Consider the following 205,717-nt stretch of genomic DNA (forward strand, 5'->3'; position numbering starts at 1 on the left):
ATCAGTATTTTTTGTTCAAGTTCGATATTGTAAATGAAAAAAAAGTGAACCATCTTGAGTTACAAAAGTTCCGTGTGACTTTCGTATACGCATCAACTTACAGCAGGTATATGTATAGCGGGAATTTTTAATAAAACTTTATTAAAAATAGTAATTGCTCATTATCGAGCTTCTTCGGATCGGGCTAACTAGATAAACTTGGAGTCGTTTAATAAGTTTTTGCGTATTCTCGATTGGAACTATAATTGGATAAAATATAATAAGCGGAGGAAATTGAAATGGCTAAATATACGTTATTATTGGCAGGGCGAAATTTTAAACCAAGAAAAAACAGGTTTAATAAGAATCAGTAAACATAATACATAATTCATGATAGTTTAAAGAACAGTTGAGTCTGTTAATTCATACCGACTACAAAGATGTTCTTATGGCGGGAATTGAATATAGTTCCGCAGTGCCTAGTTTTTTCAGTTTTCAAAATTACACTTACCCACCTTAATAACATTATACAATATTTCACAAATTATTTCAATATTTTACAATTAATATATAGAAATTGGTTAAACTTTTTAAAAAAATTTTCGAACGACCGAATCTAGAAATAATTTTTAAAAAATTCATGTTTAGCTTTGAAATTGAATAATATAAATAATCATACATCATTAAATACGCCAACTGATTGCGAGAATCTACATGGTGTTATTTTATCTAAAACCATACCCATTGTTTCCACCTTCTCCCAATTTTTTTTTTCTGATGACCTTTGACAGTGTGATCTTAAGTTTATCAATGGTTATACATGGAAACTTGTTCCTATAGCGTTATATGGTTAAATTTCATAATTTTCTGAATCTGAGTATTATTTAAAGAAAGCGAGAATGAACGTTGTCTGTCTCCCCCATTTAAATAAGGTACGACTCAAGTTTCTATTGCAGGTTAAAAAGTATACATCCTGATAAGGGTATCTATGTTTTTTTGAAAAATTAAAATTTTCGTGTTTCCTCTAATTGCTGACCCGTAAATTAGCGCGGAAATTGAATGGTTTCATTCTTGTTTAATTTTCTATCTTTGACTCTTTTTATCACTTACTCCGTCTTGCTTGTACATTATATATATACAAGGTTTTCAACGTTATCAAAAATATTCACGACACTATTTTTTCACAAAAATACCAAACATTCGGAAAGTTATTTTGATTTTTTAAAAACTAGTGGCATATCATATTTTTCAATTAAAATATTCAGGGTTACGTCAATGGGGACGCCCCTGGTGAAATTAAAAACAAATTTTTTCATCTTAAAACATGTGCTTCTGTGCCTATTTTATGCTCCCCAATTTTCATAGAAAAACTTAATGACGCAATTGACTTATTAGAAAAGAACAAAAAATGTAATAATTTGTGGAATATTAATTTAATTCAAAATGGACTCACGTTCGTATGAATTTTATTTCTCATTTCGGTCACACGAACCTATAATAAGCAACTTGCAGACTTATTCTGAAACATCCTGTATATTTCCTCATTAAAACTAAAACTCATCAGATTCCTATTTATTTTCCACGAAAATTACCCAACATGTGAATTCATCGTATTAATACAGTAATTTTTAGTTTAAGAGAAAATTTTTTGACATTTCGGAATGTCAAGAATATCTTAAGAAAGAGTTTTCGAAATATAATTTTGTCTGTTCTTATATTTGAAGAAAACTGTACCAACAAATGTCGTATTTCTAACAACATTTTCCCTTTTGGTGTTATCAAATTAATTTTTAATGCATGAAAGACTTGTCCAAACAAACGCAAAATTCAATATTGACTTTATTGAAATGTTTATTGTAATTAAAATAAATCAGTTGCTTTCTATATCGAAGAATATTTGGACATGTCTGAAAGGCAAAGTTTATCCATTGTTACTAAAAACTGTATAATAACCATAATATATAAGTTAATCAAGTTGTTTTCTTTGGCCATCAATTAGGTTTGCGCTGATTGTCGTTTAACTGTTTTTAGATATTACGTTAAGCCTCGACCAGATGATGTATGTAATTATCAACAGCTGAATGAAGGTACCACACACTTGCTATATTATAGTATACATATGTATAGTATAGAGTTCTGTAAACTGGTTTTTATAGTCTCGTTCATTTTGGGTAACATCACTCATCCTCTTTTTCCCGTTCGTTCTCCATCATTCTAACAGAGACTCGCTACCACAAAATCCGTTCCATCCCACTCGTCAATCATTCTGTTACCATCATCAACCCTCTCTGATGGACTGCAGAAAAATGAGGTGCTTAATGCCGGAGTTTCCGGTCCTGTTAATGACCGATGACCCAAATTAACCCCACAGAAATCCCCGATTATATAACAAACAATGGCCAAATTAAGGCTCGGCGTCTGGTCGTTAATCTCTGTCCAAATCTAAATTGGCCGGGCCCGTCACGGCAGATGCCGAATTTAGGCCTCCCGGGCCCCGGTTTGGGAGCCCCGACTTGGGGAAGGTCCGGGTGCATGGGCGAATACGCAGACGATACGAATCGTCGGGTTGCGTGTACTTTTTTAAATTCAACTTTCCGCCTCAATTTTTTTACGTGCCATTGACACTTCAGGGCCGGGCTCGTCAAAGAATTACCTGTAAATTCCTGTCTCTGTATTCTCCAAGAGTCACACGAGGATGTCATAAATAAAATTCGTATATTAACCTCTGTCTCAGAGGAAACCGTGTTTAGTTATGCAAAATAGGCAATGCCATAAAATAATTCGATAATTCACCGAGGTTTTTTCCTAGGTAGGAACAACCTGGCTTCGGATGCATTAAACAAATTAAATGATTTTCATAACACAACGGGGAGTGCAAAAGTTGCGCTGCTCGACTTGCACCGCATTTTTACGAGTTCCTTTCATGAATCCAAAACATAAATGGAAATTTACGTGGCTAGCTGGCAGGTCCGTAACGGCTTTCCTATACCAATTACCTTGCTTAGTATACCGGAAGATCTAGAAATGGATTTGGTAGTGCGGTCACTAATCAGGGTCTACACATTTTTATCTGCCTTATTTGGTAGTTGTGGCTTATTATTTCAATTTGCACTCAGTTGAAACGCAGAACATTTTTCTGGAAATTGACTATGTTATTGCTCCGTTTCTTAAGTTATGGGTAAAAAGAGATATTTCGGTAAGGATAATTTTTAACCACATTTTAAGATCTATAGAATCATTTACCTAATTCAAAACTATACGTTATTGTATTTGTTCAAAATCGGGAAAACTGGGATTCCCTAGAAGGCAATAATTAAACCCTTAATTTTGAAGAAAAATACAAATGCTACAACAGAAATTTCGTTCGAAAGTTCAAAGGTAGATATGCGGTCCAAAATGACCTATTTAATTATAAAAAAGTAGTTTAAAAATTTTGAAAATTTGTTTCCTTGGTAAATAGCATCATACATAAATATAAAAATTTTAATACAATTAGAAATAAGCCTTCTAGTCGCATCTCGAAAAACTAATGCGCATTTTTATTGGTCTAACACCATAGAGTTTTACGTTCTTATGAACATTTTATTCAGCTTTTGCACTTGAGACCTTTTTCAAAATCTTCAAATAAACAATGTTAAGGGCTGTACGTTTTGACAAGAAGACTCTGTACATTTTGTCCTTGCGCTTTAGCCCAATTATCCTAAAAATATACAGCAAATTGCCTATGCAAACTTCGAAAGGTTATATATCTTCTATAGTTTTCGAGATACCTCAAAGCACTTTAATAGGTATCTATTTTCACACTTTCTCGCAAAACTTCAATTAATCTTAATGCCATTTGACTCAACAACTATAGATGGTGATAAACGATAACAATGAATGATGGGCATGTCCTTCACAACCATGTTGATTTTTTTAAACTGGTGTTTATATTAACGTCCACTCAAAGGGGATAAAAAAGCGACAATATTAAACGCTATTTAAAGTAATCACTACACCAATCTGGTGTGGTTTTTGTATATTAAGTAGGGAATTAAAGGCTTCTAAGTATTAGGCTGGCGTTTAGCTATTCTGGACATGCATTGTTCCTTCCTCCCATTCACTGAGTGTTTGACAATGTTTTCGAATATCCTTCCCATGAATGAATGACATTATTATTTCTGTTATCTGTGCTTGTTCGCATTGGTTTACGTCCAGTAGATTTTCCTTCGTTGCCACGGAGAAGAAAAGACCGAAGAAAAACGAAAAATAAGAGCTTGGTGTTCCGCTTAAATCAGGGGCGGGGTAGTTTTGTGTGAGGCTCAAACACTAAGCTGAAATGTACGTTGAAAGCAAAACTTACTTAAATTCAAATTTGTTTAAAAAACTCCTTTAATACAAAGCATCTCAAATCAAAGTAATATGTTTATTACCGCTATTAGCGATTTTCAATTATTAGAAAATTTACCTCCACCTCTGATTATCCCTTATTGGCTTTTCCAATAAACAGGACATCAACGGCAGTCTCGTTCATTCCTTTTAATAAATTAATAATGAACCCGGTATCAGCGAAATTTAGTAGGTACATGGACGTCTAACATACATCCATAATTTCATAGTGGTATCGTTTAGTATTGTTCGTTATTTCATTTTAAACGTGTTGGGATAAAATATACCGGGGGCTATTGTTCAATTTTACGTAAACATGTCAGTTGATACCGTTGACAGTGCGTTTTATATTTCGTATTAGGATATTGAAGTCGAATAATGTTGTTTTTTCGTAAGAAGATTCTTAAATACTTCGAACGAAAGTCCTCATTGAATTTGGAAAAAATTGAAATTCAGCTAGGGCGAAGAATAAATAAGTCCCCGAATGTTGCAAAATTGCTTTTGATAACTCAGAAAACATCCTAATATTCTGAAACTTATATCGGTATTCACAAGACTTCGCAATGACTCATAAAATGACCAAAGGGTTACAAATCTTCCTTTGTTACATCTCAGATATTTTTTGTAGATACAACGAAAAAAAAAATGCGAAATTTCCAATATAAAAGGATCCGAAAACATGTGACAAAAGAACACCATGAATTTCTCAGGTGTAAATTAGCCGACTTAACTTGAATTATGATAGTCGATAATGTTTCATATTTGTAATAGAGTACTTCTCAATATTAAATTTAAGAAATGCGTTTTTCTTATACACAGTATTCATAAAATGGCGTTCACGCTTTTTAGCATGATTTCAAAAAACCTCCAGTTTCTCTAGAAAAACATAGTTATGCACATATGTAATATATGAAGTATATTGTGAGGCTCCGTAAAATTAAAAATATAATTTTTCTTGTTTCTGATGTTATTTTAACTAATTTTTGTTCATGATTATAATAATATATTACTGACGCTGTATGGTCTAGTTTTTCAACTGAATGTTCACAGCACTTTTTGTCGTTAAATAGACATTTTCAACATTGAAACTTATTGGGGACATATACCTATATTAGTATCTATTTAAGAACAATATAATATTGTTAATTAATGTAGCATAATTTGAAATACTATTCACTGAGACTTATGAAAAACTTTTCGCATATTTTTGTGATATACTTCTAACAGATCTGTTTTACTTAGTCGATGGAATGAGCCAATAATTCAATTCATCATATCCAATTTTATCGAGTATTTTATCGGAAAGGGGGTTGAATGATTTAGGTTTTCGATCGCTGGTAGGAGATTTGCCATGTTTTTTAAATATGAAATAGATTATTTCATATACTGGTTGACGTGGGCAGTGATATCATGCGGTATGCAGTAATGCGTCCAGCTCAATTCGAAACAATCGAGTACCACCATTTTTAAAAATTCCGTTGTCATTGATCTTTTGATCCCCTCAATACTCCCCGCTTATAATTTTATTATATTAGGTGATCTCATGGGGTTCCAACACAGGTATTTTTTCCTTCACAATTGATATCTATTCTGGTCTTATCAGGTAAATTCCTCGACGAGTTTTTTTATATAATTTGAATTTCAACATTGTACACTTCTCTATTGTGTTTGGATTAAATCGGTATGGATATCAAAGAAAGGAACTTGTACTTATATAAGGAGATCGGGGTAATTCAGACCTTAAACATCTTCCTTAGCTTATTTGTATTAAGGATATGCCAGTGTAAGTGAACTGAAAATTTACTTAGCAAAAATTGGAAACAGTTGAAGGAAGTTATTTTTTTATCACTACTTTTCATTTTTTAATTTCGCAGATATACGTGGCGGTTCACGACCTAGAGTACGATAGGCATTTACAGAACATTTTATTTCTTTAAACGTGTAAATGTACGTAATTGGTCTCGTTCTAAAATATTTTAACTTATTTCTACGGTAAGCTCCAAACCTCTATATGTAGTCCTGCAGATGCTTTGGGGTTATCATATGATTTAATTTAAAGAATCTTGGCGAAGCATACTATGCTTGCAAACTTTAAAGTGAAGCAATATTGGTACGCAAACAAGATTTTCCAATTTTGTTTTAAATATCATTTAGTCTGACGAAACGAAATTCACCAGCGAATTCTTTTTTACTAGACAAAACAAATATTTCCGATCTTAAGTCTAACTCTAGAAAAATATCTCTCTATGGATCCCAATTAGATGGACCATAGGTTTGTTGTAGCCGTACGGTAATAAAGAAACTTTTTGGGGTGTTTGATGATCGTTAGTTTAGGGTTCGGACCGGTGGTATTGGTCTGCGAGATCTCCTAATCTTACCGTTCTGGATTTTTGCTTATGGAGTAAGATAAAAGAACAAATTTATATCACACGAGTAAACTGTAAAGTACACTTAGGTCGACATGTGCCCAATTGTATTCATGAAATTGATGTAAATGAGATTCAAAGGATCACAAATCGATCTTTAAATGTGTGTACAAAATGAGTGTTTTACTGTTTTGATATTATATAAACGTGGAAACGAATATTCACAATCTTGTTCGCTATTTATCAAATTAATTAAACAATTGTATAGTTTTTAACCATCATGGCGTTCCGGAGCGACCATTGGCAAATATGCCAAAATATCCAATGCTTAGAGACAATACCCAAACCAGAATTTATTTGTGAAATGTGGTGATTTAGGTATAAAAACATGATACGTTGTTTTAAAGGAAATTTAATTGTCAAAAATAATTAATATAGAGCATTAATTAATTTTGAGCGACCAAAAAAAAATTTTTGCTTGTCGTGAATTCAAATAAAGTTGTAACAGGAAATAGGTTTAATTAGGATATTGTTTTGAAGGAAAAAAATATTAATTAATATTTGAAAAACCGCTAGAGATGAATGTAGATATTACGCTAATATAATCCAAAGGATATAGCAAACCTAAATATGAAATAATTTGTTCCATTTAATGTATTAAAGGTGCTATTTTTTTACTATATAAATTAGAACGTTGCACTGCGAAATATGTTTTGAATCGATAGAGACTGATCACCTAATATTTGCAAATTCGTAGCAAGATCCTTTAAAGATTTGTCCCGGCATGCGTAATTGTTCAACCAACCATTAACCGTTAATCACCCTGTATACAGGTCTAAAATGATATCCGGAATACAGGAATCAAGGGCATCATTCAACCTATGGACTAATTATTGGCTTCAAGCGGTATAAATTACATTGAGCCTCTAGGAGGATCTAAAGCTAACTAAGATTATTCTATTGTTATTATTGCTTAAAGCGTATTTGTATAAAGCGATTTATGTAGTATTACTGACCTATGTACGCTGACGTTGACCCTATACGCTGATGTTCTGAAAAACTGGCAAGACCCGCCTCTGTACTTAGGTCATTAACTCCTTAAAATCCACCCCAATAAAAATGCGTAGAATATACAAACACGTGAAGAACACGTGAAGCGAAACGTGTTTATCTATAGGGGTTCGGATAACTTAAGCCAAGCGTTAATCAGCCAGGTTTTAGAGCGATAATGTGTATGTTTTGGAAATGAAATACATCTAAACATTTGGGTTTCAATGATACGTTTATTATTAAGCTCAATTATAGTATGTATCTATCTATATCCTGTTTAAGATTTTATTTCACAATATTCAGAAAGCAAAGAAACCGAAGAAATACAGGAGTCTAAATTTCAGCTCGGAGAGAAGGTATACCCGGGCAATGAAATGAAACCCCAGTTGAACAACATATAATGGCTTTTCAGGTAGGTCAGTGACAGCGACCATCGGTCTTCTTCTTTTTGCTTCTTTTCTCGATCGGACCCCATTCTTCGTTGGGCAGACAGACGTCGGTTTTGAACCACGGACCGAGGCGACTTCTTACCCAAATATTTCAAACTGGTCAAGCTCGACTATTGACCACGTTTACCCAAGAAATTCTTTGACCAAAGACTCTCATCAAAGAAGAGCTAAACTCATTGAACCAATAAAAGCTCTCGTTCAAAGGCGAGCCTCTGCCATTGGTGATTGCCGAAAATGGTCGGGCTTAGATTTCTAAACACGTTCAAAATGGGAACCCGCCGAAGATTAGGCGTGAAGAGGAAGAGAAGGGGGCCAAATCTACCTGCTGGTTTAGGACCCGATTTTAAATGCAAACCAATGGCATGGCTGGATTTTTAAAGTGAATGGAGGTGGGATTAAGGTTTGTTTGGGTTGATGAGAAATCGTTCATTTTTCCAAGAATGAGGCATATTATTAGCGATCACTAAGATTCAAAGAAATTTTCGGGTCTTTTAAACGGAAATTACTCACAACTCATAAAAAAGTTTGGTTTCTTTAAGTGCATTTTTTTCACATCCTGAGAAAACTTAAAGGACAGTAGACAGGCTAGACTTGTTCAATTTAAAATAGAGCCTATATTAATGTTTAAACTTCTAAAATCTATATTTTCTTCCAAACATGGATGTGTACATACAGCCTAAACCTGTAGCGGTCTTCCCTAGGGAAACATGAGCAACTGCCTACATTTTATTAGCTCTTCTTACCAAATAATGAACAAAACTTAATTTAGTGCACCTGCAATGGCTAATGATGCGAATAGTCTTGAGTCTGGGCTTGAACAGTTTTTTCCCGATGCGAAACACTTGGCAAATGCTGAAATCGACCTAATTTATTGCCCTTTCGAAACGGCAGATGGTTGATAGAACTGTTCTGTATTTGGAACCTGAATGGCCGCTTTGGGTAACTGTGTGTATTGAGGAAGACTCGAAATAATTTCGTATCTGGGAGAGGCAAATTTTCGTGCAATAAAAAATATGAGCCCCTGCAAACAGGGTGTCTCAAATGTAGAAAGATGAAATACAGATTCCTTCGGTATTTTTGTATGTACGAGGTCAAAATTGAATTAATAGTGGAATTTCTTGCTGTTAACTTTTAGATGTAGGCAAATTAGGGCAAACTTTAATATAAGGTCCAGTTATGTGTCTTTATACCACCCTGTATAGAAATGAATTCGTTAAAGCTACGCAAACATGGTACCACGACAAAACTATATCTACAGGGTTTTAAAAGCCGACGTGCAGCCAACCACAAACGTCTTGAGAAAGGTTAGGGACCAAGCGGGACCATGGCCGGATGTTATGCCAAAATATGCACGTGGTGTGGGGTATAAGGACCGGACTCGTTTTTTTTTTTAGTTTTTTTCATTTAGCAGTTTAGCTGTTATACAGTTTCCTATAGGCAGAATTCTGTCTCGTTTTGTAATCTTAATTCGATCTTCTCACGCTCGGCAGTCTCGGCGTTTCCATCAAAACGATATCATCCGTTTCAATTAATGCCTAAAAAAGCAAACGTCAATTCTGGATTCCAGTCACAAGCGGCCGGTCGCGGTTCAATTGTTTCACGGCAATGCCCCCTGCGCGTAAACCCCCCTTGCGCCCCGCCTGTGCTGCGTTTCTAGTGCAGACCATCGAACTTCGCATGGAACGAACCACTTTTACACATACCTAACAGGACCTACTATAACATACTTAAATAATATTTTTGTAATTTTTCAAAGAACGCCATGCCAGCCTTAACTTCTCTTACATAAACTATCGTTGATTTTATAATTATTAATTGAAGTACCTGTATTATAGTTGGGCAGTTGTTAAATAAAAAAATCATATACTCACAGTATTTTCTTTGCAGTTCGGCAACAATGGCGTATTGTTTGATAAGAATGACAAGCCATTTTCTGACGTTTGTACCAACGAACCTAAAGCCAAGGACCAAAAAAAGGTTTTATGTTGTCAAGTGAAAATTATGAAAATACTTAGATATGCACTCAAGAAGTAAACCAAATCATTGGTGTTCCTGAGACTTACGAAACTAGGTAAGCGGGATTTTTAAATTGACGTGGATTCCATTGTATTGTCCTTTTCCACACGCATTTCAAACATAATCTCAAAGTATTTGGAATTTTACAGTGAGATACATATTAGTTTTTCCAATTTTCTCAAATAAAATAGAGCCTTATGGTGACTAAAGAATCTATATAACATTTTATATACTTATTTACGTAACCAGTTAGGTAATGTTGTTTTGAGTAATGTGTAAGATTCTATGAAATGAGTGATACAAGGTGCGAGATCTCGTTTCTCTCGTGATTTCGCATATGACACGAATTATATACAATAGTATTTTTTAATGAGTTTAAATATGTTTTTTGCTGCTAAATAATACAAGAAGGAGAAAAAAGCGAAAATTTAAAGGTAGATATTCAAATTCCGCCCTGTATACGGAAACAAGTGAATATTTGTTTGAATATTTAAATCCACAAGTATTTTCCTCAGTTAATATCAAGTAAATGCATCTAAATTGAGAATCTAAAACGAATTGAAAGTAATGGAATATTTATTTGAAATAAAAGATCACATGGAGTTTTGCCTATTTATTTTGAGAATTCAATTATCTTAAACGTACTATATGAGTATTGACTTGACATGAGAATTTGGCATTCTTTATTCAAATCAATAAAAAATTACTTGACGCAAGTTGAAGCTTTAGTTCAATATCATATTAATAGAAAAGTGGACAGAATTTTAACGAAAACATTCACTTTCTCAATTTAAGAAAATGTATAATCTTGTGATTATATGAACCTGAGAATACTAAATATAGTATATTAACATTCAATTAAAAAATTTACTTTTTATTGTATATCTTTAGAGCTTCTATAACTATTGTTCTTATTTCATTTGTCAAAATCTATTTGTATCTCTCGTAACTGTAAGGAAAGAAAAAAAAACAATAACACTAAGATTCAGTTTTGTGCGGATATATACGCAGCTGATAATACTTAAAAATGTGAATTGTTTTAACAGTATTAATGAATGAAAATTGGCAAGAAATTAGAGTTCGTAGAACAAAACGTTCTATATTAAATTCAAAATGTCTTTGCCAATTAGTTTAAAACGAAAAAAAAACCTGTCAAATATGCATGTGAGTCAGAGAATATTGAATAATTGAAACATTTTTTACTAATGTGGACGAAAGTTTCTTCTTAATTTAAAATTGTCAAACTGTTAGATTTGGTGCATGAAATATATATCGAATTTGTATCAATATATATCGAAAAATGCCTAACACGGATTTTACAGGGTTATTCACTTCATGCTACACGAAATATTGCAGTTAAAATATTTAATATTTTGATTTTTTTTCGCCTTGTATAGAACTCAAATACAGGTAGTTTCTAAAATTATTTTTCTTTTATACGGAGGGTTGTAAATAAGTGATAAATATCAAAATTATGTTTTTTTTAATGAAACAATCCAATGTATTGGTACCGTTTTACATTCCTTGATAAAAATAAATGTATATTTGATTAAAGTTTATCTACTTTAAACTGGAAGTATTTTGAAATAATTGAGATTTTGTAAAAATCTAGTGCAAATTTAAAAATTGTGCTTAAAAAAAATTAAAGGGGAATAAGTTAAAATTCACATCAAGCCCCAGATATGAGGCTATGTCACATTGTAATGATGATAATTTTGATTTTTATACGGTGTGTCCAAAAAATAAGTTGAAAAATGTATTTACTTTGAAGAGCATTAATTGGTTTAATTGGAATGGATCACTCTATATTTGATTACTTGGAATAACAGATAGAGATATTACGCATCAAATACTATTATACTTTTCTATTCCTAAATGTACAAGTTTTTTTCGAAAATTTAAATTAAAATAAAGTAGAAAGTCTTATTATTTTTTGTGTCAGTTGTCGCGGTTATATCTAAAATATCAATATAAAAAGCCATGTCTATGCATCTTTGTTTCGAATTATTTTTTATTTATGATATTTTCAATATTATTTGCGTAGCTAACAAGGTAAAGGCTGATATTTATGTTTTCGAATTATTCTTAATACACTCGACTGATATGTTTTTTTTTACATAAGCGATTATCTAAAACATTGCTGAAAGAGGACCATATTTGAAAATACAGTGCCATGTTCAAGTTCGCCTTGTATCGCTCGCCCTTGTATTTGCGAAACCATCTTGGAAAGTATAAATACTATACGCGGATCCTCATAATACGATATTAAGGTGAAAATAACGAAGTTTCATAAAGTTGTTTCAAACTGCCCAGTTATATTTCACTTTATTATTTTACATCCTGTAGATCAATTTTTTAAAGTCATTATTCATTTCTAACTTCAAATGGTAAACAATTGCGTAAATCGATATCGAATCGTTAGTATCGATTGGTGCGTGCGCCGACTGCATCGGCTGCACTACAGGGCGGGTGAGCGGTGCCGAAACGGAGTTGGCCTTGAACGAGTGCATTGCTTTCGCAGGAGGCCTTTTTGTTTTTGGCCGGGCTGCAGCCGCGCCGTTTGGCAACCAACGGTCAACAGCCCGGCCAAGGTTGCACTAACCTATCATAATCGAAACGAGCATAACCGCCGAATTGCCGGAGCAGGGCCGGCACCACCCAAGGACACCGGATTTTGTGCGATTTGTGATTTTCTTCCCTTTCTTCGGCTCGATTAACACCGTTTCAGCACTAAGAATATACTACTGTCCTTTATTATTGTAAATTAAGTTGTTGTTCCTGTAAAAATGTTTGGATAACCAACTGTTTTCCACTGTATATCATGTAACGTCCAGTGACAATAAAAATAATTTAACAAATAAGTGAGGTTAGATTTGAGTGTCAAATTTCTTTAATACATTAAATTTCTGTGAACAATTGGCTGAACCTTACGTTGACACGACGAGTGGTCTTTGCAAGTATCAAAAGAAAATGATACTTGGGAGCCACAGATGAAATAAGTTTAATGTCTTTTTTATCGAATTATGTCGAAATCGATATTTGCAATCAGCTTATCGGGAAATCTTTAGGGTGCAAAAATGACAGATGTAAAGCAATTTCATTGGTAGGGATTGGGTGTTCGACAGTTGTTTCATTTTTTAAACCAATGGAACGACTTGTTTCCAGTTGGAATGGCAGTTACTCTGTCAATTTTTATGTTCGTAAGGATATTTCTTCGAAGTTTTTCAGTGATAATATTGATATCAAGTTGTAATTAACTTTTGCATTTACGTAGCACTTTTTGTGATTTTCAGTTTTTTAAGAGAACTTAAGGCTATGTTTTGTATTATTAAATAAAATTAATAATTGAAGTAATTAAAATTTAATTATTCAAATTTAGTTACAGAAAGGACAGTGATGAAGCAGCCGCACTTACGCACCTGCAGAGAATGATTTTACAGTCACTCTGTCCAATAATTGGTAAGTTTTTTTATTCATTTATTCCATGTGCTGACTCACATTTCAAAAGCAAACTAATTTTTTGCTTAATTTTTTCAATTACATGTTTTATTTTGTTCCTACATACGCGCAATATTATTTTTTTACCTAACTATAATAATCAATTACAGAATGGAATGATCGCAATGCTTTATTTTTACTTACTTATTTTTCCGTAAACGTTGAAAAATTTCTAACTCAAGTTAATTCTTGCAGAAAATATATCATTTACTCAGTTTCGTTATTTTAAATGTAAGGTTTCATATGTTTTACATATTTGGACACCGAACCCTAACTAGTATGTGGGGTGCTATTCGCAAAAATAAAAAAAATATATCATTTGGTTGCTGTTCACTATCAAATAAAACGTCTTCAGAAAGGATAAAGTAACATCAGCAATGTTCCTCCTAGTTTAAGAATATTTTTAATTTTTTGTGAACTTCCGAATCCAATTTAAATGGTTTCTCAATGACAGTAAATTAGTATATAGATACATAACAGATCTGTTTCAAACAAAATGGCACTTCAGCTCATAATTTAATTGATTATTTCGGTCATAGAATATATAATAACCACAAACGGACCTGTTCTCTTTCCGGTCCGTTCACATGACCTCACTCCACTAGATTTCTTCCTGTGGTGTACTGTAAAAGATTTCTTGCCCATTTGAATCCAATTGTATTGGGTGTTCCACAACACAAAGCATTTTTTTAAATAACGCCGACACCCTATGTGCATTTCTATGGTGTTTTGATGAAAATTCTGTCAAGTATCCCTATTGAATAATCTTTCTATCTATAGCAACGAGAAAAATAGCAATGCTTTTGCATTCTCTTGCTTAAGGTCTTTCTCAGTTTCGATCCTTCACAATTCACATTATCACCTCTACCAACCATTTTTTTTAGAAAAGTCCGCCATCTGCACAAAATGTCTATAAAATATGGTCGTTAACTACGCCAATGGGCTCTGCCATTCGAAAACACCTGCTGAGCCCTATTGGTCTTATTTTGCAGGTCTACAGGACACACGCTGTTGCTTTTAGCTATTTTGTGCTGCTTTCTTAGGACGTGGACCTTCTTCGGCGCATTCTTTCGACTCTAATTAATGGAGACAATGGCCGTCGTCGACGACTGGTTTTGGACCTGACCTGGCTCCTTTTTGTCCCCCTTGATTTTCTATACGTGTCAATAAGAGGTTTTGAGCCGAGAACGTCGTATTAATTTTTATACTTGTTTTTGCTTTATAAGGCGATTTCCATTAGAATCCGACGTGTCGTTGCCGCTTTAAATCTGCGACAAGTTGCTGAATAAATTATGCGGAATTTGTCTCGAAATGTGCCAAGACAAGTTCGTTATAATGAAATTCTTGTCAAAGTGCATTTTGCGGTCCCGGCCGATTTTTAACATTAATATTTAAGACATTAAAATTAAGCTGTTGTTCGTTGTGTCGCTCTATAAATGGAAATTTAGGAATTTTCCACATTGTCGAAATTCCGACCAGATTTAAATAATTCATTTCATCAGGTTTCTTAATATATTTGAGATGTCGACTAACTTAAACTAGCCAAATATGGAAAATGCAAAGCGCAGTGTTGCCATTTCCTATATTTTTGGTTTTTAGTGGAGTGGCGTAGTCACGAAGCTGATTTTAATGACCTCGATATTTAAAATGCGTAATGTAGTACTCTTTCCAGAGCTGGATTTCAGATTAGAGTATGTGATTAAAGTTGGGGAAAGAGAGCGCGTAAAAGAAAATCGAATTCCAGCCCGCATATCTGCAAGCGAGCGTTTCGAGGAAAAGAGGTCAGAAGGTTTAGGTTTTATTAAATATTTCGCTAAAAATGCAAACCAGCTGCTTATTAGACGAGATTATAATGCAGCGATATTTCCCAATTTCCTCTTAGGGATTTTACGAAACGTTTTGAAAAATCCTCCCACCACCAGCATTAATCTATAGGAGAGGAAACAGAATAAGTTTCTACTATTCTCCTCCTACGGGCCGTAAAAGGCGAGACATAATGCGTCTATTGCCGCTTTTGTTAACAGTTTTACGAGCTAAACGAAGAAGAATAGTCCGAGCTTTTAACGAACAGACGGCTTACCTCAAAGCATATATCCTATGAATTGAACTGATTTTACTTTTCAAATCTTCTTAGAAACTGATACGCTTCCATCAAACAAGAGTTTATTGGAGTTCGTTTACAGTATCCTCATCTGATTTTATAAAGGAAAAGGATTTCTTTTTACTTTAATTTAGAACAAATTGCAGTTAACAAAATGGAATAGAACCAAATGGTACTAAAGACAAACTGGCATATTTATTATTGGTACCGAAATCTGGAAAATAGAATTTTCCTGTGTGTGTGGTATGACTATTTAAGTCATTTAAGCACGGAAAAATGTATTTCGGACGTATAATGAACGATACTTTTCATTATTAGACTGGAATTCAGTAGAGGAAAATCTACTGATTAATAACTAAAGCGAAGTTTTCGATTTATAGTTCAAAAGCTGTCGCTTCAATCTGAAATTTTAATTTTTAAATTTTTGACAGTATTTCCGCAAAATTTCATTAGCTTTCAAATCGAAAGGAAAGGAATATTGGCCAGTTTAGCTACAAGTGTTTTTATTTATAGATTTAATCAGGCATCCATGTACAAAATAGATCCACAGCAAATTTCTGCTTTGCCATTTTGTAGATTCACCCCAAAATCTTTGCACCTACTGAAAGTTTATCCAGGATTTCTACGATAGCATTGCTATGAGTATCTGTTGTGGCCAGCCATCAGCCATGGGAAGTTTTAAATAACGAAGTGCTTGCACGGATGAATGGACGTGTTAAGAATATGTTGACGCATTTTTTCGTTTCCTTTTCATTTTTCCCCAACACTTTCTTGTTCGAAACTTCTCGCTGTTGGTTAACTACAGAAGGTATATAAGGTGTGGAGATCCCAAATGAGTTTCCAGTAGATGGAAACGGTTTGTGTAAATTCATAAAATGGCAGATCTGATGCCTACCTCTGGTTTTCATTTTCCTTCTTTTTCTCATCGTTTCCAGGCTACACCCACATGTCAGTATGTCTTCCGACATGTGTTCCACGATGTATCTATTTTGTCCACACACATGCTTGTTGAAATCTCTAAGTAAAAACCTGTCGTCGGGTTACCCAATGTTCTTGGTCTCTTCTATACTTAAAGACTCATAAAGATGATTAAGGGTTGCAAAACCTGTTTGAGTTTGAGATGACAATTTAACAAACACGTAGATCAAATAGTAAATACTGGGAATGGAAGCTCAAAAAGCAACTTCCGTTGTCTATTTAACCAGCCAGATATCAAATATACCTAGAATGTAATCAGTGATTAACACACAATTTTCTGTGATTTTTTCCAAAGTAGGGGACCAAATAAAAGCATGGAACCCGATCAGCTTTGAGTGTTATAAGCCTCCAGTGAATCACTGCCAGATAGCAGCATGTTTTTGTTTGCATAAAAGAAAATTAAAGGTAAAGGTGATTACTGTTTGCCCACCGTCTATATTTATATTGTTAAAGATGCTAATTAGTGTGTGAGAAACGAGCTTATTGAGTCATGGGTGGAGGTGGCACTTCACGACAAGTCCCTTCGTCTTCAGAACGGTTCATTTTTCTTAGGAAGAGTCCGTCCCTGGTAACCACTGCTTGAACCCAAAAAAAAGATATATTCGAATGGCAGTCGAAACAAAGCATCGTAGGCCGAAAATAACCCGCCGCCACACGAAAGGAACCACCATTAGCCCATTCTATACAAAAATACACAATTGGAGTTTGCTGAGGGCAGGTCAGGGCCGTAAACGGGGCCACGATTCCGAAATTATGCGCCGGGTAAATAACACTTTCAAGGCCGCGTGCATTGCATTTAAATTGATGACACTGTATGGGTAATGACTTTTATTTAATGATGATCCGGTATTTCGGGATATTCAGTATAGTTATTGCGGGATACAAGGAGTAGAGGCACATTATGATATTGGAATTGTTTTTTTTTTGACATGGAAAAAATATCCTTTTTTGTGATGATGGATGAGTCATGGACACCTTTATTTTCTTCTGATTACTATGATCCTGGAGGTATTATATGGGGATATACTTTCTGGATAAATAAGGCATTTATTTTCATTAATTAACTGAAGACACATGAGTGGCTTTTTTCCCTTCATAGAAGATATCTTCCAAATAGAGATGCCAATAATTTGGTCTGCCGACCCTTATTCTTCTTCATCGAATTTACTTTCATGTGTTTGTTCGATTTATATGCAAAAACAAATTTGATGATGCATCTCCAAAGAGGATTATTGGGTGATTTTCTGATTCGATGTTTGCGCGATTCGATGTGAGCTTTGGATGCTCATATAAGAGCAATGCTTACAGATCATTAAAAGCGCGATCCTTGCAACCGAACTCTTCAAAGGGGTGCGTTTATTCAAACAGCTTAATGCTCCGAGAACTAAAAGTATTGATATTTCACGTGACTGGAGGCCATTTAGAGCATCGCAAACGCGTATATGAGGACAGCAAAAAAGAGCTTGAAAGAATAATATTTCGGTTTCATATTAATTAGTCCCCCACGGGTTTTACGAGGAGGGTAAATAGACGATTCTCTCATAGAAATTCATTATTACGAATCTTAATGTAATTTCCCCAAGTTTGAAGAGAAACACGCAACCACAAAACTGCTGCGCATATTTATTTAATTATGAATTTAAATAAAAAGTTCTAATTTAAGGCTTATTGTTTGGTTTCGATTGCGTGCATTTTAAGCAACACCATACCTCATATGTGTTAGACGGGATATTATGATGCTATCTTTATGTGAATTTACACTTATTAATGCCGAACGGTAAAAACTTTTTGCTTTTTTCGATAAGGGAATTTAGATTGTCTTTAATTACCTCTCGGTGGATAAGTGTGTGTGTGTGTGTGTGTGTGTGTGCGATTTACTTCTAATGCGAAATTTTCCCACAAAATTTTTAAAGAATTTCATAATTTGCACCGCATTTGTACAGAGATGTAGGAAGCTATTTATCATCGTCAATTCAATGTGTGTGTAATCAACGTGCGTTTGATGCCTAACAATTGTGGTTAATATATTCATGTAGTACATTTTAAATCAGGCTTTTTATGTACTTTACTAGTACCTTTACTAAAGCTATAGTCAAACAAATGGTCGATGTAAGAGAAATACGGATAACGAGTAGACTCATAGATATTATAGACGGAAGTAGCACATCCAGGAAAAAAATCCACGGACAGAATTCTGAAAACTTTATGGTGTGAGTGAAATATACAGTAAAGATGATATAAATAAAGGCAGAAAAGTAAATTTGCTTGCCATAAAAGAAAAAACCCAAAAGGTATTTCTAAAAGTTTGCATTAGACTATCTGGGATTTTGAGGAAAAATACTTTACACCTTAAAAAATGGTTTTGTGCTGTCAGTCAATTTAAGAAAATTAACCACATGGATTCTGCATATTGCAGTTAAAGCTGTGCGTAAGATCTCTAACGTCGACCTTACAATTTCTTAAAAATACCTCAAAAACTTCAAAAATCGCGATAAAAAGAAAGATTTATTACCTGCCTTTGCTCGATCCTCATTGCGCTTCGATATGGCTTTTTCTTTTTTGCTCCTCATTTGACTCCCAACACTATCGAGACTCAATTGAAATTTATTATTCAATTCAGCTGAGTTTCTCCACCTACTGCCAACATGGCCTTCTGGTAATATTAATGTTGCCACTTGATACCACAGTTCCGTGTTTGTTAAAAAAAATCTATATATATACATATATATATATATATAAAAACGTTTAACAATTTGGATTGATAATAAGCCCAATGGATTGGAATAGTGATGTTCGATCAGAGGAAAACGTTTCTGTAATAAAGCCCAAATGTGCAAATTGAAGTGCACGGCTTTAAAATGATATTTTCGTGTAAATATTTAAAAAGATAATTAACTCAACAATTAAATGATTTATTTTAACATTTAAATAATTTAATCTGACAATAAAATGCGGTGTCAAAAGCAAAAGTTACACAAAACTCACTAATTTCTAAATTCCTTTCTTTCTTTTTTTTCTTTTTCTAAATTATATTGCGATTTTTGACGTTTTCGACGGAATTTTAACAGTTAATATAATTTAAAGTTAGTTCAAATTTTCGCAGTTCGAAAATAGTAAATTCTGTTCTCAATCAAATTTGGCGCATCTCTCTGTGAGCTCTTTCATCTCTCATCCGACAAAAAAATCGTTGTCAGGCCCTGCGTTCTGTCTAAGTTAAACATCAATGTCGTGTATGCAATAAACTGTTGGGAAGGCGAATCTAAAAAGAAAATGAGAAAGGCACTTTCGGGGTCTGTCCTATCCCAAGTTCTTGAATGTGGTGTGGGTCGTTCACCCGAAACTTATAAGTGTGATCGTGTGTATACGCACAGCAAGCAATTTTATATGGCAGCTTTAGATACTGCGGAAAAAGTGAGTTATGGATTATATGATAAGGCTTTATGGGGATTTTTATGGGTTTCTTTTGAATGGTTACAGTGCAACAGATTCAGGCAAATCCTCTAAGTTCAGGGTCTGCGGTCGAGAGTTTGTTCTCTGAGACACACTCAAATGTCACCATCGCACATTAGAACGTCAGCGTCAGGTTTCCATCAACATTAATTAATTACTTGTAACAAATTTATTTTATAGAAAAATGATGGTTTAATTGCTGATACTGTTAAGATTGAAGTATTGTATACCAGTAAAAATGCGTATATAAATGCGTACGTGGGAGAAATCACAATGGGAAAATTATTTAAATTTCTTTAACGTTATGATTTAATTATCGCCATTTTATAAGCAACAACGTCTTTTAATTGCAATAAAATGTCTATAATTTTATGATGAACCAGAAAATTGTTTTTGGAGGGCTTATATTTAAAAGTCAAGGGCGATTATTTTAAATACACTTAAAAGGTGCGTACCCGAAGCAAATTGCAGTTTCGCGTGTAGACGATAGAATCAGATAGAGGAATCAATAAAAAAAATGCCCTCACAATGAAATATTTATCCGGGCCCATTGACGTACCGAAGTTTCTAATCTCCAGCTGTCGTTTCGTTACGGCCCTGCCCGTTCTAGCTTGGCCATTTTTAAACGGCCGCCATTTGAAATGCTCTACAATTTATCAGAGAGGCTGATCGAATTACTTGGCGAAGCACACATTATATAAAATTAAAAGAAAACCGGTCTCCGAAAAGTCGATGGCCTATCTTAAATTATTTTGCACACGCTCTTCGTCGAAGGCGCACATACGCAGGCCTATAATAAATAAAATAATATACATGAGCTTCCTTCCTGTCGTGCTTTTAGAATGATAGGCCGTGATTGGTTAAAAAAGGTGAAGATTTGGCTATTCCTCTTTGACTTTATGAGTTTAAAATTTTACTCTCAGAGGCAGTAACGTGTTCAAACCACTTTTTAGAATATTTTCGATGTGTTAAAGCACATTTCTCTCTGATTATCATTTTTAAAATCATACAACATGCCCATCTTTTTCTAAGATTTTATAAGTACATAACGTGAGCATTATATTAAAAGTATCTTATTAAGAAAAACCAAAAATTGAACATCGCACTTGTGTCAGTTTGGGATTGAGAAATTTTGACATTTAAGTGAGTTTTCACATCAAGCACGGTCTTAGAAAAATCTTAAAATTTAGGTACTTTTTTATTTTGGGTTCTGAAAAATCTTAAAGTTGGACCGAGGTGATTTAAGCTAAGGGTGAGAAGGTAGAGCTAAAACTGAACCAAAAAATCCTGAAATCTAAGATATTTTACGAAATAGACATCGCCCTATTTTCGGGTATTTTCGGAAATGTTGAGATTTTTAGAGGTTTCAAAGTCACAATCTCAGTTTTTATATATTGAATCTATTGTATAGAGTCTTAATGGAGTTGCAAATTATTGGAGGATAGTCCGATCGAGAAATCTTACAAAAATTCTTATTAAGTTCTGTAATACCAAAAATTAGAAAACATTTTTTAAAAATTGCTGTATTTTTAGAAAAAATCCGAAAAGGACACATCAACAATTAAAGTAAGACATTTTGAAAAATAATTAGTCTTTAGCATAATTTTGAAAACAAAACCTTGCAATTTTGTATAGACTTTTTGTGTTTTTTTCGAATTAAGTGATAGTTACATCAAAACTGATAGTAACAATCCCTTCTCCGAAAAAAAACTTGCTGAAAATTATTATCCTTTTGAGGGGATTACCTTTAAAAATAACGAGGATATAATCTTGAATTCTGGACACAGACATTTTAGTACTAATTCTTTAAAATTTTAAAGGGCCCGACTAATCTATTTGCCCTATAACATGTAGAGTAAACTAGAAACTCTTCACTCTTCAGCAAATACGAGTTATTATCCAGAATTGAAATTCAGAAACTTGCATGATGAAAGGTTTTTTGCCGTTCTACGTGGAAATAATTATTTTTTAAGTTGCGTGCATCGAAACTGCTGCAGCCTGAATAATTAAAACTTCAGAATTTATGCATTTTTAGTTTTTGAGATATGGGTTAACTCGTCAACGTGGCAAAATGAATTATGCAACTGGAATTTTTAAACGATGGTTAAATCGATATTTTTCAGGTTTTCCTTTGGGGGTAGTTTCAAGTTTCATGTCCCGGATACTTTAATATTTCAACTGATGGCAAAAGTTCTGGAAACAATATGGATTTCGGTAAATTTTTAACGAAGGTAATTTAAATATTAGGGAAGCGCTTTGATTAAAAGACATGTATAAATATCTGGTCTTTGGTAACATATATGTGATGTTTCATCTTATTAAAAAACAAGTGGTGTCATGCAAATAAATTATTTTGCTTCTGTATAAATGATGGACAAAGAAATTATTCGAACTTGACATGTTCGATCAAATTTTAATAGTCAAACAGCTGTTATTATTGTCAAAAAACAATTGATATTCATGACACCACCCGATTTTTAATAAGTTTGAACAGCACACATGGCACAATGCCAAAAAGGGTGATTAGATTTGATTTATTAACATAATTTTGTGATAAAATAAAGGAAATACTAATTATAAGTTTTAAAAATTCGATCTCAATATTAAATTGTGTGTTTCTAAAAATTTACCCCCCCCCCTCCCCCTCCCCTGTTGGCTCAATTAGTTTTTCAAAAATATTTTGTTCCTAGAACCGCCATTTTTCAAATCCAGACTCCCGTTCTCAATCTTTATATCCCTTTCTTCAGGCTTACAGCTGGCATTGTCAAAGAACCACTTATTTTCGACTTGATCTTCTTGATGTCGGGAAAAAGAATTGGGCTCACTTGGATTTCATTCATTGAAAATTCTAAAATAAGTGTAATTTAGTTGGTGATTCTAAAGAATTCGTCAAAATATTTGCACTTTTAGTCAAGTTTTTTCTTGAAAAATAAATAAGTTATAAGAAGAATTTGTACTTATTAAAAAAAAGTATATGATGCGTACATGTAATGCGTATTTCTCTGAACGATAATCGCAAGTCTCACTTGCAGAATAAGAATTTTAAAATTTTTAAAAGTTTCTGAGCCTCTCAGGTTTTTAAGAAATTTCACGTTTTCTCAAAGAATTCCAAGTATTAATGATTATAGGTCTAAAACATGTTCGTTAAGGTAATTCTAGCTTTTACTAGTGACTACTAAGAGTTTATACGTGATCCTGGAATAAATTTGTATGGAGCCGTGACTTTATGAGTCAAAGGCTCTGTTTGCCTGTTACTCAATCTGAATACATGTATTCCATTGTTGGATAGAAACTAGTTTTCTTGTCTCTTGACTGGATTTAGAAGATGGCGCCTCCACAGTGAACTTCTTTCTACATCCTACTGTTCTCCATTTAACTTGCCAGTACTGTACTATTATCGCCCATTTTGAAGTTATCACTAGTTTTTAGTTCCGCTATAGTCAACGAAACCCCCATGGGGGACTAATTAACAATATTTGACTCATTGTACATAATAGGTAATGTTGAAAAAGCCGGCTTATCTCTCCCATATTTCGATATAACTCGAAACGGTAAATTTAATATTTGCAGATTAAAAATGGGGCTTACACACATTCAAACAACCCGATAACAGTTTAAAACGTGAGTTTTGAATGAAAAAGAAAATAGTGCGATATTGTTTGCAAAAAAAAACATTCATGAGTATTTGCTCAACATATAATATGTGGGACGAACCCCATTTTGTCGAGAAGTTGCCAAAAGTGATAAGCCACGCATTATCAAAATTAATGTTTGTTCAAAGCTCCAAGACTGTTTGTCGAAATATTTGACTCTAGTAGGTCGAAAAATTACCAGAGATAAGTTTATCTTTACAAAATGGTCTCGCGTTATGTCGGTTGACATTTTGCCAGAAAAGAGGTAGAAATTTTTTAAAGGCACATCAGACAGTGTAATGCAAGAAGAGACATCTTATTACGAGATCCACTATGTACGTACGATGCCCTGGATAATTCTGCAAAAAAAAACGTAGAAAAATGTGGGCCATTACGAAGTTGGTTGCAGATGCTTTCGTTTCGTCTAGCCAGCGACACCCGATTCAGAGGTCGGCGACCTTCAATATTAATTAAATCTAGAATCTAGGCAACCTGAATAAGAAATTCGCTTCTCATCAGGATGCAATTTTCCATTGAGATGCCATTGTTTTCGAGCATCGAGCTTGTTTCTTTCCATAATGAGGGGATGTGATTCATCGGTTTTTTAAACTGCAGGTTTCACTCGAAAATCTCTTCGAATGTCGGTTAACCCCATCGTTCTCATGTAAAGCTTTTTATTGTCATTTTAATAACACAAATTAGATTGAATAGACTTTAAATTAAGGTTTGTTTCTTTCTAAGTTCTCTTTCAATGGCCGTTCATCGAAAATACCCGACCAGGCCCGGAACGTCAAAAGCGTTCCTTGAATAAACTAAATTTTGATGATTTTCGAAAGCCTCCGTCATTGCCCAAAAAGGTTATGATGGTCCAATCAACGTCCTATATTTACTATTAACCGGCTGATGCGAGTTTTTTTTTAACGAACACGTCGTTACGAGAGAGAATAATAATTTACTTCAGCGTTTGAATTCGTCGAGAAATTTGGCCTATTTAAGTGAAAAACAGCAACAACTGTGTTGTCTCTATCCGTTTTTGAGATGCTGAATACCTTTAAAGCGTATTGGTCCTCAGACCTAAAAATTCGAGTCCCACAGACTGTATTTCCAAAACTTCTGAGCCTCGTTTGAGATATCCAGAAATTGAATGGACATAATTGGTGTTCAGTGAAAAGTAACAAACCCAGAATTTCGAAAGTTATCCTTAAAATTAAAGAAAACTGGCAGGGGCCCTGTTTTCGACTTTTCGAAACTTTGTTCATCGAAAAAATACATAAGCCACAATAACTTTCTGCATTTTCGAAATTTCGGAGCCCAAATTGGTTTAAGAAGCATTTCGCCTTCAAACGCCGGTAAAAAATTTTAGGATATATTCAATTCGAGTACGATAAAGAGGAATCAGTGGCGTACTCCCTCTTTAAACGCAGTTGTACGAATTTTTATTAGGATTTGACATAATCTTGCATTTAAAATTCAGAAACGCTACTGTGGTTTAATAAGGAAACTTGAGACTTTCAAATCGGAACTATCTGCTATGCCACATATCTTCAAGGCTGCAGTGGCGTAGCTAATTTTCAAATTAAATAATGCCTAAATTTTCAAATTTTAATAAACTGCTTGAGTTAAGGGATTTTGTGACTTTGTTGATGTGTTGTGTGTTTGATGTTGTGAGTTTTGTAGTTGAACAAATGACCGTCAACCTTAAAAAGTCGTTGTTTTTTCAATTTCCATTATGACTCAATCTATAATAGCTAATTATGTCAGCAATCCTGAGTTCTTGATATATCCAATATTATTTCTTACATAATCAAAGATCGTTATTAGTCAAGTCACGTGAACAATTATATCACATGTTATAAAACATGTAATTAAAGTTATGAAAATATTATGTAAATTTAAAGAAGATGTGTTTCTTTGTCGTTCCACTGGAATAACGTGTTTTGATTAGGAATAAAATAAATGTTTAAGGAATATTTATAAACCTGTTTCAACAACTTTCAGTTCCAGGTGCTCGTGCAGGCATTCTGGATAAGTGTGCCCAGTGAGGTATCCGGGATCGATGTGATGTAGAATACAAATTAGTCGACTGAAGTGAAAAATTGCACGTCAAAAATCTCCCTGAAATTTTCCCAAGGAAGTGAACTACAGTCGTTTCAAAGTCACACCTCGTTCTCATACATTTTCAACAAGGTAATTTAAAAATCTTAAGTGTTATAAACATCAAATCTTATTTTTTTCTTGTCTAAAATAATATCCTAATTATTTAGACTCGTACGCGCATAACTAACGAGTAAAATATTAAACATTACAAATAATTTATTCGAATATTATGTTTTATAAACTCTAATCTTTATTATGGTATTTGCATACAAACTATAGTTAGGACTGCCGTAATTCGCAAATCACTGCTAAGTCACAGAGCAGAAGATAAGCACGCAACTTATTTATTTACACAGCAAGGGCCAAATTTAACTTGTTTATTCATGACGGAATTAGTTACTATTGACATATAGCACTGTCATAATACCGATTTCAGTAAGATTTCGCAGATACAATAATTAACTGAGGCCACGAGCAATAGGAAATGTAAATACACGAATCAACACTAGCAAAACAACATTTTTAAGGCAATATATTTCTTTCAAAGGACAAGTAGCTGGCGCATTTATCCCATTAGAATTCATCTATTTCAAAACCGCATTCTTGCATGATCCGATCAAGGAAAAAATTGTGAGAGAGACTGTAAAGTCTTGTTACCAGATCGATGGAGAAGAGAATGGTTTTTAAATTGGTAAACCAACACACGCATTTTTCGATCTAGTTTCTCTCTGAGATATTCAAATGAGGATCTAACTTCTGTTTCGAAACCAAGGATGAAGGGTAACTAATGTGCCAATCGCTTGAATGCAGATGTTGCAACCTCTTTAGGTTAACCTGGGATTTACTGGCTGATTATCGCAAAAACGCAAAATCAAAACAAGGGAAATAACAATTCAATTTGATCACCTGCAAGAACCGTAAAGGCCGGAATATTGAGGTGATTGCCAAGTGCATTACGTTGTTAAGATTAACGTTTCAATGACAAAGTGTATGAATATATTTGCATGCTTTTAATTCTAGGTTCTAGTAATTAGATATTTGTCAAGTTGAGATAATAAATTTCGGTTTGTTTATGGGTTAGATAAATGGCTTTATCGACTGGTTTATTGATTGACTTGGGTACTACTGGTTCAGAATTGAGGAGTGTGGCTGCAACTGTGAAGAATGCAAATTAGATATTATTTATCTTCCCGTATGTCATGCTATAAAAGGTAGAAACTGCTCATAGAAAATTTTAATGTGAATTTTAAGAGCTCGTGTTTCTTAAATGAATTAACACATTCACATAATTTTCAAAAATCCGCACAAATTCATTTCATCAAAAATCAGGATCTGTCATTGATCTATCACCTTATGTTGGTATGTTTTTTCCTCGTATGCATGGAGCTAAATAAGATTTAAACATGCCAATTTTTCGCACGACAAAATTGTCTTGTATCTACAGGGTTATTCACAGTTAATGAGAGTTTAGCAGCTTACGGAAAACTGGGCAGACGATCTTCATGAAACTTGACAAATTTAGGTCCATGAATCTAAAATATTTTTACTAAACCAACGTTACCAGTTATCTAAAAAATTAGCAGCCACTCCGATATATTAAATGGAAGGCACCATATGTTACTCTATATTTGGGTTCACTATTACTTTTTGATAATTTTTGCTAAATAATTTCTATACCTATATATGTATCTCTAGTGGTTTTTGAAATTTTAATTATTGCTCTTATTTTTTTGTCCAGAAAGAAGTCCTAATAATACCTCGGTCAGAACTAGATTTGACTTCACAAAAGCAAAAATTTTGGAGCCGCTTTCGGAAAAGTAAAATCTTTTGCTTTATGTAAAAAAATTGGTTCTACCATTTACAGGGCGGCTGGAAAATAGTACTTATACAATTGGATACTAAAGTTGTCTAAAATGGTTTAAAAAAACACCCTGTATGTTAGCAAATACGCCGAAAAAGAATTAAAGTTCGTTAAAACGATGTATGACATTCTTATTTCTAAACCGTCGCCGAAAGCTATGCAAATTGTTCAAATAATTTGACAGGTAACGAGATTGTGAATATTCATATATGTGTTAATGCGAATACAAAATAATGCTATTAAATGTGGATGAAGTTCACAGCAGCCTAATTAACTTGAATTCCAACTAAAACTCACATAAACAATGAAATAATGCAATTATTTAATATTTACATTAGATTCTCAAAATGACCACCATTCGATTGCAAGTACTTCATTTACAGACTGATTTGTGGCCCTTTGGACTTCATTTGCATTGAACTCACGAATGCAGTTGAATACACATTGACGCAATTTCTCTTTACTGTTTACTCGTGTGATACAAACTTGTTCTTTTATCTTACTCCACTAGTAAAAGTCCAGTGGGGTAAAATCGGGTTATCTAACAAGCGAATTCCATGGGCCCAAAAGCCCAACAGTCGTCAAATCTTTCAATGAGCTTCCGTGTTACTTTTTGGCTGCAATGAGCCGGTGTTCTGCCAATTGGAAACACCAGGTGTGATATTCTTCTAGAGTGAGATTTTTTTTATCGTTTACCACCGATCTTAGGATTTCGAAGTATTTGATGAAATTTAATTTTTAAATTAATCATAATAAATATATGAGATAAATTTATTTATAGTATCGTATCATAGAGCAAACTTTTCTATTGGGAATGGCCTTCGTTACATACTCGTTCAATAATATACTATTAAAAAATCAATCTCGGTTCCTAATACTTGCATAAACAATCTTTCAAAACTGTTTTAGTTTATGAAATATTGTTTCAAAAATCCTTTTAGATGTATGAACTCATAAAATTGCCCAATTTTCTTTTGTGGCAATGTGTTCCCTGAACTGTTTACTAATTAGGTTTAAAGATTTTGAATTTAAATTAAAAAAACGTTATCTACTAAACTGGTGATAGCTAACTCAGGTTATGATTTTGTTACATAAACTGGTTATTAAAACCGATTAAATATAAACCAAACAATTGTTACGAGATTTCAGAAAAAAAAACAGTATTTAATCTTGGCAGTTATTAATCTAACTTTGACAAAATTGCATAAGAACCCGACTGTGGTAATCATTTTTACCAATACTTTGGCAAAATTGAATTAGTAAACTTCCCTAAATTGGCTTGCGTGAACTGAATCGATTAACACGGAAATCATAATTTTTTCCAGATGACGAAAATGCTGTTTGAATGTGTGCAATCGTCCAAAACCGAAACTCTAAGAGAAGCAGACTTTGTATGTAAGTAACTCTTCAGTAACTTTCCTTTGAAATTGGGGATCTTGTGACGTCCCCAAACATTCATTTTAATAACTGCTTCGGGGCTTGTACAAGTCAAGACGCAATTACCACGGTTACTCGTCAAGATTATAACGTGATTACCTATAAGTTCAATTTCACACACAAAAAGCCGAAGCTTGACATGCTTCAATTAGCAATTCAATTAAGCCATCAGCATTCAGATTCGAATAGCTGTTAGACAATTTATTAAAATCGGTTTATTAGGAAAGAAACAAGGCGAGACCCGCAGTATTTCGTGGGCAGTCATTTCCTTAGCAAATAAATGAATAAACTTTAATTGATAGCCTAACTGAAATTTATGCACATATCTAACTGTGTCCCGCAATTTTGTGGGAGGTTTAGAAAAAAACGCTTTGTATATGTAAGATGGCAGTTTTATTATTGGTTTAAGCACAAACTGAGTTCTCGAACGATAATCTCTCCTGATGATTTTGATACGATTATATGGAAAAACTACTCTGTGAGTTTGTCTCCTATAATCTGCCACAAGTATTCCTGTACTCTTAAATTACAAATTTTATGTTAAATTCTACGAGTCAACAACTTCCCCAAGTCATTGCTTTCTTTTCCTGTAAATTTTTATTACCTACTTACCTACTTTTTGTCGCCTTTGAAATTGTGATCGTCGATAACTCGGGATTTTGTGAAATACTTGACTTCAAAATAACATAGAAACATTGATAATAGTCTGTAAACGTCTGAGATTCCGCGAAGCTTCTAGAAAACTGAGATAATTATAGGTGATAAAGGCATAATAAAGGTGTGTTTGAATCCATGAAAAATTATGACAACTTGCGTAGATTCATGCAAATTCCCCACAACCAAAAATTTAAACAAGTGTCCGAAAAATTGTATAGGAAATGTGGGAAAAATGTTGCCACTTCATTGGATTAAAATCTCCTTTGTATTAAAACTTATTCTGGATCTACTATTTAAAAAACGAAAAACATTTCCAGAAAGATGATTTAACCAAGTTATTGGATACCTTGGTAAACTTGTGGAAGCGACGTTCTATGAACTACATCTCTACGTCATTGATTTTGCATTAAATGAGCTTTTGTAGTCAGTTCTTATTATTAAATTGAGATAAGAAACACTTGCTGCATAGAGCAACAAAGAATCAAGTGAAAACTTTTTGGAAATACCCTATAACTGTTTTCTCTAGCAAAAAAACAAAAAAAAAGCCGAACGTGTCCCGATATATCGACCAAGGCTATTAAATGACAGTACAATGAGAATTCGAGATTTACCATAGATATCAAAAGCAGTGGTTTGGAATTTTACATTTTTTCTGCGCAATTTTCTTTGTTTTATATAGCATTAAAAAATAGTTTAAGTAAAGATGGGTCTATATACCCAGCTCTCAATGAAACGATCTTTCCGATCCTTTTTAAATTATGATTCTAGGTTAAGTCGTTTTTGAGAGAACTCTTTTGATTATTATAAAAAATTATAGCGTCAGAATGTTCTAACATATTTTCGCCGCTAATAATTCTTAAGATAATGGCACATAAAATTTCGAATTCTCCCAGGTGACAAATGGCTTTAACATATACTGGTTTTAAAACACCAGCGAATGACTTCAACTTTTCTTTTTTTTTAATTTCCACAAATTTTCAAAATTTTCAAAATTTGAAAGTATCATATGACAGATTCTCGAAAAGTAAAACAAGAAAGTCCAAACGACTTATTGTGTTTCAAACCACCAGGGAGTTACAGATTATCATGTAGAAAGGGTAAAATTAGAGTTGTTGAATCATGGTTTAACCTTGGTTCTACTAAACTTGAATTTTGTCTATACGAATGCATATAAGTATTTTGTTATGTTAGATTGGCAGTATTTCTTATTGACGTTAAAATTTTCAAGGGCCGGGTTTAGGCGTACCAAAGTTACGCAATTCGGTCTTACAACAATCTGAAAAATAAAAAAAATTATTTCCTGGATGTGCTTGAAATAACCAAATTTTTGGCTCTAAATGAGTTTTAATTAGCAATACAGTCTTCTGCGTGATATTAATATGTATGTAGTTTTTGGAATATTTATCTATGGTAATAATTTCGAAAGGTACCGTGTGACAAATTTAGACTAAACGTAAAATTTTTGCAGAGAGGATGTGAAGATGACATTTGATCAATTAGGTGAAGACCACCCTGTAAAACTTCTCCCTAAAAATTCGCCTTTCAGGAATCGTCTTTTTCTCTCAACGCGGATGGGTTCTGTCTCTAAATTCCAACAGTTTCCCGATTATTTTACTGATATAATAACTGATTTTCGGATTCTATTCTTAAAAGATTCTCAAATTTCTATATCGTTTGCTGTTCTTTCGCGAGATGCTATCGCGAAACCCAACAAACTGATGTGCTGCACACGCAATTTGGTGTCATCGAGCAGAACCCAAACCGGTTCGATAGTTTTCTAGATATTTTTGAGCTTCGCAGATGTCGTCTAGATCTGCCTGAAATAAACTAGCGAAATGGAATTCGTTTTTGTCCATCAGCAGCAGACCGTGGAATTTCTTCGTATAGTTCTGAGATGGCCATTCCTTTATGATATGATGGTACCGATTTGCGTATGATATGAAGTTCCCAAACCATATAAAAATAAAATAACTTGAGTAATCGGAAATGGGAGATTTCACAAGGTTCCTTTTTTATATTGTTTTTTTTTTACGTGAAGTTGCAATAGACCTGTTATAAAGTTTTTATGCTGCACATAGCAATTATATCATATTAAATCGAACGATTAAGAAATGAGTTAAATGTTGTAACACTTCTCAGGGTAGACCATACACTACGTCCAAAAGTTCTAAGAACAAGCTACAAAACGAAAATAAATGCACAAAATTGTCATGCTTAAAATTTTTTGCGAATGTGGAAAATTTTATATTCGCGAAACATCTGGACCTTTAAAAATGAGGATTAAAGTACACCAAAATTTTATTACAAATACACTATTTCATGGGTTAAACACATGCCCGCATGCCTAATGGCTAGAGAATTCAATGAAGCGGCCACTACCAAGGAACCATTTAAAAGCACCGTAAAATCAAAGAATGCGTACATATTTTATTTAATAAAAATCGATGTATAGCCTCTTGTTCAATAAACATAGATAACACTTCATTGCCCTAATTTTCTAAATGTTTACAATTACCGAAGGGAGAACTTTATTGTTGTTATTTTCTTACGGGTCTAAATACATTGTAATTATAAATTTTATATAGACAATTCTTAACTGCAAGTTAAAGAAATGAATGTCTTACATGTTTCTCTCTACTAACAGCTGGAATAATTTCATAAAAGTATGCAGGACTAACCTTGACTAGCCCAAGCTTTGGAACTGTGGGCTCGCTATAGTCTTCTATAACACATTGATCATAGCCTTGGAATGTGCCGTTTAAGTTTTAAGTCAATTATTATCTCCCAGAGCAGCTAAGCACAAAAAAATTGAGATTTCTTGGTGACATTGGATTATACGTTGTTTCGAAAGTTGGCACTAACATACGTTGAAAATTATATAATTTTTCCTCATTTGTGCTGGAACCAGGAAGCGGTGCGAAAGGTGAGCCAACTTACCTATAAGTTGAAATGATTCAAAGAGGCAGCTATACAAAGTGTTTGAATTTGTATTGAAACTGTTTGATTATACGCCGGTCGCGATTCTATGGAGGTCCAATATATCTCCGAGCAACAGAACTTGTCTCGATAGCATCAGGCTAAATCTGCGCATAATGCAATGTCATTGCAAGTAATAAATAAGCTTGATTATACGTCGGCCCAAATTGATTTAGATAATATATCAGCTTAGGTAATCTAGCGAACATTTTCAGAGGTAACGTTTGAATAGGATGCAGCAGGAATTTCGCCAAGTTCCGTTTTATACATTTTTTCGATCCAAGCCCGAAATTTTTGCTTTAAAACGGGTTTTAAATATAAATGATCTTTTGCTGGTCATTTCTAGCCAACTGCTGTACTCAAGGTGATCTAACATATTTGTTGTAAGGATAGGCAGGTATTATAATAATAGCTAATTCTCGACCTTAATACCCATTCTTTGAGTCGAATACGAACGAAATCAGTCTCTTTGTTGCAGCAAAACTGCATTTCTAATGCATAACCGGTTTTATTGAATTTTAATTTGGCCTAAAAAACATCCGTCGGTTTCCCCTCGATCTTCGCTCTTCATTGCCTTAACGAATGCACATATTCGAGCTTCCTGTAATGATCGTAGAAGCTCCGAATCGGACTAGTTGCGCAAATCTCTTTCGTCACAAGAATATTCGGCGATTTTTATTATCAACAACTGCTTAATTCATTAGCATTAATTAAAATTGGTCCAGAAAAACCTGGCTTAGCTATACATATTGATGATTTACGGCGTCCATATCGCGCTTATGCGAAATTTATGTCTCCTCATAGGAATCTTATTGCGCATTGTGAAATTTAAGCAAAAACGAATTTATGGCCACACGGTTCTCCGTTTAATTAATAAAATGGCAATAATGGTCGTCTTATAAAACGGCGAAATGGCGCATCGCTCGTCTCTATCTCGCACAAAAACTGGTGCTATTTTTCTTCATTGTTTGGACCGTACGTCAAACTCAATGCGTATGTATTATCGGCATCAGCGAAGCCCGATGGGGCCGCTACACGAAGAACTTGCTCGAAAAAAGTTAAGGAAGTTCAAACAGTGGCGTGGAATGGAAGTAACTATTACGCTCTGCAGTGGTATTTTCAAGAAATAGGAAATATGTATGTGGTGATTTTATGTATGTCAAAAACAATACGGGAAGGGAAGCTCACACTCAGAAGCAAATATTTAGTCGGAAATCTATAAATTTTTTAATCAGATTTTAGTCGTGCTATGCCATACAAGGTGTTATTTTTTTAATGGGACAGGAACAGTTTTTATAATAATAAAAACGTTGTATTAATAAAACTTTGCCCGCAGTTCCGAACCAATTCCAGTCTTGACCATAGGATATTCTTTGGGTCTCCTCAAGTGGCTGCCTGTTCTATAATAAAGTAATAACAACTCCAATATGTTTAATGCACATTTCTTATCTCATTTTTAGGTCCGCTATTTATTTATGATCATTTTTGCTATTAATACTTCCTACATTTGTACATATTTATTTTGAAAATATTGATTTTTGTGGCCAAAACAAGACTGTAATAAAACCACTTTTACAACGCAATTTAAATTAACAAAAAACTGAACATTTTAATTTTTTTTTAATCCAGGAATTTGCACCATTCAGCAAAACTACCTTGTCTAGAGTGGTTCGAAATTCATGATTTTATGATTAAACGCCAAACCTGCCTGAAGTGCATTTTTTTTTAATAGCGTATGGACAAAGAGACTGAAAAAACAGTTTAAATAATATTATCATTTAATATTTACCCTAGATGCGCAAAATGAGCGCCATTGATACACACAGTAATTTGTGGTCTTCTGGATCTCATTTGCATCAAGCTCACCAATGCGGTTGGTTAGACGTTGGTGCAATTCCTCTTTACGGTTTACTGACGTGACGCAAGTTTATCCTTTTACAAGTAAAAATTCAAAGGGGTAAAATCGGGCGACCTAGCAGGCAAAAACCTTAACAGAAGCGCTAAGCATTTCACAGTACTCTCTTCTTACCTCTTGGCTGCAATGGTTCGGTGTTCCATTTCGCTGGCACCAACAAGCACGATGTCCTTTTAGTCTTATATTTCATTTGGCGACATTTAATAGACGTCGCAAATTACGGAATTTTTTTTATTTTCGTTCAGGAGAAGGAAATGCTAAAACTGAATTTAAAACATTACGAATAAAGGTTTAAAGATAAGCGTAGAAGTAAACTTTCAGACTATTTTCTTAATAAATAAGGACAGGTTTCGGTAAACTAGATTTCGTCTTTTTTGTTTTGAGCCACAATTAATGAAATTGTGCTCTGTCCACATCACCTTACTTTTGTTCATTTTCACTTATTGCATATTCCTTAACTGATTGAACTAACTAGTTATTTTTGAAAATTTTCTGAAAAGTCATGCATTTTGCTTTTCATAAATGTCCACCGTCGACTGGGAATCACCGAGTGTATTATTTATGAATCGCGCTCTGTATGTAAGTGCTCGTATATGTACTTCATCAACACGGTAGCACCATCATCTTCACATTTCTACGTCAATTCCGAAGCCGTCCAGCCTCACCTTCCATATCTTGTTGTCGTCTTTGGACGAATAATTCTGCATCTTCACCTTCATATTCAATTTCTTTGTCATTTGCGATAGAACCGAATTCTTTGGCATGAAGGCACGCGAAAACGTGCCTTTAAAATGCCGCCGCGGTGATTCTGTGCAATTTTCTTGGGCAAATTGCACACCGACAGCAGGAAACCGCGTTTAGGCGACCAGTTTCGGATAACCTTGAGGCTTTAATTTATTTATGAGAGACCTAACCCATTATTATGTATTCTGACAAGTTGGCCTTTCTTAGACCGTACCATATTTTGCCTCTTGCATAACACTGTTTGCCCATGGAAAGAGACTATTTCTCTTTGATTTTAACTGCGGTTTTTTTTTCTACCCACGACTTATCGGTGGTTGAATGTCCGATTTTGTTGTTGGTGGATTTTTAACGAGTCGGTATATGCATATTATGACACACCACATTACACTGGGAATAACGAATTCAACTTTTATTCGCACGTTCTTCAATTGTATTATGCATTTACTGATCTTTAACCCCACAAGTTTTCGCAAGTGCCCGATAATGTTGAAAAAGTCGGACTCTTTTGTGAGCAATTTGCGGTTATTAACGTTGTTTTATTTGGCAGCTTCAGCAAGCTTTTTCCTCTTAACCATACAACAAAAACTATCATTATTATGCGCCCGACAACTAATAATGGTAACTAGAGTGATCACAAGAACTAACTGCATTGTTAAATACAATTTTCTTGGGTAATTGTTCATATCATTAAGTAAATCGTTAGAGGAGGCGAACGTTTATCACATTACATTAATTTTTTAACCGGGATCATTATCACAGAGATACGAAAAAGCAGCTCTTCCAGTTAAGTATAAAATTAAAAACGAATTTCGAATGCAATTCATCATGGTTACGCAAAAAGGTTCGACTTCATGGCTTGTTTAGTTTGACGAAGTGATGTCTTTATGTGCGTCTCTACATAACTATGGAAGAGTATTATTATTCTCTTAAATGTGCTAAATGAGAAACCATAGTCATTATGCTCATTAGAACTAGGTTCAAATGTTTCAGCAGGGTTTCAAGTAGCAGTGTTAAGTTTATAACATAATTTTATTAGCACCTATGAGCCTAGAAATCTCATAATAACAAGGATAAAAGATTTTTTTTTTAAATAACACTAAAGCGAAATAGAAACTTTGCACACTATTATTTTTCCTTCTCACACGCTATCGTGAGCAATAAAATTAAAAATAATAATTAACAATGAAAAAACAAGTCGGAAAACTTATTGTGTTGACGGTTATAGAAAAATAACTGTGTTCTGTGCGTTAATGTCAATATCTAAAGCGACGTGTTTTAACATTTACATACCATTTCTTCATACTGCCATGGGAGTATGTACGAAGTAAAAATTACAGAAGCAAAAGTCCCCATTTATATTTATTTCATTTCATCTTCTTGATCTTTGTTATCATTTTCATTTTCTTTCTTTCCTCCATCTTTTCGACTGTGAATTATTCAAGTAGAGTACATCTTCGCATCTTTAAGCTACACAAAATTTGTTGTGATGACAACACATACTCAGTGAGTAAGCTTGTTGAAGCCGCTTCAGAAAATTGCAATGTATACTTTGTCTATGATGGCTCTCTGAAGAGCGACTTCACTAATCCAATTTACAATTTTAGTGGTTAGGTTAGTTCGAGTGAGTTTCGGTTAGGCGGATACTTGTGTATATGGGAAGTTCGAGTAACGAAACAACTAACTTTTATTGACTAAACAGAATAATTACCAACACACACTTAAAAACTTATAGGCGAGGTAGACAGGAGCTCTCGAATTGAATCTAGATAGGACAAAAAAGGACTTTCTTTTATCATCTTGTGGTTCCACCCAGAATTTCTCCTACTAGGATCTTTTTTTAGGTACGATTTAGGATTTTAGAGTCGTTATAAAATTGAAAAGATCTGGGTTACTAAGGTAATATAATATTTACATTGCAACAGTCACGTACACTGTTGCGAATACCCTTGTGAAAGGTCCATTTTAATTTCTTCGCATTCAGTATACTGCTGCGTAAAATGCTAGAAAATAAATCTTCTATTCAATTAAACACTTAGAACAGCGACTGATACCTAATTTTTATCATTTTTTTCTCATTAAAAAGAACAATGTTGTTTAATGTCGGTAAGGGTATTAGCCCTAGAAGTAGTTATTTTTGTTTGTTTCCATCTCAATAATTTCTTGCACAAGGGAATAAAGTGCTACTTTTACTTCTGTTAATCATTTTCATTCGGAGGAATAAGTGGCACTTTACTTCACAGGCGTTCATTTAATTTTTTCTACGGTTAATGTCCTGTTTCATAAAACGTAGATGTGATTGTTATGTATACTTATGAAGAATAAAGAGAAAAAAACTTTTGCGTCCCAGAGACTGAAAATTTTATCTTTGTAAAAAAACTATTGTTGTTATAATATGTAGGAAGCAAAATTGTCACTTTTTCCTTCGTATGAAGGAGGAAAAACATTCTTTATGAAAATCATGGAAAGTACTATATCGTATTTAATCGCGCTGCGAAGTTTGCTGTCTGGCCGCAGGAAGGTCAGCAATCGCTAAGTGACTAAAAGATACTCTAGTCTCAAGAGGTTAAAAACTTTAGCATCAAGAAATCATCGCAGCAGTTTCACCGAAAAAGTAAAAATTGGTATAAGAAAAACAATATGTGGACTTCAAAAAATGGTTCTAAGATAAAGAAATAGGCAAAGGTTACACAGAAAGCGTGTTCCTGGCATATTTTTAAAAGAATTGACGCAACTGCGGATATGTGAGGTACTGCCAAGTATTTTGATTTCAAGTGCTATGTTGAAAACTTCATTTATCGCTGAGGACAATTTCGACATATTAAAATACAAGAACCTTTGGCATTTCTAAAAAAGTGCGATTTACAATCGTAAAAATCTAAAGTGTTGAATGCAAACCCAATAACTAAATTCCTTTCTGATGTGTAAATAATTTTTTCACTACCAACTATATAATATACCATCATCGGGTATGATGAATGACTATAAAGTATGTTTTCTTGCAGCGTCAAAGCAAGGTCGCCCTCGCTAAATTAAAAAAAAAAAAAAAAAACACAAAATTGTAAAAACTTCCTATTGATAAAGCAGTGTTATTATAAAATTTTTTGGATCTTTAGCTTTAATTAATTTTACTTGATAAGTGTTTGATTTGATTAATTTATTAATAAAACTGATTTGTTTTTAGTGGGACCTTATTTTGACAATGTAGAATTTTTTTCATTACACAGTTTGAAAGACAGGTGAATAATAAGTTAGTAATGTTGCGAATATTGTTCATTATTTATTTAGTATATTAATCGGTCATAATGTCGTCATCATTCCGCTATCTTTTTATTTATGGTTTGCTCGGAAATGAATGTAAAATGAAACAATACATTTGATGTTATGGTTGAAGACGTTTTGTCTTTTTTTATTTTGGATTTAGTTCATGCTTATTTTAGGTAAATTATTTTTAATTTTATAAAATCTAGTTAACAATGCAGTTGTGAAATGCTTCTAACTCTCAGGTCTCGGATTTTTGGGATTTATATTTAACGTTCGAGCCATAAAATGTATTTCACCAACTTGGTGAATAATTCTTTTTTATCATTTCTAATCTTTGGTCAAACTTATTCAATTCTCGGCTTTATTTGGTGGCTATTTGTATTCAGTTTTATTTTCTATCTATTTCTAATCATCAACTATAATCAACGGAATACCAGTAATGCAGATTTACTCGCAAATTTCTCTTTTGTTGATTTTATTTCCGTGATATTCATTTTGCTTCTGCGTAAAACGCTAAAATTTAAATTAAAATTATTTCTCATAGCAAGTAAATCTTTTAGCCAGTCCAATGAAGGACCCGACCATATTTTGAGAATTACATAAAAGTTTATGATTTAATCGGAGAGTCGCCGCCGCCGACTACATCCAGTGAAGGAGTCTCGAAAATCCAGCTTGAAACGTATCTGCAAAACCAATATATCTGCCACATCTCGTGGGCTTTCTGGAAGGTAATAAGGCTCAAATCTATTCAGAAATATTTTCAGACGTTGGTCCAGTATTACCACAAAATTAAAGTGTTTTAAGTACCAAAAGCAAATAAGTGAGATATTAAAATTCGTTCGAAATATTGGTGTAACCCTGATTTTAATAACGGTAAAATGTTTCAAAACAATTTATGTTACAATAAATATTGGTCTAACACAAGAAAATTCATTTTTCAAAGGTTTATGATTTAAGTTATTTCGACTTTGAATTTCATACATAGAACAAATGTTTTTAATTTTATGAAATTGTCTTAACACCCGGATATAAGTCAGAAAACAAGTGTATAGAACAACATACTTTTTTTATAATTCTCAAACCACTTTGTAAACGAGTTAAAAACATAATCTTGAACTGAAATTTTTTTCCAAATGTTTCAAATACTTTTTCTTGGATTAAAAAAAAAATTACATACATTTTTTAGAGTATTGTTAACCGTCGGTTAATTTTTTTTTCCAATTCGTACATAGATTTAACATTTGTAGTGGGTGTTTTTCTTTAAATTCGGTATTTTAACTGTCAAAATTATTTTGTGTATTACGGCCAGAAAATTATTTGTCATTAAAATGGCTTTTTAGTGAAATTTAATGAGTCCTAACTCTAGATCATAAAATCCTCAATGTTTTTCTATCATTTATGATATTTATATCTTTATCGGTCTATATTGAGATATTTGGTTTTTATATTATAGGTTTAATTGGTGTATATGGCAGTATATGGGATACTAGAAATTAATTGTTCTTGAAATAAATTGGTAATTTAAGTAGTTAGAAAGGTTCATTTGGAGTACCCTAAAACGTAGATTTCAAGTATTTGGAATATTAAGTAGTGTACGAATTAATGTTAATATGCTTCAGATTTCTAAGTTTCTTAGAAATTTTCCATTCAACTATGAGCTGCATCAATTTCCTGAATGTTTCCATATCCAGGTTTGTTATACTGTTATTCAATAATTTTAAGATATTCAGAATTTTTGGACAATAGAACATATTTCAGGAGCAATGACAAAATTAAGTTCCAATATTGCGGTACATGGCCATTAGACCATAAAATAAGTTTGTGTAACTACGAATTATCTTCTACCATCCTCTTTAAAATTTCTATAAGTATTCATACGATATGAAATCGCACAGAATTAAGAGAATGAATATCAAACATTATAATATTACAGTTTAGTTTCGCACGACGGTATTCATGTAGATCCCTGAAATGTAAGAATGAATAATAGTATATTATACAGTAAGTTTGTAAAGTGCATCATTATTATGATCCGTTTAAATCTAAGAAATGAAGGTCGTAAGTTCACAACCCAAGTGTATACACCATTCTTTTACCATTAGATTCAACTGGCTTTTGTAAAATTACAATAAATGCTCCTAAATTGAGCATAAATGTAATTCGAAATATAAAACGACAACGTGTTTTAAATCAGAACACCAATTGTAACGTTTGATTTCACATTAATTTCCATGGCAACCATAATAAAGCAATAATAGGAATAATGACGACATTGTGGCCGATTAGCTCTCTAGGCAAATAATGGGCTATACGCGTGTCATTAATTATTTTTTAGTCAATTGTTTTAGAAAAAAAGCGAAAGAATTAACTTCACAGTCATTCAACACGTCCAATAATGCTGTCTTTTAAAGTTAGTAGCGGAAAAATACTACTATAATTATGCTCCTTTCAAAATAATGGGTGATCATTAATCATTTCACTATTATCTATTGTCAATATCAGATTTTGTTTGTAATAGTGCGAAAAAGTATATGACCCAGCTCAGAAAATTGTAATTATTGTTCCAAAATAATGTATGTATCAAAGCCGAAGACGGTTTCGACTCGCGATTGGTAGGTGTCCGGTACTTTATTTGGTATGTTCTTTGCTCATTCCATTCATGGACTTAGAGAAAGATAAATTTAGAGCACCTAATACGTACCAACGGGGCGCCTAGGCCAGTCTAAACGATCCCAAGTCAAAAATGTTAGATGCCACTTCAAAATATGTTTTTTTTTATTAATTAATAATTTATCAACAATCTTAAACAACTAACTAATATTAGGAAGGTCGTTAAATCGTCAAAAATGTATTACTTTATTTTCTACATATTAAAGTGCCTATAACATTATTCAAATTTGAATTAAAATTTGATCGATCTTTTTCTTGAGCTTGTTGCCTTAAATCATTTTAATTTCGAGCAGGCGTAGCAGAAATAGAATTTTTGAGTTATCGCCATAGAAAGAAATCACAGATCAAGTTGCATGATCTTGGTAGATGATATTTTTTCGCATTCGTATGAATTATACGACCATCAAAGTGTTGTCTTAAAATATTTATAAAATTTGTTCAGTGCAGTGAACAATTGCACCATCTTCCTATTTAATGCCTTGTTGCAGCTCGTCATTGTCCAGTTGTTTTTGGAATTGACTTTGAGTAGCATTCTGTGGTGTCGCTGAAAACAAATAATACTTTAGTTTTAATAAATAATTACCTGAGGACAGACCAACTGGATACTTTAAAAAAATGAACCAACAATTCTTAGTTTGCTTGTTGCAATCCAAATTCCTATTTTTTTATCTGCATGTACGGGGTTCTCCATAATTGTCGGAGGATTTCCCACCGCTTAACTTCTCATATTCTGAAAATCTCTATCTCGAAATATGAAACCACGCTTCGTCAATGAATAAAGTATTTTTTTCAACTGCATTATGGTTGGCGATGTGAATGAGGAACCATTGGCAGAACTGTATTCATCTATTGTAGACTCGTTGCAGCAATTCCTGAACAGATTGGATACGATAACTATAAAGTTGCCCGTCTTCCCTCAGAAGTTTACAAAATGTTGCAAATAAAATCTGAATTTGTTGAGGTAGGTGCCTAATAAACGTCGCTGCATTTTCATCGATTATGTGTTGTGCAGCTTGAATGAGTTCTGTGAGGATAGTTGCCTTTTCACTCCCCTCTATATCTAAAATGCTTCCCGTTTCACGAAACAAGTTTACGCTCCATTTAAGAGTATTTTTAAACTCTTCATAATTGACTGCTCCGTTGGGAAAAGCTTCCTGGAACGCCTCAAGACAAGGCTGAATATGATATTGCCAAACCCCGTTTATTTTCTAACCAATGCGAAAGTAAGTTTTCAACAAAAAGAGCTTTCTGTTCGAACCGTATATGATCGTTAAAGTTACCAAAAGGTTACTCTTCAAAATTTAATCTTTGAAAAATATGAATTTTTATAAAAGTTTGGAAATGCAGGGAAAATTCGACAAAACTATTAAAGCATGAAGCTGTTTTGAGTAAGCTATCCGAATTTTGACTTTCCAATTTTTTAAAGTTGACCTGAAAGTATTAAGGCCTGTTACGACATTATGTGTAATTGCAGCTGTGTATTTCATTTATTCTAGCACCCCAAATATTGGTTTCGTTCCTATTAGATGTCGTCAGTTCGGTTCATCTCAAGTTAATTGAACGCAGACAGAAATCGTAATAGGCCTTAATTTTTTCAGATTTTTCCTACGACGATTTGCATTCATCTTCATTGGTCTTGACTATAGGTCAGTCCCGTGCACTAAATTTTGCTACTTATATTCGAAGTTTTACGCGAGACGTCGCAAAAATCAAAAGGCAGATGGCGCGGATAGGATATTTCCCTGCAAACCCAATAAACTTACTGTTGATTTATAATTTTCTGGAAATGACTTTATGACAATATTTATTCTGGTAATCAGTCGTTGTAAAACTCCACGTTCATTCCAACATACAAGGTAGCCCATTTAAAACAGGCTACCTGAAATATATTCAACGGAATTATTTGCTTTGGAAAACTATGAGACACGTCAATTTTCCTTTTAAGAAGGACATTTTTAAATCACAAATTCATATGTGTAGAGTCATTTCTCTAAACAAGGTGACAATCCCTTCGAAAATCTTACATGACACGGGGGGGTCAAGTGACACATCAAAATAAAGGTATTTCAATTCTTTTTACAAGTTTGCTGAAATTTTTTGGTTCCGCTTTTAAATATTGTAAAAAAAAAAACGTTTTAAAACATCGGTAAAATAAATGGGAAAAAAGTTACCTAAACTTTAATAATAATAAACTCACCAATAGTACAAAAAATGATGTGTATCATCGAATTCTTAAGATAAGGTGATAGGTTTTGTTCCGATTTCACACTGATCAGAATTATATTTAGAAATTTGTCGATTCATCCGACGATTCAAAGCGTCATGGTTTGCATCACTGTAGAGAGGATTGAAATTGTTATCATTTGTTTAAAAAACAATGAAATAGCCTGAGAAACGGCAAGAATTTTTAATGGAAGGCATCCCAGTAAAAATATGAACCATCCCTACGTGACGAATTTAATATCTGAATTCAAATAGACTGGGTTCGTCGCTAAAAAAAAACATGAAAGGTGACACATCGTTACCAACGAGGCTGTACACATTGCAATTTTGGAACATATTTAACTGGATCATGTAACTCAAGAAAAGTTTATTTCAAGCACCCGAAAATTAGAAGCAACATAAGGTATTTCACGCAATAGTATTCCGAGGTCTTGAAAAGTAAAACTTCGATCCCTATAATATGCATCTCATTCATGAGCTTAATGATGATGATTCAGATCGCCGTATGTAATGTTGTAAGGTGATGAGTGAAAGTATTTCGATGAATCCCAATTTTTTATATTCTACATGCTTTTCTGACAAATGCACATTCTTTCTGAATGGTTTCGTCAACAGATATAACTGGAGATATTGCAATGATGTGAATCCTAGAACTACGAGAGAACGGCAAGAAAATTGAATGTATGGGCTAGGATTTTTGGAAAATCATATTTTTGGACTTTCTTTCTACCTGTTAACCTGACGGATGAATCTTTCCTCAATTCGCCTCAAGATTTCATCTACCCTCACATTGTGAATATCCTTGAAAACGACGATGATACACCGGAAAATAACGTATTTTTTCAACAAGATGGCGCTCCGCCGCACTATGCAGTTTCTGTACGTTAGTTTTTGAACAAAGACTTTACTATCATATTGAACACTTAATGAAATAGAACATTATTTAAAAATTTATTCTTTTCTATTTATTTCACCGATGTTTTAAAACGTTTTTTTTACAATATTTAAAAGCGGAACAAACAAATTTCAGTAATCTTGTAAAAAGAATTGAAATACCTTTATTGTGATGTGTCACTTGACCCCCCCCCCCCCCCCCCCCGTGCCATTAGATTTTCGAAGGGGTTGTCACCCTGTTTAGAGGAATGACTCTACACATATGAATTTATGATTTAAAAACGTCCTTCTTAAAAGTCAAATTGGCATGTCTCAGGGTTTTCCAAAGAAAATAATTCCGTTCAATATATTTCAGATGGACTATTTTAAATGGACCACCCTGTATATTTATCACAAAAACATTACTTACCTAAACGTGCAAATGGGTCCTTGATAAATCAACTGCTCAACCAAACATGTGCAGTCGTAGAAAGTTCTCTATGGCTTGGCACCTTGATGTATAAAGAACAAAGCAACGCTGGCAGAACCCAAAAAAGTTAAGGATATTCGCAAACCCGTCGCTTATTAACTTGCTGCTTTCGCTGCTTCCAGCGGGTATGCGAGGCAAGAGGAAGGAGCAGTCAAGGGATCAAGGATGTGTTCAGCCGTTTAGTCAAGTGACTTTTCTATGATAAATATACATAAAATCTTTCTACATGAAACACTTCATCTCGGTGTGTAACATTTCGTTTTATGCAAGAGTTTGAGGAAATTATTAATGTGTCGCCTTTACTGTCGGGTATTCACCACAACGTCTCGTCCAGTTTTTAGTTAGTTTTTTTTTTAATTTAACTACTTGTTTTATTTTTCTTCAACAATGGTTTATTTAAATTTTTACGGTTTTTTAGATTTTTCCATTTTAAATTTTTCTTCTAAAACGGTTGTATAGCATTGATCCATTTCTATTTTACATGTATAGCCTCGAACCCAAATTGGTGCACAATTTACAAACATCTTAAGCTCATTACCAGCATTGGAAACAGTTTTAAATATAAAACCAGCTGAAACATAATAGAGCATTAAATTAAATCCTCTGGCAATGGTTGCGTCACTAGTATTTTTCGACTTGTGACTTATTTGGAGTTTATGGCTTTACAAACGAAATAAACAACGGCACGCTCATTAATAAATTGCGAAATCGCAAATGCAATATTCAAAGGCGAAAGAGAGAGGAGAGCCAAGGAGATTCATGCAAGAAGACGAATTATCATCATGGTTGGACGTGTTCGCCTGACTGTATCTGCTTACCTACTGCATGTACCATGAAAGGTCACCAAAAGATTTCAGCTATATGTTTGGTACATGGTTACATTCTAATCGGGAACCTATAAAAGTGGCTGGTAATAAGTGTCTAATGGTCGGCCTTGATGGTTTAATATGGAGGTTATCATCGCGTATTTAGGCATCTCACTGTGAATCACCTCTATTGAGGAACGCAGGAAATGGTCCACAGAAATGGTGACGAACAAATTTCTCTTGTTGAAAATGTGAAGCTGATGGCACAAATTCTGACATAAGATTTATAGCTATTATTTCAGCAAATAAGTGAATAATTGTTATCAATTAAGCACGGCAGCGAATTTGTCCTGTGGACGTCAGATTGGGCCTCGATGAACTCCAATCAAATGTCGCACTGGGGACTACCTGAAAAAGGCCTTGAAAATTCTAATTCCTTTCGAAAGGCTTCGAAGCTGACGAAATGGGTGGAGATTAGACACAAAATGGTAGTCGTTCAAGCTAGAATATGTTTTAGCCAGTTGGCATTGAAATACCTGATTTTTAGTATAAAGAAATTAATAATTTCGTTGTTTGGTATAATCGCCATCATAACTTAAGTTTGCCGCAGAAGTTTTGATCGTATCGACGACTATTAACCGCATTTTTTAATCAAGTTTATTAATCACAGTTTTACACCTTAAGCGATTTGGAAATAAACATGAATTTATACGCAAATTTAAGTTTCGAGTAAAATGTAAATTAGCTGTCATTCAATATAAGAAAACGGTGAAAAGGTCGAGCATTGCATCTTTCTGCAGTGGTAATATTAAGAGATTCAGCAACGAGCCTCACCATTCCCTTACATTCAATTCATACTAATCTAATTCTCCAACATGTCTCATTTCGTGGGACGCAGGACTGAAGATTGGGTATACAGCTTTATAAGTTGAAGATTAAAAAAAAAAACAACAGCAAACACGAATCACTGGAAGTGTGAAAGCCCTTTACGAGGAAATAACGGCTCCATATTTCGATTTAAAGGGTCTTCATAGCGCCGCACGTTTGTGTGTGTTGGGTATAGTATTACTTAACATTAACGCAAGGTTACTTATGTACACGTTATATTACTCCGATCGGTACTAGATTTATCGCTCTAAAGATCAAACAACTGCCAACTGATGTAAAAAAATCATAATTGATCTGCTTAATCCAGAGTGACTGTTCAATTTTACTACTCGAATTAACGTTGATATGACAGCCATATTTAGAACCGAATTAGTATTATTACAATCGTGGCATATTATGTAATTCACACTTCTTTTGAAGAGAAAGAATGGTTTAGATTGCGCTTTATTTATTGTTAAAAATACTTATTGTTGGGATTTTAGCCTATAAAACCTTATGCTCATATTAAACCCACATCTAAACCTCATAAATATTCAATAGAGCACGTTATAATAACCAACATCTTAAAGTCCAAGTACGGCAATTTTAACCAATTATCTAATAGAACACGTGTGTTTTCCCAATGAAATTTGCAATTTTGTCAAATATGAACAACGTTTACTTTCAATATATTTAGTTAAACTGCTCAAAGAAAGTTAGTCTAACGAGTAAAATTTTGATTGTTTATGAAGTATTTGTTCATCGTGTTTAAATAAACCTGATAAGTTACACTAGAAAGATTAAAAGTTGTTTTAAGCATACTTATCGAGAGTGTAAGCACAATACATACATCCTTATATATTCGGTCTACCAGTGTATTATTTATTGACAGTAGTTAATAGAATGTTAATTTTGTGGTTGAAACTATTTATTAGAACGCGGAAAACCAATATTTTTACATAAAAATCTATTGTTGTGTAATAATAGGAACATACAATACCTTTTTTTTACAATAAAACTAGAATTTTTCTTAAAAAATTTTGAAATTTAAAAATATGTTAAAATCTTGCACATGATGTTTTGAAATTAAGTACCAGAAATTAGGTATAAGAATTAGGTTCCTAGCGTATTCTGTATTTAAAAATGTCGCAAAAAGTTTGACTAAGTAGGTAGTGAAAATATTGCTTTTTTCAAAGTCTTTTTCAGGGTCAAATATCCTTCTTACTGTGTTTTTTTACATATCATTACATTTACTGTGCATTACTTGTTGCTGTGCATCGTTTAGTATGTGTGATTTACTGAATAAAAAATAGCTAGACTGATAAAGTGACACTGAAACGAAGGTGCTACTAAATTTGCCATGTGGAAAAACAGTAACGGCAAAGCTTGTGTTAGAATTGGTCTATAAATTGAAGGTAACTAATCGATCCATCTCAGAAAGACAAAAACAGCAAAGGAAAATTGAACCTCAATTAAGGACTACCATCAAAACCAAAACACCTATAAAAAGTCTATACAATGAAAACAAACATTAAAAGTGTCTATAAAAGAGATCCAAGAGAATTTAACCAGAATGGTCGAAAACACAACAAGTCTTGAAAAGTTAGGCAGGTAAAGAAAAATAAAGTCACAGATAAGCAAAATGAATGCGGAAAAAATATCACTTCATTGCAGTAGATGACTTAGAAAATTAAGTAATGTAAAAGGCAGAGGTCAGTGTTCGTTTTAGAGCTACTAATAATGAAAAGCAGTTAGGGTTTGTCGTCTCAAGACGTCATACGATGAATCTGAAGGATTTCTTCACAAACCTTGACCTCACTGCAACGGGTTAAAGCCAATAACGAAGGTCAATAAAAAGAGCAAGGTTCGAGAAGGGCATTGGTGCCTGCATCATAAAGCGCATCATCAATGGTCACGAAAGTGAGTTAAAAATGAAGGACGTCCTACACATTTAACTCAAACTTTATCTGTAAAAAGTTGACAAAAGTAAGTTAAAAGTGCGATTTTTTGGGAAGAATTGTAAAATATAATCAAATAAGAAAACTCACACTCTTGCCAAAGTTCGATCTCTGAGCGAGCAATTTTAGAAATTACAGGTAGTTAATGAAAAAGTCTACTAAAGAACAATAAATCCGATTTGTCAAACCGATTGTCCGCGCACCCAGCCTAGATCTTTAGGCATAGCGATATAAATGCAATTAAAGAAATAATCTGGAAGAAACTTAGCTACAGGAGCCTTACTGAATTGCAGAATTCAGTTTAGAGAGTGAAATTGCATAAAAACCAAAATGAAGCGGCCATCTAATTTTTCAACCAATAACACAGTAAAAGTGATTTATGTTGGATCTTCTGTATGCAGGTATCTGCAGACCCATGTAAACACTAACATCCGCCAAGAAGTATTTACTGATCATCAACGATGACTGTTCGCGGTGATATTCACAATTTATTTCCTCATCAAAACAAAGAACGAATGTACGATGTATGTAAGGCAATTTGTGAAAATGGCCAAGACACACTGCGCTAGGTCGGTAAAGATAAAGAGTGTATAAATAATACAAAACATCCACAACTACTTAGGTCCAGTTCTCTGAAAGTTGGTTCAGCTGAGCCAGAACGAGTTCTTGACCATTCCATAAGAATAAAATTGCTGTCACCAAGTGTCAGTATTAGACATGTGCGGAGTATAAAATGTTACATGTGAAATAAAATTCTTTTATAACGCTTGGTGACAAGTGGAAGATGTCACTGGGTGAAGTGTTACACAACAGGTTGGTGATGTGTAACAGTTCTTTTGTAACACTTGTTGACGCCGATGCTTTTCATGCGGGATGGTTCAAGTAGCAGTTCGGGTTTGGCTGAATCGCTTTTCATACACCTAGGCCTAAATGGGACAACACATTAAAATAATACATAGTCGCATACAGGAACGAGGGGGGTGATGAACCTTGAGTGATGCCCTACGGAACACATGGCGGCAGGTACGCTCATCAAGCCATTGTGTAGACTTAAGTTGACATATTTTTCTCAAAAGAACGGTTTATCTGTACAGGCTGTAGTACATAAAGTCATCGAAGAGGAAGGGCGTTAGAATACTTCCGTTGAAGTTCCATTTTGTACCAATTTACTAATAAACAAGAAACACACATTTCTCTTAAGGGACCTTTTAACTGGACCGTCAAATAGTTTATCTGAAAGGGCGAAATGACCAAATGACCACCATAAACTCCAAGAGGCAATATAGGATCATTAGTGAAGCCAGTCCAAACAGAAAGCGTGTTTAACGGAGACGACCTTTTTATACATCCATAGATTTTACATTTATTGTACATTACTTGTTTATTACGTGCACTTCATGAATAGAGCTAGACAAATAAAGATTGTTATTCTAACACTAGAGAATATGGCTATATTCGTGTCTCTTGAATTTTGATATGATTTTTAGTTTACTTCTTGTTATATGAGGGAAAAGGAAACATCCTCATTTCCATCTCCGTCCCTGCGCGTTGGTGTATTTCTAGCAATTCCGAAGTAGAATTTATACGGCTGATTAAATTTAGTTATTAAATATTTATAACAAAACTACGATGGCGCTCGACGTACTGAGAGAGCTTTGAATTTGCCGCCAAACGAGCTTGGAAATAAGGTTGTTTTCAAGTGCAGAAAACAAGAAAATCAACTATTATATTTTGTATCTCTTTATATGATTTGGCATTTTCAGAATTAGAAGGCTAGACCGCATTATAAAATTGTTTTTCAATGGGTTTTTATTCACAAGTACACCAATTTACTTCCAAGGTTTTTCAATAAAAAATGCTAATATTCACCTTGATATTGGCTTGCCTATTCAACTAGACTGGTCTAATTTATTGGGAAATATCGGTTATAAAAGTAATTTTATTTCCAGAGGCGGCGCACCGTGGTTATTTTGTATTTTTGCTGTACGTTTTAGGAACCTCGTTTTTATTTTTCAACCGCTGAACATCCCGCTTTATTAAACGTTATTTATTAAGTTGTTAAATAAACTTTTCAATGACCGTTTTATTGGGAGTGTGCATGGGTAATTTTGAAATTACCCAGCGAGAATAAAATTACATGAATCAAGAATTATTAATATTCTCTAATTTTTCCATAATGTTGAGCATAACTGGAAACTGTAATTTTGTAGCGTATTAACTATTAATTCGAACTAGCAATGTGCATGCGGACCTGGTCATAATTTAATTGAACAAAGGAAATGTCCGTGGTTTTCTTTATACAGAAACCTTAACCACGCCCTCATTAACCCCAAATTTGGGGTACCAGTAGCGTGACGTTTTTTTCAAGAAGTTCGTTGAGGTACCAAAAACCAAACTTCACGTATTTTGACACCCTTTATTACCCAAAGCATAAAATAATTTGCATGTTACGTAAGCAAAGTACCCTCCGTACAGCTGCTGAAATTATTGTGGTTATACTAAATGACTCTTAACGTATTCTTACAGGGACTTTTGCACGCCGCCATATGTCAAACCGAATTTTTGCGTGAATGCTATTATTATACCTGAATGATGGTTTTGATATGGTAATTTCGGTTCATCATTGCCCATTGTTTGGACGGCAATCTATGCATTCGAAATTAGATCTATTAAATCTACTATACATATGCAAGGAGCTAGAGTTGGTCAACCAACGCCTCTACTAGCAGCACGTTAACAAACTAATGGTAAAATGGTGGTACCACAAGGTCAACTAAATTGGTGGCCATTCGATTAGTTACTCGGTCCTATACCAAATAACCATTCACCAAATCGACGGTGGGAGGAGATTAGAAAATAGAGACCCGAACCAAAATGGGGGCCCTGCCTAATGTTCTTCCTATTGTGTTGCGTGTAACAAATGCTGGTTAATGATTTAGTAGATGGACGTGTGGGTTTTTGAAGGGGAGTGATGTGTTTCTAGGAAACCATCTAGGGACAATGCCTTGAAGGAACAACCGCTTTCGTCTCCATTAAATGAAATTTCGCTTTTGCCTAACTTAAAAGCGAACATTTTTATTTTAAGATCCTGTATATTTAACACTCTGAATCCTCTTAGTGAAATAATTAAATTTTCTTTTTTTCCGAGGGCTCTATAATACACCTAGCTAAGTCGATTATGCTAGATTTAGGGCACAGAACCGGACATTTCGACGGTGCCGCATTATCCTCCTAATTAGATCGATCTTTTGTTTTATTAAGCCGGTACGAAGTGATCGGCATCAAAGTGCCCTGAATCCGGAATTAATTTAATTAGGTAATCCAATAAAAAATTGACGGCGTCGATTGGCCAGCGCCTTGGAGAGACGGAACTGAGTTCACTGGGAAATGGATTATCCAGTTTTTTTTCAGTATGTTTTAATGAGGGGATATTCAGAATTTTTGTCAAAGGTTGTTAAGAGAGACTAAAGATGTGTTCAGTCGAAGAAAACATTATGTTTCAAATTATTCTTAAATCATGGAAATTTGGTCCTTTTAATCGATCGAAACTTAGTATAATTGTTGACGACTAGTGGTTCCAGAGAAAACGTTTTCAAACGTAATTCCTAAATAAAAGATTCAACAAGTTGAGGCTGCAAATTTAACACAAAAGTTTAAAACTTTCAAATAATTCCGATAAAATCATATTTAGAGTTGGGGAAGAGTTGAAGATACTCAACTAAATCATAGAATCTCGGTTTTTTTTATTCATCAAGATTTAGGGAGTTGGAAGTGTGCCAATTTGTCTTTTGGGGGCCCGAGATAGGGAATTAACTCTTTTTAGGAAGTAATCCAGCTGATTCGTTGATTAAAACAAATTCTAGGTATTTGAAATTTCAAACGTTCGTCCATTTTATGTTAATGACCATCAAGATAAGTAAATGAATTGCGTATGGTTCAAGAAAGCGGGATGAATCTGTGCAAAAACGTACTTTTTGCTTCTTTTCTCTCCACTGTTTTAGGTATAATGAGTAGGATTTTAAAGCTATTACAAGAAAAAGATATCGACTTCTGATCTTTAAAATTTTAGATATTTTTCAAAATTCTTCGAATCCAGATATGCTAAAGCATATTTGCAATACTATATGCAGTTTAATAAATGCCTTAAGTTTTGCTCTATTTTTGGGCAATCATTTACTACTATATACCTATATCTAAGCTTAAGAGATCGCTTTTTCTAAGGGCCAATTTGGCGTATTTAATTCATTGGCAGCAAACCTTAGTTTTCCTGATTATTACAATTTCGATATGCCATCAATCAACGGTGCGAATAAAAGTTTCTCTTTTAATCGCCGGTTGACGTCTCTTCGATATCAGTTATTTTGGACGTGCTAAAGGCGATGAAAACAGTAACCCTGAGAAACCTTATTGAGCGTGACTTATAATTTATTTAACTGACACTGTGCAATTTGCCTTAGACTGTGCGATAGTATAAGATCATAAGAAAATCACGAATACAAGATGTGAAAAGTAATCAAATTGATTTTAAGTGTGGAATTCTAGAATTTACACACAAGTACACATAATAACTATGAAGCATGTAATAACATCATAAAATTGATATTTGAAGGCAAATCTGCTTTCCGACCAATCCACTAGGTTCAAGTGATTATTAAAGATAGGTCGAGGATAAAACTGAGCATCAATCAAAATAACATAAAATGAAAGAAATGATTGAAGAAATTCAGTAAAAAATTTTGGTTTTGAAATGTGAAATGTTGACTTTGACTCAAGTTATTATGTGAGAAGAATATTGAGTCCTTTGAATATGTAAGAATGTTAAGATTACGTTGATTCGCATTTCATGACTAAAAATTTCGTGACCGTCTAAGTTCAATTTTCTTCTCTATCTATGAGTAGTAATTAATTGCAATCAGAGAAAAGGCCACAAAGCAGATTTGCTTGCAAATTTCCATTTTGTAATTATTCCATTCCATTTTGTAAACTTACTCCATATTCATCGTACCTACTTCTACGTAAACGCTAAAAATTCTAAACTTAAAATATTTCTGAAAGAAAATAAATCTTCAATTCAATCAAAATCGATTTGTTTTAGAAAAAACTGTTTTTAAGGAGAAAATAAAATTTTTATTTAGTCTTAAAGTGTACATGCGTCCATGTTATATCTAATGATTTATTAAATAATGACGAGAATCGGAGTTCAATTTAGGATCGGTTAAGTGCGCCCCAATGTGGGAGGAGATTAGGAGCTAATTTTCTAAAACCAAAATGGAGGCCTAAAATACGGCATTGCGTGCCGCACAGCAAATCTAATTATTAATTTAAGAGTCGTGTGGGGTGTAAGCCACGTATTTTCAAACGAGGCGTAGGTCGGCTTTAAATACAATAGAATGTTTGCTATCGATTTAAGAAAGCTTAGAATTTCGTTGGGGCCACTGTCGACAAATAGGTAGGTTCTATAGCCAGGCCAGGGGCGTTGCTTTTTTGAGCCCCCATAGCAACGAATTTCTTACCTCGTTACTCAATGCTACCCCAACTGGTTAACGTAATAAAATAAAACATTAAATTTTATATTCCGTAGTAAGAAACTTCCCAGCAATACTCACAGCCTCACTTAGTACGTCTCTGCAATGAAACAGTTCATGTGTAGTTTTACCAATATAAGCAATGCAATTTGATATTAATTTAATGCCTTACCGTGTTCATTCGAAAACCGCCTTAATATTAACGGTATTACGAAAAGATTAGGCTCAATAAACGGGTCATGGAGCATTCTAATAAGATTAAAGTCCGTCTATGCGGGCATAGCTAACAAAAATCGCTTTTGGTATGAAACAAGTAAATTGGACCGCAAATAATTAGTGGTTTGATGGTACTTACTGGATTATTTAATCAATATATCAAGAAATCCAGGTAGAGGAAAGTTGTTTTTTCCAAGAACTGATGACATCGGCCATTGTTCGCGTGATTGTCTGAGAACGTGGATATGGGTAGTTACAGAATCGCAAAGTTACGGCACCTCTGGGGGTTCACCAGAAGGAAATCATGGTGAAGAATGGCTGTAGATAGGATAGCATCGGGCCGTGATCATGAATGCAGCTGTGGTGTCTCCTCATTGACGGTCTTTTGGATAGTGACAACGAAAGACCGAATGCATATTGGCTTGTAGATCAATGAAAGAGTGATGTAGTTGAACTATATTACAATCCTGACAATGCAGAGCTAGCCCTTTATAAGAGAAGGAAAACGAACACAGAATCCAGATAACCTAAACTCTACGTGGAATTTCTGCAACTATACAAGCCAGAAGTTTCGGCGGTACTAGTGGGGTAGGGGGAGTTGTAGAAGAAGTATTTGGACAGGGTCATCGACAAGAGGCTATCTTGGAAAACGCTCATGAGAAAAATATGCAATAAAACAATGGCATGACACAGCAATTGCGCAGCGAAGTGGGAAAGAAATGGGGCCTGAAACTCCTTGTATTACACTGGCTTTTCTTTACTGTCATAATCAGGCCAAGGGTCTCCTCCGAATTCGTGGTTTGGTGACCAACGGTAGAAAACACTTGTTAGATGCTAGAGTTGACGAGACTGCGGAAAGTCTTTAAAATTGTAGCGTCACGGGGGGGCTTTTTCAATACCTGCAGCCCTGCTTCTCTCGATTGGGTAATAAAATCCATTGCAAGAGATACGCATACATGATAACATCATTCATACATTACTCCGTCGCTTGTTTACCGTCAAATTTAACATTTGCATCTGTCATATTTGAGTCAACACCAACAGGTCGAAATATGCCACGAAAATGATGACTCATCGCAGATAGTCGACATGTGCAATTGGAAGTTTCATTACACCTTCATTTCCCATTCCTGTTGAGTTTTCTTTTGACAAAACCTCCCGAGTATTCTCGACTAAACATACATCGACAATGGCCGAGGCTCTAATTTCACCTATTTAAAATACACAACCATTCCGCTTTGTTAAATTTGAAGGCCGTCGAAACGAGTTCCAAATTTATAGCTTCTCGGAATAAATTTGAAATAGGAAACATATCTTTTAATGTCAACTATCAAAGCCACCTTCATTATCCCATAAAACACAATTTACCATTCCCCAACGTGGCAGATCGAAGCGTAGGTATTTAAAAATGGACTGCACCTTCAAACAAACACACATATTTGTGGTTGAAAATCTAGACATATTCACCAAGCATGGTTCGTGCAATAATTACCGTCAAACTTGATTGCCTCAACATTAAAGAAAACCGGCATTTAGAATTTTCATTATTTCGCAGATACTTGTTCAAGATTAGGTGTTTCTTGTTATGTTGGGCTGCAGGCTTTGGGCTTCTAATTTTTGCGCGTTAAAGCTGAAATTCTGCTCCAAGAGATAAATCTCTTAAACTAGGGCACCAAAATTCATGTCTGACAATATTGAAGACCATTCTCGTTGCATACGCTTTGTCATACAAGCTGAATGGGGCAATTTAGTCGAACGACTTGATAAACTCGAGCTGTTCAGCCTTGATTTATAAACATAATGCACTTTACATGCATTCATAAAATTTGCTTAAATTTCTACCGAATATGATTGCATCGATTTAGCATTCGCTCGATTTACTTCCTGTACAGATTTACAGGGGTTTGTGTGAATTCTAAATCACTTAATGCATTCTTATTAATATTTTATGCTACTTTTTGACCTTACAAATCGGTTTAAATTTACCTTCTGCTGTCACCTCTTCACTGTTTCATCAATTGCGACTGACTATATTCCCAGACCCATAACGTCCCCGTTTGGTGTAAAATCACCCTATTCACACTGATCTGATTTTGCACCGTTCACGCCCAAATAAATTCTGCTAAGAGCAATTTATGGATTCCTCCAAGTCCAACATTTAAACCATTGAGAAGGTCATGGAATGTCACTAAATAGCAGAAATCGTAACTGGCGACGTCTATTTTCCAGTTGCCCATGAATTGATTTCCGTTTCATCTGAATGTGATTTGGAATCGAGACCAGACTAAATGCACAAGGATGAGGTACTTGTGATTCAAATCCGGTGGTCGCATTTGCAATTCCAATTATTGTGAAAGCTAGACGAAATTTGATGAATTAAGAAGGTTATGGTTTATATTAAAGAGGACATGGTACGGATCCGATGGGGTGCGAAGACAGAACCGTAGGTCAGAGAGATGCTTGGTGTATGACGAAACTATAGATCAGAGAGGTGCTTGGTGTATGACGGAACTTTAGGTCAGAGAGGTGCTTGGGGTATTTGGGAATACAGTTGAAAACAATTTTTTAACTGACGACATACTGCACCACAACATACTACTACATCAATACATATCAATAGATGAAAAATTTTACTTTTCAATCCATAGGCTGCAACTCTCTAACAGGATGCAGATGACTGCATCAGACTCTTGAGCTTGGTCTTCAGCTAGAATTATTAATTCCGAATATTGATAAGCTCTAAACCATAAAGTCACGTCCTATAGCTTCCTTCCATCACCACTGTCGAGTGTTCCCTTTAAAAAAATTTCATTGAGTATCCAAAGAACTTTAAATCCTCATTAATAATATTTCTCATCACTTCCCATAGGGCAGGTGCTTAGGGAAATGTGCTTTGTTGTGAGTTACTAAATTCCGTGTGACAGGCTACGGTTCGGTTAATTATTTTTCTGAATTCTCACTGTTTTAAAATACTAGTACAGCCAACAATTTCTTTACTTTTCTGCATAGTTCTGATCTTATTTATCGTTCTTGTGTTTCGATATGATTCGTCACCTAAATTATTAGTCCTTAATATCTTTCTGCTTTATGCTACTCAACTGCTATTTATTCTTTCTTCGCTCTTTGATATCAATTTCAGGTTGAAGTTTAATTTAAAATGAAGAAGATATATTCTATATATATATATATATATATATCGTTTAGAATTCCAAGACCCACAAGCTAAGCATCGTCAGCCGACCAGAACTAGATCTTCATAAAAATAGTTCAACAGGAATTTGTGCCGAGTTAAAACTTATAAAACAGTGTGAAATAACTCATTAATAATTAATGTCATGAATATTTCAATAGAAAGCTTGAACTTTTAGGTACAAATAGTGTACAACGTTCAAAAGATAATTGTTTTAAATATTGTAAAGAACAGAGTATGAAACTCATTAATAAATCCGTTCCATTCGAACTCAAAACGGTTTGAAAAAGATTAAAGTATTGAAATTTGTTTGGGTTTCAGCGTAGATCTCAACTCGTTTTCATGACAGTTATACAATTGTTTTGAAAATGGATTAAGATTTTGAAAAAATATAGAGATAACTAATGTGTGTCATTGACCAATAACAAGAATATATTAGCAACATATTTTTACAAGTGAACAATTGGTGATTTTAACATATGTTCTGTGAAACATATAAAAGTAAATAATTGTATTAGTTATTTTTCTGAGAGTGCATGTGAGCGTACAACTTAATTGTCCTCTGTAAGTTCAGTTAAGTATTATCCTGCAGGAAAAGCTTTACACAAACATTTTACCACACGCATGTCGATGTCAAATATTAAGAAACTATTTTGTCACTAATACATGTCACTTTGATTTGTGTGCAGAAAAATGGTATTTTTGGCTCGCAAATAAGGAGGAAATAGTAAGAAAAAGAGTGTACGAAATAAGTGATTTTCTGTTTTAATGAATCTTGAAAAATAAGGGTGCTCTATTTGAATTTCTAGACAAAAAAGCAGATCTTTTCCTCACTGCAAGGTTTGCTACTACCTATGAAACTCTTAGATAAATCAATGAAAGTAAAAAATCAGCCAACTCGACATATTATCTAGTAATGTGTCGATGTTTGGTATCGTCCGTAATGAACTTTCTTGGTAATATAGTGCGACATCTTAGTTTTCTGTCACCAACATGTCACTCAGGCGAACTTGGATGCTCGGGGTCCCCCTGTCCACTTTGAACGATCCATCCATCGGATCTTAATAGACGGCTTCCCTTTCGAACCTGGAGGGCCGTTCTACCGCATCGGGACTTGAACGGCCGCTGTTAGAGAAACAGCGGCTCGTCGCGCAGGAGCAACTTTTCGATGGCAATTATTTTGTTGCCGAAATGGAACATGCGGGTTTAAATAGAATGTTTCGCATGAGCGATTTTCTAGATAAAGCAGCTAAAAAATTGAGACATGCGTCATTTCGCCGGTAGGCCAATAGTTGGGCCAATAGTTGCCGAGAAAAATACAATAGACTTGATCAATCCTGTCGCCGAACACGAGCGATTTTTTTGGTTGCACTCTATGTTCTCTTGGTATGGTGTTCAGATTTCTACGGTGAATTGCATTGGGTCGGATCAGAACCTATGAAATACTTGAACATTTGAAGTTTTGTAATGTACACCTATGTACCTTACCATTTTTTAGACGATGTACACAGCATGGGAGATTGCAGCAACTATCGTCTCTGAATAAAAATAAAGAAAGAGTCACCATATGCGGCACAGCTCTCACCCTTTTCCTTTGTTAACCTAAAACTTAAGAATGCCCAGCTTTCCTTATGTCAGTTCGACTGGGAAATCCCAATATGATGTTACAAATACAAAAATCACGCTTTAAGAGCATTTCTAGAAAATGGGACGATAATTGCCTCACAGCCTTAATCAAAACTTCCGTTGGTAATTCGGAAATAATTGATGAATTTTGTCGGGTACTCCCTCAATCCCTCAAACAACTGATGAAATTCTTCTTCGAAAAGTCTTTAGCTTAAAATCGTATGAACCGAAAATCGGTTTCGTTTCGGTTTCTTTTATCACGCAATAAGAGCCCAAACACATGCTATCTTAACAAAATTCATGGCGGCATACTGAATGGTATACCGGACTATTCAGTCGCCCCTATGCGGACGCGAAATTTTTCCAGCAACTTTTTAATCGCGTCAATATTTAGCCATCAGCCGCTCAAGTTGCTCGTGTGCGGCGGTCCCAAATGTCTAAATCAGGTCTCAAATGTTCGGTTGCGTTGGCATTAAGCGTCGTAGACACGGCGACATCTCGTCAGTTTTTTTTTATCTTATCTCTAAAAAAAAAAAGTTCAGAGTTTTTCAGTACAAACCCGATTAAATAATTACGAGGCGCAATTGCAACAATTTTTATAACAATGCACTTACTAAGCATTGTTGAATCGCCCCATTTTTATATTTACACATTTTAATCTTTTCGATGAAATTTGTTTTTTGAAAAACTGTGTCAACCCGGCCCCCTTATGCTTCAATTATTGTATTTATTTTTTCGCAATGCAGTTTTTATCTCCAGACAGACAAAACAAATATCGGAGGCGCTAATAAGTGTATGACCAATATACCGCACTAAACAATACTTTAATTAAATTGATAGCGGGTATAATGTAACACGCGTACTTTAAAAAGATTTGATAAAGCCGAATTCCCCCCATTTACAAATGCCCCTGCGAGTTTTGGGCTGGATTTTTCGTTCCTGCTCTTGGCCTATTGATTTGGCTTACTGCTAAGGCAGGGTTCACTGACCTACGGTAATACGTCTGAATAAATTCAGAAAGAATTGCATGACAGTGGGTTTAGTGACAAATGTATTATCTTTGTTTTCGAGATGTTTAGTAAAACCTTAAACAAATATTTGTACGATTTTTTTGATAGGGTGTCGATGACTAAAGCCATAACCGAGATCGTTGAACTTGAACTTTTTGTTCATGGCTTTGCTTTTTCAATGAAATTCGCTCTATTGGAGACATCGTATAGATGAAGAACAAAGAGAGTTCTAAATAAACATTTTAAACTCAAACGTACCTCGTTAAGAGCCAGTTGTATCAATACCCTTGTAACTCTATCAAGAAAATTATTTCCAAGGAAATGAACTAATGAACCAATGCTCTGCCGTCAAAGTTGCCGGGGGTTTGAATTATTGACCCATCACCTTCACCAGGAGGCTAATTAGCCTGGAAACAAAGAAACCGACCTATCAGAAACCTCTTTTCAAGATTAAAAAAGAAAAAAAAACAAAAAAACATTTTGGACTTTAGAAGAAACCTTCTGTCTACTAAGCTCACGGCCATAAGAGCAGCAAATCGCATTGAAAAGAAAATATTTGGCAGGCAACTAAAGTACTAAAAAGCAAAGGCAGAGGCCCACTTTTACTTTTATTTTACTCTTGCTTTCATTCGCTGATGCATCGAGACGAGCACACAACGAAGAGCTCTGTATGCACTGGGACACCACCATTTTTAAAATGGTTAAAAATAACCCACCGAAAACACGTTCGCTTTTGACCACAAGTTGGCATGGTCATGGTCATGACTCGGTTCGCAATAAGAAGAAGAGGCAGATGGGAAGATTCGAAGAAAGATTGGAAATACGTCTTGAGGCTTAACGAAAATGGTGTATGTATGAGTCTGACATATGATATCTCCTACCAAATCAACTTTTACCCCACCTGCCCACTGCTGATAGACGGATGCATGGCTCTAATTCCAAAACAAATTTTCCGATGGGATAATATCCATAGCAACCATGAAATAGAAGAATGCCATTGGCCTATCTCCCTGTTGCCATGGAAAGTATCTTTCAGATAAAGTTGTCAAGGTTTTGATATAGTGGCCCTAAGTGAGCTTATTCTGGTTACATAAAAGCGTCGTGGCTTGGCAATTATTTGCACACCCCACATACTAAAAGCAGACGTATTATTTCGGCAGTTGGCAAATGTATGTAATTTGGGTTCCAAAGGCGTGAAGGTCTCCAGACAGTTCGTCAGACATGCTCTTGAAAAGATTGCCTGATCGAAGGGATAAAAACCACAAAGAAATTGAGCAGTAAAATCTGTGTGTATACCGGGGTTTGTACAAAGTTTGATTCCGAGATATAGATACCTTTATTATTATTCATTATTTTTTTATTTCTCTTTAATATTCTTTTATATAGATTTATATGTATATATATATATGGATTCATGGAAATGTTACAAAATGACTTTTGGTTGTTAACTTCAGTTTTTGAGAGTGCTGGCCAATTTTTGAAACATCGAAGTTGTGAAAAATATAAATATATACTTAGGTCGAGTTCAAGTCAATTAAATAATGCCGAAGGCCCAACCACTCAATCATACCACTTAATAGATTGCACAGATTCTGTTATCAAAACAATTTTTCAAAAATGTTCGTAATTAAATGGCAGTTGTCTACTTTCGAAAGGGTTTTTAATTAATTGTGAAACATTATATACAGAGCATCTACAACTCGATATCCTAAACTTGGCAGACAATCATTGCTCACTTTCCTCGTATCAGATTTTAGCCCGTCATTTATTAGGATTTTTTTTATCGTTTTATGACTTAAAACAGTTTAAGCAGTCCGTGTTAAAAAATATCACCAATCGCTACATCCACAATGCTCCTAATCGATTGCCCTCTTCTCTCACCTCAAAACTTGCTAATTGCACCAGTATATTATATAATAAAGCTAAGTACTAAATGTTACATTAATTAAATGAAATAACAACTTATTTTGACTTTGATTTACGATATGATGGCATGAATCGCGGTGAAAAATGATATAGATGTCTTTTAGTCTCCGGACTCTGCCGATTTACGACTAAAACGTATACGGCTGTATGCTTCTGTGTTAGAAACACAACATATTAAATATTTATAAGAAAAAAGTGCATTCAAAACAATGAATATTTTTGATCCATGATTCGTTTATTTAAAAATGTATCAAAATGTATTTGGACCAACTAACCAATTTTATATTTCATTTAAGTAATATCTAACCAAATAAAATTTAAATTAAATTCATACAAACGAGTTTATTTTATTTAATCATAATTTGGTCTACTGAAATAAATGCTGTTTCATTCAAATAAAAAATATTTCAATGCATGGTTTGTTAGAATCATGTTTAATTTTTTTTCTATGAGGGATGGTGCTAGGAGGCGAAGGTTTGGTTAATATTTTTACCATATTTTTATTTTCAGGAATTTTTTTAAGTTAACTTTTTTTAGATTAATTAAAATTTGAAGTTTGCGAGTTAATTTTTCAGAAAAAAATATCTTTTCGTAAAACTCGTAGTAAACATAATAGTTTCATAATTCTACTATGCATAATTAGTAAAATACAAGAGAATTCAACAAAATAAATAGCTACCAATCATTGACAGCCATGTCGAAGAGTTCTAGTTATTTATTGAGGCATTTCTAGACATACGGTTTCGGCCAAAATAAACTGTATCGAAGTCCAGAGATCTGTGTGTCCAGAGGTCCGCCCTAATGCATTGATCATAATGGACCTTTATGTCATTACCTATCACCTTAGTATAACGTCGCAATCGAAAATATATTCATCGACAAAATAATGGTCCAACGTCAGAACAAGTCTCACTCAAGTCAACACATCCAACATCCAAAAATATCAATATTTGAAAAAGCTGTGACGTCGGCTGATATTGTTATGAATTTCTCATTCCAAGTGTTCAGATTTCTCGGTGTTAAAAATGTTAACTAGTCCTTTAAATGCGGGTACTTTGTGACACCACACGCGGGACGCCCATATTTTGTGCAATAAACCGCTATTATTTTTATTCTCTATTTATTATTTTCTTTGAAAAGTCCTCAATTATAATGTAATAGTTTTAATTACGACTCGCAAGTTTCCGCTTTAAGGTGTACATTAAAATTTAAAAAAATATCATGCGTAGGGCACCAATAGTTTGAGAAACCAACCATTATCGCGTATTAAGTAAATTTAATTTATTTTTCTCGTTCAATTTAATTTTTATTTAGGAAAATGCCTTTTTAGATTATAATTTGAAATTGCTAAAAAATGCGCTGACAGAAGTTTTGATGGAGGATAGTCAGACAATTTACGGGACTAAAATATCTGGGTACTTCTGAAACCCTCTTGTGCGATGAAAGTGGCGCTTCTAATCTCTAGGAATCTTTCTGGACTATTTTACTCACTCAAACTTAAATCAATTTTTAGTTATTAACTTTGATCAGGAGGCCACACAACGTGTGTCTAATAGTCAAAGGGAATATTTTCCGATTTTCCCACCTTGAGCCTTTTCATTATATATCACTTTATGTTGCGACATACGATAATGCTTCCACAGTAGGAAAGTGGTCCTAGATGTGACTTCTCAGTTCCATAAACTAAATGGTGGATCTTAATACCAAGAAATAGGCTTTCGTAAGTTCCTCGATCCTTCGAGTTTCGTCATGACTTTTGCAACTTGTCTCGGAAGTCCACGGAGCGAATTTTAAATGTTTAATTTTATTCCGCCACTGCTCCGGCCCCCCTCATCGAATCGACTTCTTAGATCATCACGAGAACGGCCAAACATTTCTCTTCCGAATGAGCCCCCGCGGCATCTCGTATCCCAGACAGGACGGAAATTTAATAATTGGCCGATAATTGAGTGAAATACATGTCAATTTTTAGTGACATTTTCGTTACAAGGTTCAACAACGAGGGAACACAACGAAACACCATTTTGCCTTTGGTTAATGAGGCATCCCGCAGTACATGAAACGGTAACTATTGAGGGTTTGAAACTTTAAATATGCCATTTGAAGAACGTTCCTTTCGAGAGACTTTCAAAATCACGAAAATCAATATGGGATTCAGTTCATATCTCGGGAAGCAAAAGAACGAGAACAACCGCTGAGTGCAGGCTGATAGAGCTTATCGAAACAATTGATTTGATCTGTGTTTGTAGTGAAATTGCTCTGTGGTTTCTCAAAATATCGGAGCTTAAATTTTGAAAAGTGGTTAAAATTGGATACATCCTGCCACATTGGAACCTTTCAGGAAAAGAAATGCACTAACAATCATCCGACGATGTGATTATCTCAAATCGCTCTATTTAAAGCAAATAGTATTCAAAATAATTAAAAACATAATATTTAAAATTAAAGCGCTTTACCGAAAACATAGAAAGTTGGACAAAAATTGCAACTTTTTTCGTTGTCGTAAATATTCGCCATCTTTTCGTTTTTTTCTGTTCTCGATCTTTTTAAAATCTGTGTTCGCGTAGCCTTCGTTATCGTTTCTTAGTTGCTTTTTATCATTTATCGGCAGGTTAGTTCAGCCTGGCTTTTCATTATTTTATATTTGTCGCTATAGTGGAGGTCTGCTATTTTGAGCCCCAACTTTCGAATTTACCCCGATAAAACGACCTTAACCGAGGTGCGTTAACCAAACGAGAGGAAAAGTGGTCTGCCGAAATTATGTTCGAAAGTGAACCCGTCTCATTGCAGCTGCACCGAACACGATGCCAAATTTCCGTCTGCCGAGTGGCTTGATAATAAAAGTGAGACATTAATTTCCGAATGAAATTCAACCTGCTTTCCATTAGTCCGAAATTGCAGAGAATTCTGGAAAAAATCCAGTTCAACAAGCGTATTTGCCCGGTTACGCACTGTCGAGATGCATCAGACATGTTCGGACTCATCATTAAAATAAATGATTACTTGACGACCGTCGCTGCACTTGCTCGCATACGCACGACATAAAAATTGGAAGGTCACATTATAAATAAACAAAATAAAATGGAAAAAGTGACGAAATGACGGTTCAACGACATTTGGAAGCAAACATTCCGCTAAAACTGATAAAAAGGTTATTGGCGTCATCTTAAAATGTTCCCTCCTTGATAAGAGGTAATTATTTGCTTATTGTTGCAATCAATTCAGTGAACCGCATTTAGCTTTTTTCCTCAAACAAATATGAATTTCTGAGGTGCGGGTGCCAAAATTTACCGCAGTGTCCGCAACTTTTATCGTTGAGGGTGATGAAACTTTATCTCTACTGGTTGCCTCACTGACAAAGTGCTCGAATTGTGAAAGACCTGTGGTACCAAAAATTCACGATGTGTTTATCTTTCAAATCCCCCTTAAAAAGCCTGGATGAACGCAATTTCGGTGTACCAATTCTGTGTACATGCAACAATGAATAAATTTACTAGTTTATTATCTTCCTGCTAGGTTGATGCACTTAAGTGCACGCACTGAGAAGATAAGTCGGGGATTTAATTATACACAAATTCTGCATTTTTCCTGAATTGTTGTTATGTGAGTCAATGAAACTAAATAATATTCTAAGGTTATCGAACCTTATTCAAGGCAATTGCTCACAGCAAGCCAACTTATCCAATTTTATTGTTTTGTGAGAAATTTCATGAATTCCACTTTTCTGTAAACCGCTGATAATTACATCGACAGCAGAAAATTTGGAGCTGCATGAAAACAATCAAATACACTTGTAAAGAATACAAAGAAATACTATTTTGGTGGTTTTCGCTGTAATTTCATCCACAATTGAGATGCAGGAGTATTCTTTTAACAAACGTGCTACAAAGAAATTTGATTTTGAATATCTGAAAAGTATATTAATGCTCCTTACTTTATAGTTTGCCGAGTTTCAAGATAAATTAATATTTATAAAATTGAAAATTAAACTTAGTAAATAAACCCATGAAAAACTTCAAAAGCTTATTTAAGTATTTAGGGAAAACTTTGATCGTTACATTTGATTTTTTTTTTCGATATAATCGTTTTCTCTCTGTGCTCCACCTACATAATATTGGGCCATCTTGACCAAGCGTCATCAACAGATGGTTCTGCACTGCATATTAATCAATTATCAACTGTCCCACAATAATATAAGCACACACGTTACTCAATTTTCTCAAAAATGTTGCCCAGGATCTGATAGAGCAGCTTCGCTGCAGGCAGTATTGTCTTATGAAAAATATGGCTTGTATCGTGTAATCGAGTAAAAAATTCGCTGGGTACCCACCAACCGAGCCGGATCGAATCTCTAAATCAAACAAACCGTCCTGCGTCCCTGACCGGTACCAAAATCCATTGTCTGAATTTATTGGCCCATCGAGAACCGGGAGAGACGTCGATTCAACCGCGTTATTGAGCTTGAACCATGAAAGGTCGTCTACACGAAAAAGGAGGAAAAAATCACCGAAGTGAAACAAAATGGCCTTCGAATATTTCGAAGAACACGAAGGATGATACGCCGCATGCGGCCCAAACCGGCCGCGAATGAAAACGAAAATTGGCCGGCTTCGGGACAAAAACGAAAATCGTTTTGACATTGAACCCATGATGGTTCGAGGCCGAGGATGGCGGATAATGCAACGTTTCCATCTTACCATTTTTATACAAGGTGAAGCGGGAGGGAGTTAGCACCCATATAATATGCGCTATGTAGAAAGTTTTATCGCAATAAAATTTCTATCGGTATTTACTATTGCCGATAAAACTGTTACTTATTAATTAAATACCTGAGTTTCAGCATAACTCCGGTGGTGAGTGAAATTTACAAATCAAATTTCGACTAAAAGTTAAAGTCACTCCTCGCCAGTCAAAATTCATCATTCATCAATGTAGTCGACGTTAGTCATTGGAGATCAGTGTGGGTCCCTATTTAAAATTTTGAAGGAGGTATTATCGCCCCTTCAGTGTCACCGCCGAGAAAACTGATTTTAATTGAACTGTCTTTCTCGCTAGATTTTTACAATCGATGTATCTAACCATTTTCTTGTTAGTTCAGGTTAGTTCAGTATAGCCGAAACTATATGAATGACAACTCCTTCTTGTCCCACTTTGTCGAAAAGTTCAATGTTACAATTATTTTCGCATTGAAAGAAATTTTATAGATTTATCACAAGTACGCAGCGTTTGGTTCATTGCATTCCCCAAATGTGAACCCATTATCCCCATGCCGTAAATCTAGTTGCTTTTACGTTATTGAAGTACTTGGCAACGCCCTGACAACTTCACCTTACATTGTTAACTACATAAGTTAGATTAGTGGCAACTCCTTCCTACACCACCCTGTATAACCAGCGGTAATAAGATGCGTTTAATACATTACATCAGGAAATGCGACAGTCTAAAGTAAACAAACCGACAAGATTTCAATTAGAACCTCTCGCACCTCTGCATCTCTCGTAATTAAAACCGCAAGGGCCTTCGCCGCCCCTCCAGCCGCCCCCGAGCGCCCTTTCGGGAATTTTTCCTGGACCTCAACCGTCGGCGGGGCCTGTCAACGGCGCCCGGTCCGGTTGTTTGTCGGCGGCACCGCTGCACTTATTGATTTTTCCTGGTTATTTTAGGAGTTGTTCCCTGCCGGCCCTAACTGCCGGATTGCTTTACTTTGCTGCCTGCCAGGGGCGGCACATCATGAGGGCGGAAACTTTACCTTTCCTTCAAAATCATTCCGAAAAATATGATTTTGAATCACAAAAACGTGTACATGTTTTCTACGACCACGTTAAAAGATTAAATTGTTGTGATCAATTAGGGCAGTCAAAAAAATATACGCCTTGTGCGACAAAACTCCCTTTCTATTATTAATTAGGATTTTTTTAACTCGTCAGATTGAGACATATCAAGGATAACAGTACTTGGACTTATTGCGCATCTAGGTGACGTAAGACTTAGTCTTGCATATTGCCAATTTACGATAATGCATGTAAATAGATATATTTGACGATTTCAAGATTGGCAGCGCTGTACATTGATAAAAGTATTTTAGGATTTTACAAGAAACTTGCTGTGTTTAAGGTAACCAATAGATTTATTGCAGTTTTCTAAAAGTATGTAAAAGTAAAAAACTTACAAACATTTTTAAATATCAATTCACATGTTTATTATTAATATCACATGAATTCTAGAAACATTTTTACTGCAATTTTATGAAATCGCATTATATTATTATAGCGTTTAGGCCAAAATGAATCGTAATACTAAGGTTTAATTGAAATCGTAAGGCAGTAATGCGACTCGTACTGAAAACAGTTTGAATTTCAAAGTTTTAACTGTAATGCTAATGTGTATTATTACAGATTTTCAGTGAATCGCTGCGGCATTTCTAAGTTTGTTTAAATATATAATTAAAGAATTAATTTATAAATTATCGATAAGAAATTATCCAAATAAAATACTTTATAAAAATTTATGAAAATTTAATAGAAAAACAAAAAAACTTACCTACATACTGATAATTCTGAAATTTGACAATTAAAAATAAAACTATTGTAGTTCCAAAATAAGAGTAAATATCTATATTTATTCTTATATTGTTGCTTATGAAGAACACGGGCATAAAAAAAAATGCGCACTTAGTGCACAGTGATGCAAATTCCCGCAGTCGACTTAAACTTATGATTCGATAGACTTTAAATTTGAAATTTCTTTTATATACATATATTTCTTTAGGAGAATAGACTGAAAAGTCCCTTTGTTTCAATCGTTTTTTTTTAATGTCTTAGTTTAGAAAATAATTTGCTGTTCTATCCATAAAAGCGACCCTCTGTGAGTCATAATTCCCCATTTTCGAATAGAAATTGCCTTTCATTTAGCTTCAAACAAATTTTCATTCATAAACGAATTTATAACTGAATTTGTTAATCATTCGCCAATATTACCATAATATAATATTATTGCATTACCAACCAGAAATGTAAATACCTATTTAGTTTACCATTTTATTCATCGGATATCATGCGATACAATAATTTAATAAATGGACATGTTCTTCCAGACTTCTTTGAACTTTCTTAGCATCTAGCGACTTTATTGCAAGTGGTTTTCTACGTAAGTTGTGATTTGCGAATGGAATTATTCTTTCGTCAAAAATAAACAGATCATCGTAATACGCAAAGTTTGGATGTTGAACCTCAACTTCAACTTTTGATAAACTGAAAGGCCCAAATATACTCAATTCAATGATGATAGATGTTAAACTTCAAAAAGTTCTAATTTGAAGCTCCATATATGTTACCGTTTCGATATTCCCCATGGAATTTCACTTATTTGGGAAACTCTGTATATAAAGAACTCTCTGAATTTTTAAAGAGGTAAAGGGTTTTTGAAATAAGGCTTATTTCCGAGGTTATTTTATTAAAGATGTAGTCAAGGGTTTAGTATTGTAAGTATATGTGTATTTCATTTGATCTCATTTCAGATAAATTGGAATTTTCGAAGTGAACTTATAAAAAATTTTTATCGAAGAACGACACTCACGAGCGGGTTCTACGAAATTCTACTCAAGAACATTGGTTGAAACTACAGTGTATATCCTTCAGTGAACAGATAGTAGGTAGGTTTACTTTTTACCATTTCATAAAAACGTTGGTGGGAACCTTGTTTTTAAAATTTAATTTTCAAACTTTGAGCAATAATTTAACACTGAATAATTAAGATACAAATTTTGTTGCAAAATGCGTATTTCATATTCATGGCCCTGCCGATGTTTCCTTAAAAAATAAATTACACGAGTGGTATAAGTTGAACATGAGAAGATCAACAATTTCTGTGGTGGTTTATTATTTTCTCATGCTTTTGTTTGTTCATTTCGAGTTTTCAGGTAAAAATTCCTGGTTTTAAGAATTTAGCAGATGTTTCGTTTGTTTTTTACTTTTACGTAAGATACATTAGCCACTGTCAAAATTGCTGAGAAAACCAAAATAGTTCATCTCCATGACCCCTTACATGTAATAACATTTCTGAAACATTTGTGATTTGAAATCTTATGATCCGGACAATATGTCATCGCACTGTCGAACGTTATACGAAAAGAACAAGATTTGAATTGAATAAGTGTTTTCTTCGCGTATATTCAACAATTATGACGCCATACCACTTATTGTTATATCAATGTTTACTCCGTATGTCGGTTGAATTTCAGATGTCGGTAATGCAGTGATATGGGATAGCATCCTAATATCCATGTAATAACATGGATAAAAAATTTAGGATGAAGAAACTCTTTTTTCTACCAGCGAAAAACGTCTAAATTTTTATTATATTTGAACCTTTTTGGAGGTTAGTTCTTATGAAGAGCTAATGGGCGCTTTTTTTTTATTAATCGATGAATGCACCGCCAACCAAAATAAAGTTGTCATGATTGTCAAAGTTTTATTGCAATAAGGCCAGTCGAGCGAAGGCCTAACACGGTATTTGTCAACAACTGTCAGAGGACAGATCCTGCAATATAAAAATGAAACAGACATAATAGCAATACTACCTGCGAATGAATGATTCTCCTGTCTCGAATAACTTTAATGATTATTCTAGGTTTCTAAAGGTGCTGGATAATATCACTCCAACGGCTTTTATCAAAGATGGATTCCATTAAGTTATATAGATGAACCAAAGAAGGGTCAAATACAAAGACGTGCAAATTCATGTACTCATCGCACAAGTACGGACTTCACGATCACAATAACTTCAACAGTCACAGCGACTCATTACTCAGTGATGACCTGCTCCCTTCTACCTACTACGTCCGTGAAGATATCAGAAAATTTGGAGTCACAAAAAGACAAAAAGATTTAAGAGCACAGTTGTTCTTTTCTCTAATCTTCAATATCAAGAATTCCGTGCTTGTGATACGTATAAATGATTCTTTTGTTTCCTCAATTTTTAAATGTACTTTGTAGTTTCCCGACACGCCTATGACCCGACCTACAAGTTCTTCCAGTTGGCAAAACTCCGACCAAAAACCGATACTTATCTCTTCTATTATTGAGACGCCGGTAAATTTATTCAAATGGGGACGTCTTTTGACTTTTAGGAGGGAGGCTTCTCCTACGGTCTCATTATTTCTGAATGTTGTCCCATCAGATGTGGGTCAGTTGGATATAAATTGGGCCCGTTATTTTCCGTTTCTCCACCTTTTATTCAAAAAACGTAAGAGACATTCAAATAGGAGGGACGCTGATGCAATCGCCTACTGCCACACGAAAATGCCACCCAATTTAAATTGCCATTTCTAATTACATGCTAGTTGATACTTAAGATTTGTACTTGACATGAAAATTATTGAGATTTTTATGCCGCCCACTAGCTCATATTGTATGCCAATTCTCTTACGTGGGTTCAAAGTCTGCCCAAATACATGATCTGTTCTCTTGAGTGCTCAAATGCAGTTTACAGGATAGGGCAGGTCCCATTTAGTTGTACACTACATTTTGCTTGCAGGCACAAGGAACAAATATGTGTATCAGGGTCAAATATCCATTCACATTTTAAATTGGTACCCACCCTCGCATTCTGCAACTTTAATAGCGTTTTAAATGTAAACCATTTCATGCGTGGCTCATGCTTTTTTTAGTATGAAAATTTGACACAGGCCAATTTCAATTGAGGAAAAATAGAGAAAATACGCGATTGAAGCCATGAAAGCTAATTTCGGCAAAGAATAAGCTATTGTACAGATATTTTTGATTTGTCATTTGCTTTTATCAGTAGATAGTGTTTTAGTTTGCCACACGTTCGATTTGGTCCAGATGGGTGGAAATTCACCCCCAATATCTATGGGGCCCGTTCCGTTAACCTAACCTGGATCGGGCTGATTTCCAAGCCGAAACCCTCCAGCGTGCCCTATCCACGTTTCTGTCACAGGCAATGCATTATGCATGTAAATCTACACTTCGATTGATGTCAATGCTTGAACAAATACCTCGGCAAAGGCAAGTATAACATTAATTAAGTTGTGTAGAGAACAATCTACGGGCTACGGCGTAAGCACTCCTTTGTGTTGACACAGTCTAAGCATGGGGTTATGTAAATTAGGATGCATTATGGGCTTAGACGATTACACTTAATAGAAAGTAAATATCAAATGATTAATCAAAAGGTAGTTTGAGTGTTGGATATTTTGATAACGAGGCAAATGGGAGAAATTAGGGTGAGGGCAGGGATACGGACATTGTCATTGATGCTGAAGAGCGCGATCAGTTGGACTGAAGCAAAACATTCAGGAGGAGATACACCGAAACATCTACTCTGAGGAATAATAATCCTGCAACATTGACTTGTACAGTGTTGCACACAACCCCAATGTTTAATCATTTACACTCTCATATTGCAAAGCGTTCCACATTGTAGTGGACACAGAAGCAATTCTATTTGAACAAATCGAGATCTGGTTTCGTGAATGAAGACACTCGATAAAATGTTTGGAAACGGCTTAAATTCAGAAAAAAATTCATAAGAAAATTCATAAAAATTACTTTTATTATTCAATCATGATTTTTATAATTAAGATTAATTTTAATTATTATTATAGTACAAGAGAAATGAAGATGACAAAATGGTTTTAAATAAAATAAAATCCAATTAGATGCCTTTTTAAAAGAACTACCTCCGATAGTTTTAAAGTATTGACTTCTGTGGCCAACTTTTCCAGTTCCACCAACAGTTTTTGAGATAATGGCTTATTTCCAAACTTCCAGGATCTGCGTCTTGTTAGAGATTCGACTCTGAGTTTGAAATGAAACTAAGCGATTTATACCAAGCATTTAGACAAAAGGTTTTTAGAGAATCAGTAATCAAAAATATTATAATCGCAGTGGTAGCATCATTTCGTTACGATTCTTAAATCAGACCATCGCCAAGAATCCAGAACGACTCAGGTTCAAAACCTAGAATCACGGAGAAGCACTTCTGAGCTGACACTCAGAGAATCACACACCTGCAAAAACCGTGGTTACTTTTTAAAACGTCAAATCACTAAATAGTAGGATAAGCACCATTCATACTTGGTGCACATTGAACTAACGCGATATGTTATACAGGTCCGGGTAACAGGATTTTTACCATGCATAAAAATAATATTAGTTTGTTATATAAACTATATTAAAGAAATGCTTTGTTAAGGAAATACAGGGTGTTGAAGTTTTATACTTCTTCCAATTTATCTTTTACAACTCCAAAAATTTTTGACATATTTTGCTCAAATTTTGAGCATAAGTTAATAGTATATTTAGACTAATCTGCTTTTCATTTTCCATGGTAGTGAAAAGTTAACGAAATGCATACTATTCACAGAGATGGGTAAGTAGTGGAGGACTGATTGCTTGGTTTCCTCGATCGCCCGATTTAACACCTTTAGATTTTTATGTTTAGGGTTTTATGAATGAAAATATGTACTTTACTCCTGTAAACTCTCAAGAAAAATTTATAAGGCGAATAAGAAATTCCACTTTTAGAATAACTGCTCACAGGTTCAAAGATGTTTAGCTGTCTATTTGACGACGTTCTAGTTTATGTAATAATTATTATTTGATTTTATTCTTCAATTTATTCAGTATTCGAAGTTACTGTTGTCCTTTTGGCTACTATTATTTTCTATTTACCTTCTTTTAAAAATCCGCTTTACTCTTAGGTCGTCAATAAATAAATCCTTGCTACGGTTTACAATGTAGTATTATTTAAAAAAATGTGATGTCAGTAGAATGTCAGAAGTATAAAAACCGATTGAACCCACTCGATGAAAAAAGTGTCATGGATTACTTCACCATTTTGCAAATAATTGAAAAACGGCTATAGAACCTAAAATGGTGAAAACAGATAAAAATCACGAATTTAATAGGCAATCTAAATTTCTAAAATTAAATACTGTGCGATGCATCACAAAAACTTGGACCATAACATGGATCGTAATCCCAAAAGATGTCACGGCGTAGAGTTTCACGACCATCTAGTATTATTTAATTATGTATACCTTAAAGAATAACTTATCCGCACAATTAGACTTAAATATCTCAGAAACTTTAGAAGATATAAAAGATAAAGTGAAAACAATGTAAAATTTTTACACCCTGTATTTCCCTAACAAAGCATTTGTTAAATATAGTTTATATAGCAAACTAATATAATTTTTATGCGTAGAATACGCGATTGAAATTCAGCTACAAAAAATTGTATTCTCTATATATGTCAATATGGCAGTAAAGCGCCTAATAACATTAGATATTAGCGCGAACTACTGGCTATTTGAAAAATCAACTCAAGCTCTGGTGAAAAACAGTGAGTTAAGAAAATACATTTTTGTAACTAATCAAGTACCAGGAAATTGGCAAGATTACTTGTTGTGTTTTATATTGGTTGCATTTTTGCATTTTTCAGCTCCTTAACAGTAAATCGCGAGTTGGAATAATGAATGAGATCTCTTGTGAACAAAATGGAACCATAAGGGAAAGCGTCATTCTGACATCAAATTTATCAGATAAAATCCTGTTTGCGGTTATGATTTGTCACTCGGTGTCTTTTGGTTTGTTTGTCCTACGCAATAGCCTCACTGACAGCTAAATTTGTCAATTGTTTGGCGTCCATTTCAAGTCATTGTTATAGCCCGCTAATTTGCAATCAGTTTTCGTAATTTTTGGAAAATTTTTCAATTTTTGAAAACTTTTTGAAAATAAAACACGAGAAGAAAGATTGAAAATTACTTATTTTATGCTTATATCCAATTCTGGTAAGTATTCATAACTGTATATTTATCGTTTTTTATTACAAGAGTAGTCAGAATTCATGCGAAAAATCAAGTAATGAAACTGAATTTGATGTATCTACTTACATTTACCCTTGTCCTAGGACAAGGATTTAAAAATATTGTATGAAACGCTACAAATCGTATGAAATTCCTGTCCAGCAACCTTGGAAAAAATAAGCTGGAGACTTCGAACGTCGATTAACTTAGTGTCATTGTACAGGGTTTCCCATTCCAAACTATACTGTCAAAGGCAAAGGAAAATTTTCCTAGCAAAATAAAAAAATATTCTATTGGATTGATACACAGGGTATTGCATCGCCAAACTAACCACGGGAAAACCCATGTAAATTTCACGACCTTTTAATATTATCTTCCGTCTTCATTTAAGAACAAAATTGTATTAGATACCTTTGAAGGTTCTTTTATCAGGAGCTCCCATGTAAAATACGAAAAATGTCCTCAGCACTATTTGCGAAATATTTTGAAAAAACATTCCTAAAATCTGCAAAGTTATAATACGATCCTGATATTTTCCTCAACTAAAGCATCAGCAACAAAATAATGTATTATTTAATGGTATTAGAAAACAATAAATAAACTTTCCTAATTCTATTTCTAAGTTAGTAACTGCTCAAATAATCCCAACTGTTTATAATTTAGTTCCATTTAATCATATTTCCTTTCTGTGCTACTGTGGGACATTTTTTAGGAAATTTTAATAAAGATAGAAACGTTTTGACTAAATTATTTTCATTATGTTGCAGTCGAATATAAGGCGGCAGTTGCTGGTGGTTTAACTGAGGAAAATATCAGGGCAACATCATAAGTTTGCAGATTTTAGCAAAACTTTTTTCAAAATATCTCGCAAAAGGTAAGAAGAATGGTTTTCATATTTTTCATAGAAGTCCTTCATAAAAGGCCCTTCAAAAAAGTCTAAATTTGGCCTTAAACGAACAGGGAAGACAATATTGGATGATTTTGAAATTTACATGGCTCGTTCCGGCGATGCAACACCCTATATATCCAATTCTATTGGTTTTATTTTTAATTTAGACAACTATAAATTTTTTTAAATCGCGTGTTCTAAATGCTCTCCATCAACTTCAATCCAATTTTGAATTGTAAGTTCAAAATTTTGCATTACACAACGAAACAAATTCCCATCTTAAAAATTTATCGGTTTTGCCAAGATTTAAATTAATCATCAAAATGAGTAGTTATGTAACATTTTTTTTCATTTTTATACCTGCTTGTTGGTCATTGGCGTGAAAATCCTCACGAACTGTTTACCAAAAATCTTCACGGTCCAAAAGTCGTTGTTTGGTGTGGTGTAGCAACAATTTTGGAGCTAAAAGAGCGGATTCTAAATTAAACTTCACGAATAGATTGAGGTTTACTTCAGCGGATGACGCACAATTTTCAACTGAAAATTCAAAATTGCATTGAAGTTGACGGGCACTTAAAAGTTATGATTTTAAAAAATTGAATGTTTCCTAAATTAATAATAAATCTCGTGGAATTAGCTTTATATTAGTCGAACAAAAGATTGTTTTTCTTTGATTATAAAGTTTTTAGTTGACTTTTAAAGTATATAATCCAACGTGGGGAACCCGATAAATATGACATCAAATTAAACGAAGCGGAACTGCAAAAAGTTAAAAGTCACCACACCTCAAAAAATTATAGTTTAAAAAAAATTTTTAGTTTTCATTTTTAAATCGGGATTGAATGTCTAATTTCTGAGGTTCCCGACGAGACTTTTTTTCTGAGAGGTGTAGCGTGTAACTTATCGTTCTAAAGGATTGAGAGATTCTTCGAAAGCCTGAAAAGTGCTTTTATTTGTATTCCACGCCAGGATTTAAGTAATGCGAAGATATTTTCAAGGCATTTATATAAATATTTCATGTTGATTCCGCAATTTGCCCGACGAATTGTACAGGAAAACATTCAGGAAGAGGATTTTTGCCTTCGAGAGCTTTCAAGATGTTCTTTGGTAAGTTTGGGAGTGTTCCAACCACCGGGACCGTGGTCTACACCCTCCTTTTCCCTTTTCGCAGCTGGATCCGACCCAAAAGTGCCGCCATCGACGTCGTCGTCAAAGTTCGGCAAGTCGCGGTCGTCGTTATTAACCGGCACATCGAAGCATGGCATAATCGTAGTAAGAGTGTCAAGGTCGCCTTGCATATGCACTGTGACTGCAATTGCACCAATGCAACAGTAGGCCACGATTCCCGCGAAAACGCCGCCGCCGACTTGATACCGTGCCAACTTCTCGCCGGCTTTTGTTTCCCGTATTTTGAGGCTCTTCCTTTGTTTTCGACTCCGGGGTTTACATGGGGGATGAAGTTCGAAGTTCGACCGACATCTATAACTCGGTAAGTCGTCACTCACTAAGTAGTTAACTCTAGAGATTTAGCACGCGCTCATTAAGACTTAATACGCCATTTAAGTGACTTTGAGTTTAAATTTAATTTTTGAGGGGGAGTTCGTTTCTAGATATGAACATGAGGCGTGAAGCGCAGTTTCTTCTACTTTGCAACAAATAATAGTCTCCGACAGTAAGCTGACCTTCGCTATTTTCAGTGTAGAATTTTATTGTTTCCTGTTTGTTTGAGAGTACCGTTATGCTTCTACTAGTAAATAAAACGTAATGTATTCTATGTGAGAAAGAAGAGTTTCCTATCACAAAAACAACAAAACGAAAGTACAATACGCACAGGGGCACTTTGTAAACCGAGGTATTGCAACATTCCGATAAAATCGTATGAAAATGCACTGATACTGCCGGAACCTGCGAAATGCTTGAAACTTCGGGATTTTGAGGAGCAAAATGACTCCAACGAATCAGCTCCCAGTGAAAAAATCAATTTAGTGCTCCTAAAGCTCTTAAAATAGGCTCCAAAATTTTTAAATCATGCTCTCAAGAAGGTCCAAGTTCTCGAAAACTGATGAAAATTTAACTATGGCAAAGAGTATTCAGGATTGCTTCTTGACACTGGTAGAAATGGCCAGAGTATGTAATAACAGAGAGTGTCCAAAATAAGAATGTCCAGCATGAGAATCTACTAATGGATAATAGATACAGGCTTAGTCAACTAGAAGGATTGTTTTAGGTGCAAGCAGTGCACACATATCTACTAAACTATTTTGTACTTTTCAGATATTTCGCAATAAAACAAATTTTTAAAGTGATAAAAAATTCAAAAATAATTTAACTCATTAAAAAAAACAATAAACAGTTTACCACCGTTTACGAGATCTTCATGCAACCTTTTTATCCCGGACACCATATACAGGATCCTCATGCACAAATATTTTGATTATGTAAGAAAAATTCATAATGTCGCAAAATATATAAGGAATAAGAAGATTGTAGTTCACTTGCCCTTAGAATTGAACCTTCATAAGGCAGATTTTTTTTAATTAACCTATAGGAAAAATAAAAAAGCTTTTGCCTTAAAAAACTACAAGTCCAGAAAGCAGCTAAAATCTAGATCACCACATTAAACATACCATTAAGAACCCGCAATTTTGAAACTAACCCATGCATATATGCAAATGACATAGATACTCAATAACACTACTCAAATATATCTCATTTTACTAATTGCTGGATGTGTATGTGAAGGGCACGTGCATCAATATTGCTACTTCACAGCTTTCATTACAATACACATATCTTGTTGTTAAGAGACTTTCCGTTCCAATACGGCCCTGCGTGGGGTGATTTTCAAAGTAGACACGACAGCAAAAAGTTGCGGAAAACGATGAAAGCGTATCCCGTTCATTAAAATGGCATTAACGGCATGGAGTATTTCTAAGGGGTATTTAACGTACGCACGAGCAGACCTACTTTTTGAATATTAAAATTTGGTGCGTTGGTTGTTAGAGCCGAGCGAAAATGTAACGGGGGTTGAAAAATGCAAACTTTGCATAAAGCTGTGCTATGAGGGTTGGAAATTGTGTATAGGTTTGTTGCTTTTTCTCTGAAGCTTACTGAGCATTTGTGCTATGATGAAATTTTGTTATGAGTAATCCGAGTTGAAACTGCTGAAATCGCTCGTAAACATCAGTAGCAACCAACTACGGAAAATCCTTGTGTTAATAGTTCTACTACTAGTGGTAGCCATTGAAGTTGGATATAACATCTAGACTTGTATAGTTCTAAGAAATGTCCGACTTAGGGTAAACAAGATTTTTACTTGATCCATATTTATTTAGTACTAGGAAGTAAAACAACAGAATAAATTAAATAATAATTAAATATTTAAATTTCAATTGTGAGAAATTTTTAAATACAGTATGAATTAAGATACAATAATGATTTAGCAACTTATTCTAGAGATTTGTAAGAATTTTTTACATATTTTTTATTTTTTTTCGTTTTTTCGGGTATGATTTGAATTCCACAAAACTGTAGAGTTTCTGAGAGTTCGTGGGAAATTCCTCTTCGATAGATAGAGATTCCTGTGGTTTTCGACGTTTTTTTAGCCGTTTTCAGAGAATTTTTAATGCCCCTCATATTATACGTATTTCTTGTTTAAATAAAATTCTGATTTTTACTCAGAACCTTACAAAGTTTTCCTCCTTTTTATTTGCGGAATTTAGGGCGATCTGTTTGTTTTCTTCAGGAAATTCTTTTATAAATAAATAAATCTTTTAAAGGATTTCCGGTGTATATATACATATTTAGGAATCGAAAAGTTATTCTTGGTATTTTGAATTTCCAGATTTTCAAGCTTCGGGGCTTTAAGTCATTTTGAAAGTTCCACAAAGGAAAGTATTCCGAGCGAGGTTGTTTTAAATATTGAAGAATTTTTGCTCTCGTTTGAAGTTTTTTCAGTTTGTCCAAAATTCAAGTTTGTTAATTAAAAGTTTTTTTTGAAAAATAAAAAAAGGACTTTTCGAAGTGTCTGAAAGGCTACCTTTAAGGTTTTTTATTTCAAAAAATATTCTATTTTTCTTAGGAATTTTTAGAAACCGGAAGGAGGCTTTTTGACATATTTTACGATTTTTTAATAATTAAAATTAATGATTTTTTGACCAGATCACTTTCGAACCAGCACGAATGTAAGCATCTTGACAACCTCTATCGCAGTGATTCAAACGAAGACGACATCCATTAAAATCTCTTCTTTGACTAACCGTCTGTTAAGGTGAATTGTTAAACTTATTTTTAATAAAATAGAAATTTGTTCCTTTTGTTATTCAATATAATATTATTACGCATCCACAAAACTATCTTTGATTAATCTAGTAAGTTATTACTTTTTTCCAATCAGTGATTCAGTTCAGACTTTTACTACGTACTACATTGAAATTTAACTACACTGACCTACTGCTGGGCATGAGGCAAAAATAGAAAACCAAGGCTCTCTTTGAAATATAAATCTATCCTCAATACTCGTTCATATCTGCCTGCAAGCACTTATTTAATTGACTGCAAAATTGCACCATATGATTAAACAACTCCTCACATACCCATACTTAGAACGTTAACAAAAATATGTTCTAATCTCCCCTTTATAGTATTAAGTAATGGCGATCGTAGAAAATTGGTAACCTTGAATTTAATTACTAAAATTGCAATACCCAGTTGTGATTCACGGATTGTTTGGCATTTCAAATTTTTATAGTTTCTAATTTTATTTTTCTGTACAGTAATTTAAACCAAGGCTGGCCGATGGACCTCCTTATACCCAATAAGGCGCAGTGAATGGCATTGATTAGATTCTCATGTCATTGTTGCGTACAATGGATTGTTATCGTTTTTTTCGCCATTACACCTATCGCTATATTGAAAATCAAAGGCCGTGTTTTCCATCAACTCGACACAGAAAAGATCTTATTGACTGTCGAAATACACTTTATATTCAAAAATTATATAATTTTTCAAATCCCTATTAGACGCATTTTCTAATGCTAATAAACCTCATTTATACATGTAAGACATAAATTTTTTAATGACTTACTTAAACTAAGTAAGAAATCAACAATGGAGGTCCTGAGGTCGGGTTTGACATTTTTTCATATTACGCACAATGGTTTTTGGTGAATTCAATTTGGTTACGATTTTCCCTAGTCAGACTGACTCATATGACCTTTCGTTTTAAAGCGTAAAATATTTGGCCAACAACTTGTATACTTCCTCTTGCTGTTCTTGAGAAGTAAGGCACATATTTGCAAATTAAGCCATCAGCATCAAGGCAACGAAAATGAATCTTCCCCGAGTGTCTAATAAACCAGAGGTACTTATTACGGTGCTTCTTACCTCTGTGTGAACATTGAAAGTATCGCATCTTCGAGTAAAGAGGACGACAAGGTCAGGTCCATTCATCTTATGTCTATAAGGAAACAATTTGTAATTTTAATGATTAAACAACTAGGGAGCTTTTAATGTAACATTGATTTTTTGCAAATAAATTGGTAAAATAGTCTCGTGCCAGAAATGATTGTTGCGATGACACAAAACTATGGGTATGGCTTATTGGAACTAAACAGCAGTGTAATTAGTGATTAAGTCCAAAATTGATTGCCAAATGGACGAACAATTACACAGATTGTTAATCGGGCCGTCCAAATTCGAATAATTTGGGTTATCTTGCGCTGGCCTCGTTCTTTTATCTCATTTATTTCACATTTCAGCATGTGCATTTTTCGGTTTATTTTGGTACTAAAATACTGATAAACAACTTTAATCGAACGACGACCGAAAATTTTTATGCAATTTGTTTTTGTGAGTTCAATATTTTAGCAAAAAGGATCATTTTGTTTATTAGAATTTCAATATGTCATATTTTTAAAAATATCTTTAAAAATTTCAAAAAAATAAATTTTTGCTACCAAAAGGCGAAAACTAGAGCTCCGAATACATCACTGTTAATACAGAATTTTATAAGTGCATAAAGCTTTTAATAAAACACACGCGACATATTGAAAAGCATGACGCACAGTGAAGTGTCTTATAAGGCGCAAGAGCTTGTAAGATGGATATTATACAATATTGCTCATCAGAAGTATATCAAAATTACAACATACTGATGAAACATTGAAAAACGAAACTTTTAATAGCGATGAAGAAACGGGATCAAATATTAATGTTACTGAAGAAACAAAATTTAATTTGACTGCGTAAATTATACTTTCGTCAAGTCTCCACTGAATCTTAGACGAGGGAGCTAAGGAAGAAAATTTCAATAATTGAAAAAAGAATACTTAAAAAAAATTGAAAGAAGTAGAAACAAAAATTTTAATGATGTTGAAAAGTTGGAACTTAAAGTTAGCGTAATGCAAACATTAATTTATCTAAGAAACCATTTTTTAAATTAATTATTAATTACGTTAATCGCATTAAATACCTTTATATGTGAAATTTAATAATTAAGATTCAAATTAAGAAGAAACCGAAACTTGAAAAAAATTCTATATCTTATTAAGATTCGAAGAGCTACTAATATTGAATATCTTAGAAAAGGGAATGAAAGTAAAAAAAAATCCCTATTAAATGAAATTATAGATAATTAAATATAGAAAGGCTAAAATTCCCGAATTATTGTAGCCAATTCATCAAAAAATGTGTGATTTGGATCTATTCTTAGGAAGAATTATATTAAACCAAAATGGCTTGTGCACAGATGATTTGCACAAAATATTTAAAGGACTTGCGATGTCACAAAATTTTAGTAGGTAGTTCTAATAGAAGAAATACCAGAACATCAGGAGAATAGAGATGGCCTCCCTTGCCAGGAAACAAATCATTGCTATTCCAAAATAAGAAAAACTATAATAAACAGAGAGCAATATTTAGGAAGATCAGATGGCTCTGAAGAAAAGGATGAGAAAAGGTGGAACGGAAGGAAACCGAACGTCGCAATGAAAACTGAAGAATTCTACTGTTCATAATACAGTGACAAGGACACAAAATACTGAAGAATTCACAGAGATCAAGGAAATAGGCTGATGATTTCCTAATTACTACTTCTCCGATCACAAACTGCACATAAAGTTCCAGGCCGCATATAGTGAGCTAACATATAAGAGTTCCACATATCTCACTTGGGGTGAAATCGTGGAACGTTAATTGATAGGGGTTGATTAGTTCTAACACTAGGGGTTAATTAATTCTTTGGAGGATTTTCGAGTAATCTGTGTTGAACTTCAATGCCGTCTAATCATTTTCTGAATATCACTAATTTTTTGTACGCCTATTTAAGTTCTAATATTTTTGCCAATCGAACTATTCACTCCCGCCACTGTACACCCACAATCCACACATTGTCTAATTTTGATGATGTCGTTGTTTAATTTTCTTTCAATTTCCCGCCAACGTGTTAAGGATACCAGGCAGGGCCAGTGTTGGGGAAAGTTGCCGCCACCCAGCGGCGGCAGAACTCAAATATTTGCCTTGCCCGGCTAAAATATTGTTTTTTAAGGACGACGTTTTAATTTACAAATTGATATCGATCACTCGCCTTTTTATGGGCTTGGTTTTCGGTCATAAATTGCGAGATTAAAATTATTGCCTTGTTTTTTTACCCCTCGATGGCTCCCCTAATATTTGTCCAGCAGTTCGTTTTGCATCAATCATGTCAAGAATCCGGTGGGTGTTTTTTCTCTTTCGTAATGTGCGGTGAGTGTCAATAAATTTTGTTCGCAAATAATTGGAGGTTTGGCTTTAACATGAAAATGTTTCTTGGACCCTGACAATGGCAATGGCGTCCTCAAGGTTCCCGTCCCACAGCAAGCAATAAAATAACTCATTATTATTAACTCTAATACAACAGCCCGTCTAAATATCACCTGTACATGCACCGGACTTATAAATTAATTAATTGGTAATAAGCCTTATTTTTATGTCAATTTAAATACTGAAATGGCAACCCTCCGGGCCCGTGAATAATAGATGCCTTGTTGGTATTCTAGTTTAGCAGGCTTAATAGCACATCCAATAGTAATTAACCGTTATTATCCAGCATTATAAAACACTTTCATTCTCTTTACACTCTATAACAGTGGGCCCTAAAAATTGTGAAGTCCCGAAAATGTAACTCCGTTCCAAATCCGTGTGTAAAAGTATAAAAACGCAGGAACTCTCTACACTTGCAGGATGCATTAAGGCGAGTCGACGGTCGGCAGGACCAAAAGGGAAAGGGGGAGGTGGGGTGCAGAGAAGGGAACGGAAAGGGATCAAAAAATGCGATCAATAGTGCCCCTCTCTACTTCTTAAACCCTCCACAATTGCACTGAAGCGCTGTCAAAACTGCTCTCACCCCTTTTCGGTCGGGCGCTTAAAAAAATGGGCCAACTCGGTGGGGGGGAGGGGGGATCGGGGGTCGGGGAAGGGAGGACGACCGGAAAACAGATAACGGAGAAGGGAATGCACCAATTTGGAAGATTCCCGAAAGTGTGCACGTTGAAGAGGGTGCAGAGGGGTTGGAAGTTGATGGTTTGATTGAGAGTGTATGCAGATTTGAGGTATGAGGTAGAAGGGGTAGTGATTTCCGTTTAACATGAGAGAAGTAATGCGTTATGGTTTTACTCATTTAAAAGCCACTAAGATTTGCATTTAGAGGCGGTCAGAAGGTTTACTTTATTTCTTCCTTTTAGGGTCAAGTTAATAAGGTGCCGTTAATTTCAACCTCTGGGAGGTTTTCACAGAAACCGAGAATCCAATCTCTTCTTTATTTAAACGTTTCTATGGAAATTAGCTTGGAGTTAACGTTAGCGAAATATTAATAATTCGGCACTTAGAAACCATAATATTAATATATTAACTCGGTGTCATTTAACACAAAAAGTACCTAATTGCGATTTTTTTTATTTCCAAGAGTGCAAAAAATAGCGTATGAACCTCGAGAATATCCGCTATATGTAGATAATAGTCCGTTAGTCCGAGCAATCTGCTGTTCTACAATCTGTATTAATGCTGCAAAACTTGTCGCATTTTTCAAATATTTTCCTATATTTATCATTTTAAGGTAATTTATCTTAAAAAAAAATGTTTATCAAGAAACGAACTTTAAATTTTCTATTATTTTCGGCAATTTCACAGACGACCATTCGAGTTTTATGGATGTAATCAGTAAAATCTACAGAGCAATGAGCAATATACTACAATTAGTTCTATGGTATATTCCAATTTTTGTTTTAAATCATATAAATGTGAGTTCGGAAATTGTTTTTACCAAAATAAAGAATTGTGAAATATAAAAATTTGAAAAAACAAATGCTTAACCCAAATAAAAGCTTAATTCAAACAACCCAAACTACCGTATAGGTTATCAGTATTAGATGGAACGTCATCCCAAATTAAAATGCAATATTGTATAAATTTTTAAAACTCTAAAGAATATATTGTAACCTATTTTCAAATTTAAGCACCTTGTATTTCAAGGAAAGATTTTATGTTTATAGCTGTAGAGGGTGCATCGACCATTTAAACATTCAATTTTGCGACATGAAGTATTTCTCTATTTTTATGAATAATAGTACTTTTTTCCAAAATAAGTCATAATTCTTTATGAAAATCACAAAAATGTACTCAACTGCTATAAATGGTACGTGCCCTAAATCTCTTTAACTTCACAGCTTTCTCTTCCCTGATGTTGACTGTCGACATTTAAACCCTAACTTGCACCCAACTTGAAAATTGAGAGTTACCGGCTTCATTGGAAAGTTTTTTTCTTCTATGTCTTGATATAGAATATGTCCTTGAATACTTTGAACAACATTTTGTAACCGTGTATAGACTGTTTTGAATCACAAAAATAATTACATTCTTCAATTATATATTTAGAAATAGTGCTACCCGTACATTACACAAATATGAAAACTACCGATCACTACAACACCTATTCTAGATTTCATCAGTTTTCTAGGGAATTTTATTCGCTACTATCTTGTTTCCTAATTTATTCAATTTTGCCTTTTAAATGAAACAAGTTAAAGCATTGAAATAATGAGATAGCCCCGAAAGGGGAAGAAAAATTGTAGAAAAAAAAAACAGTTTTTCAGAATTTGATTTTATTTATTGCTTTAAAATGGCGCCTACGTGGTACCTTTATTTGCGACCAATAATTGGTATTTTTATGCCATTATTGTCGCGCGCTTTGCATTTTTATTGGTTCAGAATGGTCTCCATTCCTGATTTCAACACAACCGGCAACTAACATTATCAAGCTATATCTGTTTTTTATTGATTCAAAATGGCGCCCATCCGCCATGTTAATACGCAATCGAAATTATTACACATACTTAAATTTTTTTTTTGCTTCAAAATTACCCAATCTTGAAAGGTTCCAATGCGAAATGTACGTCAAAGGAGTATTCGTTAAGCAATTTTGCGAACCGTATTTCGATTAGCGTTCAGTATTTGCGTCCAATTTGAATACGAAAACTGATCCCCAATTTTGATAGTGGAAAAAGGAATTCGTTAAGTTCTCGCTGTTTTTCCTTGCCAATACAGATCGAAGTAGTTTAAAAATATTGTATTTTTATGATAACTGCTGATGTAGTATACATATGATTTAAAATGAAAATCTCAGCTCGATATATCGATTACAAAACTCCACATATTCGAGGAATGGAATAATGACGTTGCAGTTGAAATGCGGTTTGAAAATATGAATTAATACAGTTACGAAAAAAGAACTACTTACCTAAAACTTGATAATGATAACGTGTAAAAAGCATCAAATGTGGTAAATTGTTTTTCGATTAAAAACGACCGCAGTGATGTCGTGTTGGCGTTATAGGTTTGTTTTATTCAAAAAATATCTTGACTTGTTACGAGAAGGAATAATAATCGTTTTAAAACCACTGGGTACCAGGTGTCTGGATTGCAGAGGTCTGCATTCTTTAAATAAGGGGTGAGCAAATGCAAATGACCAGTCTTATTTTTTGCCAAAGCCAAGGCAATAATTAAAATTAATTAAAGCCTTTGGTAAACGGCAGAAACTGGTTAAAAACCACATTACCTAACTTCATAACATATTTAGAGAAACAATTCAAGATGGTAATTCTACATCTGTAATTATGTAATAGGGTGTTGACTGCAGTATAACAAATGTTACCGAGCGTGAATAATGAGTCTATCATTCATGTTCAATAGTATTTTTCTTTAAAATACTTTTTATTAATTTGTAGCTATATGAGAATATAGTAATTTTACATGACGAATTTATCATTCACAATCCATACCATTGGTTGGTTAGAACACACTCTATTAGCAACAAACATGAAATACCCCACGCCCCCGCAAATACGTCCCTCTCCAGAATAGACCTAATAAAATTTCCATACGCATCACTGCCGCCAGAGTATTTAGTAGACCTTAAATATCACTTTTCAGTTGGTCTAGAATTTTAAATCATGAAACGTTAAAATATTATAGATTTTTTTTGTTAACCATTTAGTTATTTCAAATCAAATCGGTTAGAAATTCTACTTAAAATAAATTTTGTGTAAATTAGTGAAGTCCGAGAACTAAACTGGAAGATGCGAAAGCTCTTGGAAAATCAAGAAAAGTTTTATTTAATAGTGGGTTGTTTATGAATTGAAATTTGACGTTAAAAGGCAAACAAAAATGGTTTTTCATAATGGAATTAATTATAAGGTTTAATTAATTAGCTGAAAATATGGATATTTCACCGTGGATAAAGTATAGTATTGTACTCGCATGTAATGAACATCATCCCCAGAAAAGAAATACGCCACTCGGTTCGTTTGTAAATCAAACTTTCCCATCGGGGATAATAGCCTTTATTATATGTATGTCCAATATAATATAATATTCTTCCTATTATAATGTGAAATAGTTTTGAAATATCATACTTTTATGTTAATTGTTGACGTGTGACTATGACTATTTTTAAACCCTTATCAAAAGTGTTCAGACATGTCGGTGGGTATGTGTTTGAACAGGTAGGAACAAAATTGATGCGAACTGTCAACTCCGTGTGTGGTTTTCACAGGTCCACGTTTTCGTGGAATAGAATAATGACATTGCAGTTAGAAAACATAGATTTATACGGTTATCAAGAAAAAAGAAGTTCAAAGCGATAGACCTATATACTGAGTTGACATTTCTTATTAACTTTGATTTTAAGTGGTTGAAAAAAGTTTAACACTTGGTTTAAAAGTGGTAAGGCCAGCAATTATCATTGTTGCAATACTTTTAAACGATTTCAAACCGTATTGGCAGAAAAAAACGACCCTACGCAAGATGAGCACTAAGAGCTAAAACGTAAGAGTGCAACGTAAAGAACGAATGCGGTCGTTGATCGCGAACGTCCCTCGTATAAACCGAAAGGCCACATAAGATTAGAGAGAGACTGGACATTTAAAAAGAGACCAATTCAAGTTTAAACTAGGAAAATTGAGAGACGCGGGGCGAGAAGGGGGGGACGACGGACAAAGACGAAATATTTCGCCGACTATAAAAGGAACAAAATAGTCCCGAACGCGAGAAAGAAAAAGACAACGCGGGTCATCAGACAAAGACTGCGCTCCAGACGGAGAGGGGCGATATATTCGGGCCTCGAAATTAATACGTTAGAAAAGAATAAAAACAGGCCGTAAAGAGAGACCCCGACACCTTTGAAAAGAGAAGGCCTAGGCTCGTAGTAATTTCAAAGACAGACAGCGCTACGCGGCCGTCGAAAGAGAGACGAAGACCAGAGATAATAGGGATGCACGGCGGTCTAATAGGCGAGGGAAGGGAAAATGCAAGTGCATGCAAGTGCCGAGTGGCGTCGCACTTGTTGCGTCACGATGTGACGTTACTACAGTAGTGATACAGACCACCATTCATACAACACTTTACTGCAAAATTTCAAAACGAGCGTACCGCGCCAAGTTAATAACCATGTAACGCAAACCCGAACAAAGTAAGCCGGTTTTTGTTGTTTATTCGTTCTCCGCGATTTCATCGCCAATTGCGATCGGCTTGACTAACGATTAATTTTTGTTTCAGATTTGTCGGAAATATGGCGAAAAAAATCAGACCGCTCGCACCGTCGACCTGAACAAGGCCCCTTTGCCCCCCAGTGTTCAATAGTACTCTCAGTGACTCAAATAGTGACTAGAAAAAATACCGGACCAATTTTGTGTTGTCGCTTGTAGTTGCTGGAACGGATAATACCAAGTGCGGAGGCAAAAAATAATCAAAATCCTTAAAAGTTTTGTGTAATGATTAATGCGAAGCAATGGGTAATAGGAAATTGAGTTTCGCATCAAGTGTAGCAAACTTGCCGCTCGAAAAAAATGGCGGAGTGTTCTTACGCGAGATGTGTCCAACAACGGAGGAATATTAGAAGAGAGCTGCAACGATGGACAAAAAATATGGTTCATATTGTCGGTGAGTCCCACTTTTTCTTAAAACTTTTGTCCGGATCGATACCGCGCAAACTTGGCCAAAAGCGTCGGGATAATATAACCTGTTGCCCGCAGGATTTTCCACCGAAGAAAATTATTTGTTTAGCATTCCGCCCATGTTTAGGGAAACAGTTTCCCTCCTCCCTTTAGATTATTGTTTTCCCCGGGAACTTTAATTCAGAGGGCAGGGGCTCCTTTGGCGCATTTAATGATTTTTAAGATGCAGTTTTTGTATGCGTCGTAGCCGCATTTTTCTATAACGGCGCCGAATTATTTTTCTTTTATTTTCGTCCCGAAATTCGCCGTTTCCGATAACTTGGTCTCGCCCTTATTCCCCTCCATCCGAAGGGTCATGTTCTCGTTTTAATGTTGTCTGGAAGACAGGAAAAGGCGAACAAGAGATGGAACGCAGCGTATTTTCAAGAATAAGATATGACAGTAATGGAGAAATTTATTTAGCGCAGTTACCTTGCAGTGATTGTTATTAATAATCGAGGTAATAGCTCGATAATAAATGTAGAGGAACTTTAATGATTCTTTCAGGGTCTTACGGAAAGTACTAATTTACTGAATTTCCAGATTACGCGCGTATTACGTTATGCGTAACATTGAAATGCTTCGACAGGCCGCGAAAAATTTGAACCCATGCGGCATTTGAAGATTAAAATTATTTAGTTGACCGTGATTCATTTTGAGCCCGAATTTCTGTTGCATTCCGAACTCTACATAAACGGAGACGAGAATGAACAATAATTGTTACCGAAGCTTATATTAACAGATTTCTTCGAAACACAGTTTTAACTTCTGTTTTAACCGTATACGTACTTAGGGTAAAAATTTCTTTGTTTGAAACGAGCCTTGAAAGCGAAATCACATACTTATAAGCTGCGGTAATTTGTTTTGCTTCTAACCTGCTTGTCAACAGAATTAAACTCCACATCATTAAGAAAAAAAAACATTTCTTTCCAAGATCTGCATCAATTACATCGTCGTGTTGCAGCGTCCCTTTTCTTGGAAGATAAGGACATCTTTGAACATTTGTCTTGCGGACGGGTTCAGAGATCGATTTATTTAAAACATGCTATGCTATAATTTTTCGGAAGTTATAGAGGGTAATAAAAAATCCCCATAAAAATGCTCATATTTAGCGCCATGTAAAATCAAGTTTCTTTAATAGTTATTTAGCCAACAAATACGAACAGTGGTAATTTACTGCACACTGTTTGCAGTTAAAAGACACTCTCGCACGTGTTAGGTAGAATGTTTTTTCCTACGAGCGCATGTGTAATAACTTTATTGTCTTCTCTAGGATCAATTAAATATTAGGGTGCGGTAAAACTTTTTATCAAACGCGTGCAGTAAAGTGTATTTGCAATTAATGTCGCATTTATTTGTGTATTAAAATGATGACGTATAGGTGTTCTTTTTAGAGCGTTCGGTTAAGGATAAAGTTTCGTACAAATCTAAGCATTGGGTAACAAAATGAACAATACATCAAACCGAACGCCGAACCAAACACTAATTTGGGCGGGACGAGATATACGATTGCAAACAGGTTTACAGTATCTACAGGTTTTTTGCATCTTCCAATTTAGTGTTTATTCTATCTTCGGTTCGTTATGCTCCTGAATATTCAAGTTAGTTCATGTTAGTTTATGAAGATTTATATGAAAGCAATTTTGAATTTGCTAAAAATATTTAAATTAACCATTGACTTCATGCAAAAAAATAGTTTCTCAATGGGTTCATTCAACATTTCTAAAATTGTTTTTCAATTTTTAATAAAAAAATCTATTTAAAAGATTTCGAAGCACATAAAGGTAATACAACATTACAATTTACTATTTATTAGGGGTAGGTTGGGAGTTAGGTACAGTGCTTCGTAAATAGTATTTTACACCCGGTGCCCCACTTTCATCAACAGGACTTACTCGAATTTCCTAAAGCAAATAAATTATTTAAAATTGACATTTTATGATAAGTTGCTCTTTCAACCATACTCCTATTACTTTTCGTCTTGGGATTACACGATGAAAACATTTAAAAGATTATATATATATATATTTTTTTTTTCCTAAATTTCATAGCCTCTCAAACCAAATTTACATGAGGCAAAGCAATACAAATATACAAAAGCAAATTTACACTGAAACGATAGGTACAAAAAAAATCAAGGGGCACTTTTCGCGATGATCCTCATTTTTCATTTTTCGCATGCGTATTTATTTTTACCAAAATATTAGTACTCGATGTCCATATCACCTCAACGGTGAACTTAGTTACTCGATATTGTTTATTCTTGTGGTACCTTATGAGAGCAATCTGGGAATTAAATTTAGTTTAAACGTTTAGAAATTCTGAAATCATAAAAAAATATATTATAATTTATTGAAAGCTTTATCACTTTATAACTTAGAAATTATCAAAATTAAGACATATGCTTACGTGATCGACCAATAAATGTGGGCTTTTCTTACCATTCCAGAAGTTTTGATTATTAACCCTAATCAGTTCATTTTCATTTATATCAACTATTTCTCTCACGAAGTCATCGGGAGAAATAGTATAATTCAATGCAGGTAAGGGTATTAGCCCTGTGATAGCAGTTCTGGTTATCTTCCTCTCAACGACACTTTTAAAAGGGTCATTATAACTTTCTTGTGGGTCACCCCGTATACATAGAAATTACTTTAAAAAGTGTAGGACTGAAGATAAAAATTTACGGGCCCGAGCGTTTTTGAGCTCATTACAAAATGGCGAGACTAGCAAGACACAGACTTAATCGATAAGACCAAGACCATATTTGATTTTTCAAAACTTAGACCAGTTTGGTCTTGGGTTAGTTCTTAATTTGCTCATCTCTTATTAAAAAACGTATATAGATATGAAAATTCTTATAAAAACAAGGGTGATGATTCGGGCGATGACTTGAACGATGACGAAATTTTAAATTTCTGTTTGCCCACATTTTATTAGAGACTAGCGAAGAGTAGAATGTGACAGACCTAGGTATATATTGTAATGGCATATTACATACCAAAGTGAAAATATTTCATTACTGTGAAGAGATTTTATCTCGACTTTAATAGTTTACCGAGACGCGCAGCGTCAACCTTGACGCTGCGCGTAAGGTTGACCTATAATCTTGAAACGGCATAGAAACTTACCACGGTGGTTTGTATACTATTTACAACCATAATATGTATTTGTAATTTAGATTGGATAATTCAATAATGATGTATTTTCATGAGCGCTGTCATTAAAAATTTTTGTTGACTTGCCTAAACAAATATCATGATTCTAATCTTACATTAGTTTTTTTTGCCGAGAACGTAAAGAATTTAAGCTCCAGAAATGCTTTAAGAAGGGTATTTTGGAGATCAAAGCTAAATAATTCAAAAAATAAGAAACCATAAATGTTTTGAGTAATAAATAGTTTGTTAAGAAAAATGGTAGAGATTAATTAAGTTAGACCAAGAAATCAGCACGGAAAATGAGAGTTAGAAGTAGAGGTAAGTAATATGACATTTCCCAACCTCTAATAAAGCTACTAATGTCAACATTATATATCATGTTTCTAAACATTTTTTGACATATTTTACGTGACATACCGTTGATGACTCATGACAGTTTTACAAAATACTGTCTACTATTTTTTAAAATCGTCGTGATGTAGAAACTAGTTTAATGCCTTCAAATATCTTCTTCTGTTTTCATTTTAATGTAAACATTGAATAACAACTTCCCACTGAATTTACAGTTAGTCTACATGTCCCATATACCTAGGAATCACTTCTTAGAAAATCTATAAATAAAGTTTATTGCGTAATGTATTAATTACTGTAAAGAAATAATACTATATTACCTTTAGATCTTTCATAAAGAATCTTCCCGACCGCCTTTCGGTGTCAGTATGTGTCCTAATTTTCTTTACCATAATATCATGCACACGCACCGGACAAAACTCAAAGTTCCGGGCAGAAATTAATCATTATTAACTTCGTGAAGTAAAGACAGCCTCTCATTATCTCTAATAAACTGCTCATATAAAAATTTTATATGAGCAGTTTATCTCGAATTTCACTGATATTTAATATTGGTACACCCGAAGGCAGCCGAGCCGATAGCATAGAAAGTCAGTTCAAGTATGTAAAATTATACGCACTTTTGGGAATAATTTTTTAAACATGACTTAGTTTTTACGACATTTAGAATTTTTTTTGAAGAATCAAAGATGATGAAAGTATAAATTTTTGTTTGTACTCAATTTATACTTACTTTATTTATATGTTGTCAATTCGAGACACTCGATTTAAAAACAAATTTTTACGTTCAGTTTGTTTTTAATTTTCTTTTGAAATTTATATTCATTAAATTCATGCGGAATTTGAAAACGTATTTGATTCTGTCCATTCTATTTCAGGTTGCATCCAAACTTCTTCAATGTTCAAAGCATGCGGAATATTTGTGTCCCGAATTTTTAACCTGCATATTTATTTTTTTACATGCACTTGTTATGGCACAAAGTTTATCAGAAAATGTGATCTAAAGTTGTTTACTTCAATAATTGGAAAATGTCTAAAAAATATATTGTTAATTTTGATTGATTTGGGAAAACCGTCGGTAAAACCCGAGGAAAACCCAAGGGACAGATGAAATGTTCTCTAAAGCCAGTTAATTCGCATATTAATCAGTTTGAATTTTATGTTATTTCTGTGTTCTTTTTAAGCATAAAACGTCACACTTGTTATGGCGAAATTTCAACTTTTTAATTATATGTCGCAGCCGAGTACACAGTCCATCATTATGAGATGTAAAAAATACGAGGTGTAAATATGAGTTGTATATAATAAGAAAATAAAATAAAGTAGATAAGTTTGGTAATAAAAGTCTGAGGAAGCAATTTGGCCAAAATTAATTTATAAATGTCACGACAAGCCCAAGAAACATTAAATTCATGCGGCATTTAAAGACCTAAATTGGTTTAACCGTCTTTCGATTTGCGTTCGGATATCGCTTGCTTTGGAATTGCGCTTGCGTTCAAATTACGTTTGTGTTCCCCTCGGCTTTATAATTTTTTTTTCGTTAACTTGCCAGTAAAACAACTTTGGAATCCCATCTATCTGTTGCAACAAATTTACCAAATAATTTATTTTCGCAATAGCGTTTGTTTAAGAATTTGCCTATATTTCTTGATTCTTACAAAGTTGAAAAGCAGAAGCTATTTTGAGATAATTATGGGTAATCTTAATGGCAACGAGTTACATATATCTGCTGAATATATTCAGGGTTGTTCACCCCACCCGTTCATTAAACATTTATTAGGATCGAAAAATGATGCGAATTTGAAAATTTGAAGTTGAGTTAACTTCGATATGTACTATTTTTTTAAAACATTGTCAACTTTCTGTCACTTCCGGTTTGATCGGAAGTGACTGTCAACTAGCTTATTTCAAATGAGACCTCTAGTATATAATTTTATTTTTTGATGCTACATAATATTTGAGACACATTTTCAGAATAATGTCCTATACTTAGCCCTCCTCATTTCAGAGATATTTGACCATGAATTAAAAATGTGTCTTCGTAATGATCATTTTAAAATTGCATATCTTCGCAATTATTAAAGACGTAATTTTCATATTTCACAGAATATCAATACAGTCTTAAGTTTACACTCTTGCTATTTATACGTTTTAGTATTATACAAGGAGTCCAAAATTAAGCTCCTAATATTCATATTTTTGAAGTTGCAAAAGACATTTTCTAACAATAAAACACTATAACTTTAAGCAATATCAAGTAGAGAATGTAATTCTCTATTAAATTGTATCGGCATTGCCCATAGGTATTTCAAACTATTTTCGAAATAATTATGTTTTATTATGTGAAACTACTAGTAGCGTAGTAGTACATATTAATTCTGATAATTTTTTTAATAACTTAAATTTTTTTGAAATAACTTTCAACTATGATAGGACAACGCATTATTTATTTTTCCTTGATTAATAATGTGAATAGTAAAAGTTTACCAGAATCAATAAGTACTACTAGTTTTACATAAAACTTAATTATTTCGCAAATGGTTTGAATTAAGTATGGAGAACCCTAATACAGTTCTATAGAGATTACATTCTCTACTTGATATTGCTTAAAGCTATAGAGTGTCCCATTTAAAAAAGTTGATTTCGACGACTTCAAAAATGTGAATGTTAGCAACTGAATTTTGGATACCTTCTGCAACATTAAATCATATAAATAGCAAAAGTGTAAACTCAAGATTCTGTATTGACATTCTGCAACAGATATGAAAATTGTGTCTATAATAACTGCGGACATATGCAATTTTAAAATTAGTTATTGCGGGGGCATGTTTTGAATTCGAGGTGAAATATTTCGAAAATGGTAAAAACTAAATATAAGGGATTATACAAAAAATATGTCTGAAATATTACGCATAATCTAAAAATAATATAATATGCTGATAAGTTAACAGCTATTTCCATTTAAACCGGAAATGACAGGAAGTTGATGATATTTTGGAAAAATAGTACACTTCGAAGTTAACTTAATTCCAAATTTTCAAATTTTTATCACTTTTAGATCTTAATAAACTTTTAACTATATATGTATACATATATATAGTTAATATAATAGTTATATATATATATATATATATGTATATATATAAATCCCTGAAAAAGGTTACGTTATTCGGAAACCAACAGTTATTAGTCCTGCTTCAATTCCGGTGCAATACGCCAGTGGAATTGACAGCGAGAATTGGAATGTCCTTTGGTTAGGCTAATAACATAAATAAATTCAGTTCTCCTCTATGGAAAACCAACTTTTTATTTTCCTCTTCACCCCTGTAAAACTTTTTAAAAAAAGTTCAGTTTTACGAGTATCGCAAAGGCTGACTGCTAAAAGAAAACTTTACGCCATTGGAAAATGAAGGGACCTACTAATTTACGGATAAAATTATTAAAATCCAAGAGTGTTACATGAAGAAAAGATGCATCAGTCAATAAAATAATTGTGTCTAGAGAAAAGCAAATACGGTTCGTACTCAGCTTTGCATAATTTATTAATCCAAAATTTCCTGGTAATTCTGAATAAATTTGCGTTGTTGGATTTCAATTGAGATAAAAACACATACAAAAAATTATGAAAAGCGAATAAAAATTTCTTTTGCTTTATTAATGACCTAATAAACCTAGTAAACAAGTACTCATTTCTCATCTCGATTTAATGGAAATCTTGTTTAAATTATTTTCGCATTCTCATAAAGTTAACTCTCAGACACTCACGTGCTCTATACTGAATTATCACCTAATATTCTGTAACACAATCTTAATTTATTTCAACTCTATTTCTGGTGCGGTTATACATCACTGATTTATTTCGAACAGCTCGAATGTTCCCTTTCGCCATACAACTAAAATTATTTCACGATTTCATAACGAAATGTCAATTTTCATTGCAAATCGTTAAAATTGCAATTAAAAACGATTCAAGAGTGTCGCAAATAATTAAAGAATCTGAATTTCAAAACAAAACCAGTACGAGGACTTGATCAAATTCCTAGGCCGAACAGTCCATAATAATTTACAATTATTAACTAGCTAATTGCAGATTATGGACATCGCAACGGCCTAGGGTCAAAACACTCTTTGCATGGCTTAATATGGACACTAAATCGCTTGGTAATCTTCAAACTCGTTTCAGATGTTTGGACTTTTTTACATAGATGGTAAGTGCGTGGAACTGGAAGAAGACTAAAGCTTGCTCTAAACCATAGAAAACCCTACCAGATTGGTGTTTTTGGACTAACAGTCTTCTTCCTACGGCTACGCCTTTGCAAATCGTAAACCCAAACCCGAAGAATATGTTTAATTGCTTAATTGTCTAGCAATCGTATACGAGTATTGAATAGCGGTAAACCAACAGGCTTGCCACTTTAGATGGACATATTTTATATTACTTAACTTAAAGGCAGATCTTTACGCCTTTATGTGGTTTTACAATAGATTTTGAAATTGATGCCTAATTTGGTGGGATGCCGAAAGTGGGATGTGTGTAATGGTAATTTCGTTTAGGTGTTGGTTTTTGTAAATCCCATCGATAAGTATTGCAATGTTCCTACACCAATGAACCTTTTCGTTTTCATGGATACTTTTCACATATTATTCAATTTACGTGAGGTTCAGATTGTTGCATCGCTGCCAACTATTTCCACTGCATACGCAGTGTTTACATAGACAAGTGCTACTTTACAGCCTGTGTAAATACGTTACGTAGATATTTATGCACTTTCCACGGCAGAGCTGGCCGTAACCTTCCCCAACTTGTAAAGTAATAAGTCATTACTATTGGTTCATTACCGCATCGCTTTTATTACATCCACACAACGCTGCAGCTAATAATAAACTATAATGAAAATAATAATAATTATTTTCCCAGCAATAGCAGTAGCTTCGTTAACTCTTGCAAAAGTAAATATTTGATCGACTTGGCGCGTGGAATTTTCATTAAACATAATACATACATGCGTAGAGACTAATGGATTTTTATATCTAAGCTCCCGTAAGTATGTATTTTTGTCACTAATCTTGAAAATCCGCATATTTAAACGATGCTCGTTACTACCTCAGACTATATCCGGACACGCAATTGGGTTTTTAAACTCTGGTTTTGAACCAAACTATGTTTCCAAATCGATCGAATAGAAGACTTCCAAGGCTGCGAAATGTAAAATCCCTTCTAAAATTTCAACATCCTCGGTTTCCTCACAGAACCGTTTTAATTTGCTACATTAAATTATAGATAACTGTCTTATTTATTGGCCGCAGTTTTAGGTGCCAGTGGTTTGGTTGCATTGAATGAACCTGGTTGAGCAACGTTTGCAGACTTTTTTGGATTTTTCAGCCTAGTTTAACTGAGGTTCTCAGGTCGTTAGTATTGCGAAGATTGTCAATTGATCTAGTTGAAGTTGCCTTGAAATCGAGTGATCTTGAAATGTTAATTGGGGGTATCACAAATTCTCTTACATTCCGAAGGAAAAAAAGCAGTGGTGATATGTAGTTCACTCACATATGCGTATCTTACGGAAAAACGTTATTTCAGATATTTTCATTTTTAGTTTAGGATTTTTGGCATCCACAGTAACGTAACTGAAATCGAGAAATTAAGCAAAAAATCAAATATTGAGGAAAATTATCTACTTAAAATATTTTTTCGCACGGATCAATTTAGTGTGTAAATAAACCCTTAAATTATAGTTTACGCAACAGTCGCTTCTAAAGAAATATTCGATAGCGCTAAGCGAAAATCAAAGCAAAAAGACAAAATTAAGGGGTTTTTTCAAACTGTGATTTATTAAATACGCAATGTTTGCATTAATTAAGGCCGAAAACTAAGACATTCAAATGCTGAAAAGCAATGAGATTTCCTAAAATTTTTAGTACATTTGACGTTAATTCAAATGAAAAGTAAAGCAACTGTTGGACGGAGAAGATGATGGAAGAAAAGTCAGCAACTCGATATGGGTGTTATTTAAAGAAAGATTGAGCGCTTGAGCTCTAATTAATTTAAGTCAAAAACTGAGTTACCGTGTTGCTTTGGGTAAATATGACTTATGGAAAAAATTCAGTTGGATTTGTTAAAAATCAAACACGTGGAGGACTCCGTTTAATAACAGGAAAAAATACGCATACCAGAAGTAACACGCAAGAAAATTTAAAAAAAAACTGATTTGCCAATATAGACAGTCTGTACCAAAAAAATTTGGAGCAAAGAACGCTCGCATAGTATATTGTGAATAAAAAAATGTTTGTGTGTTTGTCAAAGTTTTTATGTTTTTCAACCAAGAAAGAAGAAAATATTCGCGCAACCCAAGAAAACCTTCTGTATCTATAAATTTCGTAATGAATAATCGTCTACAACATTATTTGGTAAAAATAATAAGGCAAGGTTCTATTTATGGGAACTGCATACATTTGATGAAAGTAAAAAACTTTTTGCAACAAAAAAAAATGTTAATCACCCGGAAAAAATGATTTGTACATTCTCAGTAAGTTTTACTTTTATATTATATATTATAAAATAATTTGCCTGTAATAAATATTAAAATAATGTTTTGAGTGTCTCTAGGTTCATATATTTTCTTGAATTGAGAAAGTCAATTTATTCATTGTAATTTTGTCTACATTTCTATTAAATAAATATGGTATTTAAATAAAGCCTCGACTTGTATCAAATGATTCTTTTATTGACTTGAAAATGACAAAGTCTCATGTTAACTAAATACTCGTATAATGCATTTAATGTAAGAAAATACGTAAAATAAATAGGTACTACTTCGATTGATGTTTTATTTCAAATAAATACTCTATTATGTTCGATTCGTCCTATGGATATTCCCAATTTAAATGCATTGAGTTGGTGTTTGTTGTGAGTAAGGAAATTACTTGCAGATTTAGATATTCAAAACAAGTATTAACTTTTTTGTGTATTTCAATATGGTATTTTTAGTTTTGCTATCTTTACCTATTTGTGTGGGAATCACAAAATACCACTTTAAAAGATTTTTTTTTTAATACAGGTATCCGTGAATTGTAAAATGCTCCACCCTTGTAGAGTGAAGTGTGTTGGGAATTTGCTCTGCTCATATCTTCTAATTGGTAAATTGACTTAATAGTAGTGTTACATCTGAAACTTAGTAAACAAGTTAATAAAACAAAACATTGAACATGCATGTTCAATTAGGTGTACGCAAATATGCTGACAATATAATCACCAAATTTCTACTTAACTCGTTATAAATCGTCATGTAGTTGCCATCAATAAACCCGGAAGTACGCCTTTCGTGCATATACCAAAAAAAGTACTTACTTAAACGTTAATTAAACAAACTTATTAGCGGGCTAAAAACTATTTCGAATGTTCTTGAAAGCACCATAATGACCATTATTCTTCTTATCTTTTAGAATGTATTATATTTCGTCTTTATAGTTATTGTTGGTTGGCATAGCAAGCATTTTCTACGGCAAGGTCTCTATGTAAAACGCTTTTATGATCTACAATAGGAATGCGGTTTATTGCGGCAATTATTTATATTGTTTATCAGAAAATCGTGGGTTCTCTTAAACTTATTGATTCTTGCAGCTTTAGAACGTAAACTGCAGAATTTAGAACAATCCAGTCAGTGTTTAAAAAAATACTTCAAATGGGTAATCATAGATTCGAGGCGCGGCTTTTAATAAAAAATTAGACTTAAAAGTGTTCACTTATGTTTCAACACACCCAGAATTTTATACGGAGAAAAATTGCATTATAGACCTGATTTATGCTGCAACATTACCAATAATAACTCGAGTTTCTGCGAGAAACTTCTATAAATTGTCTTTCCAAAATTACAAATTGAACGTTACATCAATTTGCTCAAACAATTTGAAAAGGTGCAACATTAATTAACTCGATGTTGACTTATCTGAAGCTTTGATAAACTATGAAACTAAAAGAAATGTTGACCATAGATGTCGCCATAGACTGGACAGGAGACTGGCGAGATCTATTGAATAATTACTGCATACTCAAAGAAGTCAGAATTAATGATATAGTTTTCAATGGACGCGTTTTGATCTATGGATTATTGATTTCCTTGTATGTGTTGTTGAATAGTAGTGGTAGTAAAGCGGGAGGCCGAAGCCTTGCGATTAGGCCTTACGGGCCGTTTTCGCTCCCAATCCACTCCCTTATTCCTCGTGTGAGTTCAGTCTCCATAAGGATTCGATAATATTCCATAATACCACTCTATAATCCGATTCCATTCAAGAGTCAAAAGTCTCTCCCGGGGGTGAAATGTGAAAACCCCTACGTCTAAGACGTGTTCAGCTCTTGCACATTCCTGGAAAGTGGTAGATGTGAGGTTTCAGCAACGAAAGTGGATTGTTAATGTCCTTGAGAGTAAATGGCTTTTAATTACTGTGCATTGATTGTGATGCCACCTTGTGTGTGTTCGCACTGTTTCCAAAGGTACCTATTGTGGTTGGCTACCGAAAATGGTTTCTGGTTCGCTGGGAATAAATAATGTTCCTTTGTTTCCATGTCCTTCATCTTAATTTGCTTCTATCCAGCCTCTGTAAGAAATTTTTTAGAAGAATTTAGTATATTTTTGCCTACAAAATCTATGATAAATACTTGTGTGTACAGTAACGATAGTGATACATCGTATACATCGTGATACAACTACACGTTGTGCTTTGATGTACTACAGAGTAAGGAAAAACGGGGAAAAAAGCGGCTAATCAGGTAAGAAAAGAAAATTGCCGCATCTCTGCTTGCAGAACAGTAGCCAGGGCAAGATTTAAGGGGGTGCAAAGTGAGCAATCGACTAGGATATCCCCATATGTCCTCGGAACGAAAACAGAAGCACAGGTTTTATCTTGCACTTAATACATGGGAAAAACTAAGGCATGTTTGTAGAGCACCCAAGGGTCTCAGTAATTCTTTGCCCGGGGCGCCTACAGCTCTAAATCTTGCTCTGAATACAGTAGGAATATTAATTTATAATTTTAACTCAACAACTAATTTAAAGTAACTTGTAATTTTTATTGAAACATTAATTGTATTTTACAGTAGGTATCAATCTTAAATATTTAGGTATGTATTTAGTAAAATTTTAAATATTTTCTTTTTTTGGATGTTGATCTTGTCTTGGACCCAATAGGAGAGTATGACCTTCCCACTAAAACATAGATGCAGAACGTAAAAATGAGAAAATTTTGAAATGCAGCTCAATGCAAGAAAAAGTGAAAATCATTTTTGTTGGATCAACCCTATTGCTCATCGGAGGCATATTATAACGAAATTTTAATGTTGCTTGCGTTTTTGGCCCAATAATAACTGTTGTAGATCATAATTTTTTTTAATCAATTCACCAAATTCATTACAGTATTATTATATGAACGATATATTCTGCGCTGGTAATTATTTGTTTTATTTTAGTTGATGATAAAAAAATCTGATGCATTTAGTGGCAGACTAATTACCAACAGAGTGCATTCCAATTGGAAATTTCTGCGATTCTAAGTAGTATCAATCAATTTTTGAAAATGTAATTGAGTCTTAATTTGATTTAACTCCGTCATAATAAGAGTCTCTAATGTAGATATTAGAAGATAGTCCCATGATTACACATTCACTATAGAAATCAATGTTTTCTTAACTTCTGTGTGACCTAGAACTCTTTGAGGAAATTCTGGCCCGACATAACAATGTTATATATTTTTGAGTCACAGTGTATATACATGAAAAACGACAAATATCCACTTTTAATAGTTGGGGGAAAAACTGTCTTAAACAGTTACACTTTTTTATTCTCATAACATCCTGCATCTGTATAAGATAGTGTATAATTGGTATTGCTTCCTTATGCTGTTTTAAAATAATTCTTTATTTTATCTTTACAAAGATTTAACAAGAAATAAACAGAATGTTGTAGGCATTGAATAAATATTCAGATTTCTGAAGTTTCAATACTTTTTTTAAGACAAAATGCCGGATATTTAAATCACTCCATTTCCTTCGAATGTATCTTTTTTACTGTTCCATATACATACATATGCCCCTTCATTAACCTAAGGAACTGTTGGATTTCAGACAATAATTTACCATAGATTCATCAGGGATTGATTTTCGTTATGTCAAAGAGAATTACTGATGAATCTTTATTACTATTCTGTGTAATTTTGTTCTCGACTTGACCTTAAATTATCAATATCTCTTGCGTTATTATAGGTAATCTAGAACATGGAACAATTTCCCTACTTTCATACATTTTAAGTACGAAGCAACAAAATTTATGCACCATTCTTCATCTATTAATGGAATTTTTATTAGCCCATTGTACAGGCAAAAACAGCAGAGTAATTAATGTATTCAGCAAAACTAAGAAGAGCAATTATAAATAACCATAATTCCTTAGAGTGAGTGCTACCGCGTTTTTTGCAATTACCCACCTGAAAATTATTAAGCCTAATAGTATGAATTAATGAAATATAGTGCTTATATAGCGAGTTTCCCATGAATCATTGTTCTTTTCCAGCGTTTCCCATAGACGGCCATATTTCTTTAAAATTAAAACTTTTAACTGACGCGAACCATGAACGGGGCATACTAATTTTTAATAACTTGGTAATTTTAAAAATTCTTGCACGTATCTTAGTTTAAGTATTTGCTAAAGGAAAGTATGTAAGCTGCAAAACTTGCTTATCAGCATTCATTTTTGTTGAGGAAATTAGGCTTGAAATGAAAAAAAAAACTGCAGCATTTTTTGACATTATAATTCACGATCAAATTTGATGGTTCAACGCAATTTATGCGGTCGCTTGACGTCGGTTGTTCGTCGAAAAACTTCGGCATTAGTAAATTTTTAATTATTTAAAATTCCCATTAAATTTATCGCAAAATTAGATGCATAAAAATAACTCTGATGACCACTTTAACCTTGACTGCAAAATAGTTTAGAATGATAAATTAAACGTTCGAAATATTTTAATATTCGTCTCTAGTCACTTTTTTTGGTCGGATACGTGATGTGTACCCATCAAATTATCAGCTTTCAAAATTAATTTTTCACGTCTATCAGTAATTACTATCTTTTTTGCGGTCAGGTATAGGTCAAGCCATAAACCATTATTTTTTTTGTAGGTATGTCATAGATTTCATGAATTTTTTCGTTAAAGCAGATGCTTGCGTTGCATATAAAGTACCCTTGACCTCAAAACATGTATTAAAGTACAATACAAAATCAAAATAAAGTTCGGTTTCATTTCGCTGATTTAAACAATAGATGGGCACCCAGGCACCGGGCATTTCCTGTTCGCTTAACCTTGACAACTACCAATAATATTATTGATAAATTCGACACATCGCCATTTTTAACTGCCGATTATTATGTCTCCGAAATGTGGGGATATTAGAATTTCAAGCGAAAATGGACGACATATTGCCAGCTTGAGCACAAACGATTAAAATGGAGTTTTGAAGCGAAATGGTCAGTGAACGCGAATGCAAAGAACAAAAACGTGGTCAGCTTTTGTGGCCGAACTTGATGATGGACCAAAATATCTATGCAATTTATAGTTCGAAAAATTAAATCTTAGAGGTTCAATTTGACTTTTTCGATCAGTGGAAAATGTGCTCAAATCGATTTAGTTTTAGGTGCATATGCGTAAATTTGTGGATCTTGAAATTCAAATGCTTCAGGTTTGCATACTTAATTCGAGATTAGTCGCTATACTCCCCGTTAACACAATATCAAAAGAAAATATCTTCAAATAGAGGTAGGTCGATTGGAAGGTACATGTTACATGCAATCTGAGAATTGACTACACGCAACACAAACGTTTCTGTTTGTTGTGTACAAATGGGACATGTACACGTTGGACACCGATGCTTCGTAAACCTGTTTTACGTGTTACCCAATAGTTGAACCTCACTTTTTGGAGTAGGTCTCGTATGGTGGCTTTTCCTGGGTCATTCATCTCTTCTCCAAGGACCAACCAATTCTCTAGGGTCAGCGATAAATTGTCAAAGGTTAATGAAGCCCTCTTGCGAAGCACTTCTGCGGGGGGAATACTATAGACGAGCAAGATAGTTTTTGTGGACACTAAACTATAGTTTTAAAATTTTTTCTAACGCAGTGAATACTCTCGAGTTAAATATTTAAACATTTAGCGTTAATATTCGACGATTTGAGAATCGTAGAACTTTTTACATATGCCCGATGATCTTTTCACTTGATTCATCTAATTAAACAAATATGTATATCTCTTAAATTCTCTGAACTGCATGCGATAATCTAAAATTGAAGGAATTTCGTTCTCTTCTCAGTAATCGCGTATAATTTGGTGTAATTCCCAATAAGTAATCCTCCACTGACATTATTATTCAGTTTAGTGATTAATACTCAATTATTTTTCTAGACTTATTTGTTATCAGAATTCAATCGATCGAAAATAATGTGAAAAATATCTATAATGTGCAATGAAAGAATGTAATGAAAATTCTCAAGTTCTCTACTCAGATCTCCTCAAAATGCGAGAAGAAAAAGTTATTCTCCAATCACAATGTGTTGGTTTTTAGTTCGTTTACTCCACAATTTTTCATGTAAGTATATGTCTTCTGGTTTGATTAGAGGTTTTATTAACCTTGTGGGTGTGTGAGTAATTCATACCAGTAAATCCAACAAATAAGTCTTTTTGGATTAATGATTTTCGGGTTGCATTCCAACATTTTGTGTTCCATGTCCATTGTCGATGTATGTGGGATTTTCCGTCGTAAGCGGAAAAACATTCTTTCAATGATGTTTCTGAACATTTCCAGAAGGGAAAGGTATCTACCAATGTTGTATAAGTTTTCGAAATTTGAGTATCCACATCTCGGCAATTGATTCCGATCTATATGGACAAAGCAATTGACCTCATAAAATATGATCAATTAAATGAATCAAAATCAAATGAGTCATCTAGACGAACTCTACAAAATTGGTAATATATGAGATACGTAGATAGTTGTTTCGCGATTTTGAAAACCGATTCAAATAAACATTTCAGGTCCTCGATTGAGTATTCATGGTTATATAGGATTCAAAAGTCAATTTAAACGAAGAACAACACCTCAAAATTCCGAGTGTTGCTTTGAAAATAATTCCAGTTACTGGGAGTGCATTATTCCTTGCCAAGCCAGACAAAAACATTCAGAACTTCTGAACACAAAGTCTAAACTTTACGAATGGGTTATGGTACGAAGACTTCCTATAAACGGTTTCAACATTGGAAAATCATTAAATAATACTGGGTGTTGCTTTGAAAACAATTCCAAAGGTGGTGGGGATTCAATATTTCAAATCATTCGGAACTTCTAAATATAAAGTCTAAACTTTTAAAATAGCCATGGTATGAGCCATTCGTTCAAAATTTAAGAGCTGAAAAATTATAAAACAATACCGGGTGTTCCGTTGAAAACAATTTGAAAGTCTGAGAAGTAAATGATTCCGGACTTAAGTAGCAAGGGAATGGACATAGATTTTACGTTCTACAGCAATTTTAATTGCAATGCTCTACACCCTTTACCACCTGTCTCCCGTAACTTGTTAACAGATTTAAAGATTAACTCAAGTTTCCCTTTAGAGGGTGTTTTAAGTTTTTGTGAAAGATTTCGATCCTTTTTAAGGCGTTTTAAAGTTTTATGAAAAAAATGACTTGGTCCTCAAAATTTAGAAGGGAATTTTAGTTAAGTTGGCTTTCCCTTTTAAGAATTGTGATTAGTTGTTTTTGAGAACTTTGACGTTTAATTTTGATTTTCCTTCGAGTTTTTCTCAGAAACTCGAAGGTATTTTAGTTTTTTTTTTGTTATAAATTTCGAGGCTTTTGATTCTTATCGATATATTCCTGTGTAGCATTGAGAGGTACGATTCTTGACAAATGAACTTGATTCCAAAGCTTTTATCCCATCCAAAAATAACAAAAATGACTAAAATTACATAGCAGAACTGAAACCTGTTCAAGCATCTCGGATATAATGCCACAAGATAAGCGGGTATCCGCGGTATATAGCGAATGATAGCGAAATAATAGTGGCATTAAAATGTAAATGTCAGCGTAACCGTGAGCCATATTCTAGCGGACAGGGGCACACAGCACCGACAAATGTGCAAATTTCAAGTACTTTTAGTACGAGATCTGAAGCCAAAAAACCACATGACTGTCATAACGCAAGCGCAGCACGAAATAGTCAAATAAGAAAAACAAAACATATTTGTGTCATACTCATATACTGTTAGGTTACAGTCTATAGGCCTAAGTAACAAATTGACACACATCAACACCAAATATTTCAAAAATGTTTTTTTTTTTTTACTTTGCTTTGATTAACTGCTATTAATAGTACTGAATAGTGATGTAAATTTAGACTTACATGTTTTCATTCTTAACGAACCAAAATTGGCTTTATGAATCGTGATTTCGTTAGTTTGCAGGATGGAATTTTGCTCGTCTAAAAAGATTATTGTTGTCACATAATAATTGATGATGTGTTAGTAAGATATGCTCATTTACATACCTTTGTCTGTACATTAAGCAAAGTTTCTTAGGTCCTTCCTTTCTAACTAAGTTTTTTGGGTTCAGGTGGAGATAGAATGTCAATTGTCTGATTGATACATTAATATAGAAATATTTGACCAAGGTAGGCATTCAAAATGAGAGAACGAGTGACATATGTCACGTAAGTAACAATGACAGTTGACATTTGACATAACAAATTATGTTGGGCGGTAATTTACCAAACAAATATAATACAGCAATATAGGAAATATTAATAAAATTTCATAACATTTATATATGTTTAAACAAGAAAAATATTTTTTCGCTGTGCATTATGAGTTCGACACATAAAATCTCCCAAAATTGTTGATAATTACACTAAACCCTGTACTAATCAACACAAATAAGTTGGCAATCTCAAGGCCCCCGCAAAACCATGCGCACAGTAATTTCGTTAACGAAACTCCTTGAAAAGGTAAACTGCAAAATGAACTTTTCTGGCATCTTTTGCTATAGGAGCAGGTGGATTATCACGATGAGAGCGTTACGTGTTATCTGCTCTTTGCATTATAATGTCATTTTCTTTGGAATTGAAGGACCCAATTTTCTAGAGATTTTGAAACCCAGGATCAAGGTGAAACACCGTTCATGAAAATTTATGTTAACATGCACAAGTAAGTTCTATTGATGGGCATTATCTTATAAGCTTTATCAGTGCCTTATATTAAATTTTATTTTGTCCTTGATTTTCTTACAGTTTTGTGCACTTCAAGGCATTTGCATAGATTTTTTGGGTATTTTCTTAATTTGCGTTTCATTAAAATACCGTGTGATCTCGAACCATACAATAAGGTCAGTAAATCACTTAAAAATCATTGTATCTATGCCAAAAAAAAATCATTGTAATTACTTCTATTGCTTTTTATTCAAACGTCTAACCAATTTACCCAGTGGCAATCAAAACAATTTTCTAAATTGTTGGCCTGCAAACGATCATAATATAATATTTCATCAACAATTAAATAAAAAGGCAAGGTAAATGGCTGCGAAAATTGCACGCACGGACTTGGTTGAAAAAAATCTTGCTAATTATTGCGCTAATTAAACGCATTGGTAAATTGAATGCACCCATCGAATTATATTTCAGTATATTATACTTAGTAAGTACTTGGCAATAGCAATCAAAATGTGTTTTGAAACAACGGTAAATGGTCTATTTATTTTAATGGATTTGTATCATATCACGCTTGGAGCAGATAACCTGAATGATAAGTTGGTTTAGGCGTTGCATGAATCGGAAAAAATATAAGAAGTAATGAAATAGTTAATGTGGAAAGAGAAGAACATTTCGTATAAATATTCGTAAAATCAATTAATTATTATCCGACAGCATTTTGCCGTTAGTCCAGCTGTTGCGGGAGGCAATTTCACAGATCAAATTGATATTTTTTGGTAGAATTTGCAACGTGTCATGCTATGGCAAATTGGTTTACATAACAGGGAATTACCCAGAGGTCTGTTTATACAACTTATGGCGTCATTCACCATCAAATAAAGTCAAAGCCAATGCTCTTGGCTGGTGCCATTGAGAGGCCCTAGAACGCTTTATAAGTAGTTTAAATGAAACACATCAATACCTGTTGGTAATATTATGGAAAACACCCATGGTCTCGTTCGAGTAAAATTCAAGCAGACTTAACGAAGGTTAAATCAAAGAAGTACTGTTTTCGATATAGAGGTTGGCAAAATTAAACAATTTTTTCTCATATTTTACGTTTTCTCTCGTATGTCTTCAGTTAAATTTTGAGAAATTTTGCCCACCTATTTTCTTTTGACCTACAACAAAATGTCAAAATCGTCAATAGCTGTCTACAGAGTGTTATGTTTTAGGAACACGTACTATTTTATGTTCTGTGTCCTTTTTTTGCAAATTTCATACCGAATTAAAAATTTTTCATCAGTTCATTAGCTTTTTGGTCTGTTGAAGTGTTTTTGTATCCATCACTGTTTTTTTATAATTGAAAAAAATATCTAGGAATGTAAATTGAAAAAGTCAAATCTACAATTTCTGGCCTGTAATGTATGATGTCATGACTGAGTTTTACCCATTTTAATAATTTTGTTTTGATTTTTGACGTTTCGCATTTTCAAAAATTCGACCCTAAACATACACGAGAAAACCGCACAATATTAGAAAAAGTTTGAAACTTTGCCACCCTGTACATTGAAGATGACGCGTTTTTTTAGTGTTTTTATTAGCATTTTTTTAATGTATCGCGGGGTACTATCGGTCGCTGATATATCTCCATGACGTACCCTGTATGCTCAGTGTCATCAGTCACATTTGGATTGTTTTGATAGGGCAACCTCGTTTTTTGACTAAATAAAAGAAGCTTACTTATCAGTCATTAGTTTGATTTGTGAAAAATTTTTAACGGCAAAAACCCTATTTTGATATCTAGAAATGAATTAATTAAAAATGTATTTTCCCTTAAGGAGCGATGCGCTACAGAGAGCTTCCTTTCCCCAAACCAGTAATTGTTGCCACTAAATATTTCTCGAAAATCGATGTCATGACATGTAACTTAGTTTTTCTGTATTTAGTCGAAAACTTACATTTTCTTATCAAATCCTGTACACCAAAAATCACAGAAACGATGGACAAATCGCAATGAAGAATGTTTAAATTAAAGTTTGACGATGTCAAAGATGCAGTAAAGCAAAAAAAGCTTAGAAAACAAACCTAGCGAAAATTGGGCAAATGCCGAAATTTTGACGAACTGCAACTTCCTGCAGATGGCTTGAACATCACTCAAATGTTCAACGTTTTCCATTTAAAAATTTAACTTTAACCATCCTCACTATGTTCCGTATTCATTTTATGTCCTGGTGGGTAATCACGCATAGTTCGGTCTTTATATCATTTGAAATTAACTCAAACTTGAACTCAAATTAATTAGTGATGCGCAAAATATCAGAAACCCAAACTGAGGAAATTAAGAGCGTAATTTGGTCCTGAATTTCTCCTACAACTAACGTAGGATTGAGGGTTGGTCTGGTGGCATACATGAAATAAACACACAGACCGGCTCGCAAATGGGTTAATAAGCATCTCGGCAGTCTAGGCATAGTCACGGAACGCTGTTTAGTCTCTTCAAAGTAATTGTTCGTTGACCTGTTTATAGATTAGTCTAATAAGCTTGCAAGGAAACTGTTCTGCGTGTTTTAAACAATGATGGCGCACTTTTTGCGCTTAAATCGCAATGTCGAAAAATCAAGGTTCAGAACCTGGAAAAACCTCTGCAGCTCTATAAATAACAAAAGTACCGAAACGCAGAGATGCTTCCCTTTGTTCGGAAAAACGGCTATTTCAACTGTAAAGCGAGAAATTCGAACCATTGTTATCGAAACACTGTGTCATGTATAGCCTTCTGTATAGAACGGTTAAAAACCGTATAATTAATAAACAACATTTCACTGGATGAGACCTCTAAATTGTTCGTGTGCAGTTGGAAAACACGGCGAATTTAAATTCTTGCCCTTTAACCTTACGGCGAATCCTGCCTACGGTGTCATGAAGGTGCGTAAATAATTTTCGGCTCCTGGTACAAACCTACATTCGCACCATTTAGATTAATTTAATGGAAAGTGGGTTATATGCGACGCAGGTGGCAAGAGGAAGTCGATTATTGGTATTTTGCTGATAAATACGCCATGAAGACGCAATCAGGCCTGATGGTTTATGAGGGGTGAATTTGACCAAAAAACTGGTATAACGTACCTTAACGTACAAGTAACTGTTCTTCAGTAGAAAGCAGATCATTCAAACGCTGAAAATTGGAAAATTAAGAATTAATGTAGTGTTGGTGCCATATTTGGTGCGGCAAGAGCAGCTGGTAAAGGTGCAGCGAGTAGTGTTGAAGTCGTATTGCCCAGCGACTGAGAATTCAATCAACGGCGGTTATGCGAGAGTGGTGAACCAAATCAAAATATATTTTTTTGTTTCAAAACTAACCACCTCAAATATCTTTTTGTTTTATGGAAAATTTGATTTGAGAGGGGACACGAAGTTTCGTATGTGAAAGCACCAAACTAAAGAACAAAATTAAATTCGCCTTCTCAACTCGAAATTTTCCATACAACAAAACGATGTTTGAGGTGGTTCGTTTTGAAATTAAACCCCTGGAACAACTGCGATAGATGGATGTAGTATCATCGACTAAAAGAAAAATCTTTCAGACAGGAATTGGCTTTTACTTGTCTTCCTCTAATTGAACTTCTCAGACTGCTTTCTCAATATATTGTATAGTTGGAATTCCAACAGCATATAGGTACCTAATTCTTCGGAATGATAGATCTTTCTTTAAATTCATGTCTTGCCCTTTAAATAATTATTGAGGTCTAGATTGAAAATAAATTCTTTTAAAACGAATAGAACACATCCAATACCAAGAATTTATTGAGATTTATGAAGTAACTTTCAGAAAATCTATGGATAATTGGACTCTTTTAATAGGGTTAATATGGAAGAAAGCGTAAAGGATTAGGTCAACTTAGAATTAGTATCGATCCAGTCTATTCCGGAAAACATTGCATGCATTTAAGGTATCCTATAATTATTTGAATTACTGACAAACTAATTATTGTGGAAGGTCTCTGTTTTATGAAAAAGAAAGATGGAGAAAGAAGGAAGTTTTCTCAAATGAAAAAGATGAAACTGATGTTTCGCTTCCTTACATGAGACATAATTGTTGTGGGTATAAAAAATTATTTTTGGCAAAATTGCAAAGTATAGAAAAATAAGTGAAAAAACTTTGACAAGTATAAAAACTATAGTTGAAATTACAAGATACTTCCATCATTTCTGGATAGCTTTTTCAGCACGATAGAATAAAGCGGAAAAAGTCTTAAGTCAAAATGAAAAGAAATTTCCTATGGAAATGTGTCCAAAAAAGCCCTTTGGAGATGACATTCAATTATATAGTTTTTCATAATATTTTATGGTAATTACTTCTCAAGAAGGAGCTTGTTTTCTTCCGACAATCAAAAAATATGAATTGGGGGAAGATCTTTAACTTTTAGAAAGGGCCTACCCATCTGTTTTCGTACACTAAAACTTAGAAATATTAAAATAGTATTTAGGAAAAAATATTATATTCGATTGTTGAAATGCATTAATCTTCTTATAGGTATTCCCTATATTAGGCTATACACTTTAAAAGTCAAATAAAAACCTCCTAATCAAAGTAAAAAATCTTTTCTTGGACTAATACATAGTTAATTTTATGGGGTTATTACTAATTTAGATAACAATTCAATTTTTAAAAATCATGTCTTCTAAATGCTCTTTATCAACTTTAGTGCAATTTTGATTTTTAAGTAAAAAATTCTGCATCGCCTAGTATTTTTGCAGTTTCATTTCGAATGCACTTTTCTGTCTCGAGAAATGTCGCCACACCACACCAAACAACATCTTTTGGACTGTAGAGTTTTTTGGTAAACTGTTCGCGAGAATTTCGACTCCAATGACCAACAAGTAAAGATTAAAATAAAAAAATTAATTGTTACAGAACTACTCATTTTGATAATTAATTTAAATTTTAACAAAATTGATAAATTTTTCTTTCGTGGATCAAGATCAAGATGGAGATTTGCTTCGTCGGGTAATGAACAACTTTTAATTTAGAATTCAAAATTGCACTGAACATGAGCGAGCGCATTTAAAAAACATTATTTAAAAAAATTTAATAGTTATCTAAACTTATTATAAACCTCGTAAAATTAGCAATTCAGGGTTTTCATTAAATACACGGCAAAAATTCAGGAAGCTATTCTTTGGATTATACTAATAATATTTTTCCATTGATGATTTTTAAAAAGCCTCTGTTCCGAAAACACAGGGCGAGAAAAGTTTTCGGAAAGCTTTTTAATCTAAAACATCTGTAGAAAATAACTACCTAGGATGAAATACTCATTGTAGGGTCTACCTCGACTGATCCATTTCTTAAGAAATTCTCTTTGTGGTGAAAAAGGATCAGCGTCAGTAACTGGATCTTTCTCTATCAGAGTTAGCACATTCTTTTCTACTTCTAGCATTCTTACAGTTATTGGCCTTCCTGATCTTCCACTTCGTTTTAATGTGCCTGTTTCGCGAAAACGTTAACAAATAATAACAAGTTTGGAAGGTTTGTGGCAAAAAAAAGGTGGGAAACCTGGAAGATTTGAAGAACCTGAGCATTGCTGGGTGTAATCAATAAGAAACGATTCTAATGTTTTTGTAAGACTCCGGCAGTGAATGAAGAGAAGATTAGGAGGTAGTTAGTCTCAATAGTTCTTGTAGATTAAGAAGTTTTACATGTAATATTTAGTAGTAAAATGTTTCTCTTGTCGAAAGTTTTTCTCGCCCTCCATCTTCGGAACAACGAGGCTTTTCAAAAATCGTCAAAACACAAAATATTCTTAGAACACTCCAGGGAATAATCCCCTAAATTTGTACCGTATGTTTAATGGATACCCTGTCTGTTAGTCCGATAAAAGGTATAAAAAATAGGTATAAAGGTTTTTTACTGCGAATAGAAAATTTTTATTTGCAGTTTTAAGTGCACAGGTCAATATGGGGAACCTTATACTTTTAGTAACCTATCATATATTATCGCTTCTTTCACTTGTTACCGAGAGGAAATATCCACCAGAGGGATTAGAATTTACAAAACAATACCATTGATTTTACACAATTATTTTACACAGTATTTAACGCAGAAATTGCAATTTAAATTAGGTGGGGTTACTGTTGCTATCGGCCATGAAGCGCTCTGAAACCACTAATATCTAGGAGACGCCAATGGACAAACACAAGAGAAATCCCTGATAAAATTATGTATATAAATAGCACACTACATCAAAATAGCAATAAAATTAGAAATTGGCGAGAAAAGGGTTAATTCAAGTTAGGTCAGGTGGACATGCATGGAATAATAGGTAATATCAAAATTATAATATGCATGTATTCACGATGTGCTATTCAAGGCGTATGTATCTACAGCGTGCAGAAAGGTTTGGTAAAGCATATCTAACTCAACTGGGTTTCTTGAAATTGTGCAATTTTTCTAATGCATCATCAATGAAAACTGACTGTACTGATAAGGTACACCTCATAATATGGCGCTGCTCCCTTAAAAACGTCCCTTTTAACCCCGACCTAAACTGCATTCGGGTGTCGCATACATGTTCATATATATACGTGGTGATATATTGAAATGAATTATTGCGTGTCAGGTGAAAATTAATGGTCACAATCAGATAGATGCATGCACGCACGAAATGTCACTTTTAGCAACAAAAAATCGGTGGTCGATATTCGGCTCGGGAGCCTTTTTTACGATTTTTTTGATGGGAAGATAACGTCCGTTGGCCGGACTCGTTAATGCACCCAGGAAATTATTATTACTATGGGTTTGGTGCATTTTGTCGATGATGGAACCAGTGGCGTCGTCGTTGCCCTGTTGGGGAAAAATTCCAACTGAAGCATTTGTTATTTTTAAACCGATCGCTATGCCTTATCGATTAATTGGTTACGTAAACTCCAATGTGTTTTGGAAGCCTTTGTTCGTTCATAATCCACTTGGACCGGTTCGTATCCCTTGCATTCATGCAACAATGGCAAAACTATGTTTTTTTTTTGACGTAACATAAGTAAAGCGTAATGCCCCGGCAGATGTTCCCAAGGCTCATAGCGGCGTGTTGGGTTTCTTTTGGATAATTGAAACGCTAAGACCGTTTCGATGTCTTTTTTGTCCTGAAATTAAATGCTCAGCAGTGCACTTTTTCACCAATGCTTCGCGAGCACGTTTTTTGATGTTTAAGACGTACCTAGAAGCATTTGAATATCACAACAAACACTCGAATGTAGCTGGGTACGCGAATGAGATAGTAGGCATACGTGACCAAAATGATGTTTCATACGGTTCGCCATTTGAAATTTATACGAAACTTTTCCTATGGCAAAAAGCATATCTAATATCAAGTATAAATATTCATCGGTGCAATCAAGTTTCGTATTTCAACCATGGGTCTGTGGGCATATCTATTGCGTCGCTCGTGACCTCCAAATATCCTACCAAATTACCACCAATTAGCGACTATCAAAAATTGCACATGCCGACGACCATTTTGGAACCGACAAAACAACCGAATTATGATAATAAAAATTCTAAGAACTCTCCTACTATTAATAGTTAAAAATTTACATTACCAGGGCCATTTGAATTGTTTCAGTACTCATATTGGAAGCGTGACGCCCAATCTACGCAATATAAGGCTAATGTCTTTCAACCTAATAATAAGCAATAACAATGCTCCTAATTGACAATAATTAATTATAAGTGCCCAATAAAAATACTCGCCTCAAACTCGCCACGACCATCCATCAATGGGTCCTCACTTCCTTTTATTGTATGTATTATCCCACGGATTGTGCCAAACTTAATCCATCAATCACCACCATCAGTGCCAACAAAGCATCCAACACTATAGGAGAAGTCTATAGGTTTGACTTCAGAGAAATTCCCCTCGTACTCAACAAACGAAAAAAGGTATGAACCCATCTATTCATCTATTCTAAACTGGTTTGACCTGAACGGGCCAATGAGAAGAGTCCGAACATTTGAAGGCCTTTGGCCATTACAAATTTTCGGCAGCTTGACGGTTCTCATTTGTCGGCCCGGAACCCACAGTTCTATTGGTTCGAATGAAGTTTAGGTTTAGATAGATTGGACACATTAGAAGTAATAGAAAGACGAAGAACCATTTTGCCTTTTAAATGGGTTTTAAAACATGTGTTGGAATCGGTGTTGCTGTATCATGGTACTGTCTTGGTATTTCGCATTGGTGGGAATTGAAGTGGATAGATATACCTAGAGTAGTCACATCGGGTATTTCGACAGGAAACTCGTGAGATCCTTAAGTTTTGAGGGTTGTTAAATGTTGATTTCATTTTGATGTTGATAATCTGCCGTTTCCACGCGCGCATCACAAATTAAGACTACTGAAGACTTTCCTATTCACTTTGAGCATTTAGGTTCATTCATTGAATCCGATATAAGGCGTGGGAAGACATGGAAGGGATATGAACATCGTGATGAAATAAGTGAGTATTGCAAATTAGTAGGCCAATCCGCTCACTACAGATTCTTTGAACAAAAATAATTAGAATTTTCTTATGCGATTTTTTCTTTGATGCTTTATACTCTGTACATAATGTTACAATTGTTAAAAAAAAACTGTTAATAATTTCGACGTTTCTTGACATATTTTAATGAAATTTTGCAGTGATGCACATTTCGGTGAGGTGCACTTTTTCTATAATTTACGTAAGAAAAATTCAAACCAGTGTGGGAAAAATGGAGAGTCACGGACATGTTTTTCCCCCTAACTTTTTTTGCGCACGCCAGTAGCGAAAGTGTTTAACTTTTTAAATTAAATTTTCCTTTATCTTAATTTTTTTCATTCTTGCAAAGTTTTAATTTACTGCTCACTTTAGAAGATACTCCAATATATTGCCTCTTGATGTATTATACAAAAAGAGGGCAATTATATTAAACATTTAATTTAGATTGATTCAGTCCATTTAGTTGGATTATTATTTATCTTCAACTTTCCAAAATTGTTGCCAGTTTTCTTAAATGATTCAATTTGCATAAAATTGAATAAAATCTAGACAAAATATTAAGGAAAAAGGTTTAATTTACTCATAGCTTGATATTTATGATAGCCGTATGATAGTACATCGTATTTTTAAAGGTACGTGACCGATATAAAAGAAAAATCAGTATCATGTATTGAGAGGCAATATGTTGGAATATCTTCTAAAGTGAGCGGCAAATTTTGCAATAATAAAAAAATTAAGACAAAGAAATATATAGTTTACAAAATTGACTGCGTTCACCATTGACGTGCGTAAAAGAATGTTGATGGGGGTGGGCGTGACGTTGACATGACCTCTCGTTTCCCCCGTTCAGGTTTAAAATTTTTTACCCAAATTATAGGAAAAGTTCGCACCATCGAACTATGTATCACCTTAAAATTTCATTAAAATATGACCAGAAACACCGGGCTTATTAACATTTTTTTTTAACTTCAACACTCCGTATACACAGATAAAGCGCCAAAGAAGAAAGTTGCATAAGAAAAAATCTAATTATTTTCGCCCAAGGAATCTGTGGTCAGCGGATTGGCCTACTAATTTGCAACACCTTGCATTTTGGTGTTGGAAAGTAGCGGAGATGAAATCAAAAACTTTTGTTTGGGTGTGGGATTGATTTTCCCTATTCAAAAATTGGTTTTAAATATTTATCTTCATTAGATATGCGGGTCTACAGTAACGAATCACTTCAGTGAAGCGTGCGGTAAAGTCACTTTACTTCACATCGGTGGAAAAGACTGAAGTATGGTTACAAAAACGTTTATCAATGTCAAATATAACCTTCCTTTCGACTGGGAATTTCGCATCCCCACGTGACATGCTTTAAAAATGGAATTCTTTTTCCCTGTTGTCAAGAATATGACTCGATGAAGATTTGTAATCCCATTTCCCCCACCCCTGTGAATGAAGAAAACGTTTATGTTCACGGGAACAAGGGGCCATCTCTATTGTTTCGTTTTTTTGGAACATACGTGTAGCAAATGAATCGCGATTTAAAAACAGATCACAATTTAAAAATCAGCTGAAAAAAAAGTCGCGCTGTTTCGATCAAAATTTCGGATTTATCAATTTTTTCATGGAAATGACTGGAGCTGACTACGCCATCAATTCAATTTTGGTCTGATAGCATCTTGAAAGGGTAGGAATTTCTTTGAAACTATAAGCCTTTAACACGAATCACATAACCTGTTACTCAAAAAAAATAATTAAATGGAATCTCCGGCGTCTTTTTCATACACGGAAAACATAAAACCGTTTTCAAAATAGCATCAAATTGGCCATTAAATTCCTCTTAACTTTTCCCATTTGACCATTTTTTATCTCTTATAGTTCTCAAGATGATATATGGTATCAAGATGGTAAGCGCACGGTATACATATTATATGCATGAATTAAATGGAGTCTGCTAGCCTTGAAATCTTCATTTTTCTCATATCCATCTCCCTTTTGCATATGTTGTCAACAAATAGTGTAGAAAGTGGTATATTAGCAAATATGTTACACGTTATTGCACCTGTTATATATTTGAAGTAGATTGTTCATTCTTTTTGATCATTTTTTGAAATAACGCTTCAACACTAGTAGGGGATGTTGTAACGGTGAAATTGCATATTATTTTCAGTTGGTTTTGACTGAGAATAATGGCAATTCTACCTCTGCAACAACCCTTACTGGCGAGTAAAGCGGTATTCTCAAAAAAGACATACATATTTGGTGGAAATTGAGGATCTGACTGCAAAAAGGCGATGAGTCACTATTTTGCCAAAACTCAGATACGACTTCCTTAGTTTATTACAAAGCTTCAGCAATAGTTTGGAACAAAAAGGGAACGAATATTTAATAAGCCACGAACTCATAAGCACATTCGAGTCATCCCTTTCATAGATTTGATGCGAATAAGTCATCATGACTTATTCCATTCCTGTACCAATTGAAGTATCATCTTTCTCTATTATTTTTATTTTATTTAGCGACGTTTTTCGTTTGGTTATTTTGTAAGAACAACAAAAAAAGAACAAAATTGTTATAATGCTCCGTTACCTCTTAAGGGAGAGAAATTTAAAAGTGACATGCATTTGACTACAGAGTACATACCAAAAGCTGACATGTCAAATTATAACACTTTAGAAAGTGTTTCTGTTGATTTTGCAAACTTCAGATGGTTCAAGCACGAATGACGAAGAAAACTGCTCTGATGATATCACATTGTATTATGTTTTGTGGAATATGATATTCTTCTTTTGAAAGTTTGAAACTTGAGCGGTTCTAAAAGTTTTATACTGAATTATCCCGTCCTTGCATTAGTGATAATTTTTTTGAAAATTTCTGTGTTTTCTTTATGATAAATTAGCAGAATTTTCATTTGTATAGAAAAATAAGATGTATAGGATATTCCATTTTTGGTGAAATTATTAAAAAATCTCGTTTAGAAATAAAGATATTTAAAAGTGGTTTTCGCAATACCGTGCTACATTTTAAAGAAATAAATCAGAGTACAAACAGTTTTTTCATAGGTCTCTTTTTTTCTGTAATACAGAGTAAAATTAAAATTGTTGCATTTTGGGACCCCTTCTGTAATTTTTTTATTTAAAGAGACTTTGTAGTTTTGAAAACGGATTCTCATAAACTTTTTTACATAGAATTCAGTGATAATATAAGATTTTTTATTCATCTAAGTATTCTTGACATGTACGCAGAACTTTTTTTTAATGCACTACCCTGTGTTTGTTTAATCTTTGGCGTTCCCCTTTTAAAGCGCTTTTCAGCAATATACGACACAGTTGGGAAGCATTCAGAAATATACGTAAAATAAAGAAAAAAACATTAATTGCCTATAGTAGAGTTATTTAAATAGATTACACCTCAACCGAAGTTATAATAAAAATAAATGTTTTAAGAAAAATAGAAAATAACTGTAAACTATGTTTACAAAGAAATGGTGAAGTTTTTTAACAATTGCAACAAAATAGAAGTTTTTTGTTATGATCTCATCAAAAATGGGACATCCATACTCTACACGAAAAACAAAAAGATATGTATACAATGTATATTTTGTTTCTTGATTCTCCTAAAAATTAAAAAGAAATGACTCATTCCCTTTTTGCTCCAAAGTCAGCAATTTTAAAGCTCAAATGCATGTCGCTGGCAGTTTGCCTATTTCGGTTCTTTGACTGGATGTCTAAACTTTAACATTTGATTTCTCCTGGATAGTTTTTTTTAGTCTCTGGTTTACCTCCAGAATGTCAATTCTTTCTGATGGTTATTTGAACCTTCGCAATGTTTCTTAGGAAACGCACTTGATCGACCGGTCTGAGGGCGATTTCCAACCCACGGGAATGCACCGCACCGGACGCACTTTTAGTCCGTGGGCAAATGCCACAAAGTCGAACTTCGACGAAGACCAGGTGCAACGGATCGACATCGACAACAAACCCGAAGTAGGCCGCGCATATGCAGACCTGACCTACCCGACACGCTGTTCAGTGCTCAAACCCGTGTAACGCGGTGTAGCCCTAAAACGGGGTCCACGAAGGGCCTTATGTCGTACACTAACTTTTCCATTATTCCGTGATTGTTTATTAATTATTCGTTTGTCGCAAAAGCTGGCGGGGTTTCACTCGGTTTCTGTACAATTTCCATGGGTTTTCCATTGATTTTCTTTCTTAGGGGCTGCAGTATCGATTCGCGACCTCAGACACTTCTTTTGCTCCACTTGTTTTCCCCCCTCGCGACCTACGTGATTTTGCCGGTTTCGGGTGTTTTGTTTCACGGCCGACACCGACGTTAATTGCCCGGTAATGTTTGTTGTTGTTCGCTAAGTTTCGACGTTATTTTGCCACATAATGTGCATGAGGAAATTGAGCTTGGTTAGTCACAGTTTTCTATTTCCCACTAAGGCTTGAAAACCAAAAAGCTAAATTTTACCGTTAAAATTGGACGCAGCGTTTGAACGCAAACCGAAACCTATTCAGCAAAATCGGTTTACGTTTTTAAATGCCGCACGAATTTGAGAGAATTTTCCAGCTTGGGGTGGCACTTGTGTAAGGCGTTCCGAGGGATGACCCATGGGTATTTTTACGGGTTATCTCGGTTATTAGTAGAGATAGAAGGAAACGGTTTTCACGAATATGGCTACTTTCTTGAGAAAACGCTAGATGTTGCAAATCGGCAGATTTTGTGCACCTTGTTAATTCGTTTTCATACGATGTACATGAAAATTGATGATACGAAGGCTACGTCTCAAATACCTTCGAATAGCATTTTTTTCTGAAAATCATAAGAACAACAAAATTTCTAAAAAGTTTTAGAAATAGAAAGAACGGTTCTAAAGAACCATCAAAAAGCATCGTCTTACTTCACTAATAAGTGGGATACCCAGCAAAAACCTCGAAAATGGGACACCTTGTATAGTAGACACTCTGTACAAGGCTTTTCGGTAAATTGTTTTATAAGCACTTGCACTTTTGAACTTAACAAGGGTTTATCTTCGACCGAATTTATTAATGAGGTTTGTTATTTTAAGGTTCGACAATAAATCGAATTTAGTGGTAAACTCGCGTCGGGTATCATTGGTACAACACCCTTTAATCAGCTTGGTATTTCTCATTAATTTGTTAGCTGGACGTACACTTGTCACGCTGAACACTCACAGTCTAAACAATTGGCACAAGCGAGTATGTGCGTTAATCACATGCTAGTAATAAAACTCCTGTGTTATTATTTTAAGTACCCCTTAATGTTTATTTTTCAGAAGAGTGAACATTAACTTAGTTTCTGAAAACAGCAACAAAAGCTGAATGTTTTCAATGGAAATGTATGCAAAAAATTCGTTGCGGGTATAATCGTCATAAAAACTAATATTTTTTATATTGTTCAATGTTTTTCTCGCAACTACTCTCAAATACTCACCTCATGAAGTTCCTTTTTGTCTAGTAATGGCAAAATTTTAATGAGTTTTATTTGGCGGTAATTTTCGAAATATTGTCCAAAAATGTACCTTTGTAACCAAACACTTCAATTTTTTTTTATTACTAGAAATCTAGATAAAGCGATAGGAGATGTTATTTCGGTCACAAATACAAGGACATGCCTTCACTAGCATTTATAGCATACTTTTTAACCCACTGACAGCACGTGTTCGTAACTCGTTTCCAATTAACTACTAAACTATTTGTCGAGATTATTACACGCATATCACATAGACGTTCACATGGATAATTATTATTATACGCGTATCACGCATATCACATAAATGTTCGTAACATACAGTTATACATTTAAAATCTATTTTATTCGTCAAGATAGAAAAGTAGGAAGTCACGTGTAAACTGTTTATTCATTCAGAGGGCCATCAGAATTTATAGGGTGAATAGTTGCATCATTGCGAAAAAAATATGTATAAATCGAGTTACGATGTATCTGTTAAAAATAGTTTGAGACAAAAACCTAAAAGGTCAATTTCACCAGTAAGACACAGAGACGCATAATATTTATTACAGAACTAGAAAGTTTTTCACATTTGGCAAAACTGCGTGCTTTCAAGTTCGTCAAATAATCCCATAAAGCTTTTCGGAGGTGCATTTCTTTTCCTGTGCAGGGTGCCAAACAGTCTGGAAACAACTTAAGCATGCTGAGCTCTTAGTTCATCTGAAAAATAGCAAAAAAAGAGGTTTTTATTCTAATAAAAATAGTATTGCTGTCAAAATAATTTCATTAATAACATTTGATTGAGTGACTTGGACGGGCCCTTCGCTGGCACACTGTTCCCATATTTGAAATTTTGGATTTCACCTTGGTTAAAAAAACTGAAATTTGGACTTAAATGAAATTTTTTTTGCATATCCTTTTTACTTTCCTCTTCTTCCAAATTTAAAAAACTGCAAAAATATACATCACATTTATTTATAATCCATCCTGTATATATAGGAAAAAATTCCTGAGACGCACACTCGACAACAAAGATTGGTTCAAACGACCGACGAAATGCTAAAAGTGCCTTCCTACTACATACTGACTACATACTGACTTTTTTCAGGTTAAATCATTTGAAAAGATTTCTTACGGATTATCGCCGTAACAGGCAGAACCGTAATTATGATTCGAATTCCAAAGGAAATGACAGACAATTAGAGATAGTTAAAGATAAAAGGGCTGGGAGCAACAACACTGTAAATGGAGCTTTTAGAAGGTTCGCGGTATTTCAGCTGTTGATCGATAGTAACGAAGATCAACCAAAGAGCAACTGAGTTCGATAAACTAAGAATGTTTGATAACATAGAGCGCTAAATTTGTCTGAAAATGACTCTACAGTTTTAACACATTTTAACGAGCTTTAAACGTCGAACAACAAATAAGTAGTTGACGAAGGTCAGGAACTTGGAAATTGGGATAATGACCTTTGGCAAAGTTTATGTTTTGAAGCCGCGATGGGTGTTAATGAGTTACGAACGCAACTGTCGAAAATTTACACTCAATTATCACATTAATACGAGGGCCCCCTGTAAAGTAATAATTTTTTATTCAAATGTGAAAAGTGCGTACTCATTTTTTTAGGAAGTTCAACTGAAAAAGGAATGGTAATAAACCGAATACATATTAACATGCCAGAGTGTGTACTTGTCCAGTACTTATAGCCGAATGCTGATGCATTAAATTCTCTAAACTGGATGCATGTTGAGCTTATCTAATTTTAAGCATTCATCATAGGCCGCATGGTAATCTGCTCACATCAGCCATTTGCGATGCGATCGCGAACATTTCGCTATGTTTTGTGTTTTCTAAATGACGGCAGATCGTGCGATTGCTCGATATGGCTGGTTTATGTGTCTTCTTATTGCTTTGCCACCTTGTGGAATTTAATTTTGTGCAACAGTTGCATGTGAGGTATTTTTAACTAGAGTAGTAGAGGTTAGCACTTTTAAAAAAATCTAGAATGTATGTGGAAGTTTTCGAGGAAGACTGATATAAGTAAAAATTGCAAGTTCATCAAAATCGCGAATCATAGAGAGTGAAGATCAATTTGTAAAAAAGCGATAAAATATTGCAATTTCATAACGAAATTTATTTTGCTAAATTTCTTCAGTTACCAGAAACATATAGATTTTAGATAATGTCTACCGCCGCAGAGATGTGTAACCTCGCTGCATTTTGATTGGGCACAGATTTAGGCCATTTTACATTCTAATCTCGTTTTTAACTTAAGATGGTAACAACATACTTCGTCACGTTTTGACAAGTTTAACAAGTTTGACAAGTCACACAAATTTCCAAGTGAGTTTCCTACATTTCATAGTTTACGGGTTCGTAAACATTGAAGGTCGACTTTGCTATTTGCGAAAAATCGACATTTTCTTCACTATTTTGTGATGACGAGTTTTAGCCTGCTCACTCCTGAAACTTTATATTTAACAACAAATATGCTACATAAAAATATAAAAGAATGGAACTGGAGATTCGAAAAAAAAAACAGAAAAAATGCGCATAATTTTCCCCCATTTTGTAGGCGTTATATTCCAAACACAATTAAACGAATTTTTTAATGCTGTACAGGGCAAAGACAAATGTAAAATTTTAACCTGCTACATTTTATATCCGCTGTAAATCTGTAATCTGTAAAAACCTTGGTCGATATCACGGGACATTTGCGGTGTTTTTCGTTTTTCTGCCCGATAAAAATAGGAGTGATTTAAAAACACTTTTGGTTCGTTCCGCTGTATATGATAGAAGTTCAGTACCCTATTTAAAAAAGGTAAATTAACTCCACAATTGTATAGAGTGCAGAATCAGTGATATAGAGCATTTGTTGTTACAAATAAGGAGAACAATCTGTTAAATGTTTCGTTAATTCAATCGCATCTCCGGTATTGTGATTGCAAAATTTTAATTGATATGGGATTAACGGACACGGGTCATTTCATAATGCTGTTTTAGCTGAGTTTTGTTTATTGATCCAGAATAGAAGATAGGAATGATTTTCAAAAAGTTTGTTCTTTTTGATTTATTGTTTCGGATCGCGGACTCATCGCATCCGATTTTAATAGGGCAAATTGAATTGGAAACTTCATTGAGTTTTGAATGAGTAACGTCTATCAATAATCTATGCTAACAACAATAACAGCGCAGTAAATAAAAAAAGTGTACTCTTCTTGAAATGCACCCGTATCTTCTATTCTGTGACAACAAACAAAAGTTCCAAAAATACATATCAATAAATGTTTTGCAATCGCAATACCGGAATTGCAATGTATAAAAGAAACATGTAACAAATTGTTGCGTTATTTGCAGACTGCACAGCAACCTTTTACTTACCAACGCTTCATGCAATTGATTCAGCTCTTCATACAGTTCTAAATTTCATTTACTTGATTTAAATAGGATGCTAAGATTCTAGATGTAGAAGGCAGCAGATGAAAAATGTTAACTTTTTATAAACCACGAGTAGCCTCTTTTTGCGAGTGAAAAAACGTAAATTCACCGAAATCATTTCAACTAACCTGAACTAGTCTAAGGGTCAATTAACAAATGATTTAACAAAACCTGTAGTGATTTTTTTCTCCTCTTTGTTCAAACATACCAGAGCAAAGTTTTATGAACTACAGCTCTAATCTTTTTAAGTTAGAATCTCTAAGCAACCACGCATTCAAAGATTTCCACATGCCATCGAGAGACGTCGCCGACAGGAAAGTCTGCTCTTGGCATAAACCGTTGTTATAGGTATTATGAAGTAAAAAAAATACACCTGCGAAATTTAAACTCAAAGCTATATGGTGAAACAATGATTGGCGTTATTTTGGCCAAAAATTTCAATGCACCGGTGACACCTTGCCTCAGTTATTAAAACAATCGTGGCATGATTCACAAGTTTGTCGTTAACGAGGCGGAACGCGAAGTGAAACCCGGTTGGACCGAAAAAAGAGCGCCAATGAAGAAATGGTTGAATAAGCGCCACCAGACACCAAAACAAAATTTGAATTGAATTACCGTTTCTCCAAAAAAGTCGTTTCCTAATCAGTTTTCAGAATATAAACCATCTATTTTTAAATGGCTGCGTGTTCGCCTTATCGCAACTCCCCGTCAGCGCATTGTTCGCATCGTTATGCCATTAAAAATTGAACTTTTCAAATAAACAATACTACTATAAACAATAAACAAACATTGGCTGTATGTTAGCCTCGGGCCAACAATAAAATTAAGTAGGTATAATCCGTACACTTACTACGTATACAGACTCTGTTGACATAGCAAATGAAAACAGACAACTCGAGCCTGTTTATTATGCAAACAAGTGGTTCATTCATGGGTAGAGCACAGGAGCAGTCAATTTAACTATTTCTTCTTTACAATTAATGAAAAGCGAGTAAATGCTACCTGTAACTATCGCTGCCTGTTTGCAGTTTATAGCTAGATAATAAAGCCCCCCAGACCGAAGTCTCTATCGGCATGGAAGTGTGATCTTTGCAGAAATTTATGGTACCATTATGATTTCAATTGGTATCTATTTGCAGGTTCATGTTGGTAGCTCAATGAATATCTTTATTAAGCGAAGTAGAATGTTAGAGTGAATCTTTAACGCGTAGTTTACTTACTTTTTTGAATGATGGATTTTTAACGAATAGTTGTATTTAATAGTTGACCAAGGACTCTATTGTTTACAGAAGGTGAAAAAACTTAAAAAGGCTCTTCTGCTATAAGGGTGGGCGATTTTTGCATGTTCAGTCAAAGAAGTGTTCCTTTATTTTTGGTAGTTCTTTAATGCTCCGTTCGTTTAAAATTATTCTCTGACATCTTCATGTCAATTTCATGTCAAAACTTTATGTTTAAATATGAAGATATTTTGACAGGTGACTTTCGACCTTTGATTGGGACTTTGACAATCCTATATCCTAATGTGACACTATTTTCAGGATTTACCTTTAGCAGTCGAACTTTCCTTCCTTTTATTGCTCAGAGTGAAAACAAATGAACCACCATTTTTGTGCACGCATGTAGAGTGCAGAAAATACCTTACCTCACTTAGAAATATTTTTTCCGCACTGAAACAATTAATACCTAGAAAATAGCATTACTGATTGTTGGTCTAATTTATATAAATGCACGCAAAAAAAATGTTACCCAACACTTGCCATGACCGAACCCCAACTAGGTGCGGAAAAGTAGTACTTTTCGCATTTCTTAGAGAAATAACTATTTTTACCACAACTTGGTATGAATCTGCCTTTTGCCGTTGAACCGAGCTATTGCTGAATCTTTTTATATAGATAGTAAAGATAATACCTTACCGATCATGTCTACATAAATCTGATGTAGCAAGCTCATTACTTACAAAATTCTCTACTTTATCGAATTAATAATATCTAGAACTTTCAGTAAATTAAATCAATGAACTATGAATATAAGAGTCATTAATCCCAGTTTTCGAATTACACATTCCGATGAGAGCATTGCTGAGCCTATATTTTCACAACCTTTCGACGATAAGTAGTTAGATAAACATGTTACGTATCTAGTACGTTACTTTTGTCGATTTTCGATAGTAGCACCTAAAAATATTTTGGTAATATGTATATGCAGTAGAGTATTCAGGAAATTCCCCTGATAGATCTAAACTTTATCCTTAAACTTCCACATATTCACTGAGTTGTTCCTAGAGGAACGTAAACTGTGGCTGATAGTGCTATTGTCGAGTATTTTACAGATTCTGGTCCTTGTGGCTAAAGGCTAATGCCCAAAGAAATATTTCCAAATCAGCTACTGTCTACCAGGCATACCAGATTAGGTATCTCCAAACTTTTTGAGCAACTTTCAAAATCCTTAAAAATAGCCATCCTCAGTACTTGTTTAATTGTCGATGTGAAATTTTAGTATTTCAGCTTATCACTGCCAATTTTCTCCTCGGGTAAGACACAATTTGACTTATATCAATGCCTGCAAGTGTCCGGCACTAATTTAGTACCAGGAGTACCATCATGGTGCAAAGAGGTCGTAATTACACTTAAAGCTCTAGTACCGTAATTTACAGGTTTCAAATACTGCTTAAACATCATTTAAGTTTTAGCGAGAATTTTAAACCAGACTGGGCCCATTAGGCGGCCTTATAAGGAACTTTTTTCTACCGAGAATCTAAAACGGCACCGTTTTTGCTAGTCCGCTAAACCTTGTTTTTGATCTTCTTAGTTCAGTATACGCGTGCTTTATTGCCATTGTATTCATTACTGTATTTTTATTTCAACGTCCCAGAATCGGAAACTTGCTGGGTGCTCGAGTGCCGTTAGATGACACCTTCAAGGCGTCAATTGAGGATGGGGCTTAATCTGAAGTGAATTAACTATCAAGTGATTATTACACCAGAATTACTGAAGAGAATCTGGTAATAATTATTGTTGTAATCATTAAGTTGTTACTACTAGCTTTTTTCCCTGAAGAACGACCTTCTGTCTTAAATTACTTTTTAGAACAAAGGAGTAGGAAAAACCTCCTGAATATGGAAATGTTTCTTATCGAAGCAATTACTGAATTTGCATATTAAAAATTAACAGTATAATTGCAGAAAACTTCCGAAGTTCTGCTTCCTTATACGATTTCTGAACTTTAAAATAACAATACTCTCAATAATTGTTAAATCCGACTTACCATATCCAGTACTGACTGAGAACTTCCAAATCATCGTCCAAATAAATAGAGGGAAGGAATCGATATGTAGCCAGTTTAACGACCTTCCCTAATGAAATCAGTCCCCCAGGATAATCGGCTCTTCCCAGTTTTGTTATGATTTTCCTGTTTGTTGCCGTACGAAATGTGCGGCCATTAGGTCATTAACAGCTTGTGTGCAGAGTTCAAAATACCCGTTATTAAGCTGGAACGTGGAGCGTTCATAAGAGGACCTTTGGGTAATTTAGAGGGTGTTCCAAACTGTTGTGATTGAATCGCGGAATGAGGATATATCGGAGCATTTTACGAGGCTAGTTCCAGAAGTGTCCGACTTAATATATAGATGGCGATTTTTTTGAAAAAAAGTTGCCTATTCCGAAGACCTAACCTGAAAAACTTTATGTGTAAAGTTTGGGGGTGCTCCGTTGACTTTGTGTTTGTTTTGGAGCTGTTTGTAGTGAAGGGTACTAGAGATTTTGTGAACATGGAATAAATTGCTCAACGACACGTGATTCGATACTTTCATCATCATTTAAAAGTTTTTAATTCATCCAACATGAAAGGGGAGTCAGATTTTACTGTAAGAGAATCTAGTGTTTCATTAAGAACTGCAATATATTGGATGGCAGACGCGGTCATGCGAGGTGCCAAGACGAATCCCTCAATGGTCGACCTAACGACACTCCAGATCTGGCCGCTCCAGAATCGTAGCTAAAATCCAAAAAACTATTCTGGAAAATAGGTATTTTAAAAAGTACTGTACGTCGCATTTTGACCGAACAATTCGATATGAGAAAGCTGTGCGCAAGATGGCTGCCGCGACTAATCACAATTGAGCAAAAACAGCGCCGTGGGGATGTTTCAAGGGAGTGTTCGGTAAAGTTTCGCAGCAATAAAGCCGACTTTTTAAGTCGATTCATGACCATTGAAGAAATATAGGTCAATCATTTCACACGTGAAATGAAAAATAAGTTAAAACAACGGACTGAAAGGGGAGAATCGTCTCGAAAGAAGGCGAAAACTACTTCATCTGCAGGAAAGGTGATGGCGCGAGTTTTTTGGGATGCACGTGGGATAATTTAAAAACAATAAACGAAGAATATTATACAAACTTATTATTTATATATATATATATATATATATATATATATATATATATAATATTATAACGTTCGAGCGAAGAAATTAGGAAAAGGCGACCGCATTTGGTGAATAAAAAAGTCCTGTTTCATCAAGACAATGCATCAGTCCACACTTCCATCAGCTATGACCAAAATCATCGATCAACTTGGTTTCGAACTTTTTTCTCACCCACCCTATTCGCCAGATTTAGCCCCCTCAGATAATTTCCTATTTCCAAACTTGAAAAAATGGGTCGGCGGAAAGAGACTTGCTAGTAATGAAGAGGTGGAGTCCGAGGTTGATGCCTATTTAGCAACATTCGATGCTTTTTACTATAAAGAGAGTATAGAAGCCATAAAACATACCTGAGAAAAGTGTGTCAATCTCAAAAGAAACTGTGTTGAGAAATAATGTAATATTTTCCAAATTTTATGGTTCTTTAATTGTTAGGTCGGCCACTTCTAGAACTATCCTCGTTTATGCTTAGCGAAGATGGAGATGAATTTATCAGCGATACGGGAAAAATCTCGAAAATCTGGAGTGGAACAGATGAATTTAAGCATAAATAAATTGAAGGATTTTGGAGATTTGCGAGACTAAAATGAAACCGCCAAATCGTGGAAAACAACGAATTTCCGTTTCTTCTCGACCAGACATGGGATTTTCTTAATCTTTGAGACTCAGTATTCCCAGACAATTTTTAGGATTTTTAACACATGTTACGAGTATAATTTGAAAATCCAAGAGACGTCCATGTTTGGAGATATAACATTCCTAGGTCTTGAACGCCACTGTTGGAGGCATCACCTTTCAAACAAAAACAACCTTCGTTTTTCTATAAACCCACGTTATTTTCGCATAAAGTGTGTGTGTTAACGAAGCATTCAAGTGTGATGACGACCTCAGTTTCTATGCCAATTTCGGTTGACTATTTATTGTTGCGCTGAAATGGTGTCGTTTTACCGGGATCAGTTTACGCCGCATGTAATTCAGCTTTCGCAGTCCCGGTGGCCTGCTAATTTGATTAGGATTAGAAGTTTTTAAAATTGTGATAGGTTTCGTTCAAGTCGAGGATACAGTTTCAGGCCTGAAACCAAAATGAAGACAAAATGTATGATAATCTTGTAAGGCAAACCAAAAAAAGGAGGACATTGGCTTAGGTGCATCCAGTGATTAGAAAAAAAAAATAAAACTTTTTGGCCTCATATGAGCTTTTTTCACTTAAAATATCTGGTAGATACTAAATTTGAAGTTTATGTTATGGCGAAAGATGTGCTGTTCTGATAAAGCCAGCTCAAAATTTTGATTTATCGGAGAGTGGTCTTGGATTATTATCTGGCTCGTGAAAATCCCGAATTAACACAGAAGGGATTGGGGATGTTTAAAATAAAACTACTCACATTAATGGTGTACTGATTATTGGCTTTTTAGTTGGAGAGTAAAAAACGCTTAATGCTTTTGGCATTGTAGTTATGTTAGCAGTTATTTATGACATTAGATTAGATTATAATTTAAATATTAAAGATTTTTGTTTAAGTAGTATAGTGATATAATTTGAAAATGCAAAGAGACAATAAATGGAACATTATTAGAAGTTTAAATTATAAACATTGAAGCTAAATCAATGTCGAGTGTTAAGCTACAAAAGCGCAGGTGCCATATAAAAGTCACGGTATATACCAAGTGTTTCCGAATAGTGATTGATCCCAAAATTTTTAAGCAATTTTTTAAATGACAAGTTCAATTTTTGGCATAGGTAATAGTTATTTACGACTTAGGGTTTAACTAGATTTAACGTCAGTTTGCTATTTTGAATATAAGTTTTTATATATTTTTTATATACATATTTACATATGTATATGTAGTTATTCAGAGTGAGCATAAAATTTCCCTTTTGCGTTTGAACACTAAAGCAGCAATTTTATTCTCTCTGAGAAGGGACTGAAGTAGATGGGTAATTTAGTTCCTTTGAAGTGACCATTCATTCGTATAACCAACTGAGAGGTCGATAAAACAAAAACGCTGTATACTTCTAAATTATATTTAAATATATTTATTAAATCTTTTAGCGTTTGAACAATTTTTAAAGGAAAATAAATATTCTATCTGAGCTGATACAGTTTTGATTGACTAATTCGCATGTAGCGGAAGAAGCACAAGAAATGAAAACATCGGAAGCTGAACTGAAGTTTTCCGAAGAAATCAAAAAATTGGTTTGGGTATATTGTTTTCGCTATTAGTAGAATTATCCATATATTCCTCAGAGATCCAAGTACTTTTCCATCCCTCCAGAGTCCTCAATTTTTGTACATTGGCAGCGAAATTTCATAAAAAGTAATAAATGTCTACTTAAAACAAGACACATTGATAAGAACATTGCCTAAACATATATTCATGCAATATTCAAGAAATACATGATGTTATCTGGGTTAATCCCTGAGCGATTTGCTTATTTCAATTCGCAAACTTTAGAAGGATTAGCGAACACCGCCGTAGGATTAAAAAGCTTAGTTTAGTCTCTTGATGTTTAATATACTATTACAATGATGAATGTTTGTTTAAAAATTGCAGAAAAACGATTTTTTAAAATTTTTGGCTGGCACCGTTTTTTTGCGTGTGGTTCACAATAAAAATTCTGCAATAAAAACATGAAGAATGAAAAAAATAGCGCCATTTTGTATTTACATGTTAATGTGTGATACATCATTGAGTAAGAACTGTTATGCCCTTTCTAAATATGTAAAAATATCTAGAACTACCTACCTACCTTTGGTTCCTTGTGGTTTCGGTCTAATAGAAATTTATTGTGTTCTGAAATTTAAGATTCATTACCTGGTTTTTGACTCTTTTGATGCACGTATGTCATGTTGCCACGTACATCCAATAGACATCCAATAGTAGTGAAGAATGTTTTGAATTTTGGAATACTTCTGGTGGTTCTCAGGTGGTTTCTACTGATGAAAGACATAGGTCGTGCGTTTTATATTGAGCTGAGTATCTATTTATAAAATATAAGGGCCAGGGCAAAGAAAACCTAAATTTTCGCAGAATAGGGTACCTTGTTATACGTTTGATCCATCGTCCGCTTAAATCCATCACCCTCTTAAATTTAATAGTGAACGTTTTTTTTTTTTTGTCAATTTGTTTTCACACATGAAAATCAATAACTGTATTGTTTCGAATGTCGTGTGCGCTTTATAATAACAAAAATAAAACATTTATATGAATGTTTTTGATTGCTGCTGAGTCGCGAAATACTGCTTCGACGACGTTTTGGTGGCAACTTGTTTCTGCACTTACTCCACGTAATACAATACTATATCGAAATCATAACAAAAATTCAACACATTAATAAATCGAGTCGATAACCAGGAATGCCTATTTAATACCAAAGGCTCATATTGACCTAAATCAGCGTTTATACCGAGTTAAATCAAAACATGACATTTCATTTAGTGTATAGATTGCGATGGGGAGTTTTACAATAAAGCTCCCATATGATTCATGCATCTGTCTCGACGCTGAGGAATTGGTACTGTCCCATTACCGTTTACCAGTAGGCGCGATAATGTTGTGGAAGTCACAGATATACGAAAACCAAAAGTGACTTAAGTACATCTCTTGTAGTTGAGTAAGGTATCGAGCAACAATTAAATATGGCGCCTAGTCACGACATTGGTTGGTAGGCACGACTATCAGTATACCCATTTTGTGTACACAATTAAGATTTCTTCTATGTCGAGGACAGGATTGAATTCGTGACCCAAATTTGTTATGGTGCTTAAGTAAAATCGGATTAGACATTGAACAGCACTCTAAAATTGATTATTTTTTCGCTTATAGGCGGGTAGAATCAATCGTTTACGGAATAAGTGGAGAGAATTAATGACTGTTGACCACTTAAGCGATCTGATTGCAGTACGAATTCCAAAGAATAGCATTTTTGCGAAATATGATTTATTTTGGCCTTGTCTGCGCAGGCTGGTGAGCATTACTCAACTTTTACTCATACTCATACATTACAGCAGCTACACGAATTTATTGTTACCTACTATGCTTTGTTGTTTGTATTCGCGGAATATCATGGAATACCAGGTATCAATTCGTTAGATTTGCGAATAAAAGTCGAAACAACAGACACCACAATTATCCACAGCATTTAAAATTAATTATTGAAATCAAAGTGCTAAAATCACCTATCAGTTGCTTTATTTACACAAGGTGCACCACTTGAATTTTAGGAAAGTTGAAATTTGAGAGAAAGTCAGTTGGTTCGAGTACGTGTGTTAGATACGTTACTTGCAGCTTTCGGCTAAATTTCTATCGTCATAGTCACGAATTTATGCGACTACAAAAAAAGAGCGAAATTATGAGCTTATCATATAACTATTTTATTGAAGAAGTTTAATATGCAGGGCTTATCTCAACTTAGGCCAGTAAGTAAAAGGGTTCGAAAGTTCGTTACTCTCCACTTTATCGATCTTCTTTTCCGCAGATATCCACAGCAGAGACAATATCGCAGTGGGGTGGCAACATGTTGAGTTTCCCCGTTAAGAGTTCTAGTTGCAGTCAAATTTTTTAGACGTTTTTTTTATCAATAAGAGCAATTCAAATTTTGGTACCCATATTGGGAGATATCTGATATAAAGAAAGTTTAAAAAATATAATACTTACGATTAGGAACGAAAATTTCCTACAATTTCCTGAAATATCTGCAGAAAATGTTTGTTCAGGTCTCGATATTCGGTTAAGTCAAGATATTATTACTCATTTTACCCAGATTCATTCGTACCAATTTCTTGGGGACAAATACAAAATGCATCAATATTGTGAAAAAAAAGTCGGCAGACAAAAATTACAATTACAGCTGCAACTTGGAAGCTTTGCGATGCATGTTCATTAAAAAAGTACGGAAAATCGAAGGAAAACAGGACAGGATTCGAAATGTTTGTCTGACTAACGATGAAGTCAGAGGCAGAATTTTTCCTTGCATTTTATATAGCACCCTTAAGGGCAATTCCGTCCTCAATTGAAATGAGATTTTGATTTTCGAGTTGCTACGAATTTTTCCAGAGATACCAAAAATAAGCAATTTTCTTTGGTAATATCTTGATTATTAAACTGAATATTCAATATCTTAAAAAATCTAACGGAATCAGTCTGATTTTTACGTGCACCCGAGCGATTTCAGTCAAAGACCTCATCAGAAATTAATTTTAAAATTTACTGTTTGGTTAAAATTTGATTTCACAACCTGAATTTCTACTCTCTTTTACCACATTGTATTTCCACGTATCAGTTATTACATAGGATATGTGTCTAATAAGCACGTACCACCAAATTGTTTACTTCGAAAGATTTTTTAATTCACTGAGTTTCTCCAAGTTTGATACGGATCTTCAACAGTCAAATTTGAGATAATTTCAACTAGTAAGTGGAATGCGCTTGCACTTCAAGATACTCCCTATTGAAACGTATTAAACGAAAAAAACATGCTAATTTGGGACATCAGGCGCCTACCAATCGCCGACCGAAATCGGCTTTGAATTACCTCGAGAAGGAGGTGCGCAAGCTATGTTCCTACGTCCTCCCGACCATTAACTTCGAAATCTCCTATGAAAGCAAATCAAAATACCCACTGCTTATAATTAAAAAAATCACTACGATTCCCAAGACTATTACACTTCAAAAGAATAAAATATTCTTTCAATGTTTCTTCGGTTTTTGACCTAAACGAAACGCTTAAAAATAATTTACCTTATATATAACTTACAAGCTTTTAAAGGCAAGCTTAAGTCCGGTTCTGCTTATAAGGGAGGAAAACTGGGTAGGGGCCGTCCAACATGTGGTGCGTAATGCTTTTTTCCTGTAGTTCGTTCGACTAAAAGCAACGAATGCATTTAACAGTGCACTTAAATATGAAAGCTCCGCCGACTGCACAGCCTCGAGCAGAAATGCGTACATGTGCGTAATTAAAAAAATATAGGTTAAAATTTCAAAAAAACACATCATGGGCTTTTCGAAAGGGCAAAAGGGAATAATTAATAATTTCCCGGGGCAAAGGCGCATTTTCCGTTCTATAAAAGCAAGCTTGAATGATCCTTTATGTAACTGCGCTTTTTCTGTTTATAAAATGTGGGTGATTAAGCAAATTGCACTACTTTTAGGGCACGGTTTTTTGAAGTATCGAAGCTAAAATTCCATGGTGTCATCACTGTAATAATAGTGAAATATTTGCTGAGAATATTCGGTCGTAATTGAGACATCAAGTAGTCAGCGAATTTAATTGGACAATGGAAAAATCTTTGTACTGCAGCTTGCAAGCAACAGAGCCTTTGTTCGAAGCCAGATTTAGGTCACACTTAATATCTTAACCATAAGCGATTTCGAGATACTTATTTTCGTTAGCCGTTAACCTAATTTGGAGTTACATTTACCAGATCATCATTACGAATGCAGAAATTGAATATATTTATTTCCTTTTCAGGGTTGGAACGCATCGCTGAGGAGTTGATGGGTCGAAGGAAATGGAAAATTTACCAAGAATCCATGTCAAGAAGTTATTTGCAACCACTGAACAACAACATAAAACGTACAAACAATTTATTGTCAGAGGAAGACTGTTTTCAACGTTCTCAGAAGGAGAACAATCAGCCAGTTGGCAGCCCAAAGAGGTACGGAAAATATTTGTGTTAACTGAATGTTTCAAACCATTTTTATACAGTGTGTCTAGATCTTTTGCAGCAGTTTAAAGAAAACCATTTTTAGTTTTCAACAAACAGAGCGATAAAATTTCAGTTATTTTTCTAAATTTTACCTGTATGACCGGCAATTTTGAGACTCTTGCTTTAAGTTCTCCCGATTAGGAAAAGAGAAAAACTCGTACATCTATGCACAAATAAAAACTCGGTATTATCCCAAATTTGTAAATTTTAATTCCAAAGTTTGTTAAAGTATAAAAAGCTTCATTATGAAACTAAGCGTTTTACTTTGGCCTTTTTTCAGCGTTTGAATGCGGAATTGAAACAATGGAAGATAAATTTATTTTCTACGAACTTCAGATTTTTTTCAATATTAAGTTTGAACTATAGTAAAAAGGAGTACGTGTTTGTATTACAGTTTGGGTATTTTTTGAATCGTTGAGGCTCGATTTGAAACGATAAATGTGATTTTATATATATTGTTTGTTGTAATAACTCTGAAATATCGCTTTTGTTTTCACGTAGAAATCTCAAAAACTGCTGAAATTATAGACAGTACTGAACCAAAATAACTTAATATCTAGTTAGTAAACATTTTTTAATGCTTTATGTAAATCATGTGTTAAAAATCTGGCACTACTCAATTACCTATGAGTCAGTCATGAAGTATGATTACATTTTTCATGTTCATTGATTATTTAAATATGTTCGCATGTGTTCTCTTTTACATGTAATCCATTAGAAAAAAAACACGTTTTTTTATTGATAACACAACGATAATTAATTATTGCTCCTGAAACCAGACAAAATAAATTCTTTTGTGCCCAACCAAACAAAATTGATCCTTTTTTAGTAAAGTAGTGCCACACAAAACCAGACTCTTTGCGCAATATTATTGTTTGTTTTTGTTCAACATATTGTTATCTTTGTAGTGTTCGGAAGTCTGCAGTGAAAGACACAGACGAGGAAGAAGAAGCCAAAGCAACGTCGCCGGAGGCCGGTGGCGTAGGCGCCGAAGGCGCCACTCAGAACGACGCAGACGCTGCGCAGCTCGACTGGACGCCGCAGAGCAAGTGCGTCTTCTGCGCAGACGGAGACGGCAAGCTGGATAGTGAACACGCAGCGCATCACGGGGAACTGGTAAGCGAGGAAAAAGCAGAAGATTGATGGCACTAAAACGGCCTCTCGTCCATAAAATAAATGCGAACAAGTCCCGATATCAGGAGATACATGGAACAGCAGCAGCGGCATTAACTTCTTTGGGTCATAATTTCAAATGCAGCCATCAGTATCTGCCGTAAAAGAGCCGCTAGTTTGTCGATCTAGATTTGCAGCGGCTACTAACAACTAACGTTCACTCGTGGGCCGCCTATCACGCTCGAATATCAAGTTTATGATGTATCTGGTTCAGTGGCATATACGAGGTGTTCAGCGCCGGCCCCAACCTTTTATTATGTTGTATAAGCGCTGTTTTATCACTTATTAGCATAATGTCTAATGGCCCATTATGCCCGGGCTTTTGTGGATTGTTTACGGTCAGCGTTATACAACTGAGCGTCGTCGGCGGACAATGCCCATCAACGCGATTACCGATGAACCGAAGGTTTACTCTATAAATCGCTGCACCATTAAACTTAATTTAATAACTGTTTTTTGACTTCCTCTAATGTTGTTCGAGCGAGAGAATTAATAAGCGTTTGTTTTTAGACTAAACCCATGTTCCACTTCCTAGGCACTAGACGGACAATTACCAAAATAACGGTGGTTCCAATTCCGACGGCTCCTATCTTGAAGATTTCAAGAATTTGTCGGTACCACCGGTACCAATATTCGGGTCGCGAAATTGGCGGAACGCCGTTAGAGTTCTTTGTTCAGATATTTATGTAAATTGCTATCAAAACATATCACTTGAAGTATATTATACAATCTTGCCGGTTTCCGGATGCTAGACGCACAAACTTAAAAGTTCTTTGCCAATATGCAGCCAATGTGCTGTTTTATCAACGAGCAAACGGAGAGAGTAAAGTTAGATTTATCGCGTTCACGTCGAATTCAGATTTGGCGTTGGCTTTGGCACTGATAGGTGAAAACCATACATTTCATTCTCATTTATATACGCTGTCGGATGAGAAGTTGGTGCTCAGCCACCCCAACTGAGCAACCGTTGAACATAAGCCAGTTTTATTTTCGCAGCTCGTAGCAAAATCGCAGCATAGCGTCTACGTTCAATAAAATAAGTCTTCGACGGCACATGACAAATAAGCATGTTTTGATCTGTGAAGAGAGGTCAAACATGAAACGGAGGGTAATATTTATCATATTTTATAAGCAGATGTTTAATAAATTACAACATAACCGTAATAAAATAATGAAAATTAAAGGTAATGCTAAAATCTGAAACTCCTAAACCTCCTCAAATTTGAATAATATATGTACGTAAATCGGGATATCAAGTTCTGTTACGATTACGACGCCGACACACCGAAGCCACCTCCAACGTCGAGTCTGGCTCAAATGTAGGTATAGATAAAGCAGTTTTAGGAAAAAAATCATGCTTTTTTAAAACTCATGACGAAATATTACATTTAAACTTAGCGTTCATAATCGTTCTCGAGCGCATGCAGAGTGCGTTCGCCGAGTAGGTCGAGTCGTTTACAATGTTTATTCCCTATTTACTTTATCGAGCAACAGAGAACACCCGGCAAATTATGCTTTGACCATACAAAACGGTGAACGCGCCCCTGGAGTTAATCGAATTTAAAAAATTATTACTTCCAAATTGCTACATCTCCTTCCATATTCTGTCCAGAGTCGAACGTATAATTTAAGGGTGGCTTAAATTTAATTAAATTTTAGGAATATAATCAAATCGGCTGTAATAGCCGAAAGTGCTATGCTACTCTAAAACCTTGCTGAGGAACGAAGTGCGACCCTTACTGTGAGAAAACGCGAACTGTAGGAGGTCTGGAAGCTTAATTTTAATATTGACCAACTTTATATAACTACAAATACATAACTTGGAATTGTAAGCAATCTGAATTTGATACGGTCATATCTGGAAATGAAGGTTAAATTGCCTCTGGGTCCTACTACGAATCTGAACATCGATAATTTCCGACTTTTCTAGCGGGAATTAATCAGGAATTTCGGGTAACGTGGACATACCTCGCTTTGTTAGTTCTGGCAATGATAGCTAAATTGACCTTAGAAGGTCTGCTCATTGCTTACAGAGTGTACGCCCAATGCAGTTTTGATTGGTTGGATCAAAAAGGAGCTGGGTCTTTAATTGTCCTCCAAATTTTTACCTTGATTTGGAGAATGGAAGAAGTAAAATTTTTTGTTACGGCTTAGTTTTTTTCCTATTGCATATACAGAGGCCGCGTTCAGCAGACTCAACAACTGTGAAACTCTTAGGATTTTTGTTGAACCATATTCTACATCTTTAAAATAGTAAGTTAAATGGGAACTAATTTGCCACTTTTGGTTGTGACTTTTAAAGTTCCACAACTGTTACTTCTGCCAGATGTGGACAACGTCCCGAAGTTGAACATAATTGTGCCTCCCTATATAGCCGGTAAAATCCAAAACATACACACGCTCCCCAGTCCTTTTTGGTCAACGACGATATATTATTTTTCGAGACTAATGTCAACAAAGCGTGGAAATGGGCGTCAAACCTATTTGCTGGAAAATAGGAATAAACCACTTATTATATACAGGGGCCCCGATTCCGTCGCGGCCCGATGCCATTTTAATGGTCGCATTTATGTCGCACGCTGCGAAATTGATTTCCATAAAGCTGGTAAAGTTCATAAAGCATGTATATGTGTTTAGGCCGTATCTGGAATACGCGCCATAATGTCGATGCCGATTTGCCGCTCGAGATTCGGACCGACCGATTAAAATCACACGGTTTCCGTTTTTGAATTGGGGCCGGTCAGTTTGAGCGTTGATTGATTGCTCTGCTTAAATGTTACCAGATTTGTTGGCTCCACGGAAATGGATTTGTTTAAACAGATGGGTCAGTAATGTCGTTGATTTGAGCCTTAAGCGTGACGAAAGAGGCACCTTAAATCCAGGATTATGTTTTAAGGTGCCGTAAGAACTTTAGGGTGGCAGTCCGGCACAGTTCCATCTATGGGAGGTAGTGTGAGTGTGTTACGCGAAGCTTAAAAAAATGTCACCACAGAATTATTAATTTTGCGAAAATGGGTATGTGGCAGCAAATGTACTTAAGATCTTAACAACAATATTAAATGCGGCATTGAGAAGTAATTTGTAAATAGATATTCTAATCCAATCTGTGAGGGCCAGCAGCAGAAGTTTTTCGACGCTCAGAAGAAGCTGCTACATGTTATGGCACATCATTCAATTTTTCCAAGATGTGTATCTACTGAAAGAGCTCTTTACTGAAATAACTATTGATACGCCTTTGAACCTACGCGCGTATTTTCCAATAACTAATAACCCATTGTGTAATGCAGCAAATAAGTTACAATTAGTACCATTTGTTTCACCTGATAAACAAAAGGAGCAGGAGATTGTAAATTGTCAGCCCGTGTTGAAAATATTGATTTAACTGCATTGATCATATATGAATTGTAGGCGTGGGAAGCTAAAAATGTGGTTGTTGTAAATTTGAACCGTAAATATCATTTTTTATTTTTATGCAGCGCAACTGAACAGCTGAATGACCACTGTGTTCTTGAAAAAATTTTTTTGAATGACACTTCCGCGTGAAATAACGTACTACAACTAAAAAAACCTTCGGCGCAGCTTATCTAATAGGTATCGCATTTTCTTTGTTCGCCAAATAAAACAAAAAACTGGTATAACAACGTACGTACACTAATTAGAATAAAAATCTTATTTGAATTTTAAATCAGGTCGTACTGTTACTGAAAATATTTCTATTGTCTGCCATAGTGACTAAGTTGAACCGAAGGTCAGGCCATTCATTGGCCGTCCACGGATTCTAATGGCCGACATAGAAACTATCCGATTACAGTCGTACCCACTGCCGAAATAGTACCCGGTTCCTACAATTTTATTGGGCGGCATTTTGTGGGTGTTGTCTTCTATGACAAAGAATGCAGTATTTATATCGAATCAAAAATAGTTATTTAAGGGTTCTTTGATCTTGCAAATGGAAGATAAATGGTTCCTTTGTTGAAATAAGTTTCGCCTGTCCGTTTAGTAATCCTTCGAATCCCCAGGATATCAATAAATTATATATGATTAATCGGACAGTCAGCTAATTGTGTTTAGACGAATAAGAAACAAGGTCTTGTCCACATGCGAGCTTAGAAGTTTCGCAATCACCGTTAAGCTCTAATTGCTCTTATAATTGCTTCGGGTTGGCCAAAAGCACAAACCTTAAACTTCAATAATTGTTTTTGTATAGCTTTAAATTTCCAAAAAGATTTTTTTTCGTTGCTCAACCATCATTTATTATTATTAAACATTTGAATTGTAAATTATATTCGCGAATAGTGTAGGGGTCACATCTGAAAATATTGGCCAAGGCCCCGTCGGCGCGAATAGTAATTATCTCGTACCTACATCAAATGGTTGTTTAAAAAACCATTAGGAAATGGCCAATTGGAAATGGCTGAAAATAATGCTCACCTTGACATTTAGGGGCCGGTCTAATCTGATGCTAATTTCCAATCGAACATAATTGAAAAGTTGTATTAGGATTTAATTATCATAAATTTAATTACCGCCATTTGGAAAAAATTTTAGTTTATATGATGAGGTGTTTTCTAAGAAGAAGTCTTACATCAACGTCGCATACTTGATGACGTGCATTATTAGCAATACCTTCTAGATCACGCCAAAATAATGTTGGATTTTTTATATTGCAAATGCGAAATGTCATAAATTTGGTATCGCAAGTGTTACCCTTTTGAAAATATGGTAAGTTCAGTGAGGTTGCGCGCACATTTTGAAACTTTGAAATGGAAGGAACTAAGGGACAAATAAAAAATTGATATGTTTGGAAATATCTACGTAAAAAATTTCGGAAAAAACAATGTCACTCAAACCTGACAGTCATTTGTCACGACCCCTGTCATTCGATATGACAGAGGTAGAAAAGTTATCAAGTTCAAAGCACGAATTTTTCCAAAAAGTTTCGAACTAGAAAATTGAACCAGCACAAACAGGACTATTTGAAATAATAGATAATTTTATTTGTTCATTTAGTTTACGTTGCATCCCTGAACTCCATATATTAACGAACGACCTCTTTTAACGCTAATCAACAATACCAATGCACACCCATTCATCATCGATATTGCATATGCATTAGATCGATCGTAATGAAAATAATAATATTATAGTAATTATTGCAAATTAATTATTATTATTGCCGTTAGCCTTATGTCTTACATATAGAAGTGCCAAGTTCATTACAAAAAGTGCATATCGTAACTTAATATTTGTCGATATTGGTGCCTAGGGCATAACCTCGTTCGAATTACTGCAGATTTTAGATTATAGTCCTAGATTCGAAGATTTTAATGCAGTGTCAACGTTAGATTCGATTTTATTATTCAGCGGAGACGCAACAGTTTGAAGAAATTTCATTTAAAAAATGTCAATAATTCCATTAATAAACGAGATTTCTTCAATTGATCTGAGAAATGTGTAAATTTATAGAAATGTTCTTCAATTGATCTCTTAAATGATTTGTGCTTTTGTGCATTTGAACATCCACAGTTATTTTGTAATACGTTACGAGCTTACAGTCTGATTGTGTAGGTTGATTCTATGAAAATTAATTTCTGTTTTAAAAATTCATTTATTAGAGCAAACTCCAAAAGAGTCGATTTGTAACCGATGCTATGTAATGGCTTTGGGTACCACGTCACTCAGTATGCGATGCTTAGCCATATCTTTGACGAAATGTATTTTTGTTACCAAATATTTATTCGGAGAGTAATATGTTTGCTTTAAATTTAACCCTGTTAGGTCCCTGAAATAAAGCAGCGTAGCTTTTTAAGTACAACGTCGCCGGAACCGAACGTGCAGAACCAAAATGCAAAAAACCTCAGAACCAAATGCGATGTCAGAACTCCCGCGCCTCTTTCAGACCCACACTAATGACGATTTAGTTTTAGATAATCATCTAACTAGGCCATTTACGCCTAAATAATTTGCCGTGTTGATCGGCGTAATTTAAGAACGGTTTCGGGTTTTAAGCACGCTGATTTCGGTACTGTTGAATAGAGGCCACGGCGAGCCTATTATAGATATAACCGGTATTTAGTTTTTTTCTATTTGCGTGATGTTGTTGAAAATTCACGGGTTTTGGGTTCCGTGAATGCACGCTGTCTAAAATTAGTATTTTACCATTGCCTGTTGGGTGTTGTCAGTGGCGTATCGTGCAATGTAGATTTTTGTTTCAGAGTCCCCGCCCATCGGACTCGGATTCTTCAGACAGTGGCGGACGTAGTGGAGACGAAGCGGACGGCCGATCTTTATCGTCACCAACGCCACCGCCGCCTAGAATACCCGCCCAACTCGCCGGTCTGCCGCCCAACATGACCTCGGTCGACGTGGCTTTCGCAGTGGCGGCGCTCACAGGAGGCACTCCTCCCGGGGTTTCCGGAGCGCCCCCTCTTCCCTTCTTCACGCCCAATATGCTGAATTCGAATTGGTGCGTTCGTCACATAATCAAAAATATTGATATTCACACTTATTTCACTCTGCAGGTACTTTGCCAACGTGGCGCGTCAGTTCCAAGCGACAACAGCACCTCCCGCCGTTGCCGAAGTTGATAAAAACAATGGCGGAGGAGAACAGCCTCTTGACTTGAGTAAGGGGTCCAGTAACGCGTCCAACAGTTCGCCGGAACCCAAGACGAATGTCGCTAATAATATTAGGTTGCCGACATTGGAGGCCAAGCAAATATTCAGGTGAGAGGGTCCAAAACAAGGCGAAAGAGATTATCGCATACTGGATGACATCCATTACGTCAGTTGTCCGAATCTTCCCATCTAACCTAAGAGCTTGCAAAGATTTGCCGGATGCAGATCCGACTGTACAAGTAAGGGTTAAGCTATGCTCAACTTCAGCTTCAACTCACTTGAGTCCTTCCATAAGAATCACGTTGCTGTCACAAATAAAGTTAATTTGACAGCAATCATTTCCTTACGGGAGTAGGACATAAGTGAGCTAAAGCTTAATGATCGAGAAGGACATGATTTAGTAAACAATTGTTGATATTCCACTAAAATTAGTCCTATTTTTTTGAACGGAAGGCTGCCATGTATTAGTACCCTTAAGACGTCATTTTGTCGCTGGAGATGCCGACTGCGCCGGGGCATGACGCATCTCCTTCGACATCTCTCTGTTGTGACTTCGTCGGTTGGGAGAGTCCAGCCACTGGGGGACGGATTGGTAAGTGTCTTCCGTTGGAATCATTTCTACGGGGGCCCTGATCTAAATTTGGGCACTGAAGGGTCATCGTGTAGTCGACTTGGGGTTCAGACCGGCAGAAAATTGATCAGGTGTTTGACGATTGGATATATTCACTCTGTGGAGAGCTTCCTACTATATTCCCCAATGTGATCAACACATTGTGGAATGGTTTTTACCCAGATCTCCACAATTCAACGTTCGGTGAGCATGAGGCATACTAGCGCTAGTCCGGCATAATTAATAAAAAATAGTAATCATTTCGACGAGTGCGCCTAGCTCGACGGAAAGCTGTTGAAAACCAGAAAAAAAATGCATTTTATCCACCGGATATCGCACTGATTTTTGGAAGTTCTAATGAAAGCTTTCCTAAATGTCACAATTGTATGCTGTTGCTCGTCACGCGAAATAAGAACATGCCGAATCACAACGGTCTGACTTTCGCCATCATAAAGTCTTATTTAGGTCAAATTGCATCCCCAACTGGGATAAATCCGCAGACAAAGAAGGCGATCGTAAAAATGTGAAATATTTGAAATAACGTGTCCTCCAGACTTTGGCACTATTTTTGCAACAAAAATCACGTAATGGAGCACTTAAAGCCATAACCGTTTGTGACAAATATTTCGTTCGTGTTCACGCTGGTTCATTTTCGTATTACCCTGGAAAGATTCTAGATAAATGGGGCAATAAATGCGAAATATCAAGACGATATGACTCCATTTTCTGGAAATGGGATTTTTACGACTTATTTTAGCACATACACCGAATATTATAAAGGGAAAATGTGTTATTCTCTCTTACTGTTATTACGCCCTTTTCATATGAATTCGGTGATTGTCTCCGAGCCTGAAGGGACTCTCTGAGGTCTAATGTTTTACAATGTAATAAAAATTAACTGAACAATAATTCTTCTCTGTCAAGAGCTTTTTGTAAAGCAGAGAAATCATTATGAGATCAGTTCAATTCAATGCGGTTTTGGAATCCGTTATCTATCTCCCAGCCGTTTGTCATATGTCTGTGATATCATAGGTAATACTGTATACGACGAGATTAGCTTTGCTGAGCTTGATGGGTTTTGTTCAAAAGGGAAATTGACGGGAACATTACGGGCTACAGCTTTATTGAATGGAAGCGCTAGTTTCATGAAGAACGTCTTCATTAGCAAACATAATCCACTTTAATGTTTGCAAATTATTTCGGTATCTAGATCGACCAGAAATACACTTACTTTTAAATCCCAATCGAGGTGGTGCTTTTACTTCCCGTCACATTGCGTCGATTTAAATTCTAAAGAAATTGCAGGCTTCTGGTATATATTTTAAATGTATAATTAATGCCAATTTGTGATTCGTCTGTTTAGATACGGCTTCCGTTTGGATGCTGTTTTAAAAGGATGCACTTGTGTCTTGTATACTTGGGTAATTATCACGATAACGAAAAACGAATTTCTCCTTTTCTAATAAATAATTTCACAATTTCTATAAGGTATATATGAGAAATGGTTTTTTCCACGTTGGTTTTCCAGGTCAGATTATTGTCACCCCAAAGTACCCAGTCATTAGTTTCAGTAGTAGGGATGTCCGGCACAGTGAAGGTTAATTGAATATTGGGTTCGTATTTATTTTCTTGAAAGAAACTAGATTTGTCCTATCAGAATTGACAGACATTCCTGTCTCAATACACCATTAGTGCTATATCGTCCTACAAGCAATTTGCATTCGGTCGCATATCGGCCCGGCTTCATCGCTAATTTATCGTCAGCGCACGATTGCACGCTGAATCCCTCGCGATCTGAAGCCTCTCCACAAAACCATCCAGCCGGAGATGATTCCGGATTTCCTTTTGGTTGTCTCCCAAAATTTACCCATCTCGCAAACTGAGGTGGGGATTCTACACCATAAGAGCATCGTAAATGCTGCCGGCTCTTTCCTTATCGAATGTTTCTTCTATGTTCAAGACAGCTAGCATCATCTCTTTGTCTAAATACGTCTTCTATATTTTGTGCACTGCTGAATGGAGAGCTCTTTCTGTAGACTTTCTCTAGTCTTGCCATTGGGACGTTGATTGGCGGGCTGGTGCCTCAGTACTTCCTCTGTTCTGTATCGATCAATAATGGTTTTTCACGTTTTAAGACACGCATATCTACGCTTGAGAGACGTGCCCGAGTAGCTTGCTAGGAACCGTGGTTTTACATGGGCACAATATACCCACGGCCCATTAGATGCTTCCTTCGTTCGGCGGTAGTTTCGACGTCCAGTTTTGTTGCGCTGGATCCCTCTCGGAAAAAACGGTGTAGTTTGTTTTTCCAGCGAAGTGAATGTTTAAAAGAAGCTCCAAGAGCCCAATTGACTAAATTGATTTAAAAGTGAATTCTTAAAAATTACCTTTTTGATCATTTACCGATTGCTATTCATTGCCTTTGGAATTTTTTTCTCTAATCCAGTGTTCTTTCCCCTATAGTTCCTGCTTCTTTAATTAGTCTAACTTTCATGCTTTCAATTGTACAAATTTTCCGTCCGACAATGTCCAAATTGGACACAAAATAATTTCCGAGAATTCCTACATATGTATGTACAATACATTCACTGGTCTGTAGGGCGCAATTAAACAAATTTCTATCAAGTGGTGACAAAACACTATGAAATAAACCATTGTTTCTCTCGTCTTGGAACAAAAAAAAACAGCTCCCATCAGAGTTAAACGAACTGTCTCGGGGTGCTCTTAATCTGAAAAGGGTCAATAACAAGCCATGAAAACATGTTGAACTGCTAAAAAAACGTCTTCTTTCTTGGGAATAATCCTTAATTTATCGGTCAAAAACTTTCCCTTATCACTGTGTACATTATTTGTGCGCGTCTTTACTCAATTTATTTGCTTTCTCGGAATTTTCGCTTTTTATGTCTGAAGTGCATAAAAATGGTGCCAACCGATGTTTGCGTAGCGGCAGAATGTGTAAAAATCCAACGGAAGTTCCATTGATGATAATGTTAAATGAGCAATTTAAGATTCTGTTATGTATTGGCAGATTGGTTCAGTTACCATATTCATATTAATCATCGCAGGCGATATTTCAAACTTAATGGCACTAAATAAATACATAAACTAGAGATGAAGATTTCATGCCAGCAAAAATCCAGGTCAAGTTGAATGCGAGAAAAGAGAACGCGAAAAGGACGGTGGCAAACTTGAATGTGTGCATATATGCGCCAGGTTTTAAAGACCTATAAATATATGACACTCGCATTTGCATAAGGAAAATTACGCTTTATGTAAATGATATTGTGCATACGTGAAAAATGTTTAGATTTTCATATCCTAGAGAGAAATGGGTTTTCAATGTTTCGAACACCTATGGGGGGTATTGGTGGCAAAATCTGGGCACACACATACTCACAATGGGGCCGTTAAAGTCAAAATAAGATTTAAATCTGCCGAACAAAGACGTGGACTGAGGTGCGGCCAATAAACGACCGTGGTGCAGCTCTATGAACGTGAACGTTAATAAGTAGGTATGAGAAATAAAAACCGAATAAAGCTCAACTCAACATCCTTTCGAGAAGTGTGGATTTCTGTGGTCGCCCTTGAGATGCCCGATTTTATCCATGTTACTAATTACACCTCTTCTGGTGCTTTTAGCGGCGATGATAAATCAATCGAGATTAAGGGTTATTAATCTGCAACTTCACAGCTGCCGCTAAGTTATGGACATTAAAATGTTTGAAAATGCACATAGAGTTGGTTATGAATAATCTACTTAGCTGTTGATGGATATTTAATAGGTGGCAATAAAGAGGAAAATGTTTCAGAAGGTACAATAGTCGTAGCATTAACAGCCAACAAACTAATAGCTCTGATGAATTGCCATTAACTTGTAATGAAGATGGAGAAGTCTTGGGCATTTGAAAATTTTAGATTGTTGAATAAAATGCGTCGAAACATCAACACAGGAAGCGACGTCAACGTGATTGATCTGTGGAAATCTACTGCCATATGAAACATTGAAATACTCTAGAAATTTCGAACACGAACTTAGAGAGATCTTGAATGATTTAGAAAAAACCTTAGATTTCTATAAGCTTTGAAGAATATTTTCAACACTTCTGGTTATCATCTTCCTGATTATGGCTAGTGGTTACGAACAATTGAATTTAATTCAACATACTATACAAATTTACATGGTAAGATTTCAATCTTCTCGACCCTATCAAACACTCTATGTTTTAAATTCTAATTACTGAACCAAAAAAAGGAAAAATTTAACACTCCAGTAGATCTTGAAGAATCCACGAAACCTAACGAGAGAAAAATTTGTTCATTTGAACGTGCTGCACCACTACCTCAAGAAAACAACGATGCTCCCCAAACTTTATTAAAGCAACAAAAATGCACTTAAAAATAATTAGAACTTATAGATATTAATATCTCTCAAATTATCTCCAAACGAAAGTTGAGAATCGTAATTTATTTAGTTTACTAATGGAGGAGGTTCATATCGTTCACCACCCCCATACTTTCCTACCCAATTGGTTGCTATTTCTGCTACTCTAGAGTTAGCAGTATAAACACAACTCGAAATATGCCTTTTTTCAGTTCCTGTGCGTGCCACGTGTGTATATTTAATGGAAAATCTGCCAGATTTGGTAACACGCCAGAAATGTTTTGGTTCGCTCCAAACAAGTCTGTCTGGAACAATTTCCAGATGTGCTGCCATATCGCATTTTTAGAGCCCGTGAATAATAAATAATTTTGAAAGCTGTAAAGTTTACTATGATTTGCGATTAAGTGAAGCTAACTCCGATTTTTTGGACAGATAGCCCGAATAGTTTGTGTCCTTTACGCTTATCTTTCATGGTACTTTTTCTAACTTGTTGCGTTTCTATAGATTGTTTGATAAAAATGCGTATTTTTACGTTACATGTAAATTAAGTGTTATACCTGTTATATTCCGAGTAAAAGCATCTTCGGATAGGTCGATAATTCTCGCAAAATAGGCCTGAACCATAATTTCGCTATGCACAAGCGCTAATTAAGCACCTGTTTGATGCTAACTGTGGTAAATTGGTAATAAAAATACACCGTAAAACAGAACCATAAAATTTCTAGCGTTTCAATAAATATAACAGCAATGACTTTGCTTGCATACAGTGAACCAGCAAACAAAGATTGGTATCAGTGACCGATAAAACTATACGATTTCAAGGATTCAAGGTGAGGATGATTCATCATTGCCAAGGCCAGGAAGGCTGTGCTTTCTACTCATATGCCGTTAAAAAAAAGCTAAAAATTTGGTTAAACTTTTTTTTTATTATTAAGATTAAAACATTGCACCTTATCTCTAGTTGAACCAAAGATATAAAAGTCAAATTTGATCGTTAGAAGAATTAAACGCTATCAAAACGTTGTATACACTCCCCCCATACGTTTAGCCTTATCCGAGACATTTTTATTATCGTAGGTTAGTAAACTCTAGCTATCGCTTGTGTTGTTCCACTGATAAGAAATTAATTCATTATTGGTTATTGTTATATTTTTATATGTATTATTAGCACTGTGCGGAATTTGTATGTTGTTGTAAGGATTGGCTTCCTGGCCTTAGGTACCTACGCAAAGAAAAAATGTGAATACAAATGTTTATAAACAACATCAAAATTTAAACAAATTGACGACATCCGGTGTTCACATGCCAAGGCAATATAGTTGTTCTATCCGAAAAAATACGAGGTTGACAGACGTGTCAATACAAAGAAACTGTCAATATAATCAAACAATGCTGCCACATGTTGACGGGTCCCCGTGTACATTTGTTTTTAATCATAAGTGAGACCTGACCGCCTCCGTTCCCTTTGTCGCCAATAATGTATTTAGGTTGAAGTTAACATTAACTTTAAAGGAATGATGAAATTACATAATATTCCAGTCATCGTGGGCAAAGCTATTTTTCATAGGAAATAAGCACACTATTACCAAGAGAAGATCAATTTCAAATCTGCAGTTCCACAAAATAATATAAATCATTGATTTTTCCGTAAGTTTTATGCAGGCAGCGCCAATCTGTTCATACCAAGAATCAAGATAATGCAATAACGCTTTGACCTTGTTCCACATTGCGAATTTTGCCTCCGCGAGAAGTATTATCGGTCGCCATAATTCCTAACTAACAATTTCACGACTTGAATAAAACGTTCTTGAAAATTCTTGTTCATCGTCCAACACAATGCAAGATTTTTGTAGCTTGTGCCTTATAAATACCGAGCTCTATGATATACATACATGTTTACATCTTGATGTTTCGGGGTTTGGTATAGCCACACCACATACCAAAGAATTTTCACAGATCATTATATCAATTCCTCTGGGGCGCACTATCATTGTTTGTGTGACCTGTTCCCTTCTAAACTGTTAAGAAAATTATAAATATGATAACAGATGTGTAGCCACCAATCATTTGACACCAATGACAAAGGGTAAGATGTCAAATTTGGTGATGATGCGTTGATTGATTATAGATTATATTGTATTGACTTAGTCACTTACTCCATTCTTATTGGCTGCCAACAACGAAATTGATCGCATCTCCCATTTGTTGAGCTTCTCTGCATTCAATGAAGAAACTGAAACCGGCTCTGGCTGTACTACTTATGTTAAAATGCAGAATGCAAAATTGAACCTGGAAAAAAATTGAGCATTGAAAAAAAAATATATTTTTTTTGGATCACAAAAATTAAGCTCCTGTAAACTGTAAAAAACTAGTGGATGGCTGCCCAAAGATGAAACATCGCCTCGACTCCTAATGATGATAATTTATAAGAGAGTATACAGTAAGGTCTGGAAAAGTTGATGATGATACATACGTATTTGAAAATCGAATCTTCGTATATGGGAAACATTATTTTGATGTCATCGCAAACAATGGCAATTTTCACATAAATGATCCAGACTTTTCAAACATCACAAACGTTAAGTACTCCTCTCATATTGTAAAGATGCAGCTTTACCTCCATCTAAACGACTCTTGAATGGTTTTCGGGATTCTTCATTTTGAGAGTCGAAAAATGCTGCCTCAATTTCAACACACTCACCTTTTTTTTTTAATTTCAGTTCTGATTTTAGAGCCAAGCCCCGGATGTCCGCTGTTGCGGGCCGCCGAACCTACACGGAGGACGAGCTGCAAGCCGCCTTAAGGGATATCCAGTCGGGAAAATTGGGCACTAGAAGGGCGGCGGTAATCTACGGAATCCCCCGCTCTACCCTCAGGAACAAGGTGTATAAATTGGCTTTGGAAAGGGAGAGAGAATCGCATCTAAACAATTCCACTCCTCTGAAACTGGACGAGGACGAGGTTTTAGATGACGACAAGGAGTTGTCGGGCACCGAGGAGGAGAAGGAGGTCGAAAAGGTTTTGCATGTAAGTTGCTATGAGTTTGTTGCTGTCCAAAATGGTAATGACAAGCTACTTCAAAAGCCTTTTAATTTAATCGAAAACGTGAGACTAGATCATTATACAAAAAAATCGCGTTGTATGCTATTATAAAAAATTCAGATTTTAAGCACTTTTCACAAATTCTAAAAATTGCTAGCAAAAAGCGATGTTTTTTTGACTTTGCGAAGAATATAATTTCCATCGAAATAGTGAAAAAAAGACACATCAATGGCTTGTTTTCTTGGAATTTATCTTCCAGGTAAACTTGCCAAGGGTTCTATCCATCTATTAGTTCTTTTAGCAAAAGCTAAAATTATGGAGTTTTAGACGCCGCTCACCATGGCCGATATCCTTCGGTTCCCGTCAGGTGTGGAGCACCCTCCGGATGCCATAAAACTCTTCCTGCAAAAAGCCAAGGAGAGCCAAGAGACGGGGTCGCCGCCTGCCGACCATAGTGAGGTTATTCAGTACCTCCAGGTACGAAATGTAAGAATTTCTTAATATTGCACCCCCGTTTAAATAACGCACATAGAATTGTGGTGCTGGGAATATGCAGTAGATGATGAGCCACTTACTAAATGAAACCGTTACTGTAGGTTTATTTGCAGGCCCTCATTGCCTCCCAAAACTTCCTGGCGAATCAAAAACCGCCGGACGGCTCAGTATTAAACCACATCATTCCAGAGCTTGCGAAACGGCTCATTGTGGAAGAACATCTCAAGATGCAGAACAATAACGGTGATAGTGAGAGGCTGCCCAGGCCCAGTCCCTCCAACTCGGTTATTACAAAGGTAAGTTGTACACCAATTCTTTGACAATACCAAACTAATATTTCATCCACAGATGGAAAGGCCATCGGAAGTTGAATCGGAGCCAGCTGAATCCCCCTCCAATGTGATACATAAAATTCCGTCCTACAGACCGACGACGTCCGCGACGAGTAGAAACGGTTGCGACATCTTCAGTAGGAGCAACTCGTTGGACTCTTCCTCTCGTTTAGTGTCACCTCCGGTGACGAACGACTCGAACTCGCCTCCGATTCTGCCGGGCAAGGGTCTGCTCATCAAAGACGTCATCGCACAGAAATTTCAACAAAGTCTAGATCCGACGGTGCGGAGGCCCATGGCCATGGATTTGGATATGAAAAGAGGAGGATTTACGCCACCGTTGGGCGGACTACCTTCTGTGATTAAGACGCAACAAGAGGCTAGTCGACAGTTTCAACATCACCAACAGGCGCAACAATCACAGCCGAAACCTCAAAATTCCGGGGGACAACCTACGGGAGGCAAAGGTAGATTTGACAACAAAAATAAAAACCACAACAAGCCAAGTAAATAATTTATTATCTGAGATTAACATTGAAACATTAAAGATAATTTGGCAATATAGTAGACATATAAACATATTTGGATGGTTTTCGAGCTTTGCATTTTCTCCGTCATTCGGCTAATTGCCTCTTTAAAATCTATAAATGTCTATATATTTGATTCCAACAACTTGTTTTTTGTTTATATCAATATTGTTTGGAGTATAGGTACGAGACCGAAACGAGGCAAATACCGAAATTACGACCGAGATAGCCTGGTAGAGGCGGTGAGAGCTGTGCAAAGGGGGGAAATGTCAGTGCACAGAGCCGGCAGCTATTACGGTGTCCCCCACTCTACTCTTGAGTACAAAGTGAAAGAGAGGCATTTGATGCGGCCCAGAAAGAGGGACCCAAAGCCCAATCCTGTGGATGAGAAGATTGCTAGTCTTAAACAGAACGATCTTAAAATTGCACAGGTATGAACAATAAATCTATTCTTACTGATGAACAAACTTGACCAGCAGCTAATCAAAAATACAAGAAACAGCAAAATGAAAATTTTTTACTCCAAACCTCAAAATTTAAATATCTTTAATATCGGAATTTTTTCCTGATCCCATGGCTTTTAAAACCACCCAATAGGTTTTGAAAAGCATATTATGCTGTGGGCAATCAGTCACTTAATAACGATCTACAAATTTGCTGATTTACAGCACTGCAAACAGTATTGGTTTTGGTTCTCAAATTACGTGTTTCCAAACCTGGGTTTAAAATTAGAATTATGCTAGTAATTTAGTCATTAATTTATTGCAACAAAAACAATTTTTCTATAGGAAAAACTAAAGCAACAACAGCAGCAACAACAAAACGTGATCAAACCGCCTCAGCAAAAATTCCCCCCTTCGTCACCGAACGGTATGAAACTGCCACTATTCGACACCCCTGCGGGAATAAATCCCGCAGCCGCAAGTTTGACCCCCGGATCGTATCCCCCACCTTTCACGTTTTGGTCCCACCCAGGTTTCCCTCCTAATCCCATGGCAGCTCCGTTCTTGTCACATAGTGAATTCTTCGCCTCCCAAATGATTCAGAAATTGCAAGAGGAACGAGAGAGGACACTGGGAGGCCAGAGCGGGGTGACATCGCCGCAGAGCGGAGTGACGTCGCTAGTCAAAAGCACCCGACAAATGGCGGAATCGCTGTTAGATGGAACGGGGCCCAATGGATCTTTTTTGGATGGAATTATCCGGTCCAGTTTGGAGTCAGGAGTGCCGGTATCGGAAGATAAGACGTCGAAGGAGGAAAAGAACACTGCGCCAGAAAACATGTCCAATAAAGCTTTGCTCGATCAGCTCTGCAGAAACAGTCGATTGACGCCTCTGTCTAAACCTAATTTGACAGATGCCAGTAGTTCGGGAGATGAATCGTACAGGAGGAGTTCGAGCCCTTTGAATTTTTCAACGGGTAAGTATAACATAACAGTTACCAAAACTGGGAAAGTACATATTTTTTACAATTAATTTTGTCGTCATTCGCATGCGTAATTATTCAGTTTTTTTCATTAGAAATGGGTCAAAATTATTAAAAGTTGAAAGTTTAAAGTTAAAATTTGTTTTTTCAACAATTAATACATAGTCCAGGCTCCAGATTTCGCTGTCTTCGTGAAATATCTCATATAATAAAAAATGGTTGTTGAAGAAAATTTTGATGAAAATCGGCCACAGGTTTGTTCCGTCTTTTGTATTAGCCTAGATATTATTCTGCGACGACAATCAAATCTCCATTCTCTGTACAGTGCAATACATGAGAGCATTTTTAGGTGGCCTCAACTCTCACTCAAACGAAGATTCGAAACACCGACTATCGCCGCAATCAAATAAAGAGACGAACTCGGATGTAACGCACGCGCACGGTATAGAAACGTCTAACGACTCGACGGCATCCGAGGCCACGCCAGATCGGAAACGAAGTCGAGACGAAGACGCAGCCGAGCCAGAGCGGAAACATCCGAGAATTTACTTGAAACAAGACCTGGTCAAGCCGGAAAATCTCAAACCTGAGATGCTGGTGCGATATCGCGAACTCTTACCCGAAAGGTAAGACATTTTATTTCATGATGAACACTTGATTTCCAGATGGCCAAAAAGTTAATAAAAATTATAGTAAAAAACAGATCAACAACCTTAAAAATACCACCCTGTAAATAAATGATTCAGGTTATAATACAAAAAAATGTGGCATTCGATAGAAAATCTTATTTTAAAGGTCTTTATGTCATAAAAACACTGCACAATGGTGCAAAAAGTATAGGGCAATTCACATTAGAAAAGCCGCTGGATTACGGCAATAGTCGTACAATACATTGCATTATACAATTGTCATGTTAAATGGTTTATTTATTTTTTTTTAGAAATGGGTCGAGTTTAGCGATAGAGAGTACGGCAGGAAGCAGTGCCTCAGATAACGACGCACCACAAGACTGACACCAACCTTTTATAAGAAACAGCTTTTTTTACTGAAAATAAGCCCGGTCGCCCCGTCCCTATCAAGGGGTTGGGGCACCCTCGACGTGGTTGTAAGTTTATAAGAGCAACTGAGCTCGATATGACGTGTTTGTTGAGATATTTATTGTTTCCATTTTTACCTGTTGTTTTCGCGTAGATTAGCCTACTGGTAAACATCAAAGCAGACCATAAATTTCTATAATTCATTGCATAATAATAAGTGTTTTTGAAGTATATATTATTACTCTCGTTGAATTTTCTATGCGAGGGAAACCGTTAAGGTTTGTGAAGTTTTTTGAAAAACGACGCAATCCTAAACGGTTCCGAGTAATTCCTAAATGTCTATCCATTCGGTGTATTTGGCATATGTAAAAAATCCTACGTGTAATCTCTGTGTGTCTTGACGTGTCCAAAAAATTGTATAAAAATTCACCTTTTTCATGTTCGCGCGTAAATTACCGAGCTGCTTTGATGATTCGAGTTAGACATATTGATATTACTTATATCGAAACCCTTTTGGGCCGCGGCCCGCGATTGATTGATAAAAAATTATATCTATCTGTGATTTAATCAAAATTTTTGATGTATATTTTTCTCTAAAAATATCTTAAAAAGTATAGTAAATTTAAACAACTAGCAGGTAGTTAATTGATATGAAAATTATTGAATTTATATGCCAAACGTGTTTCAAAGAATACCTACGCTAATAATTATTTCTTAAGTAAAATTTTTGTTCATCTTTATACATTTAAAATTACAAAAAAAAATATGAATATGGAGATCGGACTTTGGTAAAGAAATTTAACTTTTTCTGGGTTTCTACTGGAACACGTTAAAAACTGCGAAAACTGACGGATCGGACACGAATTTGTCAGTGTGTTCGTGTTAATTTCGTTTCGGTTCTCTTATTTCATATAACAATGAAGTGCAATTAGATGGTATATACATAATACATATATATTTACATCAATATTAATTAGTATATAAGATATATTAAAAGTATATTATATATTTCAAAATGGAAGCTATTTTGTTCGAGAGATAAAAGATTGACTCCAGGTAGAGTTTAAAAAAGTGCTTCTTTTCCCCCGTTTTCAACAACCGTCAGATGATTACAACCAACCGTTAAACCGAACCGATACCGACAGTTAAATGGGAATGGTGTAACTGGTATTTGCGACAGATTTACCTAGTCATTGTTTAGATCATTTTGAAACAAAAGTCCAATAACATAGGAAAGGAGATTTGGACTTGGTGATTTTGAGATTAATTATCAACATTTTTTGGTTTATTTGAATCAATTTCACGTATTGTCTGGACAGTCTAAGTTCTTCCAGACATGATGATAAAACGACGTATTAAAAGCACTCTCTAAAAGAGGTTTTGAATTATAACAGAACTCACGTAACATGGTTCCAACCGAAATTTTCTCAGCACTATTACAGCATGCACAATAGAATGGAGGAAAACAAAGCATGCACCCTCATGGCCATTCTCATGATTCCCAAGTTTCGCGGTACGACCTTATTATAAATGATCCCCATGAAAATCTGAAATGGAAATGAAAACCTGATATAATTACAAGGATTTAATTGAATAAAAGATTTATTTCCTGCGAGAAATAGTTTAAGTTTAGAATTTTTAGCATTTCCGTGGCAAAACGTATAATGTAATAAAATTACAAAATGGAAATTTGCCAGCAAATCTGCTTTGCGGCAATTCCACTGGTTCCAATTGATTATTGCAGATAAATGGAGAGAGAAATAGAGAATAGAAAGTGACAAAATAAAGCAAATGATTGGAAAAAGAAGTAAAAATGCATATTTTAATTGCAGATATTCGGACTCTATTCTTCCTTTTCTCAAATAAAAACTATAATATTATTTAATTATAGATCAACTTTGTTTACATCAAACCATTAGAACCACGCTTTGGTCCACCTGTATGAGCTAGTTCTCAACATTTTGAACAAAGTTATCGTGTCGCATCAATGTTGAAAACCAAATACGGCTGCTTCTATTTCGGTTCGAATTAGTTATGAGTTGTTCTGGCTAAATCAAAAACACTTTTATCTAGAATATCAACCATTAGTCTTCACTTTGGTTCTCTCGTTACTTGCAGAATCTAAGCCACTCTATCCATCCAGAGGTACTAACTAGTGTTCCTGACTAAAGGTCACAATATTAATATTGTGGCAGCTTCAACTGAAGTTAATTTCTACGGAAATGTTGAAATAAGGGATGGATCAAAATTTTTGTTTTTAATGTGATGTCAAAAATAACACCATAATATTTAAATAATTTGGCCTTACATTTGACTGTAATATTTCAAAATTCGATCATTCATTATTAGGAATTGGAAATTCCAAAAATACAAACAAAAGAAATCCACTAATTTTAATATAAAATCCCATGTGAGGTTCTAATTTTTCATCGTCGTTTTCTGTTCGTTTACGTTTCGCAGCGATCTAGTCGGTAGTCACAATCCAAAAAAGTATAGCATTGTACATCAGAATCACTTACTCCTTTGGTTCATGTTTTGCATACCAGAAATTGCATTCATTATTGAAACTCCTAAAGCGCTAACCACTTCATAGTTCTTTATTTTTAAATGAAATAAAAAATACTCAATTCCTTTAAAATAGTTCTAAAATAACCTTATCGTAAATAAAATAATCTACTGAATCTAAAAATATAAAAAAATACCGGGTGTCTCTCGTAAAAAGTAAAAATTTTCACTTCCCGTTAAATCGGAATAGAACAATTTGAATTATTTAGAAAAAACTATAAGTCGCATTGATTTTTGGAATTTCTATAAAAACTATAGATTCAAAAAAATACAATTCCAGTCGCCTAACTGGAAAAGCGCCAAGTTTAAGAAATTTCAAGACCATTATTTGGCACTTTACGTCATACCAGGGTCACAAAGCCTTTAAAATCTAAGTGATCCGGAATGTGAGCTGGCATGTTCTTCTTTTGATACGATCCCAGAATCGCTCAAAGTCTGAAATCTAATAAATATTTATGTTTATTTTATTTATTTTCGTTGTTCTTAAACATAATTTTTTTCACCGTTTCATCTCCAAAACGAGACAAACGAAGTAAATCTGTTGCTAAAACCACTCTCACCAGCCCCCTCCAAACCACACCATCAGCAGTAAACTCACATATTTAAGTTGGACCAAATACTTGCTGTATGTTGTATATAAGAATGGTATGCTTTTCATACATATCTTTTGGCCGTGCGATTCGGTCCTGGAAAGGCCTGCTGTGAAGTGCATAGTTTTTAGGACCGTGAAAATCAAAACGGGACCTCCAAAAGACCGAATCGGCGATCAAACATAAACATTCCAACCATATATGTGCCAGATTTTTTATTCACAAGATTAGCATTGAGATATTTATTAACAAACAGATATAAATGGGTGATCAAAAGGTTCAAGCCTTTATCGGTCACCGAATACGTTGCCTCGATGATGAGAGCGCGTATCTTAAGTTTTTGAGGTCGTGTCGACTTCCCCGTTCGTAGTTGTAAGATTTTATAAAAAAAAAACACTGTTTTAAATGTTTGTGTGTCTCACTTCATGCTTGCGCTTTGTGAGGCCTGGATTCAAGAACTAATTTCATTTGAGAGGTTTTTCCGAAACAACAAAAATGTCCGGTCATGTGATATTATCCAGTAGTTTTTGTCCCGGTCTCACTGGAAACTGTTTTAGCTTGTAGTATACAGTGTACTAAAATGCAAATGTAAACAGACAAGAAAGCAAGTGTGTCACTATTTTGTGCAATTTTTTATATTCTAGTGTTATGAACTGTTTTCGTTTTATTTTTAATCATTGTCATTGTGATAATTTGTTATAAAGACACCGTTGTTCTTATTATTTCTCATGCGGTCCGGGCCGTCCGGGCTGAAACGCGGTCCAAACCAATGTAACTCCAACAGTGTAAACGTAACCTTAAAAAGTATACGCGTAAATGATATTTTTAACGGATCTAATTACGAGAAAAAACGTTTTCTTAAAATTATATATTTCCTCGAAAATGTGTTTATATAGCGACATGTGTTTTTAAGCGTTTTTGTTTTTAAAAAAACTTTTATGGAGAGGGGATTTGAGATTGTTTTTGTTCATTTTTTATTACGTAGGCGGTCAAAAAAACAATCAGAAACAGAAAATCTGAATTGATGATTAAACATAAACATATTCTACTTTAAGTTGATCTACACACCCTAAAGTGTCAGTATTTTGCATTAAAAAGAAAACCTTAACGGACCAAGCTCGTTTTGTTAGATATTTAAGTTAATCATTCCAACAATTAATATTTTCGTCACGAATAAGACTTTATAGTTTTCCTACGATATTTTTTTACATACACATAATTTTAATGATTTTATATTATTACAATTATTATTATAACAATGTATTTGTTAAATAATTTTAATTTTACTAGCCGATAAGTGATTACTTAAGTTTGCTTTAGTGTCGTGTAAATAGTACTTTTAGCACACTTTAAATATTTCAATATTTGTGTGCCTGCTGAAATTACAGTGAAACTCGTTGATATAATTATTAAAACAAAAAACATTTATTGGGTTTTTGGGTATTCGTTTAACAAATCAAAAGAGGCAGTTGAAGGGCAGGTGATATGAGAAAAAACTGTAGCTGCAAGTAAGTCACATTTCAAATTAACTATGTTCTTGAGTTAAAAAAAGTTTATCAATTTATCTCACCAGTGCGTTTCAAAATATCAAATGCAATTTTATCGTCAAAAGATGGTACACTCAAAATAATTTTAACAAAATTTTTCTAAGCGAATTTTCTTCAAATCCTTAATAATTTCTAATTTTTAAATTAGTGATTAGCAGCTGAACTTTTTTTTCATCATTTTTGCCACATTTCTATATCACCATTGTGATATATCATAAATTTTAATATGTCGTTCGCCATTTAATGATATGTCAATGATAAACGAAAAGTTTAAATACATAATATGTGAATTTATAAGTCATTGCCGTATCAAAAGGGTAAGTACAATAGATCCTTAAAAAACCAAATTTCGAAAAGATTTTGATTTAAAATTAAAACATATACGTTACGATTTAAAAAACAAAAGCTAGTACTAATTGCGTCCAATCGTAAACTGAAGTATGACATAAAAAAAACCTTAGTTCTTTATGTCACATTGATACTCCAAATTTCAAATCTCTATCAAAAATAATAACCGAGTTTAAACTGTGTTTTCAATTTAGGTCGTCCGATAAATAGAGTAATAAGTAACATTAATGACTAAAGATCAGTCAATTCACATTTCTGTTGTGGTTAAATTGTCATTTGAATTTGGAATTTTTTCTGTCATACAAATTTAGATATCTTCGTTTAGGAAAAGTCAAGAAATTGCACATATAATCTAAATGCAAATTGATTTGACGAACTCGAATTAAAGACTCAAATTTCGATAACACTAACATAAAATTAATGAAAACAAAAAAATTTCTCAAGTTTCTTAGTGCACCCTTTGCAAACTGACTGCGTCTACTTTAAAATGTTATTTCCTTAAAAAAAAAATGATGAAAATAAAACCACTTTTAACATCTGCGACAGGTAATTCCATTTGAAAATAGTCTTCTTTCTCTTGAGGGTTTACTTTATAATTAATTAGTTTTGTATATCAGAGCAAGCTTGGATTTTATACTATCAAATTTCTTATATTAGAACACTTCTGCCACTGTTTTAAGGTCTGTATCGCCTGCCTCAACATGTTAAATAACACCCAAAAACGAAATTTACTTTACACCAACCATATAATAACAATAGTACCCACACACAATTCCCACATTTAACCACTTTGATGAAGAGACCCCGGTGAAAGCAACTGGCGTTTTAGTTGCGATTTCTTTTAATCTCGCACTTTAATACGTAGCAAAAGCCGTGTGCAAACGTCACTCGACAAGAAATTCGTTATTACTCGTAGAACTTATACAGAGTATATACTTAAGTAGCTGGTAGATAAATCGTCGCGTCAATACGTTTTGACACTTACAGTACAAGGATAGGTTTAATTCCCACTAGAGTTTTTTTTGTACATGAAACACTAATATGGTGGCGGCACTTAACTAATCGTAGCGTTTAGAAAATACTTTTAGTACGTAATAGTTATGTAGGGCTTACTTTTAGGGTCTCCCCTCTATCTCTTCATCATCGTGGTAGCATTACAGGTTCAAACTGAAATAGACCGGTTCGTAATACTCACATGGCATATTTCAGAAAGTTTATTAATCACATTCCAGACAAACTAAAAAGCCGTTTTTGTATGTACCTGTTTATTGGTGCGCCAGTTAAATCAAAAATACAATTGTCTAGTCTAGATACGTTAACTGATTTTGATTAGGGAAGTTAGAAAAATATTAGAGAACAAAAATGTGATTGGTAGAGAAAAGTTGCCAAAGACTGACGTAGCGGTACGTGAAATGTTAGAAGGAATTTTATACCCCGTTTTTAGTAGGCTTTTGAGTAAATTAAATTACCTTTTAAAATATGCCATTTCCAAGAATATCAAGAAAAGAACTACCCCGAGCAGCTAAGAATTGCAGACATAACTGGGACCAAGACATTATGTACTCTGTCATATCCAAGATATCAGAAACCAATATCAAAAAAAGTATTTTTCGCTAAGCATGTTCAACAGATCTAAAAATGTACAGGTTCAAATTATGAGGTATTGAATTTTTTGACAATATGTTAGCAAAATTTACGCCAAAAAACCTGTTTTGGATAAATAATTTTCCTGTAATATATATTTATTATATTTCGTATTAAAATTGTGACTATAAATGCCTTGTAGCGTGAATATTTATATCTATATTATGATACCTAAAGGCATCGAAAAGACAAGTCACGCAGCTTCTCTCCGCGACTTGACTTTTTTGGTGTCAAGCAAAATATCAAAACGTTGTATTTTTACGTGTAAGGGAGGAAAACGAGATCGCCATGCAACTAAGTGTATTTTTACCATTCGGTGTTTTCCCTTATACTGTATCGCCATTTTTCTATAGAAGACAGTCCCGTTTTCCTTCTCCTAAACAAAATGCAGCCATTCTTGTTCGTAAATATCTGTGACTCGTAAATGATAACGTTTTATTATAAAGAGTTAGTGTTTGAACAACTATTGCTTTGTGGGAAATTGTTATTTTCAGAAAATATTTTAAAACCACAAAAATAAAAATATACCGATACACATTGTATATTTATAATGTAATTCTGAAGTATACCAGTATTTATTATACTGTGGACTACATTACAATGTTTATTTGTGTTTTATTTCAGGAAAAAAAAAACCATTTGTGCTCAATTACTATATTGAGAGGGCATTTTAAAATCAAACACAACAATGAGTAAATGAAATATTATATATAATACCTGCATTACGCCATTTGGAGTTAAGTTATTATAAAAAATTGTTCCAACTTACTTTATTAACACAGCTGAATTCCATGGTCCACACAATACTTTATCAACATTTTCTTTAGAATAGTCATGAATAAAGGTAAAACAAAAATATTCCTTAACATTTTCATTTTTTAATTGTTTGTACTTATTCCATCCAGATCCATACAAATGGCCATTTTCTAAAATAATATGAGTTTCCTTATTGACAGAAATTGTTTTTTCTTGCCAAAATAGAATTACAATCGTTAAACTAAATGTATAATAAATTCATATCTATTGTGTTAGCTTTAGTAAGATTGAGTCAGATTAGATTTAATTAAAATTATCATGTGTGGGCCTGAAATTCTCCTTATACTGCAACATAGAAAGTTTATTGTGCCTAAATATCTATTATAGTTCACCTAGACAATTTAGGGAAACAAGGAATAAACAAGGAAATCAATTAATTATAACACTAATTGAGATTTTGTGAAAGGCCGAATGATCGAATTTGTAATCATCCTAGTTTTCAAAAATTAGTATTTCAATAGTTAGAGATTCACTTCAGATTTTACAAAAACAAACTCCAAAAATAATTACTGACAACAATAGATCCTCTTCTAAGGAAACTGAAATTTTCCATTCACAGTGACCTAGCAAAATTCTAGGACACTTATTACTTCTTTAAACTCCATAAACTTTAAATGAGAACATATCCAAAAGACACTCACCCAACAAAACAATTGTGTGCTTATTCCCACAAGCAACTTTAACAACATTTACATCTGATGGATTATCAGAAATATCTACTAGATGAGGAGTAGCCATAACAGAAACAATGTTCTCATCGTACGTAGAGGATACAGATAGCCCTAGCTGCCCATTAGAATTCTGACCCCAGGTGTACAAATCTCCTTGCTCACTCACTGCAGCTGAATGCCAGTCTCCTTTATTTACAAAGTTTTATGTGCGAAGTTCCACTTAATCAATATGTTTACATTACCTGCTGCTATTGCTACAATTCTAAGCCCTGCCAATGCTTCAATTAATATTGGGTTTGGTTCATCATCCAGTTGACCAGTCCCCAATTGTCCTTTAGTGCCTGCTCCAAAGGAATAAACATTTCCTTGCTTATCAAGCAATATACAATGCTCTCTTCCAGCTTGTAAGTCTACAATATTTTTGTTACAAAAATGCAACTTTTCTGGGATGCTATACACATATCCTTTAGCACTGTAGGCAACATTTAGTTTATCTCTTGCAGTGATAATTTTAATTTTATCATTAGTATCTACTATAAAATTTGGCACCTTTACGAGCTCCCATGCATTCAGAGAGGTTTTAAACAGGTCTCCAGTAGATGAAAGAATTAACAAATTTGAGGTGCTCAGTGTTACTTTAGCAATTTGAGATGAATTTGGCAAAATTAAATTCTCTCTTTTGTTACAGTTTTCACAATTTATTGTGCCTTTATTGTCAGTGACAATCACTGTCATGGTATGCCCCAGTAGGAAGTGCTCAATGTGGGGTTCTTCAAAAATGGTTACAAATTCCTCAACAATTCTCTTGAAATTGTTACCTTGATGTAATTGGTTATAAAGATTGAACCCTTTACATAATATCCGCATGGTAAATAAATATCGATTAAAACAGGATTTTCGATCTATTTGGGATTTGTAAACAGGCTAGCAGAACGTGTCAAGAACCAAACCAAAACAAACGTCCTGCTAGTTGACTGATAGGAAAGTACTATTTGACTACTTTTGAGGGTTTGTGGTGAAATTAAGGAAAGGAAATTGTGCCACATTTAAGTCAAATGGTGAGTTCAAACTGACTGAATCAAGGAAACTTTCCATTTGGATATTACAGTAAGAAAATGTAAAAAACAGAAACATTTGTTTTGTTGTGATACTCAAAAACTTACAATTGCCATAGAAACCTGGCTTGACATAACCTAAAATTAGTGAAAACAACGCTTGCTTGACAAATTTGATGATTACTCCGTCTTTGTCGTTTAAATTAAAATTTTTCTTATAGACAAAGACAAAAAATAGTAACCATCACGTCTGAGGTTGCTTTCATATTAGATACCAAGATGATGGAATTGTCACTTTTTAATTTTATACGATTTCACTTCTAGGGTCTTTTATCAATACTGAGGAAATTAACTTCTGCACCCGAGCGCGAGCTGAGGTTACTACTTTTAGGCCTAGACAACGCTGGTAAAACTACCATCCTGAAAACTTTGGCATCGGAAGATATTACAAGCATAACACCAACTGCAGGTTTCAATATAAAATCTGTAATAAGCGAGGGATTTAAATTAAACGTTTGGGATATCGGGGGCCAACGAAAAATTCGGCCATACTGGAAGAATTATTTCGAGAATACTGATGTTTTGGTACGTTAGCGACCACAATGACTATCTCAATTAGTAATTTCGCCTGCTTTACACAGAATCGTAGAACATTACAACTTATAGAACAGCTCAAAATCAAAATATGAAACAATTTGACAGTTTAAATCAATAAATCAGTAAGCTATAAAGGTAGAATTACGCCTCATAAAACATTTTAATTTTATTTCCGATAAATCAATAAAATTAAATTGTTTTCTATATACCAGTTCTATAAAAGTTGTTAAAAAAATCACTCAGAAAAACGTACAACAGACTTCCCAAGAAATTTTATAGAAGTATATTTTGCTGAGAAACTGAACAGAATAAAGCACAATGGTAATCAAATAGTCTGAACACTGTAAAAAAAGCTCCTGTGTAATAATTTACATTTCAAGCTGTGCCTACTTCTGGTAGTCTTCGGATTCTATTTATGAATGCTCAATATATAGCTGAAAGCTTTTTTCTTAAAATAACTAACCTGATATAGAAATACCTATCTGAATTTTTAATGAAATTCACATATGTATATGATACAATTTGCTAGTAATGTTTCTGACTTTCATACCGTTATACAACCTAATTTTAGATCTACGTGGTAGACTCGGCTGACAAGAAACGCTTAGAAGAAACAGGAATAGAGCTCTACGAGCTCCTCAGTGATAGCAAATTAAACAACGTACCATTACTAGTTTACGCAAACAAGCAGGACCTGCCAGACTCTCTTCCAGCTGCAGAGCTGGCTCAGGCACTAGGGCTACCTTCGATTAAAGACCGGACCTGGCAGATTCAAGCTTGCACTGCATGTACAGGGACCGGGGTCCGCGAGGGAATGGAATGGGTCTGCAAGAATATTAAGAAAAAGTAGCGGGACGAAATGGGAATTAAACCATGAGATCAAATAAAATCTTCATAAAGAGTTTCAGGGATTTAAATAATTGATGGGGTTGAAAAATGCGTTTTTAATGTTTGAAGAAGGTTAACGATGGATTATTGTAGATACCTAATTAGAATGTATAAAAGATGTTTCCATTATAAGACACTTCATTTTGGAATCTCGCAGAAGATGAAACATACAGATATATCTAATAAATGTCGATTTCCGCGTTTCTGTAATTAGTAATATTCATAATATACAAAACGAATACGGTTTTCATTCAGATTATCATCAATAAAAATTACACAACTCCATATATTTAACCAACTTTGTATAGTTTTCTGTTTTCGACATTCCATTGATATGACTCCAATTTTAAATACTCTGTAGACACAGAATTCGCCAAAGCAAATAGTACACCGAAATTCAAGTTTATGTGATATTAGAAAGTGAACATTTTTTTTTTGCATTTAAAGTGAGACAGATAATGACAATGATCATAATGTAGTAACAGATGATCATTAAAAAAACTCGCAATAGGCGGTTAACCGAAAACGTAAAACATTGATTAAACTATTTCCTATTTACCATCGAACATCTGACACATCCACACCAACTAATGAATTTTTTGCTTGAGGTTTTTTTATGAATCACTCTTTAGTTACACCTAAGAAAAGTAATTTAAAAATTTGATTAAAATGAATTAAAAATTATCAGGATATCATTGGCGGCTCAAAATGTTTTAGGACCTATCAATTTCCTAAAATTAGTTTTCCTATTACTTAATTATTAATATGGTTAATAGTCTTTTCTACAAATTAAAACTGAAAATCTCGACAGTCCTTTATGCACCTTTACCATACTCAATATACTTTTATCATTTCAATTTGTTTTGTCGGGGGCCGCTAGTTATATATTTCTAATAAAATGAAATAACGCTTAAATTTCTTGTTCAATTCCAGCCAAACACAAGATTTTGCCATAATATTGTTTGTTTAGGCGGATGCTGTGGCTAATTATTGTAGATCCGAATCATCCACTATAGTTACTAGTATTTAGACTTGATAAGCATTGGTCTTAAGGAATTTAATTATTTAGAGTTCAATTTAGTTGAAAATATATTTAGATTTACTACATGTGTTAATAAAATTAGGGCTTTATCACTATTAGCATGTGTTGTCCATACAAACCATCTCAGGTGAAGGTATACATAAAATAACGGCTTTTTTGAGAAAAAAAATTAAAAATTATCATATACAAGGTGTCCGTTTTACGAGCTTTACCTGCTTTACACTACCAATACGATCTCAGTTGTCTTAAGAAATAGGAAATGGGTTAAATTAAGGCAAATTTGTATAAATTAAAACTCAAGAAGAATAGGTTTTCAAATCAGCAGCGTTATCCATACTTTTCTAAAAGTCCGTAAAAAACTGAAATATGGTTTTGTGTTTAGATGAGGTCGAAATATTCGAAAGAGTCTATTTCGAGTACTTTTTAATAGCGTTATCAATTTATTTCCATTGCATCAAGTTTCTAGTTATGAAGCGTACCTTTTTTTTGACGAACCATTTTTTCGGTAGTGTCACTCAAATGGGACGCTTGCCAAAAAATATAATTTTGTATTTAAACCAATATGACAATATTAACTATGACATAGGTCATATCAATTAACTTGGAATAATATATTTATATAAAGAAACAAATATGAAATGTGAGAGCCATAAAAAAAACAAGTCACATTTCATGCTTAGGATACCTAGAGCAATAGAAGAAAACTAAAAACGTCGTTAGAAAATACTGCGCATCGGCCCTTACAAACGTTTGAGTTTCATGTTATAATGAACCCTTCCTAATTTTTAAACAAAAACTAAATTTCAGTTTTTTATGCAGATTAGAACTTTAATTTTTTTTTAACAAATTGAAACTCTTATGAGCCATACATATGTACATGTATAATCAATAAACTAAACTATATGAAGAAAATATCACTATTAATGGCACAAGTTTTGTGGCCCCTTAATTAAGGTTGGTGATTTAGGTTGAGAACAAATATTATAAAAAATGGTAATATCTATTAAACCAAACAGAACTACAGAACCAGCCTGAAATTATCCCAACACGTTCTTTTTCAAAAACTACTTACTCCCTGCAGTTTTAACTTCACGTTTATTAACTGAAGACCTCAATTTTTTAAGAACCAAAGCCCGTTTTGCCGTATTTGCTTCCTTTTCCGGAGTATCCAACACTATAGAATTACCATTGCTACTGGAAGTCGCTTCAGAAGGCACTTCGCTTGGCAACTCTAATTCTAGATTTATATTCTTTTTCAGTCGTTTCGAGGTAGTGTTTTCTTTAATCTTCTTTGTTAGCAGTGGAGCTGTGCTCATTTTTGAGGAAGACCCTGCTTTAACAATCCCGGTTTGAGTGGTACCTAAACTATCAAAATCGCCTACAGATTTTGAAGGTTGTTTCTTGCATTTTAAGTCTGCAATATCTTCTTGGGTGGCATCACTTTCAGACGTTGTAGCTCTCTGCTTCTTATTGCTTTGCTTTCCGTAACTTCGAGTTTTAGGCCGATCATCTGAGAAAATAGGTATTTTCGGCGTAGCAAGAGGAATCAAAAAGGGAGCAACTGACATGGGAGTAGTGCAAGCTTTGCTGCTTTTTTTCTTAGGAATTACAAGTGTACTGGAATCAACAGTCTTGTTAGCAGTCTTGCCTTTAGTAACAGGTTTTTCATCTGGCGAGTCTGGGAAAATACATTTTTGGGGCTTTCTTCGTCTAGGTGGAGAATAGTGCGGCAACCCATTTACCATTACCGTAACTGGAACAGTCTTAGAAACGGGCGTCGTCGGGAAATTCTCACTCGTGACTTGAAGAGCGCAAGCATCGTGTTTAAGCAATTTGATATTATCTTGCTCTTTATCAAACATAATATAACCCGCTCTCTGCAGTAAAGCATCCTGATAAAGCCACACTAACTTAGTCTTTTTAGGCCTCAACACATGCATCAATAAACTGTTTACTTCCAGTCTCTCAGATAGCCGACCTGTACGACTCAAATGAAAGCTATAATCGTACAAAATGTTGGCATAAGGCTCCAAGAAAACGTCATCAAATTGTGGAAGAAACGAAGCTGGTATCATGTCAGAGCGTTTGTCTTTGTACGTGCGCTGTAAAGTGTCATAAATCGCTAAACACCCAGTGATAATTTCTTCGGAAACTTTATCATCTTTATAGTGCATGTTAACCAGCGCGTTTAAGTGATACTTTTGTAGAAGCAGCTGCTGAAATTCTAGAGAATGACACATTAGGCATTGGCACGTTTTGTTATGAGAGAGAAATTCGGGATATTTGAAGCCGTGTACGGTTAAGGTTGGAGAAGACGGTGAAAATTGCCTGAAATGGGAAAACAATAATTTAAAATAAAAAAATACACTCAGTTCTTAACAAAATGACGCACATAAAAAATTAGCTGCTATTTTAGGAACTAGGCGCAAAAAAAACTTTACCTATAATGTTTGGGACCGGTCAGCATCAACTCCTCAATCAAATCACTGCATTCATTGACTTGCTTTTCGAGATCTTTCCTCTCATCTTGGATCATTATGTTTTCAGTAGGCGCAACGCCAGGCTTCACAGTGTTTATGCATAAAATGTCATCTATGCCGTTCAATTTTGCCGTGCAATTATCCATATTTCCCGTAAACAAATCTGAGTGTGCTAAAAGAATCAGCAGAGACACACACCTGAGAGGAAGAACTAACTGTTGCGCCAAATCTACTAAGTTCCCTGAATATGCTCGTAAGTCACGGGGAAGACGCATGAGTTTGTAGGTTTTCGCTAGTTCGTATACCGCATCAAATAGGATGCTTAAATCATAGCCAGACGCTTAAATAAAGTTTACAATTATTAGGTGTTTGTACTAAGTTTATTTTTGAAAACTTACGGGGTATTTTCTTAGTTATTGCAAGGGCAGTGTCAAAAGCCATATGCAATTTAAAGGTCATGGGCTCTCTCTCGTGTTCTGCCTCGATAAAAGCACAATTCCTGGTTAATTTGTACAACACAATATTCAGATCTGTATTTAAGATTTTGAATTCGTCTTTCTCTTTGTTAGCTAAATAGAGACCGTGTGCGATCTGCCAAGATTTGTATGATTTTTTGGGGTCGACGTATAAAAATGCTTTTGATTTGCAGATGTGATAAATTGCAAGAGTTCTACTATGACTAAAAATGGTAACTTGTGTAAATACACGTTTCAAAACAACTGAAAAAACTTACAGTTCTTCTGTTTCTAATAATTTTACTAATTCATCCCCTTTAGACACAAAAGAATCTATTAGGTCGCTTTTAACGTCACTAGATTCAATAATAAACCCAAGAATAGATAATTGCAAACTAGAATCTCCAGCCTTTTCCGCCCATTTTAACGCCATAGCAAAACACAGAATACTGGACATTGAAATGTAGTGTAGCCTAGAAATCAATGATTTTCAAACTTTTGCTATCGTTTTATTTTTCGGTTTAGGTACCTACCTATATGTAAACCCCATGGATATTAACAGCACAGAAATATTTTTTGTAATATAATTGTCTGTAAAGTTTTCATCCGATACACTACTGATTAAATCTCGGGACAAGTTTAGTAATTCTAAAGTGTCGATTAATTTGCTTAAACGCAGTCCTGAGTACGCAGAAACTATGTCGCATTCATCGTTCGCATTTTTGGGAACTGGCTCAGTTTTTTCATAGCTTTTCGCCTTGTGTAGAGCTACAAAATTTATCCTTATAAAATCATATATGATCTTACATACAACTCATTACCCAGTTTTGTCTTTTCCATTTCCTGCAGGTTTCTATCAGCAATTCCTTTAAAAACGGCTTGAAAGTAGTAAAAGTATGTCACTGCTATTGCAACTTTAAGCAAGGAATTTGAAGAATCTTTTGCTAAAACTTTCTCCATCTTCTTGATAACAGTAGGAAATAGTAAACACATATCTTCATGAATACGGATATCACCCCGTACGTAAATACGTAGAATTGCCAAATATGCGACTGTTTCAATATCTGCTATCTATTTTGAGAAAAAATAATGGATAAGACGTGTTTTGTGTAAAAGAGTAACAAATGTACTTGAGTAAGGTGTGAAAATGTGGCCATCATTGAAGTCCTACTCCTCCAGACGGAATTATATAAGTTTAATTCAAAAAGAGTAAGTTCTACTTGCTTTTCCTGTGTAAACAACGGGTCGATATTCACGATATTGCAGAGTTCTTTACTCTGCTGTTGCAAAACTCTAACTATTGTCAGGTCATTTGCATTAATACTATCCTTTAATTTCGACTAAAATCAATGAAAAAATTTACCTGACAACTTCATATATATTATGAAAATAGTACCTACCTTTGGAACAATCCACCAACTTTGCATAAAAGAGCTGCTGTCTTTTGTATACAACAAACAGTATAAAGCAGCCAACCCCATACAATGAATAAAATTTTCATTTTTCAAATCAGCATCACACAATGCTTTGAAAATACACGTAACGGGATACCGCCATTCATCCTCTTCAAAACCACTGATGTACCAAATAGTAAATATATTTCTCAAGAAGCATATATTTACAACTTGGTGGGCTTCATTTTTTTGTTGGAAAAGTACTACGCCAATATTGTAGGTGTTGGTCAGTAGTTCCTTGCAGTCATGAGTCCATCCTTGACATTCTTTTTGTTTCAATGGCTTGACTAGATCAAAATAATATTGGAGAGAGTTGCTCAAGATTGAGAAAAAACTGCTATTGGCGATGTTTGTTTTGCTGATGTAGGACTTTATTAAACTTGTTAATGCGTTTCCAATTCTGAGTGCTCCTGAGTAATTTCTAGCAATGGCACATCCACAGCTGCATGACTTTTGAGTTTCAGATATTACTACACCAGGCACAAGATCTTCAGTGAAATATTTTAATATATACAATAAAGCTTTTGGTGTCATTTCACACCAGCAATGGAATCCTTCATTCTTGTAGTATACCAGAAGAGATCGTAGAGGGCTTTCAATAAAGGGAAAAATTTGAGTGAACAACTTTTTGTTACTGCTTTTGTAACTATTTAGAAGTGACTTGATGGCATCAGCATTCTTTTCTATTTGTTCTAATTTCGTAGGTAATAAAGTCAGAACAGTCTTAAAAATTGCATGAGAACTTTGCAGATTTTGGTCTTTGAGTTGCTGCGTAATTCGCGTTTCAACAGCCATTAAAAACTCTTCACAGAATTCAAATTTTTTACTTTCAATTAGGCTTGAGAGTATATCTGAGTAAATTGATACTAAGGCCACTTGAGTTGTACTGTTACATGTAGTTTTGGCACATTTCAATGCAACAATATCCAATACTATACAATAAAACTTCAATAATTGATCACTAGATACTTCCAATGCATGAAGTTGATAATAATATTTATGAGCAAAAGAACACAACTCTTCAACATTTCCTGAGAGATTCTGTAATTTAAGGACTATTTTCAAAATATCTATTAAATGCTTATTTTGTTTTTTATCTTTAGCCTTTGCTAATAAGCATATATTGTATGCTATTAGTTGTACAATATTTGAGTACACTGTTGTTGCTGCTGCATTTTTGTAGAATGTAGGTAACAAGAGTGGTTTGAGCTTGACGAGGTCTTCATATCTTTTCTAGGGATGTAAGAAAAATGGTTTTACCAATTTGCTGCTTGTTATTAACTGTTGTTTTAGCTCAAATAAAATAATTATAAAGGGGTGATTTATTATAGTGCAAATGATAAAAATTTACTAGCAGATATTTTTAACTAATATTGATAATTATGGAAATATTTTATAAATGTAATTTTTACAAGATTATTTTAGTGTTAAGGAAGTTTCTGGCAGGTAATCACTTGTGTGTATGTGGTACAACCATCAAATATTATTTGAATGCATCAATATTAAGCAACTAGTGACCAAATCTGCCAAATATTGGTGATTACCTCCTGAAAATTTTTAGGATAACAATTATAGAATTATTGAAGGAGAAAATACAGTTAACAATAATTTTACAATTGGTTGGAAAGTAAAAATTATATATGATTCTTGAATAATTATGATAGAGACATTATATTCTTAGAATTATTATAAATTAATTAAAAAGTAGATTTTTGAAAAGAAAAACAAATAATTGCCAATACAACACTCTTAAAGAATTAATTTCTACTTTAGATGGCTATTTATATCGGAATGTGTGAGATTGGGAATGAAAATTATCTAATGAAGTGCCCAATGGCAACTTTTTGACTAATCAACATTGACAAAACTTTATTCTTCCTCTTACTATAGAACCAGGCTGGGTTTCTTCTACTTACCATAAGGCAGACCATTTTTGTTATATGGTAAACACTTGCAAAATAGTCATTGACATTTATACATTCTACTGTATGTATGTTCTGGACAACTTTATTGCAAAGCTTTTCCAAACAGTTTACTTCACATGTCTCAGTACGATAGTAGCAGGCACAGGATATGGCATGAATAACTTTCACGGCCGTTTCAGTTACCAAATTGGTTTCATTACACAATTCCAAAGCTTGGGAGAATTTTCCTTCTTTTGCCAGTAATGTAATCTCCCTTATTTTGCTCATTTTAACCATTTGTGACACTAAATGACATGTTTAAATGGGATCGGAACTCATGACATGAGAATTATTTCTCTTTCTGGGTTATGATGGCGTCTCGTCGCATCACCGACATGCCGTCAAATGGTCATTGTTTATTAAAAAATAATGCCGAACAGGATTAGTTTGACCTTCAGCCGGAGTCGCATGCGCCACTGGTCAGCGCATCCGATACGATAATTTTAAAGAATTATAATTTCTGATAAACTGTATGTAATTGAAAAATATTGAAAATAATAAATTAAGAAATTTAAATGGTTAGGAATAAAATTTCTTTGATTAAAATAATTAAACAAAGTATATATAAAAAGAGCAGAGAGATCTGAAAAGGAATGAGAGCTAAGTGTTGGGTTGGTTATCCAGAGGCCACTCAGAACGCAGTAAATAATGCGTAACTAATTTCACGGGGATAAATTTGAATTAAATTTGCTGTTGAAAGCAAACAAAAAAAGTGAAAACTTCTATACAAAGGTTTAGGAAAATAGATGATTAACTAAATTCTCATTTTTCAAAATGAAATTTATTAAAACACAAGTTTAAAAAATCCTGATGTTATGGTGAAGGAAATTAATAGTGCTGGTTCAAAAATTATATTCAAACCAAAGTTAGCTTTTGTAGGAAAATATATATAAAAGATCAGGCGAATCGAAACCTGAAAATAAGTGGTGTAGTTGGACACTTTAAGTCTCGCAACTCGGAAACCTTTAAAAAAAAACCTAACAAAAGTAACAGGGTTCTTAATAAACATACAAAATACCGTAGCTGGGTGCCCTAAAGTTCATTATTGTATATTTTCAGTTAAAGGATGGTACTGGATACCCACATAGACAGAGTTTTATGATACATCAGATTCTTTTTAGTTAAGCCTGAAAGACAATTTATTCAAGTACATTTCTTAGAAAAGCGAATAGCACAATTAAAAAAAGAACCGTTTGTTCAGCGAGGCAGCAAAATTTTTATTAGAATGAAACCTCACAAGATAGGGTTAAATGGCGGCGTAAAAGATTTTGAACATAATAAAATATAATACAAAATTTAAGAATAAATACTATAGACATATTACCTTTGGTGAAAATTCCGATCATCCGTTATTTCTTGACACTGACAAGAGTGACAGATTGACAGGTGATTGGAATTAGGCAAGAATATGATAATCTCTAAAAAATGAAAAAATGGCTGCTCTGAAGACCGATATCGTGGATGATGAGCATGAAGCTGAAAATGGAGTGGAAATCGAAGTTGACGATGTAGGGAATACAACGGAAACGTCCAAGAAAAACAAAAAGAAAAAGAAGAAAAACAAGTCCGGTAAGCAATCTCACGGGGCGTGTTTTTATTTCGATTCACATTGCATGTATTTTTTACTCATGCAGGTCAGGGCGAACGAATTCCTGATCCCGACTTACCGCCCCCAGAGCACAATGGAGCCTCTGAGCCTGCCGGAGAGGAAAACACTGAAGGCGAGAAAAAGAAGAAAAAGCGCAATAGAAAAAAGGGGGGCAAATCCACTCAAACCGATCCTCCCTCAGTAGCAATTCTCGACCTATTTCCTGATGGAAACTTTCCTGTTGGAGAAATACAGGAATATCCCCTCGTCAACGACAACAGGACTGCAAAGGATAGGTTTGGTTCTGAGGAAAAAAAAGCTTTGGATAGGATGCATAATGACATATACAATGAGGTGCGTCTGGCTGCTGAAGCTCATAGACAGACACGTAAACATATCCAAAAATGGATAAAACCAGGAATGACTATGATAGAAATATGTGAAGAACTTGAGAATACAGCCCGCAAACTAATAGCAGAAGATGGCTTAAAGGCTGGCCTGGCATTTCCAACAGGTTGTTCAAGGAATCACTGTGCTGCACATTATACACCTAATGCTGGAGATAAAACTGTTTTGGAGTATGATGATGTAGTTAAAATTGACTTTGGAACTCATATTAATGGGAGGATAATTGATTGTGCTTTTACCCACACTTTTAACCCTAAATATGATAAACTGGTAGAAGCTGTAAGAGATGCTACTAACACAGGGATAAAAGCAGCAGGTAAGTTGATTTTTTTGGGAACAATTTCAATTACAGTGTTTAATGTTGTACAGAGTTATATCTTCAGTTGTAAGTCAAATTATGACTTAATTATTGAATTGAATTTTTCTCACTAGGATTCAAGGTACAGTGGAAGATCTCATAAGCCATCTGCTTAGAGGATCTGTCCTTATATAAGACTCAAAATTTAAATACATATGTTAATATCAGATGTAGCATACACCCTAGAACATGTGCTACACAAGTTTAATGATTTACCCAGGTACTGTTAAAAAATTTGAAATATGTATTGGCTGCTTAGTTTCTTGTTTTGCATTTGTCTTGTAGGCTGCAGGAAGTAATTGTGGTAATGAAATATTTTCAAGGTTTTGAAATGTTCAAAAGCAACTAAATCTTTTTATTTTATGGTATATGTTTAATATAATAGACCTGAATCTGGCTAAAATTACTGACTCTAGAGACATGCATTTTTAGATTAATTTGTACTTATATGCAGAATGCAGAGAAAGGTGTTCTAAATTAAGTATATTTTACTATATGATTCTCAAAGCTGAGAGGCAATTACACTTTTGTATTATTCTGCTTATGAGTTTTCACTTGCTTAGAAACAAATTAAATGTTAAGTGGGAAAAAGAATAATATATGAATTTAGTATTTCATTCCTATTATTGGATAGATTTTTCTTAATGTTATTTTATTATAATAGGAATTGATGTCCAACTATGTGATGTAGGAGCTCAAATCCAGGAAGTTATGGAGTCATATGAAATTGACTTAGATGGCAAAACTTATCAGATCAAATCCATTAGGAATTTGAATGGGCATTCAATTTCACCCTACAGTAAAAAACAATTATTACTTTCAAAATTTCTCTAATGTTTGTACATGTTTTAATCCTTTAGGAATACATGCTGGAAAAACTGTACCAATAGTAAAAGGAGGAGAAGCAACTGTAATGGAAGAAAATGAGTTTTATGCAATAGAAACCTTTGGATCTACTGGAAAGGGTGTAGTGCATGATGATATGGACTGTTCTCATTACATGAAAAATTTTGATGTCCCCTATGTCCCACTCCGGTAAAAACGATAAATTTCACAAATTCGTTTAAAATGACTACTGAAATTTTGTTTACAGGTTACAATCTTCAAAAGCCTTATTGAAAGTAATCAACAAGAATTTCGGGACTCTAGCATTCTGCAAGAGATGGCTGGACCGCGCAGGAGCTACCAAGTACCAGATGGCTTTGAAAGACTTGTGCGATAAGGGTATCGTGGACGATTATCCGCCTTTGTGCGATATCAAGGGCTGCTATACCGCCCAATTCGAACATACGTTGGTTTTGCGGCCAACTTGTAAAGAAGTAATTTCTCGAGGAGACGATTATTAACGGATTTTTAAAAATTGTTTCTGGACCTTGATTTTAAAAACTTGACGTTTCTTTGTAGACTTTGCTTTTGCAATCATAATCATATAAATAATCAGGTTGTTTCTGTAACTATTGGCGATTTAACACTATGTTCAAAAAGTACTTAATCTGCTTAAGAATGTTTTTTTTATGTTTCATATATTTGTTGTCCTGTGGAAACAAGAAGGAAGCAAAGTTTTCGTAAAATTGTTCTAGTGGGGGAATATTTGTGTGGTTTTGAGTCTTAATTATTATCATAACAATTATTACATTTTGTTACTCCGTGCTGGATAATAATGCAGATATGAATATAAATAAAACTTTTGAGTCTTGAAGTTCCGACTTTTTAAAGTGCTGGTGTCTTTTTCGCATATGGACAACGATTCGTGTATGTCAAAATACAAAAAAAAGTTAAAATGTTTAAAAACACAGAGTTTCTTTACCGTTTGGTGGTACTATTTAAGAATAAATCATTTAAACTCCAAAAAACAATAATCAAAACCTTTGGATTTCAACCACCAACCCATCTTACCCAGATCATCCACTCTCCTCGCCTAATCCTGAGTATGGAACTATCTAACAATGTCTTCAATTATTTCGGTTTCGTAGAGCTGTCCCAATTTTCTACTCACCACCGTATCATGTGCGTGTAATCATCCAACGGCTTCTCTTCTCACCGAAAGTAAATCCATGAAAAGTTTAATTTCGATAGCGTTGATAAGCAATATTGAAGTTACAACAAAAGGAAAGCGTAATTGACAAAGTGACTTCCAAGTACAGGTCAGTGTATATACAAGGTATCGCTCAAATGACTAAACAACGCTTGACTAACAATAAGGCATTCTAGGGAAATCTACGTAACTCCAATGTTGGTTCATTTTGCCGTTACAGTTCGTCAAAGTAATCAAATTAATACCGTATTTTCGAAATAATTTCCAAACGCTTTTATTGATACTTACCAATTTTGGAACTAAGAATTATTTCGTAGATTGGTGTGTTTTGACGTGAGTGGCATTTTTTATTAATGAATACAATTATTAAAGAAGTGTGCATGATTTGTAAGTTACCATTTGTATTTTTGTTACCCTCTGTATAAATTATTTCATTTTTTTTCTGCGATAAAGTGATTTTATTTTTGAATTTTTTTGTCTCGTGTAAAATTTTCGTGAGGCATACAGTTTGTCTACAAGAAATTAGTAATAATACTTTGCAAGTTATCATTTTTGTTTAGTCAGAACGAAAACATGAAAAAAGTTTTAATCCTAAATAACTACCAACTTGATGTAATTCTTATAACAAATGTTCAAATTGTTGATTGTTTTCTTGAAGAAACAAATAAATTCGTTTAAAAAATGAATCTTCCCTAATTGTATATTGGCGTCCTTCATTAACATTATTTGGATTAATACTATCCATTTCCCTAAGTTGCTTTTCAATATTCGCAAAAGTTTGATAGTTCAGAATTCTGCGACATACAAAAATTCAATATTATCTAATCCTTGAAAAAAATCAATATTAATTCTTGACAAGAATTGAGTATTGATTTCTAAAAAAAGTCAATATTAATTCATAAAAAAAAAGTGAAATCTGGGACAAAAAAACAATATTACATAATTCTTGAAAAATATTCAATATTATAGGATTAAAAAAAAAATCAATACATATTCATTCCTAAGAAAAATTCAATATTATTAGAAAAAATATATTTGCAATTCTTAAAAAAAATTCAAAATTAATTCCTGAAAAGAAAATCTTCATAACGGTTAGTCTCGGGTTACCTTCGACTTGAAGCAGAGACGTGCATAATGCAGACGTGAACTACAAAAAAGAGATTTAATTTCTGAAAAAAGTTTTTAAAACGTTCGAAGTAGCTCTAGTTACGATGTCATTTTTTGGCTACGTCCAAAGATGGTCGTAAGTACCTCCCAGAAGATCCAAAATTACAAATAATTTCGATTTTCAGCTAAAATGGTAATTACGTTGTTCTTATTGACGTAATACAACTTAACCGAAAACCAGAAAAAAAGAACAAACGGAACTTACTCCCTAAGGATAAAAAATGTAAGGCAGAAACACGTCAGCAATATGCACTTTCACTCACAAAATGGTTACTAAACATCACTCACTTTCACTTCCTAAGTCATGGATAATAACCACGTACCTCACGAGTCTTTAGAACAAAAGGAAACCCAATTGTCTTGACTATTAGCGCAGCGTGCATTATGAACATCTTGCTCATAGCCGCGCTAACATTCGAGTGAATCATGTTTTTTTTTTTGGGGATAAAAAATCTTGTCGGTAAGACGTTACCGGTGCCCGTGCACCGGCCTGTATGGGGTTTTCACCCACTAAAAAACCCCGTAATTTATGAGGTTTTCGAGCCTGTGCCCGAACAACCTCGATCGAGGTTTGAGTCGCTTTTATTTTTGTCCTGAGGTATGATGAGAAACAAGCGGGACCATCGCTTCTTATTCTACCTTCTTTCTGGATCTTTTTGCCTTTTTTGAGGATATGATATTTATTCTTTTATATCATTCCTAGATCTTTAGCAAGAAATATCCCGCCGGCGGAGGATTTTCTTGTCCTTCTTTTTTTATTATTTTTCCCTGTATGATTTTTTCTTTGTCGGCTCTTTTTGAGTGAATCATGTGCGACTCATTTCCGAATTCATATCGATATGAAAACGTACAAAAAATTTACAGCCTGCCTTTCGTCAAGATACCATCGATCAGTTTTCAAAATGATACGCGATAAGAAGTAATATACGAAGTTTCTAGATTTAGTAAAATAGAAGAAAAACCTGCTAATTCCAGACAGAACTTTCTGATTTATACAGGTAATTACATATTTCAATGTTTGCAAAAAGTATATGAATATAATCATATCTGTTGATGGGCCTCTGGAACGCTTTCTTACGATTTATTTTAATACCTGGAATTATTAGGATCTCAGTTATGAATGGGTTTCTTTGATATCTTTTAGTTCCATAGATATTCTAGCAATCAACTGGGATGTCACCATATTTTTTTCTCTCAATGTTTTTAACATTTTTCGGCGTCGGTGTTTTCAATTAATATTACATGGATTAACACTGCTCGTTTTTCTAAGTTACTTTTCAATACTCGTAAAAGTTTGATGGTTCGGAATTCTGCGATTAGGTTATTTGTTACGATAACTCTGACACTCATACCTTTATTTTTCTCATAGAATCTATATACCAGAAATATGTCAACTTTCTCATTGATAGAATAATATTCTATGTTAAAGGACTAATAGTTATTCAATTTACAATAAACTGAAATCTAACCAACAACCATAATAAACACATTCGGCATATCAGATGTACGGAATATTTATCGTTTTGTAGTGTAGAAAACATAAAACACAATTTTTTTAACATGGTTTTTACAACGATAAGTTGTAAGGTATCGTAAATAATATTTTTATTGAGAAACTATATAGCTTGTAAAAATTTTACACGAGGTAAAAACGTTTAAAAATAAAGTCAGCTTGTGGCAGAGAAAAAAAAATTAAAACCATTAGTACGCGGGTACTTAACTACACCCCATTTTTAATAATTTCACGTATTAAAAGAAGATCCCCTTCAGGTTAAATAATGCTAATTTATGTAGTATCACTTAGTTATAAAATTAGTAAAAATCGATAAAAGTGTTTAGCGAATATTTCGAAAGAGCGATATTGATTTGAGAACTTTGACGCTCTGTAGTGACGTTGGATATATATATATAAGTTTAACTTATTTTTGATTTGGGAATTTTTGGTCAAACGTTGTACAGTCATTTCAGAGACATCTTGTATAAAACGGTTTCTTTTAGTTCATAATTTTTTTATATTTACCTGAATAAACACATTTTTAACAGTAAAAAATATACCACACAAATATCCACATCAATTTTTGACATCCTTTTCTATATCCTTTTCTACAACAGGACTAATATTTAAACCTCTTCTTAAATAGTTTTCTTCAATTTCACGAGATTCCTTAGGAAGATCCATGGGAACCAGGTTTCTTATATAATTCAGGTAACACTTTGCACGATTCACCAGCTCTTGACTTTCCGGGGAGGCCTCAAGAATTTGAGAGGCAAAACTTTTCGAAACGCCTATAATGTTCTTTATTTGCATCCTCGAAAATTAACAAACTTTTGGATTAATTTACCCTTCGACATTTTATACAAAAAGCAAAATGTTCCATTCTCGATAGTCTGATCCATCTTTAAATACTCCAAATACTTGGATTCAGGCAGTATAGAGGCGATTTGTTGCAAATGAGTAGAAATGATCACATGTGGGCACGTATCTTTTTTTTCTAAAAAATACTTTAGAATGCCTGCTAGTAAAATTACGCCGTCATCGTCCAAAGTTCCACGCCCAAATTCGTCCATAATTATTATGGAGCTCGGAGACCAGAAGTGCAAAGCTTGAGCACTCTATGCATGTATCATAACTTATTATTCAATCATATGTGCAACATCTGAACTAACCTGAGTAACATTTATCATAAAGGAAGACAGTTTAACAACAACAGATTCTGAACAATGCATCACTAAATGAATGCTCTCCACCAACCCGATTTGTGCTTGTTTAGCAGGCACATAACATCCTATATGAGCCAAGTAGATTGTAATTAAAACTTGGGCAAGAAACACGCTTTTTCCACTGCCATTTGGACCTGTAATGATTTTCATGGAAGTATGAGGACCTCCAGAAAAGAAATCGTTGGGTTCGAAACTAGCAAAAATTTGCTCCATTAAGGGATGTCTGGATTGAATAATTTCGTGAATACGGTTAGAGTTTAAGTCGGGTTTCACGTAGTTGTTTTGTTGGCACACTTTAGCCATGGCTATTAAACTAAAAATTGAAGTTATGTAGATAGTTGTAGAATGTGTTTAGTACTATTTATACCAATCGATTTTTGCCACCACCTTTACGGCATTTCTGATGTCTTTATTGTATTTGAGAGCAAACTCAGAAAGTCTTCTCAAAATTCTGTTTTCGTGGTCGATAATTTCAGCGTTTATTCCACCCAGTCTTCGATCAAGTTCTGTGAAAATAATAACTTTTCATTTATAATGCATTTAAAATCATTATTAAATTGGGAACCATTGAGACTTTGCGTTTGAGCTACTAGTCACTTATCAGCAAATAAAGCTTTTACAAGGTTTCATAAACTGTATTTGGCAAAGATGCAAAACAGCACATGGTGAGGATATAAGATGGCCTATAAACTGGTCGCTATTAAAAATTTGTAAGCAGGCTGTTAAATGTTAAAATTGATTGTTAAAATTTACATACAACACTGCTACTGCCGTTGCTGTTGTTTTATCGTATAGTTCTAACGTTCATATCATAATGTTTTCAATTACACACACACACACACATTGCCGCATATATCATATAAAAGGGAAGAAGCGTAAATACCTACCAACGCACAATGGATTCTTGTAGTGAATGACCCCACCAAGCGTAAACTAAAAGTAAAAATTTACAAGTATAAAAATACGTCGTTAATATACAAAGTATTGTGAAATATTCGAGATTAATCTTGTAAAGTAAATCTTTGATTACGGACAAGAATAAATGTACTCAAATCTGTTAACAAAAAGAAATTAAAAATTTATCAAAAAGTAAAGATTTTATCAGAGTGGTAAATTTTTAAGACGCACACATTATATATTCATTAATGACAGCTTTTTTATTAACTGCTTTGTGAAACCAAAACTCGAAATCTTTGTAAGTAACAGACACTGATTACGTGTGGTTACGTTGTGGTTGACCAAATACAACCAGTCATGGGCCCAGCCAGCTGTATCAACCCAATCAAAATACTCTATAAATCATGTATTAATGAAAAATCATACATTAATGAGGGTCATTAATGAGTGATTTTATACGTCATAAAAGAGATTTTATTCATAATAATTATTTTTACGACCGTCTGTATACTGGTAACAAAGCGTTGTATTTTATTCACGTATGTTATAGCAATCATTTTTTTCATAAATTTGCAACACAGTATGTTAAGACTACTGCTCACCATAAATTTATAATCGAAACGTTGAAGATCTTCAGGGTCACAATCGGGTTCCCACTCTTTAATTGCGATAAGATGTCCCATTTCTGGCAGGTAAACCACTTTACATTCGTTAATGTATTCTGGTAAATTATTGACGGTCATTCTAGCAGCAGCAGTTAGGTGTTTTGCTAAATCTTGTTGAAGCAGCAATTCTAATATTCAAAAAAATTTCTACATTCCTGTATTTAATTTGGAAAACAAGTCAGACTTGCGTCCAAACGCTCATCCAGTCCAAACTTGATCGCTGGTCTGCCCCTTTTTGCGCCAGCTTTGAAGTCCAGGGCATTGTTTATGGACTCTTGCAAACATATTACATCATGAGTGATTGAATAATTAAGCTCTTCTAAAAGGTCGGTTTTGCGTTTATATGTTCTGCTTATATCATTGATAAACAGAGTGTGATAGATTATCTGTGAAATGTATAATATTATTTAAAGGTTTAAATTCCGCAAACTACCTGCTTTATGCAAGTTACTCCAGTCTTTACTAGATGCTCTGGCGTTTTGAATCTTGCCAAGTATAAGGCTTATGTAACCAATATCTTTGAATTCTTTTATGTTGTCTTGGATGTTGGCAATAAAGTCCATGTTGGCGGGTTCTTGAACGAATTTTATGAAGTTTAGTCGCTTTTGTAATTCGTTATAATCGTTGATTGGAGAAAGCAACAGAGTTCTACAAATTCCTTGTTTCATAAAGGAAACATCTGTACTTAAAAGGAATTTATACCGTAAGTGAGATTGTCCCATTCGAGATTTACAACCAGACAAAAACAACTTATAAACACTTAAACCTTCCCTGCAGCTGAACTCTTGTCCACGTTTAAATCCTGCATCATGCGATTTTAGAGAAAATATCTGTAACGTTTTGAAAGCTTGATTGTCCAAGAAGACGCGATTTTTCCTAAAAACAACTGATGGATCTCATACTATAGATCATTTAGAAAATGTTTATTACAAAGTTACAGGGTGAATATGCATGAAGTGCTTAGCTGCTGTGTCTACTCCAAAAGTCGACCAGTGTTTTTCCAGGAACTTACTTAAAGCCCCTAAAGCCTGGACTGAAAGTCTGTAATTCAGGTTGACAAATGATCGTAAGAAAAGCTCATGCTTATGGTCAGATTCATCAGAAACATTTGAAGCAACGTCGATGTTTGATACAATAGTTTTGCAGGCCTCGTAAGCTGCAAATGTGATGCTTGTAAAATATTTTTGCACAGGGAGATATTTTTATTTACTGTACTCTCTCAGAGAGAGTAGGAAGAAATTTGAAGGAAGGCTTCTAGAGGAGGTGGTAGTATTTGAGGTGTTTGAATTGGAAAGGTCTATTAGAAACTGTATATATTCTTCTGTTATGTCGCCCAATATCACCAAGTATTTGGGGGAAATTTCACGTTGTATTATTAGGGTTTTTGAGAACTGAGGACCGACATCCGACATCTCTTCATAAATGTTTAACTGAAATGAAAAATTGAGATATTGAGTTATAAAGGGTTATATTGGCCATATTTATTGAACTCCCTATACAGATAGTCATTTCGGAGATTATCAAAGTTAAACTTATTTATTTTTCATCAAACGTAACGCGATTCTCACTGTTTTTTCAATGAAACTGTAATATGCAGCCCCGAGCATTCCATTTTTGTGTAACAAACACAGAATAATCCCGTTATTACTTCCATCATCTTCTTGTCTTGCTGATATTGATGCAGTATCATCTGTGTTAATGGGGCTTTGTCGCAGGCTCACAATATCTTGGGAGTTGGAATAGTCCATATTTCTAGTTTATGCATCTCCTTAAGTATTTTCTCTATCAAAGTAAGTAGTTTGATAAAAACTTACCTAAATTCAGTAAAATAATCACGTTAAATTACAATTATTCCGGCAAAGCGTTTTTAGGAAATCAAAATGGCTGAAAGAAGGGAAGAACAAATGCAGCAATTGTTTTTTTTATGTCATGTTGTCAGCGCAAGATTGATTATTTTGTTATTGGAGCAAATATCCCCTAAATTTTCATCAAATTTTGGAGTTTTCAGATTTTTTTATTGAATATTTTATACATTGAGATTTTCTCCAAGCGAGGCTCTTAGCACACCAGTATTTGACAAATTTTGAATCTCACGTTTATTCCTAACCATTAGTTTTTTTAAAAACCTTGCCAGTGCAAAAGAAATATTTCCAAAGTTACATCAAATTGTGTGCGGTCGATTTTGAAGTCATGATTTAGTTTGTATATTCTTCGTTTTATGGTAATACATCGTTTCAGAAATGTCCGATAGCCATTGCTCATATGATCAACGTAAAATGTTTCGTTATTCTTAAGTGCCTCTTTGTGTTATAATTTTCTGTATGAATGAGGGAGATTGCCCACATTTTCTAGAACACTGTCGAAGAGTAACATTTGTTTTTCAAGATTTATGGAAAATAATGTTAAAATCGATTTTATTTGATTAAAAACCCTTAGTTTTTTTCCGGTTCGGACACAGCGTTTTTCGGGATTTTCCAAAAAATTGACTAGTTGCAAATTTAATAGTAAAACCATGTTTTCTTTATTGTTCCCAAAACAAACGTTTAACAATAAATTTCATATATTAAGACAGTAACAAAATTTCAAATTTTCAATACAAAAATCTTGATATCACCACGACTGATAAATAAATTCAACACGTAAAAAACACATAAACCAAATAAAAAAAATACAATATGAAGCGAATAATTCTAAAAAGGCTAATTACTGAATATTTTGAGCTCTTAAGTATTAAAAAAGGGGACAACCCATTTTAATAATCCACAAAATAGTGCCAGAGCATGTGAATAATGACAACTATAATACTATCGTTTATCAATTACAGAGATGTTTAACTGCAACATGAGGCCGGATTAGGGTCTTTGCCCGATCGCTTTGTGATGTTTATCCTTGTAAATTCTTCCGCAATAGTCGGGTGAATTCCCACAGTGCTCATTAAAGCATTTATGGTTAAATTGCATCTAGAATATATATCTTTGTAGAAATTTTCAATAAATAATATTCAATGAACTTACTTCATTGCGCTAGCAAATCCTTGTATCACTTCACCGGCTTGAGGTCCGATAAAATGCATTCCTAAGACTTTTTGATCCCCTTCTCTTAAAGCTACTACCTTGATGTAGCAATGTGTGATGTTCTTTTGAGGAATGAAGAATTCCGTTGGTTTGTAATAGGCGTGATAGATTTCAATGTGATCTTCGCCAAATCTAGATGTAGCGACTTCTTCACTTAAACCTGGAAGTTTAAACAAAAACAATTAGCGTTATGCTTCAAAGTTGTTTTTCTTATAATTTACCCACAGCTCCGTATTCTAAGGGAGTAAATACAGTAGTGGCCACATTGTCATAATCCATGTTAATGGTGCTGTTTCCAAATAGTCTCCTTGATAACAGTCTGCCGGCATGGATAGCAACAGGCGTTAATTCGGGCTTTTTCTACAGAGAAATAATATTCAAAAACAAGACTAAGAGAATTATAGACTTAACGTGCTATTTACTTGTGACAACTTTGTGAACTTTTTAATTCTTAGTTACACTTTTAAGTTTATAAAAAAATCTCTTGATGGGAGTGCATTCGTGTTTTTTTTGACTTAAAAGATAACCGAAAACTCTTCTATAATTCCCCTTTTTTATATTTACATGTATTGGTTAATGTATGTTTATTTTTGCTTATTTAAAAATTTATTTTAGCTTACATATAAAACATCTCCAACAGCGTAGATATGAGGCACATTGGTCTGTTCATTAACGGTATCAATTTTCTCACCGTCTCCCGCAACTTTAACTCCCGCGTTCTCTAGGTGGAGTTCCTTGGTGAGCGCTCTGCGCCCAATTGCAAATAAAATGGTATCAAACTCGTCACTTAATTCTTGATTGGCATCATTCGCCCAAGTGACCTTTAATTTACCGGAATTCAGTTTTTCTACAGACTTCGGAATTGACCTGAAAAGTACAGCTCCTTACAAGTCTGAACGAGATTCTCCCAGAAAATAACAATTTTGCTCATACAAACAGGCGAGACTCACTTGTGTAAGAATTTTACTCCTTTATGTTCCATCTCAGCCACAATTATGTTGGCCATTTGCTGGTCAAAACCTCTGAGAGGCACTGATCTGACCATTACTGTGGTGTCGTAGCCGAGACCTTTCAAAAATCCGCCACACTCCAAACCGATATATCCTGCTCCTATGATTACAGTCTTTCCTGGTTCCCGATCTAGACTGAATATATCGTCACTAGTGATACCATACTCTATGGCCCCGGGAATGTCCGAATACTTCGGCCTTCCACCAACGGCGATTAAAAAGTACCGGGCCTTCAATAGACGCTCGCCTTGTTTCGTTACGGTGTGTACGGTATGTGCATCTTTAAATGTTCCTATTCCATTGATGTATTCTACTTTTCTACAATAAAGGATTTTAATAGTTCACGCATACAGTGATCGCTAATAGAATTTAGTTCATTACTACACACTAAAAAATCAAGGGTGAATAGTCAAAATAGTTGATTATTTAAACTTTCAATAAGAATAACAATTTTTGTAGAATCATCACCTGAAAAAAAGTATATGCCAATTTTTTTTTTATTAGTGTTATTTTTTGTCACTCACAGGCGTTCAATCTGTCACACTTGAAAGATATGTTGTTAAATCATCAATTTTTTTCCGTGTATTTTGCATAAATCTATGACTTACTTATCTCTAAGTTCTACTCTTGTCACCCAATTGACTGATTTAATATGTGCTTGAACAGCATCTTTCAAGGCTAGCCAATTGTGGCTAACATTATCACCAATTTGCCAGCCATAACTCTTAGCATCCTAAAAAGAAAATGCCTTCACAAATCTTAAAATTAACCATATTACTGTTGATTTGTATGGAGACCATAAAGAATCACTGACTAGAGGCAAATAAATGCTAATTTAATGATTACTTATTGTGTTATAAATGAAGTGACAATTTATGCAATTTCTAATCTAAATACACCGTACAACAGCTTTCTGTAAAACAAAGTTCCATTATCTAATCCATTATTCTTATTAGCAATTTAAAAATGAATATCATTATTAATAGAGAACAGTTACAGAAATCAATATAACACCCAAAAACAAGAAATCAATACCACACTAGGAATAGGAATAACATTACTGTGTAAGTCTGTTCTTGAGATTTATTGAAAATGAAATTTGGTATTTTTTTTTATTTTTAAAATATCGTGCGGGAATTTAATTACAACAAAAACTTCTTACCTGGATGGCTTCTCCTAATAAAGCAGCCTGATGCATGAGTTTCTTGGGAATACATCCGACATTGACGCATGTTCCGCCCAGTCCCCATTTTGTACCCAAAGGACTAGGAGTGACAAAATCTAAAACAGCAACTTTTGCGCCTAAGCTGGTGGCTTCTTTGGCGGCTGCTAGACCACCTGATCCACCGCCAATGACCACAAGATCATAGTCATAATCGCCTTTAAAATAAGAAAAAAATTCTCTTTTAGGGGTATAAATTTTAGTGAATTTAATACCATGGAGTTTATTATTTAGAGACCACAAGCAAATTTGGCATTTGATTAGGAAATATGTGTGTAGACTCCTGGTAATGTTATAAAATTACAAAAACAACACAACATTAAACAATTAAAAATGACTAAATATCTACTTGTAGATATATACAAGTATATATACATAGTAATTTATATATATATTTTACTTGCAGTCGTCATTTACAAATTATTAATGATAATATTTTTAGTAAGCAGAATAATGTTATCAGGTGATTATACCAGAGAGAACACAACTTTGAGGACAGTTACACTGTTTTGAACCTTTACACATGTTAGTCATTGCTTTTTTTTCAGATTTTTTATCCATTAGTGTTTTACTTCCAAACTTTATAAATTCAAAGGTCAATTATTTTGAGACAAAATCTGTCAAAATAATCTCTTTTGTAAGTAAGTAAAAATTTATAGGTTTAATATTAATTTTTACACATCTTTTCTTAAACCCTCTTAATACATTAGTTTGGTGTTAGTAGTAGTTACAATTTTAATTGGGATTGACACACTTCAAATTACTTTGATCTTTTGTCAGACTTTTAAAAGACAAACATCACTGTTGCCATTTTTAGTTGTTTTACTGCTTGAAGGACATTAGAAAAAATTAAGTATTTCACTGAATTTGGAAGATAGTGATGTCTTTGGATTTTGGTTTACTATACCACTTTAGTATATCTTATTTTGAGCTAGAATTAACTCTATCATTATGTAAACTCTGGGAATTACATTCCTCTAAATTTAAAGTACATTATAGCTGATTAATATGGAGGAATGACATGAGTATGAGTACATAGGTACTCTCTGGAAAAACTTACTGGCACTTAAAATTATATTTCCTAACAATAATATATGATATGAAGTTTTTTCTTTTGAATGATGCTTAAAATTTTATTTTACAGTGTAAATTCTCAAAAAGATAGTGGTATGTCTGTATTGATTTGCACACTCAATTTAAGGTTAATAAACAATTTCTTTACACTTAGGTTATGGTTATTTTAGATCTTAGGACTTCTAGAACTTCTAGTAAACATCCTTTTATTTGTGATGAATAAATGTCAGTTTAAAGTTTACTAGAAGTCAGTGACTAGAACTACTTTTCACTTATCTGTGGGAAGGTTATACATCACATTTCATTACCACTACTACCTACTTAAATCACAAGAAATTGAGTTCAATGTCGTAATGATACTACTTTTACTTACTGCTCAGTTTGGAATTACTTAAGCACCGCACTTGCCTTGGTTCTATGTGTTTGTAAAAGAGAAATTTTGAATTTTTCAATGTGCAGGCAGTAGCAAATCTGATATTTTTAAAACAAAAAACTGACGCCATTACAATAATAATAATGACATTGACAGCTAAACATGTGTTTGTCCCACGAGCCAGAGCTAATCTTGTTTTTTTTACCACTGCTTAGAACAATTACTTGAAACCTTGTAATTGTCAGTTAATTAGAGTGTAGACGGTATGAAATCTGTTTTAATAACCGGCTGCAATCGCGGATTAGGCTTAGGACTGGTTAAACAAATAATGAAAACAACAAATCCGCCTCAAAAAGTGATAGCAACATGCCGGGACGTCGACAAAGCACTGGTAAGTGAACTTTGAGTAGATTTCTGATTTGTAGGTTAGAATATCTGAAATTTATTGCTTACCTGTTACTGGAGCCATTTGTTATTAAACTTATAATAAATTTATTTTATTTTTTCAATGAAAAGCTTTTTTACTGTAATATGAGCACTAATCGTCGAAAAAATCGAATAAAAAAACTTCTACTGTTTCTCTACCGAACGCGAAATGTCATATAAATGTGGCGATTGGGAGGTAGAGAGCAGTAGTGTGCAGTATTAAGTGACGTCATGTAGTTAGTATGCGACTGCGCGTCGGTTCAAAGTGTGCAACTTGAATCAAATAAATTATGGCGCTAAAAACTTGAAAAATCGCATGTCATGGTTATTTACACGGAACTCGTTTATTCATTCATATAGCTTCATGTATGCGGTATTGATTAACTCATATCTTGTTGTGGTTTAATTATTTCTAGTACAACTTTTTATAATGAGGAGCAATGCCAGGTTTAGTTACAAGAAATGTTGAGATCAGCAGCTCTAAACATAGTACTATTTTAATTTAAAGCCTATTTACCCTGTGTACTTACATTTCTTTTCACCTTTATTCACCGGCGTCTTTTCAATTTTTTCACTACTATTATGATTCACTTTATCGTTGCTATCATCAGCCTTGCTTGAAGCAGAACCAGGGTTCGCCTCAACCTTAGCACGAGGCATCGATTTGGTGTCATAAGACTTTGATTTCGATTTCCAGCAAGGCATTTTTGATCATTAACCGGATTACGGACGTATTTTTGTAGAATACAATGTTAGTCAGTACCACTCTCTTAAAAGTCGGGCACCTATCTGAGATAAAATGCAAAATTTTATAGGTGAATAATGGTTTAGGATTTTAAATTACATCATGACTTGGAAATAGATTGTGGGAAGATGTTTTGGTGCTCAATGGATTTTTTATTAGTTTTATAACAAGGTTTATATGGTTGATGTAGCAGAATTATTCTGTTCCTGCCTAAGGACAACCTAAGTATGAGAAACTTGCCAATTCCTCCTCTATACGACTTTAACACAGTGGTGCTGCACACATATCATGAGATACTAAAGAAGAATTTTTAAATTCGATACCACCTCTTGACAATTCACCGAAAATCCTCCTATATTATCCATCAGAAAACAATAATTTGTTACAGATAGCTATCTTAATTTGCATTTGATAAGAGGATAAAATCGTTATATTAAGATTAAATGTCTCGTGAGGGCAATAAGTGATAATCGCTAGAATCACTAGCCTTGGAATGAGTATGTGTATAATGAGAGGACACCAAAAAATGTGGCTTCTTCAATCAGGTCCTTTGAGGGACAAAAGTTTTTCATATTTACTCGTAATAGTTATTGTAGAGTAGAAACTTTATTATCTTCTATATGAATATTCATTTAAAACATATTTTTAGGCATTATACGAGGTTGCCAGTCAACACAAGAACCTCCACATACTTCAGTTAGGTAGGATCAATTGAACGAAAATCTATGAACTAAAATTGATAAATAAGTAATATTAATAATCACATTTTCTATTAGACGTCCGAAACACTGATACTTTTGACCAATTTTCTCAAGATGTAGGCCATATAGTACGAGAAGAAGGCTTGAACGTCCTCTTCAACAATGCTGGCTACTCTCCAAAGTCTACAAGAATAAATTTTGTCAAAGCTGATCAACTAGCTGAAACCTTTGCTATTAATACTATTGGTCCGATAATGCTAACAAAGGTAATAATCCCATATATTAATGTATATGTCGGAGATTTTATAGTTCATAAGTTTTAGTATTATATTAGAGTTAGTAGCACTGACAGAGCTATCTAGGGATGAAATACTGTCGAACGAGGTTACTATTACCACCGCTATCAAAGTGTCAAGTGTCGGTGAACCCCGTTCGGGACTAGGATACACCTTGGGAACGAAGAAGGAAATGCAGTGCGGTCCAGTAGTAGTAAATTCGTTAGCTTGTCATTATATTTTCACAATAGAGTAACATTTTTTAACTAAAGAGAATGTTCCAAATGTTATTCGGACATATACAACAATAACGAAGCTATTTCTTTTAGGCCCTTATGCCTTTGTTGAAGCAAGCAGCCACTACCAACGAAAAAGAGTCATTGGGAAGCAAGAGAGCTGCGGTGATAAATATGTCATCCGTGTTGGGATCAATAGCATTGAACAGTGATGGGGGGTTGTATCCTTATCGGTGCTCTAAGGTATACACTTACTAAAATCGCCAAATATCCCATAAATTTGCGATAGATTATTCTTGCATCACAAAAGCAGCAATATGTAGAACATACAAGTGCTTGACAAAATTCAATAAAGGATAATGTATACTATATGCTCTGACGCCGCAAACAATCAAACATCTTTCGAATTTGCTTAATCATGATCATTTTATTGTTGAAATATCTGATAAAATAATTTAAAGACTTCAAAATAAATTTTACTGCAGAATAATTATCGTGAGAAAACAGGTCCTTTGAAATACTAATATTTTAACGAAAATTAAATTTTAGTTGATAAAAGGCTGATGAAATTCATCGTGCTTTTAATTGCGAAATAAATATTCAGTTACATTTCTAACTCGTTCGTAATTCTCATTGTCCTTGCAGGATAATAACACACAGTCATTTCGTGTCGATGACGACAATGATTTGCAGAAATTCGTTAAAAAGATATTTTTAGAGCCGATAAGTAGCATAAAGGATAACATGCAAGGATAAAATAAATTAGTTCAAACCCATAGATACAAAGGATATTGTACCTTTATTGTCCTTTTTAATTGATGATCTCATTTGATAATTTTTAATGAAGATAAATAATATCAGCCTATCAATTGACATAAAAAATTATCTACATTGACCTGAATTATCAAGTATTTTAGGCGGCAATTAATATGGCAACAAAATCACTGAGTGCTGACTTAAAAAATGATGGAATTTTGGTCACTTGCGTACACCCAGGATGGGTTAAAACTGATATGGGGGGTAGCAATGCGCCAATGGACATAGAAACGAGTTGTTCCAGTCTAGTCGAATTTATTACGAATCTAACTGAAAAACATAACGGAGGATTTTTTCAGTGGGATGGAAAGGAATTACAGTGGTAGCTCAGAATTAAAAAAAACATAATTCTTAAATTATAATTCTTATTACTTAGATTAAAATTCTTAAAATCCATAGAGTTGCCTCATTGTATCAGCTTCCTCCTTACATCCCAACCAAATTGGGGCCACTGGTAAAGGTGAAGATTCTGTGGGTTTTACCCAGTTATTATCGAATTTCCAAAATAATGCCCCTTTAAAAAAATAGGTTATTCCTGCAAAAAAAATTTCAAAAACAATCTATTTAATTGCAGTCGCAGTTATACCATCTTTCCAAGTAGTGGCAGCGTCTAGATTTATGGGAACACCATTCCAACGATCCATGCTCATTGGATAACCCGGATCTATTGTTTTGGTTGTTTCATTATACCTCCAAAAGCGGTCGCTTTTGTAAAAATACGTTTTGCCTATTTTACATAGGTACAGATATATGAGTATTATCCGCGAATTATTTTACATCTTTACCATTTCTTTTCCATGTCTGTACAGCGTCAATATCATCTAGATATTCTGGAAGTCCGAAATAACTTAACGACAGAGGACTATTTCCTACAAACTCAAAACCATCGAAAATCCATACTTTGCTGCCAGTGAATAGCACAATATGGCCGTCAGGCCTCTGATAAGCGGCATCAATCTTCTTTATTTCCTTAGGGAGACTTGGAAACATCTGCCTTATAGAGGTGGGATAACCTGAAGAGATAACACCTTTATCTCTTAGCCTCCACAAATACTGAAATAGTATCAAATGCATATTAATCTAATTCAACAGAAAATACGAGAGGCATCTACTTCATCTTTAAAAATAAAAAGTTCGCCTCTAAGAGTTGCAACAGCGTCAAAGTGCCCATGGCAAATATAAGGTAAACTCGGGGCGTTGTTTTCAGGAGTGGTTTTGTGAGGATCATGTTCTTTATGGACTTCCACAGATTCGTTGTCACCTTCGTATAAAACTTTTTTGTCATCATTATTATCGGGTTGCTCTGTGGTGGTAGGTCTCCTGGGACTAAACCTAAAACGTACGACATAGAAATGCCGAAGATATTTTGAATTAGCTGGAAGTTTACCAGGGATTGAGTCGTTTCCAGCTACGTGTTGTATCTTCACGATCTCGCTTTCGTTCCCCAGAATCAGGATGGCTTGGAGATGTTTCCAAAGTTGCAGTCGAAGTAGTTGTAGTGGATGTTGTGGTTTCTTCTGATTGAGGTCGTGTTAAGTCATCATCTTTTAATCTCTTTTGAACTACAGCTCAATATTTTATTTTGGTTACAACTTCAATAATCCATACTCACTGTACAACATATACATCCCCAAGATGTCATCGTAATCCAACAAGTTGTTCGAATTCTGGTCCCATCCCTTATAGTAGGGGAACATTACCGATGATTGCACATTTGAGTGGGATAACCCCAGAGAATGACCGAGTTCATGAAGAGCCACAGTGAAGAAATTCGTGCCCTCGGGTTCCTCGTATTCATCTCTAAAGATGGGCTTTTCGACCCAATTCTCATCGTCGTCGAAATGGATATCACCAGAGAGACTTGGTGATTCGTCGTGGCCTGGGGAGAAGGCGTGAGCTAGGATTTGTCCGGGACCATCAAAGGGGTATCTGACGAGGAAATGGCCTTAAGAAGAGTCGTATATGACAGAAACTCCGTAACATCGTTTGTTGAAGTGATATTGTTAGAAAATACGGGATTCATAAGGATTAATTGTATATACTCAATGTTTGAGTTATGAAATATGTAAGTAGTTTTACCAAGCGAAAAAGTAGCAAGTTTACTGCAGTGGTAGAAATACTGTCAAGTCGAAGACAACACTATGAGGCTAAGATAGAAAATTGATGTGTTTGCCAATTACAACTTATAATTTTTTTCTCTGATTCACACCATTTGATTGACTTTTTTGATTGCTGGAAAAACGTAAATAATTTTTAACAGATTAAAACAAAAATTCTTTACAATAAGAAGACCGAAAGGGGCGCATAATTAGTAACTTGTCTACTTCCCAATCGTGCATATGTTATTACAATCTGAAATATGTAAAATTTTAGGTGTTACTGTCTACTCTCTTAAAAAGACACAATACAACATGATTCGCAGGAATGGTGTTCTCTATAGAATAAAGAAATAAGAAATTGATAAATGTTTTGTCAGAGTTTGTGGCGTTTACAAAGAGGAAATAGAAAAATTCAAAAAATTACGTGCCTAATTGTGTAGTTCGAGTAAAATAAAAACATAATAAAATTTCTAGTAAATTCACATCAGTAGAGGGAGAAAAATAAATTTTCTTGATAATTTGGCGAATGGGATTTTTCTTGTCAGTCTTATAGAAACAGCAACTTGTGTTAATTATAACCTTGAACAAACTTGGAATAAAAATTAAATTTATTTAAAAAATATATCACTATGCTTTACGTACCTGTCTCCATGATATCTCCTTGAAAAACTCACAATAATGTCAGCTTCAGGACTATAAGACCTGGAGAAAGTCAAGCGCCCATACCCTCCCCAGACATCCAAAGCTTTTTTAATGTTTCTGGCCACTACATCTTCTCCAAGGCGTGATGACCAATTTGAAATACTAAAATTCTTTCTTTCTGCTCCTGCATACCATATATTTAAACATAAATCTTACTAATATGTGATATGTCTCTTATTCCACCCTTTCACCGTAACATATCTCTTCCTTCTCTTGCGGTTTTGATTTGGGATGATGTCGGCAACTCCACATCTTGGAGATGACATCAGCTGATCCAAGATATTTATAAGCCATTCCTATTATTGAATAACTACTTACGTTAAGGGTGGCATTATCAATAATTCCCGTTTCTTCTATAGCACCAAACTTTTGCATATTTTTGATGATCTTGCTTAAATTCTCTTCGGAATATATAGCTTCTGATTGACCACCACCATCGACTAAGTAACCGTATCTTTGCATGAATTTTAGCTAAAATGTGTAATTTTTCATTTCAGAATATTTTATTTCAAGAATATAGATAAAATTAAATTACCGCTTCATCTGAAGGCACTTGTCTTCCATAGTTATTCTCACCAGATAAACATTTCAAACACACCATATACGAACACCACACAACTAATTTCAAAGAGAACTTCATAATAATTTTTGCAAGGTTCACTAAAGCAGTTTTGTATGAATACAACTAACTATCGAATAAATTGTCAACCACTAGATAATCAAAACATTTTGACTAGGATTAATGTGGCAGTATATTGTTCCGATTTTTTCCGACTTTGAATGAGCAACCCTGAACTGAACAGAAATTTATTGACATCGATAAAAAATTGCTGGTGGGGCGGGTTTATTTATAAAATGCCTCAGGCGTCTTTCTGGGATTTTACAATATTTGTAGAAGTGCGAAATGGCTTGAAGTGGCTTCTCAGAAGGATATCATCAATAAATGAATGAATGTCTGAATGGTGAGAAGTGAATCATGCGGGGAAACCAGTTTAGCATACAAATAAATAAGCGTCTTCTGGGTCAATGATTAAGAAAAGAACAATTAAGAAAGTAATTATGTACCTTCTACATTCATCTAGAAGAGGTATATGTAGCATTGTTCCTTATATTTGCGTTTTCGGCAAATTAGATAATAATTCATGATGTCAAAATCGAAGGAAGTGATATCACTATGACATCTTATTTCTAGTATAAAATAACGTCATAAAAATATTCATACATGCTAGCGTTTTTTTCAAAAAATAATACCAATTTTAGTGAACACATTACTTCCAGTCTTTCTAGATCGTTGAATTCGTGTTTTAGCACATTAAATTTGTTAAATTCGTAGGTATAAAATAAAATGTGTTCTAATGACTTATGGAAAATCACACACACTTCATTTTCTTCTTTTTTTTGTAATAAATATAAGTTTAATTTATGCAATTCATACGAGAAATATGGCTGAAACAAAACTAGCATCGAAATAAGGTAAATAAAATAAAGATCATATTGTTTTTTAATTTATTGAGTGTTGTAATCCCAAATTCACAATCGCAAGCAAATAAAAGTTATTCCATTTGTTATTAAAATTTAGATTTATTATGAGCACATTACACAGATTTATTTTTTTTTAATTTAATTTTAACTAATTAAGTTTGCAATGAATTACTAAAACAAACTAATAATATAACGTGCTATGGGCTGCAAAATCCTAGTTTTCTCAATGTCTCTTCAATTTCCTTATATACGGATGAATCTAGTACTGTACTGGGAATCTAAAAAAAATGTATTGGTGTAGTTTTAGTTATAATATCACTGTACTTCAAATTTAAAGATGGAAGTTTAAGTTACAGTATCTTTTATAAATTTTATCAGATTTGTTGATAGTAATCAAATTTCGCCCAATTTCGTTTGTTAAAATTCACTTCTAACTAATAAGGCCGCAGTACGGTCGCACGCGCGTCTTTAAATTTAATGTTCATATGAAATAAAGCTGAACAGATATGAAGAATTAAAATGTTAGTCAAATTATAATACATATTAAAATGAAAGTGCCAGGTAAGAATTGACTATAGAGGTAATTATAGTTGGTTTAGTTTAAATTTACACTTGATAAAGTATATAATTTGTGTTTTAAATATAATTTGAGAGTTCAAGTATCCCCCCGTAAAAATGTCGAAAATTCGTCTGTTTTCCTCGTTGTATTTGATATACTTTATTTACAGTACAACTTACTTACTTTTTTCAACTTGTTTCTAGCTAAATCTGCAATAGATTTTCGACAAATCTTTCCTGATCTGGTAGTAGGTAAAGCCTTCACTCCCACCGCTAATCGGAAAGACGCTACCGCTCCCATGTGCTCCCTAACCATAGAAATAATTTCTTGGGCAATCATGTACTCATTTAAAATTGCATCTGAAATTTACATGTGACTCGATGTTCAATATTTCATAAAACTCTCTGAAGCGCACCTTCCTTCATCACAAACATACACAATGGAACCTCATTCTTAATCTTATCGGGTACTGAAACCACACAAGCATTGCAGACGTCTGGATGAGACAGCACTATATTTTCAATAGCTAATGTGGACAACCTATGACCAGCTACGTTAATAATGTCATCAGCCCTAGCTGTGACATATACCAGCCCGTCTTCGTCCTTATAGCCTGCATCCATGGAATCATAGAATCCCTAGAGTCGAGATGATTAAAAAACATTAATTTACTTCTACAATAATTAATGTTTACCGAGTATTTGGTGAAATAGGTTTTGTAAAAACGGTCATCCGCTTTATAAAGGGTGGTCAAAGTTCCCGGTGGTAGGGGAAGTTTCACTACTATTCGACCAAGTTCATTTACATCTGCCAAACTTCCGTCTCTGAGGAGCACTTGAACTAGATTTGATTTTTTTTATTATAATATGGATAGATATACTTTTGTAGCGGAAAAGGTACTAACCATTATATCCTGGAAAGGGTAATCCAGTGGTGAGCTTGCTATCATTACATGGGTTAATTAATCCTACACACGTTCCTGAAATAGCTGATCCAGTCTCAGTTTGCCACCAATGGTTAATAACAGGAACTTTAAAGATCTTCTCTGCCCAGATTTTAGCTGACATATCCATATGTTCTCCTGCTACCCAAACCTATTGAAAATGAATATTAGCTCATGATTATTTAATTTGAGTTTTTGCAATAAACAATTTTTTAAAAGAAAACCTTTGATCTATATTCATAAATTATTATCAGGCTAGTTGCGTCTGTGACCTTTGCTAGCATATGTTTTGACATGCAATTGTAGGTAAATTTGGTTACGGAACTGCCCTCTATGAATTTTTCCTGACCTGTCTTAAACTCGAGATGTCGTATTCGGCCCCAAATTTCGCTTCCGGGTCTACCTCCTTCAAAATTCTTAAAACGGTTGGAACAGTAAACATTGCGTTCACTTTATACTCGCTGATGATTCTGAAATTTCCACTATCAAATTCTCATCTCGATGTACAGAGTGCCTTTAAAAGGTCTAATTTCTGAGGTGTAAATATAATTATTTAACTTAATTTATCTTAGTCCAAAAGTGGGTTATTTTCAAAATTCAGCAAGTCAAAGTGAAGATTAAAAAAAGGAAAAAATTTATTACTTAGTTTGTAATGTCATCTCCTGAACAAAATATCGCACTTTTTTTTTTTTTGGGGGAGAGAAATCAGGAACCGTTTACATTTATGATGCACATTGCAAAGGGCGCTGTCAGCTCTAGATGGACTCTTTTTAAGACAGCATAACTTTTTTTATCACTCGGTATAAAATTTGTTTAAGACTAAATTTGTGTTTTTCTACATGATTTATGAAAAAAAAACTATCTTGGTACAAGTCGCTACAGACATTTCTTTTTGAGATCTTTAAATTTTAAAGTTTGCTGTGTGTTTTGAAAAATAATTTTACAGTACATATTTATTCGTAGAGTACAGTAAAATAATGAATGCAAAAATTGGTAGAGTTAAATAAAAATATACAGATAAAAAATGATAAGAATCGAAGATTAATTGAATGTTTTAATTTTTTTTGTTTCAACTATGTAATATGCACCCTAAAGTTATTTTTCAAGATATGCAGCGCATTTTAAACTTTAAATTTCTCAAGAAAAAAATGTGGAAAAAACTTGTATTGGGATCCTTTTTTTCATATAACATGTAGGAAAATACAAATCTAGACACATATTTACGAACAAATTTCATACCGGGTGATAAAAAAGTTATGCTTTAAACATTTTTTTTAACTATATTTAAAGAGAATTCACTTAGTGCTGACAGCGTCCTTTACAATGTGTGACGAAAATGTAAACGGATTCTGATTTGTCGCTACAAAAAGACCCCCGATGCGACATGTTGTTCAGATAGTAGCACTATAAGTCCAGTAGTTAATATTTTACCCTTTTCAATCTTCACTTTAACGTCCTTTATTTTAAAAACCGACCACTTTTGGAAAAAGGAAAATTTTGCTAAATCGTTAGGATTTCGCATCAGAAATTTTTGGTAAAATTTTGTACGGACCTCTTAGAGACATCTTGTATATCAAATATACCTACCTGTAATATGAGCTAGGATCTGGAGTAGTAGTTGGTTTTCCCTCATATATTATGCTGGTGATTCCGTATACCAAAGGACCGTAGCACATGTAAGAATGACCAACTACCCATCCAAAATCACTGGTGGACCACCACACGTCATTTGGCCCCATAGCATAAAGAGTCTTCATGGTAAAGGCCAGGGTAGCTAGATGGCCTCCTACGGGTCTTTGAACCCCCTTAGGTTCACCTATTATATTGAAGTATAGAATTTTCCTCAATTTTAAAGAGTAACTGACCAGTGGTTCCAGATGTGTACAAAATGTAAAGTGGTTCGTTGGCTTCTACGGGGACACAAGGCGCACTTTCCACGTTTTGAATTGCTTCTTCCCAATCTATATCTCTGTCCGGATCTAGATCAGCAATGAAGATGGACTTTCGTTGAAAAATGACGCATTTATGAGGTTTATGGATAGACATGTTAATTGCGTGGTTGAGCTCTGATATGTAGCTGAAAAAAGGTAATTAAGAACGAAATAATAAAAATAGATATCCATGGTTACAGGACGTCAGTTGAGGTATCGCGGATCCACAGTAGTCTAGACAAAGAAACAGCGCCAAAAATAAATTTTGGAACTAAACATAACTAATATAATGTTAAGAAAGAATAATATCATATAATAAAGAGGCAATTTAAGAGCGTTTGAGTGTAGAAGGAAATGAAATCATTATATGAAGAAAAATTAAATTAATATATCAATTATAGATTACTGAAACCTATTCATTGAAGAATGATCATTGCAAGGCAAATTAAAGAAAATTAATGAACTAAAAATAAAAATAAAACAGGAAAAGTTCAAAGACTGGTAAAAATATATAAATAAATTCCAGGTCAATTTCAAAGAAAGCAAAAAGAGAAACAGAAAAAATGAGAAGAAATGTAAAACATGCTATATGCTGGATATTATGTTATGTGTTATGCAATAATCTTAGGTTAAATGTAAGAAATTAGCTATTAATGTGTATGTTGTTTTTAATTTACTTACTTAAGCACTTTATTTGGCTCTACACCACAACTTGCCGCAATTATAACTTTAGGTTCAGCATGCATTATCCTTGTACTTAATTCAGTTGCAGCAAAACCTACACAAAAATGTCCTCGTTTTAACTAATTTAAAACGTATATGCAAAACATTACCTCCAAAAACCACAGAATGGATTGCTCCCAATCTGGCAACCGCTAGCATGGCCATAACAGTCTCTGGAATCAGGGGCATGTAGATCAAGACTCTATCTCCCTTCTGCACTCCATATCTCGCTAGAACGCCTGCTAATTTGGAAACCTTCTCCTGTAGTTCTAAATAGGTAATTTTCCTGGATACTCCTGTTCCTGGACTGTCGTAGATGAGAGCTACTCTGGACCCATGTCCAGCCTCCACATGACGGTCCACTGCGTTGTAGCAAGCGTTTATTTCACCCCCTACATACCTAAAAATAATCTTTTTATCTCTGTTAATTAACGAGGTTTGTGTCTATAACCATTTGGTGAAGGGTTCTCTGCTGTTGTCCAAAACTTTCTTCCAGGGCTTGGCCCAAGTGATTAAGGTCCCAATACTAGCCCAAAACGATTCCGGATTTTCAATCGATTCCTTGAAAACCTTCTCATAATTGTTGTTATTTAGGATTGAATGTTTTGACTGTGGTTTTCCTAAAAAATTCATTGATGTTTTAGAGATGATACGTTTGGGAGATCGATTGGAAAGCGAACGTCTCGCTTACCAGACTTTTTTGAGTCCAATTTTTTCCGCTTCACCAAACTCATTTTCACCGCTGCTGGCTATAAACAAGAATACTAAATGTAAATCGTCAAAGAAAATGAAATTAATTAACATGGGAAATAAGGGATTTAAATACAAAAGAAATACAAAGTTCATTTTTTGTGATTTTTAATTATTTCAATCATCATTGCTTGCATTAGTGTTGGTTAAATATTTATTGCAAGTGTGTTACTTGTGTTATTATGTTGCGGTTGCGAATACGATTAAGTTTTTAAAAACAATTTCGCCATATTTTCTGGTTGTTTCATGTGATAGATTTTCTATTGAATTCGTTTTAATTACTTATATCTACAATAATTAAATATGAGTTAAGACTTTTTAGCTACAAGAGATGTAATAGGAGTTGGCACTGATGATTTCTTTGCTCGATTTTCCTGCCGCACGGTTAGTTTAATTATCAATTAATGTGTATGTAAGGTATATTGATAACTCAAACTGAATAATTATTACAAAACAAACATACAACACAAAATATTTAGGTATGTAGGGAAAAGCTCAATGTATTTAAATGAAATAAAACCAAACAATTTTATTTATTTCTAACCATGTACGTAATACTGACCTATTTATTTATTAAATTAATAATAAAATTGTTATTATCCTAAGCATTGATCGAAATTTTAAGCCCCTATTGTTATCTTGCGAAGGTATCTTATTGGATGCATGTATTTCAGCCAGAAGGAAATACGTTACATTTTTTAATATTTCTCAGAGATTTGAGGTTGAAAATACAATAGCAGTTGCTATCGATGGAAATTTTCTTACTGTCCCGAAATTTTGTTTATTTCCATGCTATGCGTCTTAATCAATAACATCATTTCTCGACAGTAATGAAATACTTCTGTCTCTTGACATACTATTCCCATTTTTAACTTTTGATTTTTGACATTTTTTCAGAAATTATGTCAACTTTGTTCAGTTAAACTGGATAATTTTCCAGTACCTGAAGATTAACAATACAGTTCTAATATTTCGCTAAATTGTCTCTATGAGTTGTTCTCCTAACAAGAAAAAGAAGCATTGCTAGAAGATTAACACATGAAGTTGTAAAGTTTACTGCAAGTGCTCTTTGACGTTACAACAAAAATGTTTCAAAAATATTAATAAAAAAACATCTTCAGGAACCACTTTTTCATAATCTGTATAGCGAGAACGAAGCGCCTTTTCATGTATGTTTATATACAGTTTTCGTTATATTTCGGAACCTAGTTTATGTGGTTGAATTTATAGCACTATGTTCTGTGACACCTTGTATATTCCAATAAAGTTCTATGGACGTGGATGCCGTCATTTACGAGAAATTAAATGTCAAAGTATGTTTCTATTAAAGGTAAAATAATTCCAGTTTTAACCAGCTCAAGTGCATAATTTGCTGTAGCTGGAAAGGAAACATAGCTACAACCTTTATTGCAAGTACTCATTTCGATACCCTACACATATGTCAGTGAAATCCCAAGGGCGTGGCTGTTTCCATTTAGAACATATTAAATGTCACCCTCCATGCTTACATAAATTTGAAATCGTGCCAGCTTTGACCAGCTCATATGAATAATTTGTCACAGATCGTGGATTAACAACACAGAGTTGCAACTTTGAGTACATGTACTCTTAAGTACAGGTGCTTTAAATGCCAGTGTGAACCTTACGGGCGTGATTGATATCATTTAGGAGAAATTAACTTTGAAACTTTGTAAGATATAGATTTGATTGTAAATGTTCTTTGAGTATTAGTAAATGGTATGTGTAATGCTCTTAGATAGCAATTAAAACTCTGTGGCTGCCGTTGCCTTCGTTTTGGTAACTCTGGTACTTATCCATAATTGAAATTCTGCCATCTTTGATTAGCTTAACTTAATAATATACCACACTTGGAGGGCCCCTCAGATAGAACTACTATTTTAAAAATTCCTTCTATAGGTTTGTCAATGAACTCTAAACGTTAGTGAAAGCTCGTATGGGCATTGCTCTCATCGTTTACGAGATATTAAATATCAAAGTTCGCCTTCATATCAAATTTAAACTGGCTAACTTTGACTATCTCAAATGAATAACTTACCACTGCTAGACAATTAATAGCTCAAAGGTGTAACTTTGGCTACAAGTGTCCTTTGAGTTGCTCTAAATATTAGTGTAACCCTTAAAGGAGTGATAGTCCCTATGAAGCAGATATTAAATTTCAAACTGATTGCCTACAAAATGATGAAATCGCACAACCTTTAACCAGCTCAACTGAGTAATTTGCTACTGTTAACTATCTATGTA

The 205,717-nt window shown here is 34.4% G+C and overlaps 10 protein-coding genes across 20 annotated transcripts; 4 read left to right on the forward strand and 6 right to left on the reverse strand.

Annotated features, from left to right (window-relative positions):
• The first annotated feature begins 76,779 nt into the window (after positions 1 to 76,779).
• Positions 76,780 to 163,658, forward strand: Eip93F (Ecdysone-induced protein 93F). Of its 7 annotated transcripts, XM_066285729.1 has the most exons (15): positions 76,780 to 77,040; positions 77,105 to 77,422; positions 89,020 to 89,403; positions 136,483 to 136,669; positions 137,629 to 137,836; positions 144,109 to 144,359; positions 144,415 to 144,618; positions 152,222 to 152,528; positions 152,871 to 153,029; positions 153,140 to 153,334; positions 153,387 to 153,837; positions 154,081 to 154,328; positions 154,686 to 155,316; positions 155,672 to 155,948; positions 156,263 to 163,658. In XM_066285729.1, exons 3-15 carry the CDS (start codon positions 89,310 to 89,312, stop codon positions 156,333 to 156,335), a joined length of 3,285 nt encoding a protein of 1,094 aa, XP_066141826.1. In that variant the 5' UTR covers positions 76,780 to 77,040; positions 77,105 to 77,422; positions 89,020 to 89,309; the 3' UTR covers positions 156,336 to 163,658. The 7 variants fall into 7 exon arrangements, with proteins under 7 accessions (XP_066141826.1, XP_066141818.1, XP_066141845.1 ...); XM_066285721.1 differs by lacking the exons at positions 76,780 to 77,040; positions 77,105 to 77,422 and adding an exon at positions 88,784 to 88,933; XM_066285748.1 differs by lacking the exons at positions 76,780 to 77,040; positions 77,105 to 77,422 and adding an exon at positions 88,784 to 88,933 and having other exon boundaries at positions 153,152 to 153,334.
• On the reverse strand, positions 135,750 to 165,921 carry LOC136341131 (RCC1 domain-containing protein 1). Of its 2 annotated transcripts, XM_066285787.1 has the most exons (4): positions 164,783 to 165,911; positions 164,511 to 164,726; positions 163,823 to 163,979; positions 135,750 to 135,876 (listed from the first exon to the last, which is right to left on the reverse strand). In XM_066285787.1, the coding sequence occupies exons 1-4, from the start codon at positions 165,405 to 165,407 to the stop codon at positions 135,765 to 135,767; spliced, it is 1,110 nt and encodes a 369-aa protein (XP_066141884.1). In that variant the 5' UTR covers positions 165,408 to 165,911; the 3' UTR covers positions 135,750 to 135,764. The 2 variants fall into 2 exon arrangements, with proteins under 2 accessions (XP_066141884.1, XP_066141893.1); XM_066285796.1 differs by lacking the exon at positions 164,511 to 164,726 and having other exon boundaries at positions 164,783 to 165,921.
• Positions 165,483 to 167,655, forward strand: LOC136341154 (ADP-ribosylation factor-like protein 3). The gene is made up of 3 exons (XM_066285819.1): positions 165,483 to 165,598; positions 165,920 to 166,180; positions 166,764 to 167,655. Exons 1-3 carry the CDS (start codon positions 165,596 to 165,598, stop codon positions 167,040 to 167,042), a joined length of 543 nt encoding a protein of 180 aa, XP_066141916.1. The 5' UTR covers positions 165,483 to 165,595; the 3' UTR covers positions 167,043 to 167,655.
• A 501-nt stretch (positions 167,656 to 168,156) lies between these two features.
• On the reverse strand, positions 168,157 to 174,925 carry LOC136341093 (uncharacterized). The gene is made up of 9 exons (XM_066285709.1): positions 174,428 to 174,925; positions 172,458 to 173,744; positions 172,188 to 172,397; positions 171,879 to 172,128; positions 171,591 to 171,825; positions 171,336 to 171,530; positions 171,001 to 171,281; positions 170,564 to 170,942; positions 168,157 to 170,450 (listed from the first exon to the last, which is right to left on the reverse strand). The coding sequence occupies exons 1-9, from the start codon at positions 174,710 to 174,712 to the stop codon at positions 169,187 to 169,189; spliced, it is 4,386 nt and encodes a 1,461-aa protein (XP_066141806.1). The 5' UTR covers positions 174,713 to 174,925; the 3' UTR covers positions 168,157 to 169,186.
• A 952-nt stretch (positions 174,926 to 175,877) lies between these two features.
• Positions 175,878 to 178,528, forward strand: und (methionyl aminopeptidase und). The gene is made up of 5 exons (XM_066302495.1): positions 175,878 to 176,044; positions 176,110 to 176,787; positions 177,494 to 177,628; positions 177,690 to 177,864; positions 177,923 to 178,528. The coding sequence occupies exons 1-5, from the start codon at positions 175,909 to 175,911 to the stop codon at positions 178,173 to 178,175; spliced, it is 1,377 nt and encodes a 458-aa protein (XP_066158592.1). The 5' UTR covers positions 175,878 to 175,908; the 3' UTR covers positions 178,176 to 178,528.
• Positions 178,529 to 182,029: 3,501 nt separating this feature from the next.
• Positions 182,030 to 186,062, reverse strand: LOC136341400 (mutS protein homolog 5-like). Its single transcript, XM_066286342.1, has 12 exons — positions 185,883 to 186,062; positions 185,525 to 185,744; positions 185,245 to 185,470; positions 185,017 to 185,190; positions 184,752 to 184,962; positions 184,499 to 184,700; positions 184,252 to 184,442; positions 183,640 to 183,685; positions 183,120 to 183,258; positions 182,699 to 183,065; positions 182,374 to 182,644; positions 182,030 to 182,317 (listed from the first exon to the last, which is right to left on the reverse strand). The coding sequence occupies exons 1-12, from the start codon at positions 186,060 to 186,062 to the stop codon at positions 182,103 to 182,105; spliced, it is 2,442 nt and encodes an 813-aa protein (XP_066142439.1). The 3' UTR covers positions 182,030 to 182,102.
• Positions 186,063 to 186,811: 749 nt separating this feature from the next.
• On the reverse strand, positions 186,812 to 192,280 carry Trxr1 (Thioredoxin reductase 1). Of its 3 annotated transcripts, none has more exons than XM_066286435.1 (8): positions 192,024 to 192,280; positions 189,561 to 189,778; positions 189,007 to 189,131; positions 188,339 to 188,716; positions 188,009 to 188,255; positions 187,610 to 187,748; positions 187,329 to 187,548; positions 186,812 to 187,274 (listed from the first exon to the last, which is right to left on the reverse strand). In XM_066286435.1, exons 1-8 carry the CDS (start codon positions 192,196 to 192,198, stop codon positions 187,145 to 187,147), a joined length of 1,632 nt encoding a protein of 543 aa, XP_066142532.1. In that variant the 5' UTR covers positions 192,199 to 192,280; the 3' UTR covers positions 186,812 to 187,144. The 3 variants fall into 3 exon arrangements, with proteins under 3 accessions (XP_066142532.1, XP_066142544.1, XP_066142535.1); XM_066286447.1 differs by lacking the exon at positions 192,024 to 192,280 and adding an exon at positions 191,521 to 191,677; XM_066286438.1 differs by lacking the exon at positions 192,024 to 192,280 and adding an exon at positions 191,068 to 191,200.
• On the forward strand, positions 191,325 to 194,662 carry sni (SDR family oxidoreductase sniffer). 2 transcript variants are annotated; one of them, XM_066286472.1, is made up of 5 exons: positions 191,325 to 191,458; positions 192,888 to 192,939; positions 193,015 to 193,205; positions 193,544 to 193,693; positions 194,368 to 194,662. In XM_066286472.1, the coding sequence occupies exons 1-5, from the start codon at positions 191,333 to 191,335 to the stop codon at positions 194,590 to 194,592; spliced, it is 744 nt and encodes a 247-aa protein (XP_066142569.1). In that variant the 5' UTR covers positions 191,325 to 191,332; the 3' UTR covers positions 194,593 to 194,662. The 2 variants fall into 2 exon arrangements, with proteins under 2 accessions (XP_066142569.1, XP_066142577.1); XM_066286480.1 differs by having other exon boundaries at positions 193,054 to 193,205.
• Positions 194,653 to 198,191, reverse strand: LOC136341407 (matrix metalloproteinase-24-like). The gene is made up of 10 exons (XM_066286356.1): positions 197,603 to 198,191; positions 197,386 to 197,538; positions 197,224 to 197,336; positions 197,008 to 197,169; positions 195,879 to 196,195; positions 195,654 to 195,828; positions 195,379 to 195,598; positions 195,052 to 195,319; positions 194,853 to 194,993; positions 194,653 to 194,801 (listed from the first exon to the last, which is right to left on the reverse strand). Exons 1-10 carry the CDS (start codon positions 197,705 to 197,707, stop codon positions 194,653 to 194,655), a joined length of 1,803 nt encoding a protein of 600 aa, XP_066142453.1. The 5' UTR covers positions 197,708 to 198,191.
• Positions 198,192 to 198,559: 368 nt separating this feature from the next.
• On the reverse strand, positions 198,560 to 203,498 carry LOC136350633 (acyl-CoA synthetase short-chain family member 3, mitochondrial). Its single transcript, XM_066302562.1, has 12 exons — positions 203,397 to 203,498; positions 203,157 to 203,325; positions 202,816 to 203,105; positions 202,664 to 202,760; positions 201,917 to 202,128; positions 201,639 to 201,867; positions 200,401 to 200,521; positions 200,013 to 200,202; positions 199,803 to 199,948; positions 199,524 to 199,746; positions 199,292 to 199,467; positions 198,560 to 198,827 (listed from the first exon to the last, which is right to left on the reverse strand). Exons 1-12 carry the CDS (start codon positions 203,437 to 203,439, stop codon positions 198,747 to 198,749), a joined length of 1,977 nt encoding a protein of 658 aa, XP_066158659.1. The 5' UTR covers positions 203,440 to 203,498; the 3' UTR covers positions 198,560 to 198,746.
• Positions 203,499 to 205,717: the final 2,219 nt, after the last annotated feature.

Source organism: Euwallacea fornicatus, chromosome 1 (assembly GCF_040115645.1).
Source record: "Euwallacea fornicatus isolate EFF26 chromosome 1, ASM4011564v1, whole genome shotgun sequence".
NCBI lineage: Eukaryota > Metazoa > Arthropoda > Insecta > Coleoptera > Curculionidae > Euwallacea > Euwallacea fornicatus.

Excerpts from the sequence above, each read along its gene's own strand:
- Eip93F (XM_066285729.1), top strand. The coding sequence starts at position 89,310 with ATGGCGGAGTGTTCTTACGCGAGATGTGTCCAACAACGGAGGAATATT. Across the intron at positions 144,619-152,221 it reads GAGGCCAAGCAAATATTCAG|TTCTGATTTTAGAGCCAAGC; the intron begins GTGAGAGGGTCC and ends TTTTAATTTCAG. Across the intron at positions 153,030-153,139 it reads AGTACCTCCAGGTACGAAAT|GTTTATTTGCAGGCCCTCAT; the intron begins GTAAGAATTTCT and ends CCGTTACTGTAG.
- LOC136341131 (XM_066285787.1), bottom strand. The coding sequence starts at position 165,407 with ATGCGGATATTATGTAAAGGGTTCAATCTTTATAACCAATTACATCAA. Across the intron at positions 164,727-164,782 it reads AATTGTAGCAATAGCAGCAG|GAGACTGGCATTCAGCTGCA; the intron begins GTAATGTAAACA and ends TTGTAAATAAAG. Across the intron at positions 135,877-163,822 it reads AATTCAGCTGTGTTAATAAA|TCGAACGAACTACAGGAAAA; the intron begins GTAAGTTGGAAC and ends CGTTGCTTTTAG.
- LOC136341154 (XM_066285819.1), top strand. Across the intron at positions 166,181-166,763 it reads TCGAGAATACTGATGTTTTG|ATCTACGTGGTAGACTCGGC; the intron begins GTACGTTAGCGA and ends ACCTAATTTTAG.
- LOC136341093 (XM_066285709.1), bottom strand. The coding sequence starts at position 174,712 with ATGGTTAAAATGAGCAAAATAAGGGAGATTACATTACTGGCAAAAGAA. Across the intron at positions 171,826-171,878 it reads AATGGAAAAGACAAAACTGG|CTCTACACAAGGCGAAAAGC; the intron begins GTAATGAGTTGT and ends TAAATTTTGTAG. Across the intron at positions 171,531-171,590 it reads TCCATGGGGTTTACATATAG|GCTACACTACATTTCAATGT; the intron begins GTAGGTACCTAA and ends ATTGATTTCTAG.
- und (XM_066302495.1), top strand. The coding sequence starts at position 175,909 with ATGGCTGCTCTGAAGACCGATATCGTGGATGATGAGCATGAAGCTGAA. Across the intron at positions 176,045-176,109 it reads AAAGAAGAAAAACAAGTCCG|GTCAGGGCGAACGAATTCCT; the intron begins GTAAGCAATCTC and ends TTACTCATGCAG. Across the intron at positions 177,865-177,922 it reads GTCCCCTATGTCCCACTCCG|GTTACAATCTTCAAAAGCCT; the intron begins GTAAAAACGATA and ends TTTTGTTTACAG.
- LOC136341400 (XM_066286342.1), bottom strand. The coding sequence starts at position 186,062 with ATGGACTATTCCAACTCCCAAGATATTGTGAGCCTGCGACAAAGCCCC. Across the intron at positions 184,963-185,016 it reads ATGGGACAATCTCACTTACG|AACTCTGTTGCTTTCTCCAA; the intron begins GTATAAATTCCT and ends AGGAATTTGTAG. Across the intron at positions 182,645-182,698 it reads TTATGATAAATGTTACTCAG|AGTGCTCAAGCTTTGCACTT; the intron begins GTTAGTTCAGAT and ends ATACATGCATAG.
- sni (XM_066286472.1), top strand. The coding sequence starts at position 191,333 with ATGAAATCTGTTTTAATAACCGGCTGCAATCGCGGATTAGGCTTAGGA. Across the intron at positions 191,459-192,887 it reads GGGACGTCGACAAAGCACTG|GCATTATACGAGGTTGCCAG; the intron begins GTAAGTGAACTT and ends ACATATTTTTAG. Across the intron at positions 192,940-193,014 it reads CCTCCACATACTTCAGTTAG|ACGTCCGAAACACTGATACT; the intron begins GTAGGATCAATT and ends ATTTTCTATTAG.
- Trxr1 (XM_066286435.1), bottom strand. The coding sequence starts at position 192,198 with ATGCCTTGCTGGAAATCGAAATCAAAGTCTTATGACACCAAATCGATG. Across the intron at positions 189,779-192,023 it reads GAATAAAGGTGAAAAGAAAT|GCGATTATGACTATGATCTT; the intron begins GTAAGTACACAG and ends CTTATTTTAAAG. Across the intron at positions 189,132-189,560 it reads TATTAGGAGAAGCCATCCAG|GATGCTAAGAGTTATGGCTG; the intron begins GTAAGAAGTTTT and ends TTTTCTTTTTAG.
- LOC136341407 (XM_066286356.1), bottom strand. The coding sequence starts at position 197,707 with ATGAAGTTCTCTTTGAAATTAGTTGTGTGGTGTTCGTATATGGTGTGT. Across the intron at positions 197,539-197,602 it reads AAGTGCCTTCAGATGAAGCG|CTAAAATTCATGCAAAGATA; the intron begins GTAATTTAATTT and ends TACACATTTTAG. Across the intron at positions 196,196-197,007 it reads AGGAGATATCATGGAGACAG|ATACCCCTTTGATGGTCCCG; the intron begins GTACGTAAAGCA and ends TTTCCTCGTCAG.
- LOC136350633 (XM_066302562.1), bottom strand. The coding sequence starts at position 203,439 with ATGAGTTTGGTGAAGCGGAAAAAATTGGACTCAAAAAAGTCTG. Across the intron at positions 202,761-202,815 it reads CCATTCTGTGGTTTTTGGAG|GTTTTGCTGCAACTGAATTA; the intron begins GTAATGTTTTGC and ends ATTTTTGTGTAG. Across the intron at positions 201,868-201,916 it reads GTACACATCTGGAACCACTG|GTGAACCTAAGGGGGTTCAA; the intron begins GTCAGTTACTCT and ends TCAATATAATAG.